The 258,974-nt window shown below is 35.9% G+C and overlaps 4 protein-coding genes and 1 long non-coding RNA gene across 7 annotated transcripts; 2 read left to right on the top strand and 3 right to left on the bottom strand.

Moving 5' to 3' along the window:
* Window positions 1–24,763: 24,763 nt before the first annotated feature.
* LOC145671804 (general odorant-binding protein 56h-like) lies at window positions 24,764–101,063 on the bottom strand. Of its 2 annotated transcripts, XM_081741037.1 has the most exons (8): window positions 100,975–101,063; window positions 61,992–62,079; window positions 48,959–49,020; window positions 44,077–44,112; window positions 37,362–37,488; window positions 36,303–36,367; window positions 34,549–34,604; window positions 24,764–24,876 (listed from the first exon to the last, which is right to left on the bottom strand). In XM_081741037.1, coding segments are annotated over exons 1-8 (489 nt in total). In that variant the 5' UTR covers window positions 101,029–101,063; the 3' UTR covers window positions 24,764–24,875. The 2 variants fall into 2 exon arrangements, with proteins under 2 accessions (XP_081597163.1, XP_081597164.1); XM_081741038.1 differs by lacking the exons at window positions 36,303–36,367; window positions 100,975–101,063 and adding an exon at window positions 75,642–76,292.
* A 6,354-nt stretch (window positions 101,064–107,417) lies between these two features.
* LOC145672035 (uncharacterized) lies at window positions 107,418–207,026 on the top strand. 2 transcript variants are annotated; one of them, XM_081741240.1, is made up of 9 exons: window positions 107,418–107,724; window positions 139,812–139,903; window positions 146,515–146,736; window positions 156,655–156,797; window positions 170,537–170,635; window positions 176,829–176,893; window positions 185,182–185,267; window positions 190,207–190,391; window positions 203,095–207,026. In XM_081741240.1, exons 1-9 carry the CDS (start codon window positions 107,561–107,563, stop codon window positions 206,278–206,280), a joined length of 4,242 nt encoding a protein of 1,413 aa, XP_081597366.1. In that variant the 5' UTR covers window positions 107,418–107,560; the 3' UTR covers window positions 206,281–207,026. The 2 variants fall into 2 exon arrangements, with proteins under 2 accessions (XP_081597366.1, XP_081597367.1); XM_081741241.1 differs by having other exon boundaries at window positions 107,418–107,452.
* Window positions 207,027–209,083: 2,057 nt separating this feature from the next.
* Window positions 209,084–222,100, bottom strand: LOC145672037 (acyl-CoA-binding domain-containing protein 7-like). The gene is made up of 3 exons (XM_081741243.1): window positions 221,973–222,100; window positions 211,466–211,580; window positions 209,084–209,308 (listed from the first exon to the last, which is right to left on the bottom strand). Exons 1-3 carry the CDS (start codon window positions 221,985–221,987, stop codon window positions 209,184–209,186), a joined length of 255 nt encoding a protein of 84 aa, XP_081597369.1. The 5' UTR covers window positions 221,988–222,100; the 3' UTR covers window positions 209,084–209,183.
* A 3,087-nt stretch (window positions 222,101–225,187) lies between these two features.
* Window positions 225,188–232,981, top strand: LOC145671805 (uncharacterized). Its single transcript, XR_014128528.1, has 3 exons — window positions 225,188–225,365; window positions 229,661–229,828; window positions 232,324–232,981. It is a non-coding gene; the product is annotated as an uncharacterized LOC145671805 (long non-coding RNA).
* A 9,810-nt stretch (window positions 232,982–242,791) lies between these two features.
* On the bottom strand, window positions 242,792–244,114 carry LOC145672002 (uncharacterized). Its single transcript, XM_081741184.1, has one exon. It carries the CDS (start codon window positions 244,112–244,114, stop codon window positions 242,792–242,794), a length of 1,323 nt encoding a protein of 440 aa, XP_081597310.1.
* Window positions 244,115–258,974: the final 14,860 nt, after the last annotated feature.

The following is a 258,974-nucleotide window of genomic DNA, read 5'->3' on the forward strand; positions in this document are numbered from 1 at the left end:
TTAATTTCGGGAAATTCCTGGCCAGTATTAACTTACTGTCATGTGAGAAAAGTAAATATACTCTGTAAAAGACACAACCAATACAAACTAACAGCTATACAGTTCTTAGCCTCCTTGGTTTACGAAATACACACTACGGTTTGGTCCTGTTAGGATTTCAAGAAATACAAACAGTAAATCATAGCCAAATGGAATGACTTAAGAACTCAAAAGATCACTGAATACAGAAGTAAATCCCAAGACGGTTGATCACCATTAAATTTACACAATATTATCAGAAATCTTCTCCAAAGACTTGCATAGAGATTATTAAATACAACAAAAACCAAGCCTCCTAAAACTTTTTGAGTTGTTATTCAAAATGTATTCTTAACACTATTTAACAAATTGTTTTAAAAAACGAGCAAACATCACCTGCACAAAATAATAGCTGCGTCCACATAATGAAGGTTTGATTTTTGAATTGTCTCAACCCGTTCCAAAATGATACGGTTTCATTTCAGTGATCAAACCAATTTGAATGAAGTTATAACAATTACAAAACGAGGTGGGGCTCATTAATTATTATTCAGGAGCAACAACAGGAAACATCGTTCAGTTTGACTGGTAGATTGTAAAATCATAGCGTCCTTGACAATCTTTCATTGGCAGAGGGAGAAGGGACATTTTGTCTTTTATATTCCATACATATATTAGACATCTGATTACCTTTCTAATCAAATTAGTATCAAGGGAAACAATTTCGCTCATGATCCTTGTTTCCTGTACATTCATGCTTATTTAATAAAACTAATTTCTTAGTTTTATTATCAACTAGGAGAAGGCACTACTTTAAAAGACGGTTCTATCAAATATAAGTCAATTAACACAGTAATAACAAACTTTTACTGCCTTAAAAAGTGTTCCTGAACAAGGGAAAGCTCATTATACATCCTGTAACTAGGCTACAAGAGATGTAAACGGCGCATCCACCTAGTCAACTTTTGGAATATTCCATTTTCTTAGTTTCTCAACGTAGCTAAAGGCAACGTATATGAATAACTTCATAGAGTTCCCCGTGGCTGAATAGATAAAGTCATGGTTCGCTAGCTAGAAAGTTCGTGGTTCGAAACCCGTCTTGGAAGCTGAAATTTAAAAAAAAAATCTTAATTCCTCAGATTTAAGATCTTTCTCTCCCTTCGTAATCATTTGATGCTCTAAAAAGAATTCTTCATCTTAATTCGATAACTGCCTGATATGATGCTCGCAGTTCGGAAACTTTCCTTCATATGTTTCACAAAAGCACAATTTTCGTCATAATATGGATGCTGTACGATCATTTTTTTCTCTAATTCTAAACTTGCATATGTAAATCATCCCTATCTTTCTCTCCATATTTGAATCTCTCTCTCTCTCTCTCTCTCTCTCAATATCGTTCACTATAAAAGCACATGGCTTGAGATCAAACTTTCGAGTCTTAAAATGTAAGCGCTCGGTCTATGTGCTATCCTAATTCTATAGGTTTGTTGTTAAAAGCAGTGTCATTGTAGGTTTTGACCGTGGAGGATTCTCCACCAATATAAGAGTTTCAGTCACTATAAAAGCACATGGCTTATTGAGATCAAACCTTCGAGTCTTAAATTCAAATGTAAGCGCTCGGTCTATGTGCTTTCCTAATTCTATAGGTTTGTTGTTAAAAGCAGTGTCATTGTAGGCTTTGACCGTGGAGGATTCTCCACCAATATAAGAGTTTCAGTCACTATAAAAGCACATGGCTTATTGAGATCAAACCTTCGAGTCTTAAATTCAAATGTAAGCGCTCGGTCTATGTGCTTTCCTAATTCTATAGGTTTGTTGTTAAAAGCAGTGTCATTTTAGGTTTTGACCGTGGAGGATTCTCCACCAATATAAGAGTTTCAGTCACTATAAAAGCACATGGCTTATTGAGATCAAACCTTCGAGTCTTAAATTCAAATGTAAGCGCTCGGTCTATGTGCTATCCTAATTCTATAGGTTTGTTGTTAAAAGCAGTGTCATTTTAGGTTTTGACCGTGGAGGATTCTCCACCAATATAAGAGTTTCAGTCACTATAAAAGCACATGGCTTATTGAGATCAAACCTTCGAGTCTTAAATTCAAATGTAAGCGCTCGGTCTATGTGCTATCCTAATTCTATAGGTTTGTTGTTAAAAGCAGTGTCATTTTAGGTTTTGACCGTGGAGGATTCTCCACCAATATAAGAGTTTCAGTCACTATAAAAGCACATGGCTTATTGAGATCAAACCTTCGAGTCTTAAATTCAAATGTAAGCGCTCGGTCTATGTGCTATCCTAATTCTATAGGTTTGTTGTTAAAAGCAGTGTCATTTTAGGTTTTGACCGTGGAGGATTCTCCACCAATATAAGAGTTTCAGTCACTATAAAAGCACATGGCTTATTGAGATCAAACCTTCGAGTCTTAAATTCAAATGTAAGCGCTCGGTCTATGTGCTATCCTAATTCTATAGGTTTGTTGTTAAAAGCAGTGTCATTTTAGGTTTTGACCGTGGAGGATTCTCCACCAATATAAGAGTTTCAGTCACTATAAAAGCACATGGCTTATTGAGATCAAACCTTCGAGTCTTAAATTCAAATGTAAGCGCTCGGTCTATGTGCTATCCTAATTCTATAGGTTTGTTGTTAAAAGCAGTGTCATTGTAGGTTTTGACCGTGGAGGATTCTCCACCAATATAAGAGTTTCAGTCACTATAAAAGCACATGGCTTATTGAGATCAAACCTTCGAGTCTTAAATTCAAATGTAAGCGCTCGGTCTATGTGCTATCCTAATTCTATAGGTTTGTTGTTAAAAGCAGTGTCATTTTAGGTTTTGACCGTGGAGGATTCTCCACCAATATAAGAGTTTCAGTCACTATAAAAGCACATGGCTTATTGAGATCAAACCTTCGAGTCTTAAATTCAAATGTAAGCGCTCGGTCTATGTGCTTTCCTAATTCTATAGGTTTGTTGTTAAAAGCAGTGTCATTTTAGGTTTTGACCGTGGAGGATTCTCCACCAATATAAGAGTGTCAGTCACTATAAAAGCACATGGCTTATTGAGATCAAACCTTCGAGTCTTAAATTCAAATGTAAGCGCTCGGTCTATGTGCTTTCCTAATTCTATAGGTTTGTTGTTAAAAGCAGTGTCATTTTAGGTTTTGACCGTGGAGGATTCTCCACCAATATAAGAGTTTCAGTCACTATAAAAGCACATGGCTTATTGAGATCAAACCTTCGAGTCTTAAATTCAAATGTAAGCGCTCGGTCTATGTGCTTTCCTAATTCTATAGGTTTGTTGTTAAAAGCAGTGTCATTTTAGGTTTTGACCGTGGAGGATTCTCCACCAATATAAGAGTTTCAGTCACTATAAAAGCACATGGCTTATTGAGATCAAACCTTCGAGTCTTAAATTCAAATGTAAGCGCTCGGTCTATGTGCTATCCTAATTCTATAGGTTTGTTGTTAAAAGCAGTGTCATTTTAGGTTTTGACCGTGGAGGATTCTCCACCAATATAAGAGTTTCAGTCACTATAAAAGCACATGGCTTATTGAGATCAAACCTTCGAGTCTTAAATTCAAATGTAAGCGCTCGGTCTATGTGCTATCCTAATTCTATAGGTTTGTTGTTAAAAGCAGTGTCATTTTAGGTTTTGACCGTGGAGGATTCTCCACCAATATAAGAGTTTCAGTCACTATAAAAGCACATGGCTTATTGAGATCAAACCTTCGAGTCTTAAATTCAAATGTAAGCGCTCGGTCTATGTGCTATCCTAATTCTATAGGTTTGTTGTTAAAAGCAGTGTCATTTTAGGTTTTGACCGTGGAGGATTCTCCACCAATATAAGAGTTTCAGTCACTATAAAAGCACATGGCTTATTGAGATCAAACCTTCGAGTCTTAAATTCAAATGTAAGCGCTCGGTCTATGTGCTTTCCTAATTCTATAGGTTTGTTGTTAAAAGCAGTGTCATTTTAGGTTTTGACCGTGGAGGATTCTCCACCAATATAAGAGTTTCAGTCACTATAAAAGCACATGGCTTATTGAGATCAAACCTTCGAGTCTTAAATTCAAATGTAAGCGCTCGATCTATGTGCTTTCCTAATTCTATAGGTTTGTTGTTAAAAGCAGTGTCATTTTAGGTTTTGACCGTGGAGGATTCTCCACCAATATAAGAGTTTCAGTCACTATAAAAGCACATGGCTTATTGAGATCAAACCTTCGAGTCTTAAATTCAAATGTAAGCGCTCGGTCTATGTGCTATCCTAATTCTATAGGTTTGTTGTTAAAAGCAGTGTCATTTTAGGTTTTGACCGTGGAGGATTCTCCACCAATATAAGAGTTTCAGTCACTATAAAAGCACATGGCTTATTGAGATCAAACCTTCGAGTCTTAAATTCAAATGTAAGCGCTCGGTCTATGTGCTTTCCTAATTCTATAGGTTTGTTGTTAAAAGCAGTGTCATTTTAGGTTTTGACCGTGGAGGATTCTCCACCAATATAAGAGTTTCAGTCACTATAAAAGCACATGGCTTATTGAGATCAAACCTTCGAGTCTTAAATTCAAATGTAAGCGCTCGGTCTATGTGCTTTCCTAATTCTATAGGTTTGTTGTTAAAAGCAGTGTCATTTTAGGTTTTGACCGTGGAGGATTCTCCACCAATATAAGAGTTTCAGTCACTATAAAAGCACATGGCTTATTGAGATCAAACCTTCGAGTCTTAAATTCAAATGTAAGCGCTCGGTCTATGTGCTATCCTAATTCTATAGGTTTGTTGTTAAAAGCAGTGTCATTTTAGGTTTTGACCGTGGAGGATTCTCCACCAATATAAGAGTTTCAGTCACTATAAAAGCACATGGCTTATTGAGATCAAACCTTCGAGTCTTAAATTCAAATGTAAGCGCTCGGTCTATGTGCTTTCCTAATTCTATAGGTTTGTTGTTAAAAGCAGTGTCATTTTAGGTTTTGACCGTGGAGGATTCTCCACCAATATAAGAGTTTCAGTCACTATAAAAGCACATGGCTTATTGAGATCAAACCTTCGAGTCTTAAATTCAAATGTAAGCGCTCGGTCTATGTGCTATCCTAATTCTATAGGTTTGTTGTTAAAAGCAGTGTCATTTTAGGTTTTGACCGTGGAGGATTCTCCACCAATATAAGAGTTTCAGTCACTATAAAAGCACATGGCTTATTGAGATCAAACCTTCGAGTCTTAAATTCAAATGTAAGCGCTCGGTCTATGTGCTATCCTAATTCTATAGGTTTGTTGTTAAAAGCAGTGTCATTGTAGGTTTTGACCGTGGAGGATTCTCCACCAATATAAGAGTTTCAGTCACTATAAAAGCACATGGCTTATTGAGATCAAACCTTCGAGTCTTAAATTCAAATGTAAGCGCTCGGTCTATGTTCTATCCTAATTCTATAGGTTTGTTGTTAAAAGCAGTGTCATTGTAGGCTTTGACCGTGGAGGATTCTCCGCCAATATAAGAGTTTCAGTCACTATAAAAGCACATGGCTTATTGAGATCAAACCTTCGAGTCTTAAATTCAAATGTAAGCGCTCGGTCTATGTGCTTTCCTAATTCTATAGGTTTGTTGTTAAAAGCAGTGTCATTTTAGGTTTTGACCGTGGAGGATTCTCCACCAATATAAGAGTTTCAGTCACTATAAAAGCACATGGCTTATTGAGATCAAACCTTCGAGTCTTAAATTCAAATGTAAGCGCTCGGTCTATGTGCTATCCTAATTCTATAGGTTTGTTGTTAAAAGCAGTGTCATTTTAGGTTTTGACCGTGGAGGATTCTCCACCAATATAAGAGTTTCAGTCACTATAAAAGCACATGGCTTATTGAGATCAAACCTTCGAGTCTTAAATTCAAATGTAAGCGCTCGGTCTATGTGCTATCCTAATTCTATAGGTTTGTTGTTAAAAGCAGTGTCATTTTAGGTTTTGACCGTGGAGGATTCTCCACCAATATAAGAGTTTCAGTCACTATAAAAGCACATGGCTTATTGAGATCAAACCTTCGAGTCTTAAATTCAAATGTAAGCGCTCGGTCTATGTGCTTTCCTAATTCTATAGGTTTGTTGTTAAAAGCAGTGTCATTTTAGGTTTTGACCGTGGAGGATTCTCCACCAATATAAGAGTTTCAGTCACTATAAAAGCACATGGCTTATTGAGATCAAACCTTCGAGTCTTAAATTCAAATGTAAGCGCTCGGTCTATGTGCTATCCTAATTCTATAGGTTTGTTGTTAAAAGCAGTGTCATTGTAGGTTTTGACCGTGGAGGATTCTCCACCAATATAAGAGTTTCAGTCACTATAAAAGCACATGGCTTATTGAGATCAAACCTTCGAGTCTTAAATTCAAATGTAAGCGCTCGGTCTATGTTCTATCCTAATTCTATAGGTTTGTTGTTAAAAGCAGTGTCATTGTAGGCTTTGACCGTGGAGGATTCTCCGCCAATATAAGAGTTTCAGTCACTATAAAAGCACATGGCTTATTGAGATCAAACCTTCGAGTCTTAAATTCAAATGTAAGCGCTCGGTCTATGTGCTTTCCTAATTCTATAGGTTTGTTGTTAAAAGCAGTGTCATTTTAGGTTTTGACCGTGGAGGATTCTCCACCAATATAAGAGTTTCAGTCACTATAAAAGCACATGGCTTATTGAGATCAAACCTTCGAGTCTTAAATTCAAATGTAAGCGCTCGGTCTATGTGCTATCCTAATTCTATAGGTTTGTTGTTAAAAGCAGTGTCATTTTAGGTTTTGACCGTGGAGGATTCTCCACCAATATAAGAGTTTCAGTCACTATAAAAGCACATGGCTTATTGAGATCAAACCTTCGAGTCTTAAATTCAAATGTAAGCGCTCGGTCTATGTGCTATCCTAATTCTATAGGTTTGTTGTTAAAAGCAGTGTCATTTTAGGTTTTGACCGTGGAGGATTCTCCACCAATATAAGAGTTTCAGTCACTATAAAAGCACATGGCTTATTGAGATCAAACCTTCGAGTCTTAAATTCAAATGTAAGCGCTCGGTCTATGTGCTTTCCTAATTCTATAGGTTTGTTGTTAAAAGCAGTGTCATTTTAGGTTTTGACCGTGGAGGATTCTCCACCAATATAAGAGTTTCAGTCACTATAAAAGCACATGGCTTATTGAGATCAAACCTTCGAGTCTTAAATTCAAATGTAAGCGCTCGGTCTATGTGCTATCCTAATTCTATAGGTTTGTTGTTAAAAGCAGTGTCATTGTAGGCTTTGACCGTGGAGGATTCTCCGCCAATATAAGAGTGTCAGTCACTATAAAAGCACATGGCTTATTGAGATCAAACCTTCGAGTCTTAAATTCAAATGTAAGCGCTCGGTCTATGTGCTTTCCTAATTCTATAGGTTTGTTGTTAAAAGCAGTGTCATTTTAGGTTTTGACCGTGGAGGATTCTCCACCAATATAAGAGTTTCAGTCACTATAAAAGCACATGGCTTATTGAGATCAAACCTTCGAGTCTTAAATTCAAATGTAAGCGCTCGGTCTATGTGCTTTCCTAATTCTATAGGTTTGTTGTTAAAAGCAGTGTCATTTTAGGTTTTGACCGTGGAGGATTCTCCACCAATATAAGAGTTTCAGTCACTATAAAAGCACATGGCTTATTGAGATCAAACCTTCGAGTCTTAAATTCAAATGTAAGCGCTCGGTCTATGTGCTATCCTAATTCTATAGGTTTGTTGTTAAAAGCAGTGTCATTTTAGGTTTTGACCGTGGAGGATTCTCCACCAATATAAGAGTTTCAGTCACTATAAAAGCACATGGCTTATTGAGATCAAACCTTCGAGTCTTAAATTCAAATGTAAGCGCTCGGTCTATGTGCTTTCCTAATTCTATAGGTTTGTTGTTAAAAGCAGTGTCATTGTAGGCTTTGACCGTGGAGGATTCTCCGCCAATATAAGAGTTTCACTTTTCTTTTATTTTTGTATTACTAAACACTTAATCAGTCAGTATGTGTTAATGAAACTCAAGGAAAGGGGGCATTACACCCTCCTATCCTGGCCAACTGACGATCATGAAACATTTGCTTGAAATTAATGAAAAGAAATTAAATTAATCATTGAAAAACACTCATTTCTGTCAGTAGCTTTTAGAGCTCTACGCCCGCATTATAGACTTCGGGAAGTACAAAACTTACTGCCATGATTAACAATTTCCATAGATTTCATAAGGAGCATCTTCCTAGGTTGATGTGATATGCAGCCTTTGAAGAAGGGAAAGAATGCAAATAAGGGTGTTTATGAAGCTATGGGAACATTTTGTTTTATTCAGGCTCCAGAAAGGCATTTCAGAACAAACGAATGAAAGAGACGGTTTTAGAGCTATAAACCTTGTAAACTGGTTCCTGTTTTTTCCCGTTTGAACTGAAATAGTATATTACGTCCCTCACTGCTTTAGACAATGAGAAGTGGAGGAAAGGGGAGTTGAATTGAACACCAGAAGGAAGCAGTCAATCGAGACGTGTGTTTCTGAATGTATAAGCAACAGGGCGAGAGTTATTTTTTTATTAATTTGGACTTAGAATTTTTGTAACGATTTCTATACCGCGAACTGTACTACATCCCACCTTTCTCATCTATTGTAAGTGCTAATTATAGATCTACTATCTTCGGTTTCACTATTAAATGACATATTTTGGATTGATTGATTGATTTGATGTTTAGAGTTATTTTCAGCACCGAGGCTGTATAAAACCTACATCTTAATGTGGGACCAGAACCACATGAGCTCTCTCCATGAATCCAACTAGGATCTTCCATGCCGAAGGTGTTTACGTTAACCATATAACTACGAAAGAGTGTTTCCCATATTTTGGAATTCTTCCGCTGTTGTTCAGTGTAGAACTCAACTTTTTATTTATTTATTTATTTATTTTGAGTTGGTTCGTCAGTATATCTTCCCAGCAAAGTTTATATTAAAATCCCATCAAGAATTGCACTAATGACACTAATGAAGATATGGCGTAACGGTTTACCAGAAACAGAAAGAAAACTTCTACACATTGTAAGGTAATCAGCAATTAACAAAATAAGTAAATTGTGTGGTCCCACGTAGCTTAGTCGCTGACGTTCTCATCTTTGGTGCAAGCGATCCCGTGTTCGATTCCCAGTGGAGACACTCGGTCGAAAAAGTGTAAAAGCTCTTTTTCAGGCCAGCCATCCTGAGGGAGGTTTTCCTGGGTTTTCCTCATTCACACCAGGCAAATGCCGGGATGGTACCTGGCATACAAATTTCAGGCCACTTTCTTCCCTTTCCCACGATAGTGTGCTTGCCTAGGGTCGTCATCCCTCAAATGTGACGGGCTTATATACCCATAAGCGCCGAAAATCCAGAAATCTTATCCCAATCCTAATCCTAAAATTGAGTCAATTATTATTAAATAAACACTGGTAAAAATAGTAGTAAACAGGATGACGTCATACTTACGTTTATGAATGAATCTATGTTGGTAGTTGAAGCGGTCAGTATTATACTCTTTCGTACATAGGCAGGGGTACATAGGACCACCCCCTTAAAATTTGGAAATTGCCAAATTTGAAAATTGGGTGTGGTAGCGTAGGACCAGGGTATGTACCTTTATAAGTTTGGAGGCCCATTTCATTCCTTTTTAAGGGTAAAAAATTACCAAAATTTAAATTTCAGAGGTTTTTGACCTAATTTATTCCCTTTGATGAGGTCTTATTACCCTATATGATTATATGGGCATGTACAGGGGTACATTCCCTTTCATAAGACATTGGTACATTGGTACACCCCTTTGAAAGTTTAGGGGGTGGGTTAAGGTACCCCTGCCAAAATCTACAGAGGGTGATCCTAAGTACCCCTACGTCATTGACCCTGGGCCAGGGACCATGGATCCTGAGGCAGGGACCCAGCGGACAAAAGTGAGACCAAGTGCTGCCCTTACTACTACAACAGTCAATACACATCGGACGCTACGAAGAGAAGGGGTCGGGACTCTACGGTCAATCCCCTCCATAGCTCTCTTTCTTCCATCTCTGCTTTATGTTGAGGTCTACAGGGCATCTATAGTTTGTGATTGATTACTTAAACATGTATTATTACTGTACAATTCCTCTGACGTCTTGCTTCTTCGTTTTTCTCAATTCTACATATGACCATTTTTACTTGCATTTATCCCCCTCCACATGACCATTTTTACTTGCATTTAACAATACTCTCACTTGTCAGAGTATTGTCGAATGTAATGTCACTTTGCAGTATATGTTTAACTGCGCTTCTATGCATATTTCCATCGAACTCGTGCCATATTCCGTCTCACTATCTACACCGTGTTGTGTTGGCAGTGCCCTTACTCTTCCCCCCCGTAAGTATGGAACGGTTGCGATCGAGGGTTTTTCCCGACTATGGATTTTCGTGTTCGGTAACACAAATCGATTAACCATAGTCTCGTTCCACATTTCGTGTGACACCAGAAGAGGTTTCCTCGTAAGTGTATGGCTATACAAGGATGCGTTTTCGACGCGTTACTCGGTAATTTTACTTTCGCCAGAGTTATAAATCATACTGTGAAGCACACCCTTCTTCCAGGCCTTACTGCCGTACTCTTAGTCTCGTTCATGGAAATCACGAACAATGTGCCACATTGATTTTTCTCTCATTAGCTAATTTTTCGGAATTTCCTTGTATTTTTGTGAATATTTTTTTGTTATACACGCACATACTTAATAATAGCAGAGTTCCAGTACTCTGCACAAAGCCGCATCTTCCAGGCAGCTGTTTATTGCTAAAATACCCTTCCCTGGCAACAATTCTTTCCTGTTTTTTTCTTGCCTTCCTTTACACATCTTTTACTGATTCCGAAACAGCAGACAGTCTATTGTTTCGAAACACACCAAATACGCTCGAACAGACATATTCTGCGGATTTTTATTGGTTTCAGGGGATTGTGATCAGCCATCCACATTTAAATACAAGGTCAGAGCATTCCAAGCGTAGGCATGAGCCACAAAAACGCGTTACGAACACATCGAAAAGCCATGCATTGGTATATGATTTTTCAACCTCACTTATATATATTTTTCAACCTCACTTATATATTAGGTTTAACCGAAAATTCTGTTAACCCAAAATGAATCACCTTCTGTTATATTTTATACTATTTTAACATTTTTAAAGAAATGAATGGTTTAGAGGTAGATGTAACATTTTTTTGTGAAAACGACATGTATTTCATGAAACATGCTATAAATATAACGTATTTTTATTTTTTCATAAATGAAACCGTCTCGTAAGAAAACAGTTTTTGTCATTTTCCGACAAATATTTTTATTGCACATACGCTCTTTTAACAGAAAGCGATTCAAATACACTTTTAACCTCAGAAAACATTGTAGATTTTAACACTAAAAAACATATTGTAACCTCATCACATATTTCTACGCATGGGGTATAGATATGGTTAACCACCATTACCCGTGAAAATGGTAACGAATTGACTCCGTAAAGGAATTAGTCAGAGATAATTCCTCTGACTGTCTATTGAAAAAAAAATCAAAAATTCACTTTCATTTAAGAGTTATTATGCAAGAGTGACAGACAGATGAACGGGCGTGCATACAATCTTTCAATGTTCACTAGCGTAATCCTAATAATATACAAAGAACAAGGTGAGACCGACAACGTTTGGGAGGTGATTCCTGACACCAAGATAACTCAAAAAGTATAGACCAACCTGGATGCAGAAATACGTCATTTTGTAGTTATAGGCTGCCGAAAACGTGAAAAAAAAATACCTTTAAAAGTTAGAGATGCAAAAAAGCCGGCTTTTTTGAATCGATGATTTTTTTTCACATAAAAAGCCGGCTTTTTGGGGAAAAAAAACGAGAATTTTGGAAATTTTGCCTTTTTTCATTTTCATGATTTATTTCTATCTAAATAGCTTTCTTATAGTATATTCTATAGTTAGATAAGAATTCCATGACCTAAATGCCATATTTCGCTCTGAAATTCACCATCAAGATGGATGGAGCACATGTTTTACGAATTAAAGCTAACATGAAGAATGTAGTATTTGAGGGCAATTTTAGAGGCTATTTAACTTTATTTTAACTTTTGAGTTATCGACATTTTTTTTTCTTCTCTAGATCATTTTAGTTTGTCATTTGTATTTCATTTCTAAGAGCTTAGTACTCTAGCTTCTAGCGCAAAAGTTAAACTTTTCCATGTATCCGTCAAAACGTACTTCCACATTTCTGTTATACTGTAGCTGTGCATTGATTTAGCAATAATTTTCTGGATACAACCTTGACTACCAATTTATACAAATAATCAGTAGCGGATTTAGAAAAGTACGTTGGGAGGGGTTTCTCTGATTGTTTTGTTTTCTAAAAAGTCCTAATATTATTTGGAAGGTGCTTGAAGTTTATGGGTACAGGCATAACTAATATTTAGTTTCCTTTATATATATTTAGCAATAATCTTCCGGATACAACCTTGAACATCATTTTATACTGAGAATCAGTGGCGGATTTAGAAAAGTATTTTCGGAGGGGTTTTTCTTACTAATGTTTAGTTTTTGAAAACATTCGTAATTTTTATTTGACGGAAGCTTAAAGTTTATGAGTAAAGGCATAACTAATAGATATTTCGTTTGTTTTAGACACTCCGTAACTTTGGGGAACAGGCTTCAGTCCGAAAGACCAGCCCCCTAACCTTCGCAAAACGGTCACTGCTGGTAATTAGTAATAATAACGATTTAAAAACAATAAGAAAGGAAGTCGGCCAATTCACAGTACATGCATTATTTCTACATTCACAGATGGAATGAAGAAAAGCTTTGTCAGAATGGTCGAATGCTGAGTTGAATCCCGGACTTCCCGATAGAAGCGCAAAAGCTAACCATTCAGTCATGTTTGTTGTGCAGTTGTATTTAGCTTAAATAAATTCCGTAGTCCTTTTTTGGTAAGGGGAGGGAGTTCCGTAATGATATGTTGAATCCCTCTTGTTGAAAATTCAGAAAACTTGAGGATTGGGTAAACCGTGACGGTGGTTATATAAAACTTAACTGCAGAATTTCAAGAATATACAGAACCCAAAGCTCTAGATGTTCAGCTTTTAAGTGTATCATATAAATCTAAGTATTTCTCTTATGTTTTATTTTAATTTTATTTTGTTTCAAAAAGAGGGTATGGAATAGTTTGAAGTACAAATACTACATACAATTTTGCTAGTTATTTGTGTATTTTTTAAAAGAAGTGTTTACTTTTAGGGTTGGCTGGTTTACACCAGTTTTTTTTGTTTTTTTTAATAACTGGTTTAAACCAAAAAACATAAAAAGAACGAAAAATGCGAATCGTGTGAACTTCATGGTGACGTTTCCAGATATCAAACCATCTGCATTAGTTTTATTTCCTTTTCACCTTTTAATCAAGGTGTCCCATGTTCAATTCTCGGTCAAACCACAACCCTTCTTTCATGCTTAAACAACCAAGTAGCGGTTCGGATATCACTTTAAGCGAAAGTCTTCTTGATTACCTCGGTATTACGTAAGGATGTTAATCCTAAACATACGAAACGAAACCAAATTGTATACTTCTGCATGCCTGAATGCCTGCTGTTTTATAAAGAAGCCAAGGTTGCTTACATATATTGATAGAAATTGGCAAAATTTATCGATTGCCTACTTAGCTTCCAACATTAGCTTGGATTGGACTTTCAATGATATCTACATACGAAATTTCTAATTTAATACCTCAGTTTTAGCGTACTGATTATGATACGTTGACCTTTAAATTTTACATGCAAAGCAATAACAGGATTTTCCCGTTATTGTTTTACATTTAAAGTAATGACGGGATTTTCCCAATGGTTAGGGCGGGAGTTTCTCAATTTAAGAAATTTACTGACCGGACTTCTTTAAGCTTATGGGACCTCTTCCAGCGTAATCCCGCTGTTGCATAATAACAAGCCGAAAAAAAAAACTTATTTTTGTGAATATGTAATATAAATACATAAAGCAAAATATCTAAATCAAAAATCCTGGTTTAAACCCAAAAAACCTGGTTTAAACTTCCCCCCAAAAAACGTGTTTTTGACATTTTCAAAAACAACCATGGTTCTTGCCAACCCTGCTTACTTTTGTATATAGGAGGTTAAAAAATTGTTATTATATACATTGGTTAATCCTTTGGAATTCATAACGTAAATATGTTGAAGAAAAATTGTTTGAAATATCTTTTCGAAATTCATGGTTTATTTTCGAGGTTTTATATTATTATCGGCATCAACCACTAATTAAATGACTTTTTGTGTTATAGAGAAGCGAAACAGTCTGCTTTATCAATTTAAAGCATAATTTTGAAAAAAGCCCAAAATTTCCCAAGCAAAAAAGCGAAGCAGAAAAAAACGTTTTTTTTTAAAAAAAAGTCGTTTTTTCCGAGCTTTTGCATCTCTATTAAAAGTCCATAGCTCCAAAACTGTGGGACCTACCGTAGTCGAGTCAAGACTTCATTTAGGAACTAAACGACGTGATAACCATCTTGGCATTTGAAGGCGGCCTCCAACTTACCTTTAAATGCTGCTAGCAAATGAGAGGCCAGCGATATTGCCATGTTTATTTTGCACACATCCACGTCTATTCCCTGTCACCTGATCGCGCTGTAGTTTGTCTTCTTACCCATAGCCACACCCCTTTACCATTTGGCAACGTCACGCCAAAGCTTGCGTTTTATTCGTTTAGCTGAAATGGCAAGATGTTTGTCACAGGCCTTAGTAGGCTATGTGCTCTATGCAAATATCAAAGTTTCAGAATCCTGTGGTACTTCCGCAACATTTTTTATAGAGGTAGTTGGTAAGTACTTCAAATTATATGCCAGTAGTCAAACTCTCTATAAAAATTGTTGAGTACCTTGAGATTCTGAAACATGTATTTTTGAATAGCGTACATACTAGTTCCTAAGTGAAGTCTTGGCCCGTCTATGGTAGGTACCATGGTATTGGAGCTATGGATCTTTAAAGTTATTTTTTTCATGTTTTCGGCAGCCTATAACTCCGACGGGAAGCATTTTTACACCCGGGTTGGTGTATACGTTTTTGTCTTATATTCGTGTCAGGAATCACCTCCCAAACATTGTCGGGGTTGTTTTGAAACACACTGTTTTAAAAGTAAGAAATCTAGGTCCGACTACTGAAGGGCCCATTAGTGCAGTTAAGAACGTACTAATCAAATCCTTTTAATTCGTAGGCAAATAGTCACAAAAAAAAAAAAAAAAAAAAACAAGGAAAAGAAGCAGGAAAATGTTTGCTAATACTTTCGGAGTGTGCTAATGAGAATGGATGTTTATAAACGCAGAGGTCTTAGTAGCGTGAACTTTTAATGAGGTTAAAAGACCAGATCTCTTTTGCTTTAATTTCGTGCAATTGCGGTTAACTTCCGTGGTTAAAAAGCTCTGGAAGGATTTATCAGCGATTTACGACGGAGTTTGTTGGTGACAGTGGAATTGCAATGTTCCAAATTCTCGGCTGGAGATCTTGCGGTTAGCTTCCAATTAATTGCATGAGAGCACAACGAAAAACCCACAAGAGTAATGTTCCTGCTGCTTCCATCTATTGAATAAATCATGAACTACGGGAATTGCGTTAACAAAAAATCATTCGTTCCATTTGATTTCCCTTGCTGATAGCATTAAAAAGATCTTTAAAATACTGATGATGAGAGAAAATTAGCGTTGTTTTCTATAGTTTAATATAGAACAGGGTAATACATAACTAGGCATAAAATTTAGGTCGGGCTCTATGATTTAAACTAAAACTTCACATTATCTTTTTAAAACTTGAGTTCCTTTTAAACACTTTTACTTGTTACTCCTTCATTTTTTTTTTTAAATATTAGTCCTAGGCTTGTCGAGAAAGCGTTACCCCCTGTAGCGAACGCGGCCAAAGTGGCTATTCAGTAATTTTACTTTCACCAGATGTGAAAATCATACTGTGAGCCAGTCAGGGTTTCCAGGTCTTTTTGCCAGGTCCAGATGTGTAATAGCAGAGTTCCAATACTCTGCACAAACCATCTTCCAAGCAGCTGTTTCTTGCTACAATCCCTTTGCGTGGCAACACGTCTTTCCTTTTTGTCCTTCCTTTTGAAATCTTTTAAACAGCAGGCGGTCTATTGTTCCGACCCGCACCAAATACGCTCGAGCTGACGTTTTCTCAGCGATTTTATTGCTTTCACGTTTATGATTAGCCATCTACATTTAAATACATGGTCAGCGTATTCCAAGAGTTCCCATGAGCAATAAATACGCTTTGCGATTGCCTCAAATAGCCGGATACTTAGTGACAACTCTATCCAGCGAATCAGCTAGGCTAGCTAGAACTTGCCTTACCTCCCTCTATCCCTGACCAATCAAACCAAAACCCTTCCCGACTACATCTGATATTGGCATCGCACAGTAATTCCCCTATTCCATTTTTTTCTTCAAGTGCTAAAGATTTATTTCAAAATTACATAATTTAATGTTTAGTACAAGATAAAACATCAAACTAATAGGTATCTGATTGCTAAATAATCTGAGAGTAGCATGCTTGACATATTTTCATAGTCTTATTATAATACAGGCTAAGATTCAAAAGTAATGAGCCTTCGTTCAAAATGACAGATTTATTGAGCTGATCGGTACAATTGACTAATAGTCTTCAAAATAGGCACCTCCTGCATCAATGTACTTCTGTAGGCGGCTTTTCCTTCTGTCGCGACGCTGTCTTTCTTCTTCAGCTGTCTCTCTAATCTCTTCTTCAAGATTTTTTTTCAAATTTTTTAACCTCCTCCCCCCCCCCCAAGTATTGAACTTCACCAATATTGATTATTCAGTATATGGTTCTTGAACCTAATTTACTAACTGAGACATCGTAAGACATGATTCGTGGAGGTATTCATCGACGCGGAGTATCGAGGGACTGGTTTCCACCGTATTTAACCCACCGCTGGAGTGAATGATGGTTCTGTACACTATAATGTTTTATTCTCATTCTTTCATCATCGTCCATCTGAAGTTCTCTGTCGAACTATCAGCAATTTCTACTTTTCTGCTATTAAGTTTCATAAACGTTAAGATTGTAGTAGTTTGGGCCTAAAAGTAGGATTAACATTCTAGGTTCATATATTGTGTTTACGTGCCTGCTTCACATACTAAAAGGTCTATTTTGAAATTGAAGATACGGAAATATGAATTTATGATTATGTGCGGATAATCAGTTGATTATGTGAAATGTCGGAAGTTTCCATTCTTTGAAAGTGTTGCAACCTATTAGCAAATTATTTGTCGGGGTGTTTAAGTACAATGTGTAAATAATTATTGAATATATGTATATGATGAGATGTAAATATATCTAAAGCTTAAATACGATATTAAGGCAAAATGTAGAATTGATTGGAGGAAATGAATATGTATAAAGGGTTTATTTAGTACCTACCCCGAATGATCATTGGTTGCCGTAGTACGAGACATCCGACGAGTGTAAGAGAGAGATTTTAGAATACCGCCGCATACAAGAATTTTTTTTCCCACTGTCTTGTAGTTTCGTTGAATGTTATATGTGATTTCTAACCTCATTGTCAAAATATAGACTGCATGTAATATGAGATGAGGAGAGGTCGTATTCGTAACCCTAAGGCACCATCAAATCCACTTTGAATCCGTAAATATGAAATCTTTGTGCAAACCTTACATTTAAAATCCTTTTCTCTTGTCCGAACCTTTCAATCTAATCCGTGTGTGCTACCCCAACCTCTGTGCGTCGACATATACGAAATTCTCTTTGAACAAAAGAAGAAAAGAATAATAAAAATAAAATTTCTCAGGAGTCAAAATTGGATGTGATTAGACGACTAGTGCGTGCATCTACTTAGTGATCGAATGATTTAGAGCTGGTCGAAAGTCTAATTAGTGACTAAATAACCGAGAATGTAAAATAGCCTCCGTAATTGAGGAGACAGAACTTTGTTTCTATAACCCGAATAGGGAAAGTGTTTCATGAATGCTCTACAAATGGCATTCGTATTGTTTGCAATGAGTAATATAATTATACGTATGGATATGAAAATATAATAGCTAAACAATTAGACTTTGTAAAAGTGGCTGACAGTTAATGTGATATTGACGCTCATCGCTAGTAGCGAGATAGGACTCGTAAACTAACCAGAAAAAAATTAATAAATAAAAATATAATTTTTATATATGAGAAAGGACTCATTTAAATCCTTACATAGTTTCTTTTTCTTTCTATAATCTTATTAAATGTAAGAATATATTCATATATATGAATAATTTTTTTCATACCATGTAACCCTGAAATTTAACCCGATATGGACGACGAAAACAAATTTGTAACGTTTCAACGTATTGTTGTATTGCAAGCCCGAGCATTTTTTTAATTCGAAACGACGAACGTTTCATATCCGTTACGTTTCGAGGATTATATTTGACAAGTAGCGAAGCCTGGCGTCTTCAGTGTGGATCACAGCTTGATACCGAAAACAATTTTTTTCTTCAACAGGAAAATAATTCCGTCCATAAAGGGTTAAGTAAATCTATATATAGATATCCAAATATAGAATGCTTTCTTCTAATCTTTCTGTTAATATATATTCTAATAGTCTTCAAAAGAGACACCTCCTGCATCAATCGTCCAGTGGATATCGTGCGGCAGACTCGATCTACCTGATTTTGATAAGAGAAGTTTTCAAACTTCATGGGACGCTCCTCTTATAGACTCCAGATTTTCTTCTATTCTTCAGTCCTCCACCAATCCTGAAGATAAGGCACGTCTTCTTGCTACTTCTTCCCCTGAAACAGGTGCCTGGTTACAAGCTATCCCATCTTCATCCCTAGGGCTGCATCTTCCCGACGAAAGTTTTCGAATCGCTTGTGCGTTACTTTTGGGAGCAGATGTCTGTGAACAATACCAGTGCCCTGCTTGCGGAAGTTTAGTGGATAAGAAAGGTATACATGGCCTATCATGTGTTCACAGTGCTGGCAGATACTCTCGACACTCCACTGTTAACGATCTCATTATGAGAGCCCTCATCTCCTCTGGAACGCCTTCAGTGAGAGAGCCAATGGAGTGTAGTCGCTCTGATGGCAAGAGACCTGACGGTATGTCTTTGGTGCCTTGGGAACGAGGGAAGGCTTTAATATGGGATTTCACTTGTACCGATACCCTAGCCCCCTCTAATCTTCCTTCATCTTCCACTAAAGCTGGGACGGTTGCAACTTGCAGAGAATATGAAAAGAGACGAAAATATAATAACCTCTTGGACAAATACCACTTCGTCACCATAGCCATTGAAACTTGTGGGTCCTGGGGTCAGGAAGGTCTGAACTTCATTAATGAAGTTGGGCACCGCACAACCATTAACACAGGAGACACCTGAGTCTCATCCTATCTTATACAAAGAATAAGTATGGCTGTGCAAAGAGTGAACGTAGCAGCGATGCTAGGCACTCTCCCCTCGGGGAAAGCTTTGGACGAAATTTTCCTTTTGTAATCACTCTCGCAATTACTACTAGACGAAGAATCAACCATTTTCATATATTTATAATATTTAAAATGTAATTGGCCTTAGGACCGTTCCTTGTGGCATTCACTTCGAAAGTTTCCAATTTTAGACAGTATATTTTATGTTACCTAAATAGCTACAATCCTCATCAAATAATAAGTGATAATTAATAAAACTAATATTTATATAACGTTCTAAATTAGAATATTGACAAATTATGTATATTGCCACATTTCTTTATATGTTGTTAATATGTCCTTAACAATTAATATTATTTCTTTTTAATAGATGTAATAAAATGTGTAGTAAATTGTAGTTAGATGGTTCACTTTAGACTATTTTATCCATGTCTATACGCTGTCTCGTGTGTATGTGTGTGTGACTAAGTGACAAATTTAGCTTTAAGCTCTAGCATTAATATCAGTTTATTGTATTGGTGTTCTTAATGCATGACGAAGGCCATGAAGGATACACTCGAAAGTAACCTTAATCGGCTATGGAAGAAAAGCCAAGATAACAGGATGCGCCTGAATAAACGACGATCTTTTCAGAAATCTCAACATTTCTCATTTGTGAAGAATATATGCATTACTTTAAAATATTTTTTTTTACCTGGCTGATTCAAATGTGTGATCGATCTCTGATTTTGGAGTTCAAAGACTGGATACTGGTTAATCGTCGTTACAAAATAATAGACAAATAATTAAACTAAACTTTCTCGTCACCCTGGCTAGGTAGGGGCAACTCCCACTGGAGTAGTTGCCTGGATCCAGGTCAGGGTTGTATGAGTGAACATGTGTCTCCCGCGGATCACTTCAACATTGATCCTCAAGCAGTAGAGATCTGAATACAAACTGCCTTTCAGTAATAATTCAAGGTTCTTCACCATATTCCCATAGTTATCCAGTAATTCCTTCTCCTCTAACTTCCTATTTTCTTCTTCTTTTCCTCCTTTTCCTTAATTTTTCTCTCCTACTTTCTCCTTTCTCTTTCTCACTCTTTCTTTGCCTATTTCTACTAAGAAACCTGAAAAAAGGGGTCGTGACTGGGAGTTGTTGCGATTGACACGGTCATTAAAATTGTGTTAACATTTCTTCGGAAGTCCGATACGAATTGGTTATCCATAACATGAGCATTGGAAGTTAGAATTCTAAAATCCATTTATTTTATTTGTATTTAATTAAATTATTTAAAATTTACAAAAGATTTTAAAATACGAAAAGGTTAGCGACACCTCCATTTTTCTGCCCACTCACGACCAACTTTTTTTTCTCTCTTTTTACTTTTGTTGCAGATAGATTATGGCCGCTCCATTAAAGTTTGCATCTAAGAGGAACAACGGGCAGTGTTCAGGGGTCACAACCCATCAAAGACTTTCGGCACAAAACGGGAATAATGTCTTGCATCAACGGAGTGTCTACGAATGGATTGAAAAATTCAAAAATGGTCTCGTTTTAACTTACCCTCGACATTTGTGGCCGTAGGTGGTCGTCCGGCTCCTTCCACGTGGGTAAGCTTCTGCGACCATTTTTGAATTTGTCAATCCATTCGTAGACACTCCGTTGATGCAAGACATTATTCCCGTTTTGTGCCGAAAGTCTTTGATGGGTTGTGACCCCTGAACACTGCCCGTTGTTCCTCTTAGATGCAAACTTTAATGGAGCGGCCATAATCTATCTGCAACAAAAGGAAGACAAATGGAGGAATTAGGATCAAACTTTCATAGCATGACCACAACAGCATAACAATAAAATAAACGAGGACAGAGGTCAGCATGAACAATTATATCAACATTGCGGATAATTTTTGACTTACTTTCGTACTATATACTCACCTCCAAGAGCGCCGATTCCAGGAGGGCGGGGAGCCCGGGAACCCCAAAGCGCATGTGGGTCTGGGTCCCCCAAAGCACATGTGCGCCCCCACATTGTATTTATGAATATACAATATTTGACATAATTTGAATGCATAATTTGTCTTAAAACCCTCATATATGCCTTCTGTATCTGAATGCCTTCCCCCCCACCACCACCAAATTTAGAGAGAAATCGGCGCCCTTGCTCACTTCAAAGTTATACGGAAATTAGCATCACTGAATCTTTACTCATTGTTCTCCAATAAACGCTTACAATACTGTAGAATTTAAGTGAGAGGACGGGGACGTACTCGCTGCATAGCTTTATAAACCTGAGTCTCTACAGAAATGGGCGAATCTTATATAATATATAAGATGAATATTATATATATTATATAATATGAATATTATATATTCATTTCGTTTCAAAAAACTTGTATCACTCTCGATATGACGCTGAGTTTCAAGGATGCATCCAGTCCAAGATGGGCCACGTCTAGTTGTCCTTTGTCCGGAAGTTCACTTCCTGTCTGATGACTGAAAGTTATTGATTCCAAATAGAGGATTACAACGTTCATTAGATTGTGTTGTCATTGACAACAAAACCAATTGTAAAGAATACGATCAAATACATTGTCATTTACTTCAAACAGGAAACACGTGGAGCTCTAGATTCCATGCTTCAGTTCATTAGTGAGTGATCGCTTTTTGGAAAATAAACATATTTGTCACAGCTCATTCCACGCTTGATAAATTCAAGTACTGTATATACAGGGTGTTTCCAAACAACACCGACAACTTTTGGGAGGTGAATCGTGACACCAAAATAAGACAAAAATTATAGACCAACCTGCGCGCAGAGATCGATCATTTCGGAGTTAGGTTGCCGAAAACAAAACTATACAGCAATGCAGTCCAAATGGCGGTCCACTAAACCATTTTCTGCGGCCCATAAACCTCTCACGATTTACGATTGCTATTACTGATACTATTTTCTTTTATATCTGTTAATTCTTTTAATGTCGCCACTCTTCTTTCGGAATAAGGCATCCATTTAGCGCTTCTGTAAAACAAAAAGGCGCGAGCATTCACGGCAATACGTTTCCCTTACTTTTGTGCGTTTGGTCGGAAAAGAGTCTTAATATTTGGTAGTACTTATTTGTGTGAAAGTGCATTTTCCACCGTGAAAATTGTGAAGAATCTCTTCAGAAGCTGCCTTGGAGATTCTTCTCTTTTATATCTTCTGCGACTCTCAACAACAGGAATGGATATAGATATACCACCCTTGTAAACGCTGCTAGTCACCCTCATTTGTCACATTGAATAGATATATGTAATATTTCAAATACATTTTTTTATATTTTTCATTTGTACTTTAATAATAATAATAATAATAATAATAATAATAATAATAATAATAATAATAATAATAATAATAATAATAACTTTATTATTAATAATATTATTATTATCTGCGGCCCTCCACCTTACTACTAAAGACGGTTATGGCCCTCAGGCTCATTATAATTGGACACCACTGCTATAGAATCTATAGTAGTAGGGTCAAGACTTCACTTAGGAACTAGTAGACCCTATATACCCTATCCAAATATCCAAGTTTCAGAATCCTGTGATACTTGCACAACATTTTTTATAGATAGTTAGTCAGTACTTCAAATTATGTGCCCGTAGCCAAACTCCCTCTAGAAAAGTTGTGCGGAAGTATCATTGGATTCTCAAAGATGTGTTTTTAGATAGCGCACATATTAATTACTAAGTGAAGACTTGACCCGACTACGGTAGGTCTCGCAGTTTCGGAGCGTTTTACCTTTAAACTTCATTTTTACATGTTTCGGGCAGCCTATAACTCCTAAAGGAAGCATTTGTCTTATCTTGGCGTCGGGAACCACCTCCCAAACGTTGTAGGTATTGTTTTGAAACACCCTGTATTTTATGAACCTCTCTGTGCTGCAAGGATGTATTATTTCCCACGAGATAAGAAGGATAATTTTAAAATCGAGATAAGACGAGAATGAAGGTAATTTTTCGAGATGAGCTATAGCGACGCCAGCTTTAATTTCTTTGAGGGCGGCAAATGGAGGTTCAAGGAATTTTGAGGAAAACAAGTATTTTTATACCGAAAATAATTTTGGTAAAATTTGACCTATCTTGCAATAAAGATGTCTGAGAGAAATGGACTGATAATGCCTCCGTAGGCCAGCCGACCCCAATTCCCCTTCTGGCGTCGTCACTGGGGAAAATTTGACAAGTTTTGTGGGCAACGTTATTTCACCCAAGTCTTAGATCTCAAGCACTGATTGAGTGACACATGATTCATACCACAAAAACTATAAATTGATAAAGAGATTCTACGAACACAATGAAGAGCTTTTATTAACGTTTAAAGATACACAAATCATTATACAATATAGTACAATAATAATATGAGACACCCTTCGTGTACCTCTCCTCGTGCGGAAGGATTCTGTTCAAGGATCTTATAAAATATCGGATCTGCCCTTACAACAAAATCTTGAAGCCATACGTCACAGTTTCGCCACCCCTACTCTGCCTACTCCTCCCAATAGGACCGCAATGTTTTGAGCCAACAATCATCGCGGAAACGAAAGTAACCAATCAGACGATGGCGGAAACGAGAGTAGCCAATCAGACGTGCCGATGCTCGGTTGTTTTTTGGCTTCATTGATTTAATAGGATGAAGATACATATGGGCAGATCCTCCATTTTATAACATCCTTGATCCTGATAGCTTCTGTCTCAGTGCTCGCCAAACTTACCAAGCTTCTGAGCTACCATACCGTTTTTAAATCCTACTGTGAGCTACCAATCAAAAGAACTACAAACGTTCTTTTTTTTTTTAAAAAAAAAAAAACTTTCATTTATTTATTGTCTATAAACTTGCATTTCTAGTAAATCAAAATGTCTAACATACATACGAAAAACGTAACGTGCGCATACAATCAACTGTGAGATAAGGCAGACAATAGCAGTTGTTGTCGTCAGCACCCCCTGTCGTTAGCGTCAACTCAGTACAGCGTTAACGCGATCTACCGAAAATGTCCCCGCGAGCTACTACTAGCTCGCGATCGACGGTTTGGTGATCACTGTTCTAGATGAAGTTAAGAAGAAAAATCAGAGCATAAATTTGTTACATTACTCGCAAAACGAGACGAGACGAGTAAAGCTCTTTTTGAGAATCGAGACGTGAGTTGTACAAAATTTACGCGACTACTTAGAATAATTTTATTTCTTATCTCGTCCCGTCTCGTGAGTTACATTATGTGGATGGAAATAAAACTAATCATTTGGTTCCATAATATTTTATTTTACCGTATCAGCTTTTGTGAACAATTAATTACTTAAAGTGATTTTCGATCCATCAACCATCGGTCCTAAGAAGAAATAGGCCTGACTGGAAACGGTGTTCTGAAAAAAAAAAAAAAAAGTAGTAAAAGCTTCAGTAGTAAATTTAACAAATAAAATTACCTTACATTCTATTACGAACCCTCTTGGCCTAGTAGTAATTGAAATACTGAATTATGGACCAAGGTTAGAGTGTTTCTCAGGGCTGGATTAACACATCTGCAGGTCCGGGGCTAGAAAAAATACGAGGCACGTCCAGAAAATAAGTTCCGTTTGGTAATAAAATTAAATTGTATACAAATACAGAAAAATATTTATTGCACAAAATTCTACAACTCTTAAACTACTTTTGCACATAACTGCCGAAATTTTGCAGGCATTTGTCATAGCGTGGCACAAGGTTTTGTATACCTTCTTCATACAAGTTTGCCGCCTGTGTCTTCAATCAGTTGGAAACAGTTTCTTTCAGCTCGTCGTCGTGTTGATCGTGAGATTTGGGGAAATTCCATAAAGAGAGCACTAATTGTAAACCTGCGGTTTTCCTGGATCTTGCCATCAATCGCGTGAACTAGTTCTAATGTAACCAAAGATGGACGCCTACTTCGTTCTTCATCGTGCACGTCACTACGTCCTTCATTGAATTGTCGGACCCATCTTCTCACCATTGAATCACTCATCGCATTTTGTCCGTAAACATCGCAAATTTGCCGATAAATTTCACTTGGTTTCACTTTCCTCATTCAGAAAACGAATCACAAGCGGCGGGATTTTCAATCAACACCGACATTGTCAAGAAGCACAACAAAGCGTACGTGACTGACAGCGATCTCCAAATGGCGCACGTTTCTTCTCCTTGATACAGAGCGTCTACCGCGCATGTGCGGAACTGCGATCGCAGCGCTGCAGCGGAGATAAATTGAAACGGAACTTACTTTCTGGACGTGCTATGTACATTTCTGTGAAAATACGGCAGGAAAGTTAAGGGAATATGTTCCATATTTTTGGTAATATTTTATTTTATTTGATGATTGTATCTTCATGATCCTGTTCAAATAGCCAGTTGAGATTTTGATCAGATTGGAGGCCCTTGTCCATCTGGAGGCCCGGGGCTAAAGCCCTCCCTAAGACCCTCCCTTAATCCGGCCCTGGTGTTCCTCATCTATTTGGCATATCCAGCCACCAGACGAAAATCTGTTTGGAAATATCTAAGTAAGAACTGAACTTATTCCTTATTAATTAAATATTGCAAAGAAATTTCAGTTAGTTATAGTTGTTTTCACCTCTTGAACATTTCATTCATATTTTCATCTATTGTATTTTCGATTTTTAATTTTATTATTAGGGACCCAAAATTAATTCATTTTGTATTTTACACTATGAATATAAAATACACTGAGCAAAAATATTACGTAACACCACTACATTAGCGAAAAACACCATATTACTTTCATTAATTCATTTCAGCTTAATAAATAATTAGTGGCGTGACAATCCGGGCCTGAGCCTGCTCCAACACATTAGAGTGTCTTATGATTTTGCTTCGAGGCTAAGAAAAAGACGATGATGGTAATGAGCGAAATATAAAATGAAGAAAATATAAGGAAACGAGTATTCCCGATAGAAACCACGCACACGGTGTTTGTCCACACAAAATCGCAATTTGTGTATTAGAATGGATATTTTAAACTTATGAACAACATTCTAGTGCAGTGGTTCTCAACCTAATTCTTATCACGGACCCCCATTGTATCACATCCTCTTCCCAACGACCCGCTTATAATTTCTCACTTGTAATATGCTTCTGCGGGATTTTTAATGTACCTATTGCGGAGATCTCACGATATCCATCTATTTCTATAATAGTAGGATCCATTTCTTGTATATAGTGGATACAGTAACTTCCCTAAAAGCGAATTTATTAAAAACAAATTTGGTCAGTTCGTTCATACTATAAATATCGAATCCGATCCGTTACTATCTCAAAATAAATACTATTCACCGGAGTGGTTTTTCTTCCATGGTAAGCATTAAAATAAAGACAAGAAATTCATTATCAGTTGAAAATGACTTCATAATGTGCGTTACGAAGATTGAACCGGACATTGCCGCACTAGTGAAATCACACCATGCTCAGGTATCTCATTAGCTTTCAATTTTAATTGTATTTCAATATGCAGGTTTCGTTGCATTTGTATTTTTCTGGTATTTCAATATGCAGTTCTCATTAGTTTCATATCGTACCTCTTTCATTTAAATGGATTTTTAAACAACTCTGCAGCTGTTAAAAGTGTTCAGTAGACCTATTTTTTCTTGTTCTTAACAATATGTATAAAAAATAAAAGTATGCCTATCAGAACAAAATCCAAAATAATATTTAAAATTGTTTTTCGGTATTAGATTCTAATTATATTTATCTCTTTCGCTTATTTTCACAACCCCATGAAATCCTCTCGCCATCCCCCTAGAGATCGCGTCCCCCAGGTTGAGAAACCCTGTTCTAGTGCATCTGGACTGTAGGCCAACAGCTCCAAACATTAGTCAACATATTCGTGAAATCTTCAATGACGTTATTGACTTAAACAATATATATTTCAATTACGTATTCCGTATTATTAGCTTCATGTTCTTGAATCAACGAAGCCAAGTCTTTGGAAGAACGAAGATGTATTCAGAGGTTTTGAATGTAAACGAATCGGGAAGAATTAATTAGGAAAAGGAATAAAATATTTCTTTGCTATCTTGAGAGAGAAGCATCTTTCCGAGGAATTTAATCTTAACCTTTATAAATCTTTAAAGAATTCTCTTTCTTTCAGGACTTAAATCACTTGTTATTTAATACTGAATTTAATTTAATGCCAAGAACTTCCTTATTAAATTGAAAACACACAACAAATATCTTTATTCAATTTCTTTAAGAGTAATGAAATGTATTTTTTTTTAAATTAAACGGTTCCTTCTTTGGTCCTCGAGCAGTTATTAAAATATGGAAGGAAGTTTTTTTTTTTTCGGTATGAAGTTTATTTAATCTTTCAATATAACCTTCCTTTCTGACAAAGGAAACTGACTAGAAAGAGACTATTTATCCTCTCTTAAAGACAGAATAAATAACGAAATGTGACCAAAATAACCAATGAAGCCTTCAATTTTCTAAAGAATCAAATTATTCAACGATTTCAAATTTACAAATCCGTAGTTTAAATATCCGCTTGATTCTAGCTTAATTATAACACCAAACTTTTGAATGAGGTACCTTTTCTGTGTGGCCTATTCCTGTTTCGCCTACCGACTACCAATTTATCTCATTATCTCTAGCTTATCTATAGCCTACTGACTTCACTGCCGATTTATCTCATTATCTCCATCTTATCTTATCTAGGCGGAACTGGTATTCCTGTTTCGCCTACACTCAATCGATGAGGGATATTTAGTATCTAAGGGAATTTTCTTACAAAGATTCATTTCTCAACGTAAATAACAACTCTAACGTGTTTGGCTGTCATTCTAGCCAAACACGTGTCACTAGTTTTAGAAGAGCACCACCTCAAAGACGATTCTCGTCCATTAGCAATTAACTCCTCGAAATGTTCAATTTACTTTGCAGATACAGGTTTTGCTAGCAGAAACAGTTATTTTAAAAATACTCGTAAAAACTCACCCTTCAATGTAAACAAAAGAAAGGGTAACGGGTTGCATGCAAACAGAACTCAATCTCAATATCTCTGTAATGAGGAGATGGCTAGGATGCCACTGAGAACTGGAATGTATGTCTACTTCCATCATTCTCACCCTTTTATATTGTTTAGTAGTCGTATACTTAGTTCCAGACGAGTCAAATAGTGATATAATTAAATGTATAGAACAAAGTATCGCTGATCTCTGCTTATAAAAGTACTGGTCTGAGTTATATTTCGATCACCTACATTGAAGAGTAACTTAATTTTATATCCGAAGTGTTCATAAAACTGCAATTATTCCGAATTTCCGAAATGTAAAATTTCGTTTTCGGAAAATAAAATGTCCAAATTCTGGAATTTTTTGAGCATCCCTTCGGACGTAAAAAAATGTCTGAATACACTTGTAGACGTTAGTGCAAGAAACATCTTTCTACGGATATTTATATACGTGCAATTTGGTTTACAGGTAGGCACACAGAAGCTTGCATTCATAGTCCACTGTACGGATATATCCTGCATTTATACATTCTGATTCACTAAAACTCTCACTCCTCAAATCCTTGTTCAGAAAAGAATGTAGGAAAGAAATAAAAAATGAAATGAAATGAAATCTTTAGATTTTACGTACCACGGTTATACCGGTTAGGCTAAAGGAGACGGTGATGAGAGATGACTGAAATGGTGGAAGAAGAAAATGGGAGGAAACGGGAGAACCCCGAGAAAACCCACGAACACGGTGTTTGTCCACCACAAAGTGCACACGGCACGAGCTGGGATCGAACCAAGGACCCCAAGCACCGGAGGTGAACGCTCTACCACAGAGCCACCGCGGTCTCTAGAAAAATTGAATAGCGGCTTACCGTTCCACTTCATTTTCTTCTTTTTTTCAGAACTTGTTGAAAAAAACAGAATGTAACCGATTGCTAAGTTTCAGTAATGAAGAAGATTTAATTTTCAAAAAGTAACAGGGCTTTTTAAAAGGCGAGTTCATAATTACAGGCGATATATCAACATATTAAAGTAGCTATAACATTTGTTGATCAATAAATCAACTCTGTAGGAATATAGTGTGATCTTTTAAAAGGTTTTGTTTCTGTAGATCATGGTATACTTTTGGTAAATTTCAGTGAGCACAATTGTACGAACCTTGAATAAAGACGATATGCATGTTTGAAATGCTTACAAGTTGTTATCTCAAAATATGGTTTCCCATTATGGGCCTTTATTACATATTAATACTTCATGAGAGACCTCCACTAAGGTGTGATGGCTAGCACGCTCGCTTTGTTGCACGAGATCTCGGGTTCGATTCCCAGTGGGAGAACACTGAGTGCATTACGATGGCATGGACTCTACCTTAAACAGTAAATGCATACCTCACGTAGCCTCGTTGCTGAAAGGGAACGCAAAACTTCAAGGAACAATTTCATTATAAATATTTTAAGTTGTACGTCCCACAAATGAATTAAATTGTGGAATGAAGAAAATGGGATGAAATGGGAGAACCCCGAGAAAACCCACGCATGGTGGTTGTCTACCACAAAATTCACTTGGCGCGAGCTCGAATCGAATCAAGAACCCTACGCATCAAACTTCATTAGAACTATTCGAAGGGGAAAAGATTGACGTTCTAAGGCATATTCAATTGGGACAATTTTAAATCTTACTTGGAGACAATGCATCGACCAGAAGTAACTTTTCCAACTCCCACTCACCCTCGCCCTCGCCCCAAATATATTCTCTTTAGTGTTACCCACGAGACAAAAGTCCAGATGAAAAGAGTATCTTCCTAAATTCGACACGAGATGAAAAACATGACTATTCTAGACTCATTTTGAAGGCACGAAATTTCACGAATCTCATCGGTAACACTAGTTTTTTTAACTTCTCAATCTCAAACGCTGTTTTAGTGTTACACGATTCACAGTATAAAAGCTATAAATCGAAAGCGTAATGCAAAGCAGTAGATTGTAACAACACAATGATGTGGATTTTTCAACGTTTAAATATACACAAGGCATTATACAATATACTCCAATAACAAAGATAGTTTTAATGTTGTTGTATCATACCCTTCGTGGACCTCTTGTGACGTGGAAGAGAATAGTTTTTTTTTTTTTTTTAATTGGGGCGTAAATTTTGTACATAAATTTATAAAGTAAGATGAGACGGAAATAGCCTTCAAAATTTGTTCTTTCCTTCAGCCTCATTTACTGGTGAGACCGAGGGCGGCCATTATGACGTTAAAATGAATGAGGGAATATATATCTGGCGCTGACCTCTTATTGTCCAGTTGATGAGCGGCTCAGTGGTAGAGCGTCCACCTCAGGTGCATGAGGTTCTTGGTTCGATTCCCGCTGGCTCCAAGTGAGCTTTATGGTGGACCATACCGTGTGCTTGGGTTTTCTTGGGTTTCTTCCGTTTCCTCCCACTTATTCTTTATTCCACCATTTCATTCATTTAGTCTCCTTTAGTCTAATCGGCATAAGCGTGGGACGTAAAACTTACAAGATTTTTTTTTGTCTAGTTGATGATTTGGTCTCTCGCCAGCGACAACTCATCATGAGGCTGCATACTAATAAATTCTACCAGTAAAAGTATCTAGTTGGCTGGTTTTGAGACTCCCTGAATGTATTTCAACAGAAAATGATTTATGTGTATGGCAATGAGTAAATCAGAGTTAACGTGCATTCCGTCACGCCGCGTATGCTTTATGAAGCAATATACTTTGATTGCCCGTTGGTACATTGACGTCAGTCCAGATAATGTGACGAAGCGGAGGTTCTTTCTTTCCCTTTGTGTTTTGCGCAATTGCTTCCACAACAAATCGCACTTAATGCAATGTAAACTGACCAGGTCAACTCAATTACAAAGCAATCAAAGAATCTTCACAAAAAGAGGGTCAGGGACGTGTTTATTCACAGCAATTGAACGATTGACATTGTGTTGTATTAGCTTTTATATATATATATCTATATATATATATATATATATATATATATATATATAGGTAAACGTAAATGTTCAGTCCGTTGCCCGAATGCTTTTCGCCTTTCTTTTATTCTTTTTTCACTTTTCACCAAACAAACGTAAATTTAAAAAGCTATGTAAATATATTAATTGTATGATTTCAAGAATTCAAAGGCTCATTGCCGCAAAAACCACATCAATCGATAATAAATATCATAATTTAAATAAGAAATTCATGCCTGACAGGAAGTTGTAAACGTTTCTTGAAAATGAACTGCCGTGTTATAATTTTCATGAAATTTGGTAAAGATTTGTTTTCATCCGTGGAAAAGTTATTTAGTTATGTGTTGTATTTTGGAAAACTAATTTACTGTATTTTTTTTCATGCGGTCTTTTATATCTTGAAAAAAAGACCTCAAAGATTTTCGTGAAATATAAATTAGAAAGAATTTCAGAAATGATAAAAAAAAAATGCATCAAAAGATTATGATCGTGGCCAATAATTAATTTTTGTATCAGGGGGTCACAAAATTTTTGAACGGACCCTAAATCGAGTTTTCATCTTTTCTACGGAGTAAGCCAGCGTTTCCCAACCGGTGTGCCACTTCACACTGGTGTGCCGCGAGGAATCGAAACAAAATTGTTAATTTTATAGCAATCAGATTGTAAAACGTAGGGGAAAATGTATATTGGTATTTCACATTACTATGAACCTCTACTATAAATCTACTATTTTAAGTTTCATACCGTGTTACTGTTGAAAAAAGTATTTGTTGTCATTGTTATGACCATTATTGCTTCTTTATTGTTGCAGATTATTTCGTAACTTGAAAATTTAAAGTATCATTCAAAGTTTTCGACAAACTACCTACATTTGTGTTTTAAAAGTAAACGAGATTTGTTTGTTCCTTCGTTATTTAGTGATTTTTCTTCTTAGTAAAAGGTTGGATATAGTTTTTAAAAAGAAAGCGTATTTTTAAAAACTTGAGTCCAATATTTCATTGAAATTCTTTTCTATTTTTAAATTAGAATGAAAAATAAGCATTATGATTTACCATGGGAAAAAACAGGGTCCGAGCTTTCTTCTCCGTGAGAAGGAGATCAATAATCACAGAAAAAATACCACTGTGTTTTATATTTACATATCTATAAGCGTGCCGCGAGAATCCAAGTAACACCCGTAGTGTGCCGCAAGTTGAAAAAGGTTGGGAAACGCAGGAGTAAGCACATGATAATGAGTTAAGTGATAGTTTGGGTTTGGCTACAATATATGTAGTTCTCCAGATGTAAAATGTACAAGAGAAATTTTGATTGAAATATATTGGATCTTTTCATCCAAAAAGATTAAAAAAAAAAATATTTTAGATACCAGAGTGATTTATCCAGATATTTTATTGTTGAAAAATTGTTATTATTGATATTGAAATGATCTATTATTTTTCTCTGAATTATTTAACTGGAACGCCGTTTCGGAGAATATTTTGTCTTAGATATTCGGTGGCAGTGGTGCCAACCCATGGGGAAAATCCCGTTTAGTGGGATTTTTTTACTTTTTTTTTTGGAATAAAGGGAATTGTCGTCGAAATTGGCAGCATATATAGGATTTTTCATATATTTATTTTATCTACGTCAAAAAAGATCTCTATAAGCGGGAAGCAGGCTAAGGACATTTGATTAAACGTGAAATTAGTGCTGATTGTCAAATTTTGCTGTTTTAAAAGTACATGTTACTGTGAAAGTGATTTATAAAGAAGCTTGTGAATCTGAAAAAATAAGCACTGAGGAACGTAAATTGTACTCTGGAATCTTAAGTTAAAAGAAAATCATAAACGGAAGAAAATAAATCACCAAATAACAAACAGTCAACTTTTAAAACTGTCCTATACGAAATAATTGGAGAATGAAGTTTGTCTAGTTTCATTACATTCCCTAAAAGATTGTGCCACAAAACATAATGGAAATAGTAAATTCTGATAAGGAAATGGGGCCGCGGTGGCTCAGTGGTAGAGCGTTCACCTCCGGTGCTTGGGGTTCCTGGTTCAATCCCAGCACGCGCCGTGTGGACTTTGTGGTAGACAAACACCCTGTTTGTGGGTTTTCTCGGGGTTCTCCCGTTTCCTCCCACTTTCTTCATTCCACCATTTCACTCATCTCTCATCATCACCGTCTCCTTTAGCCTAACCGGCATAACTGTGGGACGTAAAACTTAAAGATTTCATTTCATTTTTTCTGATAAGAAAATATTCTTGTTATCGTCAACAATTTTAATACTCTCTTAATTAAGGAAAATACTTATTTAGAGCTTAAAAAATTGGAATTTACGAACAATTCCCTCAAATATTGAAGAAACTAAGTGACATACGGTAGTTTGAATTTTCATATTTTATAAACTTTGAAAATTTTGTAATTAATATAGTAGGTCTATATATATATATATATATATATATATATATATATATATATATATATATATATATATATATATATGTGTGTGTGTGTGTGTAATTAACATTTGTAACTAATATGTAATTCAGTGGTGTATTTAGGGGGGTGGCTTCCGGGCTTAAACCCCCCCGAAATCTTACTTAGTATAGTAAAGTAAATGAAATATCTTGCAGAATTTTCACATTTCCAGGCAAAGCCCCCCCCCCCGAAAGTTAGCAAAGCCCCTCCCGAAACAAAATCGTAAATAGGCCACTGATGTAATTCATTTTAGTTATATTCATAATGGAGGAGTAGATAAAACAACGCTCACCCAAATTCACCTAACAATCAGAATATGTGTGATAGGCAAAGGCACCTGTTCTCTGATTAAAAGCTACTAGAATAATCGGTCCGTACATTTAAAACGTATCAAGGTTATACGCAGTATTGCCAAACATCGATATGGATTTCTTGGGACAACCTTTGTATATATGTTTTTAGTCGCTACGATTTGGAGCACTAGTGTACAAGTACCACTGGTAAAGTAAATGGATTTACTTTCTTATGGATAAAGATTATGGTTGTCAGGAAATTACTCGTGCTATTTTGTTAAGATTGTTTAACTTGTTTGTGTTCCATGTTTCTCTTGTTCAGCTTGATCACTTACCAAAATTTGAAGGTTCCAGGAAATGGCATCATAACTTTCATGACAGCTTTCATAGCCTGGGAACAAAGACAAGAATTAAATGGTTAAAAAGACGTTGGTAATTTCCACACTTTTTGTCCTTCGCTTTATTCTACTTCTTAAAAAGTCACAAGGATAGTACAGCACCGTAATACATTATACAATGCGGGTAATTATTCGAAGAAATGCCTGCAATATGTAAAATTACACTATTCGATATACAACGGATTTAGGTGGAGCTTGTTCGTCACAAAATCTGGAAAATAAATAAGTTTAAACATAAAAATAATTTTTATAAAGAAAATAATGCAGAAAATTATTTTAAACATTCTCTTCTTCTTTCCCTCCGCCGTTTCCCATATGTGGAGTCGACGTTTCTGATGAATCTACTCCATAAAGCCCTGTCTTGGCATTCTTCACCTATTAAACATTTCTCCTGAAAGTCATGATTAAGCATATTTATCCATTTCCTTCTTGGTCTCTCTCTACCTCTCTTCCCATCCACTTTCATTGCCATCAATCTTCTGTGGCCCCGCATATCGTTATTGCTACCACTCTTGCCTTTGGTGAGAGCCGTCCCGAGTTTGATTCCCAATGGGGACACTCGATCGGAAAGGTATAACAGCTTTTCCAGGGCAGAAATCCTGAGTAGGGTTTTTCCATATTCACACCGGGCAATACTGGGCTTAAGGCTGTAGATGCCAGTAATGACCAGTGAATATGAATAAATAATTAAATTGCCATACTCTTCTGACCACCTTTCGGATACACTGGAAAAAATTTCTATAGCTTAAATTACTAAATATCAATGTAAAATCATTTACCCTTCAACCTGTACCCTTCCTTGATATACATTTCCTGAAATTAAGCTACAAAATTTGCTTCTTTTTTTCACAAATTTACAGTAAATTTATAAGAAAATAGAATATTTTTATTGATAAAAATGTAATTTTACACCATAGTAATTTTACTTTATAGGTGTAAATTGATTTACGTAAAGGCGGCAAACAGATTGCCGTCGTTTTTTGTAAATTTTCCTATTAATTCTTTTACAGTGTACCATATCATTGTAATCTTCTTTCATGCATTTTCCTAGATATCCTTACAACCTTGGTTGTCTGTTTCTATTTGTTATCGCACACATCCAGCGCAGCCTCTTTATTTCGGTAACATTCAATCTTCTTTCGTGTGGTTCAGGCCGGTAGAAATCCTAAAATTGTAGGGGGGGCCCGATCCAACCATATTATAGTTCATTTGCAAGCCTACCGTGAAAATTTTAGAGGGGGCGAGCAAATATTTAGGGGGGCGGCCCCCTAGATGCCCCCTGGATACGGGCCTGGTGTGGTTTCTTTATTGGTCATCTTTCTGCTTTGTCTGGAAGGATTTATAAGGTCATGAATGGCATATTCGGTAGCGATTAATGGATATCTAATATAGGGTTTATAAACTCATTGAGCGGAATCAGGGGCGTCATCTCCCCTCAAGTCTGAAATGACGCCCCTAAGTGAAATACTCTGTAGTATTAGCTATTAGTGTACTCTGCTGTAGCCACCGAAGCAACGTTATTATGAAAGCTGGAATATGTATTGTGCATATCATAAACCTAGTTAGTTATCTGGTGACAATTTCTGTAACAGCTTAACCATGAAAATACCGGTATCATTTACCCGATTTTAATTCTATTTTATTGCATAATGTTACTTACAAGTAGCTACAAAATTTTGAAATGTACTTACAGTCATGATAATATTCTTAACGCATTTTGATATTTTGTAGTTTTTTTCACATTTAGCAGTGCCATCTGTAAAAAGAGAAAAGAAATTGATTTAAAATATTTGATGGAGTTTTGACAACACACGAAAATAAACTTGTAAATAAATTAACTACAGTAAACTAACTACAGTACTGTAAAATAACTACAATTAACAGAGTCCCAGTCATTCGAACCTCCGGGTTATCCGAGGTGGTTATTCAGGGTGTCTACTAAAATTCCAAAATGAAATTTCGTGATTTTTTCGTGACCTTTTCTTTACCAAGTCATAAAATTTACTAACATTTTCAAGAGGGAATTTGCGTGCGAATTAGGCAAAATTTTCATCCATGCGATAGAAACGTACTTTGCTTGCGATTTGGTAGCGTCTAAAGCCGACCATACACATTTTTGGTGGTGAATTTTGACTTTTATAGAACAAAATTTTCCAATCTGTACTTACATTTGTACAGTTTAGAAAATCGTGACCCAAAAGCTAAATTTTGTGACTTTTTCGTGACTTTCATGACCGTTTTCTGATTTCGTGACTTTTTCGTGACATTCGTGACTTTCGTGACCGATAGATACCCTGTTATTATACCTAGGTATATAAATATTTAATTTTATTTTCAGCTTGAACTTAATAATTACTCTAAGTGTTAAAACTTGTTTTTTAAAATCCTAAAATATCATTTTCCGAATTTTATAGTGTAATTTATTGAATTTAACTGTAACAACTGGCTATAAACATACAGTATTAATGCAATACTTTAATAAAAGATTGTACTAGAAAAAAAAACCTTGATTAGTTCTTTCGGCGTTGCTTTAGTCATCTGCTGACCGTCCTGCAATGAGAAACAAACGTACCTGGAAGCATTTGTGCACTCAGGTTGTTCTATACTTTTTGTCTTATCTTGGTGTCAGGAATAAGCTCCCAAATATTGTCGGTGTTGATTTGAAACACCCCGTATATTAGCGTATATAAATGTAAACATGTATGGTATGATTAATGTATATATTAATAAATGAATTTAAACAAAATTACCAACGTCAGGACATGATTTGATGCTTGCTTTCAACTCCTCCAGACTCTCGGCATCGAAATGTAGTCGTTCTCCTATTTGATCCACGAACATTAAAACCACATCAACATTGAACGTTCCATTTTGCAGCTGAAAAACGAAAGAAAATGTTTTATAAAAATGGGAGTCGATATGTGGGATAATAGTAATAATTTGAAAATTAATCGAAAGAAAACACGTTCCCGAAGTGCTGACATGAAAACCCGTGACAAATGACTATAAATTTAACAGAAAATCATAGAAAATAAACGATTAAACACTATTGTCAGCTTTTTCAGTGACTCTAGCGTACCCCTTTATTCGTAGTTAGCTTTCTGATTGGCTCCCTCTCCGTGACGTCTTGTTTAGGAACTTTTGCCAATCTTGAAACAGTATACCAACTAGCTTAATTGCGTATGCAGTATTTCACTTGTTCTTTTGAACGATACCTCGCGATACCCAAGGATGTTATAAAATAGAGGATCTGACCATATGTATCATCTTATTAGGTAACTGAATGACCGCTATATAACTTATATTGGCTCTGGCTCAAAACATTGCGATCTCCATACCCTAACAGCACAAGTACAGAGCAGGCATATGCCTATCATGTTCCCTCAGGGACATGGGAATGTACCCAGTATGTGTCTTATGTACCTATGAGAGAGAAATCACATGGATGACAAGTGATAGTCACAGTCTATGTCCGCCCCTAAGCACATGCCTGATATGTACCTGCGGAACGTGCTTAGTATGTTCCCCATGCCGTAAGCGTCAATGAACCAGAAAATTACTCCCCCAAAATATGTTAAACCGCCTATATGCGTAATGTGTATACATTAAAGTAAGTCTAAAAAACATTTTAAACAAGTGAAAAAATTTACCCCAGGGTAGGGTGGGCACAAAACACCATCCTTTCGATTAGTAGCCGCGTGCTATTCCGACACGGCCACGGAGACGATGAAGAAAACTCGCTTGTAGAGGGATAAATTGTTGAGGTCTTTTGAATTTGACTAATGAGAGTGCTCCTTTAACCGTGTATATTCGACGTTAACCGTTTGGGGTCAGATAAAATCTGCTCGCCATGTAATTTTATAACAAAATGACGAGTGTCTACTTTATTTCGTGGTTCTTCCATATTCACTTTCCTATGATCGGCGACAGTTGCCATCTAATAAAGTTGATGCATTTGTTGCTTCTAGTACACAATTGCGTACAAAAGAAGCAACAAATGCGTCAAATGTGGGAGATGAATTTAGAACACCTAAATGGCACATGCCTAGCACAACTTGTGCTGTTAGGATATCTCAATCAGTATGTACCTAAAGGACGTACCAAGAACATGACAGATATACGTCCCAAGTGACGACATAAAAACAAATGACTGTTAGAGTGCAAAACTGAGCCAGGTATATAAATGCTATATTTGTGGTACATAGTTTCAAATATCAATTAGATGTAACAAGTACCTAAAACTGTAGGTAGCTGAAGTACTATTTAGCACATGAATATCATATGTGCTAAGTTTCGGGTACCTAAAAAGTAGCTGGGACACCTAAATGGCACATGCCTAGCACATCTTGTGCTGTTAGGATATGTAGACATGTAGTGTGTGTGTCGTTTATTTTTATATAAGTCGTTACTTCAGATTTACATTATACAATGGCTACATGCTGCAGGTATGGGTGTACAAATAGGAGTGAGAAGAAATTACCCGGAATAACCTTTCACAGCTAAGAAAATAACCAATCATAGGATATGTATGACTGTGACGCATGGCTTCACGATTTTGTGGTATAGACAGATCCTCTATTTTATAACATCCTTGGCAATACCTCCATGTGACTTCATAGACCGCAAAGTATCCTGGGAAAAATGAGAGCAGAAAGGCTGAATCGAGAGTCCACTGGAACAAAGTTGTAAAGCAATGTTGCCAGTGTGCGAATAGTGATGAACCACGAGAAGTGTACCGTTCAATATTTTTGTTTGTCTGTCACCACTGTCTTTGTTATTTAAGGATAATTCCGGAATAAAATGTTTCTTGAGCTCGTTCTGGGTTTTGGCACCATTTAAGAGAATAATCTTCTTTGCTGATTTGCTTATTAGCTTTGTTTTTCTGTATTTTATTTTTGTTTACTAATTTGTCTTTAGCAAAATGCCAGACATTCTAACAACTGAATCTATATTTGTTTAGCAACAACTTATTATGTTACTATATGAACAATTAGAAATATATTATCAGTAATTTTTCTCGTCTTCATTTTGCAGGGAAGTCTATATAAATAAAGTACTTTTCGTTCATTGTAGGCATTGTTGTTATCTTGCACAATTCTACAGCCATTTTACTTTCTATGATTTCCCGTCTGTAATTTAGTAACAATATTTGATCATTTATATAATATTTAGAATTAGATACTTTCCCAGTTATTTCAAACTGGCTTGGACAAACAGAAAGAGCAATGGGGTACTTTAACTATAATTCTGAATGCACTGGTACTATTCATCCAAAAAAAAAAATCGAAGTTGTTCTTTGTCTAGCACCACTATTCCAAGTCTCCTCCTTATTTCTTTTCGTTTGGTTTATTAAGCATGTGGGACACAGCCTATGACATCACTGAACATTCGATTGAAAATGACTGCTATACATACAGTGAGAAAAAATGTAGGTGGCGTACTTAAAAAGATAGGTTACATGCGTAATTCCTGTAATTTTTGGACTTAACGTACGTCCAACAGACGTATAACTGAAAACGCATGTTTTATAATACTTTCCGCATAAGAGTTCCATCTATACGTACTTTCCGTATTAAATAATATAGGCACATAGGATCTCACATACAAATGGACGTATATAACATATAGCTGAGGAATGTAACATAAGTATATGCATGTGATATACGGAAGACTGTTAGATGTCGGACATCCTGCAATGGCATAATGTAACATCTAAAGGCAGTGCGTATGTACCACATGCATAACGTATGCTCCATACTGACTTCTGTAATAAGCAAGAGGATTCCGTATATTTGTACAATATACCTATGTCCGGAGAGCGGAGTTTTCTCAGTGTAGGAAGTTGCAAGTAGTAATCGTGTCACTTTTAAGATTATGTATGTCACTGTTAGAAGTATGTTCGTTACTGCTAGGATTAAAGTTTGGCACTGTTAGGAGCATTGGGTGAGTCACTATTACGACTGCTGTCACTGTTCTTAATACACTGAGAAAAATCCCTGTACGGAGCATGCGTTCTCCATATGTTACATAGTACTGCCCTTTTCCCCCTCTTAGATATTACATCATGACACTGCAGGATGTCTGACGTTTAACAGTCTTCCATATATTACATATGTATACATATGTTACATACGTCCATCTGTATGTGAGATCCTGTTCGCCTATATACAGTTCTTTGTTTTTCATACGGAAAGTACGTTTATTCGGAACACTTATAAGGAACGTACGTATAAAACATACATTTTCAGCTATAAATTTACTGAAGGATGTTTCGTACGTTAAGTCCAAAAACTACAGAATTTACGCACGTAACCTACCTTGTTACGTACGCAACATACTTTCTTTTTTCTCAATGTATTGGGTGTTTCACTATTACGACTGTGCGTCTCTGTTAGGAGTATGTGTCCAAGTATTAGATGCATGTGCAACACTCTTAGGAAAATAAATAAACAAAAAAAAAAACTGTTTCAGCGGATCTATTATTGTTGGCAACGATTGACCATAAAAATAGTTCTTTTTGATTCCCTCTTAAGCTACGCATGAGAATTTACCCTCCAGCATCTAATTTTGTTTAGCTCGATGTGATTTATTCGACGAATATTTAATGAACGCTGTCATCCTGCTATTGTCAAAATCAGAATATACTTCAGCAATTTTATTATCATGGGTGGCATGTTTATCGTGTACAATCAATTTATAGGTGCACCATAAAATTTATTTTTTTGAATATTCTCAAAAACTATGCATGAGGATTTACACTCACTCATATTATTATTGGGTTCGAAATGTGGGTGTGGAGAAGAATGGAGAGAATTAGTTGCGTCAAGCCAGGGGTAAAAGTAGATCTGAAAAGGTAGGAGCACGGTAGGTAGCGGTATGACGTCACGACGTTCCCCCTGCCTATCTTTGATCATTGTAATTTTTTATGGTCTGGGGGACTCCGTACATATTTTTCAAGGTGGAGGGACGGCATCCCACCGCGTTCCCCCTCACTTTTACCCCCTATGTCGAGCGGAAAGGGTGGGAGGGAAAAGAACAGATTTAGATATTATTAAGAAGAGAAACTGACTGTAACATTGGTTAAGAAGGAATGTGCTGGATATAGTGGCAGGAAAGAAAGGGAGGGGCGAAGGAGACTACAATTAATGGACGATTTCAAAACAGAGAGATCGTGCGTGAAGACGAAGAGGTTAACAGAAGACCGTGGAGCATGGAAGCTTCTCAGTTGCAGCAAGTGACCTGCCAATAATAGCAGAATTCCTATGATAATATTGTTATTACGATTATTTTAGCTCTGTGAGGCCTGTCGGTCAATTTAAGTCTCATCTTTGAACTTTTTTTTTGTTCTTAAACGCTACCAAGAGTGGTGTATTTAGGGGGCTTCCGGGCTCAAGCCCCCCTGAACTCTTACTATAGTAAAGTAAATGAAATATCTTGCAGAACTTTCTCATTTTCAGGCAAAGCTCTCCCGAAACAAAATCGTAAATACGCCACTGGTTACCAATATTTTATTTTATTTTTTATTTTATTTTATTCTATTTTATTTTATTTTATTTTTTAAGGTATTTAGAATACAGCAACGAAATCACAATCTCAAGCAAAATAATAACTTACTAACAATACAAATTTCCGTCTCACATGCAAAGATATTTGTAATACAGATGAGCAGAGAAGGAAGTTTTCACCTAACTGGTAGTTCACTGGTAGAGCTCCTACATAGCAAACGGGAAATCGGGTTCGATTTTCCCCATAGTCAATTGAGAGTTTTCATGAGATTTTAAAAATTTCTATATGACAATCTAAACATCAAAATCTTATCAAATACTAATGTAAAAAATTGGTTCTCAAACTGTGTTTCGCGGAGCAACAAGTACTCTCGAAGAAAATGTGAAGTGTGAAAATAAAAATAATAAAACTTAAGCCCTCGATACACTTTAGGATCGATCCTAGGAAATCTCTTACGATTTGTCCTATGGTCAAAATCTCAACGTGTATTGCATCATATCGCATGTCATTTCTTGTGCTCTGAACGATCCTATGAGATTTCTCTTGTTTAGAGCGCAATCTATTTCGGAAAAACAATTATAAAATTCCGATTTAAGCGACATCAGGTGAAAGAAAGTGAAAACAAAATAAGTGAAAACAAACAACTGATGAGGTATGTTTTGCTAATTCATCGTCTGATCGTGTAGGTTTACTTTTGGCGCACCACTCGAAATAATTGTTGAAAAATATTTTTTCACTAATTTCCTTCTTATTGTTTCCTAAATGATTTGCGCTGAGCGACATGAAAATATCTCACATAGCATAGGCAAAATTCAAGGGGACCATAAAAGCAATTGTTGAAAAACTACAAATACAATTCTTTTACGATTTGCATATAAATACGGCGTCCGGATGTATAAACATAAAAACAGTAGTGCAAAAAGCACAAACCAACCTGTGCTAAGAGGCCACTGAAAAACACGAATACTAGGTAGTCGGGCCAGGGCAGGGTGTGGCTGCGGGCCCGAACGTTGGCGAGGAGGTGCGCGCGGAGGAAGCAGGCGCTTCAGCGAAGCTAGTGAAAACGATTGAGTTTTGGCAACGATGCAAGTTTGAATAGCACTTGTCATTGTATCATGCTAGTAGCCCTATACTTGTAAACATAAAATGCAGCTTCTGTACACTGCGCAGAAATACACCGGTGGTGGAAAATAGCACCTTTCGGTCATCTTTCGTATGCACTCACTTATTTTATCCGTCGTAAAACATTTGTAATGATTTTACACTAGTAACCCTACACATGTAAACATAAAATAAAGGTTCATTACTTTGTATTCAATTTTGCTGCTTGTAAAAATTTCGTCTTTATAGATATGCCTTTTTATGCAAGGATTGAATTTTACCTGTATATCTTCTAAAATGTGGTGCGCCGAAAATAAACCAGCACACTTCTGATTTTTTTTAGCGGTGTCTAATTTAACAATATAGCGCCTGATATTAATATCAGTAGGATGTGCAGTGTAGTTAGCATAGGAATTCATCAATTTTGTACTTCTATTAAATAGAATTTCATGATATTGAAAAACGTCATTCGGTCAGACAGGGAAGCTCTTCACGCGTATGCTACAAAGGGGTAGAATTTCCTAGGAGATATGTCATATCATTTTTCCGAAGTTAAATCCTAAGATATTTCCTAGGATTTATCTGGTATTCTATAACAGGCCTTATACTCAAAGGCTTTAGAGCTCATGAAAGGATGCAGATGGCAAGACATTTGTTAGCTCAGTAACGTGTGGTTAACACATTGATTCCGTCCTAATATTTCTGGCTTTGTAGACCAGAAGTAATTGGAAGGAATAGCTTCCTAATCATATCTTGTTTCTATAATGGAGCAAGATCATGCCAATAAAAGGAACGTACAATAACCATTAGTGATAAATTAGTGAAAGTATTAACGTATAATTACTTGCTGTTACTTACCGATCCTTCCACTTCCATTGTACATTGAACAAAACACTGTAAACAGAAAATAAATAAGAAATGTTCAACAAAACACTGTAAACAGAGGAAATAAATAATAAACATTCAACAAAACACTGTAAATAAAGGGAAAAACATTGTAAACAGAGTAAAGAAATAATAAGCATTGAACAAAACACTATAAACAGCAGAAAACACTGCAAACAGAGAAAACAATTAATAAACACTGTAAATTTATTTTATAGTTTTTATAACTTGTGAAACAATATTGTAGGAGTATAGTAGAGTGTAGTATTTGCAACAATTTTGAAACATTCATTGATTGCAGTTTAACGTAGCTGTCTAGCAACGTGGTTATATGAGAGTGGATTTAATCGTATTCTTTAAAGTGGATTCTCTTCTAACCATTGGTCAGGGTTTTATCATGCATTGAAAACGTCCCCTAAATATCGAACTCAGGATTACTTGCATGGAAAGTGAGTCCAAAATTAGGATAGAGAGACTTTCGGCAACCAATGGAATTATGTCATTAACTATTCGACCAAGTTAGACATAGAAATACATAGAAATAGAAATACAAGACATAGAAATACAAGTTAACTTGGGCATAGAAATACTTAGTAGACACAAAGTTTTGATGCAAGATTCAACGTAGGGAATTATTTCGACAAATTCAAATACCTAGGCAATCTTGGGATTTTGCAACACTGAAGATAAAAAGAAATATGATATAATAGTGCGCATTCTTGATTACTGTAATTGATGTGATGATAGTAAACATTTGGAGTGAAAATGGCGCTAGTGATTGTGTCTGCGTGTGCGGTTGTTTTAGGTCAATGTACAAATTTGTAGATCTTTATTTAGTCAGTTAGTATTATATTACAAATTATATGTGGAGAAACAACTTTTAAGATGTTGAATTCATCAAAAGTGAATTAAAACTATAATATTAATTTCAGCATAACAAATGACGATCGATTTATACAATTACTATCTTTATATAATTACAACTAATTCAACTATTTCAATCTACTATTAAAAATTAATCTAATACAAGGCAATTCGCCAATACGGTCGTGCCAACTTTATTATAATTAAAAGGAGCAATTTATAACTTCAATATTCAAGAAGAATATGACGCAGAAATCCAGAAGAATCTTCATCTGAATCTAATTGCACGAAGATGGAAACAATCTACAATTGCAATCTTTGTCTTAATAACAAACTATTTGCAATACTTAAGGATATATTAAATACATGTCTCACATAATTGTTCCATTCCTTTACTTGTGACGATGGTTACTGTGATGTTTATGTTTTTATATTTTAATCATAAAATTTATAACAAACATTACAAATGTTATTAAATGTACTATAAACAACAATAATATGTTTTAACAAGACCATCACCACCATGAACAATTGATTAATTCAATATTAATTATGTTTAATAAAGTGATGTAGTTGACTGGGACTCAAAGTCAGCAACTTGTATAATAATACCTTGTAAAAGGTAATAAAGTAAAGTAAATTGATGTGATGTGTCTTCTTTACAGTTTATTCAAAAAAAAGTTTTAATTTCTTTACATTGAGGACGACTTACCATTCTTCTGACCTGTTAATACTGAGAAGAAAGAATAAGATATGTGATCATCAGCAATTTACATTCTGCTTCCTGAACAAACTTTCCAAAATATAGAATATTTCATAGACAATAAAGGTCGAAATATCGGAAGAAAGGAACAAAATAACGACACATCATAAGTTAAATTTATTTTTATCATTGTAATATATTGCTAGCGCGTAAAACAATATTTGTTATGGGTAAATTGTGAGAGTTGTTGATAGATGGCTTCTAGAAGAATATAGAAATTGTATAGAGCTGATTGGTCAAAGAATATTCGCAGATACCCTGCAAAAAAGAATCTAGAAACGATTTTGGTCATTATTGTAGGTTTGACCTAAGAGTGAATAAAGTTTAGCTGAACATTTGATGTGCCCTATGAGTATACGGGCAGAAATGAACTATAAATGTGTAAATAATAATGTGTAAAGTATCTGAACATTGTTTAAAAAGTCGTTTCTTTGCTCGTATACTCAATGTGACTAGACGTCCCGTTTTAGCCGGGACAGTCGATTTTTTCCAACCGTTGTCCCGTTTTTTTCTGATTCTCGAACGGGACGCCTAAATGTCCCGTTTTTAAGTAAAAAATGACCGTAATTATTATTCAAATTATAAATCGTCAATGCAAATTCTACTCTCTTCCGTACCAACACTCGTTGCCAAGGTTCAGCCGTGTCTAGAACTTCTCAATTTTCAAATAGGAATTGAGTGTTCGTGGTTCAAGTGGGAATTGAGTGGGAATTCTGAGTGTCCAACTAGTTAAAAGAATTGTTGGGTAGAACTTGCAATCGGGAACCATTATTTGTTGTGTGGTACACGTAAAGTTAGAAACGGCATGTTATCACTCTTACTTGTGTATTTTGTAAATTGAGAACACTGCTGAGTCCCAAAATGCAATGTGGAAGTCAGATATTTCCCCCCGTAGTCAATTCGTATGCGTCCCATTTTCGCAAGTGAAAATTCTGGTCACCTTGCGTATACTCATTGATCACATCAGGGATTCAGGTACATTTTGAACACTCTTACTATTACTAACCACTGTTCTACTGGCAGTGATTACTATCCACTGTTCCCACAGTCTTAGCTCCGGAGTGGGCTGAAAAATAGTACCAAATTGAAACAAAAAGGGCTGAATTCACTATTTTGTACCAGTGTAATGCATGGCTCTATGACACGAAACTAAAAGAGATAAAGTTCTAGAACCCCTTCTACGAGTCCAAATCAAAAAGTCTTTATTTTCGTCAATATAGCGTCACTAGTAAACAACTTATCCCGGTAAGCCGGCAACTACGTCAATGTATTTTTTCGTGGCTATTATTTTTTGGTGTAGAATCTTTGCAACGATATATAAATTGTAGACTTACTTGAGCACACGCTCGTCTTCTTCAGAATTTCCAACACTTGATTCAACGCTTAAAAAAAAAAAAAAAAAAAAAAAAAAAAAAAAGATTTCAAACTAAAATTTCCACCACACTGCTTCTTTCTCGTCTCCTTCATGCGTCCATCTAGCGTCATTTGTTTTCCGGTATAGTTCGAATTACGAATTACGAAGTTTGTAGTGTTATGCGATGCAACGTTACTGAATGAATGTTCAACAGCATTTTAAGAGTCCAACACAGAGTATGAGTAACGTGAGATGTAGGAAAAATCTTAGTGACACTTTTGAAAATGTGACAAGTAAGTTATTTGTTAAATGGTGCTGAATTGGGTAGAATTATACCAACTTTTTCACAAAAGGGGCTGAAAATGCAAGCGTGGTACCAACAAAATGACAAATGAACAACAACACAACAACAAATGAATGACAAAAAAGGCTGAATTTAGTACAATTGTACCAAGTGTGGCAACAGTGTACTGTTCCGTTATCTTCTCAAAATGGATTTGATTAATACTAACTAGGGTCATCGCACTGTGGCTTTCTCGACCACCTCACTAGAAATTACTATTATGCAAAATTTGTTTTAATATATTGAAATGTTTACACACGTTGCAGTTTTATTGCACCACTAAATGAAGCAGCCAGGCCCGTAGCCAGTCCAAAAATTTAGGGGGGGCCCGGTCGAAGTTAGGGGGGGGGCCCGACCCAATCATATTATACTTCATCACTATATTATAGTTCATTTGCAGGCCTACCGTGAAACTTTTATTGGGGCCAGCCAAAGTTTAGGGGGGGCCCGGCCCCCCCTAGCCCCCCGTGGATACGGGCCTGGAAGCAGCCCAATCTGAAATTGTGTTTTTCTATATCAAGTTTTCCATCAGTAAATAATTGTTAGTATACTAATATTCTAGCGCTGAATGTCATGATATAAAATCACATCTAAAATAAAATCACTTCAAAAATTAATTAAAATGTAAAATGTTTCTACGTAAAACTTTATTTGGCCTATGTTTAGCAGAAGGGTTCCAGCTCTTTCCTCTAAAAAATGTTACAATTTTGGTAATTTCTGTTCACATTCGGTTAGTTTAGTTTAGGTTAGTTTAGTTTAGTTTAGTTTAGTTTAGTTTGTTATATTAGTGTTTGGGTTCCGCATAATTTTCCAAAAAATGGTAGAATTTTGCTTATTTCTACTAATATTAGGTTAGTTTAGGTTATCTTAGGTTAGTTTATGTTAGGTTACGTTGGATTTAGCTACGTTATGTCACGTCCAAGTACTTGCATCATTCATTTCTCTTGTAAATTTTGTGTTTTTTACGTGCTTGTGGACCCTTTGTACTAAACATACTCCCTTTATTTTAAAACTAGAGTTATTTCGATTCTTTTTCTTTCTGTTAATCATTGTTGGGAGTCATTGTAGACATATTTTGTTCTTCGATAAAACAATTGAGGATATTTTTGGACATGTTAAACAATGACCAAGACCAGTTTCTAAATGAATGTGAAAAGTCAATGCAGAGTAAGGAATGGCTCTATTAAGTGGTTTAGAGTAGAAGAGAAAAGTTACTAATAAGTGGTGTAGAGGATAACGTAAGAAAGTTAGAGGTGATATAAAGTTGTAAAGTTTATTTCCAAGTGAAACATTATAGTTAGTAAAAAAAAAAAAAAAAAAAAAAGTAGCGTGCTTTAGAACATAACACATCCAACTGTAATTTTCTATCGTAGGATGTTTCACGAAACGTTTAGAATCTCGGTGAAAATGTTATAAATCCTGTTTGACATTATTCACTGTAGATTCAAAATGATGAGGAGTCTCTTTCTCATACCTGATATCAACAAGAATATTGTTTAGAATGGAAGAAATGAAGCAAAATGTAACTTACCCTGCCTGTCTCTGAGCTTTCGTCAGGAAGCGAACCCGTTACAAGAAGCGAATTCATAGTGTCTGCAAAGAATGGAATGCTTTTATTTGTTTGTGTGGATATTAAATAAACTAACATAAGTTACTAAATTAATACATTCAACAAATTAGTTTATGGTACTTGATGGACACTATACACGATATGGCGTGTTCAGTACACAAGGGAATCAAGTCCACCTTTTGGTCATTTTTGACACTTTTTCTCACTATTTTCGATAATTGGACTTGATTTCTTTGTACTCTGAACAACCCATATGCAACAAAGCGAAATTGTGGACTATTTAAGTTAGTCATTTCCATCTGTGACGTCATTCTCTGCTGCTCCGATTTTCAGAAATACACATATACATTGCGCACGAGATAGGAGAGTTCTCTTCCAATAAAACATACATTTCAGGAGACGAGGTAGATTTTTCCAATAAAAACAAGTATTATTTTCGAAACTATGCAGAGCGTTTCCCAATAAAAAACAAATACGATTTTCGAGACGAGACAGATCCCTTCCAATAAAAATAATACATTTTTCGAGACGAGACAGGCCTCTTGCAATAAATTACAGATACATTTCTCGAGTTAACTCATCACTTTCACGACTCAGTTTTTGAGACAGCCGCAATTATTCACGGTTAGGAGGTATTGTATACAGGTTAGAGGTCTGCACGGGCTCGGGCTGATCCCACGGGTCTAAGTCCGACCCGGCCTACAAAGCATATATCATTTCAGGCCCGGGCCGAGCTCGGGCCGTATATTTTTAAATATACAACCATATTTCTCGGGCCTTTTCGTGTAACTTTGTAAATATACGGTACAACAATACATATTGCACCGTTTTTTCTGGAGAACTTTTAAAACACAACTGTAAAATTAAATGTCTAATTGCTGTAAATAAGAATACAATTTTGCATTAATTATTAAGTTTCCGTAATCCGGGCTCATTTGATTATCACATGAGCTCGGGTCAGGCTCGGGCCTAAATGTTAAAACATATTTCGGACTCGGTTTGGGCCTCACATTGAAAATTCATGGGCCGGGCTGGGCCCGGGCTAAAATTTCCGTCTCGTGCAGACCTTTAATACATGTTTCCTGCCTGAAATAATAAGTAGACATGAAACCTATCTGTGGATTATTGACTAATCCAATACTGGCAACACTTGTTTTATTTCATTCCACCTACTTCGTTCCTTTCTCTTCTTTGCTCAGCCTCTTCTCTCTGTCCCGGATCTGATCGTAAACGCGCGCTTCTACGTCATACATCGGTCAGTTAGAAATGCCTGAGTTAAGTTATACTTCACTTCCTGTCGGTCTAAGCTCTTCCTGAGTACTCCCAAATAAAGTTAAACACAACATATCTTAACCGGCACTTTATAAAACGCTTTAAAAACAGAAAATAACAAAATGTGCTAATAAGTAGAGAATAACTCATCTATTCTAATAAGATAAGTATGGCTACGTATTTAATTCCATTTACTGTAAATCTACGACTTTACAAACCTATCCAATTGAATACCTTTATTATATTGTATCTATCTATATAGGAGTGATTAAATTTTGTTTGTGTCATTTACAAAAAATGAAGTATAAACAAATGTGAGTTCCAAACAAAGTGCAACATGAAACTGAAGTTCCCTCGTGGCTAAGCGGTTAGCGTACCCTCTTTGGCGTGGGAGACCCGGGTTCGATTTCCGGTGGAAGCTCATGTAGTTTGGATTCCACGTTAAGCTGTAGGTCCCCATCTGATATAGCCTCGCGACTGAAAGGGACGTTAAACCCAAAATCAAATCAACATAAAATCAATATAAAATTAACATAACAAACATAATGAAGAGCATTTATCAACATTTAAAGATGCGTAACTCATTACACAATAGAGTTTCAAAATAAATATCGGCGTTTTAAGGTTTTGTAGTATTATTACAATTAACTTACAATTAAAAATAATACATAAAATGAAAGAGCAAACAGTTTTGCTCGCAAGCATACACATACACTGTTTCCTCTGCCTACCGTTAGAAAGAGATAGTAGCAAATATGGCGACTAGTGAGCACAAAGCTTAGGATACGGACAAAATCTGGCGGCCGAAACATCGCCGCCCAAAATCTCGCCGGGCCAAAACACCGCTTGGCCAAAACCTTGCCGCCCGAAACCTCGCGTAGCCGAAACCTCACTACCCAAAATCTTGCGTGGCCAAGACCTCGCCGCCCGAAACCTCGTGGGCCAAAATCTTGTCTGGTCAAAACCTCGCCGTCCAAAAAACTTGCGGACCAAAATCTCGCTTGTCCAAAACCTTGCGGAATGAAACATTTCCTTGAAATTTACCCAATGAGTTTCTTAATATGCAATTCCACATTGCAAATAATAATAATAATAATAATAATAATAATAAAAACAAGAGGAAGATGATGATACAAAATATCGTGAGCCTGGACTTCCTTGTGGTGTTCCCGTTTCCTCTCACTTTCTTCATTCCATCATTTCCTTCATTCAGATCATCTACGTCTCCTTTAATCTACATGGCATATAGAAGGACGTAAAAACTCAGATTTTATTTCATACTTTCATAAATATTATTAGATTTTGTTAGAATTTCCTAACGTCGCCGTCAAAGTAAAATAAAAACCATCCCAGGCTCAAACCCCATATATGTTGAAAATTTGATCAAGATTAGTCGAGTGGTTCAAGAGTTATTGAGTCACAAACGCAGCCACTTTCATTTTTATGAATTTCTATATGTCTCCCCTCCCCCTTCCGGTCAAAGTGAAATGATAAAAAAAAAAAAAAAAAAAAAAAATCCAGGCTCTAACCTGTTGTGTGTGCAAATTAGATCAAGATTGGTCTCGTGGTTCAAGAGTTATTAAGTTTTATTTATTTTTAAATATTTCCCCCTTCCATTCGATATGCCGTCAAAATGAAATTATAAAATACATCTCAGGTCCGAACCTCAACCATATTGAAAATTGTATCGAGGTCGGTCGGGTGGCTTAAGAGGTATGATGTCACATAGTCATTTTCATTTTTATATAGGATAGATTTTCAAAGCACGCCTTAATGCAATTATGCCTTATTACCAAATATATACATATAGCAATATATAGAGCATTCTACATCGAAGAAATCTTCGTGACTGATGACATTTCTTCCCAGGCGAGATTACGTCCCTTTCGCGTAGTTTAGACCAGACGAGATTCTGTGTTCCGAGATTAGGATCGCGAGGTTTTGGCAAGGCGAGATTTTGACCCGGCGAGATTTGGTCGGTGAGGTTTTGGCCAGGCGAGGTTTTGGTCCGCGATGTTGTCGCCGCTAGGTTTTGTACCCAAACCGAAAGCTTTTGTATTTTACATTTTGCAAAGACTGAATCTGTAGTTACAGGATTTCGGATTTCGGATTTAGATTTCTGGGCTGTCGGCACCTAAGGCCATTTAGCCCTTCACGTTTTGAGGGATGACGTCCCCGGGCGAGCATGCAATCCGGGGAAAGGGAAGGAAGGAAGCGGCCTGGGACATATAAGTCAGGTACCACCGTGGTGTGAATGAGGAAAACCCAGGAAAATCTCATTCAGGGTGGCTGACCTGAAAAAGCGTTTTACTTCTTTTCGACCGAGTGCCCCCACCGGTCTGTAGTTACAGTGCAACGTGCTCTCCATATTAAGTTCAATTGCAATCCACCAAGTGATAATAACATCCGTAGATGGTATAAGCCCAATAAATCGTTTATGAAGGTTAGTCCTGAATTAGCAATTCCAGTGACGTCTGTATGGAAAATTTTAAGAAAGAATATTGAAACCGTTGTTGGAACAGTTATTCCAAAAACACTGATCAAGGTTTTGGAAGAACTAGCTTATCGACTCGATGTGTGTCGTGCGGCGAATGGTGCTCAGATTGAATACTTGTTGCAAAAACTGTTTGAATTACTCTTTCAATTTATGTAGTATTTATAATTGTGCGCATACAGTATATTTTTAAACTAGGAAGCAAGGATTAAATGTAATAAATACTGCAAAACCTTAAGACCCCGGTATTCCTTTTGAAACACTCTGTACATTTATAAAAAATAAATCTAACACTAAAATAAATATTATAGGCAATTATGACATATACAGGATGTCCAATATACAATGCAACCAATATACACAAATAATGGTTATACCAAAATAAAGCCTTCTTCATGCATATATTTTTCAACTAGGAAGCAACGATTGAAGTACACTAGGAACAGCACAAGGTTGCCAAATGTAACCGAAGTTTTTTTTTTTTTTTTTACGAAACACGTAAATTGACTTATATGTATGGATCCTCTGTCGGTAATTTTCAGCTTATTTAGTTGGAGTAGCTTGGAAACTATGGAGCAGAAGAAAGATTTTTTTTTTTCATTTCCACAATAACTAATCGGATGAAGCCTTTGTAAGGGGGAACTACTGAAATCGTGGTTTTCATAAATTAACATTCTGAATTGGCAACACTGCTGATGTTTCAGTGCATCAAAAGGTATGTTACGGATCTCTCTACGTTATGCAGTTCCTGAAAACAACGAAAAAGAAATTTTGAAATTATCATGATAAAACTTTTACTTAAATGCACCCGGCAACACTGCTACTATTACGAAATGAGTTATCAGCTCTACAGCAAATACTGGAGGTGACCCCTGTTTTGATTCAAACAGAGGTTCACATATTTCATCAAGTGCCGGCAACTTAACGAAGAGTAAAAGTGTTAATGTTCTCAATGGCACTGCGAATGTTCGTTTTCAGGTCTTGTATAGCTCGAGGATTGTTCTTGTATACCTCCTGCTTTAAGTAGCCCATAAGAATAAATAGTAGTGTGGCCGGGTGCATGTAAGTACAAGTTTTATTATGATAATTTTCAAGTTTCTTTCTCGTTGTTTTCAGGAATTGCATAATGTAGACAGGTCCTTAACACATCTTTTGATACACTGAAACATCAGCAGTGTTGCCAATTCAGAATGTTAATTTATGAAAACTACGTTTTCCCTAGTTCCTCCTTACAGAGGTCTCATCCGATTAGTTATCGGTGGAAATGAAAAATTCTTTTTTCCATTCCATAGTTTCTAAGCTACTCCAACTATACAAAGTGAAAATTAACGACAGAACATCCATACGTATGAGTTATGAGTCAATTTACGTGACTTTTAAAAAAATTGATTTACACCTTCTGTTGCATCTGGCAACGCTGTGTGGTTCATAGTGTACTTCAATCGTTGCTTCCTAGTTTAAATATATCGGGCCTTATGCAGAGTCGTTCTGGCGCGTGATTACTACCCTACTAAAGAGTTCGATTAACATATATTTCCTGCAATAGTCAGACCTTTTGCATGGCGCTAAGCATACGTCAAAACAACTCTGCATAAGGCCTATATGCATGAACAAGGCTTCATTTTGATATAACCATTATTTGTGTATCGCTTCAGGTTCAAAAGTTCTACTATCCCAAACTCCGGGTTGCATTGTATATTGGACACCCTGTATTTATATGGTAGCTCATTAAGTATACACTAAGAAACAACCGTTGTTCATGTGGAACTTTAGAAGAGGATTTTGTGGAAACCAAGGCAATGGAAAAATGTGGAGCCAACCCTTCGCCATAATTTATTAATACAAGTTAACTTAGAAGACTAGTAAATGTTGGAAGGTGACATGGGTTTAAGGTTTGTGCTCTCGTGTTACATTTTTATAGCTAGTTTTTTTTTTAAAGCAGTATCACGTGAATACCACGAGAAGGAGTTTGGTTTGTTAGTTAATATTAAAAACGGAAGTTTTAGTAAATTCCTATCATTTCCGGTTTTATTAGACTATAACGGAGATGGAATATATACTTTGGATGCTTAATCCTTTGTAGAAATCCGTTTATCTCTTTCTATGGGCCGTTTATCTCTTTTATAGTGATCAATGTTAAAATCGGAAATGGTTAATTTCTAACACTTCCGGTTTGAATATGGACTCAATTTTTGATCGTGTACATCATAACCAAAATTATTGATGATTATTCAAATAGTAATTTAGATATTTTGTCTCCCGGACGAATGCAAAGAGTAAATGTGAAAAGGAGTTTTAGTAAACTTCTTAAATTTAATCAGTAAATGCACGGCTTCTCGATGCGCTCACAACGCGTTTTTATGGTTCATGTGTACGGTTGGAATATGCTCACCATGTATTTAAATGTAGATGGCTAATCACAATGCGCTGCAAACGCGAAAGCAATAAAAAGTCGCAGAATACGTAGGCTCGAGAGTATTTGGTGCGTTTCGGAACAGCAGACCGCCTGCTGTTTAACAATCAGTAAAAAATATTTAAGGAAGGGGAAAAAAAGGAAAGACATGTTGCCAGGCCAGGAGATTTTAGCAAAATACAGCTGCTTGGAAGATGCTTTGTGCAGAGTATTGGAACTCTACTATTATAAAATATGTGCATGTATAACAAAGAAAAATCACAAACATACAAGAAAATTCCGAAAAATTAGCTAATCACAGAAAAATCTATGTAACACAATAGGGTTATTTCTCGTGATTCGCATGAATGGGAATAAGGATGTGGCAATAAGGCCTGGAAACCCTGACTGGCTCACAGTATGATTTATAATTCTAACGAAATTAAAATTACCGTAGCCGCCTAGGTCGCGTTTACTGCGGGGGATAACGCATGGGAAATGCATCCTCGAATAGCCATAGTCTAAGACGTAAAATCTATGCATACGTTTAAATATGAAGTCAGCATACTTATGAACGATTACAAAATTATTTGGCGGGTCTCATCCTCTCAACACTGAAACTAGATTAAGTAGAAGCATTAAATTGAGGACAACGCATTTTGTGTTGAGTGTGAGAACTTGTGTCGATAGCTGCTCGGAGACACTTTAGCATTCATGATGTGGTGTGAAGAGGCCACGACTCAGTCTTGTGTTTACCTGTCAAGCGTCACATAACTTATGATCTACGTCTATAGAAGGAGACAATCACGCCTCAGTTGACAACACAACCACGACCAGTCAACTAAATTGCCTACAGCTGTCTATATAGGTCAAGATCATAGATCAAAACTTTAATAACCACGGTGGACTGGACATAGTTATTTCGTTCATCTTGAGAGATTATTTATCTTAGGAAGCACGAATTCTTCACGAGACAAGTTCAGCAAGGAAGGGTCAATTTTTAAGATGGCCATACATTTTTATTGAATACAATAAAATAAACAATACTTTTTCTATAAAATGTTACAATAGCAATGCAACTTCAATTAAAAAAAATAAATCTGACCAAACATTTATTATTATTAATAATCTCTGTTACAATTTCGGGAATATACCATTTATTTAATCAGACACATTGCCTTCCATTTAAAGAAAACACGACACCCAAAGATTCTGACCGCTAGTTTAGTGTCTAGCGCAGCACTCGGTGAGAGAGCCTTGAAATTTTAACGAATTACAGTGGTTCGGATTTCACCTTAAGGGCCTTCACTACAGCGAAATTAAACTACCGTTAATTTTAGAGTTTTTCTGTAATATCTTCAAAACAAATAAAAAAAATATTTGAAAAGCGGAAACGTAGTGAACTAGACAACACGATTTTGCATGTGATATCTTTACCACAATTCACCTATCTGCTTTTGGTATACCGCTATTTATAGAATCCGCAAAAAATGTTAAGTCTATCTACAGTTGCAAATCGAAAGCAGATAGATGAGTTGTGATAACGGTATCACATGCAAAATCGTTATATCTTAGTTCACTACGTTTTCAGCTTTTCGAATATTTTTATTTGTTTTGAAGATATTACCGAAAAACTCTAAAATTAGCGGTAGTTTAATTTCGCTCTAGTGAAGACCCTTAAGCTGTAAGTTTACGTCTCATAGAGTTCAGCTTACGTCCCACAATTATGCCCTTTAAACTAAGGGAGACGGATGTTTAAGGTAAGTGAATGGTGGAAAAATTGGTGGAATGAGGGTGTAGGAGGAAACGGGAGTATTCTCGAAATATACCGTAAAACGGGGCTACTTTGACAGGTTTTGGACTAGTTTAGATGTGTACACGGGACACTTTCTGCAACCAATGAATGATACTATTCTCATCATAACAATAGGTATCTAGGCTATCACATCCACTACTAAACTTAAGTCTCTACAAGTAAGTTTAGACGGGAAGAAATTAAGAAATACCGGTCAAGGTAGCCCCGGGGGTGGGGCTACTTTGACATCTTATGTATTTGCTGCATAAGGTCAAAGTTACCCAACGTATGGAGTTATTTTGACATTGAATTTATGTAAAGTGTATAAAACACTGTTTTGGTCATGTGTAAGGTACGGTATGCTGTGTACTTGATAAGACGAAATCTTTATTTTATTGTGGTACATCATTATACACCACTATACAAGTTTTTCTAAAGCTTTACTTTTAACGTCTTTTACTTTGAACATACACGGTGCTTTACCTTACATTGTTACTTTATTTTTTACTCTACTTTATATTTTACTTTACTTTACTTTTAACAATTATATATATACCGGTATGTTATCTTTACATGTAACAATGGAAAGAAAAACCTTAGTTGTCAACATCACAGTCGTAACAAGCAAACTGAGGATTTTTTTATTCACCATTACAAAACCCACACACCCATTTTTTGCACAGGACACATTGAGTCCACTCTCTTCCACCCTTCCACGACACGTTGATATATATCATCAGAGTGCGAATTAGGTTATTCATTTTTGGGGGGATAAATAGTGGTGGATCTAGAAGTCCTTATATTATATATTGAGGGACAGGAAGGATATTGAGAGGGGGTAGAAATACAATGGGAGAAATCCCTCATCCCCTCCGGCAATTCGCACCGTGAACACCATATCAGCCTTTATCTATGAAAGTATATGCAACAATTCTCACAGGAAGCACGAATTTCTCATCTGTCAAAGTAGCCCCGCTCTATGTCAAAGTAACCGTAAATGTCAAAGTAGTCCCGTTATACGGTACGGACACGATCTTGTCCACCACAAATTTACGTGGCCGATGATCGAATCAAGGACCCCACGTACCAGAAGTAAGCACTCTAGCACTGAATTAACAGTACAAAAAGTCCTAAGGATAGTGAAATAACTTCGGAAAAACTTTTGATTAATTCTTCACTGATTTTGATTAAATTTCTTCCAATTTTCAAGAAAACATGTAAACCAATGGATTAATTGTGTTTTTATTTGAAAGACATGTTGAATATGTAGCGTCTATTGCAACATTTTGTACAAAATGTTCTTCGATTTCATGTTAACAGTAAACAAATATACATATCTATAAATTATGATAACTGAAAGATATCTTGAATATAGATGTCTCTATTATAACAATTAAGAGAAAATATTCTTTGTTATCAGTAATTGTTATCAGGAAACTATGTATGTATAGATTAATTATTTTATCACCTGATAGACAAGCTGAATACGTACGTGTCTACTGTAACATTTTGTAGAAAATATTCTTTGTTTTATTTTCATCAGTAAACAACAGTATTTTCATCAGTGTTTGTTCTGGTTGCAGGATCGGCCTAAGAGTAAAATGCTGTGTGTGCAAGAATTAAGCTTTGGCTACCCTTACAATGAAAATGGGTATAGAAAACCCTCCAATACTTTGAAGCAACATTTTTATTTGTTGAACAAAAGTTATTGGCATATTCAAATGGATAATTAGATTCAAAATTAAATTTTAAAAATAAATTTTTACCATAATACTTTTTATACTTTTCCTCATTTCTGCGCCCCTCTCAAAATCGCTTGTGTGCGACCGCACACGTCAGGGTTAATTACGTTATCATCTGATAGATATGTTGAATATGAATGTGTCTACTATAACATTTTATAGAAAATATTCTTTGCGAAGGAAAACTTCGATTGTATGGCAAGGAGTTGCTTTTATGTGATCTTACACGTGACATCATGTGTTGTCATAATAATCAGGATGCTTTTATCGGTTTAGCTTGTCTGTGTATAGTAGATTCATTGCAGAAAGATCAGAGAGAAAAATTAACCTTATTACACTTCTGATTGTTAGGCATTTGTTTCTGCTATTGTAGCAATTAGTAACTTAAATAAGTTACCATGTAGGCCTATTTATTTGCTTTAAGGCGGCAGACTACTAAATATTTTTGAAAAACATAATTTTTCTTTTGCCCGTTTTTCGTAAGTGGGAAGAATTAATAAAATGTAGCTTACCACAATAATAGATAATGTTATTCTACACCCGAAAATACGAATCGGAAGAATTTTCAGTGTTGCCATCCATAGAAATTACAGTGTGACCAGAATTTGAATTACTCAAAAATCTAGGTAAAGGCAGCGACTAGAAAAATGAACTCAATGGTAATTGATGACTTATCATGCTGTCTAGGTTTCTTGTTTACTACTTTTTAAATAATATTTCTATTTATTTTATAAAACTTACATAAATTATTACAAAATAAATAAGTTATTACAAAATAAATAGAAAAAATATTTAAAAAGTAGTAAACAAGGAAGATAGACAGCATGATAAGTCATCAATTACCGTTGAGTTCATTTTTCCAGCCGCTGCCTTTACCTAGATTTTTGAGTAATTCAAATTCTGGTCACACTGTAATTTCTATGGATGGCAACACTGAAAATTCTTCCGATTCTTATTTTCGGGTGTAGAATAACATTATCTATTATTGCGGTAAGTTACATTTTATTACCTCTTTCCACTTACGAAAAACGGGCAAAAGAAAAATTATTAGTTTTTCAAAAATATTTAGTAGTCTGCCCCCTTAAGTTCCTTGAACTACTGTATCTGAATTTTAACCAATACCATACGCAAACAGGAAGTATTTCCCAGTTTTAATCCCGCCTTCAACAACCCTTGATAAAATTATATGTACTCCACTGGTTTAGACGATCATTTTCCTGATTAATTTTTTGTCCGTGCACACCGGCCTTCATTCTATAGCACCGTTTTGTTTTGCAATTGTCGGCATAGGAGCTATAATTGCTTCTTGTATTATTTGCTTACGGTCCACAAATTTTACAATATGAAGTTCCGTTACTTCTTCACTACATGCCTGCCAACAGTTAGATCCAAAATTTCCACGCAACTGATAGATCGAAAAGTGGTTCCCAGTGCCGTGCCGTGGAAAATCAGCGCTCGGGGCGAGAGTATACGACGGTGCCCCCGTATACATGAGTGAGGTCGACAGATCAACCGTAAAGCGCCACCATGGTTGACGTGAAATGTAAGAAAATTATCAAAAAAAAAAAAAAAAAAAAAAAACCTGCTTCTCCTTGATTTTGAGCACTTTTCATTATTTTTTCCTTCCATTTTATATATGGGCACAAAGAGTGGCGTATTTACGATTTTGCTTCGGGGAGAGCTTTGCTAACTTTCGGGGGGGGGGGATTTGCCTGAAAATGTGAAAATTCTGCAAGATATTTCATATACTTTACTATAGTAAGATTTCGGGGGGCTTAAGCCCGGAATACCCCCTAAATACGCCACTGGGCACAAGTATAAATCTGACCCCTGGTCAAATTAAATATTAAATTGTAAACTACTACTGTTGATTTAAAATATTCCAAGTAATTCTTTTTTCTTTCCTCCTCCCGAATGTTGTCCCCCTTACTCCTCGCCACCAAACCCCCCGGCACGGCACTGGTAGTTCCTGAGTCGTGTATAAGATGCACTATTGTAGCCATCGTGTGACTGTTCTCGTGAGATTTCAAACTTTTCACCGTGTTTATAGACTACCTATAGGTATTGTTTCGCGTCTGTGTTTGCGTATTATCACCAGAGGGCACTGCTGTTGCGTTCCTGTCATATTTGAAAGGTAAGGGGGGAAAACAAGGAATGTCCATGTACAGTGGACTCTTTTTAATTCGAAGTCCAAGGGGACACGAAAAAACTTCGAATTATCCAAAATTCGAATTATCCAACAACATTTATTTTCACATATATATCAACAAAAAACCAAAGTACTGTGCATCAAAAACATATTCATATGGTGTAAACTTTACCTTTAAAGCAGCTTATTATTTGCGTGATCGAATACCGCAAACTAACAAACGACATTGACTCCACATAATTCAAGCTACGTGTACAATGAAAAATATATTTACGTCCAACACTACAACATACTTTGAATAGCCCAAACAATTAAACACCAGTAGCAATTTGAATATTCTGTTCTCACTTTTAAGAAGTCGTAAACCTCATTTGCTTCAATTTGATTGCTTTTGTACGGTCAATAAATCTTGAATTTCATGTATTGCGTGGAATACGATATTAAAAACATTTGGTTGACTTTATCAATAGTTCATCTTAAATTTTCAACTAATTCTGAAACAAGATGAGATTGGCACACGTTCTCTATCTTTACTTCTTCCCCAACTCACCTTCATCTTTATCATTACATAGATTTTCTATTTATCTTTAGTATTACTCTTCCCTATGGCAGCATCTGGATAACTGAAAACACGTTAAAACTGTATTTCTCTGTTTACATCTATCCAACATTAAAAATTTTCAACTGTATTTACTTCGAATTATCCAAAACATAGGTTCAAAAGTTCGATTTATCCACGATTTTTTACTATTGTTTTCAATACAGTTTTCAAGGGGAATGGACTTCTGTTCGAATTATCCAAGTTCGAATTAACGAGACTCCACTGTATATTCTTTATCGGGTGTTTTGTTCTATCTGTTGGTGACTCTTGGTACTATTTGACTGTATATGCCATGCATGAGTAGATGTAGAAATGTTCATGTAAAAGGGGCAAAAGATTTTACTAACCTTATTCATTTTGTACGCAGTTTTCAATGTTAAAACTCCGTTTTCTCGAAAATGCAATTTTGTGACATTCCTTCTTCTTTTTTCCCCCTTACCCTTCATTTGAGGTTATGCTTTAAATATATAGACTAAAACACTATTCTCAACCTTGCAACAATACGTATACAATGTAAATAAATAAAATAGCTCAAACGAGTTGTATTACCTTGGCTCACTGGAAAGGAAGCATTACATTCCGTCATTGCAGACTTAACACTTCCCAACATCTCCATTGGATTAGGGACTTCAGGAGCCTCAAAAAAAGAAAGAAAGAAAAACTATATATTACAGTAATAACAACTCCATTCTTACAAACTAAGCTAAGATTTAGGTATACTCTACCATTGTCTGACAATTCTAGCATATTGTAAGATTCCACAAGTCTTCAGAAAATGCTGTAACTATGTGTCTACTACACGTACTTGCAGTAAACAAACACAATGCAGACGACAGTAGCGACGAGGAATCGCCCACCATCGCCAACAGTCGGCAAGACGGAGATCAACGAAGGTAGCCGACATTTTAGGATAAAAGACGACAGCAGAATTCAAGAAGTATCAATTTCTCCCAGTTGATCAAACTACCAAAAGGCTTAAGGCGCCTGGCCATTGGGTACACCTTACCCCTCCCAGCGACGCCTGGTCAATTGAGAGATACGTTTCCTACAAGCCCAAAGACGCTTGATCTTTGGGTTCCTTTTCCCTCTCAAGACACCCGGTCAAAGAGAGACACCTCACCAACAAACTTCCATTCCCTCTCACGACGCCTGATCGAAGAGAGTAACCTCACCTACAAAGCCTTAGACGCCTGGTCATTAGGTTCCTTATTTACCTATAATTTGACAAAACTACTTATTGTAATATACCTTTGTACTCAAGAGGATCTTTTATAATGAAAAGTGATGGGAAAGTCCAATCTCCCGTGTATTGTAATTTGCTCTACCCTACATAAGAGAGAAAATTTTACAATATCTATGACAGATTTATGCAAAAGAAAAGGAGCCCTCTTCGCTGGTCTAGTCGCTAGAGTGCGTTCAGTTGATGAATGGCTAGGGTTGCCATTCGCTCCGGAAAATCCGGGACCGTCACGGAATCGAGATCTGTGTCCCGACATCCCGAAAATATTTCTCGGGACGCTTAAATGTCCCTGATTGCAGCAAAGAATTAAGGAAGGGAATACTATAACTTGCTTTTCTCACAGGATTATAATTATTCTCACAGGATTAAGTATATAATTATTCTCTGCTTGTCATCTGCTTACGTTTGCTTAATTAGGGAGGAAAAGGTCTACTAAAATGACTAAAAATGAGATTACCTAATACTTGAACAACTCTATCTAATCGAAGAAAGTAAATTAGTATATAACACTTCATTTCATTTTAAGCATTTTATAGATTCTCGTAATTTAGTAGCGTCCTGATTTTCATTTTTCAAATATGGCAATTCTATGAATGAGATCTCAGGTTCGATTCCCGCTGGGAAAGCCCTGAAATTTGAAAGTAGTACTGTTACTCGGATTCAACTGTAAATTATGGGTCTTCGTACCGTGTACCTTCAGCGTTGAAAAATATACATGTCCAGCCAATGAACGACAAGGGGAGAAAGGGAAATAATGATTTGGTTTTTGGCGGGGATAGCCAACAAAATTCCAACCCTCTTTCTTTCCATTTCCAGGCATTAAATTATTTACTGATTTAGTTGTAGCTATACTATAAAAGTGAGTGATATTTTAACAACAATAAATTGTTAATTCACTAATTAAGCATGATTTAGTTGTTAAGTTTTATTTTTAAGCTAGGGACGAAGGGGTCGGGAAGTACGTAGGCCTAATTCCCTAACAGCACAATTACTTAGCAGGCATATGCCTATCATTTTCCCTCAGGTACATGCGAATGTGTCCAGTATGTGCCTTATATACTTCTAAGAAAGAAATCACATGGATGGCAACTGATAGTCACAGTCTACCGTATGTCCGCCACTAGGCACATGCCTGACATGTACTCCCATGCGCAAAAAAAAAAAAAAAAAAAAAAAAGCGCGTATACTGTAACTCACGATTTTTCGCAATTATTTCATTTTCCATATGTTTACGGGTAAAATTTAGTTATTAGTAAGTGGAGATAATAGAAAGCAATCCATCTAAGGAGATATTTCCAAAAAAATATAATAAAATAATAAAACTATAAGCAAAAAACAAAATTATGTTCGGTTTTGTGTATACTGGCAATAATGTTTTCGAGGGAATTTTTGGAGTAGCACAGCACGATTGCAGAGGGAATAACAAGATTAGTAGGAGAAGAATTGAATGAAGGAACTGGAAATTGGAGTAAAATATTGCATTTATTGGCTTAAATCTAGGGTGTAAATTGTCTGCCAAATATAAATTAGCTTCTGTAAGCAAGATGTTATAAGGAAATATATAAAGAAAGAGAAAAACTGTTGTCTTAAGTTTGGAAGTGACATGCTCTATAGCCATGAGCATTTATTTCTTAAGAAAAAGATAGACAACAATAGAAAATCTGTGTGGTCAAGTGGGTAGAGTGACGGACTAGTAATTCTTATACTGTTTTGACACCAGATCGAATCCCATCCGGTCCTGTTCAATTTTTTTTCTTTACAAAACATTGTAGAAAGTGTATAATTTTTATGTTAATAAAACTGAAACAATACAATTAGGAAATAACTTTTTGTTTCCTCTGATGACGTATTTATTTAGAATTAGTGTACTATTAGTAATACCGATTGCTTTCAGTTTATGGTGTTGTATAGCTTCCTTTATCATCCTCTTTTCTTGAAAAAAAATTGTCTCCAATAAAGTATGAAAAATATATATAGTCAGAAACAGACATCTTAGTATCAAACGTGATTTATCGTGATGAAATAAGCAAGTTTCCCGTTATTAAAAAAAGAAAACTATAGAAAATCATTGAATTTGGTCTTAAAGTTTTTATTTGCTATATATATTCTTTATAAGACTATACTTTATAAGACAAGATGAGCGATCATACCCTCAAATTTAGCTAGTGAGTGAAAGATGTTTTCGGCACAAATATTTTACAGGTTTAGGTGCATGAAACACCAATACGCCATGGTCTTGACCTTCGTTTATTTCATATTATTATCCGACATATCATAGCAGGTAAAAAGCAGCATCAATCGGCAAGATGAACTGCAAGTTGTGGTCTTAGTCTGTTTTTGATGCTCCGGACTCGATCGCCTAGCACGCTCGTCTATACCTTGACTCATACGTCTATCATTCAGTGCAGGCACATATCCAGCTTTTCTTTTCGGAGGGGGCCCAACACTTATCCTCATAAGCACGTAATTCTAATGTTTCAAAAATATCAATAATAATAATAATAATAATAATAATAATAATAATAATAATAATAATAATAATAATAGTAATGCAACAGTTCTGTATTTCTCTTAAACGTTTCTTACTTGTCATTTATGAACCGGTCAACCTTAATTCTAACTCACATGAAATCAAAAAATATTTTCTAGAGACATGTAAGGAAAACTGTCTGCTACGTATATCACATAACAAAAATAGCAAATGGCAATGAGTGTTTCGTTCTAATACAGTAATGTTATAAACAGACCGGAAACGAAATTGTAATCCCATTTAAAAGTGTTCTTTAATTCCACCTGGTATCAATGGCATTACGGCATATTCTTACAAGTAACACTTCCCAAGTATAACACTCCGATTTTGATAAAATTTGACAGGCAGATACTATACATAAAATAAACGAATACATGTTTTTTATTTTCTGCGGTAAAACTGTTTTACGGGGGCAAAAGCACTCATCCAAAATTTTGAAAGTTGACTCCCGAAAGACAAAAACAAATGGACCAAAGTGTACGAAATTGTGCACAGATATGGCAGACGTAAAATGAAGGAATACGTGTTTTGTATTTTCCTGAAAAAAAAAACGGTTAGGTGGGACGCAGACCCCTCCAAACCTTTAATCATGAAATATCAAAAGTGCTAGTAACAATATGAATGATGTGTGTAAAGGACGAAGAATTCCGATGACACTTTGTGTATGGACAATACGCAAAAACTAAACGAATGCCTGTTTTAGGTTACAAAATCCCCCATCCAAAATGATGAAAGTTGACGCCCGAAAGGCAAGAAGAAGTGAACCGAAATGAATGAAATTGTGCACAGATATTGTAGACGAAAAATGAGGGAATATGGGTTCCGTATTTTCCTGAAAAAAAGAAAAACGTTTCGGTGGGACACAGACCCCTCCAAAACTTTGTTCGTGAAATATCAAAAGTGCTAATAACAGTATGTCAGAAGTGCTTAAAGGACATGAAGAATTGAAACGACACATTGTGTAGGGACAATACGAAAAAAAAAAAAACGGGTTTATTTTCTGCGAAAAATTGGTTTTAGAGGGCAGAATTCCCCACCCAAAATTTTGAAATCGTGCACAGATATTCTAGACGTAAATTGAGGTAATTGTGTTTCGTATTTTCCTGGAAAAAAGCGATTGAGTGGGACACGGACCTTCTAAGCTGTTGATTAGGAAATATCAAAAGTGCAAATAAGTATGTATACGTCAGAAGTTCCTAAAGAGTATGGAGAATTGCAACGAAACTTCGTATAGGGACAATTTGCAAAACAATAAATGAAATGCATTTTAATTTGTATGAAAAAACAGTGTTGGGGCCTAGAGCCCCTCCAAAAAAAAAAAAAAAAAGTTAATATTACCGTAAAAGTGCAGGAAGGAGTGGACCGAAGCAAATGAAATTGTGTGTAGATATTGTATAGACTGTATGTAAAATAAGAACTTTCGTGTTTAAAGATGTCCCTATCAATTTTGGCACATCAACAGCAAACAGGAAATTAATCGGCACATGTTTTTGTTTATGCGGAAAAACATTGTAAGGGTTAAAGTTGCCTCGTGAAATACTACAAAATACGCTATACTGTTTGTGCTTGTTGTTGATCTGCCAAATTTGAAGAAATCTGATGGAGACACTTGTGAAACACGAGAGGCTTTATTTTTCATATCCAATATTTACAGACAATTTCATTCGCTTCGGTCCAATCCTTCCGACACTCAACGCCTCGGTCCACTCAAAAGGTTTTTTTCTCTTTTCAGGAAAATACGAAGCACGTATTTCCTCATCTTACCTCTACAACATTTGTGAACAATTTCATTCAGTTCGGTACATTTTTTCTTGCCTTTCTTGCGTCAAATTTCAAAATTCATGGGGGGGGGGGACCTTTTGTCCTCTAAAACCGTTTTTTCGCAGGAAATAAAAAAGCCGAATTTGTTTATTTTTTTGCTTATTGTCCTAACACAAAGTTTTGTTCCAATTCTTCATGTAAATTTAGGCACTTCTGACATACTGTTATTAGCACTTTTGATATTTCATGATCAAAGGTTTGGAGGGATCTGTGCCCCACCTAACCGTTTTTTCCAGGAAAATACAAAACACGTATTCCCTAATTTTATGTCCGCAATATCTGTTCACAATTTCGTTCACTTTGGTCCACTTGTTTTTGCCTTTCGAACGTCAACTTTCAAATTTTGGGTGAGGGCTTTTGCCCCCTAAAACCGTTTTTCAGCAAAAAATAAATAAATAAATAAATAAATAAATAAATAAAGCACTTATTTATTTATTTTATGTATAGTATCTACCTGCCAAATTTTATCAAAATCGGAGTGTTACACTTGGGAAGTGTTACTTGTTAGAATTATAACAACAACGCATTGTCCACAGTTTGGACACTGACTCAAAGTAATCTGACAAAAAAAAAAAAAAAAAAAAAAAAAAAACCTCAAAAGGGAAAAAGTAGGTTTATTAAAAAAAGTGCTTGAGGTTTGGTAAGGGACAGCTTCCAGGACCTCACGCTGGATACGTCACTGAGTCAATGCATTATATTTGTTTCTTGCAAAGATGATAATTAGATGCGTAATGTGTAAAATTATATCATAGTTTGTCTTTTTATAGGTCTTTCCTTAACACATCCATATTATACGGCGTTCTGCCTGCCTGTTTTATGTCGGATAAGCGAAACTCTACTGTATTTTCAGATAGCATATACACAGGAGCTAGAGGTCGTCACGGGCCGGAATTTCTAGAACGGACCCGGCCCGTCCTCTTTAATTTATAATCTATAGACATTAGCGGATTAAGGGCGGAGCCAATGGAGCCCAGGGCCCCCAGTCAGGGGGCTCTTTAAAATCCCTCTGTTTAATACTTACGCTCGCGGTATCGCTAGATTTAAGTCTTTGCATCAGCAGCATTTAACTGTTAATAATGAATGCAATTATTTAATTGTTAATAATGAATTTAACTAAACTAATTATTGTAAACTTGGAACACATTCAAATATTACAGCATAGTTCTCGGTAGTTCCATAAGTAATTTCAGAGACCACGGTGTTTCAGTGGTAGAGCGTTCACCTTTGGTGCATGGAGTCCTTGGTTCGATCTATGCTCGCACCAAGTGAACCTTGTGCTGGACAAACACTGTGTGCGTGGGTTTTCTCGAGGTTCTCCAGTTTTATCCCACTTTTTTCATTCCACCATTTCATTCATTTCTTATCATCACTGTCTCCTTTAGCCTATCCGGCATAAACGTGGGACGTAAAACTTAAAAATTTCATTTCAATCAAAAAACAGTTGCAGGAAGTATGTAATTTCGAATAAAACAAACTACTATATACAATTCTGAGTATATTATTCTTTTATGAAATTCTCGCGAACCTTATTTCTAAATTGAAGAGTAAGAAGACTAAATTCATTCTCTTATTATTATAGATCCATTTCAATTGAAGCAGTTGGAATAGTTGGAAAGAAATAAAATAAAAAAAAAAAACATACCCTATACTCCAGTGTGCCACAATCGGTATAACGCGCCACACTGGTGTGTCCAGCAAAGTGAACCGTGTGACGCAAACTTTTTCCTATTATTTGCAAGAATATTTGTCGAGTTCCTGTTATTTATTTATTTATTATTATTATTATTATTATTATTATTATTATTATTATTATTATTATTAATAATAATAATAATAATAATAATAATAATAATAATAATATTATTATTTATTAACGATTTTTCCATGGATCAGCTGTCTGTATACGGTTAAGCAACCACAAGTATCACATTGAAGGAATGGGTGTAATTATTTACTTTAATAGTAATACAAAAGTCTAGTTGCTTGTATATTCTACCGGTAATAACTGCATCCGTCTAGAAAGCTAGGACTAACAACAAAGGGATTCCAAGTTGTGACCACACACCGCCCCAAATCGTGGGTGCCACAAGTTCTCTTGTACGCCTTAGAACAATAAGGGCTGTAGCGTTCAGGGAGAGAGAGAGAAACAACTTAATTCCATTGCAGTTATATGCTTATTAAATGTTAACTTATATTTATCAATTATGTAAGTGATCGTATCGTTTTCTGTTTATTATTATTATTATTATTATTATTATTATTATTATTATTATTAATAATAATAATAATAATAATTCTTATTATTATACATTTCTTAATACGTTGATTGCCATGTGTATGGAATTCCATACATACGGCTGTTCTGTACAGTAGAGCGTGATTATTTTCCATACGCAAACAATGTAGATATTCCAAGTTTGTTGTGTTCGTTCTATAGGTGTGTATGTAATTAGATACATATGGCGTAGAAATCAAAATTTAATGTCCATGCCACGTATATACAAAACCATAGACAAAGACATTTATGAACAAAGACATTGAGTTTGAGTTTAACGTCTCGTTCAGCAACGAAGCTATATGAGACGTCGGCCTACTGATTAACGTGGACTCCGAACCACGTGAGCTCTCGCCGGGAATCGAAGCCGGGTCTTCCACGCCAAAGGCGCGTACGCTAACCACTAAGGAGCTTATGAACAGATACATTTATGAGCTAAAACAAAGGCGAAAACAAAGATGTGTGATGTGATTTTGAATTTATCGTCCCTTTCAGCAGCGAGGCTATATGAGACGTGGACCTACTGATTAACGTGAAATCCGAACCACATGAGCTCCCCCCGGACGAAAACAAAGACCTTTGGAATTGACAATTGTTTGGACATTCCAGTCGAACCTACGTAATATTAACAACGTTTCTACGATAATTTCGTAACATTGTATTATTTCTTTTGTTGATTAGCTTGGTTAGGCTTATTTAAACACTTTCTTCTTTGCACCGACGTGTCGCATCTCTTGGATGAAGATACACTAGCTCTCACTGTAAATCTAATCGAGAACCAATGCACTTGAACCATTTGACCACAACAAGGCACATTTAAAAAGAAGTTTCGATTTTGTTCGGAAAATTGGGATTAGGTGTAACATTTAAAAATATATTTAAGAAAGGGTACTTAGTAAACGCACTGTACTTTCTCGCTCGAATTTTTTACAGTGACTTATGTTAGGCTGCAACTGTTATTGAAACTTTTATTTGGGAAATTGCGAATAAAATAATGTTTTGGAAAACTTTGCTAGAAGAAACTTCAGGCCCAAAAGTAAAGTACCCATTGGTCATATTTCCGTTAGAAATAACTTGATCCATATATTAGAATTATAAAGGATATAATTGTATGTGAACTATAAGCAAAAGCGTCTGAGCAATTTCTGAGAAAATTATGCAAAAAGTCACCCCCAAGAATAAATTATCCCTTGTGGATCTTTTCAGGACAAACGAGGGAATTATACCATATAGCTAGGTTATTTATGTAACACGTATTTATAAAATATGAACAACAAACATATCCTGAGTTGTTTTTAGGAAGGTCATCGGGAAAAGCTTACCCCCAAAGGTAAACTCTTCTATCTGTAATTTTGACAGTATATCGAGTAATTTTTAAGCAAATCGTCGGGAAAAATTTCACTGTCGAAGTAAACTACTTCTTTTGGATTTTTCTTTTCGGAACAAGCGAGTTATACCATATTGTAAGATTATTACAGAAAATATCTTTACTGAAATTAGAACAAATTTGTCTCAGTTATTACTGAGACAATTGTCCAAAAAAAAATCAACCCTTGAGAAAACCACTTCTTCTGTATGTTATCGGAATAAACTATTTATGCTCTATGTTAGTTTATTAATGAAATATTTCTTTACGAAATATGAACAAAATTGCCTGAGGCGTTAATGGGAAAACCATCTGGGGAAAGCTCACCCTAAGATTAAGCTACTCCTTCCAACGAGTTGTCATATTGTTAGGTAATTAATGATACGTTTATTTATGAAATGTGGTTGAGAAAATTGTGCAAAAAGAACGCATACCATACAGTAAATTACACCATATATATTTTTTCAGAAAAATTATTCATATGTGGTGGAGATTTGTTAATAAAATATATATTTATCAAAAGTAAATAAAATCGTCACAGCTTTTTTTTTTATTTGAGAAAATTGAATTATTTTAAATTTTAATCCTTCAGTAAATTACCATTGCTTTTAGGTGTCGAAGGACATAAAATTCGAAAGATATTATGTTATTAAAACGTTATGTCTAGAATTCGGTGCAGATACGTTGAACAGTATGGCCTCTATTTGAGTGCGTGTAAAAGCGTGACGAACCGAGAGACAAATAGATGGACAGATATCGAAAAATCATTTTTTTTTCCGATATGTAGGAGCCATGTAACTTGAATTTATTGAAATCTGGTATTCGGTTTTCATAACTATTACCACACTTTCTTCTTTCGTCGCGCGAATGTGAAAACGAATAGGCCTACACCGACACGTAATGTGATAATTTGTAATCCCAAAAATTTAATTTGTTATGTTTAATGTGTGGTTACTCTAGGAAAACAAGCTTATGCATGTTACGTCATTTTATTATCAGTTTTTCACGCTACTGTATAGTTCGGTACGATTATAGTTAATATTCATGGCATCTATGGAAGCTTTCGCGTTCCTCACAAAGAGAGCTGTAAAATTTAGTTTTGTTTAAAGAAAGCACTCTTGATTTTTTTTCACACAGACTTGCATTTGCTGCACTTGTGGATATGAAACAAAAGGAGAGAGAGAGAGAGTCAAAGAAACACACACACAGAAACACTAGAACAGTTTTTTTTTCTTCATGACAACGAGCTATCGCTGTGACTGTGTTCCTCACGCTGTGTGTTAAGCTGCAGGTTGCTCTTGTTTTGTTTTTTCCAGTTCCTGACTCACAGACACTCGCAGTGAGTTGAAGCTGTGTAAAAACGGAGAGGGAACGGTTAAGCATACCATACCATAAACTAAAAACAATCGCTTTTAGTAATAAATAGTAAGCTAATTCTGAATAAATACGTCATCAGAAAAACAAAAAGTTATTTCATTATTATATTATTTCGTTTCTTCTTAACATAAAAATTATACCCTTTCTACAATGTTCTGTAAAGAAAAAAAATTGAACAGGACCGGATGGGATTCGATCTGGTGTCAAAACAGTATAAGAATTACTAGTCCGTCACTCTACCCACTTGACCACACAGATTTTCTATTGTTGTCTATCTTTTTCTTAAGAAATAAATGCTCATGGCTATAGAGCATGTCACTTCCGAACTTAAGACAACAGTTTTTCTCTTTGTTTATATATTTCCTTATAACATCTTGCTTACAGAAGCTAATTTATATTTGGCAGACAATTTACACCCTAGATTTAAGCCAATAAATGCAATATTTCACTCCAATTTCCAGTTCCTTCATTCAATTCTTCTCCTACTAATCTTGTTATTCCCTCTGCAATCGTGCTGTGCTACTCCAAAAATTCCCTCGAAAACATTATTGCCAGTATACACAAAACCGAACATAATTTTGTTTTTTGCTTATATTTTTATTATTTTATTATATTTTTTTGGAAATATCTCCTTAGATGGATTGCTTTCTATTATCTCTACGTACTAATAACTAAATTTTACCAATAAACATATGGAAAATGGAATAATTGCAAAAAATTGTGAGTTACAGTATACGCGCAATATTTTTTGCGCATGGGAGTACCTAGGGAACGTGTCTAGTATGTTCTAGGTATGGTCCCCATGCCGTAAGCGTCAATGAACCACAAAATTACTCAGCCAAAATATGTTAAATTGCCTATATGCCTAATGTGTTTACATTAAGGTGAGTCTAAACAACACTAAACAAATAAAAAAATGTAGGGTTATCCTAAGGTGTGGGCGAATTACCAACGTTTGGATTACTAGCCGCGTGCTCTTCCGACTTGTCCATAGAGGCGATGAAGAGAACGTCGCTTGTAGAGGGATAAATTGTTGAAGTCTTTCGAATTTGGCTAATCAAAGTGCTCCTTTAACCGTGTATATTCGACGATAACCGTTTGGGATCAGATATAATCTGTTCGCCATGTAATTTTATAACAAAATGACGTCTATTTAGCCCCACTTTCTTCCATATTCACTTTCAAATGATCGGCGACAGTTGCCATCTAATAAAGTTTATGCGTTTGTTGCTTCTACATAGTACACAATCGCTTAGAAAAAGAAGCAACAGATGCGTCAAATGTGGGAGATGAATATTATTTAGAACACCTAAATGGCGAATGCCTAGCACATCTTGTGCTGTTAGGGTATTTGAAAGAATATGTATCTAAAGGACGTACCTAGAACATGACAGATATATGTCCCAAGTGAAGACATAAAAACAAATGACTATTAGAGAGCGAAACTGAGCCAGGTATATAAATGATATATTTGTGATACATAGTTGCAAATATCAATTAGGTATAAAAAGTACCTAAAACTGTAGGTAGCTGAAATACATACTTAGCACATGAATATCATATGTGCCAAGTGTCATGTATCTAAAAAGTAGCTGGGACACCTAAATGGCACATGCCTAGCACATCATGTGCTTTTAGGGTTATTGGGGTGCAAGCAGCAAAAGTTTTAGGGGAGCCGAGCTCATTAATGAAGCACTAGAAATTATGTTTAGGAAGGTTACTATACAACATTCTTTTAAGCAGGGAAGGGAGACGTTCACTCTCTAGTTCTGGTTTGATTCTAATCAAAATAGTTGAAATGAATGTGAAGATTAATAAGTATTCGCCATATTCCATGAAATCTAATAATTTTACGAAATACATATTGGATCTTCTTTTTAATCTTAGGACAGGAAAGGGGGAGTAATTCATACCACATTAGAAGGCTAAATTCGCTGCTCATTCCCAGTGTGACCACCCAACAAAAATATTTCGTACTAAACTATGCAAAAAAAGTACTAGATCTGGGGAAAAAGTACTACAATTTTATCTGCTCCCGTTTCTCCCTATTTATGACGTTTTACGATATTAATATCTTCTTAGAAGGTTTCCGGCAGCTCCCCCTCCCGTGTGAGTGGGGTAGTGACCTCCCACTTTCTTGAAAGAACCGCCAACTTTAATTTATTATTTTATTTATTTATTTATTTATTTATTTATTTTACAATCAAACTTCAATACAAACCGTACAAACCACTTACCCCTTCCCAAGTTTGACTTTTGACCCCGAACTAAAAATCCTGGCGTAATCCCTGCTTAATTGTCGTATTAGAACTAGGAATGGGCGAAACCGTTTTTTATAAAAACCGAAAACCGGTTTCTATAAAACCGAAACCCGAACAACCGACATTTCGGTTTTCTCCAAAACCGGTTCGGTTTTTCACATAAACCGGTTTCGGTTTTCTCCAAAACCGGTTCGGTTTTCACCGAAACTGGTTTCGGTGAAAACTTTTCGAAACCACATAAAACTATTTCTGTGGAAATGGATTCGGTTTCCGGAGAACAACGAAACACCATTCTGGTCAGAAATAGAACAAATTTTGAAAAAAAAAACAACGGAATCGGTTCTGAAGAAAACCGAAACCGGATCAGGTGAAAAACAGAACCGGTTTTGGAGAAAACCGATAACCGGTTTCGGAGAAAACCGAAACCGGTTTTTGAAAATTTTCAAAACCGAAAAACCGGTTTTTGTGCCCACCACTAATTAGAACTCTGTAAAACCACTAAAGCAACACAAGTATGACAGATGTAGAGGATGTCGGAAGAAAGCAAGAAATATAAAATGGGCTTATTGAGAAAATCAAGTTTTAGTTCCTTAATAGCCTACTGTTTAAACGGATCACCAAATATGCAATATTGTTTACTGTGGTCATTTATTAGTTTTAACCCTTCGTTCTTTGGCACTTTCGTACTTCCTATTTTCCCCAATAGAATGAACTATAAGTCAAAAGTTCATCAGATTTCTTTTTCTCTCACAAATGAGAAAAGAAGAGGATGAGAAAAGTACTTTATTTGTTGGTGAACGTAATAGAACTAACATATCATAAAATGTTCTAGATCTATTTATAGTACGCAACTATTGTGACGATGTGCAGACTCTTTTTAATTATTTAGCTCGTTTTATTCCACCATAATGTAGAGATCTGCTCACGCTAATTCTGTAGCGGATGTCACAAAGAAATATACTTAAATTACACCATTATTTTCATGGGAAAAGGTGGTTTTAATCTAGGGGAATGACAACATTATTTATAAAAAGTAAGTTTATTACATGACTAAAATGGTAATATATAACAACATTTGATTTAGTGATTCAACTAAAGTAATGGAATATCTGATAGTTCATTTGATAGATTGATACCTAACTTATATATATATTGATTGACAGGCTAAAGATTGAAATATTTAAGTTAGAAGATACGGAAGATGAAATACAAGTAGGTGACAACAGTTCTTAATCTTGAAAGTTTTATGGTAGGTACACAATTCATTTTGAAGTACCGCATGACATCTCTATACTTGAATTTTATGATGCAACAAGAGATTATACATACCTTATGGTAGTATTCTTGTAACTCTTAGAAACTTTGACGATGATTCTGTCTGGCCACAACCGACGTCTCGAACCTCTACACCCTTGCACCGGAACAAGTGATCCCCCGTTTGAGACCTTGAGGTTCTTTTATATTATTCGCGAGGGTCACACCCAAGCCTCACATCCGTCAGTACATCCGTTTTATCATCTCCACAAATATGGAAACTTATTGCTCTTTTGCATTCTGATTGGCTCTTAGAGACTGCCGCACCCAAAATACGTGGCGTGACACACATGTACATACGTGTACTGTCACAGCCGGAAGAATTAAATGGCGTGATCTCTAGACTTATCTATAGATTCATATCTATATAACCAATTTCAACATATTAATGCGGTGTCACGTTGCCAAAATCATGATTATGTATCCTGTAGGATAACTATGAGTAATCTTCGACAAGTAAACTTCCTACAAAATTGCGCAGCAAAAGCAACATTAGTCACTTTCAGAAAGTTTTACGTATTTCCTGTTTCTGTTGCTAGGTTGTAGCAAGTCAAGAGAGAGAAAATGTCTTTTAAAATGCATATGAATCAAAATTATCTTTTTCAATTCCTTCAATAAAGAGCAATGTAACCATATTTTTGAACTCAGCGTCACATTCCCACTGCTTCATAATTTTCGTCCTCGAAAATCATCAAGAAGCGAGCGGTGAAGCTTGAATACAGATATCCTTACTTTTCGAGTGACCCTCGTAAAAAATATATATATATTGAAAAAAAAAGTTTTCGCGAAGTGAAGAAAGCATAGGTTATGTATACTTATGAGTCTGTTGTCAGCATAGTCGCATTTCATCTTTTCTTAACAATAATACAGAAAACGTTTATAACAAAATGGTGTCTCTGTTCCTTCACATAACACAACGAAAATGGAAATACAGGTGATTATGAATGAGTAACATCAACTAACAAAAATATTTTAGTTTGACACATCATATAACATTACCGATGTACTATATCAAAGTTAAAGATGAACAACATTTCAATGTGCTAAAATTTGCAAGAAGTCACTCGAATGAAATATTACACTAAAGTTGAAAAGTCAATGACATATTGAACATGCTACATTAAGAGAAAAAGTCAATTTTCTCAATTGTCACAAATGCTACGATTGCAAGAATGCAACAGGAGAACAACCTACATATGTTCATTAACAACTAAGAGTTCTCAGTTCTAAAGATTCATTATTTTAAAAAAAAATCTTGCATAAAAACCTTAACGACAAGTATCCACATTTTATTGGAATTGTAATATATGCAAAAAGGACAGAGAATAAAGTAACGACAGAGAGTGAATTAGACTACTGGACGATAACAGAGAACCGTTCGGTTTATCATTCTAACGGTGATTTTGTAATGTTCAGCACACTATCTTAAATTCAATTCAGTTTCTTTAGTACAGTAGATTCACTAATGGCAAATTCTGAACTTTAATGAAAGTAAGTATTAATATACGGTTACGTACGTTAAATACTACAATCTAGTGAGATGTGTACCATCTCATATTCAACGAAATAGGGTCCCATTAAAAAATTTAACACTACACAAGTAAGTAAGAAATAGTATTGTTATAATTAGTAACAATGTAATATACTCAGGAGCACAATAGTTTGCATTATTTCATTACATTATACACATATTTTAATTTCAATATTGTGCTTATGAAGTGATTGAATGAAATGAGAGAACATAACCCATTGATTAAGAGATTGGCACCTAAGATGAATGGAAAAGAAGATATGCCAATACATAATTTGGGGTAATTACATAGCAAGACAGCCTTGTTTCGTTGTTTACAAAGATAAATGAATGATTACAATTTAGTCACCCCAAGTAATTGGTAATGAGTGATTAGTAACGTCAACTATTAATGGGGTTTAAATAGAGATCTCTACAGTTACATAGCTCGTAGAGATCTGGTTACATAAAGATTCGAGATATCAACAAGGGTTGAATTACTATTATTGACTACCATTGATTTGTTAATTTATTATAATGAATTTCCAATATTTAAGTTCATGTAGATTCAAGGGGGGACTACCGTCAAACTGTTGATATTATGATCTTGAATTTTAATTTATCTCTTTACTATAGGTTATATTATTTTAAGTGTGACAAACAACGAATAATAGTTCAATATCGAGTTTACTCGTAGAAATTGCCTTGAGTCTACATGTCATGAATTTAAAATTTATTGGAACCCTGTTTCGTTTTAAGTAATCCTCCAAAATAATGAGTAATCATCTCTTTCCTTTCTCCTTTTTTTTTCGTGCGTTTTAAGTTTACAGGTGTATTCAAAGGAGCGAGGAAGGAAAAGGACCCTTTGTTGTTTTTTTTTTTTTTGGAACTTCGGAGAATCGAACCAATACTTAGTTTTGGGACCTTCACTCTTAGTGGTTTTTACTTCCGCCTGGTCATGGGCGAGTTTTATTAGGTATACCGAATTGAGCCAATTAAAGAAGTTTAATCATTCACATATTATTAATTTCTTGCCGCCATCAAAGTATGTTGCCATAGGCGGGTATTTGCAACCTTAGATTTAGGAGGAGCAGGGGCAATAGTCGTTTTTGTAACCTTTCGATTAAGTAGCAATCGTCTCCCCTTTCTCCTATTATTTACTTTAAATTGCCAATGGAGCGAGGAGAGAGGATTTTAGATTGTCGATCTGTGACGAGGGGGAATCGAACCTCAGAGTACTTGTATTCAGGAACTAAATCGTATCCCTAATATAATTTGGAATCAACATGGAATCAATCTGGAATCAACGTTACTAGGGGGCTATTTCTCTAACATCACGACAATTGAACAGACACATAGAATAAAAAATTATAATTGCATGCTTAGACGAGTTACATCAAAGGAAATATTAGATAACAAGTATTATGTGCTACGCCGTGGACAACCACAATACTTGATAGGGGTTTCCTGTTTACGCATTAAAATGCTATTACAGGAACTTGTGTGAATGAACGAAGAAAGTTGCAGCAATATTTCCATCTGTAAGTATGAGTTTTAAACCAAGATAAGGTATTACATAATTCTACAATTATATTCTTCAAGCTGTTTATGTGCGATATCGATATACTAGTGAAAAATAATGTGGGGATGGAACGTTTTAATTCTTACTAATGTTAGCAAGCGAACCCATAACGCCTAATATGGGTTGAAAATATGTTTTCTGTTATTCGATTGGTGGCTGAAATTTATTAGTGGAAATCCGTTCGGGCGTTGTCCGGAAACGTTGATTCGTATCGAAGTGTAATATTGTTCTTCAACATTCGATATTAAGGATTCAGAAGGTATGCCACGTAGGTGGTGTACAGTGTACAGTGTATTTAGTGCAATTTAGTGCAGTTATCTAGTGAAGTGAACGATGAAGTGTAAAAAAAAATTGTTGTAGAATTAGTATAAAAACAAAAGTATTAAAGTAAGAACAAGAAAAGGAAAATTTCGTTAACCAGGTAAGTAAATAAGCATTTTCGAGTGTCCCTTTCTTGGTCCTACCAAACATCATATAGACTACCACTAATAATACATTAGTGATACTGCAGGTGCTCCAGGAATACTATTTTCGAAGGGTGAACTATCCTTGTAAAGATCACAGTCATCCACTTGTCCGTCCAATAGCTATTCCAAATGTCTGAAGATTTAACCATTTTTTTTTTTTTTGAAGTATCCCCTTCTAGTGCTGGCCGTTAATTTTGAACGAGGCGCTTCTCGAGCCGTAGTCAAGAGTTACTCATGAAAAGACAATTGAAAATATATTAATTCTTAATGTTATAAGCTCTAAATAACAATTAAATAAACTCTAATTAAGAAATCCAATTCATTAATACATAACAATAATATTAATCACCATTAACGAATTTTAATACATTAATACTTAATAATAACTTCTTTAACAGCACAACACAATTAATAGAATGGATATATAGTACGGAATGATAAATAATTTATTCTATATTCTTATATTGTTATTTTGTATTCTTATTCACTCGTTTTTTTTTATGAGTATGAAAACGTTGGTAGTATAATCTAAAGTGCATGCGTAACCGCATAATAATGCATTTGTCTGTTCATTCATATGTGTGTCCTTGTTCTGCTGATAGCGAGTCTTTGGAATTTTGTGATGATAAAGTCTTCCGGGCTTCCAACTTTACGTAATGATTTGTTATATAAGATTAAGTAATAGTGAAGTTGAAGAGTATAAAATGTTTGCATGCAAATGTTTGCATAGACTTTCTCTCTCTTTTTTATTTATTTATATTTCTCTTAAAAATAGTAAATAGATAAAAGGAATCCACACAATTGATATTAGGCAAACCCCTGTTCATATGATTAATTATTTATTGTGTTATTTGTCTATTTACCTAATCAAGAGTCTACCTATGTCTTTTAATAATAGATTTCGTATTAAGAGATAATAAGGGTCTGTCGTCGGCTAGAAATGAGAATACATTTTAAATAACTTGATTGTACTTACAACTTGTGGCAAAACAAGCTTTTATCTGTATAGAAAGGAACTAGATTATTACAAAATTATTTTTATTTTCTTTTGTTAAATACCATGTTGCACCATATAAATTAGTGCGATAAAATTTATTAGATAATGAAAATGAATCGAATTTCTTGAATTACGTCCCATGATTATGCCTGTTAGGCTAATGGAGACGGTGGCGATGAGTAATGAATGAAAATGATGAAATGAAGGACGTGGGAAAAAACGGGAAAATCTCAAGAAAACACACGGTGTTATCCACCATAATTATTAAGATAAGAACACTAATGAGTAAGAACTTAGAATATAACATTAGAATGCACGTTGAAGAGGAAGAAGGCACTCATCAACATTCAATGACATTTAAGAGGACACACTCACTGGCCGCTCAAAATACTTCCGGAACAATTTAGGAAAATTTACGCCAATTATTCGGGGACGCCGGTAGCAGAAAGTTAAACTATACCATAGATGTTTGCATGATGTAACGCCCTGTCTGGTGTGTGGATGGACCCTTACAGTCTGCAATGGGGTTGATGGCACTATGTTGCTTACTAATAACTTCCGTTAGGGGCAACCCTGACTCTAGCGTGATTTTAATTAAACTCCGTTAGGCAGGGGTGTCCCTGGGGGAATGTTGTTAATTCACCTCGCATGCTCTCAGCAAGTGGATGTGAGAGGACTGAAGAATTTCACCAATTAACACCTACACATTGGAACAAGACTTGAATGCATGGAGTCTGGAGTATATGTAGAATTAGTAATTAGAGGGAATGTAGCATGAGTAATGGCATGTAATGCATGTAGTGTCATATGTAGTGTTGACATAACTTGCTTGATTTCCTTTTCACTTTTCTTATTATCACTATATAGTTTATTATCAGTTATATAACAGATGCAACGCAAAGGTTTTCTGCATGTTTCATGTGCAAGGTTGAGTGTTTTTGTTTTATTTTATTTTAGTTTTTTTTTTTTTTTTTCATAATTAATAGCGCACTCAAGGGAGTTATATCTATGTGTGTGCTAACTGTATAAGTAATAAACTATTGGGATATATGAGTAATATACTAATTAATAAGTTAGCCTATAAGTTACTGAACATAGTGTTCTTATATAAAATATGTGAACGAAGTCAACACATATATATCGACAATGTGCAAAATATATAATAATCTAACAATTTAACTAAATAACTATTACATATACATATTCAAATAAATCTAGCAATTATATAACGTTACTTCTACACTTCTAATGATAAAACAACAGTAAATCAATATTAATCAATAATACAAGGATAATCATCATTAGTCTGAAACATAACTTGCGCAACACATATAATTATGTACTAATAATATCACCATAACTACATTATCATCTGTGATCAAAGCACATCTGTAATCAAAGCAATATAACGTTCATAATAGTACCTTAATAAGGAGTAGTAAGGCGCATAACTCAATAACATTTGATATATTCAGATAGTCAGCACAGGTAAAAGTCAAGCTGTCTAGGAAATGGAAATCACTCTTAGGACTGACGCTTCATCCAACCTAAAGCGGTCAGAGTAAAAGCACTCGTACGCAGAAAGCCTTCTTCGGAAAGGCTACTGTGGAGCACATATTCCTTATTTGCCAATGGAACAATAATATTTTTTTTTAGCTAATTTAATGGTGACAATTAGATAACAATTTAAAGGTCAAACGTCTAAACAGAGTTCGAAATGGAGCAGTGGGCGAACAAGGATCAGCCTCCATTTTGTAACACAATATCAAAGGCAATTCCGTGCTCACTCGAGAACGGAAGGCTTCCAATCCGAGAGCATCATAATTCTTTAAATTTTCAGATTTGATTAAATAACTTTAGAATTCATTTAATGTTATAATTTTTCTTGCAGTATAATTTGCTATTTGGTGTAAGTAAGGTGGAAAGCTAGTAATGGATGTTAATTAATTATTAATCTTATTATTGTTTCCAGATTATAGAATGCTCATGACTATTCATTTGTTTTAATGTACGGTACAATTTAGTTAACCTTTTATTATTATTATTATTATTATTATTATTATTATTATTATTATTATTATTATTATTATTATTATTATTATTATTGCATGAAAACTTTTTGAGTAAGGCTGTTACCATTCAACTTGACCTAATTCCAATAATAGAGCATTAATCTCAATTAGTAATAATGGTGATTTTATAATTTAGAACCTTCTTCTTTTTAAAGTATTGCGCTTCATTGCATGAAAGTTGTAGATAAAGATTGTTGTGCTGAGAGTGTGTGCTGATAACAGTTGAGTAAGGAAGTAGATAACTTACTTCCGGAATATAGAAACTACTCAAGAAAACACTATTACATAATATCAGATAATACTGTTATGAAGTAAGATCGTTGGGAAAGGAATAATGTTTGATTTAACAATATGAAGTATATAACAATATATTTTTTTTTTTCGTTTGCTTTTAACAAGTATGAAATATATTACAAAACATATACTTGCTTAGAGAAAGAGACCTTTAAAAAAAAAGTACAGAATGTTGCTGGATCAGGCCGGAAATAAACCGGAAATAAAAAGAAGTAAAGGGGAAGAAGGCGTCCTTGCTTCGTAACAGAGTACTATACCTACATTCATGCCAATCCAAAAAAAATAAAGAGGGAGGGGTATACAGGTATTTCGGGGCTACCTATAGTGCTCAAACAAACGGTGAATTGTGAATTGTCATCCATCTGTAGTATCTGTAATACAATGATGTATGTAACTATAATACCTTTTTATAGAATATACTATAATGCTGCATTGCATTAATACAAACAAAGCAAGACGTAATTACTTACGACCGATGACAATTTATAGAGGCATTATCTGTAAAAGGAAGCAAAACATGATTATACAAAATTAAAATTATTGTTGCTCGTGTTCTTTGCATGTCTGTTTCTGTTTTCAAATGACAATTTCATCGTTCTCACTGCTTCATTATCTAATGCTTTAGAGTAAAATAATACTAATAGAATTATGGAAATATACACCTCTCTGCTATACGAGGACGAAGCATACAGTGATTCATGATTGGTTATCTTACGATATAAGGGAATATAAATTATTATATCAGTCCCTTCTATATATTTTTATTTCCTTAGCTATCTCTTCTAGCTACTAATTACCTGCGCAGGAATTTAGACAGTAAAAGAAAAGAAAATAACATTAAAAGAAATACAATGAATGAGATAGAAGAAAAAAAAATACTAATGCTCGCTTATTTTGAGTTTTATCTATAGATATTACATTTTGAGAGTTCTATCCTTATTGTTAATCTATCACGGCTGGCCTCTATTATTATAATGACCTCTTATACCACGGCCTCTATTATTATAGAATCATTGTCCTCCATGATTTATCAGTACACTCTGTCGATTGATTGTAATTTGGGTTGACTGTATTTCACATCATTGAGTTCCAAGGGAACACCAGAAAGGACACGTAAACCTGCTTGAACCTTAGCAATTCATACAATTAAGTAGTTTCTTAACTACATTTACACACGACCTGGCTCACGAGTAAAATATTTTCCAATACACGGGGTTCAAACCATTTTTAATGTGTACTCATAATTAACTCTAGTTTGTTACATGCTCTTAGAACGGCATACTTAATTCGAAAACGTTCATAGGGTGTTTTATTCCGTCTTGCAAATAAGGCAATGGTTCACCAAGCTTAGCGGAGGCTGCGAAGGCGAAAGCCTATCTGGACCTATAAAATACGAAGGCGTATCCTATTTTTAATTCTTATTCTCTCTCATTAATGCGATTTTCAATCCTTCTAACGGAAGTATTACTTTTAACAAATAAATAATTTGTATTTTCCATTTCTTTATTTCTCTCTTTTCTTTTCACTTGGTGTTTTTTTTTTTGTCTTGTCTGTCTGTCTGTCTTCTTTGGTCTGCTGTCAACACCAGGAATATAATACCTACGCAAGGAATCAAGGTGTTTCCTCAGTTGTATATATTTATATATTTTCTTCTTATTCTCTTTTCTCTTTTTTTTTTAAGCAGGGTTTCCGACCATATATGGATTTAAAACTATTTTGTACTTCTCTAAACTACTCTTTTCTCTATTTATTCCTTCTATACATATAAATATTTGATTGGGTACCCATTTACTTACTTAATTATTTATTTAAGTATTAATATAACATTTCTTTCAGAAAGCCTGCATCAACATTGAATTTCACGTTAGAAGTTCCTACGCCTATCGCGATAACTTAACTTTTTTTTTTTTTTACTATGAAATGATCGAACAATTCGATCAGGTTGAAACTAGAGAACTTGGACAATATAACTTCGTTCGTTCAACATTAACGAACCCCTTAATCTTTCTTAATGATGTACGTTGTATACATTTAGGAAATAACCCCGGCTTAGTTACCAAATTTGTAATGAGGTCTAATCATTTTTTTTTTTTTTTTTTTTTTACGTATGTGCTTTCCTACGCTTATCAATTTTGGCTTTTTGTTTTTACTGCTGACTAGTTAAGACCTTTGTGCTGATTTTCTTTATACGATCAAGATTCTTTTTCACGAGTTTTCCATACGGGGTTCGGCATGGAGTCTCGAGTTCGAGTCCTAATTCAGCCTTTCTACCAAACACCAATTCAAAAGGAGAACAAGGATGGTGTTTGTGTTTTATAGTATTATAAGAGTAACAAGCAGTTCTAACAAATAGAGACCAATCTTTCTGGGAAGTAGACATATATTTCTTCAAATAGTTTACCAAAGCTTGGTCATATTTCTCCATTCGTGAATTTATTCTATGATGGTAATTAATACTAAACTTTTGATGTATACCGAGTACAGTCATAATTTCGCTAGTTACTTGTGTGTGGAATTTAGAACCAAGGTCTGACAATATATGGCGGGGTGGACCAAAATAACAAATAATATCCTCCAATAAAAACTTTGCAACATTCTTGGCTGTTATTGTTCTTAATGGTCGTGCCACTACATAGTTTGAAAACATATCGACAGCGGTGATGACGTACTTATAACCATTAGAGGGGGGCAGTGGGCCAAATACTTCCAAAGTTAAAGTATGGAAAGGAGCTAAGGGTTTAATTGGTTCATGCAACCGTAATGGTGTAGTGGTTGAGTCTTTACTTTCTTGACATTCGCGACATGTCTTAATATACTGTTTGATATCGAATCCCATTCGAGGCCAATAAAATCGCTCATTGACACGAGAAAACACTTTGCTCTCTCCAAGATGTCCGCCTTCTAGACATGATGTATGGATAGCATATAAAACCTCAGGAACCAGACTTCGAGGAACACATTGTTTTAAATCATTATTAGACTTACGATATAAAACCCCATCTACTAATACATACGGACGAGCCTCATTATTAGTAGGATCAGACCTTACTAAATCACGAATTCTACCAAAATATTCGTCTTCTTTCTGTGCCTTGATTACATCAGTCGCGCCAATTTTCATCATGTTTATACACAGCCCTTCGTCGCGATTGGCGTTTTCTTCCACACTTAGGGTGTGCGTCGGATATCTGGACATGCAGTCCGAATGTCGATTAGAGGGGTTACCTCTTATCGCTTTAATCGAGAAGTTATATGATTGCAACCTGATTAACCAAAGAAGATATTTTCCTTTTAGATTTTTCATGTTCCTTAAATAGCAAACACAACAACTATCAGTAAATGCAGTGAAGTGAGGCACTCTTATTAGATATTCATGGAAGTGTAATACGGCTTGTACCAAAGCCATGGTCTCTTTTTCTGGGATCGTTAAGGATTTAGCTTCATGGTCTGAGATTTTTCTGCTATAATAAGCAATCGGTTTCTTCTCTCCATTTTTGATTTGCATTAATACGGCGCCAATTCCGTATTCACAAGCATCTACATACAATTCGGTAGCATCTGCTTCAGGATCAAAGATGGCTAATACTGGGGCAGTAACGAGCTTCTCCTTTAAGATATTAAAAGCTTGACGTTCTTTATCTCCAAATTGAAAGATTACATCAGGCTTAGTCAAATCTATTAAGGGCTTCGCGATAACTGAAAAGTTTTTAATAAATCTTCGATTATAACTAGCCAATCCAACGAAACTGCGTACATCACGAACTGTTTTTGGTTCGGGAAAGTTAGTGATAGCCTCGACTCGTTTAGGATCTATCTTAACCCCTTCGCGTCCTACGACGAATCCTAAGATTGGTAGTTCAGCATACATAAAGTGAGATTTTGAGGGATTTAATTTTAGATTGGCTTCTCGCAAACGAGTGAATACTTTCCGAAGTCTATCTAACTTTTCGTCTATAGATTTTCCAAAGACAATCAAGTCATCCACGAAGCATGCCATAATATTAAATTTTAACCCTGCAAACACTTTGTCGATCATTCTTTGAAATGCTACGGAGGAAGTGGAGAGACCTTTTGGGACCACATTAAAATTAAACAACCCGGCACTACAAATGAATGCAGTTTTCAATTTATCCTCTTCCTTTAAGGGAATTTCTAGAAAACCAGATCTGAGGTCTATTGAACTTATAAATTGAATATCTGTGATTAAATCTATTAGGTCGTTGAGTGATGGAAGAACGTAACTGTCAGGAGATATGACGGAGTTCAATTTTCTATAGTCCACTATGAGTTTCTTAGAATTATCTCTCTTCTTAACTAAAATAACTGGTGATGCGTATGAAGACCGACAACTAGATATGATATTTTGTTTAAGCAAATTGTCAATCTCTTCTTTCATGGCTCTTTTTGTCTCTAATGTCTCTCTGTAGGGTGGTGAAGATACAGGAATGTTTGAAATTAATTCTATGCTATGCGCATATTCGTGTGTTACAGTTATATCATTTATTGTCCACGCAATAATATCTTGAAATTCATTCAATAGATCTACTACCCTTTTTCGATCTTCAGACGAAAGGTCAGGAGAAATGTCAATTTCCTTGCCAACATCGTGTTGTAAATTACATTTCGAATTTTCGACTTTCTCAGCGGAGAGTGGGCTGGCTTTAACCGTGTTCACTCTTATCTCTGGTGTAGGAACACATTTCTCCAAATGTCCTATGATTTGAGCATCTGGAATAGTCACGTCCCGCTTACTCAAGTTAAACACAGGCAGTTTAGCATACCCATTTTCTTCTACATACATTGTAGGTGGTATTAAACATGAGTAAGTTCGATGCAAAACATCATTCGGTTCAACATAATGATCTCCAGTTATAGGATAACATGGCTTAACTTGCACTAAACCAACTTTCCCAGCAGGTATTTGCATGCGCTCGGCAGTTGTGATCAAGTTACGAGATGTTTGCTGCTCAATACAGTTGATTTTCAATATAGGACATTCGTCCTCAGGTTGGGAATCACAATGTGCGTCTTCAGAAAGGGAGATTGACTCATGAATTTCTAAACTACTTTGAGGCACGTCAATGTTCGTAGGTGATACTGATATTGAGCTAACGTTTCTATTCGTCCTAGAGTTACCATTTTTGTTGTAAAACTGAACATGTGACAGATTTAATACTGTTTGTTCCTTGCGGCTTGGCAAATACTGAACATAAAACTTCATGTTAGGATGTCTTTGATTGCCATTAATAGTTATAGACTGTAACCCTATACCGTACGTGTAACGCTGAATGAAATCTATTCCTAGAACCATTTTCTCGTCTAATTGAGACTGTTTAACTAATGCCACATTTAACCATAAACGACGCGATCTTCGACCATAAGTTCCAACTTGGAAACCTAACCGAACCACTGGGAGTGGTTCAGTTAACTTATCCCCTAATGTGCGCAAACGAATAGTGGCGCGCATTCGCTTAGCAATTGGAAAATTTTGAGGGATCATTTCTTCAGCCAAAACAGAGGTTTGCGATCCACTGTCTAATAATGCATCTACTTTTTTATTAAAAATTCGAATCGGTATCGTGGGCAATCTGTGATCACACAAATTCGTTCGAGCTCTTTTCACTTCAATTGGCCTACCATCTCTCCCGATTTCACGTCTATATGTCCACATTCTTTTAACAAACGAATTGTTTTTAGCACCCATATAAGGTTTTACATGATGTGGTCTTAATTCTCTATATTTTCTCTTCATTTCCTGATGAGATTCAGTATAAATGTCAGCTAAATACAACAAACGCAACACATGAATAGCTTGATCTATTGTCGATACTTCCTTTAATACTAAGGCCTGGACATAATTTGAAGGCAACGCTTTATACAATAGGCGTAACAATTCTCTCTCTCCCATTTCAGGTCTTACGAACTTCCAGTCTCGTATTAAAGTATATGCGAAGTTATCAGGTGGGAAATGAGGAGGGAGTCGTTTTCTCTTTAATTTTTGTTCAAGCTGTCCTTTATATAAATCGTCAGGAAATGCTCGAGAAATCATTTGCTTTAATTCTCGAAACTGCAACTGTTGAATGGCATCCTTATGACATAGGAACCAATCAAGGGCCGAATTTTCGAGACAGGCCGCTAGATATATACATTGCTCCTGGTCGAGCCAATCTAGGGCACGAGATATGGTCTGATATTCATCAAGGAATCTTGTAACAGATTCTTTAGGGCTTCCTTTAAATTTCGGCAATTTCAATACCGGGACACTGGCTACTCGATCTTCTGTTTCTTCCCGTGCACTTGATTCATCAGGATCTTGTCTATTTTCTATTTGGGGTCCTTTCGGAGGGAGTAAATTAACATTTATTGCCTTATTCTCGTCCAAGGGTAATGAATCCTCTGAGGGAGTCTTCACTTCGTGATTATCTAAAATTTCTTGCCTAATATTATTATATAACAAAAGTGCAAGTGCGTTATCGGCAGTGGGGGAATATGTCACTTGAGGAGGGTGAGAAGCAATTTGCGGATATTTAAGAAAACTTAGATTTTCAATACAAGGTTCTTCATTTATACACTCTTTAAGTTCTTCGCCTGAGTCATATGAGAAAGGACTCGGTGTTAGTACGTCACGTGCAGTCTTTTCCTGGTAGAGCTCCTTCTTTGCCAATTGTTTGATTTCGTCTTCTGAATCATATTTACTTGATTCAGGTGGTGAACTTTCTGGGAGTTTAATTTTCAAGGGTTCGCCCACATGAGGTGGTATGTCAAATGGAAAATAAACTTCATCTTTGACCGTTTCTGAAGCAACTACTTGCTTCTGTTCTTCTTTCTTTAAAGGTGTTGACGCTAATTTAGGGTCAAACTCAAAATCACTCGTCATAATGCCAGGAGACTCTTCGGATGAACTATCTGCACCGTCATTAGAAGGGTCAGTAAGTTGTTCTGGCTTAAGGAAAATTGTGCGTTTCGCGACCACTGGTTTATACTGTGTACTGTCCAAAAGAGTCAAGGATGGCATTTTATTACAAGTTTCTTCAAACTTAGCTAAATTTTGCTTATAACGTTGCGTTTTCGTTATCGGTTGCCTATCCACAGGATGTGGTAAACTATACTGCTGTGGATGATTTATCCGCGATTCAAGAGAAGTAGGCGAACTAGCTACTGGCAAACTAGCCTGTTGCACTGGCAAATTGGTTGCTTCTTTTGCCATGGGACATAACTCGGAACGCAAAGTCTTCGTGAGCGCAGTTTTCTGAGCAAGAGATTTTCTACAATATTTGCAATTTGCCTCACCCGATTTTGTAATATACCAAGCATGAAACTTCGGCGGAGATTTCTTAGGTTTGAAAAAGGGGAACCAATGGGAAGACATTTCGAATTACTGTTTTCACTATTTTTTTTTTTACTCAAATCAAAAAAATAATGGGGGGGGGGTATTTCACTATAAGCAATATAATCAGATCATTAATTTCCATTAGAATCCAAAATAACACAATTGCAGTAATGCGACAATTTACATAATTCACTTAAATTAACATGCACTATGAACATATTATCAAAACCGAAACATAAGACACAAAATAGAAAAGAAAAGATGTCATAGCAGTACCTCAAAATTTTTCGTCCCGAAAAATGAAAAAAAAGAAGAAAAGCTTTGGACGAGCCCCCATTTGTGACGATGTGCAGACTCTTTTTAATTATTTAGCTCGTTTTATTCCACCATAATGTAGAGATCTGCTCACGCTAATTCTGTAGCGGATGTCACAAAGAAATATACTTAAATTACACCATTATTTTCATGGGAAAAGGTGGTTTTAATCTAGGGGAATGACAACATTATTTATAAAAAGTAAGTTTATTACATGACTAAAATGGTAATATATAACAACATTTGATTTAGTGATTCAACTAAAGTAATGGAATATCTGATAGTTCATTTGATAGATTGATACCTAACTTATATATATATTGATTGACAGGCTAAAGATTGAAATATTTAAGTTAGAAGATACGGAAGATGAAATACAAGTAGGTGACAACAGTTCTTAATCTTGAAAGTTTTATGGTAGGTACACAATTCATTTTGAAGTACCGCATGACATCTCTATACTTGAATTTTATGATGCAACAAGAGATTATACATACCTTATGGTAGTATTCTTGTAACTCTTAGAAACTTTGACGATGATTCTGTCTGGCCACAACCGACGTCTCGAACCTCTACACCCTTGCACCGGAACAAGTGATCCCCCGTTTGAGACCTTGAGGTTCTTTTATATTATTCGCGAGGGTCACACCCAAGCCTCACATCCGTCAGTACATCCGTTTTATCATCTCCACAAATATGGAAACTTATTGCTCTTTTGCATTCTGATTGGCTCTTAGAGACTGCCGCACCCAAAATACGTGGCGTGGACACACATGTACATACGTGTACTGTCACAGCCGGAAGAATTAAATGGCGTGATCTCTAGACTTATCTATAGATTCATATCTATATAACCAATTTCAACATATTAATGCGGTGTCACGTTGCCAAAATCATGATTATGTATCCTGTAGGATAACTATGAGTAATCTTCGACAAGTAAACTTCCTACAAAATTGCGCAGCAAAAGCAACATTAGTCACTTTCAGAAAGTTTTACGTATTTCCTGTTTCTGTTGCTAGGTTGTAGCAAGTCAAGAGAGAGAAAATGTCTTTTAAAATGCATATGAATCAAAATTATCTTTTTCAATTCCTTCAATAAAGAGCAATGTAACCATATTTTTGAACTCAGCGTCACACTATTAGAGGTGGTCACTGCTCATTCTTGACTCATTTTAGTCACAAGCACAGAGTATTACGAAAAATAGTCAAAGAAAATGTGCATTGTATTGTACACTCAATGAAAGTCGATTTAATTTTTCTAATTTTGTCGTGGAAAAAAGTAGGAGACAGGTGTGTAAATCCACTGTTTTATTCTTTACTGTTTTTAGCTGCCTGCAGAGGGATGGTTAGGAAGAATCGAAAAGAATGTATGACATATATGTATTATGCCAAAATCGAATATTTTCTAACGAAAATGATTGTGCAACATATTTTAAAAATTGAGATTGTGGATTGAGTTTGAGAATATTTATCTTTCTTAATAACATTTTACACGTACTTCACATTTACATTCTGAACAAAGACGATCACGCTTTATAAGTAATGTTGTATATAATTTATAATGGTTATAAATAAAATATATCAGAACGATATGCTCTGAAATTACTTAATAAATACAGCAAGTATTACTAACTTGATTTTCTGAAATCTGTTTTTCAGGGGTAGAAGCATACACGAAAGTTCGTGAAGAGTTTGTGACGGCGTGGATCGTCACAAATATGTAATGTGGATTTGGGTGATATATATATATATATGTCACTTATTATTATGGATTTATTAGGAAGTAGATGGCGCCATCTTTTATTTTTATGGAGACATAAGACCTTATTCTCCCTTCGCCCTTTTCCATCCTACCTTTCTGGTTTCAAACAGGTTGGTAGTGTATTAAGAAAATATATTCGAAGATCTGGTACCAGCTGGTAATGTAAAATGACGAGGTCCTCGTGATCTAAAATCCGGATTGTGATTGGTTGGTTTTGAACCCGGAATGGAAGCCATGGATCAACTGACGTAGATCGTCAGTTGGTCACTGTTCGAGGTACGTAGTGTTTGATCTTTATAATTTGTAAAATTCAATTATTGCTTTTCTTTGTGAAAATTGGTGAGAAATTTATCATCGGAAATTTCGTGAGTATACTCAAATGTATTTGAAAAATGATAAATACTTATGGATTGTCATATTTAGTCACGAGCAAGTGTAAAATATTGCTGATTGAAAAATTAGATTACTGAAAAGACAAAAATTAGAGGTTGGTGTAGGCCATGTTGGAATGGCAATTTTTTTTAAATGTATGCTAGGCTGTTTTTCTATCAGAAACAGTAAGATTGTTTATTCTTATTATTGCTATTAATATCAACTGTTAATATTTTGTGTACTATTTGTTTTTTATTTTTATTATTATTTATTTTTTTCTTTGTTATAATAAACTGTTTATCCTTGTTAAAATTGAAATAGTAGGTTTGTCATTGATAATTAACTTCCTTAAAACAACTGAGAAATTTTGCTTGCAATTTCGTAGATTAAAGGTGAGAGTTATACCTATACATATTCTGGGTGCGCTACGCGGCCTTTTAATACAGTACCGGCGAAAGCTCTCCTCGCCTTTTTTTTTTTTTTCAGGATTATTTCCCCGGTGGGCGGGTCTGTATTTTGAAGGCTAGATGTGTGCTGTTCTTTTTATTCTTTTCAAGTACGGATTTTGGCCCGGGGTGGTCATTCTGAAGAAGAAGGGGGATTAAGGGTGTTTTTTCGTTACAGAACAGTGACCAACTCGGTTTAAAATTCTCTCACTTATTAAATTTAAATTTAAATTTAGTTGTTTACTTTTCATGTTAATGGCATATAAAGTCAGGGCTGTGTATGTAATTACTTGCTCGTATATATTAATTGGGTACCTTGTAGGAAGTCTTTGTATGGCAGTTCAAGGAATTGGTTCCGGGGATCGAACCCATGCTATCTGGTATAGAAGTATAGAATCGTAACCAAAAATAAAAAAAATGGCTGTAGGTGGTGATTCTAGTTTCTTTCTTGAAGAAGAGTTTATAGACGAAATTCCTGTGGATGTTAATGCGTTTCTGAATATGACTATAGACGAAAAGCAATCAAAAATATTTTCTATGAATGAAAGTGACGCTAAGAAACTGCTGTTGTCCATAACAACTGCTAACAGCAAGTCTACACCTGATGGTTCGGGTGTTGTAGTAGGTCAAGGTAGAGGCACTGATAACACAACCACACAGCCGGGTGAAAGTGTGTGTGTGCAAACAGCTGGCAGTCAGCCAGGTCATTTACCTTTTAGCTCGGTGAACGATAAAGCTAGAGCTGAACCTCTATCTGAATTGACACAAAATAGTTGTTTTAATAAGATGGAACAGTCATCAGCATTTTTAGTTTTACGATCATTCATGGAATCATTAGAGAATTGTGATGGTACGGATCCCTTAAAATTGTATCAATTTATTCAAAAGATTGATGAATTTTATAATATTGAGCGTTTTCCTTTTTCTGTGGTTTTTGTATTCATTACGTGGGAAAGTTACGGGTCCACTGCAGGAAATTCTGAACGAGCTGCCACTTACATGTAAAAGCTGGGATTTTGCACGTGATTTTTTTTTTCATAATTTATTATCAGAATGTGCTATTCAGAGAATAATAGTAGAATACATGTATCGCCATCAAGAGAATAACGAGGATTTAAAAGCTTTTGTAAAGCGTGTAACAACTGTTGATAAACTTTTGAAGTTGCGTTGCGGGGACGAAAAGCTGATTAGTTTTATTACCAGTGGCGTTCTTCCGAACATAAGGGAGCGGTTGTTTTACCAAAGAAAACCCCAGACAATAGATGAACTTAATAAACTAGTTAGTGAATATAGGTATCATGGACTTTATATGAAGCAGTTCACTTATAAAATGAGGTCCCAAACAGGGTTGCCGGATGCTCCGGTAGGGAGTGACTTTAAGAATTCTCGTAGAACTATAAGCTGTTACAAATGTCAGGGTCCACATCCAGTGAGGCTATGCCCAGAAAACAAAACTTCGAAAACATTTTCTTCTTTTTCAAATAAGACTAATAGGAACTTAAATCGTTTAAATAAAAAAGATGATGCGGCTTGTATTGAAGTTAAAGTATGTGGAATTGCAGTGAATAGTTGTTTAGATAGTGGGTGTGTGGCTAATCTTTTGAATTTGGAGCTCTTCAATAAAATTAAAAACTCTAGTGATGTGCAAGTAAATTATAAAGAGTGTTTTAAAGGAAAGACTATAAATAACGAATCTATGGTGTTGAGACCTTCAGTTTTGATTCCGTTTACGGTAAATGATTACACCTTTAAATGCAAACTGTTTTTGTTTAAAGATTTGGAATTTCCCATTTTGATGGGACTAGACTGTTTTCGTCAGGAAGGAGTTTTAGTGAATTTCAATGAATCTAAGGTTGTTTTTAGCAAAGGAAATGTTACAACCCCTCTTGTTGACTTCCCCTCCCCTTATCTTTCCAAACGAATTCTTCTGCGGCTTCTTGTCATTCCAGGGGTCCTGGCGACGGAGGGTCATCCGCTAGGCTATTTTTGGGAGATCTCTCTAGTCCCGATGGTACGCCCTGGAGCAAAAGAAAGAATAAACGTGGAGTAAATAGACAACTGGTCTTCGCTCGCTCGAGTTTTCCTGAAACTACTGCTGATAGGGGGAGCGACATTGGAACTTCGTATGGTGGTCCGAAGGTGCTTGGTAATGGAGAGGAAAAGAACAGGTTTGACAAAAAGCATTCATTCCAGAAGAAACAACATAAAACAGTAAATGGTCTGAGAAACAATAAACATTCGGTTGCGGAACTAAAAGAGAATTCCAGCTTTAATTCTAATCGAAAAAGTGTCGCGGATGTAGCTGGCTCTGTTAGTTCTATGCCAATAGAGGGAGAAAAACAGTGTGTTAATAATGATATAACGTCTTGTTATAGTAATGAAGATTATATGAATATTTTTCTGATGTTTTGGGTCAGGAAGAGGATACGTTACTATTAGCATTTAATAATTGTAAAAGCGATAAGTGGGAAATTAGTACAGATGAAAGGGTTAAGATTTTGAATGGTATCGATGAGAATATTGTGAAACAAGATCCTACTTTGGTTCAGTATGTAGAATATTTATTAGATAAATATGCGAATGTCATTGCCCACCGAATTGGTACTATCAGTGACTTTGAATACACTATTCAATTAAAGTCTGATGAAGTAGTTCGGGAGCGCCAATATCCTTTTTCGAAAAGTCAGCAACAAGAGTTATCGAACTTAATTGAACAATTATTAGAAAATGGTGTGATACAACCTTCTAAGTCTGAATATAGATCTCCGTGCTTCCTAGTGCGTAATAAAGATGGGTCACCTCGATTAGTAGTCAACTACTCTAAACTGAATAGGCTCATTTGTGGGGACGGCTTGCCATGTCCTAATATAGAGGAATGCATTAGTTCGCTCGCTAAAGCTAAATATGTAAGCAAGATCGATGGGAAAAAAAGCCTTTTTCCAGTTACAATTGACTCACGATAGCCGTAAGTTCACAGCATTCGCCATACAGGATAAATTATATGAATATTTGCGAATCCCCATGGGTATCTGTGTCGGAGTACAAGCACTTATGAGGGCCTTGGATGATATCCTGGGAGACCTACGTGGGTGCGGGGTAGAATACTATGCAGATGACATTGTGATCTTTGGTTCTACAATCCAAGAACATAATCGGTTATTAGAAGTAGTCTTATCGCGTTTTGCGAAAAGGCTCTTAACCATCTCACCAGATAAATGTTTACTTTTGAGAAGTAGTATTGAATTTTTGGGGTTTCTTATTAAAGATGGTGAGATATCTATGTTGCCAGATAGGTTGCAAGGCATACAGGATCTCCGTCCGCCTGTAAATCGCCGGGGGTTGTGTAAAATGTTAGGATTTTTAAATTTCTACGCTAAATTCTGCGATAATTATGCAGGTATCGTAGAACCGATGAATCGATTAAGATCTCCGAAGGTGAAGTTTGAGTGGGGTCCGTTACAGGATGCTAGTCTTGCACAAATAAAAGAGGCTTTTGCTGAAAAAATTATTTTGCGAATTCCAGACATGAGTAAGCGCTTTTACTTGCATACCGATGCAACTTTACGTTGCCAATCGGCTATTTTGTCACAAAAGGATGAGCAAGGTTTATTGCGTCCTGTTTGGTTCTACAGTAAAACTTTGAAACCAGCTGATTTTAATCGCACTATTTTTCAACTTGAACTTCTTGCTATATATAATGCGGTAATGAGATTTCGCCCGTTTTTGTGTTCGGAGTTTACTATTTTCACGGATAATAGTGCCTTGGTTAATATGCTGCGAAACCCTAAGAACTTAGGAAGATATGCCAATATTGTGCAGAACTTATTTGAGTTCAGATTTAAAATAGTGCATGTCCCGTCTTATAAGAACTATCAGGTAGATTTTCTTTCAAGGATTTATGAGATAAATCCGAATGATATTGATGTTGATCCTTGTCCTTTTAATGACTCAGAGGGATATATGTATAGTCTGTGGAATTTACCGCTAGCACATGAGGACATTAAACAATATCAGCAATCAGAGGCAGATAGTAAGGATATTTATGAGATGGTAAAGAACCATGGCGGAGAGCATCAACAATATAAGTTAATGAGAGATACTTTATACATAAAAACCAAGGCCAAGGTGTCGCCTTATAAAATACTCGTCCCGCATATATTGAGACCCCTACTACTAAGTTATTATCATACTTTATTGCCTAATGGCGGGCACTTAGGTTTATTGAAGGTATACAAAAAGATTTGTAGATATTTTTCTTGGCCAAATATATTCAACGAAGTGCCATGAGTGCCAATTAGTAAAGGCACGAAATACTCTTCCGCAAGGACAACTAATTTCGGAATATTGTATGGAAATTAACGCCCATTATTACGCAGACTTAGCGGGCCATTGCCTTCTAGTTTCGGGTATCAGTATGTCCTTCTGTGCCTAGATAATGCGAGTCGTTATCTACATTTAGTTCCGTTACGCAATGCTACTAGTAAGTTAGTAGTTAAGGCGTTATATGATATTTTCTGTAAATATGGATTTATTAGAGCTATTTCCACGGACCGGGGTCCTTGTTTTTCATCGACCTACTTCAGACAATTTTTGTTTGGTAATGGGATAAAGCACATACGCTGTTCTCCGTATTTTCCAGGAGGGAACGCAGTTGAAAAATATGTGAGACTGGTTAAAACGAGTCTTCGGGCATATCTGGATGGTAAGCAGGAGAAATGGGTGCGTTTCCTGAATGAGCTCCAATTTTGTCTTAATGCTGCGGAACATGCGGAGCTTAAGTTTAGTCCATTTCGTCTATTTTTCGGGAGAGAACCGGTGGATACGTTGATGGTAAAGTGGAGTATTACACCTGATGATTTGGAGGGTCCTAATAATGCCCAAATATGGGAGCAAGTTTTCGTTAATATGGATAAAGCATGGGAAGCAAGGCGTCGGTTGTATAATAAGCGGATGCTTCCAGTCACGTTTGCTGTCGGAGACAGGGTGTTGGTTAAGTCTCAGTTAAAATCTTCCTTGAAAGATAACGTAACAAAGTCATTGATGCCACAGTGGTGGGGGCCAATGACAGTCGTATCGAAACCTACTGCCAATACACTTCAATGTAAGACTGAAGATGGTAAAATGGTTGTTACCCATACAAGTTTAGCAAAATTATGTAGAGAACAAAGAAATGCTAATAACATCAGTGAAAATTGAAAAGCATAATGAGAATTGAGGGTACCGGTTTTGTGTGTATATTTTGTTGTTATTGTGCACCTTCATAATCAATCAATCATCTACTAACACTTTTTTCCATCATCATTTCATTTCATCTTCATTGAAACATGTGTAAGGTACTCCTCAAATCTGGTTAAGATGATTTAATTTGTTTATTTAATTAAAAATTGGTCAGTAATGAAAAATTTCTTTGAGTAAAATTTTTCATCTACGGAGGGGGATGTGTGACGACGTGGATCGTCACAAATATGTAATGTGGATTTGGGTGATATATATGTATATATATATATATATATATATATATATATATATATATATATATATATATATATATATATATATATAGGTCACTTATTATTATGGATTTATTAGGAAGTAGATGGCGCCATCTTTTATTTTTATGGAGACATAAGACCTTATTCTCCCTTCGCCCTTTTCCATCCTACCTTTCTGGTTTCAAACAGGTTGGTAGTGTATTAAGAAAATATATTCGAAGATCTGGTACCAGCTGGTAATGTAAAATGACGAGGTCCTCGTGATCTAAAATCCGGATTGTGATTGGTTGGTTTTGAACCCGGAATGGAAGCCATGGATCAACTGACGTAGATCGTCAGTTGGCCACTGTTCGAGGTACGTAGTGTTTGATCTTTATAATTTGTTAAATTCAATTATTGCTTTTCTTTGTGAAAATTGGTGAGAAATTTATCATCGGAAATTTCGTGAGTATACTCAAATGTATTTGAAAAATGATAAATACTTATGGATTGTCATATTTAGTCACGAGCAAGTGTAAAATATTGCTGATTGAAAAATTAGATTACTGAAAAGACAAAAATTAGAGGTTGGTGTAGGCCATGTTGGAATGGCAATTTTTTTTAAATGTATGCTAGGCTGTTTTTCTATCAGAAACAGTAAGATTGTTTATTCTTATTATTACTATTAATATCAACTGTTAATATTTTGTGTACTATTTGTTTTTTTATTTTTATTATTATTTATTTTTTTCTTTGTTATAATAAACTGTTTATCCTTGTTAAAATTGAAATAGTAGGTTTGTCATTGATAATTAACTTCCTTAAAACAACTGAGAAATTTTGCTTGCAATTTCATAAATTAAAGGTGAGAGTTATACATATACATATTCTGGGTGCGCTACGCTACCTTTTAATACAGTACCGGCGAAAGCTCTCCTCGCTTTTTTTCAGGATTATTTCCCCGGTGGGCGGGTCTGTATTTTGAAGGCTAGATGTGTGCTGCTCTTTTTATTCTTTTCAAGTACGGATTTTGGCCCGGGGTGGTCATTCTGAAGAAGAAGGGGGATTAAGGGTGTTTTTCGTTACAGAGTCTCCATAAATTTTCTTGGCCTCAGATTCGTAAATACCTAAATATATAATCTCTGCAGAAGAAAGAAAATTACAGTGGGAGATACGACGTCAAAATTATTGAACAAATGATGGCAAGTTGTTGGTTGGCCAACACACAATTGCAACTAAGTTCGGTTAACGTACTTTTGATTATTGTATAAATGACGGCAAATTGTTGGCTGGCCAGAATAATAACCTTGAGCCAATGTATTTTCACTGTTGGATAAATGAAGGCAAATTGCTGCTAACACGCAATTTAAACTACGTTGAGCCAACGAAGTTTCATTGTTGGATAAATGACGGCAAATTGGTGGTTGGCTAACACAACTTAAACTACGCTGGGAGAACGAATTTTTCATTGTTGGATAAATGACAGCAAATTGCTAGTTCGCCGATGCAGAATTGAAACTATGTTGGAACAACAAATTTTGATTGTTGGCCAACATACAAGTTATATTATGTTGGGCCAACGAATTTTGATTGCTGGATACATGACGGCAAAATGTTGGTTGACCAACAAAGAATTTAAACTGCGTTGGGCCGACGAAATTTCATTGTTGGATAAATGACAAAATACTGTTGTGAAGTTTTCATGAGAATCTGCTATGCAGCTCACGGAACACGATGGGAGCCACTACACCTGCGCGACTGTACAGGCATACCCTTGTCAGCAGTAGTACAAGCTCAGAGATTACAACACTAGTTTACATAGGAAGGGGTGAAAATAGAACTACGAAAATATTGATAACACATGTTAAGCATGATCGGAGATACGTGCCGAAGAGAATTTCGTAGCTTTTGGAGAGGGATAGAATTTCCTTCCCTGCCTACGTCTCGGAATCATCATTAATTCACACAATTCCCAAAATATAACATAACAAATCTAATATCGTAATGTGACATGAAGTATTGCTATCTTCTTTTCAAATCTGTGTGGTCCATCAGGAATTGAACCACACATCACGCGTGTTGGGAGTATATATTAACGTTTCTGCATAAAAAAAGAACTTGCTTGTTTAAACAGCAGGTTTTAAAGTGATTGTATGAAACGAGAGATTCTATTTCATATTTCAACATACAATATTGTTTCGATTTGTAAATGCAGATGTATAAATTGAAATAAGTCTATCACGCAGCTATAGTTTTATTTTTAACGTATGAGTTGGCAACACTACCTGCAATCGAGTAGGAAGAAGTTGTCTGTTGACCAGGGTCACAAGAGATCCTCTCACCAATACTCTTCACATTGAGCTAACATATTTTGTAGTGTTGGATAAATTGTGGTAAATTGTTGGTTGACCAATTTATAATTTAAATTACGTCGGGCAATCGTGCTTTTCATTGTTGGATAAATAATGACAAATTGTTGGCTACCCAGGACATACTTTAAACTAGCTTGGCCCAACAATTTTTTTATTGTTGGATAAATTGCGGCAATTTTTGTTTGGTCAACATACAATTTAAAGTACCCTGAGCCAACATCGTTTGCAATTACTAATTCTCAACCAATCCGATCATTAGCCAACTTCAAATTCTATGAAGTGTTGATAAGCGATGGGACTCGAGATATGAATTTATAAAGTCAATTTAAACATTAAAATAGTGTACAGCTACTTACAGCCCTCACGGATATCAGGCACAGTATACTGATCATGGAGATCTGCATATTCATTTTCACAAGTTCTACTTGATTCACTAAACAAGTATAATTCCAATGACGAATATTTCAAACAGAAGAAACAACTCTTTATATACGTAAAGTACAGAACGAATCACAATGAGGACATATTTGTATCATTTAAAAGATTGTCATTAAGTGACAGATGTCAACCATAAATAATTATAATAAAAGGAAGTCAATAATTTTTACCCAATTAAACACCCGACCTTTAAAATTTTACGCATTACTTGATTGATAATTTAATTTTTACAACAATTGATTTACTACAATTGAGCTTTCTCTCTACAGCTTCATTTTTCTTACACCATTATGACTTGTTTGTTAACATATTACAAGTCATGCTTCCTGATAAATTTTCCCACGATTAATGCATTCCCAATTAGAAATAAATTATCAATGTTGCCGAACTTCAGGAAAAAATATTTTTTTTTTTATCTGATAATATTCTTTCTCATTTTAATGTTTGATCGTTTATATACAGAGTGTATCAAAAGTCCTGGGCTGATCTGTTTATATACAGATTGTATCACAAGTCCAGGGCCATAGGCTACTCCGTTATGAGTAAAGATACAAAATATGAAGAGAAAAGTTGTTAGGTTTTCAGTCTAAAATCGTTAATCTTTTTTTTCATTTGTACCAGCCGTTTCGGTTCTACAGTGGTAAGGAGTCCTAGGTTAAGTGAAAAACCAGCATTCCTAGTTTTTGCAGATAGCAACAGACATCTCTGAATGACGTAATATCCCAATTTCTCCAACCAATTGCTGTACTGTTATTCAGACATTTGTACCAGGGCCGGATCTACTAAATAATGCGCCCGGGGGCGAAGACATAAATCTGCCCCCTTTCCTCCCAATTTTGCATCGAAATTACGTTCCCTACATACTCTCAACCAGCTGCGCCCCGGGGCAAATGCCCCGAATTGACCCTCCCTAGATCCGGCCCTGATTTGTACTACCGTCTTTTTGATGGCATCCTCCCAATACCTATTCCACCTTTCTCTTCATCAGTGGTAGCAATTGGACGTTAAAAGTGGGGGGACAAGACATTATCTGAATATATATATCAATGTTAATTTTGCTGGTTGTTTTTAACATTTTGACGAAAGATTGTATAACTAATAGGATACTCTCTTTTCCAGTTAAAATATCGTGTATCGTATTTCCTATTTTATTAGCCTAAGTAAATTAACAAGAGCAACGCAAGTAGGCACTAGTCCTTTGTATTCTTAAACAACGAAAGTGTAAAAAGAGATTTGATTCCTTGCTGATGAACATCATAAAATTCTGTCTGGAAAATTGTGTGATTATATTATTTAATTAGAAATTTGCAATACAAATAAATAGAAAGGATAATACTGTATTAATCATAGTAATGAATAATGAGACTTGTGTTGTAGAAGTTATATTGAAACTGGGGATTAATGAACAATTTATATCTTTAATTCCATACATGACATTAAATGATGTTATTACTCTCAGAAAATGAAAGAGAGTAGATACTACTAGCATGTGCTATGGCGTTTAAAGAAATACGCAATTGCAATATTTATTGGTTTGAATTGCAATTAAAACGCAATTCCTGTAGCTTTCTTAACTCCACGGGAAGACAAATAACCAATACGTACTCACGCAAGGGCAAATATTATATAGCACCATTTTTTCTATGGACTTGTAGTACCGTACATATAAAAACTTTACAATTTCAAATGAAAATATATACTTTAAGGAGTCACTTCAAAAAGTGGGGCAAGTGCCCCCTCTTCCCCCACTAATTGCCGCCATTGGTTTTCGTGGTGCCTGAGGGGCCTTAAGGAGCTACATATATTAATCTCGGGGACGTAAATTTAGAAAACATATTTTTGACGTTGGATGTTCCATCTAGTCAGTCACTACTTGCTCATTATAATGCAAAAAATGCATATTATTATTATTATTATTATTATTATTATTATTATTATTATTATTATTATTATTATTATTATTATTATTATTATTATTATTATTATTATTATTAACTGTATGGAACTTAAAAATTCCTTAACAGCAGCAGATTGTTCCTAAATAAATTAACACATAAAATGTTTACAACTAATATATCAAAGCTCAGCAAAACTTGTGGATCCCGTTCACAACTTTCCAAATCGGTGAACCGTTTGGAAGAGGGATTCGTTAACTATTTAATCAATATCAATATAGTTACTTTCTTGGCTTTCAATACTCAACCAGAACACTATGACCACTTACTGAACATCTAGTATGTTTACCTACGACTCGCAGAACAGCAACAATGCAATTTGGTATGACCTTGGTAGGTGGCTGGTAGCATGGTGCGCCATTTCTTCACGCACAAGTCGCTTAGTTGCCGTAAATTCTGGAGATGAGATAGATAAGTTCGGATCGTAAGTTCAATGACATCAGAAAGTTATTTAATTGGGTTAAGATCGGGTGAGTTTGGGTACCAGCAATTGAAATATCCCACTGGGCTCCTCGAACCACTATAGCACAATGTTGTCTTGTGACAAGGAGCGTTATCCTGTTGAAAGATGTCATTCCCAGCTGGAAATATGTTTGACGTAAATGAGTATACGTAATGAGCACTGACCGGCCCATAGCTAGAAGCCACCACTGTGCTCAGGACCGTACTGCAACCCAGGGGCCCACCGGGAAAGTACTTTCTAACGGCCCACTCACATGTGCGTACTGCTCCCACCCCGACAATAAAAGGAGTCCGGAAGTGTCACTCGGATCAAGAATGCTGAAAAGTCTTAAAATGCAATTTTTTTTTTTTTTAAGGCAGTGATTTCTTCCCCGACTGATCTGACGTAATGCCCAATCTTCCATTCCTCTCTTGCAAGTGTACAATCATCTGCACAAGCTCGATTACTTCATATATACCCCTAAAATAACAATGCCGCACTTGTGCCACAAACCTTTTATAGGGCTCCTGGTTCATATACAAATACATATCAGAAGTGATTTATACTTTATACAAATGCAACACTTCTCCATTATCATGTACTAACAGAAGAATCGTAACTAAGGAAGTGGGCGAGCGAGACCATGACCTCGGCCGTTGATAGCAAGAGGGTGCCGAACGAGCAAGAAGAAAGAAAAAGTGTTGGAAATGAATAAGCGACACGAAAAAGTATGGGCGCCCTATTAAATCAATGCTGTTGTGGGATTGCAAAGGAACAGATTTGTTAAAAAAAGAAATTCTTGCTCGCTTCCCTCGCAACCCAAACGTTTCAAAAAGTCGCAACAAGCTTTTTATTTATTATCTAAAGAAAGTTACTATATAGGATTTATTAATGACAATATAATATAGAAGGACGCAAGCTGCTGTTTGGGTAAAGATATTAAAAATGAAGGTAAAAATAACAAGGGGAATAATAACATTTTCGAACTTGAAGCAGATGTAGAATAGGGGCTTAAGGGGTCAGAACTTAACCCAACGAATTCCGTCTTTTTCAAAGACTGATCACTACCAGTGATTTTTTTATTTTTTATTTTTTATTCCATTGACATGAAATGCTTTCAATTGGAAGAAATTTATTAGGATGATTTCACCATCAACTGTTTGTATCCCAGGATATTTTTTGCGCATACGTATCAAATTGTGTGATATTTTTTATTTATATACATACAATAATATACACACATATTATATATATATATATATATATATATATATATATATATATATATATATATATATATATATATATATATATATATTAACATATGTGTGTGTGTGTGTTAGTGTATTTTCAATATGATAATTAATAATAAGTAGCCCTAAATTCAGAACTTTCAAGTAATTATTATAATTTTAAACATATGTAGTAACCAAGCTACATTTGGATTTTAAAGAGAAATATTAAACATATTCTTCATCTTCATCGATCAATATTGAGAAATTCGCAAAGAAGGCTACTTCTGAATTTCCGTTACATTTCACGAAATATTTTATATTGTAAGACAATCGAAATTGAAATGCTATTTGTGTAGTCATATACAGAATAAAACTTGAAAGGTTTACAATTATTATTGGAAATTAATGCAGTCATCCATTTTGAAGATTTTAAAAGCACATAGTTTCTAATGCATTGAAATTTCATTTATTATTGATAGTATGAAACGTTGTAAATAGTTGTAAATTTCTATAACTGTTCTCTAGTTGGATTTGTGTATAACATATGGTAGTTTTGTCGAGTTTAACAAAACTAATATAAACCTCTTGAAAAAAGCTCTTGTTTGTACAATAATACAAATGATCACTTTTAGCTGTTGCAATGGTCTGTCCAAGCAGCTTGATAAAAATTTACGTAGCATAACGACAAAGGCTGCTTCTCTTATATGTATGAAAAAAAAAAAAAAAAAAAAACTTGGGGAGGTGAGAGGAGAAAGGAGCGTCGAATTATTCTACTTCGTGCCGAGCGCCGAAATCTCTAGCTACGGCTCTGATTGACAGCGACCAAGGGAACCCCCAAAGTTTTATAAATTACTGAAAACATTTTCACCATAAAAGTCTGAAAAACGTGACATGAGTCACTCCTATATAATTCAAGGACCCTTTTGAACAAGTTGAGAGAGGGCCTATCATAATAGTTTTGGTGGGTCCCCCTTTTATTTCCCGCTCTAGGGCCCCCAATGGTCTTAATCAGGCCCTGTATATTTTCTATACTGAAAACAAGGTGCTGTAAAATGTAAATTATTAATTTCAAGTCATAGCATTATTTGAGATATCAATTTAGCTTAATAATTCAATATTAGCAAAAGTATAAAGCAGAGTGAGAAATCAGAAACCTTTCAATTACGAAAAATGTGAAAGGATGTTTTCGCAAGATCATACACTGGCAACGCTGGTCTGGGATTAGCTGACTGTATTGCTTACTAGACGTGTTATCGACCTTCCTTCCCTTACTCCCGTATGCGAGGAGTGCGTGACGTGTGCCTTTTTGTTCACATACCGCTACTTACGATACGAGGCGAAGAGCCCACTAAAAAATTCACCATCCAGGGCCCACCGGGAAATTTCCCAGTTTCCCACCTGGCCAGTACGGCCCTGACTGTGCCCTTCATGCACAATACTAGACACATGGATGATAAAGAGAAGGTTCCCCCAAATCACAATGAAGCCACCACTAGTCTGTCGTCATTCTACTTTACACGCCTCGAGCACCTGTTTCCCTGAAAAGCGACGGATTGTGACCCGACTACTGACGTCATGAAGTTAGTATCTGATTACACGGACCATTGTTGCGAGCTCTTACTCTGCGGTCCAATGATGATTGGCATATGCCCATCCCAGTCATTATCGATTATGCCCTGTGGTAAGCACTGGTACACATGTAGGACATCAGATGCGGAGGCACATATCTAGCAATTACTGTACTGCGTACTCAGATACACTCGTGCTTTGTCCAGTGCTTAAATCTGTTAAACTCTCAAAAAATTTTGTCCTATGCTGTTGCACAAACCTCCAAAATCTACGACTGCCGTCAGTTTTAATGAAATGTGGCCCCCCACTTGTTTTGGTTTGCTGCTACCTTCACCTTTGGAAGACACTAAGAACTAAACACTGCAGATCGCGAAAATCCGACAATTCGCGCTGCTTCCGAAATGCTGTTCCTAGCCGTCTGGCTATCCTATTAAAAGTATCGTCTATATATCGCGGTCCTACCTCCGAAACTTAAGTGGGTCCCTTTTTGCTCTGAATCCCTAACATTGCAGGCCCTGCGGGCAGTGTTTCTTCCAGACATGTTTCTGGGGGGCACTCGAGTGTCCCCCAGACGAGACCAAAATAATACATCTATAATATAATAATAAATAAAATAGTACCAGAAGTGCCCCCCGGAATATTTTTTCTGAAAGAACGACTGCCTGCGGGTCTGTTAGTTAAGCCACTGATCCCACTACTGTTTAAATTATACGTATTTAATATCCTATATTTTTGTATTACCGGTATGTTAAGCATCAAGAGTATCATCATTTTAGGATGTATACTAGGTAAATGAAACAAAGTTCATTTTGTTTCAATTAGTTGCTGGAAATCATCCTGAAATCAAAACTGAAAATAAGTGTTGTTATGAGATTGTGGTACTATTTTGATATTTTAGTTGATTATATAAAACTTGAGAGGCCTCAATTCGTACCAATCTTTGAAATATTTGTGAATGGCAATCCAAATGATGCAATAAGAAATTGTTACTGCAATGCCGACTATCTTAAATTAAAACGAAAATTTCTTACTTCGTTAAAACAAATCTGTACGGAATGAGGTGCGTGATCTTGTACTTTGCGATGTGTATGGAAATATAGCAGTTCAAATATCTGTATTGCAACACTGAGTTACTATAGCAACCAGTTTATTTACTTCAAACAAAAATCATGGCGGGTGAACCGTGCGGTCCTAGGTAAGTATGAAAACGGAATCAATTAACGTTTATTGGAAACAAATTTCTATCATAACATAAAACAGTCATATACTCGTTAATCAGAGTTTAAAGGAGTTTATTGACAGAATGGCATATCCATCTAAAAGTAGAGAAAAGCTGCTGGTTGGAGGCTGCGGAATATTCAACGTTGATAGCAACCAAGGCGGTATTCAACAATTTGATCTCATGGAACATTTGGAGCAAAAGATTACAGATTTCAAAGCAAAGCAAATAGGTCTTCGTAGTCCTAGGTATGTTATATTTCAGAAGCTATCGGGCAGGATGTTAATTATTCCCACAGACTGGATGGCCGTTGTGAACGTGAACTAGAGTGTGGGAATGGTCTACATCAATTCCGATTTTTTAAGTATATTTTAGGAAATATTATTGCAACAAAATTCATGAAAATTAGTTCATGTTGTCAACTATTTAGACCTCATGAAGCATAACAGTTCAGTACTGGTCAGGTTTTGGCACTCCACATTTTGGAAAATTTACAGATAAAATTGAATGTTCTGCATGAAAAGACGTAACAAATTTCGGGTTTCAAAGTTGGTCGTCCGTTTCTAGCAAAACTTTGAAAATGTACCCGGAAGAAATTAATAATTTGCTTATTTGTGTGTTTGATAATGTATAAGGAGAACGAAAGTTCTGTTTATTTTCTTACATAAACGGTTCTAAGATTGGAACTATTTGGCAAGGGAGGGGGGGGGGGGACTTCATGGTAGGATTATGCAAATATAATGAGCATTTGTAAACATTGTTGGTGACAATCAGAAAATCTATTAAAAGTAAGTCAAAGTCATAGCTTAATAAATCTGAAAATAAATTGTAGAAAATGCGTTAAGCAAATAACTGTAAAGAAAGGTGGAGAAAGTTGCTTTTCAGTGTAACGGTAACATAACCAACATGGCTGCAAGGTTCAAGAACACAGGTCCCCTTTCCCATTTCCTGTAATAAAGACAGCAAACAACGTGCCCTGCGGGGCTGTAACTCGCCTTCATTCGCTGACGCTTGCTTGACAATACTATGTGAATTAAATATTAAACTCTGGTACAGAAAGGAACTAATTATTACACTTTGGCCAAAATCTAGGCGGATGACCAACTTCGGAATAAATGCCCAAATTTCTGCAGGCGACAATTAAGTACAAAGCAATACAGCTGTATTTTAGGTTTAAAAGTGTAAAGTTAATAGTATAAAATCATTACAAGTGCTTGACGACGGATAAAATAAGTGAATGCATATAAAAGATGACTGTATTAGATACTATTTTCTGGTTAAGTTCCAAAGTTAGTCGTCCGTTTCTAGCAAAATTATGAAAATTTACCGGGAAAAAATGGGTAATTTGCTAGTTTGTTTGTTTGAAAATGTAAGAGAACAGAAGTTGTAGTATTTTTTCATAAGCAGTTATAAACGTGGAACTATTTGGCAAACGGAAGGAACTACTTCACACAAGGTTACCACATAATTAAATTGTTGAAAACTAATGAGCATTTGTATTCTGAACATAGCTGCAGGTGTGCAGAGACGCTCCATTTGGTATTTTATGCAGAGACGAGAAATTATATACTCTATTAATTTTAACAGAATGGGTCAAAACTTCTCTAACTCTAAGCTAACGTAACCCTACCTTACCCTACTCCATTATATCCTCTTAAAGCGATCCTAAAAATGGCATAAGTTTAGAGTTGCCCCTCCAGTCTGAAGGTGCCCTTGGACTTTGCAACATACAAAAAACAGTGCTCAAAGTATTAAAATTTTTTACATTTCACTTGACTTCAGTACTCCGTGGGGTTCACAAAAATTTAAAAGGTTTTCTTCATTATTCTTGCACATCCGTTACACCTGTTCGCCATATTCGCCATATTTTACAAGCACCATGCTGTTGAAACCTTCCGCGAATGCTTCCGCATCCGGCAAATAGTACTAACTTCCACATATCTTTTCTCGTATTAAACATAACTATCCTGCCGAACTTACATTCCTAAACGTCAAATAAAAACTTCAAATTATCATTTCTTACCTCATTTCTCTTGTAAATTTTCCTGATTTTTATAAAAAGCGGAGGGGTAACTCTAAACTTAACCCCTAAAAATTGATGATTTTTAAATTTTCGTAGGTGTTATTATGCTTTTTGTTGAAAAACCAGGCGGACGACCAACTTCGGAATAAATGTCCTACTTTCCACAGGCGGTGTATTTTTCAACAGTGTACAGAAGCTGTTTTATGTTTACAAGTGGAGCGTTACTAGTATGAAAGCATGACAAGTGGTATAGAAACTCGTATCATTCCCAAAGCACGCGCCTGCTTAATTTGGATGCACCCCCGTGTTATTGCACGGCTCACTAGCTTCGTCCTGCCCTGACTTTATTAGATAGGATACATACATTTTAGTGGCTACTAGCAGGGTTGATTTTTTGTTTTTTGCACTGTAGTTATGGCATATATCCAGACGCCGTATTTATACGCAAATCGTAAAAAAAATTGTAATTTTTCAACATTTACTTTTGGTGGCTTCCTTGAATTTTATGTATGCTAAATGGGATAATATCATGTCGCCCAGCGCAAATCTTTTGTAGAACAATACGAAGAAAATTAAATGAAAGAATTATAATTTTCCAACAGTTATTTCGAGTGGTGTGCCCAAACTTGACCTTCACGAGCAATCCTTTCAAAGTTCATATTTTCACGTATATTTCCTAGCATAGAACTCGAAATGAAATCTTTGAGTTTTACATCCCACGGTTATGCCGGTTAGGCTAAAGGAGACGGTGATAATGAGAGATGAGTGAAAATGGTGGAATGAAGAAAGTGGGAGGAAACGGGAGAACCCCGAGAAAACTCACGAGCACGGTGTTTGTCCACCACAAAGTTCACTTGGCGGGGGCTGGGATCGAACCCGGAACCCCGAGCACCAGAGGTGAACGCTCTACCACTGAGCCACCGCGCCCCCCTCATAGAACTCGATACTAAGCACAATAGGCGCATGTCTACTTAAGGATAGACAATTAATATATTTGCGAAAAAGATGAATCATCATTATGCGTTATGAATTATGCTGCTTGCTCTAGGGAATTTACGCCTAAGGGAATATATCGATACAAGTATCACAGATGGTTAGGGCGCCGAATTAAACAGTGACAGCAGCAATTATAGTTTATGGCAAACACGATTCAATATTCCGATCATTTACGGTTTGAGTATGTTATGAATCACGTAAACGAATCATAACAATCGGAACAGTGAGTGAGAAGGACAATCTAATTAACAATTGAGTACAAAAAGGTAATATCATAAAATGTATTCTCCAGAATTAAGTTCATTTTTCGACCAGCTTAGATGCAAAACAAAGATAAACCAAAACAAAATTAGCCGCAACTTGGATCTTATTAATGCTGAAGTTATATGATTTTCAGATGATTTGTCTTATTTTTTTTCAGTCGTAAATATGCCATGTTTTGCGTCCAAAATGGAAATCAAAACTTAAGTTAGCAATAAGCGAACTTAAGCAAATTTATTCAATGATAAGTTATTTTACAAATTGACATAGGCTAGATACACTTGTAGACACCAATAAAAAATAAAACAGTACTCTGTTATCATCTATGCGTATTATGTTACCGTATTTGTACAAACTAGGAACATAACCAAATTAAACGCATTAATAGTAAGTCTACAACATTTTATTCTTATTATCTGTAAGAATTTGAAGCAAAAGAACTGATTAACGAATTGCAAAGAAACGTGTAGATAATTGAAACAGAAATTATTTAAGTCCAGAAAGTAGTTACTGTGGATTGAATGAGTGAAATCGTGTTTGCTGTAAATTATAATAAGCTAAAGACGAAAGGATGGATACTGTATAGGCAGTCGTGTGGTGTATAGGGTGAGGGTATAACGAAGGCAACCAACTAGCAGAAGCTGTACTTCACAACACAAAGAAGTGTACTTTTTTTTTCCTACTCGCGCGATACCTGTATTATTTTCCTAACTACATTCTTTGGTCCTTGTTTACTGTAGGCCTACATGATCACTGTTGCCCCTGTCAACTTTTCGTTTAATTCGCTTGTACATTCTGTCAAGAAAGTACCGGAAATCGGTCAATAAAACACAAAATATGCATTATTCATCCAAATTTATTGCATCGCCTTCAAAGTAGGCCCTTTTCGAAATAATACACTTAAGCCAGCGAATAATCCAATCATCAAAACATTTTTGAAACGCATTTTGCGGAATCGACTTCAGTATTCGTCGCGAATTCTCTTTGATGTCTTCTATCGACTGACAACAGGTGGCTCAAAGTGATAATTTAAGTTTTCAAAAGATAAAAAAGTCGGCCGGAGCCAGATAAGGGGAATACAGTGGTTACTCGAGAAGATTTGTTGAGTTTTTGACCAGAAATTCGTTCACAATGATAGTCTTGTGAGATGGTACGTCGGTTCTAGTTGTGCGGCAACACATTTTATGTCCAAACAATCGTTAAAATGGTCCGAATTGATTCGTAAGACACAGATTTCAGCGGCTATCTCTCTCAGACTTAAACGAAGATTTTCAGTCACCTTTACTTTAGCAATGTTAAGTTCAGTTGAAGACGTTGATGTTGACCAGAGCGAGACAAATCTTCCACCACCTCTCGACTGCTTTTGAATGCACTGTACCACTCATACGCACGTGTTTTTGATAAAGTCTATTCACCGTAATCCTTGCGTAACATTTTCAGCGCTTCAGCACACTTAATTCTATTTGCAATGTGGGCCGCGGTGGCTTAGTGGTAGAGCTTTCACCTCTGGTGCTTGGGGTCCCGGGTTCGATCCTAGCCCCCGCCAAGTGAACTTTGTGGTTGACAAACACTGTGTGTGTGGGTTTTCTCGGGGTTCTCTCGTTTCGTCCCATTTTCTTCATTCCACCATTTCATTCATTACTAATCATCACCGTCTCCTTTAGCATAACCGCGGAACGTAAGACTCAAAGATTTTATTTTTTTCCCATTTGCAATGCAAAATTTCATATAGTTTCTTTGTTCGATAGTTTTGTCCATTGTAAAAATCGCCCACACACACACACACTTGCGATGAACTGACAAATGGAGCACTGTAAAGAAACTAACTGACAGATGGTGCTCAAACTCCGCGTGAGCATAGAGGGCAGTTGTGCTAACGTAGCGACAAGAATTTCAATACTCCCTTTCATTCTTTGTAAATGTACAATTCCCGGCACTTTCTTGACAGAATGTACTTGTGCATTCATTATTGCATGTTAGTGATATCCGCTCTTTTGACTGATTCTGAAAAGTGTTTGTGATGTTAACATGACGCTACAGCTTAGCATGACAGTTTGTACTTAACCACTGATAATCTATCTATTAATATTTCTTACGTTTTGTGTTTGATATTTTATTTCACTAACATTTTGGCAGAACTTTCATTTGTAATGAACAGGGTTGTAAATTTTCAAAATATTTGACAACATGAACTAGATAAAAAGTGCAAAATTAGGTTCTGAAGTTGATCATCCAATGGGATACGTTATTTGTACTAACAATAACAGAGACTAATCTAACGCACAAGATTTAACAACCAATAACATTTTATGTGCTCTGAGTATTCTAATCGAATGATTATTTTCGTGGTGTGATTTCGATAACCAATTCTTTAGCCTTCGACCGCGAGGCAATAAATAAAGACTTTGGGCTTCACACACATTTTTAGGTATTGTTTAACTTAGTGTCCCACCTTTTTTTCCTAATGGAAACACTAAAAGCAGCAATAATTTTTTTTTTTAAATGTTGTTGATCACCAATACGCATACTAACTCACAACCTTGGCCACTCCAATATACAATACATTTAAAGAAAATCGCTACTATTTACACACGCTTTGTACAATTTAAAATATTACCCTTCACTTCAGTTCTTTGTTTGTTTGTTTTTTTCTTTCTTTCTTTAACCGCACATGCCTTTGGTGCATGTGATCCTAGGTATGATTGCACAATCGTTCACTTTCATTAATCATTATTCTCCTTTATCCTAAAGAGCATAATCGAGGGACGTTAAACTAAAATAAATCATTTCATTTTCTTGTCGAAGTTTCCTTCATTCAAATTTAACGTTGGGTGATTGGTTATAATGTAATATGTATCTAACGCACTTTTTTCTACTGCTGATAACGTATTCTCAATATACATGAGAAGGAAAAGCCATTCTTAAATAAAAACATCTTGTTTTATTATGGTATTATTTTATACGGGCTGCAAATAACTTGAAATCAAATATTTATTTGGTCTAGGAATTAATTCGTGCGGTTGGTACGCACACATTGAAGCTGTAGTACAAACACAAAATACATAAATACCTTAAGAAAAATATTGTCCATAGCTAGCCACCACTTTCGCCCATCTGTCAGGCAATGTACGGATTCCGTGGCGAAAGAAGTCCTCATCCTTGGAAGCGATCCAGTCAGAGACCCATGTTTCGATATCTTCTGAAGAAGTAAACCGCTGTCCAATCAAATCGTTGTTCATGCAATCGAACAAGTAGTAGTCCGAAGTAGTGTTGTAAATAGAAAAAAAAACCGTTCGTATTTTTTCAGAAATGTACGTTTTTTTTTTAGAAAAAAAACATTGCCTCTCGTTTTTTTTCTAAATTTCGTTTTTTTTCAAATAGCCATTTGTAATGTATCTTACGTCATTTAAGTCTGAAGTATTTTTATGTATGTGTAATTACCATAAAATGCAACATAAATTAAACACTAGATACTGATACGGTACAAATATTTTACAATTTATATGAGTAGCGTACCTACTAATAATCCGTGTTTCTGTACTGTTTCACCAATATCAACGAAGAAATAAAAGTATAGATGAACATTTGTTTTTTTTGTTGTTGTTGTTGTTGTTTTTTTTTTTTTTTTTCGTGAAAGTAGGCCTTTAATAAGTACGAAAATAATATCACGGACAGTATAAAATGCAAATAACTTGTCTAAAGGTAAACACTAATACTAATTTGCCTACTAATATTTTTCTGATTATCATATATAAATAATTTGTCGACTAGATATATGATATGCATTGCTGGTTCTACCATATGTGCAACACGTGCATTTGCACTGGGCTGCAATATCTGTCATTAGTATTTTATTTAAAATAAATATTTCTTGTTGGAGACAGACTTCATGATCATGGTAGCTAAATTTACTAAGCCAGGGGTGCCCACAAGGGGGGCTATGACGCAAATTGCGTCATTGAAATATATGGGGGGTTAAAAATTTATATAAATATGCTTGAGGGTGTGTAAACATTAATCGAAAAGATTTTTTTTTTCATGGAAGAACACCTACGGATAGACAATTGAGGGGAGTGCGTCATGGACATGAGGGGGATGGGCACCGCTGACTAAGCTAACCTTCTATTTGAATACTACACTCATAATTTATCTTTAGGTCGCATTAGTTTAAGTCACATGATCAGTGCTAAAGCAAATGGTAAAATATATCTCAGAATAAAGTGCTTGATTGTTGTCAAATACAGGAACTCAATTCTCGAATGCCTGTCCCCTTTGGTTAGTTATCAAAGTTCTGATATGAAAGCTTCTCTTGTCTTTGTCGCAAATAAGATTGTTATCATGGAAGGTGGAAACAATTTAAAAAAAATAACAGATGTAGAAGGAAAATCAAGAAATAAGGTAAAAGAGCTAGTTGCATTATAATTGCAAACTGATATGTTGAGATTGAAACTCGATATTGAATTCTATAAAAAGCATTAACATCTTTCAGATGTATTTGCTTTATCTTTCACTAACATAATAGATTAATAATTAAAGAAAAACAGACACAACAATATTGTATTTGTAGTAAGTATTTAAGCCTTTCTGAGTGCGAGTGTAGTTTCCCTCCCTTTCGTTGTTCATGCTGGAGTAGCATACTTAAAATCGTGACTTTTAAGATTTGTTCTTTCTGGAGAAAGATTTAGGCGGCAAATTACGTCATTGCGCGGGCGACAAATTGCCTAGGGCCGCAGCCGGCCCGATGATATGTACACTAATGTCCACAATGATTGTCGCATATCTATAACTGTCTTCTTGTAAGAATATAATTTGATAATAATTTTGCAGGGTACTTTTAAAACTGATACTATGTGTATAATCGGAAAATGTATATTTGTTGTAAATTTCAAAGGAAAAGAATTATAAATACGAAAATGAGAAAGAGTAAAAGAAACTGTTGCTAAATGAACAAGAAAGTTTTATTTTCGTTTTATTGTTCTTATTTACTGCTGTTTTGACATGAAATTTTCCACATACATGTCTTTGCCGATTATACACATACTAGCATTATAAGAAATACCAGGCGGATTCGTTATCAAATTATATTCCTACAACAACATATTTATAGACATGCGACAATAATCTTGGACATGAGTGTACATACAAGACATGAATATAGGATGACATAATTTGAAGTAATGTAGGGTGTTTCAAAATGAATATTAGGGTTTTCAAACTTTGTAGTATCTATTACAATTAACTTACAATTATAAGTATTATCAAATTAAAGAGCATCTCAAACAGTTTTGTACACATGCATGCCATGCATTGTTTCCTCTGTCTGCCGTTAGAAAGAGCAAGTAGTAAAGATGGAGACTAGAGACCAGAAAGCTTTGTGTGTTTTAACTTTGCAAAGACTGAATCTGTAGTTACAGTGCAACCGTCTGTGTGAATTGAATGTTTTGTGCCATATGGCGGAAAGTTTATGGGCCTTTCTCACCTATTAACTCAATGTGTGCCATGTGACGAATGAAGCTCACATCGAACACTTGAAGCAAAAACTGTTTGAGGTGTTCTTTTATTTGATGTATCGTTTATAATTGTAGATAAAATGTAATAAGTACTACGAAGACTTAATCCCCGATATTCATTTTGAAACACCCTGCATTTCTCAGCATCAGTATTGGAACTAAGATGTAAAAAGGAGAGATTGTGATTGTTTACAACAACGATATTATTATTAGTCAAGACTATAATTACTACAACAACACAAGTTAGTAGTCAAAAAATGTAATTAAATGTACACTCGTAACCCTTTCGGGCCCAGGTGGCCAAAGTGGCACATACGGATGTGTCAATTTTTTAATCCGCTCCTGTATGGTCACTAATTAAGATATCGGTATATATATTTTTTGCCAAATATGGTTGGTCCATAGTTTATCATTTTAGTTTCTTTATCTTCTGTGCGTCGAATTTCCCTCTCAAATTTCACCCCAGTAAAAATTCGAAAATTTTCGAATTTTCTTTATTACTTTTCCCCTGTAGCTCCTTAAGACTGTAGCTTGTAGAGAGACCTCCTTAAGACTTGTCAGGTAGATACGTCGGATGGATACCTAATTGTTGACATCAATTGGACGGGCTTGCGCGCAGTGTTGCTAACTACGGAAATTAAAATCTCCTTAAATTTGGGCAAAAAATTCGAAATTTTTGTTATAAACCGTACCTATACGTCCGAATGCAAGTGAACTTACGCCAGTCGAACATTTGTTCTTACTGAACAAACTCGGGTACATATCGTTACAGTGGAGTAATTAGGGGACGCACGAAAAATTCGGATTAAGGTTCTAACTCTTGATTTTCCCCTACTTTTCTCTTTATCGAAATATATTTTTGGTAATTAAAAGCATTGTTTCTTAAATATCGCCATGATACTTGTAGGATATATTAGTAATGTACCAGTGTTTATTTTAAGATAGTTTTCGTCTGTCTAGTAGCAGTGTTGTCAGCTACGGAAAATTTTAATTCAAGATGTTAGGGGAAAATTACGTGTTTTGTCTATTATATCCCTCTTGTTGGCTACATAGGAACAAAAGTACCAGTATCGGAAAGTCTTGTCTTTACCCTTCACAACGCACTATAGAAAGTTTCAATAGGATAGTTAGGGGAAGTACAGTTAAGGTTTACAGTAGACCTTGTTCTCTAAGTGGAAAGATAACTGTGATTTTTTAGGTAGACTGAAATATTTTTTAATGACCTGCTTACTTTATTAGATATTGTCACAATACTTGTAGGGTATATTATAGGGATACCAAAGCTTCTTTTAAGATAGTTTGTGTGTCTGCTAGCACTGTTGCCAGCTACAGAAAATTTTAATTTCCGATTTTAGGGAGAAATTTTGAAAAAAATTCCCCTTTTGTCTCTATTATTTCCCTCTTGTTGGCTACATTCAAACAAACGTACCACTATCTGAAAGCCTCGTCCTTAGCCTACACAGCGCACCATAAAAAGTTTCGGTAGAATAATTAGGGGAAGTACAGTTGAGGTTTATAATAAACTATGTTTTGTAAATGGTAAGAAAATTGTGAATTTCTGAGGTAGAATGAGATTTTTTTTTTTTTAATCATGCTTACTTTGTTAGATATCGCCAGGATACTTGTAGGAAGTATTCTTGGAGTACGAAGGTTTACTTTCAGATACTTTACGTCTGTTTTATGGCAGTGTTTCCAGCCAAAACAGTTAATTCCCGATTTAAAGTAAAAAATTTGGCAAATTTCCCTTTCCCCTCTATTGTTTCCCTCTTGCTCGCTACGTTGCAACAAATGTACCACTACCTGAAAGCCTTCTCTTTCGCCTACAGAACGCACCATAAAAAGTTTCACTAGGATAATTAGAGAAGCTGTAGCCCCGGCATATCTGTCGGTTTTTGCTTCGGAGGCGTAAAAAGTGTCAAAATTTCATGTGTATGGAAACAGAGATTTTTTTCTTTCTCTCTTTGAATGGAAGCCAGCGACTTTAGGTTTTCACTGTACTTTGTCAACGTACCAAATAATTTTTTTAGGTGACTTAGACCCATATGGCGACAGTGGTGCTAGATACAAAAAATCTTGAAATTCGGTTGGGGATTTTTTGTAAATTTTCACCCCAACATTTCCCTCAGTAATTTCCCACCCGCTCGCAACACTGCAATGTAACGTACACCAAAAAATAGCCACATTCCTTTTCTAAAAAACAAGGTCTTAACCATATCAATAGGGTAAATGGTTTTTGAGCAATAAGTCACTAACTGACAAAGTAGGAAAACGCCAAAAATGATCTGGGTCCGAAAGGAATAATCACACGATTTTGCTCGTATAGGTACAAGGAAACAAACGATTTGTAAGTTACGAGGGCTTCGACTCAAGTTCTATTGATTATTTCAATAATCTTCAAGATAAATCAATAAATAATAGCTGCCAGAAAAAAAACAGACATTTGAAAAAAAACATGAAAAAGAACGATGTTTTTTATTGAAAAAAAAACTTCACAGAAAAAAAACCGTTTTTTTACAACACTAGTCCGAAGGAGCAACGTCTGGTGAATACGGCGGGTGGGGTAAAACTTCCCATCCGACATTTTCTAAATAGGTTTTGACCGGTTTTGCGACATGTGGACGAGCGTTATCATGTTGAACAATAAGTTTATCATGTCTGTTCTCCCATTCTGGTCGTGTTCTGGCCAGAGCTTGCTTCAAACGCATTAATTGTCGTCGATAACGTTCTCCATTCATAGTTTCACCCGGTTGCAGCAGCTCATAGTACACCACACCTTTCATATCCCACCATATGCACAGCATAACCTTTGCACAGTGAATATCTCGTTTTGGTTGTGATGGACCTGGTTCACCTGGTTTCACCCAGGCCTTTTTTCGTTTAGGGTTCTCGTAATGGATCCACTTCTCATCACCCGTAATAATTCGATGCAGAAACCTCTTTCTGCTCTGTCGTTGAAGCAGCAATTCGCAAATGGTTTTTCGTCTTTCAACGTCTCTGTCTTTCAATTCATGTGGAACCCAATGTGACATCTTTTGAATCATTCCCATGGCTTTTAAGCGTTTGGAGACTGTTGTTTGATCAACGCCTAATGCTGCTGCAAGTTGTTCCTGCGTTTGACACGAATCCTGCTCGAGCAATGCTGTCAATTCTTCGTCTTGAAATTTTTTTTGGCTGTCCAGCTCGCTCTTGGTCTGCCAAGCCGAAATCACCACTTCTAAACCGTGCAAACCACTTCTGACACGTTCGCTCAGCTAGAGCATGGTCACCATACACTTCCACCAAAATACGATCACTTTTAGTCGCACTTTTCTGCATGTTAAAGTAATTCGCACTTTTCTGCATGTTAAAGTAATGCAGCAGGACACCCCGTAAAAACACTTTATTAGGCACAAATTGCGCCATGTTCACTTAACTACAAACTGGTGTTGTTGACGCTTTAATCCACTGCCCTATACTACGAACGATACGCGATGACAGGGGTTTGCAACACATGTGTGGATACACGGAACTGTGGGACGCTCCGTTCGTTGCGCCATCTCTTGTCCACCCGCACGAATTAATTCCTAGACCAATTATATTCATTCACAACTTATCTCCATATGCAAATATACCGTGTAATCTTTTTAATTTTAAAGCAAAAAATTCTGATATTCATTATGAAAAAGTTATAAAAAATGTATTCAGTTTATATCTCGTTGTCTGAGATTCTACAACGCGTATCTCCAGTTTTGGCGAATTTGAGTTTTTGATACCATTAGAATCAGTACAGAATGGCACACAATCTGGTTAAGTAGTACACCTATATTACGACAAATCGCTCTCTTATTCCATCTGTATATTAAGTCTAAAGCTAGTTTTTAAACAGTTTTGTATCTCTTGTAAAATTGGTGAAATGTTACGCGGTGTTGAATCTCAGACGACGATATATATTGTTATTGATGGAACTTATTGTTATTGTTGTAAATGATGTTTCTACATACAGAGAAAACCCGCAAAAGTTGCAGAACATTAACTTTTCTCATAAATCTATGAGAAACATATTTTACTGATTAGAAGGAAGTTCTCACTGTATTGCAAAAATCTGGTAGGACAATTTTCATTTCAGAGGTGGAAAATCCCTTTTATTTATTTATTTATTTCTATTCAGATTTCCATCCAGCGAAGAAAAGTACCGGTAGTCATTTAGACATTGACCCTGATTTGTATCGTAACGTTTTGCAAAAATTGTTTCCGTGCGTTTTTTGCACTAGCGAATTCACTCTTTCGCTAGATATACTTGCGCATGAGGAACAATTTCGTGAGTCACGTGAAGTGTTAGAGCAAGAGTCAAGTAATAGCGAGCGAAGGCTAGGGAGAATACAAAAAGTTAGGGCACGAAAGGTAAAGGGTGAGCGGTATTTGCAGGTACCGTTTCTTATAATATTTAGCTTCCATCCCCTGTAGTAGATTTATACATAAGATTTGACATGACATTTTTGTAGCTTATTCAAGCATTTCCCATATGGTGGAGTTTCTATTTACAACAACACTCAGTTGAGAAGGTAAAAGAAAAGAAAGAAAACATTGGACTCCTTTCCTTTCACTAACAGTAGTTCAAAGTGAGGTTAGTTGAGTTAGTTAGTTTGAAGAAAGATCTGATCCGTACAAGGGCGTAACTTGTGGGGAGGAGGGGCACAATTGCCATCCCAGGGAATCTTCCCGTCATTCGAGGGGGGGCCCACTTTACGACAAAATGTTCTTACTCCATATACGATACGAACATGAAATTATAAATAAAGCATCAAATAGGTTCACTACATTACATAAACAAAACAGCGCACAAAAGATAAATAAAACAAAAATGAGTTGTGGGCCCATTTCAGTAAAAAATGTGTATTATTAGGGCCCTAGAAGTAATATTTATTCGTATGGCTTTGAAATTTCTCAATATTGTCCCCTTAATTAATTTGTCATACGCATGGAACGGTCCCTGGGGCGTGTGGGATGACCCACAGGGTCTGGGGAGCCCATAAATAGTAAGGGAAAGATAGAAAGAAGGAGCCCATTTTCGAATTTTGCGCTAAGCCCAAAACTTTTCGAGGGGCCCAAAATATTAATGCTTCCCCCCCCCCTTAGAAAAAAGCCTAAGTTAGGGCGCTGGATCCGTATTAGAAATTGTAGATGGTACCATGCAGGAAATCTGGATGCTGAACTTGCGGTGACTCAAACCACGCTTCAAGTCCCCACCTGTCGATTTTTCTTCTTTCTTCGAAATTGCACGATTTTGTTGTAGCTTGAGATACTCGAAGAGTGTTTGAAAAATAGAGTGTAAAAAAAAATAAGACGAAAGGAATTGTATGCATTGTACTAAAGTAACCTCCAATGTAAACTAACCTATATATATATATATAAAAGCTCATAAAAAGCAGAACTCTTACTACGTGTGTAAGTGTCGTTAAAAGTATCTTTGAACGAAGTTTGTAATTTGTACCTTCTAAACTGGATTATCAGCTTCAGAACTAATACCCAACATTATTTAGTTATTTATTTATTGCTTAGAATTAGTGATGTAGCAAGGTTGTGTAGATATATTAATATAAGAGAGTTATTATCATTACTATAATGATACATTTCTTTTTTTTTTTTACGCGGTGTGTGTTTTTATTTGTGTTGTTTTTTTATTTTTTATTTACTGTACCCTCGATACTTTGTCTTATGCAAGTTTATTTTTATTTATTTAGTTTTGAAGTTATTATACTTCCATGTTTAAAATCAGGAAGTCGTAGAAATATTGTAATAATACGCCAAAAGTATACCTTGATGAAGAATATCTTTCATCCTCCGTCTCTTCTAATCATGAAATCCTTGCTTCCAGGACCTTCACACACAGTGTTCATGGTTAAAGAACTTTATGTGATCGGTATCTTCCAGAATTCACGTAACAGAACATCTTACAGGGAAGAAATTCTTTATTAAACTCTTGAGGTCTTTATAACAACATAATATACCACCTCGTGATCCTTGAGCCAATAGGAATAAATCAAAATAATTAATTCACTGTCGCACAATATGTCGTTTATTAGAAAGTTCAGATCTTTAACGTGGGACAACTTAAAACATTATAACTTATTTCTTTTTCTATAATAATCAAGCAATCCGTCGTCAAGGTTACCAAAACCTTTCATTACATACATTAAAGGTCTCTATGACAACCTTCAAAAACACAAAATCATAATTTAATGTCTTCTCCTTCTATCAAGATAATAATAATAATAATAATAATAATAATAATAATAATAATAATAATAATAATAATAATAATAATAATAATAAAGAATTTTATTGTCGTTAAGCTATACATAGCAATAGACAACGTCAAAATGTGATACAATATTGATACGTAAGTATAAATAAATAATGATCTATAACTAAATTAATGATGAAATGACATTACAAAATAAATTACAATAACAATTTACATTTTAAATACAAGCTCAACACGAGATTACAAAATACGTTACACTTCTATTGAACAATGAAAATACTCCTGTAAAGAATAAAAGGGCGTTGCAACTAACCAATTGTATAACTTACTTTTGAATCTGTCTAAGCCCTAGATAGCTTATTCATAGCCTAGATAGCTTAATTCACATGCACTAGATAGCTGGCTAGTGCATATGAAAATCAAGAATCGTCCAAAAATTTACAAGCTTATTAAAGAAAATGATACAACATTACAAGCTTAATACAAGAAAATGATAATGATACAACATATCGTTGTATATTGATTGATATGTCTTGAGACTTTACACTGAAAATCTAATCAAAAGAATAGCAAAGCGTGTTGACTTTTCTGTAAATTTTATGTATATCTGTATATCTCCCTTCCTCTTAATGTACTAAGGATTAGGAATTAGGAATTAGATTTCTGGGATTTCGGCATCTATGGCCATATGAGAGATGATGCCCCTCGGCTATCACACTTCCTGGGGAAGTAGAGAGAGAGGAAGAAAGGAAACATCTAGGACTATTATGTTAGGTACCATATCGGCATTTGCCCGGTGTGAATGAGGAAAACCCAGGAAAAGACCTCACTCAGGATGGCTATCCTGAAAAAGCTGTTACGCCTTTTCGACCGAGTGTTCCCACTGGGAATCGAACCCCGCACCGCTCGCACCAAAGGCGAAAGTGTTAGCAATTACGCTACGCGGGAGTAATTTAATGTACTAAGATTGTAAGTAGTGGCAGCATGGGTGGTGCAAACTCTAAATATATGTAGTAATTTAACTCAGGAATACATCTTTAGAAATATTTATTACTGCCGAAATTTTCATTGGGAACCTAGACCTTCGTCAGCTACTTATTTCTTTACATCATGCACACAGCTTTTTAATCACACATCTTATAACTCTAGTATGGTGAAGCTTACCTGTAGTAGTCTGAAAAACAAATACATAAACCGTACTATGATGAATAGTTTGTTACATATATAATAGCTTTAAACACATTAATATTCCTATTTCAGTCACTTATATAGTATAGTGAATTATTTTAGTTGGGAACAATACCCGTATCCTACTTAACTTTTCGATCTGAGAAGGTTCTTTAACCGTGATCCTCTTGATGCGATAATCTACTCTACAAGTTCAACTAACTTTAATCCATTTATAATTTTATATGAAATATAAAGTGTCTTTAATACTTTTGGATATGGACTGGAGTGGACTAGGCGTCTGTGACTCTCTTTGAACAAATGCTATTTCAGTGCAGTTCCCTGCCGTATTTAAATACCTTGAAGACTAAAGAATATATTTTTCTTGTTCTTGTACAGGGTGTCTATCGGTCACGAAAGTCACGAAGGTCACGAAAAAGTTACGAAATCAGAAAACGATCATGAAAGTCATGAAATTTAGCTTTTGGGCCACGATTTTTTTTAACTGTACAAATGTAAGTACAGATTGGAAAATTTTCTTCTGTGAACGTCAAAATTCACCACCAAAAATGTCTATGGTCGGCTTTAGACGCTACCAAATCGCAAGCAAAGTATGTTTCTACCGCATGGATGAAAATTCGGCCAAATTCGCTCTTGAAAATGTTACGAAATTTTATGATTTGGTAAAGAAAAGGTCACGAGAAAGTCACGAAATTTCATTTTGGAATTTTAGTAGACCCTGTTTTAACAACAAAATTCGGACCTCGTGTTTTGAAATATTTAATTTGCAATGATTTAGTATACAATTAACTTTGTTCCTCAGAACCTGTGTTTTGAATTTGCCAAGCACTGTCATTATAAGATTGGTTAGAATTTTCAATGTCAGAAGCGTCATTAAAATAAGAACGGAAGAGTTAAACATTCTACAACATGTAGGAGCTGTTGGGTGATGCCTAGAGAGTTGTGCTTGTTAACGGCTATAAAATGCCACGTGTACCTAGAACTTCGACGATAATATGGAACAAATAAACTCACAAGGTTATCTTCGTTTCGGAAAATAGACATTCTGCAGAGAGGATGTTTTAGCACTTCCTACAGTAAGATGTTAGAAAACCTGAGGAAGGGCTGTAAAGAATACGGGATGAAAATAAATGTTAGAAGATGAAAGCCATGGTGACAGGGACGAAGCATTCGGTGTCAAATATAGAAGTAGGAGAGGAGAAAATAGAGCAGGTTACTAGTTTTCGATATCTGGGTAGTATTATTAGTAATGATATAAAGTGCAAACGAGAAATAAAATCAAGGATAGGAATGGCGAAAGAAGACTTTAGGAGGAAGAAAAGTCTATTTTGTAGGATCTTGAATAAAGAGTTGAGAAAAAGACTCATAAAATGCTTCGTGTAAAGTATTGTACTGTGTGTAGCAGAAACATGGACATTACGCAAAAGTGATGATAAAATACTGGAAGCTTGCGAAATATGGGTGTAGAGAAGAATGAAGAGAATTAGCTAGGTCGAGCGTAAAACTAATGAGTGGGTGTTAGAAATGGTAGGGGAGAATAGAACAGTTTTAGGTATTATTAAGCAGGGTGGATTGATTTAAATCACTTGATTTTTTAAAAATAAAAATCGTTGATTTAAATCAAATTCCGAAATAAATTAATTTAAAGTGAAAATAAGTAAAATCCCGTTTCTGTCCTGTTATTTCGATTATGAAAGATAAAAATCATAATATAATGAGACTCAAATGTATGTACACGGGGGCGCGGTGGCTCAGTGGTAGAGCGTTCAGCTCCGGTGCTTGGGGTCCCTGGTTCGATCCCAGCTCGCGCCGTGTGGACTTTGTGGTGGACAAACACCGTGCTCGTGGGTTTTTTCGAGGTTCTCCCGTTTCCTCCCACTTTCTTCATTCCACCATTTTCATTCATTACTCATCATCACCGTCTCCTTCAGCCTAACCGGCATAACCGTGGGACGTAAAACTTAAAGATTTCATTTCATTTCATTTCAAATGTACGCACAGTACAGTATGAAAACGAATGTTATGCAGATTATGATTAGGGAAAATCCAGTTTTGAATGGATGACGGAGGAATCCTGGTTTCTTCTTTTCGTAACGTAGGATTTTTAAATCCTTAACTATTCCAACGGGGATATCACCATCGACATTTAAGACGAAAATTCTTTTGTGTGCGCGTCTGTTTGTTCCCAAATAATAGAGGCGTATTTAGAGGAGTCCGAGCCTCTCTCCTAAACTTTTTTTATTTTTTATTATATAACTTTAGGTGAAATTTATGTGCCGCAGACTAGTTCCGATTTTTTTTAATATGTCCCTGCCAAATATCAGTAACTTTTGTGGAAAAAAAATGGTGTCATGTTGATAAACGTTGCTGTACTTTTTCCTTAAAGCTTAAGAAACATTGTTTGGGATTGAAATAGGTTAACGATTGGAGATTAATTCAAAACTGAACCCCAATACTTTCACTTAACTGGCATAATTAACATTTAATACTAATTGCTAATGTTTTTTCTTCAGTTTGCGACTTGTATTATACGAGGAGAAAGGTTTGATTTAAATAAAAAAAATCAACAAAAATGATTTTTAAAAAAATCATGATTTTTCCCATCCTGTTAATAAGAAGAGGAAGAGAAACTGGTTGGGACATCGGCTAAGAAGGAACTGTATCATGAGGGACGTGCTAGAGGGTATGATGTCAGGAAAGAGAGGGAGGCCAAAGTTGATGTGTCCATCATGTAGTCAGGGTTCCCACTTGCCCTGGAAATCCTGGAAAACGTGGAAATGTCCTTGAATCAGGGTGTCTATTGATACTGGAAATACTTGAATTGTACTGGAATTTAATTTTGATGCTGGAAGTACTGGAAATATACTAAAATTTTGATCCACATACTGGAAAAATCATGAAACTAGTAATTTGTCAACAATACTTTTTTGTAATTGTCATAGAAACAATTTTGTATTCATTGAGATTGTAAATTTTTCCAAAGCAAGAGTTGTATACATTTTGTAATTAGACATTTAAAGCAATGGTTGGGGTGGAGGGCTGTGAGGGGAGTTGGGAAGCCCATTAAAAAATGTTAAAAAATCATTGTATTAAAAAAATCAAGGTTAACTAAATTTATTTTACAAACCTGAAATCATCAAGAGTGTGATTATTCCTAAAGAACTTTAAAACAAATCATTGTATTAGGCACAGGAATTTTGCTGATAGTTATACTGAATATACTGGAATTATGAAAATGAAACTCAGTATAGACACTCTGTTGAATTGATTTTGTCATAGAAACATTCTGGAAATGTCCTTGAAAATGCATTTCTGTGCTTGAAATTTACAAAAATACTGAATGTCAGATTTTTCATAATTATAATAAAAGATTTTAATTGATTGCTACTTTTGTTGCTATTCCTGTTCTTGTGCTGAATAATAATTTGTCATGATCCTGCATGTATGGATGGTTGGTTGGCTAGGAGAACTTCTTTCATCCACTAGTCTGTCAACCCATTCTTGGATACTGTCTTCACTAGCACTGTCTTCCAGAAACTATGCTCTGTACAAGTACCAATCCTCCATAATCAGTCTAATTTCGCAACAGTACTTACTCTTCATAAAATTTTATATTAATGCTACTCAATTTCTTCCTATACCAAAGAAACTTGCGGTACCAAAGTGATAAACCTCTGGTTCCATTCCTAGCTGAAGATTTGTATGAAGTCTGAATGAAAGTAGCACGCATAATCATCCAAAAATTTGTTCTTGGGACATTATCTTCTGCTGCTACACTATCATAATTCACTCCATCAAAGAGCAACATAGTGAGTGCATCAAATGTGGACTTGGGATTTGCAACTTCACAAAGTCTCCGTAGTACATACAAGGAGAGGAACGTTACTGAAAGGAAAAATTCCAGTTTAGAGTTAAATGCCAGACATTCCTGTACAAATTGCTGTTGTATGTCATACAAAAGAGTCCACTGAAATCTAGGCTTGTGAGAGACTTTACATGCCTAGATCCAGATAGTGTATCATCCGTAAAGTTTCGTGGTGTCCTTCAGTCACTGTTGGAGAAGAAATGGGCTACACCCAAAGAATGTGATCAGTTGTTCGTTTTGTATGGAAAATTTACTGAGCAGTTTAAAAATGCACTTGCTGGGTATAAGTTGGACCCTGAGAGGCTGGATTGTTTTTACACAAAACTGTTGGATGGTTCAGAAGAATTTAAAGATCTGTTGTTAATCATAAAGAAGCTTCTGTTTTTGTCTCATGGACAGACTGCTGTCGAACGAGGCTACAGCATAAATAAAGATCTGCTTGTTGAAAATATGAAGGCAGAAATCATTGATCAGTTTGAGATTGGTGTATGATAACATTTCCCATAAAGACCTTACTTCAATTAACATCACGAAAGAAATGCTGCATCATACCTTCCATACAAGGCAGCGCTATACAGAGCTGGAGAAAATAAGGACTGTTGGAAGAGAAAGTCAAGTGCAGAGCAAGAAGAAAGAGATAAGTGAAATAAAAGGAAATTGATGGAAAAAGTGAATCTTTGGAGACTGAAGCAAATTAGCTTGCACATGAAGCAGAGCACAAGTCTTACTTTACTTTATGGACAAAGTCGTGAGCAGCTTCGCTAGAGACGAAAACCATTATGTCTATAAACGAGGAAATCACACAACTCCATATTCAGTTGGAAAACTTGTAATGTAATTCCTTTTTCTCCCCTAATTATATCTGTCACACAGTCACGCAATGAAGATGCTATGTACGAAGAATAGATTTTTGTTGTTTGTGAACTTGTTCGGTGCACAATTAAAATGTCATGTAGAAAGAATGAAAATACATGTGCTGGATATGGGTGGATCGGGTGGCTATAAGAGGAGTTGGGAGGCCGGCAAAAAAGAAAGAAGAAAAAAAGCACATTACGCTGCGCTTTATGTATTTAATTATTGTTTATTAATACTGTACTTGCATTAATATTCACTGCATAAACTACTGCACTTTTCATTTTTCTGATGTGAGTCTTGAGCCTACAGTTGCATCCTCTTATACCTTTCAGTGTCGAAGTCCTGGAAATTTGATGATTTGTCCTGGAAATGTCCTAGAAATTTTTTGGGGGAAAGAGAGTGTGAACCCTGTGTAGTTCTTCAGATTTTGTTCCCCAGGGTGGACGGACAGACTGAATATATAAAAAGAGTTTTTCATAAACTAAACCCTTTAAAAATGGTTCAGAACACGTTTCTCAGGAAACAAATTTAAATGATTTTCCACAAACCATTGATTGCACTAAATGCCAACATCACTACCATTAATATTTCTAAATTTGGTGTGTTCCTGCGTTGCCTGTTTAAGTTTACTTTTGAGATACATGTATCCCTGCTTGTCCTTTTATACAAAAGATCTACCTAAATCAAAAAATCTATGGTCATTATTCTAATGTTGAAAATGAAATTATTATTATTTTTAGTTTAACGTCGTACGATTATGTCCTTTAGACTGAAGAAGAGAGATGTTTAATGAAAGTGAATAATTATGAAATCAATTTTTTGTACTCTCCCACCGAGAATCGAACCTGGTACCACATGCAACAAAGGCGTACACGCTAGCCACTAGACCAACGAAGAAGGCTGAAGGCCTGTGCACGTACATAGACATATAGACCGCTGTGTAAAACATTATATTAAGGTGTGATCTCCATACAACTATTTGTTAAGAATAGACTAGGTTACTTTATTCTCATCTGCAATACCTGCATGCACTTCTGCAGCTCAGCAAGCACATTCAATATCCCGTTTATGCTTCCTCACGGAGTGCCAATAAATTTTTTAAAACCCTCATAAACGCTAGGCCATGATCAACAATGAAGAAGGTTAACAATATAAGATGATAAGGCGATATGTTATCGCAAGTACAAGCTATAAGAAACACTTTAGAATAGCTGTCTTCAGTTTGGTGACCCAAAAAAGACACTCTTCACCTTTTCTTTTGAATACCCTCTCATTCATTCGTACAGTATCTTTAAGTTTCTTCCAGCACATAACACACTGATATTCATTCACAACACCGCGAAATAAACACAAGAGCTTCGTTCGTAACATTTTTCAGAATCATTACACAGTAGCTGTACTCCCTTGTAGTCAAAAGACATTAAATTCATTTTGAAGTTTAAGAATTACGTCCTCTTTCAATCCTTAGGCGGGACTCTAAATATTAGATCTGAATCCAGTAGCCACCTCAGAGAATTCTGTCCGCAATGGCCAGAAATTTCACGCCTTGCCTTAGGGACAAAGTTACTCTGAGATTATAAGCCGTTGATGTAACCTAAGTGACGGTTTATCCACATCATTTATGCCAACAATTACTTTGTATTGTGCAACATTTTCATGCTTCCATTGTTGCTTTAATACTAACATTTTCTGCTTTAAATAGAATATAATAAACAATTAAGAGGACCAAGCATAGTGCATAGAAATTTTAAACATTAAAACATTCATTTTTTTAAAATAAGTTCTCACTACGTGCGCAATAATGCGGACATTAAAACATTCCTTCATCAATTTAAAAATTTCAGTATTTATGTAAGATTCGTATGGTGCCTTGCTCAATCTGATAAAAATATCTCAATACTTACGCTATATTATCAAAACCAATAACAAACTGACGTATTTGCACAGGCACAAAAACAGTTTATTATGAGATTCAAAAAACTTATTATCTTCGTGAATAAAGACGTTTGTAACGTATAGCCATTTTAAAAAATTAACGTTATGTCTACATGTATTAAGAGAACCTTGATCGATGTTCAATATACACACAGCTCCGTTTAATAAAGGAAAGAAATCTTCCTTTCAGTTATTTCAATGAAACTAGATGGCTATCGATACCAATGACAAAACAACGAAAAAAAAATCCTAATTTTTTTTTAAAAATCAAATGTTTTGGCATTATATGACGATAATCTAAACGAAAGAAATAATATCTAGCAGTGTTTCTTTCAGAAACAATGTTCCGGGGGAAGGGGGCACACTTGGTATTCCGGGGGGAGGGGGCACTGCTGATACTATTCTATTTATGATTATATTATAGACATTGTTTTGGTCTGAAAGAAACACTTATATCTAGGATAACATATACGCGTAATACTTACAATTCTGCTGAAAGAAGGAAGGAAATATTCCAGTCGTTTCGCTAGAATTACGTGACCATCAACATAGAGTATAAAAAGACAATGAATCTAAATTTTAAAGAAATCATCAGAGGAAATAACTGATTTTACCATCACTGGAAAGGAGAATTCGAATCCAAATCTTCGGTTACAGTACCAATGCGTAAACCACTACATTAGCCAAGTCCACTCCTTGAACAGCTATACATTTTATATGAGTCTCTTGAAGTCTGTGCTCAGCTACTTACACTACATGGACTTACTACAACACCTGCTGTGCTTGGACAATTCAGTGAAATGAATAAAAAAGAAATGAAAAAAAAAATCTTTTTAAGTTTTACGTCCAACGGTTATGCCTCCTAGGCTAAAGGAGACGGTGATGATGAAAAATGAATGAAACGGTAGAAGGAAAAAAATGAGAGGAAACGGGAGAACTCCGAGGAAACTCACGCACATGGGGTTTCTCCGTCAAAGCTCACTTGGCGCGAGCTGGGATCGAACCAAGGACCCCATGCACCAGAGGTGAACGCTTTACCACTGAACCATAACGGCCCGATAAAAGAAATGAAATAAAGTTTTTTTTTTTTTTTTTTTTTTAAGTTTAAGGTCCACGATTATGCCTTTAATGTTAAAGAAAACGGATGATTAATGAAAGTGAATGATTGGGAAATTACATTTTTGTGCTCTTCCACCGGGAATCGAACTCGGGACCACGTACATCAAAGGCATACGCGTTAGTCATTAGACCAGCGGCGAAGGGCTTTGGACATCTCAGTGTTTACATTACAGATCAGTCGTCCAAGTTCTCACACTTAGTATATCATTTAAAGATGTTAATTTATACTCAAAACATAAAGCTGGTACATGGTTCTGAAGCTTTAAAAACTGATTATTCTATTAAATTTTGAACGATGTAGTAATTTTACGTTTTGAGTACAAATTAATCTCTTTAAAGTGATACTCAAAGAGTGGAAAATACACGACTGAATCAAAAATCAAGCCATTTATTTACAATGTATATATACAGTGTGTCTACTAGTCTGGAAAACCTGGAAAAGTCGGGGAATTTTCTGTATATTCTGGAACTTTTTGTAGAGTTAGGCTTGTTTCATTGCTTTTATATTTTATCTGCACAATGTTTGGAAAACAACTTTTCACGACAGCAGAAGTCATCATACAATGAAGGACTTCTAAAAGAAGTTGGCAACCCTTGCGTCTGGGGCTCGTGGTTTTTGATCTCCATGTTAAAAACTGATCCTCATGTGCAGGGGTGTAGCTAGGCTATTGCAACCGGTGACCCCCAATAAAGTCCTAAATAGCACATGTTCTGATCTTGATTTTAATGTAGCGATAAGTAAGAGCCTAACTATGTATGGTTAACTCTAATTTATAATATTGGGGACGCGGTGGTTCAGTGGTAGAGCCTTCACCTCCGGTGTTTGAGGTCCCTGGTTCGATCCCAGCCCGCGCCGTGTGGACTTTGTGGTGGACAAACACCGTGCTCGTGGGTTTTCTCGGGGTTCTCCCGTTTCCTCCCACTTTCTTCAGTCCACCATTTCACTCATCTCTCATCATCACCGTCTCCTTTAGCCTAACCGGCATAACCGTGGGACGTAAAACTTAAAGATTTCATTTAATTTTTACAACGACTCACCAAAGGTAGTCGTCAACCCTGGTTCGGCTAATAATATCAGTAACTCTGGAATGGTATTATTTGTTTACACATTAAAATATCTTCCGTGATTACATTTACTAGTATTCTCACCTTTTAAACTGAAATTACAAAACGATGATACGTTTTAAACAATTTTATTCGTTGATTCTTGTTGAACGGATATGCACATAGACTGTATTACAATCGTACATGTTAGTTAGGTATCTATCAACAACCACATAGCAACCAACTATATAATAATGTCTATTTTTTCTATATTAAAAACATTCTTCTTATGTTATTTTTAAATTAACATTATATCTGGTATAGTGCTTATGTAGAAGCACTTTCTGCCCAAAAATACAAGCAATTATCAATTTATACAAAGTATCTCGTTGTATAAAAATGTCGCCCGACGATGGGACTGAATATAAAAGTTACAAGGGAGCTTGTTTTTTTTATGTTTAAGAACCACTGGTCCGTTTATAAGAACAATATTCCATTAATTATATTCTATACATTTTGATCGACCCTCGTATGTATATATAACATTATTTATTTTCATTCATATAAATATATTTATAATAAATCTTTCATTTCATTATCATTTATCTTTTATTACAATAATATATATATATTATTATTAAAACGTCGTCGCTTATTTATATAATTAACGAAGGGTACGAATTCAAAATAGTAAGAAACAATTACATTTAAAACATGAGTCATCATGATCAAGGGCGTATTATATATTAATTACTTTAGATGATATTCAACAGTATGCATTGTATCAATTAGGCGTCAGAATATAAAAGAATCTTATTCAAGTAACATATAAGGTGGTACATGAAGACAGTCGTCGAATAATTAGCTTAATAGAATGAATCATATACTTAAAATAATCTTTGCTTTTAATGAATCGAACTATAACTCTTTCATATTAACAAGAAAGAATTAAAATCATTTGAAAATTATCATTTGTTGAAACAAATGTGATAAAATATTTATGAGTTCATTAACTAATCCTATCAAGTATAGTGCTTGTATATCGAAGTCATAAGAATTGTTTTCATTATTGATATTAACACATAAACTTAAAAATAAATGTTCACAAGAATCTATAGTTGGTATGGGTTTAACCCTTACTTCATTAACTAGAGTCAGTTTAAATTTGTACTAGTATATGATTCTAATAGAGTACATTGTACTGCACTATCATGATTAGGTTCCGCAATATTTTGTACATGTATTGCGTCGTGATTCTGATTTTGATATGAAGTGTCATCTCTTGAACAACGATTATGTCTATACATAGAATTTGTAGCGTTTCTAGAATTTTGCCATGTATTTCGATTGCTTTTATGCCTACTTCGGTTGAGTGATCGGACATAATTGTTGTCGCGATTGGTTAGGTTAGGCGGATTCCCAACATAGCTTTGCCTATTTTGCTCATTCTGATGGCTTGAATTCACTCGGTTTAGGTTGTGTTTCGTATCGTTCACACTACGGATATTTAGATTCCGAACAGGTACAAAATGATCTGAATCATTTTTATTTTTACCTACCCCAGCTTGTTGATTCAGAGCATGGTATTGAGTTTCATAGCATTGAACAAGCATTAATAAATGGTTAAAACTCATACATTGGGTAGAAAACAGGATCTGTTGTAACTTAAACGGTAGCAAATTTCGAATTGATGCTATGATTCTAGATTCTGATTGCAATGGATTTACGACTTTTAATTCATTATATGTATTTACAACAAAATCGATAACAGATTTATGCAAACGAGGATTGAAATGTTGATTTCTAATCGTGGCATTTCTGTTTGCGAGCAAAAAGTCATTTTCATAATTTGCGATTAGCGCTGCTTTGAACTCGTCATACGTATTGATGTGATCACGCACTGCTTTAAACCATAAAGAACATGGTGGGAGTAATAAATGAGGGATTAATTTCATATATTGTGACTTATCTATACACATTATATTGCACTCATCCTGAAATTTTTCTAGGAAAGAAGTAGCATTCTCATTACATTTACCACTGAACTTGCTCATAGCGCGTATTTCACTCATCTTTACGCTTAACTTTACCTTTTTTTCATCATTCCGTGTTCTTGTTGAGTGACAATTCTTACCTATGACGTGATGTGTAGTTACACCATCTCTTTTCTGCACATCGGTACTCCTTGGATAAATTTCTTCCAAAATAATGTCCTCATCAGATACGGGTGAAGGCGAAGTCATCTCTTGTGGACAAGGGAATTCTACACGATCGTTAACCAGGTTGTTACAGTATGTGTTGTCCTTGATCTGTAGTGTCCTGATTTTCTCTTGTAAGGTAGCTATCAACTGAGCATTCGCGCGTATCTGGTTGGAGTTATCCGTGACCTGAATCTTTTGTTGCTGTACAGTAGATTCTATTACTTCCAAATCCCTTTTTACACCATTGACTTCTTGGACTAGATGGTTTTGATTATCCTGGAACTCCTCAGATATTCTTTTTAACTTTTCATCAAACTGCGCGGTGATGTCATTCATCGCCTGTATAATAAATTGTTTCGTCTCTTCTGACTTTTGCTCCAATCGTCTGTTGGATTCCATGGACTTCTGTTCCATCGTCTGCTTTAATTCTTGCTTTAATTCTTCATATTGTCTGTTGGATTCTTCGGACTTCTGCTCCATCGTCTGCTTTAATTCTTCATATTGTCTGTTGGATTCCTCGGACTTCTGCTCCATCGTCTGCTTTAATTCTTCATATTGTCTGTTGGATTCCTTGGACATCTGAACCAAATTTTGTTCTAATCGCTTCATGGCTTCCGAATCATCCTTTCGACATTGTTCTTGCCGCTGTAAGGCTAGCAAAATCCGGTCTTCTAATGTCATTCCTGGTGCTGCACTTTGCTCACCGTTATCACAATCACTGGTTTCTTTCTCTATGGCCTCACCGTTCATTTTTCGTATGATTATTCTACCACTTCTAAGTCTTGTCAAGTTCGTAATCATTAACCTTATTACAGAAGTAAATTCACCCTTACTTTACTTCGGGATATGAATTTACAAGATCCCGGGTGAGGTAAACCAAAATTTTTACAACGACTCACCAAAGGTAGTCGTCAACCCTGGTTCGGCTAATAATATCAGTAACTCTGGAATGGTATTATTTGTTTACACATGAAAATATCTTCCGTGATTACATTTACTAGTATTCTCACCTTTTAAACTTAAATTACAAAACGATGATACGTTTTAAACAATTTTATTCGTTGATTCTTGTTGAACGGATATGCACATAGACTGTATTACAATCGTACATGTTAGTTAGGTATCTATCAACAACCACATAGCAACCAACTATATAATAATGTCTATTTTTTCTATATTAAAAACATTCTTCTTATGTTATTTTTAAATTAACATTATATCTGGTATAGTGCTTATGTAGAAGCACTTTCTGCCCAAAATTACAAGCAATTATCAATTTATACAAAGTATCTCGTTGTATTTTCTAATTTATAATACAATGCGTACGTACATTAGTTAGATTTAAAACTCCTATTCCATTTCCTCCATATTCCATCTTCATTGCAGTTTGGCGTTCGCGTGTCTTTTGTGATGTTTATTATTATTTTGCAGGTAATTTCTGTGAATATTTTTGGTGTGCTTGTAACCTTTTAATAAGATCATTTTTTCTAGCAATTGCTCATATTTTTATAGAAAACGTGAATGTAATAAACAGAACTGAGCGATTATTACTACACTTGATGAAGTATATCGATTTAGTTTCAGGTAGTAATCGAGAACCATCTTGTGACAACTTTAAAATTATTAAATCATGTCTGAAAGATTCTTTGGTTGGAGCTAAATTAGCTTCCTTCCAATCCGTTATCGCGGACATTCAATCTTTTCTTACGAAATTTCAGTCAGATTCACCAATGCTTGTTTTTCTTTATGGTGAAATACTTAACCTTCTGAAGTCCCTTAAGATTTAATTTGTTAAAAAATCCATTGTGTTTAAAGCAGCAAGTTCTGCAGATCTGATGAAAGTTTGCCTAAAAGATTATAGTAAGGATCTGTGTTTGATTAAGCAGGTTGATATTGGATTTGCAACACGTATAGCATTAAAATCAGAGAAGTTATCTGAACTGATATCCTTCGTTTTCGGAGGGATTGTTTGCATATTTTAACAGGTTTTTGTAAGAAGATTCTGTGTAAATTGCCATTGAAATACAATCTAACTTATTGCGTTGCGTGCCTCTCTCCCGATTCAGTTTTAAACAAGAGACTTGGAGAGGAACAAATAAACGTAGCATTGGAAGTGCTTGTAAAGATCTGGCTCAGCTGCTGATGAAGTAAAATGACTCTACAGTGAAATTTGTACTCAAGATTCAGTTATCACAAGAATGAAGAATTTTGACATGACTAAGGATCGTTTAGATCACTTGTGGTTCTTCACTCTTCACAACACTAACACCAACAATAACTTTTGAGCATTCGTTAAGAAAATTCTAGTGTTATCACACGGAAACGCTTTCGTTGAACGCAATTTCTCATTGAATAAGAAAATTACACGAAGAGTCTTTAGTTTCGCAGAGAATAGTACATGATGCTGTCACGTTCTACGAAAGTATTCAGGCAATGCCAATCTCAAAACAATTAATTCATGCTGCAAGAAATGCAAATGGTAAATGGAAAGAGGCTCTCAGAAGGCTGACGCAACAACTGAGTCAGAGAAAAATCGTTCAAAAGAAAGAAAGAAGGTAGCTGCAGAGTTGGAAGAACTGAAGAAAAAGAAGGAAGAAAGCAGCAAAAGAAATCAACAAAGTTGATGAGTACAAGAAAAATTTTAAGAGAAAATCCAGTAACGTGATCATAATTGAAAATCTCATGTAGATTTTAATGTTTTAGATTATAAAAATATTCTGTATTTAGTATTCTACATAGAAATACTAAATATAGAATACTTAAATAATCTAGAATACTAAAATACACAATGTTTGTGTATTTGTATCTCGTAACGACATTGTTGTTAGTATCAAAATATCTGTGTGTGTTTTAACCCTAGTTCATGTCCTGGAATAATAAAAAAAATTTAATAGAGGTAAAGCACTTGAATAGTCCAGTTTATATAATTGAGTGTACCTCACAAATACTTGATATGAAATGTAAAATCTTTATGTGCATTTTTGTGTTTTGTCATTCACACTTTGTATTTGAATATATATATATATATATATATATATATATATATATATATATATATATATTAGTTGAGAGGTGACTAGAAGGGGAGATAGGAGACCATCAAAAAATACATTGTATTTAAGAATATTGTTCTTGCCAGGAATAAATAGGTACTTATTTAAGCGTTATTCATATTTTTATAACAGCTGTCGCAAGTAAGAAAACAAATATAAAACTACAAATGTTAAGAGAATAGTTGTTACTTCACTAAAATTTAATAGTCTGGAAAATTTTCTGCTTTGGTCTGGAAAACTTGGAAAAGTCAGGAAATTTTATTAGTCTGAAATAATAGACACCCTGATATATATAATTCAACCTTTGGAGATGTTCTGTAATATAGACACTAAGTTATTCCAGCAGAACAGGAAGTTGAGATTTACTCTAACTTGTGTGAGTAGCTGAGCACTACTATAATAGAGACAGTACCTCTGGCGACAAACTTAGAACGTTTAACAAGTCACAGTTCTATAATTGTAATAATTAGAGAATTGTTTGTAAAGCATGATTCCAAATATCTTGGAAGATTTCAACGAAGGTTCAACATTCAACTACTGGCAACAGCACTGTCCTGACCTTGTTGCCCATTAACAGCGTGAAAGAATACTGCAGTGATTGGTAAGTTACCCTTTCCTTCGGTTTTTTTTTTTTTTTTTTTTTTTTTTTTAATGGAACGTGCATCTACCTGTCAGAAGCCAGCTTTCGTTGGGCGCGCAATAGGTACTGGGAATGCTAATCTTGGTGAAAGAATTCAAAGAAATAAGCAACTCTGTTCAACAATGATAGAAGAACTTACTCTTGCTTCTTTGAGAACTTACGATAGGCGAGAGTGGTTCTTAGCTTCTGTATTCCTTTTAGCTTGGCTTCCTTATTTTTATTGGTAGGAGACTGGAGACCGTCTCATCGAGCCGATTTTGGGAGTGCTCCGGTTTCCGACAGAATTTAAAACAGAGAAGAGAAAGAAAGAAAGGGAAGATTCTGTGAATTAGAATTAGAAATTTTGCAAAGACTAATTTTTGAACTAAAGATAACCCTTTTATTTCAATTTGCTGTATTGTATGCAACGTTATACTAAATTATACGCTTAAATTTTAATCTATTTAAGTAACTTTATTCGCGTTCATTTCTTTTAAAGTCTGTGCATTCAGAGGTTAGTGTTCAAGATGGCTTGGCGTGACGAAAACTAAGATGGGGGTTAAAACCCTTAAACTTCCCTAGTTACCCTTATCCGTCACTGAAGAATATTTTGTACTGTGGCAAACAAGAAAAAAAGAAAAAATCAAAAACCTCCAATTTTCATTTAAAGAATAGTTAGAATTGCATTTTCAGGAGAGTCAATTTTCAAAATTTTCTGGTGGAGAAACCCCGATCCTTCTACAGAATCTGGGGATATCCCATACTCCCGGTTGTAGACTGCACATTTGCAGCAGTTCCACTGATTTTCAAAGCCCAGCGCCCCTGCGACTTTCTTTCTGTCGTGGCTAATGAGAAATAACTGATGTCTGACCCTCGACCTCATTGAGCATAGTTTATATATGAGAAAAAATGCTTGTGTCATCAAGGATCAAAAAGTTATCTTGTTAAAAAATACTCCATGTTTCAGACACGTCCTTTTTTAAAATTTTAATTGTTTTGAAAGGTGGAGAAAAAAGGGAATTTTGTCTCTTTAGTACATAAATTATGTTCAAACCAATTTTAGAATTCCTATGTCTCGGATACTAGACAGATTAGTGTTTACAAAACGAATAATTCTACTTTACTTAAAAGAAGAGAGAGGGAAAAAAAAAACATTGGTTTTATCGAGGAAATTACGGACAAGTTCTTTAGACATCTCTGTACAGAATATAGGTCAACTGTAAAAGTGCGGAATTGAATGTAATGTGACAACGAAATAACACACACATTGGTACTTACTGCCACTTAGTAAGACAAGCTATTTCTTCCCACTACATACATGCTGAAGTGCGTAGAATTCCATTCACTTGTTGTGTTAACTATTGAAATGTGCAGAAATTTATAACTTGTTTCCCTAATGCTTTTGATACATTTGTTTTGTAGGATGACGAAAGAGTTTATTAAAAAGCACTGCAAGGAGCAGAAACTTTACTTGACACCTGCTTTGAACGATGTCTTATATCTCCATTATAAAGGTGAGTTTAAAATTATTTGCTCTCTCTCTCTCTCTCAATATATATATATATATATATATATATATATATATATACAGGGTGTTAATAAACTCCATGTCGTAAATGTAGGAAGCAATTCCTTATATCAAATGAAAGAAAGAAGTTCTCATGAACATTGATCGAAAAGCACCTCCTTTCAGTTATAAACCGTCGAAAATCCGAAACATTACATTTTAAAACACCGTGGCTTGGAAACTACGGGATTTATCATAAGCAGTTCAAAGAGTTACACAGGAACCAGTATACATTCTATATACTAGAAAATAACCATGTTTCACAATGCCCCAGTATTGGCGCAACGAATTGTGTAAATTAAGTCGGGGTGTGGGAACACATGTTTAAGTACTGGATACTGTTAGCTAGAGTGCAAACTAGTTCCTGTGTAACTTCTTGAACTGCTTGCGAGAGGTCTTATAATTTTCAAGTCAGGGCGTTTAAAATGTTATGTTTGGCATTTTAATTGGTTTATAACTCTGAAAGGAGACATTTTTCGACCCGTATTTAATAGAATTTTTCTTTCATTTGGTATAAGGAATTGCCTCCTAAATTTATGATGTGGAGTTCATTAACACCCTGTGTGTATATATACGAAGATAGCAAAACATGATATGTACATTTTTACAGGTAAACAGTTCTCAACGTTATGAATTAAGTATAAAATACCTTAAGTTTACTGGTGAAGACGAAACATATATACTGCTAAATAGAGAATTTTTAATTAAGCCATTATCGACTTTCTCCGGCATATAGATCTCAGTATGACCAACTACTGGAAGAAAAAATCACAAAATAGCGAAAAAGTGTCGTTTCATATTTTGCCATCTTCATTTAAATATATGTATGTATTTACAAATGTTTATACTTAAAGTGTCTCTTGTAGCATGCAGTTCTATAACAATACTTAGAAAAAAAAATGGAAACACTTGTGCTAGATTACAGCTAAGTCACACACAGAAAAAGAAGAAAAAAAAGTGGGGTAAAAGTAATTTATTTGCGTCTAGTTCAGTGTCTAGTGGAATTAGAAAACTAAACCAATTTTTACTTACAGACGTGAATTGACGTAACTAACCATTAATATTGTAACTCAGAAACTGTCGTAATATTAAATACAATTTCGATAGACTTTCCTATTTTCCTCAGTGGTTAATCAAAACCTCAATTGTTAATACACCTCACATCTCTAAGTGTAACTTCTTCAAACTTGGCCGGTATCGAAACTGTTCCGTAATTTAATTACTTTCTGAGGTAAGTCCAATATTAAAGCAATTTTTGTTATCAAAAGCAAAAGTGTTAAAAGGGCGCACGCTACGAATGAGGTAAATGTTGCCGCTGTTACAAAGAGTTGACTGCTTTCTGTTGCTACGAAGAGGTAAACGAGAGACTGATTTCTTCGTTTTCTTGAGTAATATTACCATTCAGATCTTGACTTTCAAGATAAAAGTTGGTTTTGTTTATGTGCACACTATACCAGGTTAACTTGTCAATGTGATTCTACTCATTGTTAATTAAACGTAACAATAAGAGGATTTAACAAGGTGTCCAGTGGTGTGTATTCACTTATTTACCACTTGTTTGCTTCAAATATCATAGCTGTCATTTACTGAAACAAGTAAGTCATGGAATAAGAGGAAAAAGGAGTAGAAGATGTGTGCGTCGAAGTTATGCAACTTATTTGACATCTTCGCGTTTTATTAGATACATATAAAGACGTTTAGCTCTATGACGACAAACAACTTATGATAGAAATAACCAACACTTTCTGACTAGAGGAATACACTTATTTTTTAAAACTAAAATAAAGTGTTACACTTCAACAGTTTCTACTGCAGAATTCTGTAGTAGACGAGGAAAAAGGAAAAACAGCAGGTGGCTTTCCAAACAAATAAAGGGATGTTAGGTCTTTCACTTTCTGTTATATATATATCTGTGTTCCTAAGATGTGTTTTCATTGATTACTTGATGAAGACAACGTTAAAATGTAGAAACTTTAAAAAGCTCTAGTCAGAAAGTGTTAGTTACATGTGAAGACGTTCTTTCTACTCATGTTCAACATGTTATAGCGTTGTGTGGGCTTGTGATGATTATCACGCGAAATTTCTGTGTTGTACTCGCTACTGCACTGATTACTCTGATGAACCACTCCCTATTCCTAATGGAAATCCAAATCGTTCCCACAATGCAACGAAAGCGACTCTGCGACACCATCGGCTAAAGTTGTAACTAACTGCATCATCTGCTACTGGCAGTAACCAAGAGTATCATTAGCTAATTCTATCACACTTACGCGCTCTGAATGATTTGATTCGTTCTTGCTTTTAGTAGTTCGTGGTACCCAACTTCCTTGAGTGGTGGCGCCACAGTCTCCATAGTTTCAGCGGGAAGAGCAGCTGTAATCTCTTATACTATATTATTACTCTATGCGCTACTGGATGTTTGCTGTGGTTTGTTATGGTATTACCCTGAATTTTTGGGAGTACCTGAGTTCGATCCGTGATGGGCATGTAGATCATAGCATTATTCGAATGGAATCCAACATACGACCGGACACTGAACCCATTATATTATATTCCAGAGGTAATGGGTTTACGCTTTGCACGGGAGACCCGGATTCGATTCCATTGGGAACTCATGTGGTTTGGATCTCGCGTTCAGCTCTAGGTTCACGTCTCATATATCCTCAATGCTGAAACGGACACTAAACTTCAAATAACCAACCTACTATGGATTTAATGCTTAAGGCATCTTATTCTCTGAAACCAACTGGGCAGTTAACAAAGCGCCAGTGAAACCATATGGAGGGCTATTAATACAAATGGAGAATTAGTTGTACAAAAGTAGTATCAGCGTCCTGAGGTCACTCAAGTTAAGCAGTACCAGATCTGGTCAAACGAAAGAAAGGTGACTATTCGTACTCACCAGATAGTGTTGGCATTGCGGAGTCCACTCAGCGTCGTAAGGTGTGCATGGGGACTTGGGTTCGATCCCTGCTCGTGCCAAGTAAACTTTGTGGTGAACAAACACGATGTGCGTGGGTTTTTTCAGGGTTCTTCCGTTTCCTCCCACTTTCTTCATTATACCATTTCATTCATTTCTCATCATCACCGTCCCCATGTAGCCTAGCTGGCATAACCGTGGGTCATAAAACTTGTGTCACATATTTCATTTCCAGCGTCGTGAGGACAATTGGGAAACTAGACAGTTCAATTTTTGTTGTTTTTTAATTGCTAGGAAGTGACAGAAACCTTCATCGAACAGAAGATCTGTGTGGTCTCCTTATTTAAAAAGAAAATGCCAAGAATAGGAAATATTTGGCCAGAGTTTTTGAACCTAGGAGTCGCGAGAGAAATACGTGGAGGTCGCAAAGGGAGGTGAGAATGTTGAATGTAATTAGAATTTAGTAGCGGAAAAGGGGACGCAGCACTATCCTAAATAGCCCAAGTCCTAAACAGCAGAAGACCTAAAAATCATTTCGCAGCGTAAATCCTAAACGACATAAGACCTAAACGGCACAAGACCTAAAAATCATTTCGCGGCACAAGTCCTAAACGGCACTAGTCCTAAACGACATTAGTCCTAAACGGCACTGGACCTAAAAATCCCTTGTGGCGCTACCATCGCGTCTGTGCCAAGAATACTGTCAATCTGTTAGTCAAAGTTTTGGATATACTGTTTCATATTACAGAGCCAGATTTTAGCTTAGTTCTTACAAGTAATTTGTATAAATACATATTCTATCGTTCTGAAATAAAAAAAAAAATAAATAAAAATAAAACCTATTGTTCTTTGTTGCTGTTTGCATGATAGCATTTGTGTGGTGACAAAATGTTAACTACCTACCTAATTCCCAGATCTTTCATAATGTTTGTTTTTGTTTTGTTTTTTTCTATTTTCACACCATTGACCTCATATTAGTAACATAATGTTGTGTTTTAGTTATATACATAATATATTTTGCTTTCTTTGTGGTGACTTGAAGTAAATTATTTTTACAAATATATTTATCATATTCAACTCTTTCCGTAGGAAATAGTTGTCATACTCGTAATTAACTACTCTTTACTCGTTACCATTATTAACAATAGTTTTAGTATTACTAACATAGGTGTTACCGTTGGAATTTATTATTATTATTATTATTATTATTATTATTATTATTATTATTATATGTCAGATATGCTACATTTTTAAGACCTGAACCTTGATTGTACGTGAAGTTACAATCAAAGGCTATGTCACGGACGGCAAATGATGGTTTAACACCCAAAACAAACTGTTGGCCCCCAAAGTGGGGGTTAGTCTATGTTTAATAATTACAGCAAATTAATAGTGTTTATAATAGAATGTGAAAAAATACTTTTAAAAAAATTAAACTACGTCAACTTGTTAAAATAATTAAAAGAACCTAATTGATCATCCACTTTGTACTCTCATTTGCTTAACTGGACGAACCCAGACCTAAAGAAAAAGTTTTCTGCCCAAATCTCATAAGAGCTGTGGGAAATTTTCGTACTATAAAAATTGACCCTCCTTACCTCTTAGAAATGTAATTTTCAAGACGCTGAAACATATATTTTATTACTTTTAGTAAAAAGTTGAAATACCGAGTTTCACGCATCTAGCTTAAGCAAATCTTTCTTTACTTTATAAATATTTTCTGAATAAGTAATGGGGAATTCGAACATTAAATAAAGTGCACCCTTTGTTCTTTCCCTTTTACGTGTTGAATTTTCAGTTTTTGTTTGTTTGTTTGTTTTACAGTGGGAAATTTATATGCCAAATTTTATTTTACTAGCTTCAGAGATTTACGAGATATACTACTCCTTTAATATACGTATTTCCAAAAATTCTTTCTTATATTCTGCTTTTGTAAGAAAATGCTTTTTTAAAATTAAAATTTAACGACTCTACTTGTAGTAGTATGCCCAGAAAGTCACTTATCTTAACTCTTTTATGTAAGAGTACAGAAGATAAACACAGTCAAACTCATTGAATTTCATGAACAGTTTCTGATTTCTTTTGGCTTAACTTATTCGTACATTTCCCTCAAGCTGTAGTTTTAAATTCACGGACTGTCAAGAAACAGGTTTCAAAAAGGTAACAAACTGAAAATATAATAATAATAATAATAATAATAATAATAATAATAATAATAATAATAATAATAATAATAATAATAATATATGTATTTATGTACGTGTGTAATATGTATATATTTATTGTCTTATTGAAGCTTTCGTAATAAAAACCCCGCTCCCATGGAAAAGTTTGCAGACTACATCCCTAAATGACTATGTATTGGTTTCTTCAAACGTATTGTGTTGCATATTATATTAGTAATTTTGCGTTATTTGTTGAATTTTCTTGCATCAAAACACACTGTGAAATATAGTAACCGTCTGCGTTCTTAATATATATAATCGGTATTTAGTGTTAACTTGTGAAATATCTAGTGGGCTTCTATACTAATTAAGCAAACTTTGATGGGCTTTTGTCCTACCTTTGGAAAGTTAGAGTGGGCTTGTGTCCTACTCTTAATAAAATAGACTCCATCAGAGTATATTTATTGCAATTCTGAATGCTTGCTTTGTTTCAGAAAAGTCTGGTAAAATATAGTTTAAATATTTTTATTAAATTCTTTTTTAGAAATTTATGGGATTCACGTATCTCCATTTGAAAGAAATGAATTTCTTAATCAATTATATAATTAATTCTTAGAATGAAATAGGTTATATAATGTAACTCATGTATAACTGCAGAACAGATAATTATAATAATAATTTTAGGAGTACGAATATAGCTGTTACCGTTGGAATTAGCTACATTCGTAACAATATTGCCAACTAGTTACTGCATCGTCGCAATGTCGTGTGGTGGTGGCGAATTTCAGAACTAAAGCAGGTGAATGAAAAAGGCACAAGTCCTAAACGGCACAAGACCTAAAATTTAGGTCCAGTGCCTATATTTTTAAGTCTTATGCCGTTTAAGACTTATGAATGTTACCCGTGGAATGTCTTACTTTGATAGACATACTTTTATTTTCATGCTTAGTGTCAAATACATCAAGAAATATTAAAAATTTGAATAAATAAAGAACCCTGTGAAAAATAATTGGAATAAAAAAAGAATGAAATTGATTAAAAAAAACTACATACGGAAATACAAAAAAAAAAAATAAATAAAATAAATACACATGTAAGTGACAGGCAGGAATAATCGAAAGACTTTTCACAATTATTTATGATAGTCGACAAGTCTTTGAATTATTTATGATAGTCGATGGCATGAGGATGTGATAAAAGGGGGTTGTGATATGAAATAGGCTGACAAAGCCTGAATTAGGCATTTCAACTGTAATATAGGCAATATAAGGCAAAACAGCATAAACTCCTAAACGAACTTTAACGTATTATTTCGATCACTTCTCTAATATTTGCAATTTTCGATCATTTGCGTAAGATCGGGTCCAATTGTAAGCATTAAAATAATCCAAAAAGAAAATCTGCGAGTTTCTTATGAACAGTTTGTATCTTCAGTGTACCCTAATTAAAATGTTTATATTCTTTCTCTTTTAGGCTTTAGCAAGATTGAGAACCTGGAAGAGTATACAGGTTTAAAATGTCTTTGGCTGGAATGCAATGGCATTAACAAAATCGAAAACTTGGATAATCAAGTGAATCTGCGAAGTCTATTTTTACATCATAATTTAATTCATACAATTGAAAATCTGGATCCGTTGCAGCAACTAGATACGTTGAATCTTTGTCATAATTCCATCACCAAGATTGAGAATCTGAGTAAGTAATGTGATAGATACTAACTATAAATAAATATGCTGATACTTTATAACATCCTAGATACTTAAAAGCCTGGTAACAGTTTCTTAGCATTCCTCACTTTTTTCCCGGCACATTTGCTATTACTCAAAAATTGGTATATAAAATTCTTTGTCTATCTTTAGACTAAAAGCGGTGGGATGATTTTAAAATTTGATAGAAGACTTTCTTCTCTTCCAGTCGGGTTTACGTTGATCTGAAATTCTTCTAAATATGTCCAAAATTAGGGAAATTGCTATATTTCACAGAAGTTAGTTTTTTTTGCTTTGTTTTTACAGTAACCGGTCTTTATAATGAAAATTTAATTCATTATAAGAAAAAAAAGTCCCACTCAAGAAAAAAATTCCCATCAACATCTTGAAATAAAATGCTGATACAATTTAATCACAAAGATGGAAGGCAAGGTGCTTTTGTGTCGTAAATATTAAATATTCATCCACCAGTAAATAGTTTTCTTGATCTTTACCTTCAATTACTGTTGATTAGCGCTGCCTGAAACGTGACTATTTTTTGCTATATCGCGCAATAGTCTTCAAAATAATATACCAGAAACATGACCAAAACCCCCTAGATCGATGTTTCAACACAGAAGGTTGTTCGCTTTATATCCGACCATTTTTGACGGGTACTCACCTTAAGAGATACCGCGCCGCCCCTACTGATCATGTTCTATTAGACCCCCGGCATTGGAGACTATCACACGGCATCCCAGTTTCTATTGCAACAAGTTTAGGCGCAGAACAGACGTGAGAATTCTGTTCCACTCCTCCTTGCAAGCTTTCCAGAGACCATCCAGGGTGCGCGGGCGGCAATGTTGAAGATTGACAGAAATCCATTGGACTGATATCTGGGCTTTTCACAGGAATGTCTTCAAACAAATTCTAATTCGTCTGCCATTTCCTGATACAAACGTAGTGATGTTCTGCGGTATGACTCGAAGCCTTGTCCATATGGATCACCTTGTTCGCGTCCATTCCATACAATTGTGGAATGTCTCTCCGATAGATAGATGTCAGAATGGATTGTCGGAAGTATCTTGCATTTACCTTCACGTTTTTGTCCTCTTTGCGTATCGACAACTTGCCCTCATATCCGAATCCCGTAACAACCATAAAGCCCGAGGGAAACTTTCCCTGCACTGACGAACAAATTGCTGCGCCCCTTACCTTCAATGTCACTTTATGTGATCGCCCGAATAGACCACCAGCAGTAAGATGGACGTATGGTTCATCCATTGTGACAACTTTCTTCCATTTGGAATCTGCCAGGTACTTTTCTTACAATTTCTCGCAACTCGTCTTATGTTCGGCAATGTGATGCGTTAGTAGGTGGTGTATGCGGACCTTCCGCGTACTTAAACGTGAGGCGCTTGCGAATTTCTGTTCACAGTTGACGGTGCGAGGTGGAATCTGTGGCCTATATCACGTTGCGTCGGAGGAAGATTTTCTTGGCACGCCAATCGATCCACCTTAGTACTACGGGTGTCACTTTATTTGCAGGTCTTCTACTGGTCGTTTTCGTGAGTGAGTGTTCCGCAAGGGGAGCCTGTTGTGCGTAACAGGCCACAATAGCTTCCGCAGTAGTCACTCCGAGTATTAATCCATTCTCCTAATACTCACAATGCGTACGTACGAAAACTTAGCATGGAAAAGAGCCATTAGGTAACCCTTCCAATACAAGTTGATTTTCAGCGCCATTTGATAACACTCACGCACTTACAAAGTCAGACACAACACTGCTCCCGCCAGCAAATTCATAGTTTCAGCATGGTACGCCAGGTGACAGCACCAAATCAAAAATGGTCGGATATACAGCAAACAGCCTGCTGTATCGAGACTTAATACACTAAGTAGTCACCGATTCTTAGTGACTAGGAACAATTCTTTTTGAGGGCCTGATGCATAGCTAGCTTTCGAAATCTATTTCAGTGTAAGCATCGAACTAGTCATATCAGATCTCGCTCAGAATGCAAGTAAATGCAGTTTTTAATTGTATTCAGTTTTCTTATGATTGTAGTTACTCTGTTTTTTTTTTCTTTCTTTCTTCAAATGGAGTCAACTAGTGAAGTAAGTAAATTTCAACTATGCAAGTAGAATGTAATAAACTTTCATAATTATTAAATTATTGGAGCATTTACAATATCGTTTCTTACTTTTTCTACTTTAAATCGTATACATTAAAATATGCAGAAATCGAAGTCCCACGAGATTCCAGTCTCAAAATTTTTGTTGATATTTTACATCGTTCGTTTGAAACAAAAATAGCTGCCCTGTTAGCTACATTTTTTATCTAAGTTTTTTTTTTTTTTTTTTTTTTTTTTTTTTTTTTTTTTTTTTTTTTTTTTTGCAATGCCACATCAATTTTACTCTAGGCATACATTGCACGCCTCATTTTTGTTTGACGTAAAACGAATTACAATATCCAATAAAGTGTGGTCATTTTAAATTAACAAAAAATTGGCTATTTACCAATGAATCCTCCCTTGGAAAGCCTAAGCACTTTTTAGACGTTTCGGAACTCACAGCTGGTTCCTTCTTCAGTGGCAAGGTGAAAGGGATTAAAACGGATAGGAGATAAAAGGTGTAAAGCAAGGAATCCATACCACTAAATAAATAAATGTAATGTAAAGAGTCGATCCTGAGATGAACGAGCAAAGCAAAGTACGAAAAAGTGGACTGAATTAAAGAAAGCGCGGTGTCTATGTTATGTCAATATTGCCAGATTCAAAGTAGGCATCAAAGGTAGGTACCCAAGCTCTATCAATGTTGCCAGTATCAAGGTTCAATATAGGTTTGTATTTATGAATAAAGAATAGTTCTTTGATCTCCCGGTTTTTTTATTATTATTTTATTTGCTAAACCTATTACCTTAACCTGTTTTATATTATGTGTATGTTGTTTTAAATGAAGCGCCAAACCCGATATGCCCTCTTCTTGTGACTTTTGTGTTTGTCTAACCTGTTACTTCATTCGAGTGTTAATATTGCGTTTCGTTTAACCTATATATGAGGGTTCACATTCGCATTAAACGCGGTAAATGCCTGACTTATTTAGTGGATCAACAAAATAACTTTTGAATCTGGTGAGATGTTTTTCTAGACTTTTTGGGGGGATACTTGAAGCAGATATATTATGCTTTGCAATAATACTTTTTTTTTTTTTTTTTTTTTTTTTTGTTCTTTTCCTTCTAAGGGAAGATTCATTGGTAAGTAGCCATTTTTTTTATTAATTTAAATCATTCTCTCATGCGCACATATAATTATAATGTGGTCATTTTATTTTGTCATTTGTCTAAAATTCAAAGTCAACGAGCTTTGAAAACGCATCAATGCTAATTTTTCTTGAAACTGAATCATTGTTGTTTTCAGATCGCCATGTTGGATCCTCCATTTTATGAAATTAGGATCTGCCATTTTATGACGGCCTCGGAAATCTCACACCACCAATTTTATTAAAACCAAATTATTTTTCATTATAAGTACGCCGTATCGGATTCGCTTTTTAAAAATAATAACCCTCTTAAAAATCTTAGAATGGAAGACTAAATTACATTTATGACTTCCTTTGATATTTTAGGGAATCGGAACCACAGTGCAACGTAGCGACTTCGTTGAGTCTGTTTCATCTTGACAAGAGTTGAAAGGTTTTGAAACGTGTATTCAATGTTACTGTAGTGATGAAGTTATATACTATGTACCAGGGTTGACTGGTTTAAACCAGCTTTTTTTTTTTTTTTTTTTTCTTAAAGAAAAACAAAGATTTAAATAATAATGATAATAATAATAATAAAAACGACATGCGAATATCAAACCATGAGCATTAGATTTATCTCCTTTTTACCTTTTAATCAAGGCGTCCCATGTTCAATTCTCGGTCGAACAATAATCCTTCTTTCAAGTGTAAACCAAGTAGCGGTTCTAATGCCACTTTAAGCGAAAGTTTTCTCCTTGATAACCACGGTATAACTTAAGAATGTTAACCCTAAACACACGAAACGAAAGCAAATTGTATGCCTGAATGCCTGTTATTTTATAAAGAAGCTAAAGTTGCTTAAATATATTGATAGAAGTCAGGGCCTAAAATTGAGTGGAGTACTCCACACTTTGTGGAACTGTAGGAAAGGAGTGTGGAACTATTATTCTTAAGGTGTGGAGTGGTATTAATATGAGTACCTTACTTTTTTCGGATTATGCATTTAAACGCGTTTAGTGTGTCAAACTAAGTCTTACTGATTCAATACATTCATTATGCAATGGGTTACTCGAACCTGTACGACACATGTACGGCAGTCGGGAGTATGCCTAGCACTGATATACAACAGTTCAACCTTAACTAGACCGCCATACCAGTCTAAATTTAAAATTATTAGTTATCTTAGTTCAGAATAAAGGTGCGAAGATTATTCATTTTGCTATATGTGAAGAAGAATATAAAGATTCATAATAGCAATCATTCCAGGTCCAAAACTCCTCTGGAAATAAATCCTTTAAATTCTGTTTATTTCATTGAGTTCGTCCCAAAAATAAGAGCGATAATTTTGCGACATTAATACTCGATAAAGCTGGGGCTACATGCACTTTAAGCAGACGAAAATAACTTTTTATGTAACATATAAACATAAAGTAACTGCTAACAGATAATTTGCAATCGTGAGTATATTTTCTGTCTGTGTGTGTGTCGAGGTGGGAGGGAATGTGATTTTGGTGATGGTCCGAGACTCCTGGTTACGATTTTTTTCTTTTTGCTGCAAGAAAACAGATAAGCAGAATAAAACGTACTTTCAGAGATACACAACAAATGAAGTTTGCTATTAGTTCTCATTGTTAGAATTAAGTAAAATTAAATATGTAATTAATTTTTTATTTAATTCTAACAATACCAGCCTATATAGTAAAATTGATTTGGTATACATGGATGAAGATTGATTTTATTCTGTCCCCCTGTTTCCTTGGAAAAAATTACGTAACTTTGGCAAGAGCCTCGTAACATCACAAAAACACGTTCTTTTGCAAATAATTCATGATTGCATATAATCTGTTAGCACTGACAGAAAAACGCTTATTTTCTTAAAATTGAATGTAAACTGAGTTTCTTCGCTAGCCGCAGCATTATTGAGTATTTATGTCGCAAAATTGCGGCTCTATAATTTTTGGCACGACTTTAGGCAGTGCAAATCGGGATTAGTATTTGGTCTAGGAATTAATTCGTGCGGGTGGACAAGAGATGGCGCAACGAACAGAGCGTCCCACAGTTCCGTGTATCCACACATGTGTTGCAAACCCCTGTCATCGCGTATCGTTCGTAGTATAGGGCAGTGGATTAAAGCGTCAACAACACCAGTTTGTAGTTAAGTGAACATGGCGCAATTTGTGCCTGATAAAGTGTTTTTGCGGGGTGTCGTGCTGCATTACTTTAACATGCAGAAAAGTGCGACTGAAAGTGATCGTATTTTGGTGGAAGTGTATGGTGACCATGCTCTAGCTGAGCGAACGTGTCAGAAGTGGTTTGCACGGTTTAGAAGTGGTGATTTCGGCTTGGCAGACCAAGAGCGAGCTGGACAGCCAAAAAAATTTCAAGACGAAGAATTGACAGCATTGCTCGAGCAGGATTCGTGTCAAACGCAGGAACAACTTGCAGCAGCATTAGGCGTTGATCAAACAACAGTCTCCAAACGCTTGAAAGCCATGGGAATGATTCAAAAGATGTCACATTGGGTTCCACATGAATTGAAAGACAGAGACGTTGAAAGACGAAAAACCATTTGCGAATTGCTGCTTCAACGACAGAGCAGAAAGGGGTTTCTGCATCGAATTATTACGGGTGATGAGAAGTGGATCCATTACGAGAACCCTAAACGAAAAAAGGCCTGGGTGAAACCAGGTGAACCAGGTCCATCACAACCAAAACGAGATATTCACTGTGCAAAGGTTATGCTGTGCATATGGTGGGATATGAAAGGTGTGGTGTACTATGAGCTGCTGCAACCGGGTGAAACTATGAATGGAGAACGTTATCGACGACAATTAATGCGTTTGAAGCAAGCTCTGGCCAGAACACGACCAGAATGGGAGAACAGACATGATAAACTTATTGTTCAACATGATAACGCTCGCCCACATGTCGCAAAACCGGTCAAAACCTATTTAGAAAATGTCGGATGGGAAGTTTTACCCCACCCGCCGTATTCACCAGACGTTGCTCCTTCGGACTACTACTTGTTCGATTGCATGAACAACGATTTGATTGGACAGCGGTTTACTTCTTCAGAAGATATCGAAACATGGGTCTCTGAGTGGATCGCTTCCAAGGATGAGGACTTCTTTCGCCACGGAATCCGTACATTGCCTGACAGATGGGCGAAAGTGGTGGCTAGCGATGGACAATATTTTTCTTAAGGTATTTATGTATTTTGTGTTTGTACTACAGCTTCAATGTGTGCGTACCAACCGCACGAATTAATTCCTAGACCAAATATTTAGGGTACATTTCTGTTTCTAGTTTAGGACACTGGTACTCAAAGGAGTCTTCTGTCCTGGCTCACAAAAGATGACAGATCCAAAGGAGAAAACAGAAGCGCCTCTGTTTCAAATGTCGTTGATGATGTTTCAACTGAACTTGAAGCTGCTGAACCAGGTCTACCAGCTACTGTTTCTAACCTTTCCGTTGTAGATGATGAAAGAGTGAAAAATGACGGCTCTGCTGCTGTTGCAGCAATGTTTCCATCAGTGCATAGTTCCCAGCTACCAAACTCTCAGAAACATAAAGTGAAAGTACCAGAATGTTTACAGAAATTCGGTGAAGGAAGAAAGCGAATCAGGTGTATAGTCTGTATGGAGCATTTGCATGGTGTCAAGCGCTTTAGAACTACCAAACAGATACCACCTATTTGTACAGAAACTGGAGCAGAATGCAGACAGGCAATCATCGACAGTCACATGTCGTCTCAGCATCACGAAGAAGGCATCACATTTCCATCGATGACATTTGAAGAGAAATGTAAAGAATCCCAACTACTAATGAAGTTTTCAGCTCAAAATCTAGAAAAAGCGAAGATTGGTGCATACATGAACATAGTGTTTAATGACGCTAAACATGGAACATTAAGTGCATGGTCATGGCCTTCGAGACATGGCTTTCCTGAAAGGTTAGATGTACGCAGATTTATATAGCAGTGATGTTAATATACAACACACCGTATTTGAACCCAAGTCCTCAGACGACTTGTATCTTAATCCACCATCTCACGCCAAACTGTTAGATTACATTGTTAAGGCAGATATAGAAAATGTACGAAAAGCACTAAAAAACGCATTAGGTATATCACTGAGAAGCGATGGCAGTGTCGACAGAATGGAGTTGCACAATCATCACGTTATGGCCAATATTGTTGACGAAAAGGGTAAGAACAAGTTATTGTTCGTGGGCTTTGAAGAGCCAGAAGGAAGAGGCTCCGAAGCGAAATGTTACAGCGTTACGAAAATCAATAGAAAGAGTAATACCATGGAAAGAACTGTTTCCCAGAGTGACTTCGATAGTTACTGATGGTGAAAACATGAATACAGGAGAACACAAAGGAATGTGGAAATTGTTAACTGATGAAAGAGTTGCTTCAGGTGAAACGTTGCCTCTGTTGAAAATTTAGTGTGCTGCCCATCGCATTAATTTAGCATGGAAAGATGTCACCAAGAATGTCCAAGAAGTTTTAAGCTCTCATATAAGCAGCATCTCGACTGTGCTTTTTATCACTCTTCAGGGCAAAGAACGAAAGGTTTAACGATGGTAGCTTCAGAAAATGACTTAGAAGTTTTGCACTACCCAGAATATTTTGACGTCAGGTAGACAGAATTTTCATTCAGTATGCTCACTAATCTCCTAAAAAATTGGTATCCAAGCTGCCTTTACTTGCAAACGGAAAGCCATGGATGTAATGAAGCCAATGGTCATTTGCGTAAATGGATAGAAGTAGATCGCCTTCATCTTCTGAGTCTTGTAACAGACGCTCTATATGTTTTCAAGAACTGCCAGCAGAAATTTGAGAATGATGAAATGTTTCTTTTGGACATAATAACAAATAAAAATGGAACTGTAGCACAATTGGAGAGTATGAAAGAGAAACCTCTGTTAGGCGGGTGGGAAGAAACGTTTTTAAACGAACGTGTGCAAGAGAATGTCAATGGAGAAATACAGTACTCATTACATGGTATTCAACTTCATTGTAACACACGTCGCAATAAATCCTATAACAAAAATGTCAGTGAGAAAACAGATTTTACTGTAGTACGCTACGAAGTCCAGGATTTTATAATTAATTTTGTTAGTCAGCGTTTGCTGTATGAAGACAGTATTCTTGCTTTGGAGCTTTGCGTGTTTAACAAGAGGATGTAACTGATGATGCCTTAAGAGAATGCCATAAAATTATTTGTCCTGATACAGATCTTTTGCAGTTCGCAATGCAATATACAGAGGCATCATCGTGCAGTATGTTGAAATGTCTGGACGCCTAAAGTCTTCTCATGAAAATCTGTGGAAATCAGTCATTTCATGCTCTGTCAACAAGTCTAGTCCGAGTTGTTGCTTCGAAATCATCTTCTTCCAATGTTGAAAGACTTATAAGTGACTACAACATACTGAAAACAGATAACAGACTCTCTTTGGCTCCCACTACTGTGAAAAATTACCTTCACGTTAATATAAATATGGGTCCGTTGGAAGATTTTAGCCGAACCCCCGCTGTTATGAAATGGCTGGCCAGAAAGAAAAGGCGTTTTGAAGTTGGTAGGAAATCAAAGGAACAGCCCTGGTATAATGGTGTATTTGCCTCGGCAAAAAACAGACAGACAGCGTGATGATCACGGAAAAATAACAGTGAAAGTCTTATGTAAAGAAAAGTGATTTTTTTTCTTCCAGTGTGACTATTTTTTCTTACTGGTTTGTTCCCTGTATTTTATGGTTTAAAACAATACAATTAAATATGTATCCTAATGTGCCTTTAATTTTGTTTGCTCTGGATGCCAAAATTTTCCTACATAATAATAATAATAATAATAATAATAATAATAATAATAATAATAATAATAATAATAATAATAATAATAATAATAATAATAATAATAATAATAATAATTATTATTATTATTATTATTATTATTATTATTATTATTATTATTATTATTATTATTATTATTATTATTATTATTTTGGTCGCAGGCAAACATGATGTACTGGACAGAACACTGATTATATGTCAAAACAAATGTTGACTAAACTAGTTTTTCTATACTATATAAAATTTTTACCAGTGTGGAGCTGTGATTTCGTTGAATTTTATACCCTGATAGAAGTTAGCAAAATTTATCGACTGCCTACGTAGCTTCCAACATTAGCTTGGATTGGACTTTCAGTTTTAATTTTATTGAATGATATCTACATACTAAATTTGTAATTTAATATGTAGCGTTTATCAGTTTTAGCGTACTGATTATGGTACGTTGATCTTAAAATTTTAAATGCAAAACAATAAAGGATTTTCCCGTTATTGCTTTGCATTTAAAATAATAACGGAATTTTCCCGGTGGCTACGGCGGGAGTTTCCCGATTTAAGAAATTTACTGACCGGACTTCTTTAAGCTGATGTGACCCCTTCCAGCATAACCACGTTGTTACATAATAACACCAAGGTGAAACAAACTTATTTCTATCCATATGTAATATAAATATATAGAAGAAATGGTTTACCCCTCCCCCTCCAAAAAAACTAGTTTAAACCAAAAGAATGGTTTAAACCAAAAAAACGTTTTTTTTTTTTTTTTCAAAAATAACCATGGTTTTTGCCAACTTTTCTATGTACTGTGGTGGTATATTTCCCGTTTTTAATTTGCAGGTATGCTTCCAGTGTTGAATACGTTGTACATAAGTCATAACAGACTTAAACAGGCTGAAGATATTGATCATCTTATCGCTTGTAACAACTTGTCTGTTGTTGATTTGTCATTCAATCAGCTTGAAGATCCTAATGTCGTAGAGGTAAGCAATAATAATAATAATAATAATAATAATAATAATAATAATAATAATAATAATAATAATAATGGGATAATTTTTTAACTGGGGAGCCAAAATCAGGTAAAATTACCATGTAAAAATTATTGCGGATATTTTATATATTTTTCCACTATCCTTGTTTATGCGTATGCTTCCTACGGACGTACCCCTCGCTCCGCTCGGATCCTCCTGCTGCGCTCCTGCCCTGACTCGGTTAGATAGCATTCGTGGTTTTTAGTGGCCACGACCTCAAGTTGGTTCGTGGTTTATGCACTAGCAGCTTATTTAGTGTATGCTCTGCGAAAAGAAACCGGAAAATGCAACAAATATGTGAAAATTCGGTAGTACCGTCTGATCGAGTAATCCCCCAAATATCCTAACCTAACCTGACCTAAACTAACCTAACGTACCTAAACCATTAAAAAAATATAGAAAATATAACAAGAAAGTATAAAATTTAAGCAAAATATTCTGGCCCCCCAGTTCCAAAAATATGCCATAATAATAATAATAATAGGAGGAGTAGGAGGTGGTGTTGTTATACAGGGTGTTACAAAAATTTGTCGCAATATTCTGGGAATAGATTCCCCACAACGAAGTCAGAAAAAGTTCATATAGACCTGTGCTCAAAAGTGGATAGTTTCGGAGTTATAGGGTGCCGAAAACGTAAAACAAGTGAACTTTAAAAGTTCATAACTCCACTCTTACGGGACCTATCGTAGTCCGGTCAAGACATCACTGAGGAACTAGTACGTGAACTATCCAAATATCCATGTTTATGAATGTTCCAGTACTTGCACAATCATTTTCAGAGAGGTTGTGTGAGAGTACTTGATCACTCTCCGCCTACCTCTGTAAAAAAAAAATAAATAAATAAATAAAAAATGTGTGCAAGTACTGGAACATTCATAAACATGGATATTTGGATAGTTCACATACTAGTTCCTCAGTGATGTCTTGACCGGACTACGATAGGTCCCATAGTAGTGGAGTCATGAACTTTTAAAGTTCACTTGTTTTATGTTTTCGGCACCCTATAACTCCGAAACTATCCACTTTTGAGCACAGGTCTATATGAACTTTTTTTCTTCTTATTTTAATGTGAGGAATTTGTTCTCAAAATATTGTGACACATTTTTGTAACACCTTGTGTATCAGTTCATACACTTGTAATAATAATAATAATAATAAATATAAAACTTGATGTCTAGGTTGATATCAACGAAAGAAGATCATCCTATAATGGTTGTAACAAATGCTTCATGTGTTATTAGCAGTTAAACTTATTATTATTAAACTTATTCTAAAACCAGGCATATTGTTCGTCTGTCTTTGTTTCATACATATTACTCATTACTTCACGACTACAGTACTTTGGTCTTCACATTTTTGACCCACCCGACCGATCTTGACCGAATTTTCAACATAGATGAGATTTGGGCCTTGGATGTTTTTTATTATTCCACTTTGGCGGGGTGGAAGGAGGAGGGAGGGGAGATACTTATCAGGGTCACTGAGATGGACAGAGACACTTTCGATACCGCTTAAATCCATGTCCAAAATGAAACGTATTCTCCCGTGCGAAGGACGGCTATTCTGCTAGTACTAGATAAATATACCAACTGTCCTTTTATTTACCTTGTAAGTGCATTTTCATTAGGATCATGCTAGTAGACCTTGTAAGATTCTAATGTTAGTACATACATCCGTCTATCTATCCGTCCGTTACTCTGCACGGTAACTCTTAATGATATCACCGACCCAAAGCTTATTTTTTTGGAGTTAAAAAGGACATTGGGAAAAATAGACTTAATTTCGAACTTTATTAACCAAGCCTCGTATATTTCCACACATTCTAGAAACTCTTCCCTCATCGCTTTGGTATGTCTTTTCGTCTGTGTTGGTAAGTCTCAGTCCGATTTCATGGCTATATATGGACATACGATGTGGAGATAACAGCTCCCTTTGTGAACGCTTTTCTAAGTCCAGAAAACGGGAAACTTACAATCACACCTACGTGTTGTCATCGTTCATCTCTGGTTGGTTAATTCGAAGCAGGCCCGTAGTTACGGGGGGGCTAGGGCGGGCTCAGCCCCCCTAAATTTTTTGCAGCCCCCCTAACTAAAATCATAGTTCGAATTAACGGGGGATGCCGGGGAAATTCCCCTTCGGTAAAAATTTATGTCCGGCTCGTATCACAGAAGTAACATAAATTTTCGCCTTCTACATTTACAGCGACAATACATAAGCATCCCCCTCTCGTTCGAAAGTTTAATTCGAACACTGACTGAAATGTTGGAAGAAATTGTATTTCGAAATGTATTCAAATTTACTTTTATTATCCTCATTTAAAGTATTGGCCTATATATGCGCTACGCTTCTTTGAATTGCTAATATTTATTTGAGGGTGACTCTGTTTTATATATATATATATATATATATATATATATATAATGCTCCATGTGCACTCCAACGACCTTCGCTGCAGGAGAAAAATAATTCATGGTTATTCTATCGGCAAACATGTATTTGTGTTCAGAAACAACATACTTTTACTTCTTCCTGTTCTTTTTGGAATTTGCAACTGAAAACATCCTTTTGCTGTGAGTCATTGGCTTTCGATTAATATGCGAGAGATTGAAAAGACAGCATCCCTTAACAGGGGGTCGCAACTAATCACACAGGTGTATGGGTTTGTGTATATTGGACATGGAGAGAGAGAGGAGTGGGGGATTTTGACTACGTTTTATGTCATGTGATAACGGAGTAAGAAAAGTTTCCTTTTCTGAATTGTATTTACTCTTGTTGTGTTGTTAGTTGAACATGGTTGTAATTGAAAGTTGGTCGATGCTGGTTTCTGAAGATGCACCGAAGTTCACTTGAAGAATGAGAATTGTAGTGTAGCAGCAACTTGACTATTTGTTAAATAACTTAGAATAAAATATCTTTAAACTAAAGATAAGTTCGATTCACTTAATCTTTCTCGGGGATGAATTATTAGATACTTTATTAAAATAATTTAATAATTGTTGCCAATCTTTGGTGCCAGAATCAAATGTTCAAGCAGATCATTAGACGTAAGCCTAATCATGTAAAGTTACTATTTTGTAAATGAATACCTTGCAATCTTCTGGTATGTAAACAAAAAATGCAGCGGACTAAACGGAGGTAGTACAGGTTGCACTTATAGGAAAAACAGAATGTTCAATTAAAAATTGAACCTTATTAGATAATAATATGTATAATGCTTTATAAATTTGAAATTTCACCTTTGACTTAAAACAGGGTGCGTTGGGGAGTTTAGCGTCTCTCTTCAGCAGGGAGGCTATAAACAAACGGGACTTATAGCTTAAAGTAACATCCAAATCACTATCGGTTTGAATCCGAGGACTCCCAGTACGGTTCGAACCCGAAACCAGACGCGCCGAAGGCGAGCGCTGTACCCATGAGGGTACGGGGTAGCCCACAAAAGTAACAATTTGTTAATGTAGTTTCATTTTGACGAAGAGATATCTTCAATAGAAATAAGTAAATAGCTCTTTAAATAATTAGTTCTTAACTTAAACATTTTAGTACCTACGGGAGCAACAGATCTCGAATTCTTATTTGTACAATGTAAAGAAGAATTTCATGTATACTTTGATATGAATTGTACTATACAAAGAAAATTTAATGAACTGTTACTCCTCTTATTAATTTCGTTTCGAGAAAGAAGATAACTGCGCTAGAACAGGGAACTCTTTTGGAGTTATTTCTTATTTGAATGCTCGAGTACCAGATCATAACAGATTATTTTTCCTTAAACATGACTTTAGTAGCAATCATCCTAAATGATTGTTGATAGTATGTTCCAAAGAGTCTAGAACAGTGGTTCTCAAACTGGAGTCCGCGTACCCCAGGGGTCCGCGTGACCTGGCTACGGGGTCCACGACGTCTAAAAATTGAAATGTGTTGTGATAAAATGGAACTCACAGCTGTTATGCAAAAAGTATTTTTTCAGTTACTAAAAAGAAAGCAATTAGAAATTGTACGTTTGTAAATTTGAATATTTTCTTTACTAAATTTCTGCCCTGAAGCCGGTCAACCTTTATATAGAACTACTTCAGGTGAGAGGAATTCCTTCTTTGTTAGGGTATTTTTTCAAAAGGAGTTGTACATTAACTGCACCGTGCCGATCTTGTTTTGCTGAGTTACAAGGACATCACCAGAAACCTCGATCTGGACACAATTGTTTTAAGATTGGCAGGGACAATCCAAAACAAGGAGACTTATACTGTGATAGTGTTGTTAGTGATTGTTCAAATGTACAACTTGTTTCTATTATAGTGTGCCAACATGAGGAGTATATATGCGTGTTGTATTTGTGTTTCTTAATCTTATGAAATTTTTAAATTTGTAGGTAGCAAAAACCCATAAACATATCATTATTTCTTTCGAACATCGCCATAAAAAGAAGATCAAAAAATGTTTAGAAGTACAAGTGTAAAATAAAGCGCGTGATATTTAAAGAAATATAAAGTTACATATCTAAGGAGATGTAAATAATAATACAGGTAAAATGTTAATTTCACTTTTCCAATATGCACATATTTGTTTAGGCCATATGTATTTCAAAATATTGATTAAAGATTCTGAGACCCTTCTCTGTAGAATCTCTTTGAAGATAGTATTAAATCTCATTACTCTCTAGATGTTTTCAAGTTTCACAAATATTTTTTCAGTCATCAAAAATTAAAAAACGTATTTCCTGTACTAATTCTTTGGAAATTTTAATGATTGGTTCGTTCGGCCAACTATTTTTTTAACAAATGTTTTTTTTTTATTTCCTTGAAGATGAGAAAACGAAAGAAATATTTTGTTGCCATAACAAATAATATAAAAAGGAGACACATAGTATTCTAGCTTTCAGGTACAGTTGTACTAACGCTATAGGGGAAAACTTTAATACTATTTCCTTCACGCTGTAGTTGTAGTTTTAAGAGCACAAGAAATTATTCATCATCACACACAGACATTATATATATATATATATATATATATATATATATATATATTGTATAATGTCTGTATCTCTCTCTGTGTGTGCCCACCCTAATTTACATTTAGCCCCCCCTAAATTTGGAGGCTGGCTACGGGCCTGATTCGAAGCGTCCGCATCTTTTAACATAGCCTCACAAGAAGGCAACTGGACAAAGCATCATTGCTCGTGCACCCTTGTGAGGGCTACATCTACGTCGCTGTTTGCTCCTGTGTTCGTCGCACTTTATCGAAAGCAGCGTTCATGCTGCGTACAATCATAGCGTTACTATATATTTATGTGCATATAAACGTTTTCTTTTAATACGGCGAATGTGAAAACAGAATTAATGGATTTTTGTATGTGTTGAAAAGGGTTAGTTCGTATTTTATCGCAGTAATCTTAACGATAAGTGGACTTGTGTTATAAAGCGTCGTCAACAACCCCACAGTTGTGGCGCCAGCTTGGGATATCCATCACGGAAGCAGCATTCGGGACCTAACCCCAGGACAGTAATGGAACAGCATTATTGGCTAGCCGAAGAATGACGTGAGTTGTTTAGTTCGCATGTCAAGCCACCTACTTCGTTGATACAATAAGCAACAGGTTGTTAATTCATTTATTTTCTTGGTTAATGTGCATATAATATGTGTGTTTAAGTGATATTATACATTCATTATTTAAATTTTACTTTTATCATTTATTGTAAATTTAATGCATGATTTAATCACACACAGTTCAGTATAATCTCTTTAACGTTGCCTGCATCCGAGTCAACTGTGTTCCCGGCCACAGCATGACAAAGATGCTGGCATGGGTATGGACCATGTCCGTTGTGGAATAGCTGGGAAAAGAAAAGGAAAAGAGGCGAAATAAGAGACTAAGAGTTGTTCCGAACCACAACGTACATAACGGTCGCAATGAAATGAAAAATGAAACGAATCTTTCAATTTAGCGTCCCACGATTATATCTTTAGGCTAAGGAAGACGATGATTAAGGCAAATAAATGATGATGGAAGAATTGGCGGAATGAGAGAGTGGGGGAGAAATGGGAGTAAAACTAGGGGCACGCTGTTGTCTACCACAAACTTTCTTGGCATGAGATCTGAGGACCAGGGACCCCACGCAAGAAAGGTAAGCGACTCTATCACTGAGTCGCTGTGCACGGTAATTTTTTAAAAGAAAAGTTTTTTTTTTTTTCAATGGACAGCCATAGCGATTATCTCGATCGTGTTCGATAATGGAGTCGATCCGTTTACATTTCCAGGAGTAATGGTGATTATCCATATCTCATACACACAATACTAATCACTTCAACTACCAGCATAAGTAACACACAAAGAGTTAAAAACTGAATGACTAGACCGAGATCTCTGGCATACCATGCCGATGCTTCAACCACTATGTCACCTAGTGTGCTTCTCAGAAAAGCCACACACACACTCTCTCATTGGATGTTCTCAATACAGTATATGGCCACAGGATTGACCAAGCACAGCAACTAAGTGTAGTACAAGCCACGTGATCTGAGAGGAGAGCACCGACTGCGGGAGTGAGACTTTGTGGCTTTTCTGGGAAACAGACTGGGTGGTGCAGTGGTTAACGCATCGTCACGGTATGTTGGAGATCTTGGGTTCAACTCTTGGTCCAGTCATTGAATTCGCATCTACAGGGGATCTGATGCGGAAGTGAATTATGAATTGTGGTCTCTGCAATAGATAGTTAGAATGATTATATCGGCCAACTTAGTTAATGGAATCAATCCCTTAACATCTTGAAGGGTAACGGCGACTTCAACGGTAGATATCCATATCTTATTTTCTACTATTGAAGCGAAGGTACTAGAAGTTACATAACTCGCCGTTAGCTGGCAGCAAATATGCTCTACCGATTGACATCTACGGGACGAAATTGAAACTTTAAGTGCGTTATCCATTCCACCAAAATTTATTTTCGTAACAACTATAGTTTTATCATACTTATGTGTCGATTCCGTTAAACCCACACGCATTGGACTGTTACTTTATACCTCAGTATAATGTATCATGGTCCGTAAATTTTTGGAGCACCTGTATATTCATGTTTATATTTATTTCCATAAGACAATCGAAAATTATCGTTATTCATTATTATATTTTAGGGTTCAGTTTTAAAAGTGTAATATTTCGTCAAAATAGTAATATAGGACAAGTAGTTTCCATAAAATTGCATATAACATAATATTTTATTATTATTGCACATTTTGTCTTCAGTATTAAGTTATGTGGGTTCAAAGGTGTGTATTTTGTAGTTTCTTATAGGTTTTGTGCTATTTTCAAGAGAATTTAGATGTAGGGATTCTTCGCAAAGAAACTCTTAAAATTTAATTTAGTAATTTCTTCAAAATTTCATTCTGAAATCCGGCCATGATGTCTTCTTGGCACATCCCTTTGTTTAGGTAGAAATTATTTCTCATTGGAGCAGAGAAATCTCAGTTTCGTTTGAGGCTCATTCCAGATTTTATCATTGGTTTGGCTCCTTTTGATGTGTCAAGATTTAGGCGTTATCCTTTTGTTGCGCCACTAAAAACCAATTAGCTCTCTTCTCCTTGGTATTCTTCGTCTTTTACCTAAAACTGTGTTGGAAGTACGACATACAGTTCAGTTCCTCATCCAAAAACTGTGCAGAAGGTGAGAAAATACTTCAAAATTTACTGAATTTAATGTGAACTGTGTTCTAGTGCTTGTCTAAATCAAAATAAGTAGTTGGATTTGTGAGAAACGCTCAATGGATGGTGGAGCAGAGTACCAGAGCAACTAATTTCCTTGGGGAAGCCTATTGACAGTCGACCGCCATGTTCGTCGGATCTACGAGGGAATTTGGTAATATTTTGGAAAGCACCATTTAAGATTTTCATTACGAAAATCGGTGCAAATTACAAATCAAGTAAGCAATCATTTATTATGATTCAGTGAGACAGGAAATTGAAACAAAAATCTGTGGTTTAGTGTTCTTTAACCTCGAAATTTTGTTTGGACTAAAGTGATGGCTAGCTAGTGTATAGTGATCGTGTCTGAGATTATCATGCGATTTTCTTAAACGTAAATTCTGTTTTCCTAGAAACTGCGATCACATCTATCTATCATGTGAACGACGGGTCCTACGCTGATGAGTCGGGGAAAGGGTTTAAAGGGTTTTAGACAATTGAATTTAGTTGTCGCAATATATTTAGTAACATTTCGACAATGTAATTCAATAGAAAAAATACTTCACCAGAAACTACAGTTTATTGTGATGTAACAAAGATACTGTTTTCTAACGTACATAAAATTTAAAACCTATTTTGGCTTGTCAGTAGAAAATCCGAATAAAAATAATTAAGATTTCCAATTACGATCTATATTTACTTTGAAAACTCTGGTACAAGTAAACTTTGTAGGTGCACCATGGTATCTTCTGGCAACATAATTTCTTTTCGATAGCTCGTAGATGTTATTCAATCATGTGAAAAGAAAATATAAGTAAAATATTTAATACCGTATTTACTAATTTCGTCTGAAGTTATTTTTTATTTTTTATTTCTTCTTTTTGATCCGTACTGTTTACATTATTTACGTCTTTGTAATTCAGGTGTGATGTGGGGGCTATGAATGTTATATGGGTGATAATACAAATTTTCTCTTGTAGTAATTTGAGTTAGTTTATAGTAGATTATGTTAGAGTAGGTTAGGCTAGTTGTAGGTTAAGTTGTACGTTTCTTGTGTCTAACTATGTCTGTGATAAAAATATAAAATAAAAGACATACCAAAGTGAAAGATGCTCCGTGCATAGAGTGCAGGTAGATAAAATCGTGCGTAAATCCTGCCGCCGGAGTCACTGTGTGAAGACACAAAGGTGAAATAAGGAACAGTAAACGTGAAACGTTCTAGCCCACCAACCACCTGTTAAGTAGTTGTATACAGAAAATTGATTACGAATACTGATGTCGGTTCAATGTCACTCTATTATTAGTGATAATAATTCTCAAATGTCAACATGTTTTTTTATTTATTTATTTTATTTTATTTTATTTTATTTTATTCTGAAATAAATTGCATTTAGAAAAACAAAACAGAAAATACAGTTTTGTGCCACAGAAAAAAAAAATGGTTGTCATAGACAATTATGGACAGAAGATACATTACACTAATTCTTTTGTTTGAAATGTGAAATCTAGAAACTAGGCTATTCATAATTGAGAAGAGAGAACTGAGACTATTTTATTTTATTTATTTTTTCCTTGATGAAAATGTCATAATTCAGGTAAAAATTTTGGTTGCAGAAGAATGGAAACATTAAATACATGTTGCCAGATTTTCTGTTAAGGCTGAAATCAAATATCATAACTTGTAGACATATCAATATGAATGATTTTTTTTTTTATTTGCCTTAAATCAATATTGTTCAGTATGTAGTTATAATATTTGTGTAAACTCGTAAAATGTTTCATCAATAAAATGTAGAAGTTGTAATCACATAATTTTCCTTTTAAGTAGAATTGGGAATTTAAACTGTGTATTGGATCATAAAATTATATATACAGTAAAACCTAGAGATATAGTCCAAATGCAGAATATATAAGCAGTATCAGAGGTATTTTAACTTTCAGTGGAAAGTGAGATTTCACGAGATTCAAGCATGAAAAGGTTTTCTTGGTGCGACCAACGTAAGATACGATCGAATACTGTGAAGGTTTTTTTTTTTTTTTCAGTTTCGATTTTATTTCTTTTCCTTTATTTTTTCTTTCTTTCCGTTGCGCAAAATTTTAGAAGTTATTATGTATTTTTTTCTTCTGGTAGGGTCTTTACATATAACTTCAGTTTTCAATAGTCCTGATTGCCAACTCAACTGGGAGGTTGACATCCTGTGTCGGTAGTTCGTAACCTTTCTCACGATGGGTTGTGAATGGCGGACTGCAGGCCTGGATGCCGAGTTGCGAGTTGTGATGGAAGAGGCTCTGGAATCATCTTCTTTGGGCAAATTTGAGTTCCATTTTCCGGGAACAAATGGCTTGGTGAATGGGTCAGTGATTGTTGATGGCATGCCTGTACGGAGCCCAGTAGATTCGCGACCACCAGTCAGTGATACATTTGCATAGTCCATAGTCCTAAGGAAAGTGATCATACAAATAATACATTTATTTTATTTTATTTTTGTAAAAGGACGACTTCGTATATTCATGTTCTGCTATAAAGGTAACCAAGAAAGTTCTGTCGCTTTTTGTGGTGGCCTGTGTCAATTAGCCCTCACACCGTGGGTTGAATGCAAATGCAGATAAGATGAAGATCAGTTGTTGCCGTAGGTATATACAACATACTACTTGGTTGTGGCATTTCAGTTACACCGTCAACTTGCGTAAGGACAGAGTGAACATGGAACCTCCACAGAGCGTCATAAAGGCGTGTATGCTATACGAGTTCAAACTGGGGTCAAACGCCACTGCAGTGGAGCTGAAGATATGCCAGGCCTTTAGTGGGGGTGTCGTGACTACGCGGACAGTGCAGCGGTGGTTTAACAAGTTTAAGGAGGGTGACGAAACACTGGAAGACGCATCACGTGCTGGAAGACCAACAAATGTACAAAATAAAGAACTTAAAATGAAGATCTTCAGGCAGCAATTGAGGCCTGACATCTGAGGAACTGAGACTACAATTCAGTGTGAGTAGAGATAGCATTCGGCAGCACCTCCATCAACTTGAGAAACACTACAAGTTGGTTCGATGGATCCCACATGATTTGACTCCGGGCCAGAAGACAACCTGTATTTCTTTGCTGTCTCGTCTGAGGAAGGAATCATTTCTGGACAGGCTATTGACATATAATGAGAAGTGTATCCTGTACGAAGCTCTACGGCGCCGTCATAATTGGTTATCATCCCATGAACCGGTTCCAAAACAGCCGAAAGCAGCACTGCACCAGAAGATCCTCCTGTGTATTTGGTGGACTGCTCGCGGCATCGTGCATCGAGAACTACTACCAGCTGGTCATAGCACCAATGCATCTGTGTACTGTCAGCAATTGAGTCGTGTTCAAGAAAAACTCAAAATTCTGGAGCCAGCACTTCTGAATCGCAAAGGGGTCTTCCTGTTACAGGACAGCGCTAATCCCTACGTGGCTAGGATGACCTGGAAAATTATTCTATACCTTGGATGGGAAACACTATTGCATCCGCCATACTGCCTAGAAATTGCACCGTCCGATTATCACCTGTTCCATTCCTTGGACAATCACCTTAGAGGACGCCAGTTCAAATCCCTAGTACAGGTGCAAAATCCACTTGATACCTTCTTCGCTTCACGGCCCACCACATTTTACCGCGATGGAATCCATGGTTTCCCAGAACGTTGGCAGAAGATCGTCGATGCTTATGGAGACTATTTTTGATCTTGCACGTATGTCTTAGGTTGTAATGAAAACACTCTTAATCCCGAATGACCACCCCGGGCCAAAATCCGTACTTAAGAGAATAAGAGAACAGCACATATTTAACTTTCAAAATACAGGCTTGTCCACCGGGGAAGTAATCCCGAAAAAAATAGGGAGAGTTTTCGCCGGTACTGTATTAAAAGGCCGCGTAGCGCACCCAGATAATGAAAATGTATAACTCTCACTTTTAATATACAAAACTTAAGCAAAAAAATATATATATATTAGTTGTTTAAGGAAGTTACTTAGCAATGACAACCCTACTGTTTCAAATGAACAAGGATCAATTTATTATAAATAAAGAAAAAAAAATTAAAAATATTTAAAAAAACTAATAGTACACAAAATACTAACAGTTGGATAACAAAAAAGAAACAATCCTACAGTTCCTGATGGAAACAGCCTAGAATACATTTTTTCTCAAAAAAGCGCCATTCCAACATGGCCTACAGCAACCTCTAATTTTGTCGTTTTAAGTAGTCAAATTTTCAATTAGCAAAATTATACACCTGCTCGTGAATCATCTTTCAAATACATTGAATATACTCACAGAAAATCCACTAACAAATTTTTCACCATTTTTCACATACAAAATAATAATAATAATAATAATAATAATAATAATAATAATAATAATAATAATAATAATAATAATAATAATAATAATAATAATTATTATTATTATTATTATTATTATTATTATTATTATTATTATTATTATTTAGCAAAGTGTAAAGAAACAAACCCTACGTACCTTAAACAGTAACCAACTGACGATCGACGTCAGTTGATTCATGGCTTCCATTCCGAGTTCGAAACCAACCAATCGCAATCCGGATTTTAGATCACGAGGACCTCGTCATTTTATATTACCAGCTGGTACCAGATCTTCGAATATATTTTCTCAATTCATTACACACCTGTTTGAGACCAGAAAGGTAGGAAGGGCAAAGGGAGAATAAGGTCGTATGTCTCCATAAAATAAAAGATGGCGCCATCTACTTCCTAATAAATCCATAATGGTAAGTTACCTTATTATATATGAAGTCGAGACGTTCTATTGGTCCCCAACCGGCTTCCTTTGTACTCAAGAAGAAAATTTATCCTAACCGCCCTCATAAATAACACTCCAAATAAGCCATAAATGGCACGTATTTGGTGTCGAAGTGATACGTTGTTGCCATCGCTAAACTTATATTATCGATGGATACATTATGCAATAATAATAATAATAATAATAATAATAACAAAATCATTAAAAGAATTCAATATAATAGTACGGACAGTGGCGGTCAAGGACGGATTTCTGGAGGTGGCAAAGAAAGATTATATTTTTTTCTCATCGGGCTTTTGCGGCACTGATGCCTTACGTGGGGGGGGGGGGGGAGGCGAGGGAAGGAAATGGGCGAACCATGTTTGGTTCGTACAAGCGTTATCCTTATGAAGTTACACAATATTAACAATATACTTTATTTAAGAGTAATATAAGCACATATCATGAAACTAATGATTGATTTCTTTTTTCTCTTCATTACAACATATCCAAATTGAATTCAAATTAAATGAAATATTTCAGTTTAACGTTCCATAACTATGCCCTTCAAGCTAAGGGAGACGGAAGGAGGATGCAACGAAAACAAAAGTAACGAAAAGCTAGATAAACCTGTCTTTCTGCGAAGACTACTGAAGAATCACTAAGCAAGAGGGTGAAAATTGCAACATCGCTTTCTTTTTCAGAAGGTCAACTCGAAGACCGCCCTCAACTGGAAGGACTTGTTGAATTATCCCTCCCATGGAACAAAGAAACATGTGGTTTTCTTCAATGGTGTTCCGCTTCTTTTGTAGCCGCTTGGAGACGATTTGAGCGATTTTACTATACATACATCACCCAAATCCTCATTACCATGTTTGTGACAATCCATGTCGTCACAAGGTGACATATCGATGTTCGAAGGTAGTGGGTGAAAAAGCGACAGAGCTTTCTTAGTTACCTTTATAATTTCTACTATCCTAGATCCATAGTCTGCCCTAACATTGGAGACAGATTGTTGTTAATGATGGGAACTCTTTGTAATTGCCCATGTACATTTTCCTCCACGTTATATCGCCTTTGTTTTTGAAGAGTCAAAGTCAGACAGAGCTTTTATAAGTACCTAAAATAATAGTTGAACTGCTTTGTTCGATTTTAACATGTCGAAATGCAATATTGCAAAGTTGAGCAATGAAAAGTTTTAGATGTGTACTTTCGTTTTGTTTCAGGTATTTGCAGGAATGACTAATTTGCGAGTGTTAAACCTAATGGGAAATCCAGTCTTAAAATGCATACGTTTTTACAGGAAGACACTTATTGTGAGCTGTGTAAGTAATTGCATTTGTTTTCTAGAGTATCTGGTGTTTGTTATTGTTTGTACGGAAACAGGACTGGTTTTCTGCATTATTTTACAGCATTGCCAGAACGTAAAAATAGTAAAAGTGAGTGTATACTGTTGTTGAAATGATTGTTGTAACTCTAAGATGAAGATTGAATTGCTAGAAAATTTATCATAAGAAACAATTCGATCTAATATTGAAAGGAAATACCAAATTTTGAAATTCTGAGAGTAGAAAACCCTACACTCTACACGTACTAATGTTAATGTTTGTTTATGTTGGTGTTTAAAGTTCACTTTTCATATAGAACTATCAAGTTAGCGGCCATCTGAAGGGATTAATGTTTGATTCATGTTTAATAGATTTACATATTCCATGCAAAACGACTTAAAGTGTGTGTAGTACTGCTCGTGAACAAATTTGAATAGGTTCAACCTATTTTTTTTTTTTTTTAATTATTTTCCTGAAAAGCTTTTGCAGCTATAAAGAATTTCACATCAATGCAGTATCTCTGGCAACACAGCCACGTATCTGACGTCACATGGAAACAGCGAAATTAGTTCATAATATTGTTGTCTGCACAAATGTATCACACGCGTAATTTTACAGTATTTTAGATTCTTGTGTGGATGAGTAATCAGTATGATATATAACAATGTCCATAAGACACAAGCATTCCAGAGAGACCCTGGTTCGATTCCCGGTGGGAGCTCATGTGAAACGGTTTCCATGTTAAGCTATAGGTCCACGTCTCATACAACCTCGGTGCTAAACTGGACGCTAAATTCCAAATCAACTAACAAGTCGTCCATTTTCCTAGGATAGTAGTGTATGTGTAAATCTGTACTAATTATTATCGTAGGATGAGCTATTTCTGTACTCTTCTTCTATTATCAATGCCGCGGAAAGACATGGAAATGCTGTAATTTTTTTTTTTTTTTTTTTTTTTTTTTTAACCTGTAGCTTTGTTGTTCATCCTACTAGTGGGAGATTATGATAGTATGGATTCAAATGTAAAGTTCCTTGTCATAAATAGTTTTATCGTGGTCCGAATCACTCGTAGGGCTCGGATCCCACGATTGTGCGATTTTTCGATATATCGATGTCAGGATGTCGATGTTGATGTTAAAGTATCGTTATAAAAAATATTACTTACCGGTAATGGATACTGCAATATATTTCGATGTTTCCTGGTTTTTCAATGTTAGATGTTTTCAAGATTTGGGCATTTTTTAATATTTTATATTCGATATTCCAATATTTCAATCAGGTTTCGCACAGTTCCAATCACAAGAAGTGCCACCATCGAAACTTGATCTTCCGTATCAAAGACGAAAACTATACCATTTTAGATATAAGGTGGTTTATATTAAAAAGAACAAAGCTTTATTGAAATTATTATCGGTAATTTCACTAAGTATAAACCACAAATTTGATGGACTACAAGTTGAAAACGTAAAGTGTATATACTATCATATTTCGAAAGTTCATGTAGCCGTTCAAGCGCTACAATCATATGAAGTTTGACCCAGTTTAAAATGAATTCGGTTGAACTCGTACGATTTATGCAGCCAGGTGCAACAGCCGACCACCGGGCCAGTTCTGGCCCATCGAACCCTTTCATCCTTGCTCCGCCTGACCCGTTATTGAAAATATACTTCTTATCTAATCTCTTAAACTGAACTGATTTTTTTTTTTTTTTTTTTTTAATAACTGATGCCGACCTTGAAAATATTTTCCGCATTGAAACATCCAATGTACCACCGAGCATTGAGAGACTAATCCAGAACATAAAGGGCCAAGTTTCCCATTAAAATGATAAATAAATAGATTTTTCTGCTTTTCTTTAGTAAGTAAATATGTTGGTTATAATTATAAGAGATATTGTGTTCCTGTGATATTAGTGTATGATGAGCGAGTTTCTCCATTAAATACGTATGGCCCTCAACGCCAGTAAGTCCTCTGTGATGGGCCCACACCCTGTTTCAAATTGCATTTGCATGATTTATAGTGTCCTTGACGAAAAGGGAAGTGAGCAAGAACGTTCTGCTATAGTCTTAATTGGAAAATGATATTGAGTCTTACACTCTGTACTCATTTATTCTTTTACATGTTGATTGTTAGTGCTATTTTCTAGACCTTGGGTGTGGAAGCTGATAACCCTCATATCACAAAATTTTAGTTCTGTGAATGAACAATGCGACAAGCCTCTTCTCCGTCTGTTCAAGGTGAAACATTTTTTATTTTCATGTATAGGTGGCATGCAAAGGCATGGTGACATGCAGTTCTGGCGAATTTTACGCACTTATAAGGTGACAACCTGTAGTACATTCACAGAACTAAACTTTTTCTGAAATGTGAGTTATCACCTTCTACACCCGAGGTCTAGATTTACTACTCCAACTTTTAAAATAATTTTCAAAGTATAAAACCAGAAAGTAAATACTGAAAATTTTATTATTTCTTTTCTGCTTGTGAATCCATTTTACTCTCATATTTTACCAATTTCTTAAACAGAGCATTAGTGTTCCCAGGGAACATACGAGTATAGAAAAATTTAACAGATTGTAAAAGTTTCGTTACTAATTCATTGCATTTCACAAGTGTCTATGAAGTCTTGTTCGTTGCATTAGAGTTTAGCCTTCCTTTCAGCACCAAACCGATATAAGACGTGGATCTACAGCTTAAGATGGGATCCAAACTGTGTGAGTCCCCACCGAGAAACGAACCAAGGTCTTCCGTGCTAAAGGCGTATCACTTACCATGTAGCTACGAGGAAGCTCTGAAGTCTCCTGTGTACCAAACATTTATATAGACAGGGCAAAAAGGAATACACATTAGATTGAAAGAACCTATTGAGATGCCAAACACAACGATGCACTATCTTCGATAAAATGTAAATAATTAAAGGACCGTGGTAGCTCAGTGGTAGAGCGCTCTCCTCTGGTGCGTAGGATGCCTGGTTCGATTCCAATTCGCTCCAGTTGGGCTTGGTGCACTAACACCGTCTGCGTAGCTTATCTTATGGTTCTTCCGTTTTCTCTCGCTTACTTAATACTACCATTTTATTCCTTATCACCACCATGTCCCTTAGTCTGGGTGCATAATCATGGGATGTTAAACGAAAGAAAACTAATAAAAAATCTTCGTCATTCACACAAATACAGGTATATGATTCCTTCTTAATTCGAACGAAGGAATCAGAATTAAAGTCCGACATGAGTACTTTGAAGTGAAGTTAGGCTAGACAGTAACAACTATGATTAGGATTAGGAATTAGATTTCTGGGCTGTCGGCATCTATGGCCATGTTAGCTCATCACGTATGAGGGATGACGTAACTCGGCGATCACACTATCTGTGGAAAGGGAAGGAAGCAAGCGGCCTGGGACCTATATATGAGGTACCATCCCGGCATTTGCCTGGTGTGAATGAGAGAAACCTCACTCTGGATGGCTTGTCTGAAAAAAAGCCTTTATATTTTTTCGACCGAGTGTCACCACCGGGTACCGAAATTGGGACCGCTCGCACCAAAAACGAGAGCGTCATGGGGCCATAGACGGTAACAACAGCAACAAAAGATGCATGTGTTTATATTCATTATTTCTGGGAATGTTATCAACGGTGAAAGAAATTAACTTATCTTGCTAGTAATTCCAAAATTAGATATTTACTCATGTGTTACTTTCATAAATATGTATGTAATTAAAAGTATGTTTATATTTATATTTTGTACTTTTATCCTATTGTTTGTTTTGATTGGCGGTTTTCCTATACATTAAAAATATACCTATCTCCCTCGTACACACACACAGACACATTGTTTTCTTTAAATTTCCTTTTGAGCGTTGTGGCCATATGAAAATTGTGTGTATATGATTTAACGTTAATTCGAACATTATATATTTCCGTAGGGCAATTTTTTTTTTATCACAATATATACTTGTTCGTTCTGCGAGTTCTACTTTATTTAAAATATATTTTATGTTGTTAAAATGTAATTGTTACTTCAGTACAAGTGCATTAAAAAAATACTCATATCTGCATTGTTATGTGAGGTGCGAAGTGTATTGTGAGATTTTGTTCAGCATACTTCATCACTGTAGTTTCTATTGCATTTTTCAGTTAAAATTTTGCTGCACATCTGGCACCGCTGTTTTATCAGGTAACATTTATTTATTTTTTTTTCTTGTTTCGAATCCTCTACCTATCTTGCATGCTGCTTGGTTAACTTCACAGTTTGTAATACTACTGTCAATAACTATTGGAATGATCAAATTTAGTTTTAACAAATATATATTGAAAACATAAGTTAGTATTCTTTTCGTTCAATTGCCCAATTGCTTGTTTAATGGATAATCCTTTTTAGTGTTATTACTGTTAATATTTCTGTTGATTAAATAGCACATAAAGTTGTGATCTTAATTTTTGCAGTTGATTCAGGTCAATGTTCATTTGCCTTCTATTTGCAAAGTCATTCTTTTCACTCTTCACTTTTATTTATTTATTTATTTATTTATTTATTTGGTGTTGTTTTTGAACTTAACGTAATATGAGAGTGTATGATATCGATAAAGTTTGTACTTTGTGGAATTATTTCTAGAGCAAACGAAATGAGACCATTCTTTCAGACCAGTGGTTCTCAACCTAAATCCTATCACGACCCCCATTTTATCACATCCTCTTGCCAGCGACCCCGTTGTAACTTCTGGTTTGTAATAAGCTTGTGAGAGATTTTTAATATACCTGTTGCGAAGATCTCACGATATCCATCTACTTCTATAATAGTAGAATCCATTTCTTGTATATAGTGGATGCAGTAACGTCCCTAAAAGCGAATGGATTAAAATCAAATTCGGTCAGTTTATTCATATTACAAATATCGAATCCAATCTGTCATGCTGTTTCAAAATGGAGGCCGTTTGAAAATTTTAAAACTTCACAACTCCTTTAATTTTGCGTCATATGATAAAAAATATAAAAAATAAAATAATAATTTCTAATTTTGGTTAAAAAACTTGGACAGTTGTTTAAAAAGTTATTGATTATTTTTAAATAACTTGATAATGTGCGTCACGAAGATTGAACCGGACATTGCTGAACTAGTGAAAATCACACCTTGCTCAAGTATCCCATTAACTTTCCATTTTAATTGTATTTCAATATGCAGGTTTCGTTGCATTTGTATTTTTCTGGTATTTCAATACGCACTTCTCATTAGTTTCATATCGTACCTCTTTCATTTAAATTGATTTTTAAACAATTGTGCACCTATTCAAAACGTTAGTAGACCTAGGTTTTGTTGTTCTTAACAGCATGTATAAAAATAAAAATATGCCTATCAGCACAAATAATATTTAAAAATATTTTCCGGAATTAGATTCTAATTATACTTATCTTTTCCGTTTATCTCCGCGACCTCCCTAGAGGTCGCGACCCCCAGGTTGAGAAACTCTGTTTTAGACAATATGTCAACATTCTGAGGAACTTTAAAATTAATTTCACTTAAGAGAATACAAAATCACGCCCAGCAATTCTATAATTCTACTTACAGATTTCTGTAATTTCTGAATTTTCATTAGACTTCCATGCTTTCGATTCTACCCTGGAGGCTTGGTCACGAAAGGTCAAAAAACAGGGGGAAGGGGGAGAGAATAGAAACATCAAGGAATAAAAGTGGAACGAACTTACCAAGGAAGAGCTGTTTTGTACGGAAGCACGTTGTCAAGTACATCAGTAATCTCCAGATGAAGTTGGTGCAAACTAAAATATGGCGGAGTCAATTTGTGCGTCTTTCTTGTTCCTTGTTGGAAGGTTTCAGCTGATGTTCTCTTTTTATTGTCATGTCAGTGCTGTGAAAATTTTGTAAAGAGTGACGAATGGGAGGCAGTAATTTCAAAATTTTCACAGCATTGGCATGACAATAAAAAGAATAACATGAGTTGGCATCGTTCTAACAAAGAACAAGAGGGGCGCATAAATTGACTCCGCAACCAAAGTATCTTAGATCGAACCCAATTTAAAGATACGAAACAGGGAGAGTTGCTATACACTTCATTTTGCTAGTTGACTTAATATGACGCCACCATTACTTTAGGAATACATTGTTTGTTCTTATTGTTACATAAACTGAATAAAGTTGTGAATTAAAAAGTAGTGACGAATTGTTTACCGATTTTCAGAAGGAGCTACGTTATTTGGATGATCGTCCTGTGTCAGAAAAAGATAGAGCGTGTGCAGTTGCCTGGTATGTATTTTCAGTAAAATATTTCATTTCAAAATAAAATTTAGTAATAATGTAGAATTACACAGTACACTTGCTTTTATCCTTGTACTCAACATGTATTTGTTTGTTTTTCTGTTTCACGATAACTTTAGTATAATTTATATGACTTTAGTGAAAATGGACGTGTATACTCATGTCCAAAATTATTGTCACATGTCTATAAATATATTGTTATAGGAATATAATTTGATAACGAATTCGCCCGGTATTTCTTATAATATTAGTATGTGTATAATCGACAAAGACATGTATGTGGAAAATTTCATGTCAAAAGAGCAGTAAAAAAAAAAAAAAAAAAAAAAACATTAAAACGAAAATAAAACTTTCTTGTCCATTTAGCAAGATTTTGTTTTACTCATTCTAATTTTCGTATTTATAATTCTTTCCCTATGAAATTTACCACAAATATACATTTTCCGATTATACACATAGTATCAGTATTAAAAGTACCCTGCAAAATCATTATCAAATTATATTCTTACAAGAAGACAGTTATAGGTATGCGACACTCATTTTGGACATGAGTGTACCTTCCTTGATACTAAAGAAATAAGGTATTATTGCTTGTGTAAAATTGACATGTGCCTTCTATAAGTGTTAAGAAAATAAGGTATTGCCTAGGATTGAAATCAGTCAAATATTAGGGTTTTACCTGGTTAATTGCCTGATCGTTTTATTTTCTTCCATATATTTCATTCACGTTTGCTGTTTTGAGCTTCTTCGGGCAACGAATTTCCTAACAAATAGACACCAAGGTAAATGAACATACGAGGTGGTATTGAAAAGTTTCCAAACTGCATTGAAAAACTTTTAAAGTTATAGTTCTCAGTATGCTTATTCATTGCTTCAGCTTCATGTTTTTGTCAGAATTGGAGCTCAACAGACTACCTTACAAAGTGCCTTTTGAATTCTTGAAATCCCACTTTTAAGCCAAAAACTGCGTCACATCTTGCGGCCTATCTAGGAGTTTAGGTGTCTGCATACAAGAACATTCACATGGTGTATTGTGGGCTGGATAGCTTTATTGTAAGTACAAGGGTATAGCACTCTCCAAATTTTAACTTTTCCTTTTCTTTTACGCTTATGATTTTTTAAGTGACGCAAATTTTGCTTGAAGTGTATTATTATTATAACTAGTTGTTCCGCTTGCGTCCTTGGTCGCTGTACACTGGGGTTAAAATCTTGCTTAATTATACGTATCAAAATAAATGAACCCAAAGAATGCATTAAGGGGATCTTATACCTTTTACCACTGGTTTCTCAGTCCCCATAAGATAACATGTAAATTTTACTTCATGAATATCTAACGAAATATGGTACATAACAACTTAAAATCTTCCATATGAATAGAGAAAATCAGTAGAAATTAAGTAGTTGTTTCAATTTCACGCTTAATGACGTAGATCGCGAGTAATGAACATTTTTTGGTAACATTGTAGTGGACTATATATTACATAGTGGTTGAATGTATCTGCTCTAATTTGGTCTTCACGAACAGATGTGCTGCTGACAGACAGGGATTTTCCTCCCCCTCTCAAGTCCTTTTCCAATGAGTGTGGTAGAACGCTCCGGAATGCCACCCTCATCCTATTTGTTTCCTTCGTTTCTGCAGAGCAGGTAGGTTTTCTTGTAAATGCCAGAAAGAAAGAACATGACAATTTGAACTCTGCTTCTTACGATTTCCTGCTGCTGCATTAATTAGTTCCAACTTTATAATAGCACTGCCTCAACTGTAAAAAATATACTGTGGGTAGTAGGATCAACAGTTCGATACAGATCATGGCTGAAATTTAGCGTTCCTTTGCAGCACTAAGTTTGTATGAGACATTTACATGAATACAAAATATATCCCTCTAGTGACTGGGATTTGAAATTCGGGTAGTTACTCCACTTTCTGGCAACATTATTCAAATTTTCAGGAAGTAATGAAGAAATCAACTTTATTTCAAGACCCACTCAACAGACACGATGAACTGAAACCCATGAACCAAATTGCCTGTGAATAAACATACGTAAGTAACATTTCAAAAATACAGCAGCTCTTCCCGTTGGTATAGTGCTGATTTGGGAGCACGAATCTCGGGTTCGATACCCGGTGGAAGAGCCTTGAAATTTCATTGCGTTACTAAGGATACGGATCCCACTGAAGGCTCCGTAATCACCAGTCTCTTACAAAACTGGTGCAGAAAGGGAAGCTAAACTCTAAACCCACAAAGCCAACCAAGCTAATAAAGGACGGACGCAGTAATATCACCATAATTTAGACTACGTAGGCGATTTTATAATGTTTCAGACTATGGTCATAAATATAAGTAGAACTAGGGCTTCGAACATTTCTGGTTCTTGTTACTCGAAAGTAAGTGTAATATATACACATGGTGTTAGGAAATAACTTTGGGAAGTGAATCCTCACGCGTAAACGTGAAAAAGCCTATAGACCAATCTTGGTACACAAAAGCGTTATTTCAGAGATACAGTCCGCAGAAAGTTAGTTGTAATGGTACAAAAAAGAAATAACTAGAGAGCGCAATGTTGGATAAGTGATTATTTTCAGCCTAGATTCTAGTGGATATAGGAAGTGTGTCAGTCTTCCAGGATTCTCCAGGAAAGGGGTCGCATTTTCTTGTACCTCTAAAAATAAGAGTAGTTTCGTGAAGGGTGAAAATTAGCGTGGGAAAGATTTTCTCGGATTCAAAACGTCTCCAACAGATTTTGTTTATGTTTCATACTTCAATTTTGTATTTACAACCCTATACTGTGTTGTGTTTTTAGAAAAAAAAAAAAAAAAAAAAAAAACAACAACAACAAAAAAAAGTATTTCAGTCTTGGGCTGAGTTCTTTTCTGACTATATATATCAAGACCCAGGCCATTCTGTTTGTAACCTGACAATATAGAGTAACTCATTTGTCCTACAAAGAATCCACGGGGTAGTTTACTCTTGGAAATAAGTTTCGATTTTCTAAAAATCATGACCCAGACAACTTTGTTAAATAAATATTTTATTAATAACCGCAAACCGGTCCAACTCGAGGTCAAAGGTCAACTAGCTCTTTTCGCAAGACTTTCATTACAAAAATGTGTAAACGCTTACAGAATTTTATTGAAGATTATATATGTAACATAATTGGTTGTCATAGAATAGCATAATGGAAGGTTTTATACTTCCAGCTTTATCTAACTTAGCTCTAACCTAATCTATCTTAGGCTCTTATCTATTTCTTAACTGTAACTGTATGAACCAAATAATCTCTCAGATGTTTACAGTTTCTTATCGATTATTACAAATCTAAAGTAGATTTAACTTCATGCAAATAATTTTATATATTAGTTTCCATAACTCACAATCCCTTGTTCAGACGCGCTACTCGGTTTGGCTTACGAGGAAACGGTCCCAAGTGTAAACAACCGATTTGGCTGTGGTTCGGATATCTGTTACGGAAGACCAAAGTAGGAGACAAATATTTTGGCGTTTGGGCCCATACGCAGAAATTTCCGAAATACAGAACCCCAATGTATCTCAACATGTTATAACTAGGAAGCGAACTAAGTTACATGTACACAACCGATTTGGCTGGGGTCCGGATATGTGTAACGGGAGACCAAAGCAGGAGACACGTATTTTGGCGTTTGGGCCCATGCGCAGAAATTTCCGAAATACGGGGCCCCAAAGTGTCTCTACATGTTATAACTAGGAAGCGAATGACGTTACTTGTACACAACCGATTTGGCTGGGGTCCGAATATGTGTTACGGGAGACAAGTATTTTGTCGTTTGGGCCCATACGAAGAAATTTCCAAAATACGGGGCCCCAAAGTGGCCCTACATGCTACAACTAGGAATTATTCGACATTCCCTGTATATTCGACATCCCTTTTTGTGAGATCTAACAACAAACCTAAGTCTCATACTTTCGGATATATTGCAACATATTCCCACCCAAGCCAACATTCTGTACCAGTAACGTCATTCGCATCCTAGTTATGGCATGTAGGGCCACTTTGGGGCCCCGTATTTCGGAAATTTCTGCGTATGGGTCCAAACGCGAAAATACGTGTCTTCCTACTTTGGTCTCCCGTAATACATATCCGGACCCCAGCGAAATCGGTTGTGTACAAGTAACGACATTCGCTTCCTAGTTATAGCATGTAGGGCCACTTTGGGGCCCCGTATTTCGGAAATTTTTGCGTATGGGCCCAAACGCCAAAATACGTGTCTCCTACTTTGGTCTCCCGTAACACATATCCGGACCCCAGCCAAATCGGTTGTGTACAAGTAACGTCATTCGCTTCCTAGTTATAACATGTAGGGCCACTTTGGGGCCCCGTATTTCGGACATTTTTGCGTATGGGCCCAAACGCCAAAATACGTGTCTCCTACTTTGGTCTCCCGTAACACATATCCGGACCCCAGCCAAATCGGTTGTGTACAAGTAACGTCATTCGCTTCCTAGTTATAACATGTAGGGCCACTTTGGGGCCCCGTATTTCGGAAATTTTTGCGTATGGGCCCAAACGCCAAAATACGTGTCTCCTACTTTGGTCTCCCGTAACACATATCCGGACCTCAGCCAAATCGGTTGTTTACACTTGGGACCGTTTCCTCGTTAGTCAATCTTGAACAGTGCTGAATGGGCAGACAAGTAAATAATTTGTGCTCTACTGGTAACTAGTTTACGTATGACATCGAGTTTGACTTATTTTATGGTTTAAAAAATAGAGGCCACGATTATCCATAAGGTAAAGAAAATGGTTCAAAAACAAGTAGCAGTAGCACGTGTACACCACGCAAAGGAGTTTGGTTTCTGTGGTACGATATTTTCACAATTAATATTGAAACTGGAAATTGTAGTAAATTTCTAACACTTCCGTTTTTAGTAGAGAGACTAGACTAGAGACGAAATAGATTCTTGTGACGCCTAATTGATTGCAGAAAACCGGTTTTGTTGTCTATTACAGTTTTTATTCTATAGCTATCACCGTTAAAACCGGAAGTGGTTGATTTCTATCTCTTTTGGTTTGAATAGAGGCTTAAGACTGAAGATAGTAGTTATTTTTAGAACGCTGAATAGAAAGTAAACCGCTTCTTGATTTTACCATTCCTGTTCTATGGAGATCATTACTGAAACTGAAAGTGATTAATTCCTACGACTTCACGTTTCAATTGAAGATCAAAAGAGGAGATGAAAGGTAGACTTGAGACGCTTGAGAGCTATTCGATTGGAAGAAACCGCTTTCATCTATTTTTTTACTGTTTTTGCTCTACGTAGATCAATATTTATTGAAACCAGAAATTATAGTTAATTTGAATCATTTTCGGTTTCAGTAGAGAGTTAATAATAGAGATTAAATGTGTTCTTACGAAGCACAAAACCGGATCTCACTACATATTACCGTTTTCGATTTATGGTGATCAATGATCAAACCGGAAATGGTTTATTTAAACTACTTCCGGTTTGAGTACATGATTTTAATAACAAACTCCATTTCTGACTCTTGACTCTATATTTTGCCCAATTTTGGTGATGATCTAGGAAGTGGTTCTTTAGTTTTTTTTTTTTTTTTTTTTTTTTTTTTGTCACACACACGGACAGTGATTTCGGGTATGGTAAATATATAAAGGAGTTTTGGTAAACCAAACTAGTTATTTAAAAAAAAAAGGAAAACTTGTTTTCTGCCACCCCTGCATACAATTAATTCGTTCTAACCGCAGAAATATCATACTGTGATGAATAATATAAAAAGAGAAGAAACCAATCCATCCAGACAACAAAACAAATAGGCAAATAAGAAACATGTAGACTTTCTTTGGTTGTATAGTACTATAGTTGTCAGTGGCAGAGGTGAAAGCAGTGGCAGAGAGAATCTGTCAGCTTGAAGCAACAAAAGATGTAGAAAAGTAATCGGAATCATATGTTCGATACTGAGATTTCAAAGATCATTATCTTTGTTCTAAAGTTGCCGTCGTAAAGTTTTTGGAACTCAGTTGGGAAATAAGGGTGGGGGGTGGGAAGGGAAACTGCTCAAGGCGTAAATGATTATGAAAATGGAGGTGGTGGACATGAGTTTCGCTTTTCAAATTGCTACAATGCATCCCTTCCCAGCATGTGTTCTTTAAAGAATGTCACCCGTAGTAGTTTATGAGGTATGAAAGTGGTCTTTTGATCCTTTATCTGAAGTAATGATTCCGTCATTACGGAAGTAATTATTACAATTAATCTAAGTTATTGAGTTTAAAATTGAGATAACCACCTCCTTTGTATTGCTCTTTTGCATTCGTATAGAAAATTGCAAGTTTCTAGGCGCAGTATTTTGTAAGATATTTATGAATAAAATTTTACATGTCACCTTATGGAGATTCTGAAGCTTGTGATGATGGGTAGAATCCCCTTAAATATTTATTTTTAGGTCTACATCCATGAACAATAGAAGATAAATTATATCTGTACCAGATTAATGCAGTTAGGTTAATGGTTGGCTAAACTTGCGGTTACATAGATATTAGGGCTTAATTTTAAATACGTCACCTATTCTGTTTTGAAATAATTAAATTTAAAAAAATACAGTTTTAAAATTCCAATTAAATCATCACAATAGTTTTATGTCTGCACAGTTTAGCACCCAATAGCGCAGCTAGTGGAATCTATTGGCGTGACTGTTTATTATTTGGATTAGCGTGGTACACATACTGAGACGTTTACCGTTCATTATTAAGACCTTTATTATTATTATTACATTTTTAGCAAATATATAGTGTGTCCGAATGAATAACTCGAGAACGAATAGTAATAGAATGGTCTGATTTTGTTTATCGAATAAAGGAAGTATAGAATTTCATGCCCAGCAGACAATTGCAAGCAATAAGACTTCATATGTCACCATTACTCGTCAGCAAAATGGCGTCCTTTACTGTTCGTCAGAAACTTTTGGTTCGCAGAATGCACGTCTCCTGTACCCGTACAGAGAAGATTTAGACAACAATACGGACAGGAACCATCAGATCGTCATCGCACAAATGTTGGAAACTAGAGATTTTGTGCACCAGATAAAAGTTCAAGATTTGGATCATCCAGGGTGGATTGATTTAAATCAAATTCCGAAACAAATTAATTTAATGTGAAAATAAGTAAAATCCTGTTTCTGTTCTGTTATTTCAATTATGGAAGACAATACTCATAATACAATAAAACTCCGATGTATGTAGAGCACAGTATGAAAACGAGGGCCATGCAGAGGATGATAATGGAAAATCCCGTTTTGAACGAATAACAAGGGAATCCTGCTTTCTTCTCTTCGAGGGAAATCATTATGGACGTTTAGGATGAAAATTCTTTTGTGTGCACGTCTGTTTGTTTGTTCCAAGATAATAGGGGCGTAGAAGAGTCCGATTCTCTCTCCGAAACTTCTTCTGATTCTGATTATTATTATTATTATTATTATTATTATTATTATTATTATTATTATTATTATTATTATTATGATTTTTATAACCTTAGAAGAAATTTATATATTTATTTGTATTTCGTGCTGCAAGCTAGTTCCATTTTTTTAAAATTAGCCCCTGCCAAATATCAGTAACTTTTGTGGAAAAAAAGTGTCATGTTAATAAACATTGCTGTATTTTTCCTTAATTCTTAAGAAACATTGCTATGGGATTGAAGTAGGGTAACGATTAAGGATCAATTCAAAATTTAACCCCAATACTTTCACGTAAATGGCATAACTAACATTTAATACTAATTCGTAATGTTTTTTCTATAGTTAGCGACTTGGATTATACGAGGAGAAAGGTTTGATTTAAATTAAAAAAAAAAAATCAACAAATATGGTGATCTAAGACAAAGAATTATCGATGCTTGTGGATCAGTGGCACCTCAAATGTTATTGAACACCTGGAAAGAGGCTGAGTGCCACTTTGAATGTTTGCCGAACAACAAAAGGGCCACATGTGGAGGTGCAATGAGATTAATTGAATGATATTTTGTGCTAAAAATGAAATTCTATCCTTTTCTCTTTCAAAAAAAAAAAAAAAAAAAAAAAAAAAAAAAAAAAAAAAAAAAAAAAAACAAGATGATAATATCACTATTTGTTCTCGAGTTATTCAGATTTCTTATTTGTGTATTTTCATCTAGACACACTGTATTATCTCTGAATCTGTTAATCCTTTAAATGATAGCAGCGTTATATAATGTGAAAGAAATCCAAAGTAGATCTTTTTTAATAACATATGTTTCTTTTTTGTTACTTTTCAGGAGCACTGGGGGACTCGAAGCTGAAATAGCTGAACGAAACAGATGGATTGAAAATGAACGAAAAAAATTAACGGATAGTGTTAATGGTTAGTTAACTCTTCGAATGTCTTCAATAATATAGTGTTTTTGCCTTAACATCAACATACAGAATACTTATTCACTAAATGTTTCAGAAACAACGTCTATTGTTTATAAATCACATACAATTAGAGGTGAAAGGATGATGAAACAAAAAGTGTGACAAGAAAGTATCAGAAGTGTATTGAATGGAGCGTTTTGTTTGCCTCAGAAGGCTCCCTGTCGTGGTGCTCTGGTTGATCTCACAAAAAATTTAAACGGGAAAGTATGCCATCTGATGCGTCATCGAAAACGAACAACTTTTGTAGAAAAAAAAATGTTTGTGTAGTGCAACAGCTTCAAAAACCCGAAGGGAGCTTTCTCTTTTTGGCATTGTAATACAGTTAAATGGTGGGCATCCCATAAATGTTGCTCCACCCGTAAAACCTTTTTCATACAAAAATGGTTTATTTCTCCGTGATATTTTCAATGATGTATGAGATCGCATACTTTCCTGTAGCTCCCCCTTCTCCAGGGTAAAATGAGAATTGAGTCCGTACTTTTATTTTGCAGCAAGGAAATGGAGTCTGTCTTTGGGTCAGAATCTTTACTCCATATCTAAACTTCATCTCTCTTCGCTCTTGCAATCCAGCAGTTTAATTAATGGCACACAATTTGTATTTCGCGTTAAATAATTGTAATTTTGTTAAGTAATTGTAATTTTGTTGAGTATTTGGCATTGTAATGTTGTTTTATTGTTATGTATTGTGTTTTATTTGTTAAGGCATGCAGCAAGAGTGAGAAAGTAGTCTTTTACATCGTCTACTCTCGTTCTTTAAAATCATATGTCCTTTAGAAAATCTATATGCATTCCCACTGTTATTCGATCTGACACTTGCAGCAGGCAAGCATGAGATTAATTCAGCTTCACTGCTTATGACATTTTCTGCAACAACATCAGAATAACAGTATTGTCTACTCAGCATTAAGTTTTGTTGCTCCTTCGTGGCTAAGCGGTTAGCGTACGCGCCTTTGGCGTGGGAGACCCTGCTTCGATTCCCGGCGGAAGCTCATGTGGTTCGGATTCCACGTTAATCAGTAGGTCCATGTCTCAAATAGCCTCTCTGTTGAACGGGACGTTAAACTCAAAATCAACTCAACTCAACTCAACATAAAGTTTTATTATTTTTAAAAATGGCACTATGTCATATTATTATATATTTCTGTTCTACATATTAAATGAAAACTTACAATACCACATTTCTTATTCAGTGTTACAAACTAAGGACGCTACATCATCGCAGACATTTAAATTTTGGAGGCTTCTATAGGAATAATATTGTAAAGTTGTACTTATGCATAGGTAGAGCTAAATTATACACAGGAACGTTTTCTTGTACTACCGAATTTTATTAAAAGAAACCTTCTTATTATAAATGGTATAATATAAAATCACTTTAATATAAACTATTTACTAATACTGGGTAAAGAGAGGTATCCCAAGGCCCGAGCAGCTTAAGGAAGGATCTCCACAGAGCTCTGAAGCAAGCTAGGTGGTGTGAATTTAGGATCCCCAATGTTCCACGCAAGCAGAGGGGGGGGGGAGGGGTTAAGAGTCACAGAGCTCTACTCAAGGTGGGTAACTGAGGTTAGGAGTCCCAACAGAGTTCCGAGCAAGCTAAGTGAATAGGAAAGGAAGTCTATAGCTCCGGGTAAGCTAAAGGCTTTGGGTTAGATTCCTGTCAAAACTCCAGACAAGCTGAGAAAGTGGAAGTGACCATCCCAAGACTGATAGTGGTTGCTGAGGTCCTCTTTGTTTTTATAGCTGCAACAGTGTAGCGGTGGCGTTGGTGGTCCTTGTTTGTCACATGACCCGTGGTGTCGCTGGTGTTCTGTCGTTTGCCACTGTGGTAAGTCGTAACTTTATGGTGGACAAACACTGTGTGCGTGGGTTTTCTCGGGGTCCTCCCGTTTCCTCCCACTTTCTTCATTCTGCCATTTCATTCATTACCGTCTCATCACCGCCTCCTTTAGCCTAAGTGGCTCCACGTAGCGTAGTCGCTAACGCTCTCGCCTTCGGTGTGAGCGGTCCCGGGTTCGATTCCCGATGGGAGCATTCGGTCGAAAAAGTGTAAAACGCTTTTTCAGGTCAGCCACCCTGAATGAGGTTTTCCTGGGTTTTTCTCATTCACACCAGGCAAATGCCGGGGTGGTACCTAATTTATAGGTCCCAGGCCGCTTTCTTCCTTCCCTTTCCCCGGATTGTGTGCTCGCCGAGGGACGTCATCTCTCAAAAAGTGACGGGCTAAATGGCCATAAGATGCCCAGAGCCCAGAAATCTAAATCCTAAATCCTAGTCTTTTAGCCTAACCGGCATAACCGTGGGACGTAAAACTCAAAGATTTCATTTCATTTTTTGTAATAAATCGTAATGGGACACACACGGCTCATATTTATAAATATGAGCGCTTGTTAGTTGTTAGTAAATAGAGACATGTATGGGATATTATAATATGCAAGTGAGACGGACAGTGCGATGCACGTCCGAAATACCTTTGTATCGGATGCTTAATCATGATATGACGTATTTCAAATGAATAGGAACAAAGTTATAAAGAATTGCAAATTTGCCTTTTTACAAAAGGATTTATTTCGAAGTTCTTAGATAAGTATCATTTCTAATTACGTAGAAGGTTTTCGAAAGGCAAAGATCATAATGTCGTTTTGTAGCAATTCGATATCTCAAACCATTTCAGAGATACGAAAAAACATGATTAGGGGTAGCTACACTGCTTAAAATGGCGTATTCCTGGGAAAGTTTTGTAATGATTACGGTTAGGATTTCGTTGATTTTTCATTTTTATTTCTCTGATGAATACAAACATTGCTCATTACGATATAATTTTGTATCATTAAAAATTAAGTGATTTAAAACATATTTGTGGTTAATTTTTTTTTTAATACCAAATTTTGTTTATGAGTAGGGTAGCCATAAAGTTTTCAGCTGAAAACGGGACAGATTGAGGCTTTATAAAAATCATGAGAAACCTGTTTTACTGACTTTTGCAGTGTTGCCAACTCACAACTAACACCCTCGCCCACCAGTGCCAAGCTGCCAGCATCTCTCACCATGCCCGAAGGAAATTTGACGTTAAAAAATTTCACGTTTAAATTTCCTCTACCTATATACAATTTACTTATAATGACTATATTTTTAGAGACGTAAGAATGAATATGAAAATTGGCTATAAAATGGCTAGGAGTGAAAAGAATGTGGCTAGGATTGCTGCTGGTGCTGAATTAGCAACCCTGAATTTTTAGGACTATCTTTGTTTTTATCAGCGCCGTGATATAAGAGCTCTCCCTCCTCCCTCTCTCTTTGGTACAGGGCGGGGTCAAGTAATTCGATACTTATAAAAAAGGGAAGACACGTTGAAGTTTGTTCAACAAACAAGCAACTGCTAAAACTTCTGCTGCCCTCGGGCAGTACTGCGAACTATGAATTATCTTTAATGTAGGGAATTTCAGTTCAATTCTTGCCTGTTTGTTATTATTAATATCTTTACTAGGAGTAAAAGTACTGGGTTTGTTATTTACTTCTTTCACTTGCACAAAACGGGACAAATACTGCTTTTTTCCGTCTACTGATGGGACGGCCGGGACACGCCCCTAAAACGGGACTTATGGTCGCCCTATTTATAAGTTTTTTTTTTCATTTTGGCATATTTACGACATTTTTAGCATTTTTTCATTATTTTAACTGCATATCTTCTGAAAGTTCACTGATTTTTTTAAAAAATGAAACAATATTTTCTATTTTCTAAATTCATTTCATCTGAAGAAAAGAACAGACAGAGCTTTTCCGTCTTCGAATTCTGTATTGTTGAAAGCTATAATGGTTATATGGATCATATCTTCTCTTCCTCTTCGCTCTTCGAGGCGTTGACCTTCCATTATGTATATGTTTTTAGATCATTTGTGAGCTTTATTAATGGGTGAGGCAGGTAATTGTGTATAGCATGCAGTTTTGTAATTGCAAAACACTTAAAGTTAAGGAAAGTACATCTTCGAAATTAAATCGTTTTGTTTGTGAATTTGGTGGTGGTAAAATTTCTGCCACGAATGGCTCTATTTTCTAATGCAAGATGTGTGACATATAGTAGTTGCAACTGAAGGAAAATTTTATCGTGTGAAGGATGTGCACAGGGTGAAACATAAGCTTAGGCTTAAGCTAAGTTCGAACGAGAAAACAACGCAACGATTCCTTGAGCAGTGTGGTACATCGCATTATTCTGAGTTTTACGAAGATTGTGTGAGTCATTTGTAAGTTCGTTCTAATTCATTCGTAATATTGGGGGCACGGTGGTTCAGTGGTAGAGCGCTTACGTCTGGTGCGTGAGGTCCCTGGTTTGATCCCAGGCCGTGTTTGTGGTGGACAACATGAGTTTTCATAGGATATCCCCTTTCCTTCTACATTGTCGTTCCGTCAATTCCTCTATCATTGTTCACTTACCTTAATCATTGTCCCCCTTAGACTAAAGGTCATAATTCGTGGACGTTAAATTCAAATATTTCATTCTATTTTTCATTTGAAGTATGTTACAACGTGACCATAGTATTAGACAGTAAGATAACTTTGCATTGTCCCAACCGTCTCACTTATGTTATTATTATTGTAGAAGCCTCCAAAATTAGGATTTTTGTGAATGTTTGTGATACTGTATAGTTCTAAGCTTGACACTGAATAATAAATGGGGTATTGTAGGTTTTCGTTTAATACATATAATTGAAATGTGTGGTAATTTGACGCAATGCTATTAAAAAAAAAAATGATGTTGTGTTAATAACGGTGAGGCATGTCAAACAGTTCCCCCTCTCGATATTTTCATCGTAGAAAATTTCAGTGTTTTTTAATGAATTAGTTTCAAAGTTACAAAGAGAGTTATATATATATATATATGCTTACAGCCTTGCTAAGACGACGTGAGAGGTATCAGGCTGAAAGAAGGGCTAAGGAAGCCGCTGCAGCGACTGGAAACACTACTCCCGTAGTTAAACAGAAAGAAGAGTCCAACACATCGAAAGAAGAGCTACCAACGAGCGATTCATCAGTATCAGATTCTCCTTCAAGTACAGAAACATCAGGCAATGAGGTAAACATGATTTTTCTTCTGTAATCTTTTAGTGGTAGTACGAGGTAGGTTGAGATACTTGTGAAATTGTCATTGCAGCATTCAAAACGCCATAGTGTATCTGGCATCACTTGCAACAAGTTCAAAATGGCCGTCACTGAGCAGGTATCAAATATTAAAATAGATAATAAGTTTTATGTTTTCTTGCAGAGGCATTAATATTATTTAAGAAAGCACACAGAAAAGAGGGAATTAAAAGAAATCGCAAATTTATAAGTGATAACACGACATTGCAAAGACAGTTAGTAAAATAAATTAATCCTGAAAAGGATAATTACCTCAGAATCAAATAGTTTATTTGATAATTTAAAAAAAAATGAAAAGAAATTAAATCTTTTACGTTCCACAGTTATGCCGGTTAGGCTAAAAGAGACGGTGATGATGAGAAATGAATTGAATAGTGGAATTAAGAAAGTGGAAGGAAACGGGAGAACCTCGAGAAAATCCGCACACACAATGTTTGTCTACCACAAAGTTAACTTGGTGCGGTCTGGGATCTAACCAGGTACCCTACCGGAGGTGAACGCTCTACGACTGAGCCACCGCGGTCCCATTTGATAATTTGAATTCCTTGTTGAGTATTCTTAAAAATGTATTTAGGTATTTTATTCATAGTAACTTTAGGAAGCTACTAGTAAATATAGTTTTATCAAAATAGAATTAGTTTTGCATTTATCACGCTATTTTTGCACATATTACTGCAAAAATAATGACATTTGAAATGTAGGCCCTACGCTAGAGTGGGCTGAAAAAGGAAAAAAAAATAAACTTTTCCGATTCGTAGATAAGTAGTGCGGGAAAGATGCCATTGGTGGCATTAAGTTCACACGTAAAATTTGAGGTTTTTAGGTCATCTCTTTGATTTGCTGAAAGTGCTTTGAAATTTCTTTAAAACGCTCATTTTTATTTATTTATTTATTTTTTTTTTATCATATATCATTTTTTCCTTTAACTGTATTCATTCATGTTCATTCATGTGTAGTGTTCCAAATGCCTAAATAAGCTCTGATTAACTGCAGGGAGATTCTTGATAGAGTTTATAATGTCAATCAGTTATAATTCTTTATTGGAGCCACATACAGACTTGGTTAATGTGATTATACTGCAAACACTTCAAGTTTAACTCACGTAGTGAGTAGTTGCGGAGTTGACCACAGACGACATCACTGGTCAGTCGTTGAAAATGGAGACTTTCACTGATGCGGAAAGAGCTAAGTACGTTTTTTGGTTTAAAGAAACGAAGTCAGCAGCGAGTGTACAGCGTAAGTTTCGCACAAAATACGACATGGAACCACCAAGCAGACCAACAGTGTACAAATAGTACCAGACATTTGTTGAAATAGGTTACACTATACGACACACAAAGGCTCCAGGGCGCTCACCCGTGACTGACGATGTGGTGGAAGCAGTTAGGGAGAGTTTTGTCCGCAATCCTCGAAAATCTACACGACGTGCATCACAAGAAACTGGTATCCCTCAGACCACTGTTTGGCGTGTATTACGTAGACGTTTGTCCACGAAGCCATACAGACTGTCCTTGATTCAAGCACTGAGTGAAGCGGATAAACATACCCGACATAAATTCTGTGTTACCATGTTGGATCCCATTAGTGGTGATGAGTCATTCTTGAACAATGTGGTATTCAGTGACGAATCAACTTTTTACCTTTCCGGCCGAGTCAACACACACAGTTGTCGTATTTGGGGCACGGAAAATCCACATGTGCACGTGGAGCTGTTCGAGACAGCCCCAAAGTGAACGTGTTTTGCGCAGTTTTCAGAGCAAAGGCGTATGGACCATTCTTCTTTGCTGAGAGCACCATCACCGGCATCGCCGGCATCGGGATGTATCCAGGATAACCGCAGGTGCACACATTGAGCCATAATGGATTTGTCAAAAAAAAAAAAAAAAAAAAAAAAAAAAAAAAAAAAAAAAAAAAAAAAAAAAACTTGAAGTGTTTTGCAGTATAATGACATATAAACCAAGTCTGTATGTGGTTCCAATAAAGAATTATAACTGATTGAAGTTGTAAACCTTATCAAGAATCACCTTGTATTCTTTAGAGGCTATGTATCTTCTAAATTAGCTGACTTTTTGTTCTTTTTTTATCGTCTCATTGCGTATAAATAGGTAAAACTTGTGTTTTATTTCGATCTCCCGCCGGCTTCTTTCTTTTGTTTGTTAGGGACCGCGGTGGCTCAGTGGTAGAGCGTTCAGCTTTGGTGCTTGGAGTCCCGGATTCGATCCCAGCCCCCGCCAAGTGAACTTTGTGGTGGACAAACACCCTGTGCGTGGGTTTTCTCGGGGTTCTCCCGTTTCCTCCCACTTTCTTCATTCTACCATTTCATTCATCACTCATCATCACCGTCTCCTTTAGCCTCACCGGCATAACGTGGGATGTAAAACTCAAATATTTCATTTCATTTCTTTTCTTTTGTCTGCTAATGTTCCGCGCAACAGCTTGAGCTGACTAAATGAACGCATTATTATCCTGCAATCTGGCACATTGTCCTGAAGCAACATACGGACCATGGGATTTACATGGTTTCCTATAATGACGATATAACAACAAGCATTGACGCAACTGTAAGCGTCAGAATAGGAGCCACTGGAAACCAGGATATTGCAGCTCACAGCATCGCAGAGCCTCCGAAGGCATTGCGGATCACACGCTTCTTTGGGGATATGTCCGCACAAAAAAGCTAGCCCGTGGTTTGAAATAAGGTAAACGATGATTCATCCGACCATATCACACGTTTCTAGTCATCAGCTATAAAATAAACTAAATTTTATAATAGACTGAAGGGGAAGTAATTCTACAATTATATGTACACTCATGTCCAAAATTATTGTCGCATGTTTATAAATATATTGTTCTAGGAATATAATTTGATAACGAATTCGCCCGCTATTTCTTATAACGTTAGTATGTATAATCGGCAAAGACATGTATGTGGCAAATTTCATGTCAAAAGAGCAGTAAATAGGAACAATAAAACGAAAATAAAATTTTCTTGTCCATTTAGCAACATTTTATTTTACTCATTGTAATTTTCGAATTTATAATTCTTATCCTATGAAATTTACCACAAATATACATTTCCCGATTATACACATAGCATCAATATTATAAGTACCCTTCAAAATCATATCAAATTATACTCTCACAAGAAGACAGTTATAGATATGCGACAATAATTTTGGACATGAGTGTACATTAACTTTGAACAATTTTGAAAAATTTTGGGAAATCTGTACGAGTATCTTTCACATTGTGAAGTAAGAGTCTGACTGAGATAATAGGGGTGGCCCTGCGTAGCGTAGTCGCTAACGCTCTCGCCTTCGATGCGAGCGGTCCCGGCTTCGATTCCCGGTGGGGTCACTCGGTCGAAAAAGTGTAATACGCTTTTTCAGGCCAGCCACCCTGAATAAGGTTTTCCTGGGTTTTGCTCATTCACACCAGGCAAATGCCGGGGTGGTACCTAATTTATAGATCCCAAAGCCGCTTCTTTCCTTCCCCAATCCTTTCTTCCTTCTCTTTCCCCGGATTGTGTGCTCACCGAGGGACGCCATTCCTCAAATCGTGAAGGGTTAAATGGCCTTAGATGCCGAAGGTCCAGAAATCTAAAATCCTAAATCCTGAGATAAGCCAGATAAAGCAAAGTTTAAAAACGAAATAGGAAGCAAGATTTTAAGATTTTTTTTTTTTTTTTTTTAGAAAAAGGAAAAAAAATCATAATTCCTAATTCAAATTCCTAACAATGAACTATTTCACACCTGAAAATAAGTAATATTTTCTAATCAGGTCACTGTCATATAGACACGCATGGTTCTCTCATACACCAAGTTATTCATAATGCTTGGAATAATAAATACTCAGCTTATAGCTACTTCAAGCATGCTTGAAACTTCGATTATTTTGAAGTATGGCATTTATTCTCGCATGACTAAAGGCTGTAATTTTGAAGTATGGGCATTTAGTCATGCGAGAATAAATAAATTAAAAAAAAAAAAAAAAAAAAACTACTTCAAACTTCCTTACTAGTCATCAGACTGATCTTAGAAGTCAGGTAAATTAGAAAGTGTCAGAAAAATACTTTAAAATGTACCGAAAGTGAGCGAAGTCTATATTTCACTGAAGAGGCTGGGAACGTTTATAGTTGCCCTTAGAACATGTGAGGAACACTGCAAGAAATCAAGATAGATTCAAAATTATGAGAAATAGGCTGAAAGAAAAATATCTTTAAAAATTAAGAGGTTTCAGCAGCGCCCAAATGTGTTAAAATTTCCTTAATAATCGTTTGTGTATAATTATTATTTGGTACTAATATTTTATTATATTCCAAATAGAGGAAGTTTCACTCATAACTAGCTGAACCTTCGCTCTCTACACAGTGCATCATTCACATATGAGCATGAATCTCATTGTCATTCCTCACAACATCTGTACATGTCAATTTACAGACACTAGTGAAGGACATCTTAATAAAAATCGGCAAGGGGTACCATAAAGGGGAGATTTTTTTCGATTATATCTTCAATACTTCGTACCGTTTGCAAGATTTGAGCCTACTTCCGGTTGGAGTTTCTAATTCATGTATGATCAGTGTTTTCTTTCTTCTTGCCTGCAGTGTGTAATAAGCAAATACATTACACACACTGTTATAATGTCAGTGATATATGGCGTTCATTGGGCAAGACACTCCAAACAACAAACGTTCATCTTAGACTGGAGAAGTGGTTATCCTTCGTTTTTCATTATCATTTGACCATGAAACAAACGCCTGAGAGATATACAACTTTTTAATACAACTGTGTCGTGTTGGAATGTATATCTCATAGGGTATGGTGTTTTTTATTTTTAAATTTCAACGCTTCCAGTGTACCCCTAAAAATGTAATATAAAAATAACGGACACATTTTTTAAATATTCAATTAGAACTAGACAATCTACACAAAATTTGAAATCGACCAGTGAAAACGGCACGTTTCTAGCACTTCTGGTTTTGCGAGATCTCATTGTCGAAAGGATTGGAGACATACATATAAACTTTTCTTTGGAGACAAACATATAAACCTAACATTTTAATATGTAGATCACAAGTGTTTGCAGTAAGAAAAATAAGCTCATACCGTATTAAGAAAATAAATAAATAAAACAAGAGCGTTGGACGTCTATGGGGATGGTTGAGGTCGATCAAGAAAATTGTTTTGTCTAAACTAACGATATATGATAGCGTTCTCGTGTCAGAGAACATTTCCCTATTAGGATCACGCGAGTGGAACGTATAATATTGTAATGTTCATATGCCCGTCCATCCGTTACTCCACACGATAAGCCTTGAACGAAGTCGAACTATTGAATTCTGTTTCCTCCAAAAGATAAAGTGATTATTTAATCCGAGCTCATCAATGGATTCAATCTGTTAACATTTTTCACGCTTAACAGTGATTTTAAAAAGGGAACAATTTCATTTCGAAATCAAATTTGATCACGATTTTTCGCTGTGTGTCGTTTCACATTGAGAAAAATAAATAATTTTGAGACAATATGTCACACGATTCTTGTTGCTATTTAAAATATTTGAGTTGACTACTACTTGTCCTCCTTCGGGTAAGGGAAGAAATTTCCATGCCTGTAAAATTAGCCATTAAAAAGAATGAAAATTATCTTTCAGATTTTTTTCAGTATTTCGGTTGATCTAAAAATAAAAGGGGATAATTATCAAAACAAATCAAGCTCCATTTCTCGATCTTAATTGGCTCAAAATTCATAAAAGTGAAAATTTTTGTAAAGAAAGAGACAAATCTTATCAAACGATACATCATACAGTCTTGTTACTTTTCAATATTTTTCTCTTCACCCCTGTGTTTTCTCTTAGTAGGCGAGAAAGGAAACTATTTATGCATTTAAATTTAATCATATACAGGTTCTTTCAAAACAACATCGACAATGTTTGGGAGGTGATTCCTGACACCAAGATAAGACGAAAAGTATAGGCCAACCTGGGTGCACAAATGCTTCCTTTCGGAGTTATAGGCTGACGAAAACATGGAAAAACGAAGTTGAAAGATCCATAGGTCCAAAACTATGGGATCTACCATAGTCGGGTCAAGACTTCATTTAGAAACTAATATATGCGCTATCCAAAAATACATGTTTCAGAACACTAAGGTACTCACACAACAATTTTTATAGAGGCATTTTGGCTACGGACATATAATTTGAAGTACTCACCAATATCTCTATAAAAAATTGTTCTTCTGAAAAATGGATATTTGGATAGGGCACATACTAGTTCCTAAGTGAAGTCTTGACCCGACTACAATAGGCCTGATAGTATTGGAGCAATGAACCGTTGAACTTCATTTTTCCATGTTTTCGGCAGCCTATAACTCCGAAAGGAAGCATTTGTGCATCCAGGCTGGTCTATACTTTTCGTCTTACCTTGGTGTCAGGAATCACTCCCCAAACGTTGTTTGTGTTGTTTTGAAACACCTTGTATATTTAGCCGAATTGAAAGTAAAGGCAGTGGAACTTTTTGCTGATCCAACATATCCAGGGTGAGGCAAAATGATGTTAACATTTAGTGTTGTAAATAGAAAAAAAACCGTTCGTTTTTTTTCAGAAATGTACGTTTTTTTTAGAAAAAAAACATTGCCTCTCGTTTTTTTTCTAAATTTCGTTTTTTTTTTTCAAATAGTCATTTGTAATGCATCTTACGTCTATTTAAATATGAAATATATTTATGTAGGTGTAATCACCGTAAAATGCAACATAAATTAAACGCTAGACACTGATACGCTACAAATATTTTACAATTTACATGAATACCATACCTATTAACAATTCGGATTTCAGCAGTTTTCATCAATATCAACTAAGAAATAAAAGTAGAAATGAAATTTTATTTTTTCGTGAAAGCAGGCCTTTAATATGTACGAAAATAATGTCACGAACAGTATAAAATTCAAACAACTTGTCTAAAGGTAAAAGCTAATACTAATTTGCCTAATAGTATTTTTCTAAATATCGTATATAAATAATTTGTCGACTAGATATATGATATGCAAAGCCGGCTATACCGTATCTGTAACACGTGCATTTGCATGGAGCGACAAGTTTGGAGGGTCCGGCAAAATCTGTTATAAGTAGAGACCGGATGTTTAGGGATTAAAAACTTGGAAAATAGGCAGGCAAATAGGCACTTAAAGTTTAAAAAATAAGCAGTAAAAGAGGCAGTAAAATGTAACTCGAAATAATGAAGATAAATACTCAATACAATTTAAAAAATAGATCCGTCATAAATAGTGTTCAAACAATATAGCAACATACCTGTTTGTTAATGTCTTCTTTCATTCTATATGTAAAAAACGAAGCTTAATATGTATTTCATATTATATATATAATATGTATTTCATATTATATATATATATATATATATATATATATATATATATAGAGAGAGAGAGAGAGAGAGAGATTGTAATGTACCATGTGTTTGTGTTATTTACAGTATATAAATTATATATATTTCCCAATTAAGTCTTATTTCAAAGAAAATGCATAGAATACGCAACATTAGGCACTAAAGCAATTATTTAGGCAGTGAGGGCCGAAATAGGCAAAATAAGCAAAATGAAATTGGCTTAAATCGAAACTATAATCCCCGATATAAATTTTAAAATGTTATTTTTGATCATATCTTTAGCATTAAAGAACATTTTGCCTAACATCCGGTCTCTAGTTATAAGTATATTATTTAAATTAAATATTTCTTGTTAGAAACAGACTTCATGATGATGGTAGTTACATTTACTAAGCTGACCTATTTGAATACTACATTCATAAATTATGTTTAGGTTGCATTAGTTTAAAGTCATATGGACAATGTTAAAGCAAATAGTCGAATCAATCCGAGCACAAATTGCTTGATTGTTTTCAAATTCAAGAATCCAATTCTCGAATAGTAGCGAATATATGTTCCACTTAGTAAGTTATCACAGTTTTGATATGACAACTAGTCTTGTTTTTGTCAGAAACAAGTTCCTTATCATTGAAGATAGAAACAAGCTTTTTAAAAAATGTTAACAGATGTAGAAGAAAAATCAAGAAATAAAGATAAAAGAGATAGTTGCATTGAAATTGCAAACTGATACGTTGAGATTGAAGCTCGATATTGAATTCTATAAAAAGGATTACCATCTTTCCTCTTCAGGTGTGTTTGCTTTATCTTTCACTAACATAATAGATTTATATTTAAAAGAAAAAACCAGACAAAACGGGATTGCATTTTTAGTAAGTAATTAAGCCTTTCTGAGTGCAACTGCACTTACTCTCCCCTTCATTGTTCATGCTGGAGTAGCATACTCAAAATGATGACTTTTAAGATTTCTTCTTTCTGGAGAAAGGGGGAGGTGGCAAATTATGCCAAGCACGGGGCGACAAATTGCCTAGGGCCGGCCGTGTGTATGATGATGAAAGTTGGTAAATGATAATAATGGCCCTTCTTGTATATGTATATACAAGACATGAATATAGGATAACTCAATTTGAAGTAATGCAGGGTGTTTCTTAGAGTTTTGAAACTTTGTAGTATCTATTACAATTAACTTACAATTATAAATATTATATCAAATGAAAGAGCAACTCAAACAGTTTTGTACGCACACATGTACATACATTGTTTCTTCTGTCTGTCGTTAGAAAGAGCAAGTAGCAAAGATGGAGACTAGAGAGCAGAAAGCTTTTTGTGTTTTAATAATGACTGAATCTGTACAGTGCAACCGTCTGTGTGAAGAATATTAAGGAGACGCTTACAACTACGTCCTTATCGTTTGTAGTTGCTACAAGTCTAAAGCCTACAGACTACGGTTTACGTGCCAATTTCGCAAGTGAAATATTGCTGCATAACAATGAAGATTTTCTGGATCGTGTCGTCTTCAGTGATAAATTGATATTTCACCTAAGAGCTAATGTGAACACTCATAATGTTTGTATCTGGCCGTCAGCAAATCCTCAGGAGATGGTACAGTTGAAACGAGACTCCCCTAAATTGAATGCGTTTTGTGCCATATGGTGGAAAGTTTGTGGGCCTTTCTCGCCTATCGACTAGATGTGTACCGTGTGACGAATGAATCTCACATCGAACACTTGTAGCAAAGACTGTTTGAGGTGCTCTTTTACTAGATGCATTGCTTATAATTGTACGTAAAATGTAATAAGTACTACGAAGACTTAAAAGCCCGATATTCCTTTTGAAACACCTTGCATTCCTCACCAACAGTGTTAGAACTAAGATGTAAAAAGGAGAGAAAATTTTGCTTATAAATTTATTGTTTACATATTAGTCGAGACTATAACTACAATAACAACACGGGTTAGTACTAAAAAAAATGTAATCAAATGTTCACCAGGTGGCCAAAGTGGCACACACGGGTGTGTCACTTTTTGAATCCGCTCCTGTGTGAACAGATATCGGGATATTATTCTTGCCAAATATGGTTGGACCATAGTTTATGATATTAATTTATTTTTATTCTAGTGTCGAATTTCCTTCTCAAATTTCACCCGTCAAAAATTCGAGAATTTTGTAATTTCGAATTTCCTTTACTTCTTTTTTCCCTGTAGCTTCCTTCGTTGTAGAAAGACCTCCTTAATTCTTGCCAGATAGATACCTCGGATGGATACCTAACTGTTGACATCAATTGGACGGGCCTGCGCGTAGTGTTGTCAATTAGGGAAATTAAAACTTACCTAATTTGGGCAAAAATTCGAGATTTTTGTTTATAAATCGTACCTATACGTCCGAGTGCAAGTCAACTTACGCCAATCGAACATTTGTCCTTACTTAACAAACGCAAGTACAGATCGTTACAATGGGTAATTAGGGGGCGCATGAAAAATTCGTATTTAGGTTCTAGCCCTTGATTTTTCTAGTTTTTCCCTTTTATGTTTACCGTAATATATTTTTGGTAATTAGAAGCTTTGTTCCTTAAATATCGCCATAATACTTGTAGGATATATTAGTGGTGTACCAATGTTTAATTTAAGATAGTTTGCGTCTGTCTGGTAGCAGTGTTGCCAGATACAGAAAATTTTAATTCCAGATTTTAGAGGGAAATTTTGGGAAAATTATCTGTTTTGCCTCTATTATTTCCCTCTTGTTGGCTACATCGAAACAAACGTACCAGTATCTGGAAGTCTCGTCTTTGCCCTACACAACGCACTATGGAAATTTTAGTAGGATAATTAGGGGAAGTACAGTTGAGGTTTACACTAGACCTTGTTCTCTAATTGGAAAGATAACTGATTTTTTTTTTTTTTTTTTTTTTTAGGTAGAATGAGATTTTTTTATTGACATGCTTACTTTATTAGATATCGTCACAATACTTGTAGGATATATTACAGGGACATCAAAGCTTATTTTAAGATAGTTTGTGTGTGTCTGATAACAGTGTTACAAGCTACAGAAAATTTTAATTCCAGACTTTGTGGGCAAATTTTGAAAAAAAAATCCCTTTTTTGTTTCTATTATTTCCCTCTTGTTGGCTCACTCGAACAAACGTACCAGTGTCTAAAAGCTTCGTCCTTAGCCTACACAGCGCATCATAAAACGTTTCACTAGAATAATTAGGAGAAGTACAGTTGAGGTTTATAATAAACCATTTTCTGAAAATGGTAAGAAAATGGTGAATTTCTGAGGCAGAATGAGATACTTTTTTTATTTTCATGCTTACTTTGTTAGATATCGCCATGATACTTGTAGGATATGTTTTTGGAGTACTAAGGTTTATTCTCAGATAGTTTTCGTCTGTCTAATAGCAGTGTTTCTAGCCAAAACAATTAATTCCCGATTTTAGGTGAGAAATTCGGAAAATTTCCCCTTTCCCCTTTATTATTACCCTCTTGCTGGCTACATTGAATCAAATGTACCACTACCTGAAAGTTTTCTCTTTGGCCTACAGAACGCACCATAAAAAGTTTCAATAGGATAATTAGAGAAGCTGCAGCCCAGGCATATCTGTTGATTTTTGCTTCTGAGGCGTAAAAAGTGTCAAAATTTAATGTGTATGATGACAGAGAATTTTTTCTTTCCCTCTTTGATTTGAAGCCAGCGACTTCAGGATTTCACTAGACCTTGTCAACACACCAAAGAATTTTTTAGGTGACTTGAACCCGTATAGCAGTAGTGGTGCTAGATACAAAAAAAAAAAAAAAAAAAAAAAAAAAATGAAATTCGGTTAGGGATATTTTGTAAATTTTCACTCCTACGTTTCCCTCAATAATTTCCCACCCGTTGGCAAGACTGCAATGTAACTTACACCAAAAATAGCCACATCCATTTTCTAAAAAACAAGACCTTAACCATATCAATCGAATGAATGGCTTTTGAGCAATAAGTCACTAACTGAAAATGTAGGAAAACGCCAAAAATGACCTGGGTCCGGAAGGAATATTCACACAGTTTTGCTCGTATAGGTACAAAGAAACAAACGATTTTTAAGTTACGAGGGCTCCGACTCAAGTTCTGTTGATTATGTCAATAATCTGCAACATAAATCAATAAATAATAGTTGCCAGAAAAAAAACAGACATTTGAAAAAAAACATGAAAAAGAACGATGTTTTTTATTGAAAAAAAACTTCACAGAAGAAAAACCGTTTTTTTACAACACTAGTTAACATTAAATGGGGTTTACTTACTCATGTGAAATTACAAGGCAAGGATTTGGTTGTAGGGTTTCAATATGGCACCCATCCCGCTCAATGCACTTGTGGAGTCCGTCCATTGTTGATTGTATGGCCCTCAGGGATAGCAGCGATGACCTGAGTGATGCGGTGCTTCAGGTCGTCCAAGTTGCTAGGTTTGCTGGCATACACACGATCTTTGACCATGCCCTACAACCAGAAGTCACATGGCGTCAGATGTGATTTCCATTTCCAAGATAATTTGTGCAGCATTCAGACGCGCTTGCTTGACCGCGTTTGTGAGATACTGCACTGTCTGCAAGTGGTATGGCTTCGTTCTTAAATCATGATGTAAAATTCTAACCACTGACCTTTGAGAATATTAGTCTCTAAAGGAAGTCTGCGCGAGGACTTGGTGGGTTGGCTACCATCTCTTCCTGGACGAGGATGATATTCTCTTCAGTTCAGACAGATCTCTTTCTGCCATTGTTTCCCTTGCAATCGTCTTAAATGGACCCCGTCTTTACAAACTTCTCGTAGATCCTACAAATTGTCAGACACGAAAATGCATTCCGTCCGGCCCAGGCCGTGAATTTTTCATGTACGATGCTTGGGGACTGAAAAACTCCATCCAGACAGCTATTTCCTTTCGTTCCACAATGGAATATCGGAACACCATGCTTTAATCTGCAAAACAAAAACAAAACAACACCCATTTAATGTTAACATTTTTTGCCCTACCCTATATATGTATGATTTAATTTTTAACTTACCTTCTTGCTTTTTTTTTTTTTTTTTTTTTTTTTGTGTGATTATCTCAGTAATTCTCAGAAACATTAAATTTAACACACTTTTTTTTTTTTTTCGCTTAGAGATTTCCAGGAAACGAAATATAATATTTATTGCTTATTGTAGATATAAGCTTGATTAAAAATTACAATTTGACTGTGAGATGTGTCTATCTTTTTGTAGGAAACAGAACAGGACATTGACGGAGTGAAAGCTGCCTACATTCAAGCTAGTCTTCCCGAAAAGGATCTTACTGATGTACCAACTTTGAAAGAAGTTGTGCAAAGTGTATTTCAAGAAGGACAAATTATTTCTGGTAATCAAGAGGTTCCCAAACACAAAACAGACACACAAGTGAACAAGGTTGATTTGCCAAAAAACGACAAAAATCTCGTTAATGGAACTGCAAATATTAATCCAACTATTTCAGACTCTCCAAGTAAAGATAACAATGATGAGTGTAGAAATGTTTCAGTTATTAGTGGATCATCTGCTTCAGATATCCTCTTTAAAGAAGGTAATGAATACAGAGAGCCCTTAGTCATAAGTCCACCCGCTCCAGACGCTCTCGCTAAGGAAGATAATGAACCCAAAGAAGCTTTGGTGACAAGTCCACCTGTTTCAAATGCCCTCGCTAAGGAAGATAATGAGCCCAGGGAACCTTTGGTGACAAGTCCACCTGTTTCAGACGCTCTCACTAAGGAAGATAATGAATCCAGGGAACCTTTGGTGACAAATCCACCCATTTCAGATGCCCTTGCTAAGGAAGATAATGAGCGCAGAGAACCTTTGGTGACAAGTCCACCTGTTTCAGACGCTCTCACTAAGGAAGATAATGAATCCAGAGAATCCTTGGTGACAAATCCACCCGTTTCAGATGCCCTTGCTAAGAAAGATAATGAACCCAAAGAATCTTTGATGACAAATCCATCCGTTCCAGATGCTGTCGCTAAGGAAGATAATGAATCCAGGGAACCTTTGGTGACAAATCCACCCATTTCAGATGCCCTTGCTAAGGAAGATAATGAGCGCAGAGAACCTTTGGTGACAAGTCCACCTGTTTCAGACGCTCTCACTAAGGAAGATAATGAATCCAGAGAATCCTTGGTGACAAGTCCACCAGTTTCAGATGCCCTTGTTAACGAAGATATTAAATTCAGAAAATCTTTGGTGAAGAGTTCACACTTTTCAAGTGCCCTTGCTAAGGAAGATGATGAACCCAGAGAACTTTTGGTGTCAAGTTTACCCGTTTCAGACGGCGTCACTAAGGAAAATAATGAACCCGGAGAACCTTTGGTGACAAGTCTACCCGTTTCAAACGCTGTTACTAAGGAAGATAATGAACCCACAGAATCTTTGGTGATAAGTCCAACACTTCCAGATGCCTTCGCTAAAAACGATAATGAATCCAGAAAATCTTTGCTAACAAGTTCACGTGTTTCAGATGACCTTGATAAGGAAGCCAGTGGACCCAGGGAAGCTTTGTTGACAAGTCCACTCATTTCAAATGCTCTCGCTGAGAAAGGTACTGAATCCACAGAAACGTTGATGACAAGTTTATGCCATATTTCAGATACCATAACTAACGAAGTTAATGAAGGCAAAGAATCTTTGGTGGTACGTTCACCAATTTCAGACATCCTCGCTAAGGAAGATAATAAATGCAAAGAATCTTTAGTAACAACTCTACCTGTTTCAGACACCATAACTAACGAAGATAGTGAATCCAAAGAATCTGTAGTGACTATCCGAAACTATCTGGAACGTGTATCCGCTTCAGATACTTTCGCTAAGAAAGATACTGAACGCAAAGAACCTTTGGTGACTAGTTCACTTGTTTCTGATAACCTCGTTAGTGAAGAAAATGAATACCAAGAAATATTGGTGTCAAGTTCAGGCGTTAAATTTGAAAGTGACTTATTACCAATTTCCAGTGTATTAGAGTCATCGGAAAAGAAACTTAGTCCTAGTGTAGAAGTAAGTTTTCTAAGAAATACCGGAGCTTCAGAAGTAGAAGTAATTGATCCAGCTAAAACAAATCTGACAGTAGAAGATATGGAAGGTACAGAAGTTCCAGCTGAAGGCAAATCGAATAAAACTGAAAACCTAGATGTCATTGAAGATGATGCTCAGTCTACATTGGTACAGATAATGGAAGAGATCGTTAAGGCTGATGGTGGAGAAGAAAATGTTTCACTAGAATCAACTGCACACAGTTCCAAAGCAGAGAATGAAGAAATCTTTGCCAAAGAAATCCAAGCTACTCCAAATACAGATAACAAAACTCTTGAAGTACAAGGAAATTACGAATCTGTTGGAGAGTGCGAAGTAAATATCATTTCCAGCAACTCTCAAAATGAAACCCAAATATCTGAAAGTGGAAAAGCACAATGTGTCTTCAACTTGACTACTACAGCTGATACAATTGAAATCGTGAACTTTGGTAGTTATATCGACAATAAAGCGGAGTCTATCGTTTCTGATGAAATTAGCAAATCAAATATTGAGTCTATGAACTTCGGTTCAATAGTTGTTTCGAGATCAGAACTAGAAGGCTCAAGCCATCATGATAAGGAAGAAATACCTGAAAAATCTGAGGACAGAACTCAAGTTTCAAATGAGAACATGGGGAGTGACTACGAGTCTACATGTCTTAAAATTACAGGAGCAACTGAAGTTAAAAGTGAAGTGTTAACAACGGAAGAAAATAAACACAATAATTTAATAGACGAGATATTTACGGAAGATGATATCCAGGCTGATGAAAATGTATCTGTTGCAGTCTTGTGTGCACAAGAGAAACAAGAAACTGAAACGCTTTCTTTACCTCTGGACGATAGATCGTGTACTGGCTTCCGAGAGTATTCTTTTAGTGATGGAGGAGATGATGTCTGTGAAGTAAAAGATATAAACGAAAGTCCTTTAGCTACTTCTAATGTGAAAGAAATGAAATCAACTATATCGTATTCCGATTCCGTTACAACAGAAATTGAAGCAATACCTCAGCCTGTCGCTCAAGCTGATGATAAGGATTCCAGTAGAGAAGCAAGAGTTTTTATTTTGAAAGAAGCAGACAATTCAGAAGTTGTTGCGAGAAATTCCTTTGCTGATCAATCCCAATCTCTGAGCCAGAGGGATGATTTGAATAATGTACTAAATACACGTAGCATCAGTGAGAGTGAAAAACTGGTTAATGAGAAAGGCGATGCAGAGTCAAACGTTGCCAAGTCTCGCTACAAAACGACTCTCGAGCTGCAAATGGTGTTGGAGTCAGGAGACATCGGCTGTCCCGAAGAATACAACCAAAGTGAATTGATGCAAAAAGACGATCTTGACAAAATAACAAATTCTTCTCAGATAACTACCTAAGACCTAATGACAAGAACAATGTACTGTAGTATTAAAAGATAAATTCACCGTACTCTAGACAATAATTTAAAATCAATATATTAAATAATTCGGATTTCTAGAAAAGCAGCTATGCAATTAAATTCCATCTGTTAATTATTTTTAACACATCTTTACATTTTCCACAGCGGCTTCTGAGAGTTTTATCTGCCATTCACCCGCGTCGAATAATTTTGAATGTGAGGATCGCGGTTTTTGGATTCAATGCATTATGTGTATGTATATATGAAAGATGGCTGATTGCGAATTTTAATTGTGCATTGTGGCGTGCCTGTGTAACAGGTTTTATATTTACTTTTCCTGTTATTGTATATTTTGTGGAAGACATATTCTATCATGTCTTATGTAAATGAGCCAGGAGAGAAACTTTTTACATCATCAGCAATTCATATGTATATATATATGAATGTTTATACTGTGATTTAATTATGTTGTCTTCTTGAAATCTTTTTCTAGAAATAATGTAAATTTTGTGAAAGTATTTCTTTTTTAGATCTCTAATACTCTCTGCTTTGATTTTAGAATAATTTGTTTTGTATTTAGAAAAATATAGCAAGGGAAGTTGCTATTGCAGGATATAAAAAATGTGCTCTTTTACTGAAGACAACTTTCTAACGAAACAATATTCTATTTGCTGTGTAAAGATGTTCTTATGAAATTATGTGTAATTTTGATTTGGAAACTAGTGTAGTATTAAATAATTTTATAATAAACACAGTGTTTCCTTTTTTTTTTAATTAAAGGTTTGAAGGTTAAATTTATTTTTCGTTTTATACCAAATAATTCGCTGTTTTTTTCTAAAATCCTACGATATTGCTCCGAAGCTAAAGAAGACGGTGATGATAATAACGAAATTGTGGAGTAAAGAAAGTAGGAAGAATCGGGAGAACCCGGAGGAATCTACACACACAATAAACAAAAACTTGGCTAGTTACTAATGAATCCTGGAAGCCTAAATATTTGCCATACGTTTCGGAACGACAAGCTAGTTCCGTCTTCACTGGTAAGGTAATAAGGTTAAAAACGGAGAGGTGATAAAAGGTATTAAACAAAGAATAAATACTACCATATAAGTGTAACGTAAAGAATAGATCCTGAAATGTCATGAGCAGAGCAAAGGGCAAAAGGAATGAACTGAATCGAAGGAAGCGCAGTGTCTGTGTTACGTCACTATTGCCAGATTTAAATTATGCATCAAAGGTAGGTAACCAAATTCTATCAATGTTGCCATTATCCAGATTTAAAGCAGGTTTATATTTAAGAATGATGCTTTAATCTCCCGTTGTTTCTCCATTTTTGCTGAACCTATTACATTAGCTTGTTTTATACTATGTGTATGTTGTTTTCAATGAAGCACTAATCCCGACATGCTCTCTTCTTGTGACTTTTTGATTGTCTAATATGCTCTTGAATTCGGGTGTTAATATTGCGTTTCATTTGGGCTATATATGAGGAGTCACATTCGCATTGAACGCGATAAATGCCTGACTTATTTAGTGGATCAACAAAATAACCTTTAAATCCGGTGAGATGTTTTTGTAGACTTTTCGGGGGGATACTATAAGCAGATGTGTTATGCTTTGCAAGAATATGCTGAATTTTTGTCGATGGTTGTGGAAAGTAAGGAATTACCTATCCAAATTTTAGCATCTTTGGGAATAAGGTTTTTTAGGAGCTTGCACCGATCTACGTGTTTGATTAAACCACTCTCGCAAAGTACACAACTAGTAACAGTTTTTTTTTCCTTCCTATTTTGTATAAAAACTCTATTTCTTCATTAAGATCATTTGGACAATCACAAAATGATAATGCCCTGCGAAAGAAGTTCTTCCAAATGTTGGCCTTGTACAGTAGCGGATGAGCTGACTGTTAATGTATGTAAGTAGTCCCTGGATTAGGTTTTCTATATACTTTTGTAATAAATTTGTTGTGTGATCGAATAATCAGTAAGTCTAAAAGTGGAAGACAATTATCATATTCACGTTCTAGGGTGAACTTGAGCCTAGGATGCTGATTGTAGAATTGCTAAAATATTTGTAAAAGTGTATTTTCATCACTTACAAGTAGTAAAATGTCATCAGCATAACGGTAATATGTAATGTACTTAAGTTTATCTTGCTGCAAAATAGAAGTTTCAATCTGATTTAAAACAATGTTGGACAATATCGGGGATAATGTGTTGCCCATGGCTAAACCATCATTATGAGAGAAGTAACGATTTTCAAATTGGAATACATTGGTTGTCAAATATACCTCAAGTAATTGTAACAAAAAATAAGTTTCATAGGGAGATGTATCATTTTGTAATAACCAAGGTCGTGTACTATTGATAGTAAGGTCCAATGATATGGACGGATGAACAACATCTATGGATGCATTAGTATTTATGGATAAAATGGCATTAGTATTTACAATCACAACATAGTTGAAACCACTGTTGTAATCATTGTTTTCTATATAACCACTTGGATAGTAAATAAGCTGGACGGTTAAAAGCTTGTATGATCGGGCGAAGGGGAATGTCAGGCTTATGCTCTTTCGGAAGGTCATAAATAATGTGCCTAAGTAGCTCTATTCTTTCCAGAATAATGAAAAAAAATAAATAAAGCAGATATATTACATAGGATTTATTAGGCTTTGTATTTACATTTTCAAAATATTTCATTTTTTCTTAAAATATATATACAAAATTATTTATATTTGTATACTCGTTGCAATCTTTTGTACTATTCTTATATAATTTAGGATTTTTTACAAAATATTTACCGACAAAATTCGCCCTTTTTCTATCTTTAAATGCTATGACTAATTTATAATTTATTAAATGCTGTTCCACTTTGACAATGCTGTAAATAAATATTATTTTAACCCAGAAGTTTTTCAGCCAGAGCGATGTAGGCTTCTTTTGCCGCGTCCTGTGTCATGCCTTTCTTCTTCGACCAAGCATCAAACTTCCGTTTCGCTTCCTTATCGTTCGAAGATGGCTCAGCTGAAATATACAAATAATAAGTTCAAGTTAATATTTTCATGTGATAGTTAAATTTATATAACATAATTGTCTCAGAATGGATTTTCCAAACCATCAAATTTAATATAAACCTTACTTTATCTCATAAAGACATGGGCATCGAAAGTTATAATTGTTTTAGGTTTTCCAGTTGTTTGAATTATTATTATTATCACCTTAATTCTAGATATTACTAGTGTTAAACAAAATAAATAAATAAATGTCTACAGACCACACGTAGGTCTATTCCAATCCATATCCATCATTGAAGTGAACAAAATGATTTGGGTGAGAATAAATCGCCATAAATTATGTAATTTTCCAGAAAAAGAAGTTCTTTTGTAAACTTCAACACTATTATTGTTCCATAACCACAACACCTATTGAGGTGAAACTAATACATTACTCAAGCTTCTTATTATGGTGCTAGCAAAGATAACAGTACAGTAAAACCTGCCAACTTGGTTACCTACTCATCTTGGCCTGGTTCGTCTTGAATTTGCATTTTCTCATAAGATAGTCGTTACTTATTACTCTGTAAGTTGGCTACCTGTCTATCTTGGAAGTTCGTCGCATTGAAGCAATGTATACCCTATGATGATAATGATAAATTTACCTGCGTATCTTTGCCATGCAAAATACCGTTTTATTATTTTTCTTAACTCTTTATTTTCCCATATGAGAGGCAGATATTCTGTGTTCGTGACTGGGGACAAAGAAGCCATGGATTCCCACGATTTGTTCTTGGAAGTCAATAGCCAAAACATTACCCTGATAAAGAGGTGGTGAAGGAAGATGTGAATAAGAAAAAGCACGTATAGAAATTCAGGAAATGGTTGTTTACCCTGTCTGTTTTGGTGAAACCATTAGCTATATCAGCTCCTCTCATCAGTGGAGAGCTTTAGTAATTCCGGAAAATTCTCAAGGTTAAAAGTTAAAACTAATCATCTCAATTGTCAACTATTGGCACCTGTCGGCTTGTCAAAAGATAGCGGAGGTTTTAAGAATTCCCTTAAGATTTTATTAAAAAAAAAAAAAAAAAAAAATCTTTTGATCCGAGGGAAACACTTGTAGCTCATTAACAAGAGGTACTTAATTAAAACATAAGAATGTCCATGTGCGAAAAAGAGTAAAAGAAATTATACAATGATCCGCCATGAATAAATTTATGATTTGCCAATTTTCGAAAGTTATCTACAGGAAATATTTGTCACTGTTTAATCAATTCAGATTAAAGTTTCTTGTTCTACAGGCAGCAAAAGAGCGATTTCCGATTTCAGTGATCTCTGTACATTTTATGCTTGTTTGTATTATTGTATTTTCAATTCGAATAATTCAGTGTACCAAACTAATCTTCGGGAAGAGAAAAGTTTGTACATATATTAAACATCCTGTAGTATTTTTCTAGTACTGTATATTGTTATGATTACCCTATATACATTATTTAAAAGTACTTGTCGTGCTGCCATTGCGAATTAAAATTTTACGATCAAGTACTACTAGAAATCCTATTCTAAAAATACTCCAATCACACTCATTTTCTGTAAGTTGATACTTTTCAATGGAACCGATGGTGGCACTGTATATAGTGTGGATAACAATAAACAATATAGTAAGGTTTATCAGTTGTTTAGTTGGACCGGAACACAGTAAACGGCGTTTCGGGAAATATTTGTCACACAATGTTGGAACCCAGTGTTAGTCCATAGGAGACTGATAAATTCGTAAAGTGAGTTCCAGTAAATATTTTTTTTTCAATTAAATCACTGGTGTGTATGATAAATTTTAGAATCATATTTTTTTTCTTTAGGGTGTCTATAACACTGCACGCTAGTGGTATGTAGTATTATAAATCAACCAGAAGAAATAATTATAGTGATGAGTACCACCAGATGAGAGTGTAGTTTTGGTTCAGAGGGTATCATGCTTGACTACTATGCAGAGACCTGTGTCTATTCTCCGTTAATAACATTTTTTTTTCTTTCTCAGGACGCAAATTCAGTTGAATAACTGACTGGTATTACCAACCAAATATTTCGCTAGCATTGTTCTTAGATACTTTTTGTTACTTTTATCTGTTTTCTGGTTGCTGTGTTAAATATGTATGTAATGTTTACAGTAAAATAAGCCGTCTGTTACCTATATTAATATCTCCTACAGTGGCCTGTTTGTATAAACCATAAATTTCTTCGACTTGAGAAGCGGCTTTCATTGGCTTCTTTTGTTTCAGCTTATCAGCAATCGCTTGAAATCTCTGAAAGAAACAAACAAATTTTTATTACTTTTGGAAGACAAAAAACTATAACTATGTTTCTACATAGTAAGAATAAAGTACCTGAATTGTTTCAACACCTGGACCTGTGGTACCTTAAATCTCTTGAAGTTAGATGCTCTGGTGCTACTTCAGTAAGTTGCTAAAATTGTAGTGACTAGGGATGGCGAATTTCGGAATCCGGAAAGTAAAATCGGAAAAATTCCGGATTTCGAATAAATTGTTACTGGCGGACGGAGTGGCTCGATATTTTTTTTTTCTTCCGAATGAGTTCTATTTGTACCTGACATACAATAAATACACGTTAGACGCTATTGTTATGAGCGGAATGGGCCAATGTTTAGTATTAAAAGTCACACCGCCAGGTCGTGAGGTGTGATGATGTGGACGTCATTAGGTATAATACGCAATTTCCGATGGTAAGCACTGAGGGCGATCTCAGAAGCGACCACTACATTATAATGTAATATTAAGGGTCTGGGTCCTTCAGACAATTTCGGACGCCACATTTTAGCAGGATAATGCCCAACCTTGTGTATCCTAAAATGGACAAACTATATTCGAGAAAAGACGACTGATTTCGTGGCTTGCACAGTCGCCTAATATTTTGCTCGTCAAAGATGTGTGGGATATGATTGGACGCCGTATTCTTCGTCACGTCCGGCTAACATACCATGTCGATTTCTTGTGAACGTGGATACAAGTATCAAGCAATTCCTTAAAAAAAAAAAAAAAAAAAAAAAAAAAAAAAAAAAAAAAAAAAAACTGTGATTGGATGCCACGACGTATCTAAAGGGGAAATGGAAGAACTCTTTTAAAATAATAGTGTTTGGGTTTGATAACAGAAAAATAATTACGTAAAAGTTATCGTGCGAGAACTCAATATTCTAGCTATACGAGTGTGTGATAGATTTATCAGTTTCGACTTCAATTATGAGGTAAGAAGAGAGGTGGAACCTTCTATTGGAATCTTTATCAAGAAAACAATGTCACGCTATCTCTTACGTTTTTACTGATGAAGATTTAATGTTACAACGAATAGCATTATATCAGTGGCGGCTTCAATACAGGGGCAAGGGGACAAATGAAACCTACTCTTGGTCGCTAAAGAAGATGGATGGCTATTGAAGATGCAATAATAATAATAATAATAATAATAATAATAATAATAATAATAATAATAATAATAATAATAATAATAATAATAATGAAACAATTGGTAGAATGAGAATGTGGAAGGAAATGGAACATATAGAAAACCCACTGACACAATGTTGTTCACCACAAACTCACATGACCTGGAATCTAACCAGGAAGCTCCAGCACCAGAGGAAAGCGCTTTACCGCTGAACCACTGTACTTCCATTTTCAGCTTCAATAGATGGTTAAAAGGAAGATGTAAATTACTCTTAAGAGATTCAACATGCATATTTTTCATTCATTCATCATTCATTCATTTCATTCATTCACATTTTTCATTACATATTATTATTATTATTATTATTATTATTATTATTATTATTTTAGCCTATATGAGAATCTTGAAATCGGAAAACACAATCTGCCCTGGTTTACGTGGTTCCGGGTTCGATTCCCGATGAGAATAGAAAATTTTAATTTTGATTTTTGATCAATCGTCCGTGTCTTTTAGCTTAAAGGGCATAACCGCGAGACATTAAAAAAAAATGCATGCAGTGAATTTCAAGCACTTCGGACTGTGGTAGAGGTATATGGGACGAGGTGGAATGTGTTCATGGGAAACAAATTCTTTTGTCGAAACGACATTCCTTGTTATGTGTTATCGTTTCTGGTAGGCCATGCTAACAAAGTGGTACAACGCTTACCTCTGGTTTCTGAGCTCCATGGTTCGATTCCCGACCAAACTCCCGTTTCCTCTTATACTCTTATTCACTTGCCTTAATCAACCGTCTCCCTTACCCTAAAGGGCATAATCGTGAGACTTTAAACCAAAAGATTTCATTTCATTTTCACTTTGTTATCGTTTTGCTGTGATACGTGTTGACAGAAAGATGGATGGAGATAACTGTTTTATGAAGCTCATATTTATACAGAGCATAGTTTGGAAATCTAATAATAAACAATAATTAGGAATTAAAAATACTGACAAACAGAACGGAAATTAAATGGAATGAAAATTTTTCAGTTTAACGTCCCACAATTATGCCCTTTAACAGGGTGTCTGTCGATCACGAAAGTCATGAAAAAGTCACGAAATCAGAAAACGGTCATGAAAGTCAAGAAAAAATTGCGAAATCAGAAAACGGTCATGAAAGTCAAGAAAAAGTTGCGAATTCAGAAAACGGTCATGAAAGTCAAGAAAAAGTTGCGAAATCAGAAAACGGTCATGAAAGTCAAGAAAAAGTTGCGAAATCAGAAAACGGTCATGAAAGTCAAGAAAAAGTTGCGAAATCAGAAAACGGTCATGAAAGTCAAGAAAAAGTTGCGAAATCAGAAAACGGTCATGAAAGTCAAGAAAAAGTTGCGAAATCAGAAAACGGTCATGAAAGTCAAGAAAAAGTTGCGAAATCAGAAAACGGTCATGAAAGTCAAGAAAAAGTTGCGAAATCAGAAAACGGTCATGAAAGTCAAGAAAAAGTTGCGAAATCAGAAAACGGTCATGAAAGTCAAGAAAAAGTTGCGAAATCAGAAAACGGTCATGAAAGTCAAGAAAAAGTTGCGAAATCAGAAAACGGTCATGAAAGTCAAGGAAAAGTTACGAAATCAGAAAACGGCCATGAAAGTCAAACTTAGCTTTAGGGTCAGGATACTTTTTTATCTGTACAAATATAAGTACAGACGGAAATTTTGTTGTATAAACATCAAAACTCACCGCCAAAAATGTCTATTGTCGGCCTTAGACGCTACTAAATCGCAAGCAAAGCACGCTTCTATTGCATGCATGAAAATTCAGCCTAATTCACATTTCAAATTCGCTCTTGAGACTGTCCTTCAGCTGGCATCATTGAACAGTAGCGATGCAAATCGCATCGCATTGCCAAAACCACCTACGCATCTAACCAGTTTATTCAGCTGTGAGAAGATAGCAAGCTTTTATGACTCCAAGGAACAGCCTTTGAAAGTAGGGATAGATAAAGATAAGTGCTGAAGAATATAGGTATTTATTAGTTTTTGAATGTTACGAAACTTTATGGTATGGAAAAGAAAAAGTCACGAAAGCTCATTTTGGAATTTTAGTAGATGCCCTGTTTAATCTAAGGAAGAGAATGATTAAGTCGACTGAATGATCATGGAAGAATTGGTGGAATGAGAAAGTGGAAGTACCCCGAGAAGACTACACGGACACAATGTTGTCCACCACTAAATTACCTGGCAAGGGATTGAACCAGGGACCCCACTCACCAGTGATAAGCACTCTATCACTGAGTCACCGTGCCCCCCTACTATAGAATGGGAATCGAGACATTCGGAATCGTCGTTAGGAAAGCAGTGTAAGATTTCGCATTAAACGTTCAAGGTACGAATGCAAATTATGACATAAGCAGGGGCGGATCCAGGGGATGCGATCGCCCCCTAGAAGAGGAAGCTTTCTTATTTTATATATATATATATATATATATATATATATAAAACCCATCCCAAAGTTTGGAGCCCTTAAAAGCAGCACTAAGACAAACCCCCGCCCCCGCCCCGCCAGAAGTCGGTCCTGGATCCGCCCCTGGACATAAGGTGATTACAGTTTCTAACTGGCCTAGTTGAGGGCCCTTGGCGCGGTCCTTAAGGCCCCCATATATAGTACAAAATAGATAGCAAAAAACTTACAATAATACTGAGACAATGAGAAGACTTCTTTCGGAAAGAGGAACTTAGGCTTCCGCAACCGTTTTGGTAGGAAGACTCAATAAGGCATTTGCAATCGCGAAAATTCGACCAAAGCCTACAGGTCCTGAGCCTCGTGATCCCTGTGGGGCCCCTCGCGATCGCCAAGTAGAAAACGTGGCCAGTCCGCCACTGGATAAATCTTAGCTCCTACACTAATTAAGCACTAACGTTAGGGGTTGGTGTACTAAGAAGCACTAACGATTGACACTAATTTTATCGTTAGTGCTCAAAGTGTGTGGGGGGGGGGGGGCAAGTTCACGGACGTCTTATATAATAATGAATTGTAGCACGAGAAATACAAATGAAATGAAAATAATAATTAAATTGGAATTTCTTGTTTTACGCCCGATCATTATGCTCTTTAGGCCAAATATCACGAATAATTAATTAAACTGAATTCTTATGACATAGTTGCTGAATAAAAATGTGGAAGGAAACGGTAGAACCTTGAGAAAACCCACGAACACGATATTGTCGACAATAAGTTTGTGTGCTCTGCACTGAGAAAAATAACTCCAAATTTATGGGGAAGAATTGAACAATATGCTTTCTGGTGCCACCAGACTGGTGGGAACACTTTGCCAACACTGGCGTTTCGATTTTACTAGCGGATGACGCACGTCAGCACGTCAAAGCAACAATAGCCTGCCGACTTAAAAAACTTTTTTTTAAAAAGTTGTTCTTAGGCGTCATGTATATGCGTCATTATATTAAAAAAAAAAAAAACAGTGATTTATTCGTTCTATGATTTAACACTCCCGTTCGAGAACACCGAAACGCCATCTTGGAATGACGTTCCCACCGGAATGCATGTTATTCACGAATTCCCTATATATCTGGAACAGTGGCGCACCTACAAGGGTATCCGAACCCCCCTCACTAAACTTCGTAACGCAACATACATTTGTACACGTTCTCAATAAAGCTGTACGTGTTTAACAGCGAAATAATTGATGTAACATGAAAATCTATTCTTACACTTCATCTGTACTCTTTCTCTTATAAAAACAACTTAGTTCTATCATTTTCTCTGAAAATATAGGTGGAAGAATTTTTTAATTACTTGTATGGTGTCTTCAGATGCAGAATAATACCTGTTCAATTCTAGTGTCTTGTACTATTGGACTCCCCCCCCAGAGCTTAGACCCCTCCAAACAAAAAAATTCTGGATGCGCTCCTGGAATTACTTTTCTCACTATAAGACCAAACCGGGATTCTCACACCCAGGTCTAGATTAGGGCCTAAGCTAAGTGGACTGGATCCTGCCTCATTTGTAGCAGAATAAACAAATGTATTATACTAATAGTTTTCCACGCGTGCTTTTCTACTTTACATATTATAATATGGTTTTCCCATTTCGAGATCAAAATATACGAGGGTCACTTCAAAAGTTTTGAGATACGCATTGTTGTGGCACAGTATTTGAATTCCAACAATTGTGTTCGGTAGTGGTATCCAGAGCGAAGAAGCGAAGCAAGTTTCAACTCGCCTCGCTTATCGGCGTGGCCGTATAGCCTTCACTTGTTTGTTGATGTGAGCAGTATTCGGCTGTGTAGAATGGAGCTCGAAAGGGAACATTTTTGGGCAATGATCCTTTACGATTTCAAAAGTGGTTTGAACGAGACACAAAGCCTTGACCGTTTGCAGGGGGCATTTGGGGACCTTGCTCCTTCCCATGCTACAGTTTTTCGGTGGTTTGGTGAATTCAGAAGATGCTGGACATCGCTTAAAGATGAAGAGAGAGCTGGACGTCCGGCGACAGCTGTGTCAGATGAAAACATTGCCGCTGTGGAACAAATAATTCGAGAAAATCCGCGAACAACTTTCAAGGACATTGAATCTACAGTGAACATTGGATCGCCAGCAGTAACAAAAAATTCTTCATGATCAGCTTCTGCTCAGGAAGGTTTCATCTCGTTGGTTGCCTCGTGCCTCACACTTTGACTCATCAGCAGAAGCGCATGCGTGTGGAATGGTGTGAAGAAATGCTTGCAAGATTTGATGGAGGCAATTCTCGACGCGTCTCTGACATCGTTACTGGTGACGAGACTTGGATCTATCAATTTGACCCTGAAAATAAACATCAGTCTACAGTTTGGATCTTTCCAGACGAAAATCCACCCACGAAAGTGAAGCGACCGCGAAGTGTGGGGAAGAAGATGGTCGCAACTTTCTTCTCCAAATCTGGCTATGTTACAAGTGTTCCATTTGAAGAACAAAGGACTGTTACTGCTCAGTGGTACACCACTGTTTGCCTAACAAAAGTGTTCTAGAAGCTTCGAGAACGGCGTCCAAGAACTGGATTGCGTGGGATCCTGCTTCATCATGACAACGCGTCCGCACACACTATCAACATCACAATTCAGTTTTTAGAATCTACGGAGGTCAAACTTATGACTCATCCGCCGTATAGCCCTGACCTGGCCCCGTGTGATTTTTTCTGTTCCCCAGGATCAAAGATCGCATGCGTGGGAAGAGATTTTGCAGCCCTGAAGAAGCTGTAGTGGCTTACGAGAATGAACTTTCAACACTTGAAGAAAAAGACCGGCAACACTGCTTCCAAAAGTGGTTTTCGAGGATGCAAAAGTGTGTACAGTGTAATGGTGAATACTTTGAGAAAATATAAGTGTTGAGTATGTAAGTTATTTCACATCTCAAAACTTTCGTAGTGACCCTCGTAACTGGATCAGAATATAAAATTTTCCTGAATTAAGACAGGATTCACAATAACTACAATATTTTCGGATTTGATAAGTAAATATATATAGTGGCGGATTCAGGATATGATCAAGGGAGGGGCTAAACCATAATTTGCAGCTTTATCTAATGTAAAGCAGGATTGAAACCCATTTTATCCATTGTATACCTCAGCGTCAACCCCTTGGATCCGCGCCTGTTACATTGCACCATTTTGGGAAGGAGTAGCAAATATAGCCTAGAGTGATAGAATAGGCTAATCCAGTTCCTTGTCTCACCACAATTGAACATTCTTCCACTGAACCACCACGCTCAAAAAATAAATACAGTAATGATTGCCATTGAAACATAGATGCAGGCTTCACTCATACATTTTTGTTCGGAAAGTCCTTTTTTTTTTTTTTTTAAGGGACGCAATATTACAACACGCTATGTCTATGTACTAATGAACCTTCCTTATTCTAGAACTGGAAAGGCAGTTAGCAATTGTTAAATACTGCTACTTACAACCTCAGAATAAAAATGTCAGAATTAGATTGTTCTCTGAATATTAAATGTGTCATATGCTACAACATACCGTATTGTTAATTAACAACGATTTTAGAACAATAGTTTTGCCACTCTTTCAATCTTAATTTTCTAGCAACCTTGTAGTACAGGTAACCGAAATTCAAATTACGTTCTTTATGTTCCAATATATTAATAAGAGGCAAAGGTATCGATCTCATTTTGATCTATTCATGGTCATCCATGCATGTGACACGTGCATTTAAAAAGACATCCATGACCTTGTTGAACGAGGTGATCTGTTAAATAATTTTCCAAAGAGGAAACGGAAATATGAGTAGCTAACAATGAATAAAAACATTAACACATTTCTTTACTTATATTTCATTTAAAATGCTGTGTTATTATTCAGTGGCGTAGCGTGAGGGAGCCTAAGCAGCTTATCTTTGCCAGAAGAGAGTTAACATTCAATCTTCATAGTTTATAGTACTTCGATTCGATTCCCGGCCAAGTTTATGGTGGACAACACCGTGCCCGTGTGGTTTTTCTGGGAGTACTCCGATTTCCTCTCACATTGTCATTCCACCAAGTGTGGACGTTGTGCTGAGAGATATAATACTTTGACTACTTAAGACAAATATAGAGTGGGCACTCTGGCTATACATATACAGGGTGTAAACGAATATAATGTCATAAATTTGGAACGTGATTCTGCACACCAAAATATGAAAATAAAATGGTCCCTCTTATGTATTAAAAGTACCCTCGCGCCAGAGTAAATTTTCCGAAATCATCCCTGATTAAGCGTTGCAAGAATAGCCTACACATCTGTCCTTATCCCTCCCTCTATTCCAACCGGAAGTGGTAAAAATTAGTCCAACTTCCGGCTCGTAGAGTGAAAGCGGTAATAAATAACGAAAATCATTTTCTGACTGTAGTGTCTCAAAAACTAGGTTCAGTCTCGGCTCTGATTAGTCAGAGGACGAGATGAGACGAGACGAGATATAAGATTTTTCTCGTCTCGTCTTTTCTCCGACAGATTTTCTTGTCTCACTCTGTAAATTTGTGTACAAAGTCTATGCCTTTATTATTATTATTATTATTATTATTATTATTATTATTAGCAGCAGCAGTAGTAGTAGTAGTAGTTTCACCTAGAAGTTATCATAATCTTTCCCCATCACTAAGGGTATGATGTAATAACATTTAACCATATTTGTTATTGGAGTAGCGCCAACCCATTTCGCTACTTGGGAAATGATTCATTCATTTTAAAAAGGCTATATTTTCAAAAGTATTAGATGTAAACATATGAAAGATGTGGAAAGATCCACAAACTTTATACACCTTCTACAAATGTTTAACATGTCCCCCTTTGATGACATGACACACGTCCAGACGATACTCGAGCTTACTTCATACATTTTGTAGCATAGTTCTGTCAATCGCTTGCACTGCAGCACTGATGCGTTCTTTGAGCTTGACTAAGGATTACGGTAGTGGTGGTAAATAAACAAAGTCCTTAACGTATCCCCACAGGAAGAAGTCGCAGGGTCTTAAATCGAGAGATCTGAGAGGCCAGGGGCAACAAACCTAAGTCATTCTCACCAATACGCCCATTCCAGCGATGCAGAAGTTCATCGTTTATGTAATCACGAACAGGGATGTGTCAATGGGGGGGGGGTCCAAACTATACACAACACAAATTTGGTAAGTTTGTGGTTCTTTTCATATATATTTCATGCGTTTACGTGTAATACTTTTAAAAATATAACATTTTCAAAACGAATGAATCATTTTCCAAGTAGCAAAATTCGTTGGCGCAACGTTGGGAAAATGTGACATACCAACGCTGGCCCAACGTCAGATTTATCCACTTTGTCAATCATTTGCCACACAAACCATTTCCCAACCAAAAGAACGGTTCCCCGGTATTTAGCCAACGCTAAAGTAACATATTTCTTGACTGGGAAAATAGTGGATTCTATTATCGTTGCGTGAAGGTCGGGAAAATAGTTGGTTGGCCAACAATACATTTAACCAACGTTGGGCCAATGTAAGTTTTTCTGCTATAGGCTCCCACCGACCATCACCCACCCTTTTGATCAAGCCCCACTCAATACTCAACGCTGGGCTAACCAACCTTGCTACTAGGGTTATGCTAACCCTTCATAATATAACGACTTACATATCTTTAAACGTTGATAAATGCTGTTGATAGTTTTGGTATAATCAGTTTATCAACTTATAGTTTTTAAAATGTCGAGACGACACGAGTTGGTTTCTTTTTTATTTATTTTTTTTTACGAAAATCGAGACAATACGAGAAAGAATTCTCCGAGAATTGTCACCAGACAAAACTTCTACAAAATTTACGAGACAAGACAAGATAACCGTATCTCGTCTCGTCTCGTCTCAACACTACATCTGTTTAGAACAGGGTTTCTCAACTTGGGGGTCGCGAAGATAAGCGGAAGAGAGAAATATAATTAGAACCTAGTACTGGAAATATTTTTAAATATTATTTTGAATTTGGTTCTGATAGGCATAGTTTTATTTTTATACACCGTTAAGAAAAACGAAAAAAAAAATAGATCTACTAAACATTTTCAAGACCTGCAGAGTTATTTATAAATCAATTAATTGAAAGAGGTATGATATGAAACTAATGAGAACTGCATATTAAAATACCAGAAAAATACAAATGCAACAAAACCTGCATATTGAAATACAATTAAAATTGAAAGCTAATGAGATACAGTACCTGGCTATGGTGTGATTTCAGTAGTGCGGCAATGTCCGGTTCAATCTTCGTGACGCAGATTATCAAATTTAAAATACTCAATAACTTTTTTAACAACTGTCCAAGTTTTTTAAACTAAAATTAAAAATTACTTTATTTTTTATCGAATTTCCCAAAATTAAGAGAGTTATAAAGTTTTAAAATTTTCAAACGGCCTCCATTTTGAAACAGTATGACGGATCCTATTCGATATTTATAATATGAATAAACTGACCAAATCTGGTTTTAATCCATTTGCTTTTAGGAAAATTACTATATCCACTATATACAAGAAACGGATTCTACTATTATAGAAATACATGGTAGATACTGTATATTAAAATTCCCACACAACCTTATTACAAACCAGAAATTATAAGGGGGTTGCTGGCAAGAAGATGTGATAAAATGGGGATAGGAATGAGGTTGAGAACCACTGCTTTAGAATATTAAACTCATATAGTATACAAGTTTGCCATACTTTCACAATTTGCAACAGAATGAATTTGTTATATGGCTTGACTCACCTCGTCCAAAGACATCTTAAGTGTTTCTTAGATCAAATGTTAATGTAGACTCGTACAATAACGACACGTCGGTTGCTTTTTTAAGTGGTTTATCTGTTACCACTGTATCAACCGCAACTCCTTCAACTGCTATCAAACAGCATTTTTATAATCACAAAAGACAAACACAGATAATCAGGTGACAGTATTTATCTGTTCTTTTCAGAGTCAACTCTATCAACATGATTCAAAGTTAATGAGAATTTTAATTTTCAGAAAGTAAAAATGATACAGTATCTAGACCATTCTCCATTTCGGAAAATTTATTAAACGGCACCTTTAGAGGAAAACTTTCATTACTCAGATAATTTGTAACGAATGATAAAAAAAAATATCTTCGCCACGAAATCTAATGAAACAGAGTGTAGGCGAATTTGCACAATTGTGTAAGATACGTGAAACTTATTATTTACAATTCTCATAAAGTCTATATGTTTTGAGAACAGCCCAGCCCAGATATTAATATCAGATTTGTTTTTATCTAAATGTTGGCCTATTCAGAAAATTACATTTCAATCTAATTTACCCTTTATTTATTGACGCAATTTATCTTTCAATGACAAGCGATGTTATCTCTTTCCATTGATTGAAGTGTTTGCTGTATGAATGTTTAATACTCAACTGGCTAATTGGATACAGTGGCGGATAGTTCTTGGACATTAGAAAACAGAAAATTGTCTATAGATTAACAAACGGTCATTTCTAGCATAAGTAGCGAATGTATGATATTTTTGCCACAAATATAAACACTACACCAAAGCAACGGAAAGACTGGAGACTTTCAGTTGCTTAAGTGATTAAAAAAAAAAAAAAAAAAAAACGACTGGAAGATTTGGAAATATGGGTATGAAGAAGAATGGAAAGAATTGGCTGGGTCGAGTAGAAAACGAATGATAGGATCTTAGAAATGGCGGGGAAAAAAGAACAGTTTTAGATATTATTACCCCATTAGTGCACAGCGTCCGATAAATCGGACGCGTGCTTTATTCATTTTTCGAAGAAACTGTATGTTTTCAGCCCTTTAATTCTTTGTAATTCGTGATTCTACTATCTATTCTTCCTAGAATCATGAACTACAAAGAATTAAAGGGCTGAAAACATACAGTTTCTTCGAAAAATGAATAAAAGCACGCGTCTGATTTATCGGACCCTGTGCACTAATGGGTTAAGAGGAAGAGAAAGTGGTTTGTACGTTGGGTAAAAAGGAACTGTATAATGAGAGATGTGCTAGAGGATATGGTGGCAAGAAAGAGAGGGAGCAGATGAAGAACACTACAATTAATGGACAATATCAAAACAGAAAAATTGTACTTGAAGACAGAGGTTAGCCGAAGATCTGCAGCATGGAAGCTTCTCAGTTGCGGCAAGTGACCTGCCAATTCTGACAGAATGACTATGATAATGATCATAATTGTTTATTGAAAAATTTAATGTCCTTTTTCGAAACGAGGCGTGGATCTATCGTTGAAGATAGAATCCGAACTATCGTAATGAGTTCAAATTTAATCCTCTAGTCATAACCTAGGATCACGTGCACAAAGGTGCACTCGCTGGAGACTAGACCAAAGGAGGTTATGCATTCGAATTGTGTATGTGGGGAAAAAATTTTCAGTGTAACGTTGCACGATTGTGGATGTGGAGAAGAATGAAAACAATAGCTCATGGGCGGAGGTAGGAATTGTCTACGGGGGTTGGGTAGTGGGGGGCAGACCTTTTGGTCGGTCTCAGTGGTCTTGGTAGGTGTCATTTTTTATTTTTGTCGAAAAGATGGGGGGCAATGCCCCCCATAACTCCGCCCTTGCACTAACCCTATAGGATGGAAAACGAATGAGCAACATTGTAATGAATAGTAGGATAGAACAATTTATTAACAAGTTTCAAACTCTGCGAATGGAACACTGAAAACCAGACGCGTAGTAGATTCTGTAACTTAAAGTTGTAATGAGGAGATGGGGTCACGGATGGAATTTATTCTTAGGACGCTAAACCCATATAAAAAAGCCTTCTCTTGCGTTATCCCTTTTACCGTTTTTACCATATGAGGATTATATTAAAACCGGAAGTGATAGATTCCTTCAACTTCCGGTTACTAGAGGAATATAAAGTCTGAAATGGAACATATTCTTGCGGTACTGAATCGACATCAAGAAACAGCTATTACCTAAAATGTTTACTAATGAAATACGAACAAAATTATAAAGAATTTTCGAAAAGACTTCGTTCGAAAGAAAGTAACCCCCTAAAGTTAGTGACATAGCTCGTATTGTAGGGTTAGTAAGAAATATGAACAAAATCGCTTGAGTCGTTTTTGAAAATGAAATCATTAAGTTAAGTTTTACCTCTCACGATTACGCCGGATAGGCTAAAGGTTGATGGGAAATGAAGGAAATGGTGGAATGAAGAAAATGGGAAGAAACGGGGGTGCTTGCCTACCACTACGTACACTTGGCGCGAGCTGGGATCGAATAAGAGACCTCACGCATCAGAGGTGAAACTTGTACCACTGCGGCCCCTTGAGTCGTTTTAGAAAGAATCATCCCAACTCATCCCAAGAGTAAACCATATCTTGTGGGTTTTAGATAAGAAATGTCTTATTCTGTATTGTGGTGCTAATAATGAAATATTTATTTATTTATTTAACAATCAGCAGATGCAGCTCAGAGGATATCTTATGCTGTATATCTAACAACAATAATAACAATGGAAAGGATTTGGGAAGGTATTGGCCAGGACCTGTTTAGAGGTAGGGCCTACCATCCCGGCATTTACTTGGTAGGACAGGAAAACCCTTGGAAAACCCCAGTCAAGATGGTCGGCAGCGGGAATCAAACCAGTGACCTCCCGAATGCGAAACCAACACTCTACTACTTGAACTACTTCGCTTATGAAATTGAATAAAGTCACTTGAGTCGTTTTTGAGAAAATCTGTAGAAAATCACTCCGAGTAACATTTTTTAAAGAACAAACTTCTTCTGCGATCCCAAGTAGCACAGTCACATTATAAACACGTCTTTTTTTGGGGTTCGAATTCAAAATGACGTCTTTTGAAAATTTGGAACGTCTTTATCACGTACCAAAATGGTAACAAAAATGACGTGTCAAACATGACCTAAATTGTACGTGTTTATTACGTGCCAGAATGGTACAAAGAATCACGTGTCGAACATCACCAAAAATAGACGTCTTTTTTAGGTGCTAAAAAGCGCGGACGTTCCCCGTACTGTAACTGCAGTTTGAGCAGTGCATGCTGGGAATCGTGAGCCATTTGCGGAATCGTGTTTTGATTTATTTTGTGTGAATATAAATAATGTGTTTTGTTAAAAGCACCTGCGATAAAGGTCAGCTTTAAGACAAGTAAGTATAATTCCTATCCTATTCCTATCTAGGTGCATTCTGTGTAAAATTCAGCAGATTGAGAATTGTAATTGTGATTACAGTGTATTAAAATACCGTAGAAAGAACGAGGATACCTACATTAGGTTAACATTTGCAGACGCCTGTATCAAATTAAATATTTTAGGTAAAATACTATATAAAATATTAATAGTGAAGGTAGTAAAATGATGATGTATGTGTTTTTATTCTCAATAAACCGTATATGGGAGTGAGTATGCATAGGAAAGTATGTCATTCTGTGGTGCAGTTTTACTATACAGATCCATAGATTGTAAAATGTACGAAAAAAATTGGACAAGTCTTTAATTTGCCTATTTCATGTCGAGAACAGGACCAACCAACCTCCGCGGGGCTTCTAACCCATTCCTACTACTACTACTTGTACTATGAATCCGTATAATAAGGCTGCACGCATTGTGGTACTATTTGCCAAGGCGAAAGACTGCAAAATACAAGCAAACAACGAGATGACAGTAAGTGTATGCTTTTGGAGGCATTACTGGAACAGACGGTTCTACTAAATTTTGATACATTTCTTACATTTTCAGGTTAGGTTAGAGCATTGTATTTCCTATAGCAGAATATGCACTAAATGAGGAGCTCCATTACTACTTGCAGATTGACTTCACGGTGGTTAGTATAAATATAGAGTAGACGCATGGGGCAAGGTTCTAGAACACAGGTCCGCCTTCCCACTTAATTGTAACAAAGACAGAAAACAACGTGCCGTGCGGGGCTCTAACCCGCCTTCACTCGCTGACGCTCCCTCAACAATACTATGTGAATTAAATGTTAAACTTGGCATTTATTCCGAAGTTGGGCGTCCGCTTTCGCCACGTTTTTCCGCTGTTATCTCCTTCCCACACTTTCTGCAATTTGTTATTAGGTTCATTAATCCGTGCTCTTCACAAACTTTTAAAAAATTTTGCTCGTTATCAACGTATTGCTTCACAAATGTTAAAATTGTTATTCATTGCCCTTGTACATTCGCCATGTTGATAACATAAATGCTCGTTTCTTTCCCACAATGCAACTGTTCGGTTACCTTGCGCCAAGTAGTTCCCTCCGCTCGCCGTATAGTCCCATGTTTATAACCGCTTATATATAACAAATAAACAGATTTTTCGACACTCTTATATATTATCAAGCACACAAACGATCAAATTATCCGTATCTTTCCAGTAAATTTTAAAAATTTTGCTGGAAACGGACGCCCAACTTTGGAACTTAACCCTTAAACTTTGGTACAGAAAAGAACCAATCTAGCTGTTAACCTATATGGAGGGACTTGTGTTCTAGAACCTTCCCGACGCGTGGCATATTAAGTACAGTGCATAAAACACGAAACAACTTTTGCTAGGTGCCCACTAAAAAGCACAAATGCATTCTATTGGAATCAGTGCAGGAACACAGCAAGAGGGCCCGAGCGGAAACGAGGGTGTGCGTTCGTAGGGAACAGGCACGTCAGCAACGGGGACTATGCGCGTAAAGAAGGATAATGGAAAAGCACACTTACGCTTACAATGATTTCACTATCACTCAAAATGCGGCTTCACTCGAGCAGCCGGTTCTACCAAATAGAAAATTTATAGGTAAAATATTATAAGAAACATTTTTCGTGAAGGAATGAGAGTGTGAATATAAGTAATTACTGTCAGTGTACAGCATATTGAAATGAATTTTAAGTGATCAGTGAAAGTATTGCATATGTAAGTGTGGTCTTCCACTATTCTCTTTTAGACGTATATTCCCCGTCGCTGACGCGCCTGCTCCCTACGGACGCATCCCGTCGCTGCCGCTCAGACCCTGTTGCTGTGCTCCTACTCTGACTCGGTTATATAGTATTCCTGCTTTTTAGTGGGGAACTGATATAAATTGGTTCGTGTTTAATTCACTGAAATTGTTACGCTTTACGTCCACGCTGTATTTGTACTAAGGCCTGAAGTCAATCTGCAAGCACTAATGGAGCTTCTGAGTTAGTTCATGCTCTGCTGAAAGAAATGCATTGTTCTAACCCGATATGAAACTGTAAGAATTATGTCAAAATTTGGTAGAACCGTCTGCTCGAATAATGCCCAAAATTCATTTCAATTTGCTGTGTACTGACATTAATTACTTACATTCACACTTTTATTCCTTCACAAAAATATGTTTCACATCGTATGTTACCTATGAATTTTCTGTTAGGTAGAACCGACTGCTCGAGTGAACCTCTTTGGGAAATGACCCTCGGCAATTGTTGCAATGCCAATCGTGTATGACTTAAAGTTAGAAACAACGAGCCCTATGGAAGTTCTAACCCCTTCGCTCACTCAGTTTTTTTTTTTTTTTTTTTTTTTTTGTTTAGCCTTTTGTAGCATTACTGTCTTAAATCTAGTGAAAAAATCCACAAAATCTATGAATATTTGGTAGACCCGTTTGCTAAAGTAGTGCCCCCATTGTATTTGTGCATAATCAGTGGGAGAATATTACCCCAGTTGAGAGCACTCTCAAACTGCAACCATCGCCCTGCTGCACCTACACACCCTCACAAGACACTTGGCTACCGTAACTGTGCTACAGAATTCGGTGTGGAAATCATAATAATGTAACGGATTTTTGACTGTTCGAATATTTTGTTCATTAATTGAGTAGACAGCTCCCTCGCATTTTAGATTACAGTACTTACTCCAGTGCCAGCATGTGATGATGGATACTTATCAATGTTGCCACTGAAGTTCAAAGAAATATATTCCAGCTCAATTAAGTATCCTCTACATGACTATATTATTATGATTTCCACTGCTAATCGTGAAACGATTCAAAGGAAACCAAATGTCTTATTAAGGGACCGTGGTTGGGGGCTGGTGGTGGTTCCAGTCAGATGTGTTTAAGAGAGCTCTTGACATAGGGAATATCCTCCTAATGTTTATGCGCACATTAACAACGGAAATCTCTTTGGGTCAAAAACCTGCTTTCAGGTGGAACACCAATTCCTCATCATTAAAAAGAAATGAAATTAAATATTTAGTTTCACGCCCCAGGAAAGGCACCGAGCCTAAGGATGATGGTGATAATGAAATGTGAAAAATGGTGGTATGAAGAAAGTGGGCGGAAACGGGAGAGTGTCGAGAAAACTCAGGCACATGGTGTTTGTCCACCACAAAGCCCACTTGGCACGAGCTGGGATCCCACACACTAGAAGTGAACGCTCTACCACTGAGGCACTGCAGCCCCATCAGTAAAAAAAAAAAAAAAAACATACCTCATTGCTTCGGGGCTTACATATCTGCTGCCACCAAAAGGAAGGTGTGTACACAACAGGGGCGGATCCAGAGCAGGATATTTTTTATTTTTTTTAAAAAATAAAACCTACCCAAGAATTGGAGCTCTTGATTTTTTCAAGCTTGTATTATAAATGTAAGATAAAAACCTTTTTTTTTTTTTTTTTTTTTTTTTTTTTTTTTACACGTTGCAGAATTTAAATGAATCAATACATAGCAAGAAATTACTTGCCTTGGTGTTTTTGGTCAGAAAATGTCCGCGTTCGAAAACGCAGGTAGTCATTTGTGTTCTTTGTGTTCAAGATGCGATATTTTACGCTCTCACTCCGTTCTCAAATCCGATCCCTACTTCCTATGGGGCCGCGGTGGCTCAGTGGTAGAACGTTCACCTCTGGTGCTTGGGGTCCCGGGTTCGATCCCAGCCCCCGCCAAGTGAACTTTTTGGTGGACAAACACCGTGTGCGTGGGTTTTCTCGGTGTTCTCCCGCTTCCTCCCACTTTCTTCATTCCACCATTTCATCCATTACTCATCATCACCGTCTCCTTTAGCCTAATCGGCATAAGCCTGGGACGTAAAACTCAAAGATTTTCCGATCCCTGCTTCTTGTTAACAACGGGCAGACAATAATCCATAAAATCTATCTGTCCACAAGTTTGTCAATATTTATTTTACGTATCTTTCCATTTAAGAAGTGGCCATTCCTGCACCGAGGTTGGGACGATTTTGGACTCTTCTTCACACCATCCTTTACGCTAAAAATATCCAAAACAGAAAGCATGTGAAATTTATGGCTGATATTTTCCTGCCAACTCATTTTTCTTTCTATAAGCTCTTTTTTTTATGATGCAAAATGTAAAAACCCACTTTACTGTTTACATGAAATTAAACTGCTTCATTTCATGTTAAATGTATTTAGTCGTTGTAATAAGCCTAGGTGTAAATACATGTTATTTCCCAAAATAAGCCTTGCATGTACTCCCACTTTCCAGAGCGTGTGGCCAATGCTCCTGCAACGGATGAATTGATCAACAGCAGACCACCTAGCACGGAATCTTTCTTAACTGAACTTGAAGCCGTTACCCTGACCCCTTTTTGCTCGTCGAGCTGCTCTAGAAATATCACTGTGGAGGATGATATACATACCAAAGTTGCGACAGGTGAGTTTTTGACATGTTATTTTATAATACCCATGTAAGAAAATGCCGAGTAAGAAGAAAAGAAAGAAAGTAGTAATATTTTATTAGTACTTAACTAAAATAAAATAATTGTTGAACAAGGCAATACTTTTATGTAAATGAAATATTCAATTTAACGTTCCACGATCAGGAACTGAGGCTAAGGGAGTCGGTGATGATGAGAAGTGAATTAAATGGTGGAATGAAGAATGTGGGAAAAAAATGGAGAACTCCAAGAAAAGCCGCTTGAAGGGAGCTGGGATCGAACCATTGGCCCCAAGCACCAGAGGTGAACGCTCTATCACCGAGCCACAGCTGCGCCAATTTTTTTAAAATGTAACTGTTTCAGCAACTACCTTTGTCTTCTTCAGATACACTCTATTTATTTATTATTTTAGATTTTTAAAGATTTCCTTGTTTATTAATTTTTATTCCTTCAGCAATTATTTTATTTGACTTGAGTATTTATATATAAGCAAAGCTTTAATATGGAATGTATCACATGTTATAGTGTTCCTGCGATAAAGGTCAGCTTTAAGACAAGTAAGTATAATTCCTATCCTATTCCTATCTAGGTGCATTCTGTGTAAAATTCAGCAGATTGAGTATTGTAATTGTGATTACAGTGTATTAAAATACCGTAGAAAGAACGAGGATACCTACATTAGGTTAACATTTGCAGACGCCTGTATTAAATTAAATATTTTAGGTAAAATACTATATAAAATATTAATAGTGAAGGTAGTAAAATGATGATGTATGTGTTTTTATTCTCAATAAACCGTATATGGGAGTGAGTATGCATAGGAAAGTATGTCATTCTGTGGTGCAGTTTTACTATACAGATCCATAGATTGTAAAATGTACGAAAAAAATTGGACAAGTCTTTAATTTGTCTATTTCATGTCGAGAACAGGACCAACCAACCTCCGCGGGGCTTCTAACCCATTCCTACTACTACTACTTGTACTATGAATCCGTATAATAAGGCTGCACGCATTGTGGTACTATTTGCCAAGGCGAAAGACTGCAAAATACAAGCAAACAACGAGATGACAGTAAGTGTATGCTTTTGGAGGCATTACTGGAACAGACGGTTCTACTAAATTTTGATACATTTCTTACATCTTCAGGTTAGGTTTCGCATTTTTTTTTTTTTTAATGGGTAAAAGTACTCCTCCCGAAAATATTTTTCTCAACAGAGGGGTTAAATATAATTTTCACCAAAGAAAAGTTTTATTTTTATTATTATTATTATTATTAATAATAATAATAATAATAATAACTGCCGCAACTTCTAACCCTGCTCAGAACAAATAATGTGACGATTTTCACCCTACTGCTTGTGACAGAATTCTGGTTCTAGAAGTCTTATTTTTTAAAAATACTCCAGTAACAAGTGAGGGGGCGTTTGCTCACAATTTTTTATTTTTCGGAATACATAAGTTATGCACCATTTTGTTTGTAATTTTCACTTTATTTTTTGTCATATTTTGAAATGCTAATATATGTTTCGTCTTGCATCATAAATTTAACTTACTAAATCATATCCAATCAGGATGAAATTTCTTATGACAGTAGAAGGATACCTTTACTGGTTAGTTCCACCTGCGTGCAGCTTGTCAGATTGCTGCATCCCATAGCGCAGTTCTGTCACGACATGTAAATGCGGAATTTTGACTTCATTTTGGGGGTTACATAGCAGTAGTGAAAGATAATACATGTAATTTCTATCGTTGTCTAGTTGTGTTTGATAAATGAGTAGCTATATTATTTTATTATTAGAAAGTTCTTTGTTTCATACCATAAAAACTATTCTTACTGCATGAGTCTCAGTTATGATCCCAGTCCCCGCAAAGTGAACTTTGTGGTGGACAAACACAGTGTGCGTGGGTTTACTCGAGGTTCTCCCACTTTCTTCATTTCACCATTTCATTCAGTCTTCATCATTACCGTCTCCTTTAGCCTAACCGACATAACTGTAGGACGTAAAACTCAAAGTTTTTTTTTTTTTTTTTTTTTTTTTTTTTTTTTTTTTTTTTAGCATCATTTGTAATATCGTATCAATATACTTGATCGTCACTTAGCTCACATCCTAAAATTGGTCTTGGAGTGGCATTTTATATTGTGAGCACATACGTAATGTAGCCTTCTATGAGTGTTTCAGAATTATTTGTCATGTATCTGTATATACAAAGTCTTATATCCCCCAACTTGTTTGATCCTCCTGAAGAGTTAACAGCTGCAATAAAATCAAAAGTTAAGCTATTACAGAATAACTAAAATTAATGGTAGTTTAATTTCGCTGTATGGAAGGCCGTTAAAAGTGGGACTTCATGCAAGCGAGTGCAGTAACTAATCGTTTTATTGCGTATTGATTGTAGTTACACATGGCGTATTGTAATTATTTTTTTAAATTTTCTCCCCACCTGAAAAATTGCACTATGATTGTTCATGATTTTTTTTTTCTGTTTCAGTGTTCCTATCTGTCATCGTTGGGAGGAAAAGGGACCTTTCTCTGATGCTTGGTTTCCAAAAAGCTGGCGATGAAATTTAACTCCCGCGGAAAAAAGAGCAAAGTTCACGTTGTGCAATCTAAAGACACTTATCATTCGTGAGTAAAAATAAAGATCTTCAAATGAACAAATGCCACAAATCTTCAAAACGTTAGTAGAAAGATATTCACTTCCATCTGCCTTGTTGTTTGAGGATGAAAAGGATTCGGCATGCTTGAAACATGTTGACCTGTTCCTCCTCGCTTTGTTTGGAAATCAATGTAAAGGCATCTCTTTCGAAAACAAAAAGATGGAAGAAACTGCTACTGGTATAATAGATAAAGAAGTGGGATACTTACCGCAGTCCCCATTTTTAACCTACTTAAGCACGTGAGGCTTTTTTGATATGATGCTGCATTTCTGTACTTTCAATAACTATGAAAGGTGTTTTCCTTCATACGAAATTTATAGGAAAATTTTATTCTTTTTACTTTATATTATTAAAAGATCTCTGTAAGTTTTAGATTATAACCAACAGATTTGCATTGTCTACATATTTCTTGTTTGTATTACAAATAATATAGACAATCAGTGTTTCTTGTTGCATTACAAATAGTATGAATATAAGCTTATACGACAAAACGTGCACATTGTACATATAACTAATAAATGTAGAATTCAAATTAATGGTTATGTGTTTTCGCTTTCATCCCTCAGAGATTAATTAATTTTAAAATGTACTTTCTTTTTCGATTTTTCACCTCCATAATAAAGGTGTCTTAAATTGGAGTTATAAAAGTTTAGTCCTAAATTTTGCACTGTCAATAAAACCCATTGTTCTTGTGTATGTGAGTGTGTGTGCTTGTGTGTATGTGTGCGCATACTAGCGTAATAATGGATAGCTATAAAATTTATGGAAGCACGTGTTGTACCGTAATTTCATTAAGAAGAAGGTACTAGTAAATGCACATGAATAAATTCCAGTGACGAAATGAGTGGATTCTTCTTAGTACAAAGGGCCGCGGTGGCTCAGTGGTAGAGCGTTTACCTGTGGTGCTTGGGGTTCCGGGTTCGATCCCAGCCCCCGCCAAGTGAATTTTGTAGTGGACAAACACCGTGTGCGTGGGTTTTCTCGGGGTTCTCCCGTTTCCTCCCACTTTCTTCATTCCACCATTTCATTCATTTGTCATTATCACCGTCTCCTTTAGCCTAACCGGTATATGCGTGGGACGTAAAACTCAAAGATTTCATTTTCTTAGGACTGTAAGTACAATGTTCCTTTATCTTTCCATTTCATTCTTTGTTTTTACCATGTTTATTCGTCTTTTCTCATTCTTAAAAGTTATGTAGGGCTTTTTTTTTCCCGCCAAGGGTGAGTCTTACATTCGAGGGATTTTTTATTTTTTTTTTTTTTTTATGTTCTTCAAGTCGATCCTTAAATTTATCCTTTCGTGGAGCAAACGCTGCCGTTTCTTTCCTGTAGCACTACGTATATAATTATTCCTTGACAGCTATTGTATATTCGCTTCTTAATGTGTAGGTAAATATACAACACATTAAGAGGCGAATATATACTCTTCAATAGGTTACTATCCAAATACTAAAAAAATATAAATGAACAACACTAGAGGTGGTCAATTGGATATGGAAATCCCCAATCCATAGATAATACGAACCTTCGGAGAAGTGAAATTTCCAAATTCTTGGTACGGACCAATCATAGACCACAATACTTTGACGTTCCCCAATGTGTGCTCCCGAGAGAGGGTGGTGATGTATTTCGCTGTTGCAATATCTAGGGTTCTTAGGGTCTATCCTGATCTGTTATTTATTACAATAACCCAGTGGTCTTACTTATCTGGTATAGGAGCTTGTAAATTATTATGCAAATTACAACACAATGGTGAAAAATCAAGCAGCAGCCACAAGGATAAATTTATTTTCATTATTGTTTTTACTTATAATAATCGTTGTCCAGTTGTTATTCGTAGACTTTTTTTTTTTTTACCCAAGAGAAGTGTTGCGGCCAGACATCAGTTCAGAACTCTCAAGAAAAAAAACGCAGTTAAGAAAAAAGAAAAAGTATGATTTTTTCTTTTTTATCATTTTTTTAAAAAAATGTGTTGTAAGCTGTGTGTTTTAGAGTAGATATTATTATTATTATTATTATTATTATTATTATTATTATTATTATTATTCAGTTCCATATGTCCAAATAATCATACATTGATGTGTATCCAGTGTTGACATTAGGAATCTCAATCTATGTATAGTAGGATCTCGATTATTCGACACAGTTTCAGGGTTATTTGTTTCAACCACTATTCAACCGATCTATTTCAAAATTTACGGGGCCAAAACTAGGTAGCTCTAGTAGCCTAACCCCTAACTTTGGTGCAAAACGGTTGAATAGGGGCTGATAAATAGCCTCAAAAGTGTGGCGAATAATCGAGGTAGTACATGGATTGAAATTCCTAGTATCAAAACTGCGGATGCACATCAATTTCTAATGGTTTTGACATTTGGAACTGAACAATCCTGTCAGACTTCCATGACATTTGAGGTAGCGAGAAGCAAAGGAGTGTAAGTGACATTTTCAATAGAGTATGTATGTCTCTAAAATGGATTCTGCATTGCAAAATATACAAACTGCATAATGAAGTTCGGCGTAAAGCATTCATGGCTAGACTTTCTATTGGACTGCGACGAGCTTCACCATCCAGTTTGTATATTTAGCTGTGCAGAATCCATTTTTGAGACATCCATACTTTATTGCAAATATCACTTACACCCCATTGCTTCTCTCCGCCTCATTTCGAGAACGCCCCCCCCCCCAATTCACATGAAGGGTGCGAAAAAGAAGTGATTTACACGTGGAAATCACGTAAAAAAGACGTGATTTACACGTCATTTCTATGACGTGTAAAAGACGTCATAAAAATCACGTCATATTCTATGACGTGTAAAAGACGTCATAAAAATCACGTCATATTCCCGGACATTTCCACGTGGGAAAAGACGTGTAAATCACGTCATGTTCGGTGTATTTTACGGTGTTTTACACCAAAAAAACCACGTCTTTTCGACGTCGGTGTGCCGCTTGGGATATTGTCAGGCTACTAATAAAATTCTTTTTTTTTTTTATGAAATATGACAAAAATCACTTGAATCTTTCCTTTAAAAGGAAATTGTTTTGTAATACACTATTACTTGTTGACTTTTTCATAAGGAGTTATTTATCCCATATTGCAGCGATATTAATAATATATTTATTTAAGAAATATGAGCAAAATTACCGTATTAATTTTTCAGAAGATCATCCGAGAGAAATCTCACCTCGAAGAGTAACCTACCCCTTATCCCATATCACGGTATAGAATTGTTAATAAAGTTTTGATGCACAGAATTTGAACAAAATCGTTGAAATCGTTTTACAGAAAAACACCACATCATTTATTTTTTTAAATTTTTACCCTTCAGTGAACTTCCCTTATTTTTTAGATAGGGCAGAAAACTTGGAAACACCCAGAGAATTTTGTAAAAGATTTAAATTTAAATTTGTTGTGGATACATTGAAGAGTATGGTCTCTAGACGAAGAACAGACGGACATTCAATAATATACTTATTTCGCTATGTAGAACCATGAAAGTGTAAATCCATTGAAATATCGAATTCAATTTTTTGTTACAATCACCATACTCTTTAATCTGCTATCGCCGCTCGGAAATAATTTTAAAAATATACTTGCTAACACTGGTAGTGAATCATCATAATTTATCACGAAAAGGATGAAGCTATATTTGTGAAAATGACAAGGACTGCAACTTGTGCACTTTATAATGACGTAATCAGATAAAAATAATCCAGTCAGACTGAACTGGTGATTGTGTAATACAAAGAACACTATCACTCATTTACTGATATACCTATTGTTTATTGGTAAATTCGAACTGATAATCAGATGACATAATTGTTCTTGGAATAAAACCGAAGATTATTGTTCCAAGATTATGTAAGGAAATGAGCTGTAACTCCTTAATTACTTAATATAATTACTTAATATCTATAAGCTGTGTTCAATAATTAAAACAATTATGTAACATGTGATCAACTTCGAGGGTTGATGAATTGATACATAAAGTTTCTTTGCTAACGACGTAATAGCTAAAGACCTTTAGATGAATGTTGCCAAGTCGGATAACTTAATACCCCTTGGAAAGTAGACATTTTTCTCTTTTCACTTGCTAGCTATGAAAGGAGAGAATTGTTTTATACACATATATACACAAGGTGTGCCAAACAACATATTACACAGCTCGTGGGTAGATTCGTTGGACCTAACTGATTACCATTTCCGCGACGATGCCGTCGTTTTCGACATACAGGGTTGCTCCTGTAGGTATATTAATGCACTTCTTTAATGCACACGCTCATACAGATGCACACAAGACGAAACAAGGTGACAGATTCAATGAGAATATCATATTTGTTAGAGAAAGAATAGCACCATCCAAGGATGTTATAAAATAGAGGATCTCCCCATACGTATCTCCATCCTATGAACTCAATGAACACAGAAAACAACCGAGCATCGTCTGAGCCCGCACGTCTGATTGCCTACCTTCGTTTCCGTCACGGTTGTTGGCTCGGAACATTGCGATCTTAGTGGTTCGGAGTGGGCAGAGTAGGTGTGGCGAAACTGTGGCGTATGGCTTCACGATTTAGTTGTATGGGCAGATCCTCTATTTTATAACATCCTTGGTACAATCATGTACATACTCTCCACATACGCATGACGATGTTTCGTTGTCTGTGGATCACACCGACTTAGTTAGGTCACAGGTCTGACTATCCGGATTACGGTCACAAACTTCTGTACCCGTTCAATAGACCACTCAGATTTAATTGAATGGAGACAACATTAACATAGAAAACTAAAGACTCACACTTCAAGTACACATAATCTGAAATGAAATATTTTCAGTTTTTCGTCCAATGGTCAGAGATGGCGTGGGTCAGTGAAAACTTGACCCATGACCCACCACTGATTGTGACACACTCTGACCCACCACCCACCGTCATCAACTCTGACCCATGATTCACGTCCTCCTGTCCACTGACTTAAGAGTTTACACTTGCAATTAAACAATGCTGTGAAATTATCACTAATCGGAATTTGAATTTCTACGGTCAATCGCTCAAGCACCGTTCTGTTCCAATACTAGTGGATCTGACTTTTACGATATAAAATGGTAAAGTGTTTGTCATGGGTCATATTACAACGAATTTAAATTTAGTTATCATATATAATTTTTCCTTATTGAATTACAGATACTTTTCAGTGAAAAATAGAATGAAATCTGAAAGTCTAAAATCAATATAAAGTAGGTCAAGGTATATATATAAGCAACTCTATCCATCACGACTCTGGAACTTACTAAAGAAATAATAAACACTTCTGACCAGAGTATATACACTTGTTTATTAAAAACTAAATTCAGTGTAACAGTTTCGACAACTTAACGTTGTCTTCATCAGACACTAACAGACACTAACTGCACTATTTAGTTTTTAATAAGCAAGTGTATATACTCTGGTCAGAATTGTTTATTATTTCTTTATATAAAAGCAGTGCAAAATTCGACTTATCTCGAAAGTCAAATATCAATATTTAAAAGTGTCTAAAGTTCTTTTTTCACTTAGATATACTAATCTCAGGTGAATAAATAGAAACAAATGAAAGAGGAAGAAAAAAATGGAAACCTTGAAAGTGAAAAGTAGACAAATTAATCAGAGTTCAGAAAATGCTATCTACAAAGCACTGAGCAGAGTAGATCGATGGGTCAGAGTGGGTCACGGTCAGTCGTAGTGTATCACGTCCTGTTGACCCACAACCTACTCACAAATCTTGACCCACTCAAACCACGACACACTCCATTTCTATCCACGGTTATGTTCTTGAAGCTAAAGGAGACGTATCACTAATGAAGATCAATGAAGTAAAACAATTGTCGAAATGAGTATATGAGAGGAAACTAGAATACCTCGAGAAAACTCATCGACAGGGTATTCTACAACACAAACTCACTTTTCTGGGATCAAACCAGGGACCACTAGAATCAGAGCTGAGCACTGTACCAGTAAGGCACCAAGTGCTGCTGTGTATAATTCTTATGATTGGTATATATTGTCGACATTCTTAATTATTAGGATTTCCTTAAAGTGAGGTTTATGCAGGTGGAAGTGGGAATACGGTATTTCCTTAAAAAGTTTCATTAATATACGTGCACAACATCAGACCATTTGGTCTTTTATTAAAACTCACTTGTAGCGTGTCATAAAGAATAAATAAAAAATATGACCTTGTTGAACATAACAATATATATTTCTTTAAAAAAAAAACGGAAAAGAGGAACTCATTCTATAATGCCCATAGCTTAAGCTATAAGGGCAACACAACACCGCATACGCTTATCCATTTTTCCGTTTTTTCCCCTAAAGAGTCAGACTAATGTGAAACACATGTGGATTCAAAATATCTACGTAGGGGAAGGTCCTCTATATTATATATCAATGGCTCTCAACCTAATTCCTATTGCGACTCCCATTTTATCACATTCTCTTGCCAGCGACCCACTTATTTCTGGTTTGTAATAAGCTTGTGTGGGAGTTTTAATATACAGTGTCTATTACAGAGATCTCACGATATCCATCTACTTCTATAATAGTAGAATCCATTTTTTGTAGAGACTATAGTGGATACAGTAACTTCCCTAAAAGCGAATGTATTAAAACCAGATTTGGTCAGTTCATTCATATTACAAAGATCGAATCCGATCCGTCATACTGTTTCAATATGGAGGCCTTTTGAAAATTTAAAAACTTTATAACTCTTAATTTTGGGACATATGATAAAAATAAAGTGATTTTTAATTTTAGTTTAAAAAAACTTGGACAGTTGTTAAAAATGTTATTGAGTATTTTAAATGACTTGATAATCTCGTCACGAAGATTGAACCGGATATTGTCGCACTAATGAAATCACACCATGCTCAGGTATCTTATTAGCTTTCAATTCTAGTTGTATTTCAATATGCAGGTTTTGATGCATTTATATTTTTCTGGTATTTTAATATGCAGTTCTCATTAGTTTCATATGGTACCTCTTTCATTTAAATTGATTTTTGAACAATTGTGCACCTGTTCAAAACGTTAGTAGACCTAGTTTTTGTTGTTCTTAACATAATGTATAAAAATAAGTCTGTACAACAAAAACCAAATAATATTTAAAAAAAAAAATTCCGGTATAAGATTCTAATTATATTTATCTCTTCCGCTTATCTTCGCGACCCCCAGGTTGAGAAACCCTGTTCTATATAATTCTTCCTGAATAATTTAATTTTATTAATCATCCCACATCTGTGTAGCCTACAGGGCGTAATCGTGTGACGTTAAAGATTTAGTTGAATATCTCAATTTTCTTATTTGTTCATTATCTTGTCTTCAATATTCGAAGCCTTCTTTTCTACGTGCGATATGAGATTAATATTATACATTTCTACTACATTCTCTATAGCATCTTCTATTCAACATCTTTACACAGTTAACGCTGTCGAACAAATCTTATGGTAACATTCTTTTCTCAAATATTTGATTACGAATTCAAACATTTCCCTTTTTCTTTTCCTTCCATATATTTAATAAACTAAATATGTGTAATATCTACTACATTGTTGCTCTTTCTTCTTCATTTCTGATAAGATTTTTTTCCAGACCTCGTTCTTTAGTATCACAAATCTGTAGCATCTCTTTTTTCTTTTTAATATTTGACATATCCAGTCAATTCATACGTTCTCAGTGCATTATTTTCATTTTCTTAGATCTTTATTTCGCTCTCCTTGCATTTGATATCTTCTCCTTGATCTCTCTGAGTGGTTTACTGAGTATCTGAGCAGCAAGCTATGACGTCACAGAGCAACTAGTTGAAAATGACTGGTATAGATAAATATATTTTCTATATCAGTGATGTGAAAACTTTTCTAGCAAGGGCCAAAAAAGAAGCAACCGATATAATTTATTAACCGCTTGACTACCACTCTGTAGGGAAGAATGCAGGCTCGACGTACGTGGTCCAGCCTGCATTCATCCCTCCACTACGTATGTAACTGGTTCCAACGATTCAAGAGGAAATATTCTTGCATGATAATGGCAACGAAAATATACGAATGATGCTGGTCGGGGAGGACCGAATTCTACGTGTTGCTGTCATTGTTATTGTCTACGACCAGCAAGGGCGCCGATTTCTCTGTAAATTTGGGGGGGTGGCATTCAGATGCAGAAGGTATATATATGGACATTTTAAGACAAATTGAAGTCAAATTGTCAAATATTGTATATTCATAAATAAAATAGGGGGTCCACCTGAGGTTTGGGGGGGATGGGCCCCCTTGGCCCCCTGGATCTTCGCCCTTGACGACTAGTATGCCATTTGTTGTTGAGAGTACGAACCCTTCTTGTTTATGAGACGCGTGTTTTCATTCTTGTGTTCTTTGTATCACTAAATCTGTAGAATATGGAGGAAGAGTATTGCTATAGTTGGTCAGATTATATTCCAATGATTTCAACGCTCCAATCATTAGACTACAGAAGACCCAAATGTTAATAAATAAAATATGGTCTTAGCAATCATTGTGGTTGATGATTTGTTTGTATTATTTATTGCCTATTGCTTTCCGCTTAGCATGGTCGTGAGGTTCTACACTCTATCTACAAAGCTGGGACTCAAGGGGTTAATAACCTAAAAAGAGTGCATTTTTCTGTATATTGTAATATTAAACTCTGTTAATATTGAAAGATTATGAAGAAGATACGGCGTAAAATTGTAACAGGTTTCTAAAGGTTTTTCGGAACCTGGTTTCAACGGAAGTGAAGTTAAATCCTCATCTGTCAGTCTGTTTCTAATAGAACTTTTTCATTGTAGAAAAAGTATTATAAATATATTTAACTATTTATTGTGGTTATATTGCATCAGTAATCAGACTGACTTTTTCCACACGGAAATTTGTTACACTGTAACACCACCACAGCAATCAGTGCCGTAGTCTCTAGTAATTATTGGAATATGACGCTTGGAATAAAAAAAAAACTACTTATGTAATTTTTTAAGGGTTAATAAACCTCTCCCAAAAGTCGATGGAAGAATTGGTGTAATTAATAAAATCGAGAACAAAAGGGTAATTATTAAGTAAATAAATTAATCTATGGTCAGTAAGCTAATTATAAAACGATAAGAGAAGAAAGAAGAAAATAATCCACTATTACGAGGCGTGTCTGGAAAGTAAATACCGTTTGAAAAAAGTACTAAAATAGATTTGTTCAAGCCAAATTTATTTTTACTTGAAAGAGCACACCTTAAACTCTTCTTTGACATAGTTTCCACCAATATTCAAACACTTGTCACAGCGGGTAACCAACTTCTACAAACCTTCCTCAAAGAAACATATCGCCAGCGAAGACAACCATAACTCCACAGCGTTTCTTTGCGTCATCGTCAAAGCACTTACCGCCGGGCTCGCACTTCAGGTGCAGGAGCAACTGGTAGTCAGCCTTTCACCGTAGTCTCTACAATTTAACGATGAATTTCTGCCGGCGTAACGTTCCTTTAATTCAAAACCCGGATAACAGAACGAATTTCACAGTCGGTGGGTTCAGAAATTCTTTTTAAACATTGTAAAGGATCACAGTACATTCGTGACAACTTAACCATACTGGCGTCAGTGGAGCGGCAATAAACCAGTGAAACTAACGCGCATGCGCAGAATTCCGACACTAGTGCAACGGGGGCGTTCAAATGAAACGGTGGTTACTTGCCGGAAATGGGCTGGACAAGTTTGGTCACCTGCTATGACAAGTGTTTGCTTTGAACATTGATGGAAACTATTTCAAAAAATAGTTTAAGGTGTGCTCTTTCAAGTAAAAATAAATTTGGCTAGAACAAACCTCTTTAAGAATACTTTTCAAAATGGTACTTACCTTCCGAACACGCCTCGTATTTAATTTCTTTCATTGTTCTTTTCATTCGTAAGCTTAAGATCATGTAACGGGCCGGATAGAATCTTTCAGGGATGCACATCGAACTCGCGGGCTATAGTTTCCCCAATACTGATCTATACCAAATATAAAAGACATTCAGTACTCTCTTCACAATATATAAAAATATTGCATAAACATATATATAACTGTGTACCTGTACATGTAATAAATAGAATAGAATAATAAGTAGAAAAGTCAATTATTGACGAAATAATGTAATATAATGCTTAATTACATATTATGTTAATGTAAAAATATTGCATACAAATACATCAATAAAAATTTTAATGAAATTTTGGAAGAAGTAGAGACATTTGTTTCTCAACCATCAGTTCATCCGAATAATAGCTTTTCAAGTTAAAATAAAGGATTTTTTTTAGAGAAAAAAACGTAGATCTCAGAGGCATGTCCCGAAATATCATCACATTTGTGTTCCATAACCCTTTTCAGTATTCTGCTCCCAATGGGGTCCAGTAAGTCAATTATTTTCTGTGAAATACAACGTCTGCCCACTTTGACAAGTTTCTCGATAGCAGTCAATGTTAAACGCACTATGATTGGATTATCAGCGTAAAGAAGGCCAAACAAGGGTTTAAATGTTATTGAATTAGCTTTTGCAGCGATAAATTTACATATGAATTGTATTTGGACGTTCGAGCCGTAGAGATTCATATTTGCAAAAGCCCATGCTGCTGTCTTCTTTGCTTTCTGATCCCCTGTCTCCATGACACGAAGCAATGGTACCAGAACATTGAGGTCAAGTGCTTCTTGTATCCTATGTTGGGAGGCCACAAACAAATTACCTAAAACTTCTGTGGCTGCTATAACAACTTTCATACTTGGATGAATTAATAACCATATCAACAGAGATAGACAATCGTATCGATCGGCTAGAATTTTACGCTGTAACTCGTTTCCTATAGTCATGTTGTTTAGCGCATTCAGTGCAGTGAGAAGCAGCTTTGGATTACGGCTCCGTAATGCTCCCATGAATCTCCGAGCAACACCGGAACTAATCATGCTGTCAATTTTCTCAATTCTTTTGTCTTGATCATAATCGGTTACGAGGAAAAAAATCAAGAAACACGTTCCCTCTAAGATTTCCACATCCTCTACTTGAAGCAATTTGAGTAGAACTGGAACGCTTTGTTGCACTAGTTCAGATGGCGGGGATGGTGGTTTGTGCTTGCAAAAATCGACGATGGACACAACGATATTTTTTAAAATGACTTCAGGAATGTTTGTTTCAAGCATCTGAAGCAGTTGCGGTAATATTGTTTCTAGCACTTTGCTCTCCGGACAACTTTCTGCTATCATTGCTAATGCCCATACTGATTGACGGGTGACAGATGCGACTGGAGATACAAAAAGTTGGACAAGTTTACTCACTGCTCCCGCCTCAACAACAACTTTAGCTTGCTGTTGTGTTTCGGCAGCTAAATGAGACAGAATCTTAGAACATTCAACTTGCATAGTGGGGTTGTCAAAATCACTTATGAAAGGTATACATTTTGAAACAATTTCTGACACAGTAGTGATATCTACGGGACCTTTGTACGATTCAAGAGTTGCCGCGATTTCTTCTATGCTTGTTATTTGGTCAGCAATATTACTGCTGGATAAGCCTTGTATAAGGGCCTGTAGTTTTAATTTAAATTCAGATTCTTCAAATTGATTCATCGTTTCTTTATGAACTGCTTTACTTCTTTATGGCTTTGGTAGTTTTCTTCTTCTTCAACATTTCATCACAGAAAATCGCACTCTTTTTTCTTTCGTAGCTTCAATCGAGGCTTTTTATCTTCAGGTGCGGACAATAATCTACTCATTAAATAGTGGTAATAATACTTATTTTATATCATAGCAAATTGCATGTAAAATTAGAGGGGCATGATTAGAATACATGGTAAATGAACGCTGTCTAATTTAAAAACAAAATCGCTTTATAATGTGCTGAAGAAGGAGACTAAACATGCATCTATGCACTATGGCAATAATATTTACTCTAGTTTAATTTGTTTTCACTATTTCGTACCAGTACATTATGGTAACAAGACTAAGTACATAGGACATGTCAGAAATATTGAAATATTCAATTATATAGCATGAAGTACCTTACCAAAAGAGTTGTAACAAGAATACACAAATAATGTGTACATAAACGGACGAGGTTAGATTTACATTGAAGTTGTAATACCCGATAGTGACGTAATGTAAGATGGTCTGTGACTTGTGATAAAGACGAAACAAAACGAGCCCTGTGGGGCTTCGAACTCCCTTCACTCTCTAATGCTCGCTCAGCCATGTTTCGTAGCACAAGTAAATCACTTTTTTTAAAATCAAGGTTATGTGTGGAAAGTTGACTAATACCACGTGACATTACGTCACGATCGGGTGGCACAACAACGGGTGACCGTAAATTTAACCTCACTCTTCTTAGCCTAATTTGTAGATATTCAGAAACATTACAATAACCTTTGCCTACTGAAAAACGTTAATGCATTATTCTTAAATTATTTTATTCTATTAGATGCTGAGGTGAAGTTACAATTTTGAACACAGAACACGTACAATATATATATTGTTGAGATTAGCTTTGGAGCAGATACAGAATATGGGCGCCACTTTTGCGAAAATTGACATGTGACGTACGTGGAACTCATAAAATAACATTGAAACTGTACTTCAAAGTTAGCTCTGTTACCATCATATTGTACCGAAGTTCGATGGAGAAATGCTATATCATACGTATTTAGTAATACTCGCAAACCCGTATGTCCTGCGCAAGCGCAGAACACTATTGTTGTCTGAATGATTGAATATGATACAAAATTTAAAAATATTTATGGCTCGCAGTTTTAATAGCACGTTAATAACGTCTTTAATTAAGACTTTCTCGATAATTACTCGAATTTGACACGTCCTCGAATCTAAGACGCACCCCGATTTCGCTAGGTTAAATTAAGGAAAAATAGTACTATGCTCCATTTTTACTATTACTAAAGCGCCGTTGATTATTGGTCATTTTCGGAGACTTTTATATATCTCTGTTTCCTTTCCATATTGCGGCGCACAGCATGATAAAAATATACCACTGCAAATATTAGGGTATTATTTAAAATAAAATAAATTATGTAAAAAAAAATTATAAAGTGATATCCATATTCCCCATCCGCACGGTACTTTTGTTCTGAACATACATTTTCATCGCGTGCTTCGTGTTAATGAATGCATATCAGTCATAACGGTAAAGGGAATTCAAGTACTCTTAGTGAAGATGTCATTACTAAATATACATGTATCGTGGTGGACAGAAGTCTTTGATCAGGTAATGGCGACTGCTTTGAAACAAATGCAGAGTATGAGAATTAAGTCTGTCATACGAGGGGGAACCCAAAAGAAACCGAATAGAAAGAGTGCTGCCATCCTAGGCGTAGTAGAGAGTTCTCCTGCTAGGTGGATCTAGTAGAGACCTTCCCAGATCAATTGGCCAAGCGGCGTCTGCGTAGGAGGTTAACGTTTGATCGTATTATTGTTTTTCTCAACTGTTCTTGTTTGCCGCCTGTGAAATCGTTATAGCAGATTCAAAGGAACAAGGAGTGTGTTTGCTTCCTACTTGGAAAATCGGAAACGAAAACTTACCAAATGCTCCAACAGGCTTTCAAGAAGGATACTATGAACCGCACACAATTTTTTGAGTGGTTTGGGCGCTTTAAGTGTGGTGAGATGAGTGTTGAAGATCATGCTCGTTGTCGGTGCTCTTCATCATTTCGAAACGATGAAAACCGAATAAATCTGCCCCAAAATCAGCGAGGATCGGCGTTCCATGATCGATGATATTTCAAAACAGGCAGGAATGAGTTGGAGCTCGTGCCAGCGTGAGGTTTTGCAAATAAGACATGTTGCCGCTAAGTTTGTTTATCGCCTGCTCACACAGGATCAAATCATTCGTCTGAATTTGAGCCACGACTTGAAAAATCAGATTGAAAGTGATCCAAACTTTTTGATCAACATGATGACATTTTCTGAGAATTAAACACAATCTAAAAGGAAAATGTTTTGATGGTGTAGAGGCTGTAAAAATAACTTCGCAGAGCGCATTGAACGATATAAAAGTTCCAGAGTTCCAGAGGTGCTTCAAACAGTGGGAAAGAACACGGGAGAAATGAATCGCATTTAATAGAGAGTACTTGGAAGGAGACTGAAAGAATTTTGTAAAAAATGTAATAAATTATCTTTTTAGAACGAAAGTCCGGTTTCTTTTGGTCCTCTCTCGTATCTGTAGTTTGGTGTGGAGAAGAAACAAACTTGTGAACAACTCAAGTTATTAATATAAACTATGTCAAAGATTATTGACTTATATCATCATAAAAGAAATTCGGAAGACGTTTTGAAACGAAGAAAAATGATGTACAATTTTAAAAGTGGAGGCAAAGAAACCTAACGTAACCACACTAAAGATGAATTATTTACATACACACATTACTCTAGTTTCGTTAGTTCGATCTGTGTTCGAATCTACACAATTGACTCGGTCTTCAAATTTTACTCGTAATTTCGCCAATAAGTTATTATTAGCTTTAACGCTACATGCAACGTTGATAAAGCATTAAAGGAATGGCACAAATTACAAATAGTGATCGAACTTATAACTCTAGTCAAAAGAACGATTCTATTGAAGGTGTCACCTCTCTTTCCTATCTAGGAGGAGACCCGGGTTCGATTCCCGGCGGGAGCTCATGTGATTAATCGGTAGGTCTCGTCTCCCATAGCCTCGCTGCTGAAATGGACGTTAAACCCAAAATCAACTCAATCTGTGTAGAAGAAGGCCAAAACAAAATTTATTACTGCTACCAGCTAACAAATATTTACACTCCATTTCTTGTCGTAAAATAATAGTTCTATATGTCAATCCATAAATGTAGTAATATTATTAAGTTCATGTGTGAACCTAAAAAGCATCTGACAAAGTATCTCTCTTCTGTTCCTATCAATACCCTCGACTTGACTATATGGCTTTTTCTTTCCTTCTTTTGTCATTCTAGAAATAATAATAATAATAATAATAATAATAATAATAATAATAATAATAATAATAATAATAATAATAATAATAATAATAATAATAATAATAATAAGACTGTTTTCCTCAGAATCTTCCGACTATAAGGTCTACAGTGTAGAGCTTTGCCGCCAACAACACATTGGACATTATTTGTAAAAAGACCGAAAACATTATTCACTAAGCTATTGTTCACGGTTTGAACTGCAAGAAATGATAATATTTCTTTGCAATAATGTGAATACAAAAGTGAAATGCTGGGTTTCTACACAATTTCCTTTGCTCGTATGACTGGATAATTAAAATAAAAAAACTTCTATTGTTGTAAAGAAAATGAAACATATCTTCAGCGTGAATCGATCTGAGGACCACATGAACTTGAGACAACGGTGCTACCGATTACGCGATCAAGACCTGCTTACAAGGGAAACGCTACATTGAGTGATTTGTCGAAAGAGTCCAAGCACTATACATGGCATTGTATTTTTTCCTTGTTTAGTTTTTATTATGCTCACTCTTTGTGTTTTCCGTACAATGCACCAAAAAGCAAATACATTTTTCGCTACGATGTCCACGACAGTGTTGCCAATTTGGGGGAAAAGTCGCTAAATCTAGGGAATTCGCCTTCCAGGATAGCGACAAAAAATAATTTTTCCGATTGGCCACTTTTTTGGTGATTTTATAACGACGATTTGACGACTTACTTGCAAATTAGCGACTTTTGTGCTGCGAACAATTTCTCCTAAAATAAATACTATTAGCTCGAATCAGTTCAGATATAAGTTTATTTTCCTTTTGCTTATTTGAATCTGTGCAGGTGTTGGCGAACTGGGGAAGTACATAACATTTATTTCTATATTCCCGCTTTGATTGTTGTTATCTCTTAGCTTCTAACGGGAACCAAGTCCAGATTTGAATGTCCTTTAGTTTACAGAGCTTCTGTTTAGAGGCACAAATAATACATTACCGATAGCAAACAGATTATCTGTAGAAGCATGAGTAGAAGTGAAGTAAGATTCTTGCTACACATTTAATTTTGTTCATTTTTCTAAACTCATCTTTGATTTCGTTGAAACAAAATTGATCATAAAGTTAGAAATATATAAAAAGGAAATTATTCTTAGTTATATATGAGTCTTCCATATACGTTATTGTAGCGTAGATAGTACTATGGCTTGAATTGATCACGTATATTACCCACACATATATATATGCTATATAGGCAAAACTCCACGAAATTTTTTTTTAGCGACTTTTCACCCAAAATTGGAGTCATTTCATCTTCTATTTAGCGACTTTTTGTATCAACTTGTTGGCAACACTGGTCCAGGAATACTGTTTTAACTGATCAGCAAATAGGTAGTTACTGGCGAAGAGTGTTTCTTTCAGAAAAAATGTTCCGGGGAGGGAGCACACTTGGTATTCGGACGGGCACTGCTGGTTCTATTCTATTTATTATTATATTCTAGACGTATTATTTTGGTCCCCTCCGCGGGGCACGTTCAGAGCTCCGGGGAGCCAGTGCCCCCCAAGAAACATGTCTGGAAGAAACACTGCTGGCGAAATGATATGGGGTAATGTGTAGTATTTTATTTTCATAGGAGCAAGGGACAAGGTACTACCCCGCGGAGAACATGCATATAATTGTTTGACATACAAGTACTTTTTTTGAGGTAACATCATACATGAAGTGGCACACCATGGTTTTAATTTTGCACACTGAACTTAGATTAGGTTTTAATAGAATATGTAAAACTCCCAATATCATGTTTCCCGAACTGAGAACAAGAGTTAAGCCAAATTCTACAACAAAACGAGTTTGTATCTTCTTCTTCTTCTTTGATTTATACTAGTTTTTATTGTCAGCCAGTTCGAATTTAGGCAACTAGTAAAATACATAACAGGTTTGTATAACTTTGAGGTACTTTGTAAGATAGCTAGGCAACCAACATGACGGTTTTGGTATGCTGGGTTGCATAACAGACCAATAAGATTCCAGTTCAGAAATTTATTGATATTTGAATGAGAAAATCATAAAAAGACAAAAAAGCTAAGATTTCCGTTTTTTTAAGAGAAAAGCCGGTTTTTTAAATTGAAAAATAACTTCTATTAAAAAAAAGCCAACCTTTTTCATCTTTAGATAAATGCAATATTTAAAAAAAAAAAAAGAAAACAGCGTATAATGATAGTAACTTATGTCATTTTTATTGTACAACGTCAACAGAATACTACACATGTTCATCCATTTTTTTGCTGAAGTAAGGGCCTAATGTGAAACACGTGGATTTTTTTCTACATAATTTGCAAAATATTATAGTATCTATGTTCAGGAAACTTTAGGAAATAGAAAATGATCTTGCTAATAATGAACTTCCGTTAATAGTAAAAGCATCAGCTGCAGCCAGCACTTCATATATAAATCACAAGCCTCATCCTTTCGCTCTTCAGTTCCTGTAACCAACCATGGACAAACAAATCTTGTTTCTCGCCTTTACTACTTTCTTCACGATTGTTGCTGCTGGTGGATCGGTGAGTTACATTTTGTATTTCTTTGGTAAAGGGGTAAAGGATACATAACATGGAACGTCAAGTTCTTAAGAGGAGTTCCTTCGTGGCTAAGCGGTTAGCGTAAGCGCCTTTGGGGTGGGAGACCCTGGTTCGATTCCCGGTGGGTGTTCATATGGTTCGAATTCCATGTTAATCCATGTCTTATATAGCCTCGCTGCTGAAAGGGACGTAAAACTGACAATCAACTCAACTCAAGGTCTCAAGAAAGAAAATAGCAGTGGCGAAGCGTACTATGAGGCCCTGAGGCGGGCCTCTACATTAAACAAATGAATAAATTTACTAAACGCTACCGTACAGGACAAAATAATAATATTTCATAGAATCAGTGGCGTATTTACGATTTTGTTTCGGAGAGCTTTGCTTGTTTCGGGAGGTTCCTTGCTAACTTTATTCCTGGAAATGTGAAAATTCTGCAATATACGGGGTGGTAGGTAACTCCACCGACAAATTTTGGGAGGTGATTCCTTATACGAAATGAAAGTAAAAGCTTCTAATAAACATGGGCCGAAAAATGCCTCCTTTCAGAGTTATGATCCATTGAAAATTCGCAAAATCATTTTTCAAAACTCCCTAACTTAGAAACTATAGGACCTATCCCAAGCGGTTTAAGGAATTGCACGGGAACTGGTATACGCTCTATCTAAATATCGATGTTTCAGAATTCACCGGTAGCAGCGAAACGAATGCACCACTAGTACTTAAAGGAGTATTCCTATACTTCAACTTCCTTTTTACAGTTCCTTTCACTGATAACGGAGGAAGGTAAAACATGGATATTTAGATAGAGAACATACTAGTTCCTGTGTGATTCCTTAAACCGCGTGGGATAGGTCCTATAGTATCTAAGTTAGGGAGTTTTGAAAAATGATTTTTGGAATTTTCAATGGATCATAACTCTGAAAGGAGGCATTTTTCGGCCCATGTTTATTAGAACTTTTTTCTTTCATTTCGTATAAGGAATCGCCTCCCAAAGTTTGTAGGTGGAGTTACCTACCACCCTGTATATAAAACAATAAAAAGTTGCGATAAAATTTCGGTTAGTGCTTAAGCCCAGAAGGCCCCTACTGCATAGAATATAATATTAAATATCTTGCGTTGATTGAAATAAAGTTCCTTCTAAGCATAACCATTTCTAGTGCAGTGTTTATCACGTGATGCATTAATTAAATGCAGTATTGTACTTACTTTAAAGTGAGAGATGCAAGTAACAAACGCTTATCGAAGAAATTTGACAGCTAACTATAAGAATGCACTTTCTATTTCTGTCCCTTCATTTTCAAATATGCAGGAAATGAAAACAGCAACTGAGGGGAAAATTCCCCTCATCCCCCGTTCAAATCCCGGACAGAAGAAAATATGAACTGCACTTCAAAATATTTGTAGTGTAGCTAAATAGGAATATTCCATGTATACATATTGCGCGTTTTCCTCATGAATAATAACAACAACAACAACAATAATAATAATAATAATAATAATAATAATAATAATAATAATAATAATAATAATAATAATAATAATAATAATAATAATAATAATAGACTACTTTTCGTCTTACAACTCTTGTCACTTAAGCAAAAATTTAATAACCAAGCGGAAACCGCTACTAGTATACCAAGATGAAAATCTTTTTAAAATGGAAATATTGTAGTTTGAGGGGAGTACGACTTCCACGAATTTGCAGCCAAATTGTAGCGCTGTGTTTAAGAATATGCGTGAAATAAGCGTGCGTGTGGTATATTTTCGTAAATAGTTCAGGAATATTCGTGCATATAGTGTCGTCAGAATGCCCTGTTAGGCTATATAAAAATTGTAATACATATTGTTTTTTTGATCAATGTTTTTTGATATATATCTATATCTATCTATCTATATATATATATATATATATATATATATATATATATATATATATATATATATATATATATATATATATATATATATATATATTAAATAAAGTTTAAATACAATTCATATAGTGTTAAAACAAACAGGTGTTTAAACATTATTTAACGTTAACAAGTTATACATTAAATTCGCCGAATCTGTGCATTCGTTCTATTTTGGTTGCAGAACTCTGTAACTATTGTGATAAAATAATGTTTAAAACATTTTAATTTGATGCATTATAAACACTAATACAGACATCTTGGACGGGTAGTCCGTAACATTACAACTACATCCCTTGATTTAACTAATGAAGTTTGAGTATTTAACATCCGCTACAATAGTTGCTGCCTATTGCTCGGGTTATTACCACGTTTTATTATTAAATGTTTAATTCTGTCGTAATGATACTATTTTCCTATATAAATATATCTTTCGACATAAATTTTACAAAAAATATAACAAATTCTGGCACCTGTTACCTGCAACATTTTTGATTTGTGTAATAATCTTTGCTTCATTCTATGCTTGTTCTTATTTGAAATTTCTTAGCATCGCAAGATGTATGAGTATTCATAATATTTGGTTGATACATAATTATTGGCCGCGTCGGATATAAAAACAAAGTACAACAGTAACACAGGAAGAAAGATATTTGCAAAAATACCTTTCCTTGAAGCATATATTTTAATCACGCTAGACTCTAACCATAGAAGCTCACGGTTCTAATTGTTTGAAGTTATCCGTTTCGCGCCACGTAGCAAACAAATAGCACAAATCAAATACTAGCTTCTGGCGGTCCTCGTAGCTGAGCATGGTAGCGTATGGGCTATTATTGAAAATCGCTTTTGGCGTGGGTTCAAACCCGGACCAAGAAAACTTTTTTTAAAAAAATCTTCATAACACTTTTATCATTAAAATAAGACCAAAATAATACTCATTTATCCTATGTAGTGTATAATGCATAGAAAATGATTTACTTACGTTACGAAACCTAGCTGGCCGAGCGTGAGCGAGTGAAGGGGATTAGAAGCCCCGCAGGGCTCGTTTTATTCCACCTTTTTGCTCATGATAATACCACATGACATTACGTCACACTCGGGTAATGCAACTTCGATGTAAATATAACGTCACTCTCTTCCTTTGACCAACTTAGAAACAAGGGCAACGTGAGAAAAAATATATGCGTCCTTGAATATTATTTTGCTGTTTTTTAGATTTCACAAATTTTTTGGCAAAAAACTTTGAAATTTTGTATATTGCGATGTTTTGTGGTAGAGTCAATAATGGACCGAGAATTTAGCCCTTCACCTATTTTTTATAAAAATACAAAATAATCTTCGTGCTTTACAAAGTTCATATAATAAAGTTTCTGTCGGATCAAGGTTGAATGATATATCGTTTCGTACGAGAACCCTTTCGCTCAAGACAGAAGCTCTTATGGTGACTCCAGGCTATGGTCCTAGGAAACCTCAGCTCAAAGCAGCCTGGCGACGTTAGGTTGTGTTGAGGAATCCCCTTAGCTTTATAGCAGCCTCCAGGGGTGTTAGGATATGTATAGCCCAATGGTCCAAAGCGACCTCCAGAGCCGAGGTGAGTTGGCGATCAGTGGTGAACTGATGCCTCCTAAACAGAAACAGAAAAGTTAGAAAAAAGAACGCTCCTCAGGAAAGCCCGCGTCCTGACAGAGAGTAAGGCATCAACTATCTATCTATATGCCTCTCCTCACATGCAATTAGTACACTAAAGCATCTGTCGGGTGTAGGTGTATGCCGCGGTTTCTATCTTTTACGAAAGACATTTACTCGCGAATCTGTAGTTGTGTAAGATAGGAAGAAAGAAGGGTAAAGCAGAAGATAGAGAAGCGGGAGAGAAGATTATTTTGTTTTGATAGAGGAACAAAAAACCTGGGAACCAGGTAAAAAAAAAACCTGTGTCGGTCATGCTGCATGCTCAAATACTTACTTGGCAAAACCACAATTGAAGGTTGGGTAAAATCCATGTAAATTAGTCTGTAACTATAAATTATTAATTTATCTGTTGAATTAAAACTTTAATAAACCTATCTGAATATGTTAGTATATGTAAATCTGTGTTATCTGTATTGGGGAGAAGTTTTGTTAGTAGGAATATCTATGATTTTTTAACATGCAATTTGTCCATCTCATGGTCCATTGTCTGTGCTTGAGTCGTCATCGGTTTGCAGGCTGCAGCTACTTCCTCCCCTGATTTTTTCCTCCGCTGCTTCTACTGCATGAATCATGAGGGTTGACTTCCTTGTCCATGTTGGCTATTGCTGTTTGTTCTTCCGATTTTGTTTTCTTTCCTAATTCCTTTATTTTATCTGCGTAAGTGGGTTTTTTAGATGTGGAGTTTTCCTGTTGTCGTTGTAAGTGCGTTGATGGTCTTGGAGGATACTTTTCTGGTTGCTATCTGGATGGCATCTAATGTTTTCTGTCGTTCGTTCTGCGGAGTGAAAATTGTGAGTACAGTAGTGACCCATGTGATGTGATTTGTTGCTGTTTCTATGGCTATTTTCAGTTGTTCTTCTATTGGAATGGTTTGCTCTTCGCTTGTTGCCGGTGGCTGGTCTTCTTTCTGGCTCTGAAAAGGGCCAGTTGTGCCGGTTGTTTCTTCAATCGAGATATTAGTGATCTGCTCTTTGTGTAGTTTTTAGATTTCAGCGTGCATCTGCTACTTCCGATTCTGTGTGAGTCTTCTTTGCAGGTTGAGCAAAAGTTCTTGTTTATTATTTTACCGCAGTCCCTACTGTGTGTGCCACCGCAACGAAAGCAAGCTCTCTGTGTTGTACATTGCGTCTTACGATGGTCATACTGGTAACAATTCCAGCTGGACATCGGTCTTGGCTGGAGTATCGAGTTTTCAACTTCGTAGTGTGTGCTTTCAGTTCTTAGTCCTATTGTTGTAAGTGGATTAACATCAGAAGCGCTGGTTGAGAACATCCTCAGCATGGGTACTGGACCTCCCATTTTTGTACACGAACGAGTTCGTGAATAGAATGTTTTGCTTTATTAGCGCACTTCTACTTGGAGCGTTCAGAAATGATGGGCACTACAATTAATTTGTTTTCACAAGAACTATTTATTTCACAAACTATTACATTTTAATATAGAGCTATTCTCCGGCAATGTCTATGTACCTTTGCAACCGTCCTGGAAGCTTCCTTATTTGTGCAGCAAACCATTCTTTGGGGGGTATCTCTCTGCCACTGGCGGACAAATGCGTGGAGTTCATCATTTGTGTTGAACTTTTTACCTCCCATGCCCTCTTTCATTGTGTCGAATAAAGCATAGTCGCTAGGGGCCAGATCCGGCGAATATGGAGGATGTGGCAGTACACTAAACCGTAGTTCATGCACTGTGGCAATTGTCTGGCGACTGACATGTGCCCGTGCATTGTCGTGTTGGAGAAGAACGCCACGGCTCCATTTTCCTTGTCGGCGTTGTTGGATGCGTTGGCGTTGGACTAGCTCTCACTGTCGATGGACATGTTGGGAGGGAGCCATTCCACCAGCAGTATCCCTTACTAGATCCCAGAAAACGGTCGCCACTTGTTTCCGCACAAATAGTCCCATCCGTGCCTTCTTGGGATGAGGGCTTCCAGTATGCCTCCATTCCATGGACTGGCGTTTCTTTTCTGGAGTCTCGTAGAGGAACCAAGTTTCGTCGACGGTGACCAGACGCTCAAAGCAGTCGGTCGGATTTTCACTGTACTGTTGCATCAACTGCTGGAAAATCTCCACACGATTTTGTTTCTGTGCAATGGTGAGGTTATGAGGCATCTATTGTGCACACACCTTGTGCAGCTTCAAATCCTCATGAATGATAGTGTAGAGGGAACCCCGTAATAGACCTGTTCCTTTCTCTAGTTCATCAAACGTGATTCTCCTGTGCTCCATTATCAAATAATTCATTCGCGCGGCATTGCTTGGTCTGCGTGCAGTTGCAGGACGCCCAGTGCCTTTGTTCTTTTGCAGCACTGTCTTTGCCTTCTTTGAATTCGGAATCCAAACGAAACATGGATCTGCGACTTGGTGCTGTGTCCCCACATACGGCTAATAATCTCTTGTGGATGTCTAAAGTATTCGCTCCTTCCCTCCAGAGAAACCACACTGTCCACCGTTGCAAATGTGTGTCTGCTTCCATGCTGCCTTTTCACTGTCCATCAGCGTCCTGGCAAGTTGAAACAACTGCTGCTACAATGTGCTATCTACGGAAAGAAACAAAACCATTTAGTGGGGTTTGATAGTACTATAGTGTATCTTAATGCATACCTCAACAAACATTTCAAACTGCTACTTGGCACCAGTTATAGGGGGGAGTGTCAATCATTATTGAACGAACTAAATAATATGGTCAATGCTGGTTGTGATTGGAATACCTTTAATAACACAGGTGTACGTGGTTGTTCTTGGAGGCACTCTGTATGGTTCAGTAGTCTCTATTGTCCTTTTCGATTTTCTATTTTTCCTCTTCACAACTTGGAAGTCCACCTCTTGACCGTTTTTTATGTGTCTTGAGATTTTGTTCCTACTGGTTGGGTTGTCGTCTGAGTGTGGTTGGCGTCTTCTGATTGGTCGGTCACTTGAGCATGGACAGTTCCTTCGTGGTCCTTGAAAAGGCCATTGACTTCAACTGTTTGTGGTTTCTCCCAACTGTGTGGTTTGGTTTTTAACCTGCGTGTTTTATTTTTGGTTTCTCTTTGAAGGGTCGGAACTTTGGTTATTCACTTGTGTACATTTTGGTTTCTCCTCCTGTGCAAGGTTAACATCTTGTAACTCTGAGGACTGGTCAGCATCAGTTTGCGGGCGGTCAACTGCTCCTTCGTGTGATGGGGTGAGTTTCACTCCATACTTGTACTCGATCATAGCATAATGGCCAAAATCCGAGTTTTGGAAGACCTTTAGAAATCTTCGTTGGCTCTGATTTGAAGAACACTTTCAAGTCTCCATTACACCTTAGTAAGTAGAATTTACCGGAGTCCATTCTCTCTCTTATAATGACTCTTACATCTTCTTTGCTGAGGTTGCTAGTGTTCATAATGAAGATGGGTGGTTTTGAGATGAAGGCTCCCTAGTCTTTGTATTCCTGGTACTTCTGCGACACAGCTTCTCTTCTGGCTTTGCTTGCATCATTCTTGGAGCTGCAGTCTTCTGGTCCATCTTCATGGGGTTGCCTTCTCAACGGAGTCTTCTTTGACGGTCGTGGCATGGTCCTAAAAAGGCCGGTGCTCTCTTTCGTTAGGATTGAGCAAGTGAGTCTTAAGGTTTAGGTTTTCTATAATTGCGTGTTTGTGCTTCCTACGCTGTCCCAAAGAAATAGTATTGTTTTCGCGTCAGCCGACTGTTGCTGTTCAACCTGTATGGTCAGAGCGAATCTTGACGCACAATATGGTGTCCAGCCAACGGAAAACAATTCCTATTTCTCCAGGAAGCGGTGTGTGTTGAGTGTTGTGTTAATAATGTTTCTTTATTATAGGAAACTCTTCTCTTTAATTACACAGATTTATCTAAAAGGACTATTCTGTGAATTTTTGAACCTTGTTCACAACACTGAAGCTCTCCTAGCTTGAACTGTGATCTTCAGGCTTCCTTCTTCTCGTTGGATTAAGCGGCTCTATTGAATGGTTGCTTCGTGTAACATCGCAACGTTTCCACAGCCATTACGAGCAATACCATCTATCTTCTTAGCGGTGACCATTCTCTCTCAAAAATGATATGTTACTGCTTCGCTCACTACACACGATAAAAAAGTCTGAGACCAGGCATTGTTCAGTATTCTTTCGTAATAAGATCAGAGTAGTGGTTCGTCTTTTATGGACCCTCTTTGGGTGGTTCGTCTTCTTTCGGTTCCCTTCGTTTTATTCCAGTTCGGTGTATCGTCTGCTTGTTTTTAAACATTAGTACGTGTAATTCATAAACATGTGCTCATGTTGTGATGTGGGGATCCTTACAATATTCTCCATGGTCCTTCAACTACAGACAAGGCAAAGTTTGCGAAAATTCAAAGGGATAGGGGGTTTAATTATTTTATTTATTTGTTGCCGTTCGTCTACCGGCAAGTGTAGAACCCTCATAATTTAATGTTCTTGCATCCTAGGCTCAATTAGATGGGTTTTGGCAATACGATAAGTACGATGGGAATTAAAGTTCTTTTTTCTTAATTCTTTATATTCAAGTGTGCAGGCGGGACATAGAGCCCGGTTCCTCCGTTTACACCTAGCATCCTTTTCATTTGCTCACTAGAGTTCGGTGTCTCTTTTACTTTTTTAAAACGTATTTTAGACTCACCTTAATGTAAACAAATTACGCATATAGACAATTGAAGGTATAATGGGGGAATGATTTATTGGTTTATTCGTTGCGTCCCTGCAGCTGGTGATATAATTTCAAAACGGAAATGGGGCATTGCGTATCGTTGATGTGGAGCCACCAATTTTTGGTGAGATGTCGCTAGTTGTCCATCGATAGTCCACCGACGCTTACGACATGGGGACATAAGGCATAGTATTTTTCTTTATCCTGGTTTATGTGTATATTCTCCTTCGCTTAGGCGCTTGCTACGTACGGACGCACACCTCTCGCTAATTAACGAGCTTTCTTACTACCTTCCTACCCTGACTCGGTTAGATGGCATTCGTGCTTTTTAGTGGCCACCTAGCACAAGTTGGTTAGTGTCCTTTGCACAATAATTGTTATCGTGTACGAATACTGAAGCCCCCTAAATTGATCTGTACAGAGTAGTGCAAGCCCACAATCCAAAAATAATCTTTCAAGATATAAATATTCGATTTACTTAAAATGAAGTTTATATGCAATAAATGTACGCATGGATTCTGCACCGTATATAATTCCTATGTTCAAGTCGCATATATTTTAACCACGGTCGACCCTAGCCACACGAGCTCAATACACAGTTCTGATTTGTTGAAGTTATCCGTTTCTCGCCATGTAGCATACATATAGCATAAATCAAACGGCAGCTACTGGCAGTCCTTGCGGTC

This window comes from Thermobia domestica, chromosome 15 (assembly GCF_964235325.1).
Source record: "Thermobia domestica chromosome 15, izTheDome1.hap1.1, whole genome shotgun sequence".
NCBI lineage: Eukaryota > Metazoa > Arthropoda > Insecta > Zygentoma > Lepismatidae > Thermobia > Thermobia domestica.

Coding starts and splice junctions, on each gene's coding strand:
- LOC145671804 (XM_081741037.1), bottom strand. CDS start 101,028: ATGAATATGCAGATCTCCATGATCAGTATACTGTGCCTGATATCCGTG. Junction 62,080..100,974: donor GCCTGATATCCGTGAGGGCT/GTAAGTAGCTGT, acceptor TCTTTTTTTGAG/GCTCCTGAAGTCCCTAATCC. Junction 49,021..61,991: donor TTCCTTTCCAGTGAGCCAAG/GTAATACAACTC, acceptor CATTCTTTGCAG/ACACTATGAATTCGCTTCTT.
- LOC145672035 (XM_081741240.1), top strand. CDS start 107,561: ATGGCATATCCATCTAAAAGTAGAGAAAAGCTGCTGGTTGGAGGCTGC. Junction 107,725..139,811: donor ATAGGTCTTCGTAGTCCTAG/GTATGTTATATT, acceptor TTTGTTTTGTAG/GATGACGAAAGAGTTTATTA. Junction 176,894..185,181: donor AGAGCGTGTGCAGTTGCCTG/GTATGTATTTTC, acceptor GTTACTTTTCAG/GAGCACTGGGGGACTCGAAG.
- LOC145672037 (XM_081741243.1), bottom strand. Junction 209,309..211,465: donor TGTAGGAGATATTAATATAG/GTAACAGACGGC, acceptor TGTATATTTCAG/CTGAGCCATCTTCGAACGAT.
- LOC145672002 (XM_081741184.1), bottom strand. CDS start 244,114: ATGAATCAATTTGAAGAATCTGAATTTAAATTAAAACTACAGGCCCTT.